The 288,358-nt window shown below is 40.8% G+C and overlaps 2 protein-coding genes and 1 non-coding gene across 6 annotated transcripts; 1 reads left to right on the forward strand and 2 right to left on the reverse strand.

Annotated features, from left to right (window-relative positions):
* Positions 1 to 12,103: 12,103 nt before the first annotated feature.
* On the reverse strand, positions 12,104 to 155,496 carry NCOA7 (nuclear receptor coactivator 7). 3 transcript variants are annotated; one of them, XM_066373303.1, is made up of 18 exons: positions 154,987 to 155,496; positions 132,348 to 132,461; positions 100,771 to 100,979; positions 81,673 to 81,752; positions 77,146 to 77,255; positions 71,529 to 71,580; positions 71,174 to 71,281; positions 66,313 to 66,426; positions 65,607 to 65,732; positions 63,717 to 63,901; positions 58,143 to 59,155; positions 57,305 to 57,473; positions 30,302 to 30,449; positions 21,241 to 21,366; positions 19,492 to 19,644; positions 15,079 to 15,174; positions 14,591 to 14,664; positions 12,104 to 14,200 (listed from the first exon to the last, which is right to left on the reverse strand). In XM_066373303.1, exons 2-18 carry the CDS (start codon positions 132,395 to 132,397, stop codon positions 14,065 to 14,067), a joined length of 2,949 nt encoding a protein of 982 aa, XP_066229400.1. In that variant the 5' UTR covers positions 132,398 to 132,461; positions 154,987 to 155,496; the 3' UTR covers positions 12,104 to 14,064. The 3 variants fall into 3 exon arrangements, with proteins under 3 accessions (XP_066229400.1, XP_066229402.1, XP_066229401.1); XM_066373305.1 differs by lacking the exons at positions 71,529 to 71,580; positions 77,146 to 77,255 and having other exon boundaries at positions 154,987 to 155,494; XM_066373304.1 differs by lacking the exons at positions 71,529 to 71,580; positions 77,146 to 77,255 and having other exon boundaries at positions 58,143 to 59,188; positions 154,987 to 155,494.
* Positions 155,497 to 165,922: 10,426 nt separating this feature from the next.
* On the forward strand, positions 165,923 to 165,994 carry TRNAE-CUC (transfer RNA glutamic acid (anticodon CUC)). The gene has a single exon. It is a non-coding gene; the product is annotated as a tRNA-Glu (tRNA).
* Positions 165,995 to 182,583: 16,589 nt separating this feature from the next.
* HEY2 (hes related family bHLH transcription factor with YRPW motif 2) lies at positions 182,584 to 194,356 on the reverse strand. Of its 2 annotated transcripts, XM_066373307.1 has the most exons (6): positions 194,205 to 194,265; positions 193,714 to 193,806; positions 192,210 to 192,288; positions 192,000 to 192,083; positions 189,678 to 189,759; positions 182,584 to 184,711 (listed from the first exon to the last, which is right to left on the reverse strand). In XM_066373307.1, coding segments are annotated over exons 2-6 (933 nt in total). In that variant the 5' UTR covers positions 193,716 to 193,806; positions 194,205 to 194,265; the 3' UTR covers positions 182,584 to 184,025. The 2 variants fall into 2 exon arrangements, with proteins under 2 accessions (XP_066229404.1, XP_066229403.1); XM_066373306.1 differs by lacking the exon at positions 193,714 to 193,806 and having other exon boundaries at positions 182,585 to 184,711; positions 194,205 to 194,356.
* Between the last annotated feature and the right edge of the window lie 94,002 nt (positions 194,357 to 288,358).

The raw sequence follows: 288,358 nt of genomic DNA on the forward strand, positions 1-288,358 counted from the left end.
AGTTTATAGTCTAGAATAACACGGAAATTCACTGTCAGTGACTCATTATGGGGACCTCGACCACAGCAGTAACCTTCTGACTGGTTTCCCTCCTTGATTCTACTGTCACTCAAGCAAAAACCCTTCAGTAATTATTGCGCCCAAAGGAAGAGTACCAACTTCTTAGCTTGGTATTCAAGGTAGACTCTGATTTGACCTCAACTTTTCATTGCATAACACTTGGCTTTTGCTGAACACCTAAATGTGGCATGTATTTCTCTAATCCTTAAAACAAGCAAAGTTGGTTTTATAATTCACACTACAGAGATGAAGAAACAACCTTAGAAAGACTTGTCCAATACCGAACACAACTAATCATTGATAATGACCAACTTCAGAAAAAGATTTCACCAATTCCAGAACGCACTAGACTTTCTAAACACAGAACTTTATTTTTGACACTGATTTTGTGTGTGTGTGTGTGTGTGTGTGTGTGTGTGTGTGTGTGTGAGTAACAGCGAGTGAGAGACAAATAGAGGGACAGACAGGAGGGAGACAGATGAGAAGCATCAATTCTTCAATGCGGCTCCTTAGTGGCTCATTGATTGCTTTCTCATATGTGCCTTGACCTGGGGGCTACCGCAGAGTGAGTGACCCCTTGCTCAAGCCAATGATCTTGGGCTCAACCAGCGACCTTGGGATTCAAGCCAGTAACCTTTGGGCTCAAGCCAGCGACCTTGGACTTCAAGCCAGTGACCTTTGGGCTCAAGCCAGTGACCATGGGGTCATGTCTATGATCCCATACTCAAGCCAGCAAACCCACACTCAGGCTGGTGAGCCTGCACTCAAGCCAGATGAGCCCACATCCAAGCCGGCACTTAAAAGAGCAGGTTTGGGGTAGGGAAGACAAGGCATTCATTTGTGGTATATTAAACTGAAATGCTATATCAGTCTGTTTAGACTGTCTTTTTCAGTAAACAACTTTAAAAATCTTAATGTCTTAGAAAGGTTTTTATTTCTTGCTCACACTTGTGTCCATATTGGTTCTGGACATGCAAACTTCATCTCATGACCTAGGCTGAAGGAGCAGGGATATTTCTGGTGTTAGAACAGAGGGAAGAGAGAGCACAGTAGAGCTCCATGATGACCCTTAAGGCTTCTTCTCAGAACTGTCAACACGTCACTTCAATTTACATGTCATTGATGAGAGCAAGTCACATGGCCAATCCTGACATCAGCAAAACAGGGTTAAATGTAATCCTAGGGCTGAAAAAGACAATTTTGAACAATGATACAATATACTACACATGTCTATTTGACGTGTAAGTGACAGTGTCAGTAAGTAGTTAGGTATATGAGCCTGAAGTTCAAGAGAGAATCTTTAGCATATAATATTTACATTCATGTAATTAAAAGAGATCATCAATGAGTAGTATAAATGAGTAAGTATAAATAAAAAAGAAAAGTTCCAAGGACTGAGTTTGGGGCACTCAAGAATCTAGAAATTAGAAAAATGAGAAATGGCCAAACAAACTGGTGTGCGGGAGGTACAGCAAAGATGGTTCCAGGTGGGACGGAATGACCAAGTCTGTTAAAGGCTGCCAACAGGATGAGAGAAAGAGAACTGGGACTTGAGTGGAGATCACTGGTAAAGCTGATAGAAGCAGTTTTACTGTTGGCATTGGGGGAAGGGCCTGATTTTAGAGGGTATAAGAGAGAACAGTAGTAAATATATTAAAGGCATCAAGTGTGAACAGATCAAACATTATTCACACGAACAAAGAAGATACACGCACCAAGACTATTAGAGACCATAGCGACACTGACAAAGATCAGGAGAGGCAGAGATGCTGGAGTATCTGCGCACCGGAGCAGAGTGAATGCTGCAAACTCAGAGTGAATACTCATCATTCAAGTTCATCTACTCTGGTGTCTCCGTTCCTTGCAACCTGAGGAAGCTGCACTAACTCCTCATCCTTTCTACACAAATTAACACCACCTTTATTACATTTTAAATCCCCTTTCCCTGTATCTCTTCTCTAAACTCTTTTTTATTTTTTTCCCCCCAAGACAGAGAGAGAGTCAGAGAGAGGAATAGATAGGGACAGACAGACAGGAACGGAGAGAGATGAGAAGCATCAATCATCAGTTTTTCGTTGCGACACCTTAGTTGTTCATTAATTGCTTTCTCATGCCTTGACCGTGGGCCTTCAGACCGAGTAACCCCTTGCTCAAGCCAGTGACCTTGGGTCCAAGCTGGTGAGCTTTTGCTCAAACCAGATGAGCCCGCGCTCAAGCTGGCGACCTCAGGGTCTCGAACCTGGATCCTCCGCATCCTAGTCCGATGGTCTATCTATTGCGCCACCGTCTGGTCAGGCTCTTCTCTAAACTCTTAGTATTAGGATGCCGGGCTTATCCTTGATCTTCTTCTCTGTCTACATTTACTCCCTTGATCTCATCTAGTCTCAAAGCTCTAAATATCTATATGCCCAAGGCTCCCACATTTCTAATGCACGCCTTTCTTCCAATCAAAACCCAGATGCATAATTGATATTTTTACTCAGGTGTCCATGAGTTTGAACTGCTAATCTCCCCACTACAAACCTCTTTTATTTATAGGCTTCTGATCATGGTTGATGGCAACCAAATCCATCCAGGACTAGACCCTGTCTCTTTTCTGCTGAAAACCTTTATTCCCATTGACCGACTGATTATGAAACTTGCCCAATGTCATCCCATTAGTCGTTGACAGAACTGAGACCCAAACCCAAGCATTCTAACGGAACCTGTACTTTTAACTACGGTGGTTGGTACATGCACATGTTCAATAGGTTGCAAGAGGATATGTCTAGAACAATCCAGTTAAATATACCTAAGGATTTGTTAGAAAATGCCTAAAAGATATATATGAAATATATTTGCACTGTGATCTCTGGGTCAATAAATTATGGCTTGATTATTTTCTTGTTTATCTGTATATCATACATCTACAACAATGAAAATATATTACATTTGTCATTAAAGAAACATCCTAACAATTTTTTTTAACTTCAGAATTCCAGCCGGTCTTAATTTCCTTAATTATTCTCTATTTCATAAATAATCTCATTCCATAAATTTTTGAGATACTCAACCCAGATGTCAGAAGTTTACAGGGCATTTTCCAGCAGATTTCTTGGTATTCCTGGAAGAGACAAACTACAGGGATGTTACGACCATATGTCTGACACAGTGTAGTAGTTCCATTTTACAGTGACACTATAGTAAGCATGTTGGTGAGTTTGTCTTAATCTCATAAAGTATCATCTCAACATTGGACACCCCCTTTCCACATGCTAAGTAGAATTTTTTTTCTTCTTCTTCTCCAAATGAGAGGAAGATAGATAGACAGACTCCCTCATGCACCCCGACCGGCATCCACCTGGCAACTCCCATCTGAGGCTGATGATGCTCTGCCCATCTGGGGCCACGCTCTGCAACTGAGCTATTTTTAGTGCCTGAGGCAGAGGCTTCACAGAACCATCCTCAGTGTCCAGAGCCAATGTGCTCAGACCAATTGAACCATGGCTCCAGGAGGATAAGAGAGAGAGAAGGGGAAATGGAGAAGCAGATGGTCACTTCTCCTGTGTGCCCTACCAGGTATCATACCTGGGCCATCCACATGTCAGGCTGACGCTCTACCACTGAGACAACCAGCCAGGGCCCTTAATAGAAATTTTCAGAACATGAATATAAAGACCATCCCTGGCTTATATTTAGTAAATAGAAATAATTTTTTTTTGCCAGTTCACCAGTGTCCCAAGAATGACCACAATTCTTTCTCCTTAAGAAAAACAGCATAAAAGGAAATAGTTAAGGCTAACGTAGCTGTTGCTAACTATTGCATGTATATTGGCATCCACTGTTGGAATGAGTGAACTGTCTAGGCAAAGGAAGGAGAGAAAGGAGTGCTTGTGTGTGGGAAAGGAGAGAAATTTCCAGTTTCTGATTATTAAACTGCCTTACTTAGAGCTCTCTTTGTATAAATACTGGCAGGTGGCCCAGAGTCCCAACTTGTGGCTGTTTGAACTTTGCTAAAGGACTTTAAGGGAAGTCCTGATCTGTTGTTCTTAAATGGAAACTAAATCATTTTGGAAAGAGCAACAAAAGAAAAAATCCTTTTTCCTTATACTGACTTTCTCATTCTTATTTCCATGACAAATTATTTTGTCTACAGAATACAATGGAGACACTTCTGCTTTTTTGCATAAGCCTTTTTTAAAAGCCATGTTTTCAAACAAATCATTGAAAATAATTCCTACTTTTTATTAAGAACAAAGTTACACTTAGACTTTACATTACCAAAAAGAATTCACCAAAACAAAATTTTGGTATGAATAACACCATAATAGTCATAACTTATCTTTGTCTGGCTTTTATAATTTTGAAGGCACTTTCAGTATACATAAACTTTATCCTCATGACATCTCAGATAGTAGATATTATTAATACTGTTCTAGAAATGGAGAAATGGTACCCAGGAAGATGAGTCAGCCTACTCAGGATCACTTAGTTGGTAGATGACTGAGGGGCCATCTCTTGCTCTTTTAGGAGGCATTTCCTGTTTCCCCCAAATCAACAGAAAACAGCTACTGCAAATCAGGACACCTCCATCATCTTGAAATTAATGTCAATTTTCTTGTCTGATTCACACCTGTTTTTATTCATAGTCTCAGGCCAATAAATCACATCTATACCATTTATTGGGCAAAAGAGTTTGCAAAATCTGGTGGTTTTTTTTTTTTTTTTTTTTAGTTTGCTCACTTTTGGTGTTAAAAAATGGTGCTGGGCAGCACCAGGTATATTATCTGTGAAATTGCAAATTACCTTCCTGCTTGGAAAGGGCCATTGCTTGATAATTTTTGCTGGAGGAGAGGTTTTCTCTCCAGAAAGTATAGAAAAAGGAGAGAAGAGGAAGAAGGGAGGAAGCCATGTTTTTGCAGTTTGTGCAGAGAGAAGGGAGAAGGTGGGCAGATGGGGAACCAGAGAAGCTGAGGGGCTTTTGCGAGCTCCTCTGAGACTGGTGGGGCCTTAGATTCTCCTGGTTGTGGAACCAGATAATGTGTCAGGGCTTTGTAAGCTCTGAATGAAGAGGGAAGTGTTTTTGCTGTGTGTTTACTCATCGGCTGGTGCGAGATTTAATAAAGGAATGGTCCACCATTTTTGGCTCCACTGTTTCTTTACTGTTTGTCCAAATCTAATGGGAACCTTCACCTGCAGGGCCATGACAGCCGTGGCTACTGGCCATACAAAATATATTCTGGTTCTTATTAGTTACCCTAAAAGAAAAAAAATTTCTTTATTCATATACAAACTATCTTATGCTACTTTCCTCATAACTTTTTCCCATTACTGACCTCTTTGAAACTTTTTCTGCTGTAAAGGCACATATTTACTGTAAATACTCTATAACCTCAACCTCTTTACCAAACCATAACTTCACCTTCTTTTAACTAAAATCTGGCATTTCTCCAAGGATGTCACTTGCCTTGAGCTTTGACAAACAAAAATGTGTCTTTCTCCCCACTTTCCAACATACTAAGAGAGATTTGGAAGCAGTGTTGGCATTCTCCAAGCTGCTAACTGCCAGTTCCAAGTGATTCCATTTCTACTAGTAGGCAACTCCCCACCCTCTGCCCCCTTTGAGCCTCACACTATGGGAGGAAGCATAATCACCATCATCCCCCACCTTCTAGGTCACTGTTTCTGATTCTCAGAAAGCTTCAGCACCTGACCCTCCAGTGCTGCTGACCTCCAGCTGTGATCACAGACAGCAGCCTCCGCATCCCTCATTCCCAGCTGCTCAAGCACCTGGGAACTGCGCTCTTTGCTTCCAGTTCTTTTTAACACAACTCGCTCCTATGGCAAAATCCTAACTTCATGTTTACCCAGATTCTCTGAAAACCTGAACTTCAGTTTTGCTTTGCACTTCTGCAAACACTCATCCCAATAGCATTCAAACTCTTCTGACTTCACCCTGGTTGGCTAGCTCAGCGGTAGAGCATCGGCCTTGCATGTGGAAATCCTGGGTTCAATTCCCAGTCAGGGCACACAGGAAAAGCGCCCATATGCTTCTCCACTGTTCCCCTTCTACTTTCTCTCTGTCTCTGTCTTCCCCTCCCACAACCAAGGATCCATTGGAGCAAAGTTAGCCTGGGCACTGAGGATGGCTCCATGGCCTTTGCCTCAGGCACTAGAATGGTTCCAGTTGCAACAGAGCAACGCCCCAAATGGGCAGAGCATCGCCCCCTAGTGAGCATACCAGGTGGATCTCAGTTGGGTGCATGTGGGAGTCTGCCTGTTTCCCTGCTTCTCACTTCAGAAAAATACAAAAAAACTACAAACACAAAAAAAAACTCTCCTGACTCCTTAGAACTTTCTGTTCTAGATCTTTCTTTCTTCAGTTGTCATCTTCCCATGACTCCCTCAATCCCATTTCTACCAATTAGTAGTGATTCCACCTGAACAAGTCATTAATTTTTCAGGGCTTCCATTTTCTTGATTGGGAAATAATAATGGTCATTCCTGTCTCATGACAATCACAACTTATTATGAAGCATAATTGAAATAATATGTCAGGTGCTTAATATAGTACCTAGCACGTAAGTGCTCAAAAAATGTTTACCATTATTACAACTGAACTGCTTGATGCTGCTTCTATTAAAAAAATTTACATAACCAAATTAATGAGTGCCAACACATGCCCAAATCTATATAGCAAAATACAAACCAACAAACATCTTCCCTTTTCACTCCTCCCTAGATATTGCCAATTTAAGGAAGACTCTTGAGAAAATACCTTTGTAGGGCCCCAGATCCTTTGATTATGATCATGTTAGCTATTTGTCCTCCGCATCAGAAGTGCATAGGATTAACAAACTCACTAGGGTCTATTACTCTTAAAACAAGAACAGCAAGGATTTCACGTGTCCTTTTCCAGAAGACATACTAGAAGAAGAAACAGGCAGAAGACATGAATAGACATCTCATAAACAAGAAAACATGAATGGCTAAGAAACATTAAAAAATGCTTATCTTCTTTGGTAGTCAGGGAAATGGAAATTAAAACCACAATGAAATAACTGCACATTCTTGAAATTGGTAAAAGTGAAGCCAGATGTTGCACAAGGTGTTCTGATGGGTATGTAAATGATAGAATCACTTTGTAAATCCACTTTTGTGCATTACCTTATAAAGCCAAATATTCATATACCCATGATTCAGTAGTTCTGTCCCTGTGAGATGCTTTCATGTGGGCCTCAGGAGAATGGTCCAAACAAGACAAAGCAAAACGAAAAGCACAAAACTGGAAGCAACCTTATCCACTGACAGGAGAATGGATAAATGGTGGTATAGTGGTATGTTCATACAGTGGAATATTAAACACACTAATAAACTACAGCTGCAATAACAGCATGAAGGATAGAAACAATGTTGAAGGGAATAGAAAAGTGCATGTCTCTAACAAATAAATGTCTATAATATGATGACATATATATAGATGCAGCACATGGCTACTTTTTTGAATATACAAAGAAAGCTTATAAATCAGTAAAATTATTAACTCAGTAGAAAAATGCACAGAGGACTTGGACAGACTATTTAGGAAAAATGATATAAATATAGCCAATACATGTTCAACATTATAATTAGAAAATTAAAATAATATACCACTTTGTTAAAAACTAAAAAGAGAATGATATAACCATTATTGGTGAGGTTGTGAAGTAACTAAATGGCATATTCAGACACAGTTTGTATAAACTAGTATAACTTTTATGGAGAAATAATATCTTTGAAATAAAACGTGCATACAGTCTGACTCACTGCTAAAAGTTATCTCAGTAATAAACAATCATAAAAGATCAAAGTTCTCTATACAAGGGGGTTCACAAGAATTGTTTGTAATAGCCCCCCCAAAAGCCCATCAATAAATATTTCAAAAATGACTCATGTCATGAAGAATGGGGTAAGTCTACATATACTGATGCAAAATGTTGTTCACAGTATATTATTTATTAAAAATGCAAACTGAAGAGCTGTGTGTATAGCATGTGTGTTTATGTGAAGATATAAATAAGTATACACACATAGAAATACTCTAGACGGAAACACAAGAAACTTTTTGTATTGGTTATCTCTGAGAATGTAGGGAGAGTAATATTTGCCTCTCACTGCATTCCCTTCTGTTCTGTTTGAAAACTACCATGAACCTGTATTAGTTCTAAAATTAAAAAAAAAAAAAAACTTCAGCTAAAAATATCTAAAGAGCAAATGGGAGCCATTGCAATATATCTGTTTTTTGTTTTTGTTTTTTTTTCATTTCTGAAGCTGGAAACGGGGAGAGACAGTCAGACAGACTCCCGCATGCGCCCGACCGGGATCCACCCGGCACGCCCACCAGGGGCGATGCTCTGCCCACCAGGGGGCGATGCTCTGCCCATCCTGGGCGTCGCCATATTGCGACCAGAGCCACTCTAGCGCCTGAGGCAGAGGCCAAGGAGCCATCCCCAGCGCCCGGGCCATCTTTGCTCCAATGGAGCCTTGGCTGCGGGAGGGGAAGAGAGAGACAGAGAGGAAAGCGCGGCGGAGGGGTGGAGAAGCAAATGGGCGCTTCTCCCGTGTGCCCTGGCCGGGAATCGAACCCGGGTCCTCCGCACGCTAGGCCGACGCTCTACCGCTGAGCCAACCGGCCAGGGCTGCAATATATCTGAAAAGTTTTTAAAAAGATGTAAGTCGCTGTCTTAGAAGATGACCTTTCCTTTGCAACTTTCATATTGTAAGTTGCTTTCTCCATTTGAAGGAGGAATTCCTCCATTACTCTAATACTTAGTAGTGCTGACTCTATGCCAGGTACTATTTTAAGTGGTTTAATCATCATGCAATCACAGGGTAGTGGTTATTATTTATTATCCCCACATTGTAGATAAGGAAAATGAGGCACATAATTACTTAACCAAGGTCATAGCTACAAAACTCTAGAGCTGAGATTCAAACCCTGGATGTCTGGGTCCAGAGAATTCAAGATTTAACCTCTATACTTTGCTTGTCTTTTGAAGCTTGGAGTTCTAACTAGGTGATCTGATTACACGACCTGCTGAAAGGGACACATGCCATATCCGCTCAATGCTCCCTGGGATACCTCAAACCAGACCAAATCTATCTACTCTTCTGACCCTTTGGAAGATCTAACAGACAAACAAGATACTGCAAGAGAACAAGAGTAGGACTTAATGGATGTGGAGTAATAAGTAGTAGGACCTTTTAACAAACCTTAAATTCAATACAATACCTCAACTCAGCATATCTTTGCAGAAATTCTTATTGTTAATTGGAGTCTTCAAAGATGGAAGGGCTGATTTTAATCAACTATTATATAAAATATGACTGATTCATCAGTCAGTGGAAATTGAAGTTAAGCCAAGGATTGCTGTGGGGATTGAAGGGTGAATTCCAATGTTTTTTGAAGTATGTCAAGGTAAGGATTTTTAGCTGCAGAGACATGAGAAGGCATGCCTTATCATCCAAGTTTATTGAATGTGAATATGTTTCTTGTTTAGCATTTTCCTCAAGGTTATGTTAAGCTAGATCATATCCCTGATCGAGCTTAACATTTTTGTAACTCTAGAAGTATACTGGTTGATGGAACACTTGTTGACAGAACACTTGTTGACAGGTAATAGGACACTAAGATTATCTAATGTTCTCTTATTCCTTTTTTTTAAAACCTCATTTTATTTTTTTAGTGAGAGAGGGAGAGGACCGACAGGTTGAAAGGAAGAGAAATGAGAAGCATCAATTTTTCACTGCTGCATCTTAGTTGTTCATTGATTACTTTCTCTTATGTGCCTTAACTGAGGGGGTTCCAGCAGAGTGAGTGACTCCTTGCTCAACCCAGTGACCTCTGGACTCAAACCAGCAACCATGGGGTCATGTCTGTGATCCTACACTCAAGCCAGTGATCCCGCACTCAAGTTGGTGAGCCTGTGCTCAAGCAGGTGACCTTGGGGTTTTGAACCTGGATCCTCAGCATCCCCAGCCGGCGCTCTATCCACTCTGCCACCAGCTGGTCAAGCTCTTACTCCTTTTAATCACCCTTCATTCTAACAGTTTGCTATTGAAACTTTATCCACATCCAAGCAGGTTCTCTGGGTGTGCATGTAGCTCCCAGCTGGCAAGCTTAGTAAAGACAACTGGTCATTGAACAGAACTGCCTGAGGCAGTCTCAGTGGTTCCATTAGTCCTTTGTGGTTCTGAGGCTGAATTCTATGTAAGGAATAACTTGTTTATCCTTCCTGTGGTCCCTTAGGTATTGTGGATGGGTGGTGCCTGCTGAGCGATATGACACCCTACAGGGCTGCCAGTTTAAGAGCGAAACACTTGCCAAGGGCCAAGGAAGGAAATCTTTGAGGCAAGGCCTGGGCCCTTGGAGAGATTTTCATTACCTTTGGTTAGTGATGAGAATCAGTAATCCTAGAGAGATCCAAGTTTTCAGTTTGGAAAGACTCTCAGGGAACTCAGCCTTCTGGTTGCTTTATTAGCTGAATACCTAAACACACAATTACATTAGGTGGTATGAGGCTGTGTGAAGAACCATAATGGCAGAGAAAAATCAAAGTATTCAGAACAAGAGGTTATTTTTGGTGAGGGAGTAACAGCCTTGAGTTCATTGCTGATGAAATATGATTCGGCTGAGCCATATTTTGTCCCTGATCTAGAGCTGTGCTGTTCAATATGGGAACCACGAACCACATGTGGCTAAATTTAAAGGAATTAAAATGAAAAAAAAAATCAGCTTCAAAATCACCCAGGTCCCATTTCAAGTGTTCAAGACTAGTATGTTGACTGGTCGCTACCATCGAGACAGCGCAGATTCTGGAACATTACCATTATTGTAGAATGTTCTATTAAGCAGCACCCATCTAGAAAACAATAGGTCAACCAAAGATATTCTATCAAGAAACACCATTTTGATGGTTTAACTACACCTGAGAGGCCCCATCCAGTTTTGATTTTCAACCACTAGAGATTTGAAACAGAAAGGAAGACAGGAAGAACTTAGGTTTTGGTATAAATTATAAAGCCTAATTTTTTCATTGAAGACACCTGCTGTCAGAGGATCACTATGGATAATGGTCACAGGCAAGGAGGTGGGAGCAGAGGATGAATGCTCTGAGGTTAAGGCTTCCCCTGAATGAGGAGTGTGTGGCCGGATTAGGCAGAAGGAAGTGGTTAAAGGTACTTCTCATACTTGCATAAAGGGCAAGTATGACTGACTTTGTGTTTCTGGAACTTCCTTTGGCTTTTGACCTCCTTACCTTTCTTTATTGGATGGGTAAAAACGGTTAGGCATCCTAAGAAGAACATGGATCTTACTTTCCCTTTCTGGTTTAAGAGATTCTCAATGCCTTCCTCAAAAGGGAAGTAGTTGTTTTATTAGTCCCATTTCACATGCCTCTGAAACTTTAAAATACATTAAGTCAAGGGAAATCAGATGAAGAGCAATAATACTTCTCACATTAGTTCAGTGTCCCTGGTGGCTTGTAGCATGGGAATGTATCTAAATCATTTCCAACGGAGTCTGGTGAGACATTCGATTGACTCCCCACCCACCCAGACAAGTGCTTTGATGCAGACTCATGAACGGAGGAAATGAAAGCAATGAAAACAGTTCAAGGTATCCACCTTCTGCTCAAGGTCTTCATCTTTAGAGGTAGGGGCCAGGGTGCCAAGAAAAACTGACCAGAGGATAAAGTGTCCACTGAACTGAGAAAGCAGGTCAAAAGGGAAATGTTAAAAGAATGGTTAGAAAGACTGAGAACAGGGGAACTGGTATATTTTGAGCCAAGAGTTGTCCCCAGTAGCTATAACAGAAGCAGTTTTCATGAATTAGTGAGAGAAGGGCAGGGAGGCTACAGGGAATGAAGAAGGCATTTCCGGAGTGGCAATAAAAATAATAAAACAAGTAAAAACATGAGCACTGGAACTTACTGAGTCTTGGATATTTCATCATCCTCTCACACAAGTAAAAACTCTAGCATCCAATAAATACCTGTTGAATGAGTTCTCAGGAGAGAAAATTACACCGAATGCATAAATTCCTTTATTGAAAATATTGGGCTAGCACTGCAATACATATATTCAATATCCATAAGTGAAGGGCCACACATTTTTGACTGGACAATACTGTTTTAAATAGAGAACAGAGCATCTGGATATGCTCTCACAAGTATGTATAACATCATGGTCTAAACTAGGTAAGTGTGATCTATATGCAAAATGACCATTTTGTTTGTTAATAGCATATGTTTGCAATTGGCATAAATGGTAAATGTGATCATCAGGAGATATTCCTGATATCTCACACCAACACATTATTTAATGAGCAGATTAAGGTTAAATTGTCAGTATGCTGTTCATCCAGAATTCTCACTATAAGAACTCAGGGGAGACAAAGCACATCCAGGCTACAGACTTCAAAGTTTACAGCATTCATTTGCACTTGCATGGAATGTAAGTGGAGTTAAAAGACTGTTGATCTGACAAAAGGCCACTTGGCAATTTGTTTGTTCTTTTATAAATAGTCTAAAATAAGAGAAAAATCTACAGGAAATATGCTGCCAGCTTAAGGCTTACATTCTAAGAACTTTTATTTTTCTAAATGCAGTTATATAAATACTACTTTTGTTATTAATTTTTTTTCTTTCTGAGATGACTGGGGATATAATTTATGACAGACCACTTCTCAGCTTTGGCTATTATTTGAAATTTTTTTCCATTAGCAATCTTTGGCTTTCATAAATGTCTGGCAACCAATCATATTTTAAATTTAAATATTGTTAAAAATTTAACAAGGTTTTATTTTTATATTTCATAAAATAGTGTTTTATGATGTTAAAATGGGTTGATGTTAGGAAATAGGCTTTACTTTTTATTCCAATTTTGGCATGAATGCATTTCTTCACATTGTTAGTTCTCAAATAAGAGAGTCTGGAAACCAAGATAATTGGGCTAATTCGATATTTTTCATTTGGTATAAAATATGCAAAAATTAAAACAGTCCCTTTAAAAACAGAGGTCTGTTTGTTAGTGTAAAAACTTGAGGGAAATTATTGCAAAAACACTACGAAAATAAAGTTTTTGTTACTAACACAAATGATTTTATAATATGTAAAACATTTTCTTTTCAAAAGCAGGGTTTGTTCTAGTCTAGGTTCATAAAGGTATCCACTTCTGTAATATCAAGTTAGAATGTGAGAAATGGATTATTCTTCTTGCACAATTATGTTCAACGTAGTAACTAAAAAGGAACCTTCTTAACGACTAGATGGAAAGCTGGCCTGTAATAGTCAAATCAATGAACATTGGTGATGAGTTTTTTAAAATTCACAATTAAGATCTATCACCCTAAATAATCAGGGCAAAAAAAGCTCAATATAAAACTATATAAGTCAAATAGAATTGTTGCCAAAACATAGCACATTGTTTTATTTCAAGATCTGACACATTAAAAAACAAACAAACAAAAAAAAGGGCAACACATTTGAGACAATATACTAGAAATAATAAATAAAAGGTTTTTTAAAAAAAGAAATCATATACACATTCCCTTTCAGTGCTATGCACTTTGTTTTTCTAATGAGACTAAACTTTCCCATGGCAAACAACAGTATGCTGTACATTTTGGTAATGAAAATTATGTCGATAAATACACAAGGCATGTATAGATCTCCACAGTATCTTTTTTTCACAGTTACCAAAAATAAAAATTGCATTCAACTCATACATCTATAAATACTCTGATTCCTCACTGTGTGGACCGGAAGGAAGTGGGAGTACAAAGTCAACAATCTGGACGTGGACTCTCCTCCGCCGGTGTCAGCCATCCAGGGGCTGTGCGGTGTGATCGTGCTCTGAGCTGGCGGCAGGAAGGAAGCAGGATGGTGTGATGAGGAGGTCGAGGCCGGCGCTCCAACTCCCAGCCGGCGCTAGGAGGGCTGATCAAACCCAGTTTTTTTAATGTTGTATTTTAAGGCAGTCCGAATTTCACTCGAATGTCCACACCTCGAGGTCCTGAACTATGAAGTCTTCCTTTTTAGAAAGAATATCATTATTGAAAGTGCTACAGGAATTGCTTCGTCCATGGTATAAATCAGCATCTAGCCATAAACCAAATCGTCCCCTGAAAAAGTTAAAAAACAAAACGTTGAAAAACATTTTAATCTTCTGTGACACACTTTCTGTCCTCCCTTGCCCCATTCTTCTTTCCTTTATGCTATATAGAGGAAAAAAAAACCCTCTAAACTGCAGATAAAAAAAGGGTACATTTCCTTTATTTCATTTAAATGACCTGTCTTTCCTAAAAGACAAGTGGTAGTAATCCCTCATTTAGACACATAAATAAATAATTTCATCTCTGATTCTTAGTGTCATACGTTAGGCCACTGTCCTAATTAATACAGGTACAAAGACTAGCTAAAGTCACCTAACACCACGGTTTTGATTATCTAGGTCAAAACATACCCACTCGGGTCAGATGGTAAATTAACAGCAGCAACAACAAAAACCTTACCCTCCACCACCAAGTTCTAAAGAACTTATGTCTCCATTGATAAAGTATGAGTTTTCTCCACTCCACTTAAAGACCTTAGGGTAGAAGAAACACAAGACAGAGAACAGACATTTTAATTTGGAGAATTAGCAAAAAGGGAACATTAGACTAGTACCCCTTTACCCGTAGCTGAGGAGCGTGTGGCTGCCAGGCCTGACCCACACCAGCATGAGCTCTCCAAAGGGGTCAGAAAGATCTCTTAGGACCAGGTTAACTCTGACTTGCAATCCCTCCCTGGATCCCAGACCACGCAGAAGAGCAGTTCCCAAGACCCCTTGAGGGACCCTAAGCGATTTGTGTACAACAGTCATCAAGTGCTGACTCAGACCTGAGGGAGTCCAGATGAGGTTGCAGGACACCTGCTGCTCCAACAACAGCCGCCTACCTCCAACGCCACCCACGCCCGACACTGTGACACTGAGAAATCAGATATTCCTCCCATCAGGTACCTTGAAATTGGGGCTAAACGTGTAGAGAAAAGTTTCGCCCGTGCCATAGTAATGATCGCTGAACTTGAAAGGATGAGTGGCGTAAGCTCCAAAAACCTGTTAAAAGGAAACGGAAATGTTATCTACTTTCAAACCTAAGCCTCCCAAAGAAGGACTTTCTGAAATATTTCAACACAATCCTGAGATCTCATTATACCTCTCTCTTTCAACAAAGACCTTACTAAATTGGAGCTCTCCAATAAAAAAAGACCACTAACAAAGAGATACAACAAATGTTCCACAACTCTGATTGGAATCCAAAGTGGCTCAGAGAATTTATTTGTCAAAGGCCAACAACTGTTTCAATTTAAAAGACTTCCTCCAAAGTCCACCATGGAAACAAATTTCCTTTAGTGGCTGCAGATCACATATTGGGAACATCACCCAAGAAGCATCTTGAACATGGAAGTCAGTGGTTGAGAACAAAGCCGTGTCTCTTACATGTTTTATAAGTGGAATTGTAAACCAGACATTTCCCTAGAGAAAATAAATTATTCTATTTTGATTTGTAAAAATGAGTTCTCAATAGGCTTACTAAAAATGTATCTTTAATGTGACTGATCCCATATATCTTAGTTCAATTGGCTTTTAAGGAAAAAATTAGTCATTTCATATACTGTGGACTTTAAAGGTGATTTAGATACACCGGAATCAATGATTCTTCTATGTTTCTCATTGGGAGTTAGAAGGAGCAGCATTTTCAGAATACGCATGTCCGCTGCCTCAGCTTCCTCTGCTTCTGCTCAGATCCTGATCAGTCCTTGAGGGGGCGAGGGCTGGCAAGAATGAGCATATACATTTTGAAAATATCCTTAGGTAATTCTGATATACCTTCCATTCCAAAGCCCTATTGGGAAACACTGCTTCAAATGGAGGTTATCGGAAAAAACGTAATTTTTCAAAATTCTTTCAATTGAATTATAATCATTGTGGAATCTCTTCTTTGCCAATCTGACTTAGTTCCTGGGTCCTTGAAATACTCAAAAATTAGGCAGAGTAGAAGTCTAGACACCCTTTCTAACTAATGTTCTTCAGACTTCCTGCTATCAAACCTTTCCATAGAGCTAAGGATAAACAAACCCCAAAAGTGACAAAAACATAAAAAAATCCATTTCCCTTCTTCTGGTGAAGTTCTAGTAAAAAAACTAAAATACAATGGAGATAGGCGTCTATTTTTAAAAGCATGTGCTTAAAATATAAGAAGGGTAATGACCATACATGGAGGAAAGTAGGTCCCCTTCGGATCAGTGAATAGGAAAAGCCCGCCTTGCTCTTACCTTCCACAAGGGTCTGATAATTATATTCTTTCTTTGCTAAAATCTACTTAGCAATCGTGGAAATCTGGCTGAGGACTGGGGATTGGATGGTGCTAAGGAATTACTGTTAATTTTTTTTAAGTATATACATAGGACTGTGGTTATGTAGGAAAATGTCCATTTTATTTTTTTCTATTTACTTTTTAAAAACAATTGTGTAAAATACTATGCATATAATGGTATTACTGGGTCTGTAACATAGAAAAATTTAATATATTTGACAATGACAGAACAAAGGTCTCCATGAAGACAAATGAAGACAAGCAGAAGTAGTCAAAGGAAATTTAATATAACAAGATCTAGAAATATGTGTTTTTTCTTTTTTCCCTCAGCTTCTTTAGTAGATAAAAAATGATATAAAGTAGCAATCATAACAATTTATTGTTGGGTTTGTAACATATATAACACATTACTACAAAAAGTGGAATGATATAATAGAGCACTATAGGATTAACATTTCTCTACCTCAGAGGAATTACGTTAGTATAAATCGGGCTATTAATTACATGATAATTGTGCTGTCATTTTCCACAGCACCCTGTGGTATGAATTACTCCACAGTATGACTGGATGAAATCTGGGCCCCTGTGCCAGGGTGGCTCCGTGGCCAGTGTGTCCCGACTCCGGGAGGGCTCTCCTGCGCTGTCTCCGGCCTTGCTTCTCGGTCTACAGTTTAGTTTGCGGCCTTTATGGAGCTACCAGCCTCCTCATAATTGTTCATCTCCAAAATCTGCACTGATCTGGAGTGCCCTTTGGCTCGAGCTTCCTCACGCTCTTCTACAGGAAGTCAGCTCCTCTGCAGACAGCTTCGGAGCTCTGTACTGTCTGCTGTCTCTCCCCCTGGAGCAGGAGCAGGAGCTGGGGCTGGACAGTGGCCTGCTTCTCTCAAGACCAATCATCTTGTTTTATGAGCAGGCTGCTGGGCAGGGTCGAGGCTGGTCTCGGCTCCCCTCCCCCAGCTGGGAACCTCTGCCCTACAGCCTGCCATGCCGAAGGCAGAGCATCTGCCCCATGTGGAGAGGTGGGGGGAGGAAGAGAGCCCTTTACCTCCGGGCCACACATGCATGGAATTTCGCTTGTGAAAAGTGATATGGGACAGGGCATGAGAAGTGCGGGGAGACCTGTCCCTCGCGAGGGTGTACCATAATCCCTGGTGGGGGCTGGCGGCCAGGGAGCCCCGTCTCGTCCACACACACCCGCACTGAAGCTTCTGTTGGTCTGAACTGGGGGTTCAGTGGAGGGAGCGGGCTGTACCACAGAATCTCACTGTTAGTACCAAGATTTATTATATTTCCTTCAATCAAAGTTTCTCCACTTGTATGTCCCTAGGCAATTTCCAGAGACTTTAAATGACTATTATTTTTATAATTTCCACCTGTAGGTTGTTTCACCAGGAATTGAATCTTCAGAGTTCCTTATCACGGTCATTCTGCACACCTAATATTTTCATACTAAAATTATATATCATTCATTCCCAGATAAATGTCTAAGTGTTCTACCACATTCTCAAACACAGCAAAACCACATTCTTGCCTTGGGGTGGATGGGATGGGTGAGGTAAGAAAGTTATTTTTTAGGTGTCTTCAAACAATGCAGTGACTGACGGGTACCAGGATCAGTGAGACCCACCGATGACAGTGTAACCTTCAGATTTAGGCCTCCTTTATATGTCTGCCAACAGGAAGTGGGTGAGACTGTGCTTCATCAATACCTGCGCTACGCTGTGTGGCCAACAGTCCCCAAGGAGTCTGTGAGGAGTTGTGTATGTGGTCTAAAACCATCCAACCATATCTCATCTAAAACACTGCACTCAACTTCTCCAACATTCCACCAAATCCCTAAGAAATTCTATTTTAAACCTCTGTTATTATTAATTTAATTTATAACTTGGCTCTGCCCACTGTTCAGCTTGGATCGTGATTAAATGTTATCAATCAGGAAATAATAGTAACAATAACAACTGCTAACCTACTCCCTAGGACTCTGAAGCTACAATAAAGTCACAGGAAAGAGCACGGTTGAGAAAAGAGTGTCTCAGTACCCCATTTCCCTAGTAAGTTTTCCCAAGGCAAATTATGATAGCAAATATCTATTTCCTCTGAAATGATCCCGATTATATGGCTTCACACAGCAAGCTTCTCAATGCTTGATAGTGTCCCATATGGAATAGGCACTTATCATACATTTTATGAATGAATGAATGAATGAATGAATGGCTGTTGAGTAAAACCTGCTTCAATACTGAAAAGAGAAAAGTATGGCATCTTCAGCTTAGAAATGTAAAGGAATTTCTTCATGATTCAACACAGACAAAACAGAAATAAAGAAAGAACAGACTTGGAAGATGCCTCCCTTTTGTGACTGGGTAGCTAATAAAAGGATCTGGGGAAGGTTCTACTTGCATGACGCACTGACTGAGGTGAGAAGTACTAGTGTTGGGGAGATGGGCGAAATATCTAGATTTCACTAGTTCCTCTAAGACCAACTGCAACAGAGGTAAACGTGCAATGAGCCATGGTATAACGCATTCTTTCTGCTGTTTCTTAGCAACTGGGCCCTTCTGGTACAATACCCCATGGTCCTGACTGGCTCTCTACCTCAGCAAACCATGCAGGCAAAGTTTGTGGGCACTACTACTGCTCCCTGGAAAGAGTTCTGGCATGGCCCTGGAATGTCATTCAGCAATTACCTCCAAATCCAGGCTTGACTGCCTTCCAGCTTCTCCAGCTCTAGGTTGTAGAATATCGTTTTAGCTTTCTACTATATGGTGAGTATATACAAAGAAAAACTTCTTAAAATGTCAATATATTGGGAGATATGCTCCATGTTCTCTTTTAGAGATGCATTCTGAAGTATGACATAGTAACTAGGATTTACTTCAAAACACTTCAGCAAAGAAAAGACAACAATGGAAAAAGGCAGATGAAGCGTCCGTGGCCAAATCCTGCTAACTCGTGGAATGTGGGTGATGGGAGTTCATTATCCTCATCTCTCTACTGTTGTGTAAGTTTGAAAGTCTTCATTAAGAAAGGTTTTCTAAGAGAGGAGCAAGCCTCACCTGATTATCCATATCTTTGATGACCAGCAGGACAGGACTGTCTAGCGATGCTGATTTGCGATAGAGCGTTTTCAAGCTGGTCCCGTGCTCCAAAGTGCTGTATGCGAGTCTCCATGGATAGCCCTGCACCCTTGCTGGAAGGCGTCGGGCCAGCTGCGAATCCAAACATGGACATGTAAATATACAGTTCACTCACAAATCACTCATGAACTTGTGCCTGTGGATCATACTTAAAATTACACGATTTACACACTGTTTCCCTTTGCTCTGGCAAATATTCGCCACTATAAACCAAGAAAGAAAAGGGAAAATCAGTCCTTGGTGGTGTTTACCTTGGCAGGATGCCTCCCCAAACACGTTTTTACCCTCAGGGGCCTGACTGTGGGGTCACTATGCTGTTATACATCGGGAGACAGAGCACCTAGCCTGATAAAGAGGTATGAATTAGACAATGCTCTCTGCTTTCCACTTCAACCTGGCTTCCACCAAACAGTTCCCGTCTCGCCAGTTGTTCTTTCTAAACCCTCAAAGGCTCGGACCTGCTACTGACATCTGCAGCTTCCCCCAGAAGTGACGACAAGGAAACAGTGTTTTAGGCTGGCAGTCGGACGTGGTCTGCCCACAGTGCCCCTGAATCTTTCACTGCATTCATGTCTAGCTTAAACCTGATGCTGCTCATCAGTACCAATAATGCATATCTCTTCAAAAACACTAACAAAGGAGGGGATGCAACGCTGCAGGCTTCAGAACGCTGAACGTCAGTTCTGGTGTCGGAATAAACCCCATTTCTGCAACTGCGTGGCCACATCTCTTGGCTTTCCTGGGCCCTGGAGACTCATTTGCAAACTGAGGGAGCTGAATGTGATGATTCATTTAGATCTGGAGTTCAGGTCTACGCTGACTGATGGGTCAAACTCAAGCACATTACAGTATCTCATAAAATGGAAGTAGCATATTTTTCAGAAAATATAATAAACTACAGAAAAAGAATAATTCTTCCTACTGGTAGGTAGTTTTCATAAAGTAAATAAAGTATATTTGCTAAATGATTTTTTATTTTTATTTTTTTTACAGAGACAGAGAGAGAGAGTCAGAGAGAGGGATAGACAGGGACAGACAGACAGGAACAGAGAGATGAGAAGCACCAATCCTCAGTTTTTCGGTGCGACACCTTAGCTGTTCATTGATTGCTTTCTCATATGTGCCTTGACCGCGGGCCTTCAGCAGACCAAGTAACCCCTTGCTCGAGCCAGCGACCTTGGGTTCAAGCTGGTGAGCTTTTGCTCAAACCAGATGAGCCCGTGCTCAAGCTGGCGACCTCGGGGTCTCGAACCTGGGTCTTCCGCATCCCAGTCCGACGTTCTATCCACTGCGCTACCACCCGGTCAGGCTGCTAAATGATTTTGATAAAATAAGGCCATTGGAACTCTGTAGTCATCACTAGCATAAATTTGGATCCTTTCTAAGTGTGTTAGGACTATGATAGGATGCTTTACAAATTGTTTTGAAATAAGAAATGGCCCTCCATTCAGGTTTGAGAAGGGGATGCAGTGTCTGGCCAAGTCCTCGCCCTGCCGAGCGGAACCTTTAGGAAGCCGGGAAAGAGATCCTGGTCTCGGTTAGGCGGCTGGCGGTTTTCCTTTAAAACCTGGCTCATCCTTCACCCAGGATGAGATGAGCCGATGTGGTCAGGGTCGGGAATGCTTTTTAAGGCTGGAAGAGCCCGTCCTAAGGCCCCGGGAGGCCCACCTGCTCAATGTGCATGTTCTCCAGGAGCGCGCTGTGGGGCTGCAGAGTCGGCAGGGCCGTCTCATCATCATCTTCATAGTAGCTGCACGTGCTCTTCCTGCGCTTGGCCTCCTCAACAGTGATGATCTAAAATGCGGAAGACAAATAAGCCAAAAAAAAAAAAAAAGAAAAGAATCCCAATGTACTTGCTTCTCCTTCACCTGCTAACACCAACCTCAGGTATATAATACCCTGCAATAGGTGGAATTGTAGCAGCAGGACATACCTTAAACTGGGACTTCGGGAAATGGCTAATTTTTAAATTTCAGAACAAATGCAGAATTTAACACAGTACTGCTGAGGCACTTGACATGGGCGAATTAAAGTTGCAGGTTTTCCCCTTACTACTGCCATCGACTGCTCAGTCTGTGAGCAAGAATTATGTGTAACTCCAAACCAACTTATACCCCTGAAACACCCTCAATTAATTTCCTTAGCTTGCATCTAAATTTGATTTCTTAAGGGACTGATCAGAGATCATTCTATGAGTAAGTATTCTACAAATATGGATATTTGGAAAATAAGATAGTTCTTTTAAAACGAAGACTCCTAATGTTTTCTCATAAGATTGTGCATATATCAACTAATCCAATAGAAATGATGAATGGCAGTAGCGACCAGAGCGACAACACAAAGAAACACCCATTCAATCTAAATTACAATCAGGTTATGATCCTTTATGTCCAGCTCAGAAACTATCCAAGTAGTCTTTCCTTCAAAAATGATAAACATGATGTTGTATACAACATGAATTCTTTCATTGTAACTATGCTTATGAATTACCGTCAATTTTCCCTTAAAACTTTTTTTTTGTCCCTCCTGAAGTCTGGACAAATCACTGAATTTGAAGATATATATAAAGTGACTAATTCACTAAAATTCCTGGGTGCCTGTATTAATGACTTTTGCATCATAGAGAACATTTAAGTTATATCTAGTAAAACTTGTCAGATAATGCACTACTCAATTTTCAAAATGCACGGCCGTAGATATAAAATACCTGCCGTTGCCTGAGCCAGATTTACAGGTAAGGAAGTTAGCTTACTCATTTTACCATCTCTTCTAGGGGAAATTCCTAAAGAAAACACTATCAAAGAATCACAAATCCAGCATTTTCAATGTATTGAGCAAAGCACACATTTTCTGTGAACCCTGTATTTAAAACAAGTTTGAAACACGGCTGTGGAAAGAAAAAAAAAATTAAAGATGGATTTTAGACTTCAAAGAGGGGGCAAAGCACACCATACTCATCTTCAAAATGAATCAAGTTCCTGCTCAGGTTGAAATGCCAGCACAATCCTTTCTAATTAAAAAACCATTTCAAAATTCATTAAATGGCAGATATCTGAGGATTTGCAGGCACCTCATTAGCTGCGAGGGACTCCAACATACCTTCACAAAAGGTTCTTGGTTAGGTCTGGCACAATAGAAAATCTGAATGTCCAAGGGCAATCTTCGGACTCTCATGGTAACCCGGTGAGAAGTGCCTGCCTGCTTTCTAATGAGCAACAGGCTTCCTCTCTATCTGCATCCACGCCACTGGCTTGTAACTACGCTGAGCTACAACAGCTTCTGTGCTATCTAGTTTCCTGAATGATTGAGTTTCTGTTTCCCTTAGGAGAGAGGCTTCCACATTTCTACAGGAACACACCCAAATTAGGATTTAGAGCAAACACACACTTCCTGCCAGGCATAGCTGTGAGGCTGTAAAATGACACTTTCACCTTTGAAACGAAGGTGGTTTCCGAACAGTACAACAAATCCCTTTTTTTTTTTCGTTTTCTTCTTACACTTTTTCCCTTGGCTAAGCTGCCAGCTCTTTAACCCCGCCTGCCCGAGTTTTCTCAGCACCTCTGAAGCTAAACCTCCATTTTAAACTGTACGTAACTTCCCTGACAGCAGTTTGAATCTCATGGGAAGGATAAAAAGGCGCCTCTACCCGAGGTTCATTATACTTAGAACAATGGCATTTTGCTTCACTATCACGTCATGTTTGTTAAGTGTGAGCAACTGAAAAGCAGGGAAAACATCTGGCTTATCAGTTTTTCAGAACAGCTGGCAAAGTAAAAAAGAAAAAGGCAAACCTTTTTACTTTTTACAGTATTAATCTTTTAAAAGTTTTTATTGTTTATTGCAGTGACACTGGTTAATGAAATTATATTGGCTTCAAGTGTACAGTTCGATAATACATCATCTGTTTATTGTTTTTTGTGTTCGCCACCTATTTAGACTATTAATCTGAATGACTTTAAGAAGCATGATGAGTCGTGCTCTACAGCCCGGATCCAATGTCAGGGGGGTGGAAAGAAAGGCAGAACACCAGGGATCAATTTTCAGTGATCTTTCTGCGACTTTTCCAGATCCAAAATGGCTTTTTGGTCCTGCTGAAGGGAGGCGAGTGCTCTTGCACAGCTCACCCTAGAGGTCAGTTCTAATGAGGGCTCTGGCAGGTACCTGTGGTCAGTCCCAGGATAGCCAGAATTTCTTCTCAGTGTGAGAGCCTAGAGATTCTGTGGGGCAGAACCACTAGGACTGCGTGCCAGGCAGATGGCATTCCTTTTTAAGTACCTGGCACTTTGTGACAGCTAATATTTACTGAGTGCTTTCTCCATGATGGCGAGTGCCAGGTGCTTTGCCAGGCACAGGGACACAAAATAGTCCATAGTCTCCAGTGGGTGTGGAGACATACAGAGACATTTATAAATAAATGAATGCCATTTCACGTGATACAAATGCTGATAGCAGCTCATTGGAGGTTGGGGCCACCTAGAGAGTTCTGCTAATGGCTTATTCAGTTTGGGGGTGGGCCAGGTAAGGGCACAGCAGGAACACACAGCTGTGTTCTATGTCCACTGTGGCTTGGGAACAGAGCAAAGGAAGTAGAGAGGAGAGGAGACTGGGAGGGAGCAGAATTGGAAAAAATGAAGAATCTTGACACCATGAAGGAGCTTAGACCTTATAGGACAGTATTTCTAAAACCTGGCTGTTCTTCAGAATCATCTAGGAGCTTTTAAACATTCTTTCCCAAAACCCACTGAATTACTGTCTCTAGTGGTGAGGGACTAGAATTCTTTTTCTTTCTTTTTTCTTTATTCTTTTTCCTTTTCTTTTTCTTTCTTTCTTTTTCTCTTTCTTTTGTCTCTCTTCTCTCTCTCTCTCTCTCTCTCTCTCTCTCTTTTTCTTTTCTAAGTGAAAGGGGGGGAGATAGACAGACTCCTGCATATGCCGTGGCTGGGATCTACTTGGCAACCATGCATGGGGCCATGCATGCAACTGAGCTATTTTTAGCACCTGAAGCAGAGGCTCCGAGGGAGTCATCCCCAGCACCTGGGGTGATGTGCTCAAACCAATTGAGCCATGGCTGCGGGAGAGGGGGGGGTAGAGAAGCAACGATCTGCTTCTCCTGTGTGCCCTGACCAAAAATCAAACCTGTGACACTCACAGAGAGTCTAGAATTCAACTTAAAAAAATTGCCAAGTGGTAGTTCGGATGACTGGTCAGGTGGTGACTACAGCTATAGGCAGTTGAGAACTGTTCAGTGTGTAACCATGGGGGTATAGACCATGCTTGTGATCACTTGCTTGACCACTTATTAAAAAAACAAGTTCAATAGCACAGAACATATATGAGACCTTTAAACATGAAGAAACCATCACAAATCATTAAACAATGCTGAAAAAAAACCCGGATATTTAAAAATATTACATGTCGTATATCAATAAACCAACTGTACAACGAGTTTAAATTGATAATACAGGGCCAACTATATATAAAAGCACTATTTCTAGTTAAAAAAACCATAAAAAACATAAATAAAATTAGAAGACAGAAAACTAGGAAAAAACACCTGTCAAAAATACAGGAGACAAAAATAAATATCTTGAATCATAAGAGCTCAAACAGTGTGATGAAACTATTAAGATTCCTTTAGAAAATGGGCAAAGAAACTGAGTGGGCATCACAACGAATGAAAAAAAGTCAAATATAATATAACCATACAAATATTCATTCTATCCTCAACAGTAATGAAGGAAATAAAAATTAAGCAAAAACATTTAGAAAGGAATCATGGTAATAATATTTTCTGCTGGCAAAAGCACAGTGAGGAGGATTTTCCCACATTGCTGGTAAGTTAAGTTGGCATTATATTAAAAAATCAGTATCCTTATACTAAGTAATTTCACTTCTAAAATACTACAAGTTAAAATCATCTCATCCTTGTGAAAAGCTTGAACCAACACAAAGATTCCTGAAAGTTGGGCACCATTAAATAAATCATAAATGAGATAAAAAGGTATTATGCAACCATTAAAAATGCAGCTTAAAAATCTTTAATATGATAATTATCACAGTATCTCGGGTGAGAAGGGTTAGATACAAAACTATACACAGAGCATGATCCCATTTGCAAAAAAGGAAAAGCAAGACTTAACCTTCAACCTCATCCCATGAAAATACCCTAAAACAGAGCAGAAAAAGTCAAAGGAAATGTACAAAAGTGTACAGTGAGGCATTATTTTTAAATTTTCTGCACTTTTCTGTTTTATAATTTCCTCAAATAAGCAGCTATTACATCTATAAAACTAGAAAAGACAGCCTATTTAAAGAGCTTGCATATGGGAGGATGAGCAGGGGGTGGGCTGGGGCCGGAAGTGCCGGCGGGACTCCGCGTGGAGGGTGCAGACCGGTGGACTGGGGCCGGAAGTGCCCACGGGACTCCACGTGGAGGGTGCAGACTGGTAGGCTGGGGCCGGAAGTGCCCGCGGGACTCCACGTGGAGGGTGCAGACAGGTGGGCTGGGGCCGGAAGTGCCCGCAGGACTCCGAGTGGAGGGTGCAGACCAGTGGGCTGGGGCAGTGCTGCTGGAGGGGAGCTGAGGCCGTGGCACATTTAAGTACAGAATCCATAAGATTCTGCCTAGAGATGAATGACTCAATAAGATGGGGAAGGAGAAGACTCCGGGAAAGTTTCTGGTTTGAGCACCACTAGTTACTGTATTTCCTCATATATAACACACTCCCATGTATAAGATGCTCCTTAATTTTGGGACCCAAAATTTGAAAAGAAAAAAAGAAATTACATAAAGTTATTGAACTCGTTTTATTCACCATAAATTAATACAACTTCCCATCATGCACAAAAAAAATGGGGAATGCAAGTAAAAAAAATCTACAACTACTGTATAAGATACACCCAATTTTTAGACCCCAAATTTTTTGAAAAATGGGGCGTCATCATCATTATACATGGGAAAATATGGCAAGATAGGAATATGTGAGGAGAAGCTCATTTGAGGGAGATGTGGTTTTGAAGATGCTGAGGATCAGACCCCTGCAGCTTTCACGTTCCTCTCCCCCACCCACAGAGGAGAAAAAGGCTGGGACAGCGGCTTGGGTTTAGGGGCATTCCTGCAAGCGGAGCCGGCTTCTGCATGGGAGGGCACCGGCCAACACTGTTCAGACTGCACTTTTGAACTCCTGCCCATGTGGCAGGGAAACAGGGATAAGGTGGCCTGATCCATCCAGTCACTTCTCTCTCTGGTTGTCTCTCCTTTCTACATGTGCCGAGGTTCAGCAAGAGCTCTAGGAGCCTGGAATAGACCAATACTTTTCTTCCTTTTCCACTATAGGCTTACAGGGATTGCCTTCTTTTATTCTGCCCAGTGGCTCAAACCAAGGCGGCCCGGGCAGGCTGCCCAAGCCTACCCTGTTTGGCTCTAGATTTGGAAGCAGACCTGTCTGTCTATAAATACTGGTTTAGCTTCTTTTCCTCTGGTACTGGTGAGTGTGGCCTCTTCTCTCACTGGATTTGGTGAGAGCTGAGATTCAAGGTTGAGATTAGAGGCAAAAGAGGCAGAACAGGCCTTACGAGAAATGCTTTGGTTCAAAATATTCAGGCCTAGTGAGGAAAGGACTAAGTGCTCAGTGCAACCTGGACCTTGCTGGAACTCCGTATCGGGACAAGAGACCACAGCCCTTCCTGACTTGGCTTCCTCCATGCACCCATCTCATGGGGGCCTCTCGGGCGGAGATGAGGAGGTGAGGTCAAGACTTGCTATTCCTCTGGTCAGTGTCACACAATCTCTGCCTCAGGGTGACTCTCAGCAGTGCCTTTGGGGCAACTATGAGCGCTAGAGTAGCAGCTTGGAGAAAGAGGTGTGTGGCAGAGGCAGATGTGGGAGTCTACAGCACAGACCACAAGAGCTTATGAGCTCATCCAAGGAGGAGTAACGGATGAGAAGAGCCAAGGAAAAACTAGGGACAAGTGGAGTGAACTCAGAAAGACTGCGTAAGGCAAGAGGAAAAACAGAAAAGACAGAATTCATATTTAAAGCCAAAAGAGGGAGAGCCTCACAGACAGCTTTAAATGTCTTCAAACAATGGTCTCAAAGAAGGAGAGTATAAACTATAGGGAGAAAAACATGTGGATAAGTACATTGCCGGGCCATCCACTACTGAGTCATGAACAATGGGTTTAGGACAGGAGGAGTAACCATTCCAGAAAGCATCACAGAAGTGGCAAGTGAGCTGGACCTTGAAGGGTGACGGGAGTTTGTCACAGAAAGCTGGCTGGGAGGGGGTGAATGAGAAAGGCAAGAGTGATAGCAAACAAATACATGAAAGGACCTGGCGTTCCAGAAGGGATCGGACCTCAGGGGCCAGCCTCAACACCTTTGGTCATTCCAGTCCTGTCAGGTTCCAGCTTTGGAAGAATCTGACTGCCCACTTGATAATCCCGGAGAACATCACCCTTCCCTGCAGCCTGGTGCCATTATCGTGTACGGTGCAGACCCCAGTGTGGCCTTCATACAGCTCCTTAGCACTTTTCCTAGTCTCCAACGTGGCCACTGCACACCTCCTCCACATTCCTCTAGCTCCTCATTCACTTCTAGGAGATGCCCCCTCCTTCTGCTTCAAAGAAACCATTCCCAACTGACTACCACTCAATCTGTACTTGACTTGCACACACTCTACCCTTTTACTGCCTGACCACCAACCTACGGTCAGTCCTATCCCTGCCCCCACACCCTTTGCAGATACTCAGGGAGCCACTGTCCTGATGTATGTCATGTGATCTCTGCCTCAGGAAGACTTCCAGCAGTGCGGATGGGCAATTAGGAGCTCTAGAGTAGCAGTGTGGGAGAAAGAGGTGTGACAGAGACAGATGTGGGAGTCAGCAGCACCGACCACAAGAGCTGATGAGCTCACCTCTCATTGCCTTACCTTCTACCCGTCATTCCCGCTGACCTCATTCTAAAGCTTCAAGTCTCTCCAACAAAAGCCCTTCCCCAACCTCACCTCCTCTTCCAGCTTCATATTTTACTTCATTTTTATTTTCCAAAACTAAATTGAGCTGTTTGTCCCCTCTACTAGCTCGATCTACTAATCCCCCATCCTCTACTCATTCTTTGAACCACTGGACCTACTACTTGAATGAAACTGCTTTTAACAGTCACCAACTACCCCCTTGGTTTTAAATCCGAAAGATATTACTTAGTTATTTTTCTTTTTGACTCCTCTACAACAGCATTAGTAATTTCTGCCCAATTTTCTGCCTCTTGAAACACTGTCTTCCCTTGGCTTCTAAGACATGACTTTGTTTCCCTGCCCCTTCCTGGATGCTCCTTCTCAGTCACCTCTGTGGGCTCCACTGTCTTTGGCCCATTAATGCTGGTATCCCTCAGGGTTCTGCTCTGAGCCCTGCTCCCCGCCCACAGTCATACTCTTCTGAGATGACCTCATCTACACTCAACTGCAACTCTGTTAATGATTTCCAAAAGCATATCTTTAGATCTTTTTCCTAACTTTTATCCTCTGTTGTTTCTTGGACATTCCATAGGTCCTTCAAATTTAAATTAAAACCAGAACACAGAGCATTTTCTCCTAAATCTAATCCTCTTGCTGTGCTCCTTAACTCAGTGGAGAGCAGGTACTGCTACCCCTTCAGTTCCCACCCTGAAAACCAAGAGATGGATCTGACACTCTCCTTATTTCCATACACAATTCATTACTCACAAGGACCTGTCTATTCCACCTTCTGTCTTTCAAAAGCACTCAATTTCCACTAGCCTTGCTGCTAGTCTTCCAGCAATTGTTCTCTCTCAACCCTGATTACTGCAAGAGCCTCATAAGAGGGCTTCAGGCATCAGGTGTTGCTCATCCCCAGTCTACTGAGCATCTGCCCGCCAGAGAGCCCTCCAAAATGCGTATCTGTGTATGCTTCTCCAGGCTCAAAACAGCTCAGTGCCTTCCCACCACCCTCTGGAAAATCACCAAACTCCTGCACATGGTACCCAGATCATTTGTGATCCACTCTTGCTCACTTCTCCTACCCGCTGTCCCCTCAGCTTCGCACTCCATGCTCCAGCCACTCTGAGTTTTTGTTAGTTCATCAAGTGCCCCGTGCTCCCTGTTTCTCCGCTAGCTCCTTCTTCTGCACAGACTTTTCTCTCTGGCCAGGACATGTTCCATATCCCACTCCCACCACAACGGCCTGTACTCCTGCTTCCGATCTCAGCTCAGATCATTTCTTCTGGGCAGCTTTCCAAGCTTCTCCTGGCTCCTTTCAGATGACTGGCGACAGCCTCCTGAACAGCTTGGTACTTCATCTACAGTGACAGTTATCTCATTATAATGTAATGATTTATCTATACTCCTTAATGCTCATTTCTACTTATCTCATTCACTCTGCCCCTAACATGGGAAGGGTTTGGTAAGTGCTCACAAAAGCTATGACGGACTTTTCAGGTCAAATTAAGGAGCCTGAGTTTCATTCTGGATGTGACAAGGGACACAGAAGCAGTTTTTAAAAGGAAAGGTAGAATGACCTGGTGGTGATGGTGATAACATCCCTAACTAGCTTCAAACAGGAATAAGGTTATATTCTGCCGTTGCTTCAAAGGTGCACAAGGAACCTAACTTCTTTTCAGCCAAGAAACTCTTGGGATCTGGACACGAGAACACGTTGACTGAATACTGCAGTTTAAGGACCACGACAGTCCAACCCCTTCTTGAGTGCTTACCTCCCAGCTCTTGGTGGTCGGCTCACTGAAGAAATTGTCGATCATGTTCAGTTCTTCCTTTTCCACCACCACAAAGCCTTGTTCTTTGGCATCTTTCCCATAGACGTCAGGAGACCACTGGACAAAGAACGTGTACAAGTGATCCACCCTGAAAAACACGTCCATCGGAGGAATTAACACCAAATCCGCTCTGCTGGCAGGCACTCGTAGGGACACAGGCGCACACAACCATCTTTTTCCTGCTGGGCACAGTCCCTTTGCTAACTGGGAGATTTCTCACTGCGAAGATGATCTCCACGAGTACATCTCAAACTTGGAAAATGAGTCATGAAATGAAAGCAGAAGTCCACAGACACTGAGAAACTGTCTTTCGACGTGAGGGAAAGATCACACAGTGGGACATAAAACTGGCAAACACAATAAAATATGCCAATGTGTTCCTCATTGGGTCTTCATTTATTGCATATTTGTATTCACTGGAAAAAATAATCTGAAGCTTAAGGTGGGAACAAAGATAAACAATACTTTTTGTAGATTGAAGCACTATTACAATTTTAATGAAAGACCTTTAGTAACTACAAAGTAATACTAGCTATTGCTTAATATTAGAAACAGAGCTAATTCCATGGACATGGGAATATAGTTTACTTCTAAGTCCTCTGTTCCCTCATACAGATTTACCATCTGAAGGTTCTGAAGCATCTCTCCAGGTTTAATCAATAGAGAACTGGCTAGTTTCCAAGCAGAGAAGGTGGCTCGCAATCCCAGCACCTGTAATATCCCCCCAGGCAAGAGAATCACAGGCTCTCGGACTTGAGATTCCATACCAGCATCATCACAGTGACAAATGAGTCTTAAAGTCTTTTCTAATTATAAAATGACCACTCCAATATAAGCCTACTGTCAATATTGACTCATTGTCAATTTTTTAAAAAGTTATAATTATGTAAACATAACAATATTGCCAAAGCGTAAATGCGTGTCACACCAGATTCATATGTTGAAACTTCATCCCCAATACTTTCAGTATGTGCAAGTAGGACCTTTGGGAGGTGAGTCAGTCATGAGAATGGAGTCCTCATGATTGGGATTTAGTGCCCTGATAAAGGAGCCTCCATGGAGCTAGCTAGCTCCGTCACCCCATGAGAACAGAGTGAAAAGGTTAGGAATCAGGAAGCGGCCCTCACCAGAAAACAAATCTGTCAACGCCTTTATCTTGAGGGTGTCCCAGCCTTTAGACTGTGAGGAATAAACTTCTGTTGTGCATAAGCCCCCCAGTCTATGGGACTCTGTTATAGCAGCACGAATAAACTAAAACAAATAGTAATAAGACTAAAACAAAATAAAAAATGTCACCCACAATTCTGATATTCCAATAGATCAAACTGTTTCTAGGATTCCCTATTCCTAGTTGTTCTTGTCTACACGTAGTTTTCTTTTCATTGTAATCAGGGCCAAGACACAGTTGTTATATGTAACATTAAATAATGCGCATATCCCATCTTGCTAATCTTTGCATTGATTTTTTAATGGCTACATTTCATAAAATAATAACCATAATTAGCCTGTATTCCTGTGCCCTCAGGATATTTAGCTTGTTTCCATTTCTTTGATTGTACAAAGAATGTTACAATAAACATCCTCATGACCTATGCTTTTCACTGACTTGAATTATTTTCTCAGTTATCAGAAAAGGGATTACTGGGTCAAAGGGCAAAGCTTTATAACATGTGATTCATCTTCCCAAACTGCTTTCCAAAGGCTAACAGCAGTGTTGCATTTTGTCTCCAAGTTTCATAAAAACGTTGCTATGCTTTAAAAAGAAAATGAGTTTAATATATTCTTAAATTTTACCTGATTCACTCTGCATTACCTTGAGTGTTAGTGGGTTGAACATTTTTTGAATGTTCTCTTCCTCATCACAGCTCTCCTTTCATGAGCTGGCTCTTTGTAATCATGGAGTCAATGTTTTGCTTTTCAATTTGCGAGAGCCTTCATATAGTGTAAACCCTAACCACTATCAAATGTATTCCTACCTGTTGTTTCCCTTTATCTATTAATCATGTCCTTTATTCCATAATACAAGATTACCAATTTTCGTATATACTTTAAAAGTATATTTCTTTTGAGATTTCTATTCCTTCAAAATCTAAAAAGTTCTCACCCAAAACAAGGTATGTATCAGAGTGTATATGTGACTACTTCTATTTAAAAAAAACAGATAGACACATATGTTATAACTGTACATGGTGGATATGATGGCTAATTTCATATGTCAACTTAGGCCTTGGTCAGTTTTTTATCAAATCCTAGTCTAGATCAGTGGTCCCCAACCTTTTTTGGGCCACAGACCAGTTTAATGTCAGAAAATATTTTCACGGACCGGCCTTTAGGGTGGGATGGATAAATGCACAAAATAAAATTATGCGACCGGCGTAAAAACTGTGGTATTTTTAAATATAATTGTCGAACTTACGAGACAAGCATCAAGAGTGAGTCTTAGACCGGTGTAACAGAGGGAATCTGGTCATTTTTAAAAAATAAAACATCGTTTAGACTTAAATATAAATAAAATGGAAATACTGTAAGTTATTTATTCTTTCTCTGCGGACCGGTACCAAATGGCCCATGAACTGGTACCGGTCCGCGGCCCGGGGGTTGGGGACCACTGCTCTAGATGGTGCAGTGAAGGTAAATTTTGTTTGTTTGTTTGTTTTTTAGATGCAATTGACATTTAAATTAGCAGACTTTCAGTAAAGCAAATTACCCTCATATTGAGGATGGGTTTCACCCAATCAGTTGAAGGACTAAAGAGGAGAACTGAGGTCCCCTGAGCAAGAAGGATTTCTGTCTCTAAGTGGCCTTCACACTTGAGACTACAAAATCAGCTCCCCCCTGGGTATCCAGCCCATCTGGTTACTCTTCAGATTGTGGAACTGCCATGCTCCACACCATGTCAGCCAGTTCCTTAAATCTCTCTCTCCATCTTTCTAAATACATATACATGTATTCACACACGCACACACACACACATATATAAACATACACATATCTTATTGTTTCTATTTCACTGGAGATCACTGACTAATACAGTGAACTACTCTAAAGTCTGTAAGATATTGATCAAAATGGTTACCTCTGGGGAGTAGAATGGAGTGGGAAACAAGAAATACTTTACATATCTTTTTTTTTTTTCCTGTATTTTTCTGAAGCCGGAAACGGGAGAGACGGTCAGACAGACTCCCGCATGCGCCCGACCGGGATCCACCCGGCATGCCCACCAGGGGGCAACGCTCTGCCCACCAGGGGGCGATGCTCTGCCCATCCGGGGCGTCGCTCTGCCGCGACCAGAGCCACTCTAGCGCCTGGGGCAGAGGCCGAGGAGCCATCCCCAGCGCCCGGGCCATCTTTGCTCCAGTGGAGCCTCGGCTGCGGGAGGGGAAGAGAGAGACAGAGAGGAAGGAGAGGGGGAGGGGTGGAGAAGCAGATGGGCGCTTCTCCTGTGTGCCCTAGCCGGGAATCGAACCTGGGACTTCTGCACGCCAGGCCGACGCTCTACCACTGAGCCAACCGGCCAGGGCCAATACCTTACATATCTTTAAGTTATTTTAATTTTTGAAAGAGATAGTTCATTTTTATGATTCAAGCACCAAAGTTATATTTTAAAAGGCAAATAATGAGCAGTTTCCCTCTCCTCACTCGCAACCCTGTCTGCCACATTCTGTGCCCACCCTCTTCCCCTACAGGTGACCACACTTTGAGTTTCTTGTGTTTTTTTCTAGTGTTAGTTATGTAGATATCGATATGAACATATATTCTGTCTCCCATTCCTACAAAAGATAGTATTATTTTCTATCTTGATTTTTTTCACTGAATATATCCTAGGTATCTTTCCATGTCATATCTATAGATGGCTTCCTTATTCTTTTGTTTACAGCTACAGAATCCTTTACTGTGTGGATTTACCACAGTTTATGTAACCATCCCATAGAGCTGTACACTTGGGTTGTTTTTTCTAATATTGTGCCGTTACAAACAACATTATAACGAATAACTTGGTACGTGAGTCATTTCACATGTATAGAGCTAGAGGATATATTCCCAGAAGTGAGACTTCGTCAAAAGAACAAGTCACTTATAAGTTTGATATATAATACCCTATTGCTCTTTTGGGGAATATCACCGTTTGCCCTTCCACCAGCACTATGTATCTTCTTTGGAATCTTTGAACTATGTTTACCACGTTGTATGAAATTTCCTATTAAAAATTAACTAAAAAATGAAATAAATCATGACTCCAGAGAGGTTTGATAAGTTTATAATTTTAACTCTTTCAGCTTTATAACACTCAAAATTCAGTCTATCTTAATCGTATTTTATAACAGAGTTGAGAATCAAATAGGCTTCAGTCAAACTTTTGGAAAAGGAGACATTATTACATGGATATTGATATTGGATAAAACAGCTTCCTAATTATTTGTTGGCCAGCTTACTCATGAGAAAGAGAAAAAGCAGTCCCTAATACCTGGGATATAGCCTGGTCCTATTAGCCAGGTTCCAGTGTTGCTAAGAGCCAGCTAATTATTCACAGCTAGGAGCTAGTCATTTCCTGCTGAATATAAACAATTTAATAAAATATCAACATCAGACAAAGCCTACGACTGTGATGAATCAGGATAAAAAACAAGACCACTCTGAGGTCTCACATCTGAACTCAACAAAAACAGGAACATTGTCCAGCCACAAAAATGACCCAGTATCCCTCTAATCTGGCTAATATGAATGACTGTTCTTTATCAATTACAGCATTAACCTTTCTAGTCTTCCCTCCTATGTAAAATGTAGAAGACACCCAATCATAGAATGGCCTCTGCTTCCTGATAGTATCCAATCTAGAGCAAAGTCCCCCACTTCCTTAAGTCTTCCCCTGAAGCACCCACCACAAATCTAGATCTCATAACATCTTCCTGCGATGGCCCATGGTCCCATGGTGCACGCTCTCCTTCACTACTGCAAGTCAACCCAATTGGCTCAACTTCCGGTATGCTCCCGGTCGTCCCCAGCTGGAGGGCACTGCTACTTTGACTATACTTCTTGTGCATCTACTATATCAGGGGTCCCCAAACTTTTTACACAGGGGGCCAGTTCACTGTCCCTCAGACCATTGGAGGGCTGGACTATAAAAAAAACTATGAACAAATACACACTGCACATATCTTATTTTAAAGTAAAAAAACAAAACGGGAACAAATACAATATTTAAAATAAAGAACAAGTAAATTTAAATCAACAAACTGACCAGTATTTCAATGGGAACTATGCTCCTCTCACTGACCACCAATGAAAGAGGTGCCCCTTCCGAAAGTGCAGCGAGGGCCAGATAAATGGCCTCAGGGGGCCGCATGCAGCCCGTGGGCCGTAGTTTGGGGACCCTTGCACTATATGCCAGTGAATTTGACCTTGTAGAGCTTATCTTCCAGATCATTACAGCTAGCAGGGACCACGGGATATCACTTAATCCAACTAACTCTCCGTAGATACGTATACGGGAACGGGGGCTCGGAAGTGTACCTTCAGCACCGCAGCCAGGATTAGATCTCCTGGGGTGTCAATCACAGTTCTTTCAACCACAGTCCAAGGTCCTCCACTTAACTCCACACTGACTACTGAAGCATTTTCCAAGTAAAGTGGGTTTTTAGACCCACTTTCCATAAATAACTGTTCATTCGTTCTCTAACATTTTATCTTCACTGGGAAAGTTGCTACACAAGCATGCACATTTAAGAAGTATTCCAAGAAATGCTAAAAGCTTGTGGTGACACAGAGCTCTGTGCAGAACTGCAAGGGGTGAGGGATGCGGCTCAGATTTGGATAAGATTTCATTTCTTAGATGTTATAAGAATAAATTGTGAAAACGAAAACTGCAGGTCAATAAAGATTTAAGAGGAGAACTTATCTTAACAATTGCCATTTACTTCCTCTTTTGGTGACAAAGACATTAAGTGCTTGGGCAGACAATTTGAGCAGTCCTTTTTAATTATGAAGATGGAAGGCAAGTAGGACCTATTATTCTGGAGGAGGATATAATTAGACATCCTCTGCTGGATGAGACGACTCATTCCTATAACCCACTGGGAATGATAAGGTCCAAAGGATGTACTGGGAGGGAGGAATCTTGTGCCTAATATCTTCTCTTTTGAAGTTCAAGATTACTAGAGCATCTCTTCTGAATTAAGGTGGTTTCAATATAGGTGAGCCTATAGGAAAAGATAATACCTCTTCCTCTACCTGCTTCTTGGAAAGAAGAGGAACTGGTTTGGTTTAGACTGATGACCTGGGATCCATAGGAATACCATGATTATTTTTGAAACAGGTTAAATGGGCATTGTGTGCTGCTCATGGCAAAACTTGACAAAGCTCCCTGCTACTAGAGGACATACTATGGAAGAAAATGGCTACACATATCATATGTATGTGTGAGTGGGGGGAAGGTCAATTTTAGCATAAAGCATTCTTGTTATCATATGCCATTCTCTACAAAAAATATCTCAACCTGGGGAGGAACCCAGGGTGATCAGGTAAGTGGGCTTCTTCCAAGCCTCTTCACTTGGGACTGCTGGGTTTCCAGTGGTGAACCAAGCCCCTGGGTTTTTTTTTGTTTGTTTTTTTTTGTTTGTTTGTTTTTTTACAGAGACAGAGAGAGAGTCAGAGAGAGGGATAGACAGGGACAGACAGACAGGAACGGAGAGATGAGAAGCATCAATCATTAGTTTTTCATTGTGCATTGCAACACCTTAATTGTTTATTGATTGCTTTCTCATATGTGCCTTGACTGAGGGCCTTCAGCAGACCAAGTAACCCCTTGCTCGAGCTGGTGAGCTTTTGCTCAAACCAGATGAGCCCTCGCTCAAGCTGGCGACCTCGGGGTCTCGAACCTGGGTCTTTCGCATCCTAGTCTGACACTCTATCCACTGCGCCACTGCCCAGTCAGGCCAAGCCCCTGGGTGTGTCACTAGAGCAGCCTCTTCTGCCGCAGTCGGTGGTGAGAGAACAGTAGCCAGGGCCAGCCCTTTAAACTGAGTAAGCACTGGGCTTGTTAGACTTACCACAAAAGGAATTCTCTAGAAATGAGGAAAAGGCATTTTCAAAATATCACAGAAAAGAGGCCCAGAGGCATAAACATTTTAAATTATTAAACACAGAAGCAACCTTACAGTTTTTAGCAATGCTAATGAAATATATCTGCTACCTAAAGAGAAAATATGTGACTCCCTGGCTTAGGGACCTTATATTGCACAATAATACTAAGATGCAAGTGTCACTATACTCAATGTAAAGACAAAAAAAACCTGAAGTTCAGCAGATTGGATAATGTGCCCAAACTACCCATCCCTGGAAATGTTCCAGCCCATCTAAGCTAAGGACCTCTTCTTTTATGAATGCTGAAATCCAAGGGAAAGTACATTTCTCTCCTGTCCATAGTCAGATGTCTCCCAGTATGGGCAGCTATTTCTTTGGCTTTGATTAATGAAGCTTAAGTAAGCTTCATTATGCCTGGGGTGGCCCTTAGGGCAGTTGTCGCCCACTCCCTGTTCCTCCTCCTCCACCTCCATCAAAAGCTCCCAGCACTGCTAGCACCGCACCTGTGCATGGGGAACACCGTGAAAGCTCCCAGCATTGCTAGCACCACACCTGTGCATGGGGAACACCGTGAAAGCTCCCAGCATTGCTAGCACCGCACCTGTGCATGGGGAACACCGTGAAAGCTCCCAGCACTGCTAGCACCGCACCTGTGCATGGGGAACACCGTGAAAGCTCCCAGCACTGCTAGCACCGCACCTGTGCATGGGGAACACCGTGAAAGCTCCCAGCATTGCTAGCACCGCACCTGTGCATGGGGAACACCGTGAAAGCTCCCAGCATTGCTAGCACCGCACCTGTGCATGGGGAACACCGTGAAAGCTCCCAGCACTGCTAGCACCGCACCTGCGCATGGGGAACACCGTGAAAGCTCCCAGCATTGCTAGCACCGCACCTGTGCATGGGGAACACCGTGAAAGCTCCCAGCACTGCTAGCACTGCACCTGCGCATGGGGAACACCGTGGGCAGCCGCCCCCTCAGCCGAGCCGGGGGAACGGTTCTCCACCAGCGGCGGCGGGCGTGGCAGCAGCCCTGAGTGGCCTCCCTCCTCTCTCAGGGGGTGGGTTCTCTGCCTTACAGCCAACAGCTACTCTGGCTTTGGGAGGCCTCAGGGGACGTGATGGGAAACCTTAAAACTATGTTCTGCAATGGGGCACCCCAATGGGAAGTGTTCTTGTCTCTTCTCATTTAGGACACTGTCACACGCTGAGTCCCTCAATAACAGCCTTCCTCATAATACTGCCTCATTCTCTCCTGCCGAGAAGGCCCTCATGCCAGGCTTCTGACGGAGAAGTCGGAGGAATGGAGACTCCGAAAGGCCTGTTTCACAGGGAAAATCTGAGTTCACTTGGAACCAAACTGATGACTTCACTCTCAGGCCCCGAGACGGAATGGAGGGTCAGTGTCCCTCTCCCCAGCTCCGCTTTGCTCCGCTCTCCCTCCTCTGTTTATTTTTACTAATTGAGGAGGAGAGGGGAAGGATATGACTTCATCTTTTTTCTTTCCAGATTAGAGTAAAAGTTTACTGAAGTTTATTTAACCTAATTCTTGGAATGACTTTTTTTAGTCAACTGGGTTTTCCTGATGGTTAGTTCCCAGAACTCAACCCTCCCCTCTGGAAACAGGCCTCAAGTTCTGAAAATCCCTGCCTGGCCCTGTGCCTCCACCTCACCCACTCCCTCCTCAAGACTGTATCGGTTAGACTCTCACCCAGACCCCCACCCTTCCTCTCTCCTCTGCCTCCAGCCCCCTCCTGGGTTCACATATACTTCTAGGCCAATGTTTCCATCTCACCCTCATCAGCGCCCCTAGAGGCCCACCACTTTGAGCCTTCTACACCGCCTGCCCTTTCAAACACCTGCCCACAGAAAAGATCATTGAACTTCTCCCTTGCAATGGTGGATATTGCTGTGTTTGCTTATTCACACTTAAGGAGTCCACTATAAATCAAAGGCAGCTAGCCTGACCAGGAGGTGGTGCAGTAGATAGAGCATCGGACTGGGATGCGGAGGACCCAGGTTTGAGACCCTGAGGTCGCCAGCTTGAGCGCGGGCTTATCTGGTTTGAGCAAAGCTCACTAGCTTGGACTCAAGGTCACTGGCTCAAGCAAGGGGTTACTCGGTCTGCTGAAGGCCCGCGGTCAAGGCACATATGAGAAAGCAATCAATGAACAACTAATGTGTTGCAATGAAAAACTGATGATTGATGCTTCTCATTTCTCTCCGTTCCTGTCTGTCCCTATCTATCCCTCTCTCTGACTCTCTCTCTGTCTCTGTAAAAAAAATAAAAATAAATAAATAAAAATAAAAATTCCATCAAAGGCAGCTAACCTTGGCTAAGAAAATCCCTCCTTCCTGGAGCTCCCTCCTCACCTCCAGCTCTCTTCCTTGACTATTACACACACAGCTGTCCAGATATCTGCTTTCCTGAACTCTCTCAATCTCCTACCTGCCTCCCCTCTGAACAGAGGATTCTCCATCAGTATACCATTCTAAAGATGCTCTCCTCTCCACTATCCCTCTTTGCAATCTTTCGTCTCAAAAAAAAAAAAAAAAAATGCCTGGCCTGACCAGGAGATAGCACAGTGGATAGAGCATCAGACTGGGACATGGAGGATCCAGGTTCTAAACCCTGAGGTCACCAGCTTGAGCACAGGCTCATCTGGCTTGAGTGGAGGCTCACCAGCTTGAGTGTGGGATCACAGACATGACCCCATGGTGGCTGGCTTGAGCCCAAAGGTTGCTGGCTTGAAGCTCAAGGTCTCTGGCTTGAGCCCAAGGTTGCTGGCTTGAGCCAGGGGTCACTTACTCTGCTGTAGCCCCCCCCCCCCCCGTCAAGGCACATACGATAAAGCAATTAATGAACAACTAAAGTGCTGTGACAAAGAAGTGATGCTCCTCATTTTTCTCCGTTCTTGTCTTTCTGTCCCTCTCTCCCTGTCACACCAAAAAAAATAAAAGGAACTCTTCTCCAGTTTTCAGCCTCCCCTCTGTACTTTCAAAAGGCCCATTCCTTGGTGAATTTCCTCCATTAGTTCCTCTCCGTTCCCCTGTCTCCTTCTCCTTCATCTCAATCTCCAAACTTGCTTGCATTTCCCCATCCTTAAAACACAGAAGCCACTAATACCGGCTTTTCCCTAAAGCTCCCTTCCCATATCTCACCTTCCCTGCTGAGGTCACTGTCAGCGTTTGGGTTAGCACACTTTCCAATTTCTTTCCATACCTGAATTCTTCCATTTTAATTTTATCAACCTTTTCGTATATGCCCTTTGGTTTAAACCTGCCTCAGCTACTGTCTAAAAGGAGGTAAACTTTTAAAGTCTTGTTCCCCCTTCACTATCTTAGTGAAGCTCATTTTCTCCAAGTGACCCACTGTCAAATTGTACCTTAGGTATCATTTGCCTCGGCCTCAAAAAGCCTGCTGATGGCCTTTCTGAAGCTCACTTGGGGGACTCACCCTGTGGTCCTGGCGAGTCGTGGAGCATGCCTTAGCCTCAGCTAGCTCAGGGTGCTATCTACAGCCTCCGGCAAAGCTCACACAATTACCAATAACTGCCACTCCACGGGTCATGAAGCCATGGGTGTGGTAACACATGTGAGCAGGAAACCGGTCAAGAACTGGGCCCTGGGCAGCGCTAATGCTTAAGGAGGAAGCAGTAGAAGTGGTCCTGAAAGGAAGCCAAGAGGAAATGGCAGAGAAGTCGAAGTGAGTTTATAAAATGCAAGTCTGCTCTCTTCTACTCAGCTGTATAAAATCCTTCTGAGAACTCCCCACAGGTTTTATGATAAACTCAAACTCCCTGGGGCTGCCAGAGAGCTCTGTTTTGTGCCAATTTCCAAAACGTACTCTTTGTTTCAGCCATATGCTATTACCTCTCAGCTCCAACATCCATTCTGGCCCCTGTGCGCATGCTGCCGCTCTTCTTTAGATTATATTTTTACAGAAGAGTGGTGACAAAGGTAAGTCCAGGGGAGAATCATCTCAGGCTAAGGTCAGGAAGGACTTCCCAGGGGTCCCGGTGAAGTTGGGTGTTGAAGGAGGGGAAGAGTTGGTTACGGGAAGAAGGGGAAATGGCACTGCACCAGAGGGAACATGTGCAGACAGACGTGGCGCTTTAAGAGCGGGGTGTGCTGGAAGGAGGTCAAACTGGGCGCAGCAGAGACAAAGCAGGGCAGCGCAATTGGATCACTGGTGACTCCCGGCAGGGAACTCTGTACTAGGGGCAGGGCGGCAGGGATGCAGGGGACCCAGCCCTGCCCCAGAGTCCTCAGGTTGAGAGAAATAAACAAAACCCCCTCACACCATTCTACCAACAAGCGACAGAAGCCGGTGGGCATCTGAGCTGACTGCACTGAACAGGACTCCTCAGACAGCGGAGGAAGTCCTGACCCAGGGAATGAAAGAGCAAGATTTATTCTTTACTTAATGGGGTGGCAGTGGATAAGAAAGAATAAAAAGCCAGAGGGGCTGGGTCTCTGGGACACAGAAAGTCCTAGGCGCACAGTAAGATGCTTGGACCTTACCCTGAGGCCACCGTTTCCCATAGTGGGGCAGGAGTGGCTCCAGTGACTTCAGAGGATAGACAGAGGGACATACTTTGCTAGGTACATACTTATTTAAAGAGTATCAATAGTAAGTACAACTAGCATACTATACTTCTAATTTCACAAATATCACTGCTCAGGAAAAGGCTAAGAGAAAAAGAATGTTTAAGTCCTTTAAAGACAACTATTGAGTGAACAGTGGTGCAGACAGCATGCAGACGCGGGGACCTCCGGGAAGGGGTGTGGGAAAGCCCGGAGCTGCAGGACTCTGGGGAGGCTGTGGCAGGACGAGGCCTGGCCAGACCTGCCGTTTAGGAAGGCAGCTGTGGAGACAAGCAGGGAAGGAAGGTCAGGCGAAGATAAAACGGGCCAGAAACAAAGGCTTTTTTGAGAAGGTGCAACAGGGATCCAGCCAAGGGGCGATTAAGGCCAGCGCGCAGGGGCGGCAGCGGGGATGGGGAGAGGCTGGCCATAAATACTCCTCCAGGCACGAAACGAGCAGGGACCCATCCAGCAACAGTTCTGACCCAAACCTGGCAATTGGGCTTGGTTTAGATTTCTTCTCAAATTACAAATTTGGGCTTAATCGGATTTCTTCATAAAACTCACAGGTCTTTACCATCAACATAGGCTCTTTTCAGGATCCTCCCCAAAGGAAAGACCTAATTCGAGTTACAAATCTCTGTTTAGCAGATAAAGTTGGCATCTCTGAAAAAGGAACTCAGAGAAGGTTCTCGGAAGACAGCGCCCTTACCTAAGGCAACAGAGCACTGCAGATTGTGGGAGAAGTCACAGCAGCAGCAACCAACTTCCATTTAGTGTGTGGGCAAGCTCTTTTAATATTTCTCAAGTAAGCCCAGGAGGTGGCCGCTATAACTGCTGATCCCATTTAATGGAGGAAGAAACAGATGTTTACACAGATTGACTTGCCCAAGGCCACACAGTGTTAGGGACAAGCCTGGCCTCGACCTCAGGTCAGATTTGGTCTCAACCAATGTGCTTCACCATTCCCTTTACTGTCCTGGCTTTATTATTAAATGAAAGCCTGTCACTGGCAAAACTGTAGGGTTGAGGAATATAAAATCTGGTTTAAGAAATCTGAGTTGATGCTTGAAACAAAATATGAGTCAACTATTCATACTTTAGATGTCTGAGCATTCGGTGTAATTACAATCTATTTTATCAGACAAGACTACTAGTTATGGTAGGATTTAATTTACGGTGGCTTTTTTTTCTTTTTTTCTTTTTATCAGTTTAACGGCAAGAGAAAAAAAAAAGACAAGTGCACATCTCTAAGTTAAAGACCTGAACCTGAACTCCCGTATTGGTTCCACTTGTTGCAGTTGCAGGCTGTGGGAAACCTTTGTCCTGGGCCGCCGTTCCTTCCGCAGGTAATTAACACTGGCTCCCAGCAGCCCTCCCTGCAGTCCTCCGTCTGGCTCCGGCAGGCATTGAGGCTTGCAATAATTAATAATTAACCTCTCTGAGCTTCTAAAATGAAGATAAGAAAACTTACACAGGTGTCTGGAGCATCAAACATAAAGTTCATTCTACTTTCGGACAGATCTCTTACAATGTCCCTTCCGTGTGGTTATCTAAAACTTGCTACCGTACAAACCAACAAATGACCAAAATGACCCAGAAAGCAGTTCCTGTCTCATCAAAAGTCACTTGATTGCTAAGAAAAAATTGGGGCTATAAATACACAGCAAGATTAAACAATTCAACAGCTATTACATTAAAAAACATATTTCAGAATACATTACGGCACAGAGAATGGGAAATAATAAAACAAGAGAGAAAGTATATGACCTAGAGACTACTGAAATATGTATGTATGCAGCCCCGCTATTCACATGTATTACTGATTGTAAAAGATATTCCAGTGCACTCCTGTCCAAAGCCTCCTCTGACTCCATTCTGAATACAGCCACAGAAGCCCGAGAGAGCAAAGCACTTTCACTACAAAGCGTGTTACTAGGAAACTACCACCTCTTCAAACCCACCTCAATGGCCTGACCCAAGGCCCTTATATGAGAAAGATCATTTACCTTGCTTTGTAAAGTCCCTTCCAGTTCAATATTCTGCCACTCCAGATGAAACCAATGGTTAGTGATGCCCAGGCATAATGATCACTCTTAAAGGGGCTTAGTGCGCCTATAAAAATAGAACTTTATTTACAAAGTACTAACTAAATATGCTTCTTCATCTGGTTCACCAAAAATAACAGGAAAGTTCTTTTGAGAATCAGTGATCAAAAACACCAGTTAGAGTTATAAAAAGTATCACTAAAAAATCAGTAAGGCCCTGGTCAGTGGATAGAGTATTGGCCCAGCGTATGGACGTCCCAGGTTCAATTCCCAATCAGGGCACTCAGGAGAAGTGACCATCTGCTTCTCTCCCCCTCCCACAGCCAGGGGCTCAACTGGTTTGAGCGTGGCCCCAGGAGCTGAGGATAGTTCAGTTGATTTGACCATCAGTCCCAGACTGGGGTTGCCTGGTGGATCCGATCGGGGAGCATGAGGGAGTCTGCCTCACTATCTCTCCTCTTCTCAAATAAAAAAAAGAAAAGTAAAAACTAAAAGCTTTTATTAATACCAATGCTGGAGGCCGTAGGCTGGCAGACCATAGCTTGGACTCAGCAATAGATGCATTCTTTTTGGACTGAATATACTTTAAAAAAAATTAAACAGTAGCAACTACTTACAAATCAGGGAGATATGAAACACATAATTAGTACTTCAGCTTCTGTTGAAAATGATGGAACACCTAGCAACACCAGGTTCCCCACTCAGTTGGAGGTAGTCCAGGGCTCTGGGCAGCTGTCACCCAGAGCTGATGCTGGCCTTGAGCTTCCCTCCCTCCACTCCGTGTCTGGCTCCTGCAGACATTCAGGCTTTCAATGATTACAGTGTCTACATACTTACTCCCAAACACTGTGTGCAGCACCCATTGGGAAGGATTAATTATCCTGCAATGGGAAAGGTCGACAAGCTACTCTCCAAAGTGCTGGCGCTCACTCCTCCACCAGAAAACAGAGCCACCACAGCGAAGGGCTCCCTTATAAAGGGGGTGAATTTTTCATGAGCTTATTAGGTCCGGCTGTAGAGTCACTGATTAACTCAAGGCATTTGCCAAAGCTGGTTAGTAAAGTTACTGACAAGTGGCTGCCTAATAAGGTCCTTCTGGAAGGTAGTGATGAATTTCTACCTTTAATTTAAGCTGATGGAAAAGAGGTAGAGCCCTGGCCGGTTGGCTCAGCGGTAGAGCGTCGGCCTAGCGTGCGGAGGACCCGGGTTCAATTCCCGGCCAGGGCACACAGGAGAGGCACCCATTTGCTTCTCCACCCCTCTGCCGCGCTTTCCTCTCTGTCTCTCTCTTCCCCTCCCGCAGCCAAGGCTCCATTAGAGCAAAGATGGCCCGGGAGCTGGGCATGGCTCTGTGGCCTCTGCCTCAGGCGCTAAAGTGGCTCTGGTCGCAATATGGCGACGCCCAGGATAGGCAGAGCATCGCCCCCTGGTGGGCAGAGCGTCGCCCCTGGTGGGCGTGCCGGGTGGATCCCGGTCGGGCGCATGCGGGAGTCTATCTGACTGTCTCTCCCTGTTTCCAGCTTCAGAAAAATGAAAAAAAAAAAAAAAAAAATAGAACCAGGGAAAAAATGAAAGAAAGCAATTTTTAGTATTAAAGTATCTTAATTTTAAATATATTAAGTATATTTAAATAATACACATTTTAAAGTATTAAAAAAAGAAGTGTGAATATTTACATAAGCGACTAATAATAGTATTACTTATATTTGCTCAGTAGTTTTCCAAAATTTTAACTTGTGTTAAATACAAAGAAAGATAATTCCTTTAAGGATTGCTTTGAAGGCCTTCCCCCCCCCCTTATTAGTAACATGCCTTAAAACAAAATTATTAAATTACAGTATGACATAATGGTGTGGGATAGTTAAAAATAGTTTTACAGAATACAATTTGTATTCTGAGGTATACCAGGTTTGATTGGATAGGGCCTAAGATGTTCTAGAAAGTATAAAGACTATCCAACACTATACTGTTCTTAGCAATGACAGTCATTAAAGATTTCAATTTAGCCCTGACCCCATTAAAAGCTAGGTGACTTCTGATCAGAAAATTTAGCATTAACTGTGGTTAAAGATGTCATACTAGTAAACTAGACCAGTATGAAATTCCTTTATCTTTTTTCTCTAAAAATAATGTTCTTCAGAGCATTTTTCTTAGTGTTCATGAAAACTCAGACATCTTCCTATTGTAAAGTGAATTTCATAGGAGAATCAATTTTGCTTTGTAGCCAAGAGGCTACAAAAATAAAAATAAAAGGTAATTAGCTTTGCATAACAAAATTTTGCACTTTTTATTTCCTTTTCACTTTTCTGTATTTTTCTAAATATTATACAAAGTCTATGCATTATTTTAACTATAAAGCTAAGTTATTTAAATATTTTTATCTACTTAGACTAAACTAACTTATTCATGCATCCATCCAATGAACATTTAAGAATATCTTACATAGTAGATCCTATGTTGTTTCTAGTACATAAATGTCCTAAGATTTGGTCCCTGCCTTCAGAAGGTTAAAGTCCAGCAGGAAAAATTCTGAAGAAGTCCACACTTGTAAAAGAATGTAGTAAGAGCTAGGACAGAGGTGGGGGTCCAGTGGAGGGACATCTAACCCACACAGGGAAGTTCCTTAGCAGAGACATTTGAACACATGCTCTTGGCTGAGGTGGGTAAAGGGGGAAGCCAGGCATCCTAAACAACCAGCAAAAAGTCTAAGACACATTTCTCTTTCTCTCTTTTTAGAGAAAGGGACAGACACAGACAGGAAAGGAGAGAGATGAGAACAAGCAACAACTCTAGTTGCAGTACCTTAGTTTTTCACCGATTACTTTTTCATGTGCCTTGATAGGGGGCAGGGGGGCGGTGGCTCCAGCTGAGCCAGTGACCCCTTGCTCAAGGAAGTGACCTTGGGCTCAAGCCAGCAACTTTGGGCTTCAAGGCAATGACTTTTAGGCTCAAACTAGCAACCACGGGGTCATGCCTATGATCCAGTGCTCAAGCCGGCAACCTCAGGGTATCAAACCTGGGTCCTCAGTGTCCCAGGTCAATGCTCTATCCACTGCACCCCTGCCTGATCAGGAAGATTCACATTTCCTAATGTAGACACATAGCTATTTATCCACAGAAGGATCAGAATGGGAGAAAAGATCCTAGAGATGTTAAATGGATAAAGTAAGCTAGATATGGTGACTGACCGATGTGGGGAGATGACTGAGAAGCAAGCTTATGCCTACATTCTGGTTTTGTGGACTGAATGGCAGTGGTAACAGTTACTGTGATGGAGAAAACAGAAGGCAGAAGTCCTGGGGACAGTGGCGGGGACAAAGATGAAAATAAGAAACTCAATTTAGAGCATAATCTGTCTTGTGTTTGTTTGATCCATGGATAATCCAAAAATTGAAGACTACTAGGTAGATATGAGTTTGGAGCACAGTAGAAAGTTCTAAGCTTTCAATTACGGGTATCTAAGAGAGAATTAATTAGGTGCAGGCCATTGTATACATAGTGAGAAAGAGAGGGTCATTTAAAGGGTAGCATTTAATAAAGAAACAAAAGAAAAGACTGAGATGGGATGACAGAGGAAAGAGGGTATCAAATGGGGGATGGTCAATGACATCAAATGCTACAGGGTGTAAAGTAAAATAAGAACAAAATAAAGTACCTTTCTGCATCACCTTACGGGGAGTGACTAAGAGAGTCTAGTGTTCTAACCCAAATCCAAAGCAGCAGGATGCTTAGGGGTGGACCTGAGTATTCTGTATGTTTAAAGGCTTCTATATGACTTTACTACAAAGCCAAGTTTGGCAACCACGGATCTAAGTCGTGAAGTCTTTGTTAGCTCCATACATTTTCCTATTTATGAAACAGAATACATTTCTTCACAGGCTTTGGTCCACAACATTTAAGAATGTAGAAATGGAGACTGACTGCTACTATAACGGGAGAAATGGGCAGACTGATGCCCCCTCCCAATGCCTCTGGGCCTGTGGGTTGTTCACTAGACAAGCATAGGTTGAGAGAGGACTGTTACTGCCAGTCTAGGGAGAGGCCACTGTAGGTTTATTGTTTTGGAAACAAGGATTTACATGTGTAGAGCAGAGAGAACCACTCAAGTTATGAAATTGTATTTAAATATATGCCAAGCTACAAAGGTCCTAGACTTATTGGGTAAAATCTATAAAGTGATCAATCTCAATAAAACTGCAGATTCAAGCAGATCAAGAAAAATCTAGAAAAGTAGGTCAGTGTGCAAAGGGCTTTAAACACAAACAGGGGTTTAAACTTTAGCCCTGAAGGCTGAACATATTTTTTGTGGCAATGTGACAAGATCAAAATACCTTTCTACAAGATTTTTGTGGCCATAAAGTACAAAGCAGATTTTAATGGAGGAACCAGAGAATAGGAAATTGTGGTTTAAGAAAATAACGATGTGTTCATAGTAAGAGTCATATAAAATAAGGCAACTGAATCTTGTGATACTAGCTTCAGAGAACAAAATTTTATGCATTTGTTAGTTTTTGGCCAAGTAACCTCTTTAGTACATAAGGGCTCATTCTAATAATGAGCCAATGCTAGAATCGGGCTGCAACTAAGTTAAAATATCTAATATCAGAAAAGGACATTTTACTCAAGCTTTTTATTTCCATACAATGTTCTTATTAGACCATTCTCCATTCAAGTAATGGGCACCTATAAAGTATCACTCATAAAATGTCAGGCATTTCTTCTGCCCGTAATCGCTGAAACACATCTAGTAAGATGGCAGATACAATACTTCAGAAAAGTCCAAGGAGATGCTGCAAATTTTCATTCTCTCACTAATCAAAAAATGGCTTTAAAAATGAAAAGCTCAATATTCACAACTTCTAGGTTTTACTCTAAATATTCCAAAACTAATAGTGAATACTTTTTAAAGACAAAAGGAAAACAGAGAGTTAAAAGGTAGATCCTGACTGGGATCTGTCTTACTCCTAACAATACAATATAGCTTTGATGTAAAAAACATTATATACGTGGTCTTTGTAGGCATGGCTGCTACTACAAGAAATGTGAAAAGGAGAAATAAGTCACAACGTGTACTTTCTAGGGTAAAGAATTAAAAAATCGCCTGATCAGGTGGTGGCACAGCGGATAGAGCGTCGGACTGGGCTGCGGAGGACCCAGGTTCGAGACCCCGAGGTCGCCAGCTTGAGCACGGGCTCATCTGGCTTGAGCAAAAAGCTCACCAGCTTGGACCCAAGGTCGCTGGCTCGAGCAAGGGGTTACTCGGTCTGCTGAAGGCCCCGGGTCAAGGCACATATGAGAAAGCAATCAATGAACAACTAAGGTGTCGCAATGAGAAACTAATGATTGATGCTTCTCATCTCTCTGTTCCTGTCTGTCTGTCCCTATCTATCCCTCTCTCTGACTCTCTGTCCCTGTAAAAAAAAAAAGAAAAAGAAAAAAAGAATTTAAAAATCAACAGAGATTGGGCTAAAATAGTTTTTAAATAAATACATATATAAAATAATATTTAAAGATTATATATACATATCTACATATATGGGTATCCAAGAAATTTCAAAATTAAAATGTGATTAGAGATAAAATTTTTGAAAAGCAATTATATTTTATTATACTAGTCACAGGAAAAACAGTAAAAAATAGAAAATAAAACCCCTGTAAAAGTCTATTAGGAGAATAGCAACTATGAGCACAAAGCTCTATTCTAGATAGAACTAAAAACTAACTATAAAACATACTTACTATGAACACCTATTATTTATCCGTTGGATGAGGTTTCCATTGAATAGCTTTGGCGGAAATGCTGACCTAAAGAAAAGGCCCTTCCTGAAAACAGGGCCTTGGCCATTTGGTTCTACTCTTTGGGCGAGGCAGCCAGGGAACACTGGCGCGAGAGTGTACACACAGCAGGAGGTACTGCCAATGCTCAAAACCGGATCTGAGAAATACAGCCTCAACCACACAGGCAGCACCTTTCAAAAGGACAGACACTGGTGGGCTCATAAGTACATTACTCATTTTAATTCTCAAAGTTTAAAAACGTCCCAACTATTTTAAAGTACTTGGGAACTTCAGTTATTCTTGACTTGTAAGAAAATACCATGCTTTCTAAGGAAATACGCTTTCTAAAACAAACAAAAAAAAATTAAACATATACAATGAGTGTTCTCTAAATGTGGGCAGGCACAAAACAGAACTATCCTCTATAAATCAAAGGGCCTGCTTATCTTAATTAGAAGCTGCTTAGACAAAAACGGTATTTTAGAATTTTTAAGAATTAAATATGTATTTCTATATCATGATATAAGTAAATTTATTACTAAAGAAATCTTAGAATAAAAATCTTCAGGTCATTATTGACTATGTCAAGCAAATGTTAGAGAAAAAGCTCTCACTCAACTTTAAAATAAAACATTTTTAAAGCTACATTTGCTTCCTTTTTCATCTACCAAATTGATAAAGACAAAGAATTATGTACTTAGATTTCCGAGCATGTGATAAAAAGGGCACTCCTATGTTGGTGGTGTATACATCGTCACATACTTCTATGGGCAACATGTGTAATAACAGCCTTAAAAATGCTCTCTGACTTGGTTAGACCACCTGAAGGATTTTACAAAAGTGTTTAATGTAGCACTACTTATAATGGCAAATTTTTGGAACAATCTAATATCCAAAGCAGGCCTGACCAGGCGGTGGCGCAGTGGATAGAGCATCGGACTGGGATGCGGAAGGACCCACGTTCGAGACCCCGAGGTCACCAGCTTGAGCGCAGACTCATCTGGTTTTTTGTTTTTGTTTTTTTTTTCTTTTCATTTTTCCAAAGCTGGAAATGGGGAGGCAGTCAGACAGACTCCCGCATGCGCCCAACCGGGATCCACCCGGCATGCCCACCAGGGGGCGATACTCTGCCCCTCTGGGGCATCGCTCTGTTGCATCCAGAGCCATTCCAGCGCCTGAGGCAGAGGCCACAGAGCCATCCTCAGCGCCTGGGCCATCTTTGCTCCAATGGAGCCTCGGCTGTGGGAGGGGAAGAGAGAGACAGAGAGGAAGGAGAGGGGGAGGGGTGGAGAAGCAGATGGGCGCTTCTCCTGTGTGCCTTGGCCGAGAATCGAACCCGGGACTCCTGCACGCCAGGCCGACGCTCTACCGCTGAGCAAACCGGCCAGGGCCAGGACTCATCTGGTTTGAGCTAAAGCTCACCAGCTTGGACCCAAGGTTGCTGGCTCGAGCAAGGGGTTACTTGGTCTGCTGAAGGCCCGCGGTCAAGGCACATATGAGAAAGCAATCAATGAACAACTAAGGTGTCACAACGCACAACGAAAAACTAATGATTGATGCTTCTCATCTCTCTGTTCCTGTCTGTCTGTCCCTATCTATCCCTCTCTCTGACTCTCTCTCTGTCTCTATAAAAAAAAAAAAGAAAAAAGTAATATCCAAACAGGAACATGATTAAATCAGTCAGGAATCATAAGGGGGATGCTGTCTTTCTCATACACATACAATAACATAGTATTTAATATGAATAATGTGCGTAATTTATGTGAGGAAAAAAGCATATTGCACAAAAAGCAGATTCTGCCCTCTCCCCCTATTTCTCTGTGTGTCAAATACTGCTAAACTTATCTGACTGTAATTATTTGTTAAAAAAATGTTTTTAAATACCCTCTCCTATTCCCTCTTCCCCCTCTCTTACTAGTTTACTTATTACATAAATCACACTAACCAATTTATTTACTTTGGATTAAATATTTATGCATGACTTGGCAAATTCCACACAATTCCTGCTATTTCATTCCATTTCCATCATATTTATTTAAAGAGCCGAGTAATACAAAATCAATTATTATATAACTTTCCAGAAATTAACAGGTCATAAGTAATTGGGAAAAGAAAAAAATTTTAATTTGAAAAGGAATTATTGGTTCCAAAAAAGGTAATAATCTCTTAATATTAAGAAAGAAAAAAAGGGCAATAATCATTTTTTATATAGAATAGTATCAACATCTTTGGTATATAACTTATATTAAGTTTCTAGAAAGTGCCAGGAACTGTTTTCAACAGTTTTTCATAAGCTCCTCAGGATAGGGTCATAGTCTTATTTTTCTACAAGCCCCGTGCCTGCCAGGACGCATGTGCTCAATAACTGTTCAAATACGATCTAATTACTTAACACTCACCATGACTCATTTTTCAAATCAAGAAATTATAATATGCTTCAAATGCTTAAAGGGCCAACAATTCCTAGGATTCTCATTCACTCCTGCCTGATTCCGGGGCTCACTGTTCACTGGCCAGGGCAGCGCAGCCCACAACTCCGCACCTCCGCCAGGGTGGGGCGGGGCGGGGCGGGGCGTTGTCTCTTCTACTTCCAATAACTTCTAGCACAAGCTTGTGCCAAGTGAAGGTGCAGAAATATATAAATGCTTCAACAACCTAGAAGGTGTAGTACTCTATCACCGTAGGATTACCTTCCAGATAAAATAACTCTTCTAGCAGCAGTAGTGTTGGTTTTATAGACATTAAAGTATAAGTTAATAAGAAAGCTAAAAATGCATTTTAATAAAATGATTTTCAAAACATATTAGGTTTTAGTAAAGGAAATAAAGTATATGCAGGTTGAATAAATACTGTGAAGACAATCCAATACAATAAAGTTTTAAGTAGTCAAATTCCAAAATGATTTGGCTCTTACGGCTCCCAATCACTTTCAGAATGGTTCATAGACCCTGCTCTAGTGGTCCAAGTGTTGCCCAGCGGTTCCCAGTCTGAAGTGTTTTTGTCCCTCAGAGGACATCTGGAAATGTTTGGAGACACTTTTGTTTGTCACAACTAAAGAGGCGGTGCTACTGGCACCGTGGACGCTTTTAAACAACCTACTACTTACAGGACAAAAATAATTAGGCAGCTCATAATGTCAACATTGCCAAGGTTGTGAAATTTTGTCTAGACAAACAAAATAAGGTGGGATTATCTACTGTCCTCATGTGTAAATTAGCATCAAGAGTGAGAGTTGGAAAAACCCGAATGTCCCAGGTTTATGTCAAGTTCTGTATACTTTGCAAATCTCCCAAGCACACCCCTGTCATCTTCAGCTGATTCAAGAGAAGGACCCGATTCGGCAAGTGGCACTGGAGACATGGAGTGTTTGAAGTTGACAGGCACTGAATCTTCAGCGAAAGTGCTCATGTCTCAAGTAGCAGTGTCTGGGTGTGCAGCTTTTTGGTTCCACAGTGGCCTTAGATCTCCTGACAACTTCATCCAAGTTAAATAAAAATGCTACATATTTAGGCAGTTTTTAACTACTTCATATCCTTCATTTCTAATATCTAAAATTTAATAACAATGGTTTCAGGAAAAAAAAATACACTGAAGCAAAGCAGATAGGAGGCTATCTGCACATTTGCATCCTTGCTTCCCCGGCTCCCTCCCCTCCCCACTTTCTTACTTGGCAGACTAATCATTCAATAATGGAGTTAAGGAAGCCATAAAAGCACACTGTAAATGCAGAAAAGGTATTTTGGTAGAATTAATTTTTTAGTAATACAAAAAGGAAAAAAAAAGCATTTTTAAGAAGAATTTTTAAAGGAAGAGTGAAAAAGATTTGTAATATTGTGCCAACATCAAAATATTATTCTCCTGTGACAACGAGCTTTGGTGCATGCGACCTGCTAGTGACAATAAGCTGTCATGTCAAGAAGGTTTAATGAGAGAACACTGGAACATAGAAAGTGAGCCACTGCCAGGATGACTTCTTCACTCGGCTGTGGATTACTCCAATGCACGTAAGCATCCATTATGTAGAAAGGAAAGGAGAAACGCTCAATTTCCTGCAGCAAGAGAATCCAGAACTCATCATCAGAGTAAGAAAACCATCCTGCCACTTCTTGGCTCCTTAAGGACTTTTGTTGGGAATTAAGTCCTAAAGAATTTCATAAATTAAAAATAAACTTTGATCTCTTACTGTGCACACTTGGAGTTCTGGGTGGGAATTAACTGTAGGATTTCCCCATCTTTCCCAATCTGAAATTATAATGTGGCTTCCTTTAGGGTAGGTAGAAAGGGGAATACATAAAGAAGCAATTAAAACAGAAGTTTCTAAACAACCACACAAAGAATGCATAGTTAACACAGTGAGATAAAATACCTCCCAGCCAATCTTTGGTTAATAATAGTTCAAGAAGGAAGATTAAGTATTGCCAGGTTTTTTGCTAGCCAAAGGCAAATAAGTCAAGGACACTATAAAATACAATATAATAGAATTCAACAAGTGACCTACTTTAAAAAGCTCACAAAAAATCCACTTGTATAAAAGGTCAAAGAGAAGTACTACCTCAGCATAACAGACTTCTTCTGGGTTAAAGAATGACAGTTAAATTAAATACAAGTATAGGATTGCTGCAATTATTCTAGAAGAGTCCCCTTCCTTATTATAAGTAATACATTTTCCCAGAGAAAAAGCGATGTATATGATGGGTAGTTTTTCTGATAGATTCCGGAAGTTCACATGGCAGAAGGTTTCAGTGCTTTGTTTTCCTGAACTATAAAATCAGGAACTGGTTTCAATTTCTAAAGTATTATCTAGCTGTGACACTTGATTTTCAAACTCAGATTTTAACAGGGTGTAATGCTGGTGGTTGAGGCCAGGCAGGTTCACACTGGATTCAGGCAGACCACAGAAAAACCACAGAGCTGTAAGGCGTTAGGGCATTCCCCCTTTATTGGATTCTCGCAACACTGGGCAAGTGAACAGGCATGGGAAAACCTCTTCTCACCACGACAGGCGGGCAACAGGAAAACCACCCCTCACGGTGGCGGGCAAGTGATCGCACAGAGCCTTATGTAGGTTATACACACACACGGCTTTCTGACACGGCTCAGGCACTAATCATGACAAGTGCTTGCACCTGGAATACAAGCCAGCAAGCCTTACCACAGCTGTTCTCTCTGCACAGGGCTTCACAAATGTACACTGCTTTTGCAGAAACATTTTAAAAATGATAACAAAGGACACATTTCCTTTTTATCTCTGCAGTATCCCTAAGGCAGGGGTAGTCAACCTTTTTATAACTACCGTCCACTTTTGTATCTCTGTTAGTAGTAAAATTTTCTAACAGCCCACCGGTTCCACAGTAATAGTGATTTATAAAGTAGGGAAGTAACTTTATAAAATTTATAAAGCAGAGTTACAGCAAGTTAAAACATATAATAATAATTACTTACCAAGTACTTTATGTCAAATTTTTGCTAAGTTTGGCAGAATAAATCTTTATAAAACAACTTACTATAGTTAAATCTATCTTTTTATTTATAGATTGGTTGCTCCACTACCGCCCACCACGAAAGCTGGAACACCCACTAGTGGGCGGTAGGGACCAGGTTGACTACCACTGCAAAGTTTCACTGAGCTACTGAGGGGGGTTGCAGGCATGGGTAGAGGAATGTATTACATAAATACAAAACACGTTATTATTATTATTATTTTTTTAATTCAGGGACAGAGATAGAGTCAGAGAGAGGGATAGATAGGGACAGACAGACAGGAACAAAGAGAGATGAGAAGCATCAATCATCAGTTTTTCATTTTGACACCTTAATTGTTCATTGATTGCTTTCTTATATGTGCCTTGACCACGGGCCTTCAGCAGACTGAGTAAACCCTTGCTCAAGCCAGTGACCTTGGGTCCAAGCTGGTGAGCTTTTGCTCAAACCAGATGAGCCCGCGCTCAAGCTAGCGACCTTGCGGTCTCAAACTTGGGTCCTCCGCATCCCAGTCCGATGCTCTATCCACTGTGCCACTGCCTGGTCAGGCCAAAACACATTCTTTTTAATATTCATGTTTACATGGGTTTGTGTCTAAAACGGAAATGACATTAGTGAATTCATTAGTTAAAAGTCTATTTTTTTCCAAAAATTTTAACCCTTTTTATTTTTCAGACTCAACTATAATTTATTAAAATAAGGCAACTCCTGGTGAGAATTCTCATTCTAGGTACTAATCAGCCAGAAAGTGTAACCTTGCTTGAAATTTAATTTTGTTTCATTAATAGTTCATGCTCAAGAAAGCTTGCTGAGTATATTTGTCCTTGGCAGGTATGTACCAAATGTCTGCCCAGGTGATGATGTTTGATGGTTAGGAAAAAGAAACATGGGTTTAACAACTTTGAAAACTTTTCTGAAATTTTGAAAAAAGGCCTTTTTAAAGACATGGTTAAAGAGTAATAATTTTTTTCCAAAAATAATGTTTCCTATTTTCTATTATAAAAATGTCTTTACTGATGCCCTGCTGAAAAATGTCTACACCACTGCCCGCGATCTTGGTGGGATACCGGTGGCCGAGGCCAGGCAGGTCCACACTGGATTCAGGCAGGTGGTAGAGAAACTGCAGAGCCGGAAAGTGTTGAGCCATTTCTTTTAATAAAGTCTCACAATGGCAGAGAAGGCACATAGGCAGGGGAAACTGCCTCTCAGGCAAACAAACAGTATAATGGCCCCTCGCAGGGGCGGGCAGGAAAGCCTCGCACCCACAATCCCCCATTTCTCTCGAGCGCAAGCACCCACAGCCTTGTATAGGTCATACCCACGTGCCTCTGCACGTGCTCATGCACTCATCAGCAACGTGCTGGCAGCCGGTACACCAGTGAGCAAGCCTAACACAGCTGCCCCACACCTGGACTGTCACATCACCAATACGATTTCTTTGGCAATTTAAAACACAAATCTCTCTCGGGAGGTTTATGTTCCCTCAAGCCCATTCACGTGATCTCATGTCACATTTCTCAAGCTGCTGCGTCGCAGATACTCCCTCTGTAAGGCCAAAGCAATCTTTATTTCCCCCGAATAACAGCACTTTAAAAATTACGATCATTCCTCTGTTGCACTTAAGAGGGGTTTGGATCTGCTCCATGGAATTCCTTTCTTCTTGATGGAAGAGCACTTCCAATTACCGACACTTGAGAATATCTAAAATCCTCCTTCATTTAAAATTCAATTGTGTAGAAAATCATGGAAGTGGCTCAGCATGCAGTCCCTGTGAGGACTGCAAATTTGCTACACTGAAACCACCCTTTAGCAGAAAACGCCTCAAAAACCATTCTTCTAGAAATTCTAAAACATACATGAGAAATTTCTCCTGGAAGAATAAAATTCAGTATTTTAAGATTAAGTAAAAATAAAGAAATGAAGATGCAGTTAAATGACTAACAGATTTTCCACGCTGGCCCACACTCACCTCTCCCGAGGAACAGCAAACCAGTACTCTGGCTGTTTTCTTCGCTTGCCGTATTGCTGAACCATGGCTGCAGTGTGAGTGGCAAAAGATTTTCTCATTGGTTTTCCCACTTTAATACACAGAAACATGGGTGGAGTCTTGCTTTTCTCTTCTTTGGAAGGAAGTATATCTGAATCACACATGCAAAGTATCTTCCTCAATACTGACAATATTTGTAACAGTAAAACTTTTCAACTTACAAAGAATAGTGTTATAATCCCCTCTTAGTGATGAGTAATAAAAACTATGGCAGAAACATCAAACATCATCATGACATCAAAACTAATTAAATTTTCAGACCTTCTTAAGCACTAAAGGAGAAAGCTTTGGACGTTTTAGGCTGGTCTACATCACCTGAGATGCTATGAGATGCTATGTCCTGTGAATAAGCATAAAAACTAGCACAATACCAAATGGGAGAATTGTAGACAAGCCACAAGAGTACAAATTAATGAATGACACTGAGGAGCCAATCACACTATCAAGCAACACAGTTTAGAACCAGAAATCTTCAAAAATAATTTAAACTCCTTTGGGTTTAAAAATTCCTTCAAGGTAAAAAAGGAAAGTTACTTGAAAGATTTTTTTAAAAAAGCAAACTACTTTAGAAATAGAAATCTATGTCATATTTAAAGTTCCAAATTATATACTATATATACTGTTATTTTTTCCAATTATTAAAGGTACATTCTATTGAGAAAACATTGTTCTCAAATGATTGTACTACTTGTGCTTACGCACATGTGTGTTTAAGAAAGGCAGCTAATACAACAGATAGACATTAAAAAGAGTGGCTTACCTTCAATGGGTACCTGAATTCTCTTTAACAGCCACAACTGGATTTCAGATTTATTATCCATCTGTGCACCCTGGCAGCTATTGTCCAGAGTAGATTCCAAAGCGTCACCCAGAGACTCTTTATTCACAGCTTCTTCTGCAGAAGAGCCCAGCTGCCGTGGATGGGGCACTCTTTCTTTCGTCCAGTTTTTATCTGGCTCTTTCCTGCCCTCAGTTGGGGACTCACCAGCCGGGGATAGAGAACTACTAAGGGTGATGTCTATTCCCACGGGCTCAATCCTCTTGCTGTCACTTAATTCTGCCTTCTGCAAGTTGTCACATACCGGTGGCGCATCTTTGTTCTTACTAAGGTAGTATTCGATGAGTTTAACTTTATCTAGATCTTCATGTATGTTCAGTGTGTTTTCTCCTTGGCTTTCTGGAGAACCAGACTGCTTGTCCACCTCTGGCATTTTATCTTGCTTCTCACAGGTTTCTAAGTCTAGGGTCCCCTTCAGCTCAGCATCACTCTCCTTTCTTGAAAAGCTCAGGGCTGGCTGCGCTCGCATTTCCGTAGCAGAACTAAGTGTCTGTGACTGAGCCCTTCTTTGCTCCTCTGGGTCAATGGAAAGGCACTCCTTCGAGGTGTCTCTTTTGCCTGATCCACCATCATTTTGAGAAGAAACTTCTTCCAAGTCAACAAAGTCATCTTCTTCCCCAAAAAGGGAATTCTCTTTGGCTATATATCTAAATGCAGGATGAGTGTCAGGAGGTTCCGTGCCGACCGTGGTTACTGTGGTAGAGTCCTTGGTTGCCTCTCCTGAGGTTTCCAGGTTCCTTAACTTTTCTGAAAGAGAGCTGTCTGAGGACTTTGTAAGTGTGTGTTCTGTTGATGTCTCCAAAGGTCTTGTTGATTTGGAATCTGAAGTGATAGTTCTCTCTCCATTTTGTTGCCGTTTTTCCTTGTTCAGAGATTTGAACTTACTAAATGGGTTGATATCCTTTTCTGAAGCCAGGTCCTCCCACTCTCCAGGCCTGTACAGAGGACAAAGATCCTGAGGTAGGTCACTGTTGAGGGAAGAATGGTGGGTGCACATGGAATGTTAAAAACAAAACCAAAAACAAAATGGAGGAAAAGCAAAAACCAAAACAAAACCCAGCCAAAAACCAAAACATAAATATACAACAACTTAAACAAATGTTTACATGATATCAGAGTAAGAAAATGAAATTTAAAAAATTAACTTCAAAATGAAACATAAATCAACTATAAGAAGCGACAAAACAAAGAACCATGAAAATTGCATATCTACTAGAAGACGTGAACGACTTTTGAAATCACTTATGAACACGGAGATGTTGCCCACAAGACTTTTGATGAAATAATGTTTCTGACTTTCATGAAGGGAAGGATAAAGGAGAGGAAATGTTTTAGTACTCTAACTAAAATGCCTTAAGTAGTCAAAGCTTTTCCTTGTTATAAAATAGTACATAAACCAACTACATTAATTCAAAATGGCTCATTGACTGAGGAGCTACACATTTAAAAAGAAATTATTTACTGATTTCAGCGAGAGAGGAAGGGAGAGAAAGAGACACAGTAACATCAGTCTGGTCCTGCACGTGCCCTGACCAAGGATCGAACTGGCCACCTCTGTACTTTGGGATAATACTCTAACCAACCAAGCTATCCAGCCACGGTAAATAGCTACACATTTAACTGTTCTATTAAGTGACTGACCCTGAACCTAGTTTTAGGTTTTATGCTTTAGGATGTCTTCCAATAACAGATGTCCTTCATTCCCAAGGGAGCAAGTGGGTTCTGCTATCATTGTGGATATTGAGCATCTGTTGCATTTTACAACTGAAATTTTTAAAGAAAAGTAAATCAAATAGCTCTTACTTGTAATACTTAAATTTCTTAACTCATTTTATAACAATATTATTTTACTTTATGGCAATGGGCAACTGGTTTATCAGCTGAAACTTACTGTTCTGGGCAGTCAACGATTCTTCCTTACTACCCAGATTTGAGTTATACAAAAATATTGATTAAACATGTTCCCCAAAATTTAAAACAAATGGTCAAAAAACATATATTTTAAGCTATGACTGGAAATATCTTTAATAACCCATGTTTTCACTTACCTTAGCATTTACACCAGGTTAAAACGGATATATAAAAACCCTTTTTAAAAATAACATTTTCAGATTTCAAAAATAATTTATTTTCTCAAAAGTCTAGATTATATTCCCTTTATTATTCTGGCTTTGAAATAATTATGACAATAAAACAACAAAGGACCAGTAAGTATCCCCAGTTATTTTATGAGTCACTTGCATGGAACATCCATGCTTTCTCCAGTAGAAAATCAAAGCCTACATAATTGTTAAACTCTGACAAAGGCTTCAAAAAGCCTCTTTAATTCACAATTCACTTCAATTCAGTAAGTCTTCACCGAGCCCCTAAGCGTCACATGCTAAAAATGACTGTGACAAGGTCTCCGTTCTTCAGGAACCTGTATATGCAGGAATGTGCTGCCCAACACTAGCATTCAGATGGTAAAGACACTTCAATCCTAGAGTCAAATAAATTAGTAATGTAGTATAATTTCCACTTTAGGACCCAAAATTTAATTTGGCACATTAAAAGCTATATGTAGTCCCTGCAACAAAGAAACTCATCTCTTCACATACATGGTTGATAAGCAAAACTGTCTCCCATAAACATCCAAACCTCTTTCTCATTGCTGCCTTATTTACCCAGATTGTCCGGCAAAAAGAAGTCATCTGACTGCATTCTAATCAGCCTCCTGTATTACCTTCTCGTTTACCCCTCCCTTCTTCTAATTCACGCTGAGATTAATTTAGTCATTTGCTTTTTCTGTACTGCAGCTGCCAAGCACTGCTGGGGCAAAGTGCATAATTGTGTTAACTGACTCTGCTGTTTATTAATGTTTTCTAGATGCAGGCCGGCACCTAATGATAGTCAATAATCCTTTTAATTGTTCCTGTCCTATTGTCTGTGCCACCTGGAGTTATAAAAGGTCCTACACAAAAAAATACAAAGCCTGAAGGGGAGTATGGAGAGGCTGTACATACACACACACTTAAAAACTATTTGCACATTGCAGCTAGGTAATTTAAAGTTCTTGTTTTACCAGCCACTTTTTAGTAATGATAAAATTTCAAGCCATTTTAAACTTTTAAACAAGTGATGAAATTCTGAAGTCAATAATACTTATTTCACACTGATCCCACTCATGTAATATAATTTGCTCCCTGGTACATATATTGTTCATTAGACTGTAAAGTCCATATACCTGCATGCAAAGCAGGAATCAGTGCACGGCTCTGAAATAATTTCAACACATCAGCAGCCAATTTTTAACTCTTCTCTCCCTCCCCAGCTATGGCATTAGCCCTGTATCCCAGATCATTAAACACAATCTCACAATGAGAGAAATCTTTCTATAAAGAGGTACCTTCCCTTTTCATTATTAAAAAGGATACTTAACATCCTAAGCTGAAGATGTCCTATAGTATTACTCCATTAGAAGTCATCACTAGTTAAGAAATGTCCTTATTTGCCTGACCATCCATTTCTACCCTCAACCATATGTTTACAGATTCTTATCTTCTTTCCTCTTGTCACAGAGAACACAATATTCATTCCCTCTTTCCAAAATGAATTCCTCCCTGCCTCTTATCTGCCTCCATCTAAGGTTCCAAGGCAGTGGGACACTCCCTCACATGGATCTCATGGGATGCTGTGTGCACCTCTACGTGTACAGTGGCATTGAATGACTACTTCTGTCCATCCGTCTGCTGTACCCTGGAGACTGAAGGTTCCTCAAGGGTGAGGGCCATGAACCATTCATCTTCATATCCTAGACACAGAAGCGGCACGCCCTAAGATGCATTAGAAGCCTCAATTCGCATGGATAACAGGACTCCCATGGCACAATGAACAGAGTTTCAGATACAAATGAAAGGTTCATATAATAATGGCCTATACTTAATAGGCATCAGGCTATTTTCTAAAAGTTTTGGTACATCAATGCACTTTTTTGTGTGTGTGTGACGAAGAGAGACAAAGAGAGGGACAGACAGGAAGGGAGAGAGATGAGAAGCATCAATTCTTTGTTGCGGCATCTTAGTTGTTCATTGATTGCTTTCTCATCTGTAACTTGACCAGGGGGCTATAGCAGACCGAGTGACCCCTTGCTCAAAGCCAGTGACCTTGGGCTCAAGTTGGTGAGCCTTGCTCAAACCAGATGAGCCCACGCTCAAGCTGGAGACCTTGGGGTTTTGAACCTGGGTCTTCCATGTCCTGGTCTGACGTTCTATCCACTGCACCACTGCCTGGTCAGGCTCAATGCACTTAGTTCTTACAACAGCCCCATATAAGCTGAATAACACTATTGATTCCATTTTACAATGAGAACACCGAGGCTTGAGGTTGAGTAACTCATGCCAATCAAGATGCCGGAAGTGGCAGAGCCAGGGAAACCCCGGAAATGTGGCTCTGGGCCTATGCATGAGGCAGGACTGTCTCCCAGACCTCTTATTTGGACACAGGCAGCAGAATTTAGAAACTACCTCCATACCCATGTTTGGTGATAGCTTCAGTGGCTTGGAGTTGGGAAAGGACTGAGTGGATCAGATACTGAGGACTGGAAGAGTCCAGGGGAACCTATTAGCAAAAACCCCTAAGAATTTTGTGTCTGCATTAATACCCTAGTTACCTTCCCTTCTTTCCATAAGTCCCAAGGACCAACTTCCCTTTGCACAGAAAGAACCCACCTCTTTGCCTCCCTACCTTCCTATCACTAAGGATTTCTAAAGATTTTTATTGCTACTATAGATACAGAAACAAACACATTGACAAAATGACAGTAAGAATCAGATTATCCCAAGTGAATTAACCTGAGCTTTCTTAACCCCCTTTCCCTTGCTTCATGGGGAAGCTTCATTCTTTTTTTAAAAACAAGCAAACAAAAAACCCTCCATTTTATAAGGCAAAAATAATCAAGACTAAAATAATATCCGTCGACATTTCAGAGACAAAGCAAACCAGTATTATGCCCTGTTCTCATACCATGTGAGGGAGCCAGTCTGGCTACAGGGGCAGTGCCTGCTGTCCAGCCCTACGCAGGACTGAGGGAGAACACGAGTTGGGAAGACTGCCTGTCCCAGAATCTGAATAAAGAACATAACTCTGCCTGACAATTAAACTGGGAGGAAAACACTACAATTCTTTTAGAGAAACATCATTTCTTTGTTCATAAATTCATTAGGACAATACATTGCTTTTCAGGAAAAGAAGCGAAACAAATACCATTTCTACATACTGGCTTGTGTAATTGTCTTCTTTCATTGCTATACATTCAACTCTTCCCTACCACTGACTTTATCATTTCCATTCCCTCTCCTTTTTCTACTTTCTTAAATTTAGTGTACAAATCTTCCTCCTCCAAATTCACCTCCACACAGTCTCTTGATCCTGCCAATACTCTCACTGTTTAATTGGATTTAATTTTCCTAAGACCCGCCCCCCCCCATTTTTTTCTGATAAACAAGAAATGTCTCTTACGATGGCAAAGCATCTTTGATCTTCATGTGGGAAATGTCGTTGTAAAGGGCAATGGAAACCACCTCTTCCATGGGACAAATGAGGCCATACTCCTCACACCCATTTTCAATGACCACAGGGTCGGACTTGTGAGGGTCAAACATGATGTTGTTAGGAGTGACAATCATGACGCCCCCGACCACACCCTGTAGGAGAAACGGACAGGACAGAATCACTACAGGCAGAAATGCAACCACCACAGGCGCTCTAATGAACTCATGCTGTCCTTCCATTGACCTTGGGAACCACAGTACCTTAAGTGACAATCACATCCCCTTTTCAAGGGCTGCAGAAATGCAGCACTGGGGACTGTGTGGTGAGGCAGAGAAAACAGGCTGGACACGTGGCAATCAAGTGAGCCTGGTTCTGGCACAGCTGCTACAATAACTTAATAGCAGTGGGGACTTGGGTTACACAAACAGGTCTCACATTCCCCAGTTCCCGCCTGTAAAACTAGAGAGGCTGTCCCAGGCACTTTCCGGAATGAGAACGGGAGCTTTGCACTTCATTCAGCACGTACTCGCCATGTGTCCGACAAATGTACGGCACTGAGCTAAGGGGGCAGCTGTCCCGGAGTTGTGGTGCCAAAGAACAGTCCTACTAGTTCCCTCTAAAATGTTTAGAAAGCGTACATCCAGGAAAATATGGCAAAAATAGAAATATAAAATTTTTACAGAACTGAACGTAGCTGAATTCTGGAAATTAAAAGCAAAATCTAGCAGTCTGGTGGGAACTTAAAAATCTAAAGCTCTGTCGGTTTACATTATAGATCTTGATAGCCACAAGGACAGTGTCTGCCAGAGACAGCAGAAGACAGATCGCTCCCTTTATGTAAATACTTTACTTTGTACTCTTAATGGCTTCAGTGATAACCTTTGCAAAATTTTGCACCTCTGGCATTACTTGTCCTTGATCCATAAAAGTGAAATGGTTACCAGCGGGAGGAGGGGAAGGAACTAAAGAGGATCAAATATATGGTGATGGAAAATGATTTAACTTTGGCTGATGGGCACACAACACATTCAACAGTTCAAATGCTATAGAAATATTTACTGGAAACCTATGTACTCTTATTATCAATGTCACCCCATTAAATTTAATTTTATACATACGATTAAAAAAAGAGAAAAGTCATTAAGTCCACACCAATAATGCATTTTCTTATCACTTGGAAGCTGTCTCAAAGTCTCTACTATGAGAACAGGAATTCACTTATATCAACATAACCCCCTCTTCAGAGGTTCAATAAAAGTTGGATTTGTTTTTTGTAAAAAACATCAACAACCAAAAAACTCAACACATCACACTACACATTTTAATACCAGCATCTCCAGTAGCAAAAGGGTTGAGAACTCATCATCTTCCAGGTTAGGTGCTAAGCTCCTTATATGAATTTTGCCTTTTAATTACAATACCCGACTAGTTAAATTTTATTACTGTTCCTATTATATAGATGAGAAAATGGAAGCTTGGGAAAGTTAAATACCTTGCCCATAGTCTCAGAGCTAATGGGTGGCCGAGTTGGAATTTAAATTCAGCAAGTCTGACTCTAGCATTTGCTGTTAAACATATCCTACACTGTCTACCTAACAATTTATAGGCCAAGATCTGAAAGATGAAATGATAAATCCAGGGTCACAAAGAAGCATATTTCCACTCAATGATCTCTTTTCCTTCAATAAGCAAAATGCCAAGCATTCAACTGGGGAAAATTAATGAACACTTGTGAACTCTTATGCTAAACCTTTGGGTATGATAATTTAGTGTCACCTGCCTTCAGTAATTTGACACCTAGTTTCATTTTCCATCGGCTCCAAGAGGAAAATAAAGACAAATTATGCTGCCATTTACCTTTCCATCGGTGAAGTAGCGACAATTCATTTTTAAAAATTTTACCACGCCGGGTTCGTCGTCTTCAGAAGTAGATGACAAGACTCTCTCAATGGGTTTGATAGCCTTTCTTGCTAAGTCAGCATCCTTTAGAAAGCAAAAATTTCCAAAATCAGAAGCAATTTTTCAAAACAGATTATTTACATAAATCAGGCCACAAAAGTTCCTGGTAAATAACCTGTTTACTTAACTTTAACATAAATAAGGCAAATGACTTTCTTCATTCAAAAATATCACATATATAACAATAAGTATCTAAATCAAAATGGAAACATTTAAAAAGTATGAACCCATAAAAATGGCTCATCAAATGTCTTTTGAAAATAACCTAAATGAAAGAATTCAGGGGTGACTCTGGTTCAATTCTTTTAGAAAAAGGAGTAACAGTAGGACAAATAAACAATAGTCTCGGTGAGAGTTAACTTCATATTTTTATGTAAACAAGGCATGTGTTTCTGCCTTTGAGACCTGAAATGTGAACAGGTGTCTTTCGGATAAAATGCATTCTCTCAACCAAGGACAAATTACACTTAACCCTGCTCATCTGGGGAGAAGTTAAGCTTGAAATCTTGTGAAAAAAAAACATGTAGAATTCTATAACAAAATATATTTTATATTTATGAATCCATATATAAATATGACTCCAGGGTATGAATGACATACATACAGGCAGTTTATCATATTCTGCATCTGATGAGGAGGGAGAGACAGTAGCACCGGGGCTGGGTGACGATAACTTTAAGGTACTAGAAGGAAAGTTGGCATCTGGCACAAAGAGAACCTGCGAATGGGAAAGAAAAGCGAGGTGAGGAGCAGGAATCAGGTAAAACCTAGGCAACGTTTGAAGCAGTTACTATCTGCATGGTCTCGTGTTAGGTACATGACTAAAAGGCAGCTCACTTTCACAGAATTCATCAGCAACATGAGGTCTTCTACACTAATCTGTGAAACAATATGCAGCAATATGAACGTGTGCAGTGCAGAGGGTACCGAACATGGCTGGAAACTCCGCAGAAGCTCACAAAAGTGGGGACAAAGTGGGTATTGTACTGGCCATGTGAAGCGGGTGAGCCCAGTGAAACTCTGAGCAGTACAGGACATAGCACTTGGGTAGGGATGAAAGAGCCTTCAGGAAAGGGTACTGATGTTGCCAGGAAATAGAGGAGAGAAAAGCATGCATACTTCTAAACATAATACCCGTGTCAGAAAGAAATGAAACAATACCAGGACTGCTAACTCCAAGCAGGCCCTGAGTGAGAATGTGGTTAGTAAGGTGCTTATACGATAAAAACTACACAATGTAACATTAATAATCTCAATACCTTCTCTTCCATTCCTGTCCAGTTATCTAAAAACAAAAATAAAAATCCCCAAAGGTTGTACAAAATAGTCTCCTTTTGCAAAATATTCTGGTTCCTGGATTCTTATTACAACCCTATCAATTCAACACTCTTAATGAGACAGGCCATCTTTTGGCATATATCAAATACAATCTTAAAATGATGACCTCTGATACTAGAGAACGCAATTCAGAGCTATTAACAGAACCGTTCAATATTGTTATTCATTCTCTCCCACACCTCCAGTCATATCTCCACTTTAACTTCAGTTATTTAAACCTCACTTCAATCCAGAAAAAAAAAAAAAAAAAGGCAACAACCAAAAATACATTGAGATAAAGGTGGGAAAGTCAACATCAGGAGAAATAAGATAAGGACTAATTACCACGGCACACCTGTGCTCCAGAATCACTACACACCCCTGGACAGGTAAGCCATAAAACTGCTGAAGCATCAGGATGTCTAGAGTACAATGTTAGTTCAATAAGCTCTCAGGTAACTTCTTCATAAAATCACCTCTGACACGTGGCCGATCCCCACCCAGCCACACCAGTTCTCTCTCCTACCTCCAGTACTACTCAGTCTGTAGACGGGTGAGCCTCAAATTTTCTGAAACCAGAGTAGCTAAAATCAGTTTTGATTAGGTTAGTCAGATCTATTGAGATGAGACGGTTGCCTACTCCTCCAAACTCCAAGACAGACACTAAAAAAATATTTTCTTTTTTTTTTTTTTTTTTTGGTGACAGAGACAGAGAGAGGGACAGATAGACAGACAGGAAGGGAGAGAGATGAGAAGCATCAATTCTTCATTGCGGCACTTTAGTTGTTCATTGATTGCTTTCTCCTATGTGCCTTGACTGTGGGCCTTCAGCAGACCGAGTAACCCCTTGCTCAAGCCAGTGACCTTGGGTCCAAGCTGGTGAGCTTTGCTCAAACCAGATGAGCCCGCGCTCAAGCTGGTGACCTCGGGGTTTCGAACCTGAGTCCTCCACATCCCAGTCAGATGCTCTATCCACTGTGCAACCGCCTGGTCAGGCTTAAAAATCTTTGAAGGCAAAATATTATGTACAGTTTCTAAAAGCCCTTCAATTAATTTTACTCTTCTCAATTCCTTAACTTTGCTGGCCAAATACTGAGTCCCAGCCAGGTCCTGGGACAACCACCAGCATGGAAGTGTTCTGTTAGATGAGAGCTGGACAGCGCAGCAAAGGATGGAGGACAGCTACGACAGTGCAGCCTGGCCCCTAATCTCAGAGATCAGGAAAGAAAGTCAAGTAGCTATTCCAAGGCTGAAAAAAGAACCTCTGGAGCACCTATTTCTGGTGTTTTTACCATTACAGTAGGCTTTTTTAAACAGCCCCTATGCCTCTTGTTGCCTACTGGACCTTAATCATGTACCAAAAAGCTATTCTGTTTATGGACATAGTAAAAGAATAATGAATCACCCTAAATTTTTTACTACGGTCTAGTGACTACAGTATTCAGCCTTAAACTGGTAAGTGCATGCGCCTGGGGTCTCTGCTATGGGTCAGTTACACAAGAAAAAGGGTTCCTGGACCCAATTACAATGTGGAGGCCAGGGCTCCCTCATGCCAACAATTTTTGGACACCACTAGGGTATCTAAGAATTCAACTCAATCCTGACACTACTCAGAAATAGAATCGGATGCCACAGGCTAAGGATCCAGTCCTACAAGACCGAACCCTCCACATATACACACACTCCAGAGACCAGTTCCAAACCTGTGCTTGTAACCAACCAGCTATGGACTCGAAGTTCCGATAGATGCACCCCTACAACTCAGAATGCCAATTAGAAGTCCAGGTTGTCACCTATACTTCTGAACAGCTAGGTATAAATCAGAGGTTCCCACAACCTCCTCCTTGGGTTTAATTTGCTAGAATGGCTCACAGAACTCAGAGAAACATGTTACTTACTAGGATACAGCTTGGGAACAGCCACATAGAAGAGATGCAGAGTTCTGGAACTCATCTATCGCAGGTTCCAGAACCCCCGTGATAGGCGAAAATCCATGAAGCAGCAACCTTATATTTATTTTATTATTTATATATATTTTAAGGCTTTATAAATCCTCCCCACACGCTTATTAACCTTTCCCACACTTACTTTGCTTATTTTACCACAAAATTAAAATAATATATAAAAGTACCTATATACCTCAAAATCCTGCGATATAGCAAAAATCCGCGATACAGTGAGACTGCAAAAAGTGACCCACGATATGGTGAGGAACGACTACACAGGGAAAGGGAAGAGCCTCCATGCCCACTCCAGGCTCACCATGCTCCCCGAACTTCCACAGGCTCACCAACCTGGAAGCTCTCTCACCCCATTGTCTTGGGTTTTTATTAATGCTTCTTAAATTAGTCATTCATGATTGACTAGGTCACTATGCACTGGTGACTGATTCAATCTCCAGCACTTCTCCGCTCCCTGGAGGTGGGTAATGGGATGGGGAGGAAGTTTCAAACCTCTAATAAATAACATGTTTGTCTCCTAGCAACAAGCTGCCACTCTGGGTGCTTTTTCAAAAGTCATCTTTATCACTCTCAACACTTAGAAAATTCCCAGGGCTCAGTAGCTGTGAGCCAGGAATTGTGAAAGACCAAATACAGGGTTGAACAAAAGGAGGTTAATAATAATAAATAAAATAATAATAAATAAAAATACAAGAATCAACTCTTTGGGTAGCCATAACTGTAAACCTACTTTTCCACACACCTATGTATATGATAAATATAAATATATTTGATCATCCTTCTTTATTTTATTTTTTTTAGCGAAGAGAGAGAGACAGCAACAGACAGACAGGAAGGGAGAGAGATGAGAAGCATCAACTCGTAGTGTTGCGGCTCCTTAGTTGTTTATTGATTGCTTTCTCATATGTGCCTTGACCGGGGACTCCAGGTAAGCCACTGACCCCTTGTTCAAGCCAGTGACCATGGGGTCATGTCTATGATCCCACAGTAAAGCAGGTGGTGAGCCCATGCTTAAAGCCAGATGAACCTGCACTCAAGCCTGCAAACTTGGAGTTTTGAACCTGGGTCTTCAGTGTCCCAGGTTGACGCTCTATCCACTGAGCCACCACCTGGTCAGGCTATTTTGGTCATTCTTATAAATCATAATAATGCACACATTATGCAACAATATCCCATTAACTATCCTAGAGATGAAAATTTATTAACTTGAAAAGTTTTAACGTTTATTTCCCTTCAAGTACCTGGAACTGGCAGTATCCTAATTTTTCCTTTTGACAAAGACATAAATACCAAAAGCACAATGGTACAAATTGGCCAACTATGGTCTGTTGCCTTCCCTTGAAAAAAATACAAAGAACAATATCACTATGGCCTGAATGAAGTTATACTTTAAAGCAGCAGTATCTCTCTTGAAAGAATTAAATGCCATTATAACATAGAGATAGAGGAAGGCAGTCTAGTAACTTCGCAACAAAACTGGAATGTGCTCAAGCAACTGGGCAGCACTATGGATGGGACTGAAAACTCAGCCTCAGCTGGGATCCTCTAATGACTGGGTCATTTATACCAAATGTCTTTTTGTAGTTTTCAAAAAGAAATATGAGAATATCTTATCATTTAGAAAATAGTGTACAGTTTTTCTATTTCATTCAGATTAACAAAGAGAGTACTGCAACCCTGAAAAAAATTTCTGTAGCCTCTTCTTGATGGTCCCGTTGAATGTCTCTGACTTTGGCTGAATTGATGATTTTTGTCAAAATGGTATCCAATCAAAACAAAATGACAAAAAAATATGCCTAATTTAAAATAAAACAATAGCCATAATGTACTCCAGGAGTGGACTAAACTAAAACTTGCAATGCTAAATCAAACATTCTAAGAATAGTTGTGTGATATTGTACCTGGAAAGAAGTTACATTAATTTTACTTTTTTTGGTAACCTAGAAAATATCTACAACATAAATAATAGTTAAATAAACAGTGTTAGTCATTTGCAAAGCATTCACCTCTAAACAGTTCATCAGCACTAGATGCCTCCAGAGTTCTTGGATCTAAAGGAAAGGAAAGACTAAACCAATACACATTATCACTGATGATAATCTGCCACACTAATAGTGATGCAGTAAAAATGGCAATAAAAGATAAAAGTAAAACTTCTAAAGTAATATGCAACAAGAAGAGCATTACCTGGCCTGGAACAATAGTATGTGTGAAAAGTTTATTCAGTTCCACTAACTTATTAGGAGTGATGTTAAACTTCAGTGCTATAGAGTTTAGGGTGTCCTGGCTTCCAGCCTAGAATAATTAAACAAACAAGAGTCAATACATAAAGCAAAACAAGACAAAACAAAAATCCTTTTGATAGAAAATATTAATCTATTTATGATAAAAATGGTTTAAAAAGTAGTACATACATCTGAATGTATTATAAAAAAGAATGAATACATTCTAAATTCTTAAGGAAAAATTTTTTTTAATGTTATTCATTTCTGGGTTTCCTTTATCTTCAATTTCACTGTTCACTAATAGATTCTAAACTTACTTTGGCACAACTTTGGTGTATGGAGCAGAGGTCCATGAGGTATAACACAAAACTGTAAGAAGAAAAGAAATAAAATATACACACAGTATCCCCCACGGGGGAAATGGGACTATTTACTTTCTCTCTTTGCATTTTTCTGTCTACTTGCCTAAGTCTTCACTGGACTATTAGCTACTGGATGGCGGCCTGTTAATAGTCATTTGCCCCTACAGTGCCTGACACACAAAAGGTATTTAAATATTTGCTGAACAAATACAGTCAAAGCTGAAATAAATATAGGTTAGTTACCAATAATTGTTCGTTATCATTAAAAATGACAACTTCCCATGGTTAGCCAAATTAGTGTTATTCTGTAAATCTATAAAATTTGTGATATATGTTGTAGGTATATAGGTTTCTTTTCTAAAAGGGGGAGAACAGAAATAAAGAGGACAGAAAGAAGATGTGAAACTTCACAGTAAAAAAACTCCTCCCCAAAAGAAGTTGCTGCCTCTGGTCAGGTCAATAGCCCAGAACAGACTTCCTGTCCAGGGCCACTTGTTAGTGGGAGTTCATATTAATGAATGTCACCTAGATGTTTCCATCTACAGCCCTAGGTCAAAACTGGTGGCTGTTCTATAAGCAGAATTGTCTCAACCAGATAAACCTTGAATGAGATGGAGATTTGAAATGGATGCAGGAGACTGTGACCTGAGAAAAGAATTAAACACACCACTGCCCTCAGTACAAAAAACCAACCAACTAGATGAACTATCTCAGGATAAACAAGTTCATAGTTACCTTTTACACTAAAATTACTTTAAAGCACTTCTAGCACAAGTTAGAATATAAATACATATCTTTAAAATTACTGAAAACCCCAGCAGAGGGGGTGGTGGGCCTGCAGACAGACCACACCTAGGGAACACAGAGGCCACAACCAGTGGACTCCAGTGGCCAAAACCTTCTTTTACACAGACAAAATGGGAAGGCAGAAAAATGCAACACAAATGAATCAAGAGAAATCCCCAGAAAAGGACCTGAATGAGTCAGATATAATCAAATTACTGGATGCAGAGTTTAAAATAACAATTGTTAGGATGCTCAAAGATCTTAGAACAACAATACATGGTCATTACAAACATCTAAATAAAGATATAGCAAATATAAAAAAGGACATTGAAATAATAAAAAAGAATCAATCAGAAATGACAAATACAATATCAGAAATAAAGAACACAATGGAAGGAATTAAAATCAGGATGGATGAAGCTGAGAATAGAATCAGCGAGTTAGAGGACAATATAAATGAAGGCACAGAAGCAGAGCAGAAAAAAGAAAAGAGACTCAAAAAGTCTGAGGAAACTCTGAGAGTTCTGTGACAACATGAAGAGAAATAACATCTGCATCATAGGGGTTCCTGAAGAAGAAGAGAAAGAACAAGGGATAGAGACTTTGTTCAAACATATCATAGCTGAAAACTTCCCTAAATCAGGGCAGGAAAACGTCTCACAAGTTCAAAAAGCACAGAGAACTCCATTAAAGAGAAACCCAAGGAAATCTATACCAAGACACGTCATAATTAAAATCCCAAAGCTAAGTGATAAAGAGAAAATATTAACAGCTGCTAGAGAAAAAAAGGCTATCACCTACAAAGGAGCCCCCACAAGGATGACTTCCGACTTCTCAACAGAAACATTTGAGGCCAGAAGGGTATGGCAAGAAATATTCAAAGTAATGCAGAACAAGAGCCTACAACCAAGACTACTTTATCCAGCAAGGCTATCATTTAAAATTGAAGGAGAAATAAAAAGCTTTCCAGACAAAAAAAAAAAAAAAAAACCACAAGGAATTCACTACAACCAAACCAATGCTGCAAGAAATGCTAAGGGGCCTGTTGTAAACAGATCGAAGGGGAAAAAGAATATAGCAAAAGAGGAATACAGTTTTAAAGAATAAAATGGCAATAAACAACTACATATCAATAATAACCTTAAATGTAAATGGATTAAATGATCTGATCAAAAGACATAGGGTAGCTGTGTGGATAAGAAAACAGGACCCTTACATATGCTGTCTACAAGAGACACACCTTAAAACAAAAGATGCACACAGACTGAAGATAAAAGGACGGAAAAAATTATTTCACGCAAATGGAAATGAAAAAAAAGCTGGGGTAGCAATACTTATATCAGACAAAATGGACTTTAAAACAAAAGCTATAGTAAAAGATAAAGAAGGTCATTACATAATAATAAAGAGAGCAATCCAACAGGAAGATATAACCGTTATAAATATCTACGAACCTAATATAGGAGCACCTAAATATATAAAACAGACTTTGATAGATTTAAAGGGCGAGATAAACAGCAATACTATAATAGTAGGGGATTTTAATACCCCATTAACATCACTAGATAGGTCCTCAAGAAAGAAAATTAACAAAGAAACAGCAGACTTAAAGGACACACTAGATCAACTCGATTTAATAGGTATCTTCAGAACCTTTCACCCCAAAGCAGCAGCATATACATTCTTTTCAAGTGCTCATGGTACATCCTCTAGGACAGACCACATGTTAGGGCACAAAAGCGGTCTCAACAAATTTAAGAAGACTGAAATTATATAGCACTTTCTCTGGTCACAATGGCATGAAACTAGAAATCAACCACAACAAAAAAACTGAAAAATACTCAAACACTTGGAAACTAAATAGCATGTTATCAAATAATGAATGGGTTAACAATGAGATCAAAGAAGAAATTTAAAAATTCCTAGAAATGAATGATAATGAACATACATCAACTCAAAATTTATGGGACACAGCAAAAGCAGTTCTGAGAGGGAAGTTCATAGCATTACAGGCATTCCTTAAGAAGCTAGAAAAAGCTCAAATAACTTAATCCTGCAACAAAAATAACTAGAAAAAGAACAGCAAGTAAAGCCGAGAGGTAGTAGAAAGAAGGAAATGATAAAGATCAGAGCAGAAATAAATGATATAGAGGCTAAAGAAACAATTCAGAGGATCAATGAAACCAGGAGCTGGTTCTTTGAAAAGGTAAACAAGATCGATGAACCTTTAACCAGACTCACCAAGAAAAAAAGAAAGAGGACTCAAATAAGTAAAATTAGAAATGAGAATGGAGAAATAACAACCGACACAACAGAAATACAAAATATTGTAAGAAAATAATATGAAGAACTGTATGCCAAAAAACTAGACAACCTAGATAAAATGGACAAATTCCTTGAAACATATAATCTTTATTTATTTATTTATTTACTTTTTACAGAGACAGAGAGTGAGTCAGAGAGAGGGATAGACAGGAACAGACAGGAACAGAGAGAGACGAGAAGCATCAATCATTAGTTTTTCGTTGCGCATTACAACACCTTGTTCATTGATTGCTTTCTCATATATGCCTTGACCATGGGCCTTCAGCAGACCGAGTAACCCCTTGCTGGAGCCAGCGACCTTGGGTTCAAGCTGGTGGGCTTTTGCTCAAACCAGATGAACCTGTGCTCAAGCTGGTGACCTGGGGTCTTGAACCTGGGTCCTCTGCATCCCAGTCTGACTCTCTATCCACTGCACCATCACCTGGTCAGGCGAAACATATAATCTTCCAAAAATTAATCTGGAAGAATCAGAAAACCTAAACAGACCAATTACAACAAATGAGATAGAAACAGTTATCAAAAAACTCCCAACAAAGAAAAGTCCTGAGCCTGATGGCTTCACAAGTGAATTCTACCAAATATTCAAAGAAGAACTAACTCCTATCCTTCTCAAGCTATTTCAAAAAATTCAAGAGGAAGGAAGACTTCCAAGCTCCTTTTATAAGGTGAGCATAATTCTGATTCCAAAACCAGGCAAAGACAACACAAAGAAAGAAAATTATAGGCCAATATCCCTGATGAATTTAGATGCTAAAATCCTCAACAAAATATTAGCAAACTGGATCTAGCAATATATGAAAAAAATCATACATCATGAACAAGTGGGATTTATTCTTGGGAGGCAAAGCTGGTACAATATTTGCAAATCAATCAATGTGATTCATCACATAAACAAAAGGAAGGAGAAAAACCACATGATAATTTCAATAGATGCAGAAAAAGCATTTGATAAAATCCAGCACCCATTCATGAAAAAAACTCTCAGCAAAGTGGGAATACAGGGAACACACCTCAACATGATAAAGGCCATCTATGACAAACCCACAGCCAACATCATACTCAATGGGAAAAAATTAATAGCAATCACCTTAAAATCAGGAACTAGGCCCCCTTTCACCACTCTTATTCAACATAGTTCTGGAAGTCCTAGCCACAGCAATCAGACAAGAAAAAGAAATAAAAGGCATCCAAATTGGAAAAGAAGACGTAAAACTATCATTATTTGCAGATGATATGATTTTGTATATAGAAAACCCTAGAGTCTCAGTCAAAAAACTACTAGACTTGATAAATGAATTCAGAAAGGTGGCAGGATATAAAATTAATACGCAGAAATCAGAGGCATTTTTATACACTAACAATGAAGTGTCAGAAAGAGAAATTAAGGAAGCAATCCCCTTCACCACTGCAACCAAGAAAGTAAAGTACCTAGGAATAAATTTAACCAGGGAGTTTAAAGACTTGTACTCGAAAAATTATAAAACATTCATAAAAGAAATCAAGGAAGATACAAATAAGTGGAAGCATATACCGTGCTCATGGTTAGGAAGAATAAACATCATTAAAATGTCTATATTACCCAAAGCAATTTATAAATTCAATGCCATGCCAATTAAAATAGCAACGACATACATCAAAGATATAGAACACATATTCCAAAAATTTATATGGAACCAAAAGAGAACGCGAATAGCCTCAGCAATCTTGTAAAGGAAGAATAAAGTGGGAGGTATCACGCTTCTGGATATCAAGTTATACTATAAGGCCATTGTACTCAAAACAGCCTGGTACTGGCATAAGAACAGGCATATAGATCAATGGAACAGAACAGAGAACCCAGAAATAAACCCACACCTTTATGGACAACTGATATTTGACAAAGGAGGTAAGAGCATACAATGGAGTAAAGACAGCCTCTTCAACAAATAGTGTTGGAAAAATTGGACAGCTACCTGCAAAATAATGAAACTAGACTACCAACTTACACCATTCACAAAAATAAACTCAAAATAAATAAAAGACTTAAATGTAAGCCATAAAACCATAAGCATCTTAGAAGAAAACATAGGCAGTAAACACTCTGACATCTCTCACAGCAATATATTTGCTGATTTATCTCCCCGAGGAAGTGAAATAAAAGACAGGATAAACAAATGGGACTACATCAAACTAAAAAGCTTTTGCGAAGCTAAAGACAATAAGAACAAAATGAAAAGACAAACTACACAATGGGAGAACATATTTGACAATACGTCTGATAAGGGGTTAATAACCAAAATTTATAAAGAACTTGTAAAACAACAGCAGGAAGACAAACAATCCAAACAAAAAATGGGCGAAAGAAATAGACACTTTTCCATAGAGGACATACAGATGGCCAATAGGCATATGAAAAAATGCTCAACATCACTAATCATTAGAGAAATGCAAATTAAAACCACAATGAGATATCACCTCACACCAGTCAGAATGGCGCTCATCATCAAAACAACACAGAATAAGTGCTGGCGAGGATGTGGAGAAAAGGGGACCCTCCTGCACTGCTGATGGGAATGCAGACTGGTGCAGCCACTGTGGAAAACAGTATGGTGATTCCTCAAAGAATTAAAAATCAAACTGCCTTTTGACCCAGCTATCCCACTTTTAGGAATATACCCCAAGAACACCATAGCACTGTTTCAAAAGCAGAAATGCACCCCCATGTTTATGGCAGCATTGTTCACAATAGCAAAGATCTGGAAACAGCCCAAGTGTCCGTCAGTGGATGAGTGGATTAAAAAGCTTTGGTACATGTTACTATGGAATACTACTCAGCGATAAGAAATGATGACATCGGATCATTTACAACAACATGAATGGACCTTGATAACATTATACTGAGTGAAATAAGTAAATCAGAAAAAACTAAGAACTATATGGTTCCATATATAGGTGGGACATAAAAATGAGACTCAGAGACATGGACAAGAGTGTGGTTATGGAGGGGTGGAGAGGGAGGGGGTTGGGGGAGGGGAGGGACACAAAGAAAAACAGTTAGAAGGTGATGGAAGACAATTGCACTTTGGGTGATGGGAATGCAGCATAAGCAAATGGCAAAATAACTTAGAGATGTTTTCTCTGAACATATGTACCCTGATTTATTAAAAGAAAAAAAAAACAAACAAAAAAAGTAAAATAAAATAAAATTATAAATCTTAAAAAAAAGAAAAAAAAAGAAGTAGAGATTTTCACCCTGTGGAGACTATTCTTATAAGTGCAATTGCATCCTGCCTCCCTATCCTGTCACTGATGGGAGCAGGGGTGTTACTGTGTGGGTGACAAAAATGGAGCCTGAGAGATTTGCTAGTGATCTGGCCCAAGCATATTTTAGAGCTAAGGAAAGTGATTTTCAGGAAGTGCCACACTGTGGCCTGCTCTGGGCTGGGCCTCTCCTGATTCACAGCTGTTGTTTGGGGACTGAGAAACTGAAGGTCTTCCCTGCACAAAACCCCCATGCACTGTTTCTCTCTAATGCATGTTACCTTTCTCTAAGAGGCAGTACAGTGGTATTTTTAAGTTTAAGAAAAGTAATTTTTATTAGCTTTATGCTATTAAACTGGAAATTTTGAAATGAAAACATTTTAAGTATTAAAATCACTAAAATATGGCCATTATAAAATTTTCAAAACCTCAACATTATTCATGAAAGTAGCCATAAATGCCAGGGGCCAGATATTGTCAATCTCCATTTATATGAAATGTCCAGAAAAGGTCAATCTTCAGAGACTAAGTACATCAATGATTACCTGGAGCTGTGAGTGGCAATTGGGAGCGACTACAAATGTTCCAAGGGATCTTACTTGGGTGGTGAAGTATTCTAAAACTGGGTTATGGTGATGGTTGAATAGGTTGGTAAATTAACTAAAAATCATTGAATTAGACATATAAATTGGGGAGAATTTTATGGTATGTAAATAAAACTGTAAAAAAACCAAAATACATATATACTAACTATTGCTAAACTAAGTTTCCTATCTCATCTGTTACTTCAATCATGTGTGTATCCTTGGTGTCACATTTTATTGTCTTTAATAGTTACCCTAAGTTTACTGGGTTTCAAGTTCATATGTTGCCTCTGAACTTAGGTTGAAAAGCCAAGACCAGGAGCTGGCAAAAAAAAAAAAAATCACTGAAAACCTAACAAGAGATGTTCCAACCTCTACCCTGAGAAAAATCAACTCTACTAAAAATGAAAATAAAAATATGTTCCAATATATATATTTTTCCAATATTAGATACTTACATAACACAGGGCCGGCAAAAGTAGGTTTGAAGTTGTAAGTACATGAAACAGTTTATTCTTGTATTATTATTAATTATTGCATTGTTTATTTGTATTACAACTGTAAACCTACCTTTGCCCACCCCTGTATATTCAAATCCAGGGATTTTCAGGATTTAGACTCAGTAAAAGACACAAATTGAGAAGACAACAGTCTAGAGCCATACTAGTCTTGGATCATTTGCTTAATCTCTCTGGGTCTCAGTTTCTTTATCGATCAAACAGAGATAATCATAATTTCTGCTTGACAGCACATATTTCACAGGAAGTGATCCATAAATTTCATATTTTTATGAAAAAAAACTTGTAGAAGATACTGTGCATTGGGAGTGAAGGGAAGGAGAAACTTTATCAATCTGGAGTTACGACATAAGGATAAGACATAGAAAACCAATTCACAGACCCTGGGAGGGATTCTGATACCATTAAATGTCTGAAACTTATCAGAATGCTGAAATATCTACAGCTCAGGAGTAATCTAAGCAATCTGGTAAGAGCTAGCATGGTTCTCTAAACACAAAGTTATGAATCACTTATTTTTTTTTCTTGGTGTTACAGGAAGAATTTCTTGGTGTTACAGGAAGAGAGTCAGAGGAAAGCCAAGCTTGAAAACAGATTCAGGGGGTTAGCCAGGAGGAGCTGCCACTGCCCACTGCTCCCCTGGTTGCAAGTCTTGGGGGTTCCCTTAGAGCCGAGGAGAAAGAGAGAGGCAAGGAAAATGCTCCTGGGGGGAAGAAGAGGGGAAGGGGAAGGGGAAGGGGGAAGGGAAAGGTGTGGGCATATTCCAGAAGGAAGTGCATACATGAATCACTTATTTCCAATAAAGTACACAAAATCACTTGCCAAGTAAAACCAATTTCCAGAACATAAATAAAACAGGTAGGCATTTCTGCATTACTAATCTGACCACATGCTGAATTAACCTGGGGGCTCATTTTCACTCTCCCTGCACACTGTTCAGTATATGCCATGGGAAATAGCTCCTGGCAAGCAACACTTCCCATTTCTTTGGAGGGCTTGTGGATGCACAGGTGGCTTTAGACTACTGTACTGACGACAAATACTCCAACACTTCTGGAGTACTTAGTATGAGGGAAGGCCCTGTGCTAGGTGTTAGGGGATCAACAACATATTGTAATAAAAGTGGTGGCCCTGGCCGGTTGGCTCAGTGGTAGAGCGTCGGCCTGGTGTGCGGAAGTCCCAGTTTGATTCCCGGCCAGGGCACACAGGAGAGGCGCTCATCTGCTTCTCCACCCCTCCCCCTCTCCTTACTCTCTGTCTCTCTCTTCCCCTCCCACAGCCGAGGATCCATTCAAGCAAAAGATGGCCCGGGCGCTGGGGATGGCTCCTTGGCCTCTGCCCCAGGTGCTAGAGTGGCTCTGGTCGCGACGCCCCGGATGGGCAGAGCATCATCCCCTGGTGGGCATGCCGGGTGGATCCCGGTCAGGCACATGCGGGAGTCTGTCTGACTGCCTCCCCGTTTCCAGCTTCAGAAAAATACAAAAAAAAAAAATAGTGGTAACGTGACACATATAATCACCCCAAATCCTTTCTGGAAAGGACTAGCCCTGCAAACCACAGAAAGATGTTTACAGAGCACTGAGCAAGAAATGCCTGTGCGAGAGCTCTTCCCTGTGAGTCGGCCGAGGCTGGGAGAAGATTTACCCCTCCAAAAGAACCTCCAGGGAAGGACTGGTCCCTGCTGCTTGCCTTAGAGAGCCTGGGATGTACACAAATGATCAGTGCAAAGCAATACCCATGAGGAAACACAACCAGGCAACGGCAACAGCACTTAACTACTTCTTAGAAAGAACACTCCTCCACAATGCTATTTCAACATGAATTTAAACAGATCCATAACTGAGTGGCCCGTCTTCTAACAGACATAGGATAAACAGACACAGCTTCTGCTTCCAGGAGCTCATGGTACAGTGAGAACAAGGAGCATAATATGCCACATCTTGTGGCGGTGCAGTAACGATCACATACACGCACAGTATCATTCAGCTACCGACCCAACAATACGGAAGGTCTGCATCCTACAAGCACTTTTCTGGTGGCCAAAAAGGGGTCTAGTGTCTATCCATGGATGTATGAATTAAGTAACAAGATAGACATTAAAATAATAATCACTCTACTGAATCAATAATGTTAAACGAAGATAAATTTTTTTATAAAGAAACGCGATTTTATGAGAGAATAAAATAAAGAGAGACCTGGCTTAGACTTGCTGGATGATTATGAAAAGGAGGAAAGAACATGGAGAGTAATGGGAAGACATTGAGAATAAGGTTCTGGCTTGTAGAAAAGTGTAGATGATGGAGCCACTGCTTCTTTAAAAAAAGACCAAGCCTGAAGGTCTAAGTAGATATGCTGAGAAGTCAACTGAATCTACAGTTCTGGAATTCAAAAAGCATTTCTGAGATGGAGACCTAACATTTGTTGTCACTGGTGTATCATAGGTAATTCAAGTCAAAGGTTTATGTGAGTGAGATTGCCCAAGGAGAAAATATGGAGGGAAGAGAAAGACTCACAACAGGTCTTAAGAAGCTCCCCTGTTTACTGGGTGTATAAGAGGAATGCAGCGAAGAGACAGCAGGCATCAACAGAACCATTATATAAACCTAGTAGCAGTAACAAACATTCACACTTCCTGTTTATACTCACAGTGTACTCCACAGTGCCATGGGGCTTCTGAACCACCATCTTCTTCTCCTTTTTATCATGTGTTTTGTTTTGATTGTCATCTGAAGAATAAAATGTATGTAAATGAGTAATTTAAGGAATTGAGGACAGGGTAATCTACAGTATATTAAAACCCACTTTCAAATTTACTATAAAAAAAAGATGAAAATAAAATGAACTAAGGTCACACAAAATACATACTTCTAAAAAAATACTATTCATCAGTGAACACTTGAATAAATTATTATCTATAATAGTACAAATAACAGAGGATGTTTTATAGTTATTAAAGTAATAGTTTAAATGATGTCTAATGAGGAAGTTAGATTAAAAATACAGAGTATAAGTGACATATATGATGTATAATGTAAGTAAATACAGCCCTTTTAGAAAGTGATTTGTCAGGCCTGACCTGTGGTGGCGCAGTGGATAAAGCATTGACCGGGAACGCTGAGTTGCCAGTTGGAAACCCTGGGCTTGCCTGGTCAAGGCACAAATGGGAGTTGATGTTTCCTGCTCCTCCTTTCCTTCTCTCTCTTTCTCCCCCACCCTTATCTAAAATGAATTTTAAAAAATTAAAAAAAAAAAGATTTATCAACATGTGACAATAACCATAAAAATGTCCATTCTTGACATTCCTTCCCTTAGGAATTTATCCTAAGAAAAAATTTGAAAGAAGAAAAATGCTATTTGTCACAGTATATGGCAACTGCTATATTATTTATAATAATGAAACTCTGAAAGACCTATATATACAATAAAAATTAAGATGGATCATAGATTTTATAATTTTTACAGCTCAAAACTGGCCACCCTAATAGTTTGGCAGCTGCATATGATTCAACCTAAATATTATTATTATTATTATTATTATTATATTTTTTTACAGAGACAGAGAGAGTCAGAGAGAGGGATAGATAGAGACAGACAGACAGGAACAGAGAGAGATGAGAAGCATCAATCATCAGTTTTTCCTTGCGACACCTTAGTTCAGGGGTAGTCAACCTTTTTATACCTACTGCCCACTTTTGTATCTCTGTTAGTAGTAAAATTTTCTAACTGCCCACAGGTTCCACAGTAATGGTGATTTATAAAGTAGGGAAGTAACTTTATAAAATTTATAAAGCAGAGTTACAGCAAGTTAAAGCATATAATAATAATTACTTACCAAGTACTTTATGTCGGATTTTCGCTAAGTTTGGCAGAATAAATCTTTATAAAACAACTTACTATAGTTAAATCTATCTTTTTATTTATACTTTGGTTGCTCCGCTACCACCCACCACAAAAGCTGGAATGCCCACTAGTGGGTGGTAAGGACCAAGTTGACTACCACTGCCTTAGTTGTTCATTGATTACTTTCTCATATGTGCCTTGACCGGGGGTCACAGCAGACCGAGAAACCCCTTGCTCCAGCCAGCAACCTTTGGTCCAAGCTAGTGAGCTTTGCTCACACCAGATGAGCCCGCGCTCAAGCTGGCGACCTTGGGGTCTTGAACCTGGGTCCTCCACATCCCAGTCCAACGCTCTATCCACTGCACCACCATCTGGTCAGGCTCAACCTAAATATTATAATTAAATGCATCTTAATATAATCAACCCAGAATCTGAAAACCAGAGAGACATATAGCAATGGATAAAAACTTAAATGAATAAGACATATAAAAAATAATTAATTATAAAAAGATGCTCTAACTTGCATGCGATCAGAAAAATGCAAACCAAGATGAGTTATCATTTTGCACCTATCAGCATGGCAAAAGAGAGGAAGCTGGATAACTCTAGTGTTCCACTTCCTAGGCCCCACACTCCTGTCTTTCTCATTGACCATAAATAGCTGTCACTGTTGGACTTGCTTTCAGAACAGTCTCTTTCTTTATAGCTTTTTGTAGGTGCTTCCTATTTCCAGAGCCTCAGCTTCCTCTGTCCACCTGTGACAGCTTCTCCCCCTCATCTTTTCATAAGCTGTGTGCAATTATATCTGGCCTCACAGGGAGCACTGCTTCAAGCACTGCCTTTGCTCAGCTGCAAAAGAAAAACAGGTGCTAGCCGAACCTTCCAAGATAAACTTAACTATGTACACCTAAATTTAGTACAAAAATTATTTTCCTTTGGTACAGGTGGGTAGGACGGAACAACATCAAATTTGGTAATGCTACTAAAAGAAAAAAATAAAATCCATCCAGAGTCTAAGTTTTAAAATTTATAAGGTAAGGACCTACTTTAACTGTCTGGTGCCTTAACATGATACCCAATATAAATGCCTGAATAAATTTCCCAAGATAAATCAATGAATCTGACAAGTCTGATTGTGAGCAACATTTTTACTGATAGAACATCACACTGGGAATCGAATCCACAAACCAAACTCTATGTTTTATAGCTGATTTAACATAGAATGCAAGGAGTAACTTTCACATTCTAAGGACCAATTGAATTGTCTTCATATCATTATAGCACAGGTAAGGTTTCATATTGCTTCCTAAATATTTTTTGCAGTAAATTTTAAAGGTAGCCAACAATATACCTCAAGAAGTGAAGTCATGTACACCTTCCATATAGCCAGGTTATGCAGTACATAGTCCACAAAGCACTGGAGAGAGCTGGGGAGAGACCTATGAGCTTCAGGAAAGGGCTACTCTGCTGCGCTTCTGGACGGAGGTATTGTATTTGAGAAGAGAACTCATGACCACCCCCAGAATGGAATTAGATGACCCCTGACCACACCCAGGATGGAACTAGAGGACCCATGACCATTCTCCAGAATGGAACTAAAGAACACATGACCATTTCCCAGGATGGAACTAAAGAACACATGACCATTTCCCAGGATGGAACTAGAGAAACTATGACCATTCTCCAGGATGGAACTAGAGAACCCATGACCAATCCCTGGGATGGAACTAGAGTACCCATGACCATTCTCCAAAATGGAACTAGAGAACCCATGACCATTCTCCAGGATGGAACTAGAGAACCCATGACCAATCCCTGGGATGGAACTAGAGTACCCATGACCATTCTCCAAAATGGAACTAGAGAACCCATGACCATTCTCCAGGATGGAACTAGAGAACCCATGACCATTCTCCAGGATGGAATTAGAGAACCATGACAATTCCCTAGGTAGAATTAGAGAACTCATGACCATTCCCGAAAATAGAACTAGGGAACCCATGACCATTCCCCAAAATGGAACTAGAGAACCTAAATAACCCATGACCATGCTCTGGAGTGGAACTAGAAATCCCATGACCATTCTACAGGACGGAACTAGAGAACCCATGACCATTCACCGGGATGGAACCAGAGAACCCATGACCATTGACTGGGATGGAACTAGAGAACCCATGACCATTCACCAGGATGGAACTAGAGGACCCATGACCATTCACCAGGATGGAACCAGAGAACCCATGACCATTGACCGGGATGGAACTAGAGAACCCATGACCATTCACCAGGATGGAACTAGAGAACCCATGACCATTCACCGGGATGGAACCAGAGAACCCATGACCATTCACCAGGATGGAACCAGAGAACCTAGAGAACTCAGGACCATTGACCAGGATGGAACTAGAGAACCCATGACCATTCTCCAGGACGGAACTAGAGAACCCATGACTATTCACCGGGATGGAACCAGAGAACCCATGACCATTCACCAGGATGGAACCAGAGAACCCATGACCATTCTCCAGGATGCAACTACAGGATCCATGACCCCACCTCACAATGAAACTACAGGATCCATGATTCCACCTTACAATGAAACTACAGGATCCATGACTATTCCCCAAGATGGAACCAGAGGACCCATGACCCCTCCAAGGTGGAACAATCTTCCAATGACAATGATATCTTTACTTCAGCTTCAGACCTCCTCAGGCCCTTCATACCTATTCAAATTCTGACCCTCCTCCTGTTTACAGAAACCTGAAGCTAATGTTGTAAAAGTATCTGCTGTCAGAGGGGAAAGTTGGCCAGGTGTTTGTCAGAAGCCACTCACAGCAAAGCCACTGAGCCCTCTACCTGCCCTACCTCTGAGAAGTGTGCAGAGCTAGTTTTTCCCAGTCTAACAAGGAAGTGACTCATAAAATTGATAAATACTCTAGAAGAATGAAACATAGGCCCTTGAGTCTAGTCTGTTTCATTTCTCATAAATTCTGGAGGTGAGGTTAGAAAGCGGGGGAGGGGGCTGTGTTGATATCAGCCTTGGTGGATCTGGTGCCCTGCCCCGTAAGTCCTGCCCCTTCCCTTCCTAGTCCAAAAGAGGGACAAGAATATATGGTTCTTTTTTCCTGCATCTTAGTCCTAGAGACAAGTTTTCTGAAAGACCTCTCCTTCTCTGTGCACTGGAGCTAAAAAAACTTGATGTTCAGGTGTATGTCGGGGGCGTGGAGGGACATAAAGGCAGGATGTGAAGGAATCCTTGGCGGTGGTGATCTGTGAAATCTTGAATGAGGCTGCAACCGCCAAAGAAATAAATGTTAAGAGAAGATCTGAAGTTTGAGAACCAAACCAAAGGAAGGCCTAAATGTGGAAAGTAAAAAGAACTAGGGCTGATGGGGGAGGGGCTCAGTGCAATTGAAACGATAGGAAAACGAGTGTAATGTCACACATAGAGGCCATGGGAAAAAGTTAAAGGAAGGTTGTTTGACATTGTCAAATGCTGCACAGATGAGAGATGGAAAGCCGAAAATGGATAACTGGGAGGTCACAGAGAGTTCCCGAGGTCAAAAGTGTAGGGATCGCAAGACAGGTGCTGTTAACCCCATGGGTAAAGGACGGATATGGTCATTTGCTAAAATGTGACGGGGTGCAGACAGGACTGGGGATGCTTGAAGGGTTGTGTGATTTGGAAGAGACAAGGTTTCAATACTGTGTATATTGAAAGAAGTGATACACAGCCCGGGAGTGGGGTCCCTACACCAGGGTGACAGGCTATGTAAGGAACAGGCGCGTGCCCTGCGGTGATGGCTAACGGTGGGGTCTCTGACAAGCCAGCAGGATGGCGGGAGCTGGAGCAGTGGGGAGAGAGCGGCACCGAGATGCCCGGGTTAGGAGAGCGGCATGATGCATCCGTCTTCCATTGCTAGAGTAACAACTCAGCACAAGCTCAGTGGGCTCGAAATGAAAAAGAAACTCAAATTTACTGTCTTACAGTTCTGACATGGGTCTCACTAGGCTACAATCATGGTGCTGGCAGGCAGTTCATTCTGGCGGCTCTGATGAGAGATCAATTTTCTTTTCCAGCTCCCAGAAATAGGCTGCCTTCTTCAGCTCACTATCCTGTCCTCCGCCCACAAAGCCAGAGCCACCAAGCCACGCCCTCTCCTGCCACCCTCTTCCAGTTTTAGGAACCCTGTGTTTGCACTGAGCACACCGGGAGACTCCATATGCTCTTCTTAAGGCCTTATTTGCAACCTTACTTCCATCCACAACCATTTGCCTTTGCTGTGTAAGAGAACAGGTTTTGGGAATTAGGACATCTTTCTTTCTTTTTTGGAAGGGTGACATTTTGCTTCCTAATGGAGAACAGGTGCCATGGAAGATAAGAAAAAAGGTTCAGATTCAAAGAGGGGATTTTGAGGATTCAAGTCACGATCTTGAATGTATGAGTGACTGAGATGGGGCAGGAGATGTTAAGGAATGCAGCACTGGTGGGGTGTCCTGGTTCTGAGGAAAACGGGCAAGAACGAAACAATACCAGTGTCATTCAAACCCGAGCATCTGGCTCCTGTCACAGACCACCGGGAACTGAGTGAAGTCAGGACAGCGGACATTATTTATTACATACTTGAAAAAAGAAACAAAAGAGACAGTGTGGATTCCCTCCATCTTAATTCTATAACTTTTACATAGATATAGGAAGGACAGAGAAGACGGTGTGTAACCTTTCTTTCTGTTATCAATTACTGAACCCAGCACAAACTGAAAATTATCAGGTTTTCAAGTGATAATCAGGACCAATTCTGCACTGGCCTCACACTTCCTCCGTATGGGTGTGTGTCCCCTTATTGCCTTTCTCCCCTTGAAGAATCAAGTCTCTCCCTTCCCTTCCACCTCTATCACAAGACCACCAGGCTGGAGTACACGAGGCTGACAGCACAAAGCCCTCAACACCTGGTCTAAAGAGAGAGGATGGTTTCCATGGAATCTGAATGACGGACAGTCAGAGAGGCAAAAACTGTCTGTCTTTCTAAGGGGACACCCTGATTTATAAACAGGAGAACCTGCTTCCAACAGGCATATCCCTACACTAGGAACTGATGCATTCGGCTTTGATAGTTTGATGACATTAACCATAAAATCAGGTCATGTGCTATCTCCTTTATATCACCAAATATCATTCTAATTACAATTTGAATTTGAGGTCAAATGAGTTGGGCTCACTTAGCAACCCTGACACATTCTCATAGCTGTGTGATGTTAACAAGTTACTTGACATCTTTGTGCCTCTGTTCCCTTAATTGTGAAATGAAGAACGATCTCATAATGTTCTTCAAAAGATTAAATGCGATGGGCCCTGGCCGGTTGGCTCAGCGGTAGAGCGTCGGCCTGGCATGCGGGGGACCCAGGTTCAATTCCCGGCCAGGGCACATAGGAGAAGCGCCCATTTGCTTCTCCATCCCCCCTCCTTCCTCTCTCTCTCTTCCCCTCCCACAGCCAAGGCTCCATTGGAGCAAAGATGACCCGGGCACTGGGGATGGCTCCTTGGCCTCTGCCCCAGGCGCTAGAGTGGCTCTGGTCACGGCAGAGTGACCCCCCAGGAGGGGCAGAGTGACCCCCCAGGAGGGGCAGAGCATCGCCCCCTGGTGGGCAGAGCGTCGCCCCTGGTGGGCGTGCCGGGTGGATCCCAGTCGGGCGCATGCGGGAGTCTGTCTGACTGTCTCTCCCCGTTTCCAGCTTCAGAAAAATACAAAAAAAAAAAAAAAAAAAAAATTCAATGCGATGAGGGACAGAGTTTATCTCATAGCCTGGCACAGAATAAGTACTTAACAAATGCTATTAATACTACTAATAATGTTGTCAATATAAGTTAACAATTTGAATAGATTAGGGTATTAAAAATATATAAACCATAAAGCAAAAAGGTTTCATTCCAGAAACAGAAGTGATAGAACACTAATATAATACATGACTATAAATTGTTTAAAGGAGAAAAACCGTATCTGATCACTTTGATACAGGCCAAAAAAAGCCTTAGCTGAATTAAACAGCCATTATTATATTTCTAAAGGAATAATAATAAAAAAAACCAATCTGGTTACACATCTAAGAATAGGAACTTCCTTAACACGATGATGAATTTTTAGCTTCTCTTTGATATTCATTGGAAATATGCTTCTGAAAAAGTTATGAAACACTAAGGAGTGTATCAAAAGCAATTTTCCATAAGAATGAAAACTGAATGACTCATGATGTCACTTCCAAGGGCCCACTAGCTCTATAATCACCTAAATGCCATCTGAATTAAGACCCTAGTGAAGCTTCAACCGCTTTAGGGGAGAAAGACTGCAGGGTGCGCAGGGGGAGAGACACCCACAGGCACTGCACGAGCTCCTCCCGGCCCTCCACTCCTTAATTCCCTGGAAGACAGGTGCCTGAGAGCAATTCCAGCAAAGCTCTGAAGGCTTCTGGGCATACCTTCCACTCCACTAAATTACAATAGAGGCTAATCTAGTGTGATGCAAGGCTAAACCACAAGTATGTAGGGCATAAAAATAAACTGTAGTGGAGATGAAAGTGGAAACACGACAAACCCAATGGAGACAGTTTAGAAACACCAAGCATGAAGAGAGAATCCCTGCCATTCACTGGAGGCCACTTTGCACAGCAGGCAGGGCACCACCTGTGCAGAAAGTATTCCAGGTCACCACTTGTTCATCAATGGTCTCTTCAGAAATTAAGTACTATTCTAAACTCTCCTAAAGCACACCTGTGTAAACTGAGATGAGCCCCTTATATCAGAAACCAAAAGCAAGTATTAAAGTAAAACACTAACCAGAAATCCTGCTATCCTGGTTTATACTCCACTTTGTTCTAGACTCTAGTCAAAGCAACAGATAAATACGTTTTTGTTTTTGTATTTTTCCAAAGCTGGAAACGGGGAGGCAGTCAGACAGACTCCCGCATGCGCCCAACCAGGATCCACCCAGCATGCCCACCAGGGGGCGATGCTCTGCCCATCTGGGGCGTCGCTCTGCCGCAATCAGAGCCATTCTAGCACCTGAGGCAGAGGCCACAGAGCCATCCTCAGCGCCCGGGCAAACTTTGCTCCAGTGGAGCCTCGGCTGCGGGAGGGGAAGAGAGAGACAGAGAGGAAGGAGAGGGGGAGGGGTGGAGAAGCAGATGGGTGCTTCTCCTGTGTGCCCTGGCCGGGAATCGAACCCGGGACTCCTGCACGCCAGGCCGATGAGCCAACTGGCCAGGGCCGATAAATATGTTTTAAATACTGAAAAGAAAGGCCCTGGCCGGTTGGCTCAGCAGTAGAGCGCTGGCCCAGTGTGTGGATGTCTGGGGTTCGATTCCCAGTCAGGGTACACAGGAGAAGTGACTATCTGGTTCTCCACTCCTCCCCTTCTCCCTCCTCCCCCTGTCCCCCCCCCAACCACAGCTAGACTGGAGCTCATCTGCCCAGGTGCTGAGGATGGCTCCATAGAGCCTCCACCTCAGGCACTAAAAATAGTTTGGTTGCAAGCATGGCCTGAGATGGGCAGAGCAACGGCCCAAGACAGGGGTTGCAGGGTGGATCCTGGTTGGGGCATATGCTGGAGTCTTTCTCTCTATCTCCCCTCCTCTCATATGGAAAAGAAGAAAAAAAAAACAATAAAAAATACTGAAAAGAAATAACAATGTGATTGTTAGCAGGTGAATTGTCTACCTAAAAGAGCCAACATCATAAAAAAAATCCAGAAATAACCACATTGTTCAACAAGATGGCTAGATTTAGTAATCTTTAACACTTACAGTAGAAATGTATTTGAAAATATCCCAGGCACAGTGTCATCAAACTAGAAAATCTCTATGAATAAATATAGCAAGATAATGGCAAGATATATATAAAGAAAATTTAAAAGGTTTACTGACACATACAGAGTGGGTCAAAAGTAGGTTTACAAATGTAAGTATATGAAATAGTTTATTCTTGTACTATTATTTATTAATTACTATACTATTTTCCATAAAAACCACTGTAAACCTACTTTTACCTCACCCTGTATAAATGGAAGCCTGAATAAAAAATGAGGTACAGCTAATGTTCCAAAATAGGATATCTCATTTTTATCAATATTTCACTTTCTCTTCAAATTAATGTCTAAATTAAATGTAATTCAAATCCAAATTTATAAAAGTCAAAGAAGGAAAATATGCTGAACTGGTAACCAGGTTTCCAACATAAATACATAAAACTATCCAAAAGTATTTTAAAAAGAGAGGGTAGGAACACTGTATTGATGTTAAAACACATGAGAGAGGCAGAGCAATTAAAGCATTGTGCTGCCTGACCTGTGGTGGCGCAGTGGGATAAAGCATCGACTTGGAACACTGAGGTCGCCAGTTCGAAACCCTGGCTTGCCTGGTCAAGGTACATATGGGAGTTGATGCTTCCTGCTCCTTCCCCCTTCTCTCTCTCTCTCCTCTCTAAAAATTGAATAAATAGTCTTTAAAAAAAAATTAAAAAACAAAACTGGAAAAATTCAGTGTAAAATAGAAGTGCCTTTATAAACCAGTAAGAAAAAGCTGGCTCTTCCCATAAATGCCATGTAGCTTTATGTTAGAGGGGAGGCCCTGGCATTAGACAGACTAAATGAGAGTCCTGGTCTGTCCCTGGCTCACTCAGTGACATGGACAAGAAAATTTACTCAAAGACAATTCCCCAGTGCATAAAACGGGGATGCCACTGGCCTCCCACAGAGGTACTGTGAGGATTACATAAAACAAATTGTTTCAGGCAGAGCACACCGCAATGTGAGAATGAGGGCTCAAGAAACCTTAAGGATGATGTTGGGGTAAGTGCTGGTAAGATTTGGAGAAAAATCTAGATCACTCTCAGATCAATGCAGAGAGATTCAAAATTTAATAGTAAAAAATCAAGTCATTAATACCACTGAAGAAAATACTAGATTTGTATTTGCTTAAAGAAATATAATCTTCTTTATTGGTGATGCACGCATCTCAAATCACTGGCCTGACTCTGTGATGCAAATATCCAGTGTTATTATTTAGCACTTTAAGGGTAACTTCTGGAAAACTGGCATCATAAACTGTTACAGGAAAATTTCTTTAGCGTACGTACAGGCACCTACACCTCCTGCATGTGGAGAGGGTGAGGGTATGGAGGAGAATTAACTCTGTACTCAGTGTGAACTCCATGCTTTATCATTTGCTGACACAAAGGGAAACATGCAGTAGACACTATTCTTCCTTCAAGCACGTCACAGGAGATAGGGTCCTTAACTAAAATGAGCCACGCTGAAGAAAAACCCAGAATGTGAGAAGGGCAGGGAGCTGCCATCAGGGATGGCGTTACCTCAGGGCTAGTTCCACCCTCACACCGAGCAGGCCCTCGTGCAGTAGTGAAATAAATGAACACTTCTTATTCCACACCCGAGGAAACATTTTAGCTGCTCTGTAAGCATTTAACTTCTGGTTAGTTATAGGAAAACCAAGGAGAGTTTTAAATGTAACAACATATATGACCAGGTCAAGCAGCTAAGCCTAGAGAGAAATGTCAACTCTCTATCATCATTTAAATTACAGCTCAGGGGAAACGGAACTCCATGTAGGTCATCCTTTTCTCTCTAAGAGACAACAGTGTGTGGGGGCAGTGGATAAGACACTATCACGTTCTTTAACTTCTGCTGGGAAAACAAATGATGTCCGAGGTTTCCCTGGGGCTTGGGGCCTCAGAGCCAGGCTGGAATCCCTGCTTCGCGCTGATGTGTGCCAACACATTCCTGAGTCACTGGGCTTGTAGGCTTCTCTCCTCTGTAAAACAGCTACTACCACCTGCAGTGCGCCCCAGATAATGAAAGACAACCTTTTGCTCACAGGAGACACACACCAGAAACGGGATCCTGCTCTTCCTCCTCAGGCCTGATGCTGATCTCCCCCCTTCCTATTCTCTTTCCCAGCACCGCTCATTCAAAGGGGCTTGCTGCTTCTTATAAACAGATAAAGGACTTAACTGAGTAAATTTAAATATTAGAAGAAAACACAGGAAATACAAAAAACCAATTCTGTATGAATCAAAACAATACGTGGTCATTTAAAAATACAATTGAACAAAAGAAAATATACTGCTCACAAAAATTAGGGGATATTTTGAAACTTCATATCCATTTTACCCAATTACCCCTCTCAGAAAACCAATGTTTGTATTCTGATGAATTTACTTCCAGCAGCAACCCATCCCCCTATTTATATGTATGTAGGTGGGTTATTTTTTCAAATAAAAATGGAATCATATTGCCAACCTGCTTTTCTACTGTAACAATGTCATTATTTTCCTACATCACTTAGAAATAGCACAGAGTATTTCACACTACTTCATTGATTTTTATTTTCCTACTACTTTAAATAATTCGGTGATAGGCACTGTAGTTAATTCTTCTAACATTCTCATCACAATTGCTTTCCTAGGTTGAGTGTCAGCAAACGAACACACTGGAAACCTTAAACTTACCCAATGTTATGTCAATTATATCTTAATAAAGCTGGAAAAAAGATTTATGATGCCTTCTTATATTCATGCTTATAACTGTATGTACAATGGTTCTGTATTTTTAATTTTATCTTACATTAGTTGCATTGCTCACTACCCATTTTTTTTTTCTCTTTTCTCTCTCTCTCATTTTTTTTTTTTTTTTTTTTTGGTATTTTTCTAAAGTGAGAAGCAGGGGAGGCAGAGACAGACTCCCACATGTGCCTGACCGGGATCCACCTGGCATGCCCACTAGGGGGCGATGCTCTGCTCATCTGGGGTGTTGCTCCATTGCAACCAGAGCCATTCTAGCTCCTGAGGCAGAGGCCATGGAGCCATTCTCACGCCTGGGCCAACTTTGCTCCAATGGAGCCTTGGCTGCAGGAGGGGAAGAGAGAGAGAGAGAAAAAGGAGAGGGGGAAGGGTGGAGAAACAGATGGGTGCTTCTCCTGTGTGCCCTGGACGGGAATCGAACCGAGACATCCACATGCCAGGCTGACGCTCTACCACTGAGCCAACCAACCAGGGCAACTACCTATTCTTTTATAAAATGATTTTTCCTGACTTGAAGACTGGATTTTTGATAGATGTCTCAGATAAAAAGAAATCTCTCTCCCTCTCAGTAACTTTTTTTCAGGAAAGGTGTTTCCTGCAACCTTGTGTGTGTGGGAATGTCCTAATGTTTTTGAGCCTGAAAACAATGTTCACCACACATCTCGGAAGTTGTACTCCTCTGGCGCTCACTGCTATGGAGAAGCCTGTGCCAGATTCTCTTCTCTGATCCTTTGTAGGTAAGTTTTCTTTTTTAAAAAAATCCATGACCTGTAAACACTTGCCACAATTTATGTAAGTGCTGAACTTTCCCCTTAATTCAGTCTAAATGTGGTGAGCTCTTGTGATTTTTCAAGTCAGGTACGAGTTTCAGCTCATGAAAACATTCATCTTAGATTATGTTTGATTACTACTTCCAATCCCACTATTCTGATCTGTTTGCCAACAGCACCTATTACTTGCAGAAACTTCATTTAAGCCTTCCATATCTGTTATCTTCCCTCTTACCAATTGCGTTCCTTCTGCAAAATTCCTGCATATTTTGAGCGGGCTCATCAGGTTTCTCCTATTCCCCACCAAGGTTTTCACAGTATGACTCAAACATTACTCGGACTTCCTTGCTGGCCTCAAGAAGCACTAACCTAACTATAGTCATCCTAATAATTTAAACTTATTTTATACCCAAGTCCCTCAAGTCTTTATATTCTATTTGATTTAAAAATATATTAGGTAGATTCTTGATATTCTCTTCCCACATGAGTCCATTTTAATCCTGTATTCTGTGATTCAAGCTCAAATGTACTAGAATGATCATTAAATAGGAGGACAATACTGTTGTATGTCTGTAACTTGACCTACTTATATATTTGGGAATTAATTTATCAAAATAACACAGCTTTGACCTTCTGAACTTGCTCTGTGAAACAAAGAAAATGACAAGAAATTATGACATTGTGATTTGTAATAAATAAATATTTGGTCTTCATCCACAATTTCTGACTCAAAGCTTCTAAAACCCTTGAAATTTCCATAGTGCTGAAAATAAAGCTATCTTTTGTTATGTTAGTGATGTGACCTTTAGAAAGTACCTAGAGATGGCAGCTGGTGGCCAATGGAGCCAACCATGATTAGAGGGTTTGAACTTCCAGTTTCAACTCCCAGCCTCCAGGGAGGGGAAAGGGGTTAGAGGCTGAACCAATCCCCAAAGGCCAATGACTTAATCAGTCGTGACTATGTAATGGAGCCGCCATAAAAGCCAAGAGGCTGGGGTTCAGAGTTTCCGGGTTGGTGAGTGCCTGGAGAAGCAGGAGCAGTGACCTGGAAAGGGCACAGAAGCTCCGCGTACCTTGTCTTATGCATTCTTCCATCTGGCTGTGCCATCACAACAAACCAATGACCTAGTCACATGTTCTCTTATGACCCATTCCAGAAAACTAATCGAACCTCAGGACGGGCTGTGGGGGCTCTGATTTATAGCCAGTCACAATTTTTATAATCAGCACCATTTTGTTAAAATAAAGCAATTCTGTCTGACCAGGCGGTGGTGCAGTGGATAGAGCATCGGACTGGGATGCAGAGGACTCAAGTTCGAGACCCCGAGGTCTCCAGCTTGAGTGCAGGTTCATCTGGTTTGAGCACAGGCTCATATGGTTTGAGCAAAAGCTCACTAGCTTGGACCCAAGGTCGCTGGCTGGAGCAAGGGGTTACTCCGTCTGCTGAAGGCCTGTGGTCAAGGCACATATGAGAAAGCAATCAATGAACAACTAAGGTCTCGCAATGAAAAACTGATGATTGATGCTTCTCATTTCTCTCTGTTCCTGCCTGTATGTCCCTGTCTATCCCTCTCTCTGACTCTCTCTCTGTCCCTGTGTAAAAAAAAAAAAGAAGAAAAAAAAAAAAGCAATTCTAGTGACACCATCTTTACATATCTTTTTTTTTAACTTTTAGTTTTTATTTACTTTTATTTTTGAGGAGAGAGAGAGAGAGAGAGAGAGAGAAGGAGGGAGGAGCAGGAAGCATCAACTCCCCATATGCACTTTGATCAGGCAAGCCCAGGGTTTTGAACCGGTGACCTCAGCATCCCAAGTCCACGCTTTATCCACTGCGTCACCATGGGCCAGGCTCCATAATACCTTGTAACAGTATCTTAACTATTCTATTCTTCAAAGTGTAGGGAAATAGCACTGAATTATTACCCAAGACTTACACAAGGCACAGATAAATCTAATTTAAAAAATAAAAATATTATTTTGCCAAAGTATGCTTCCTTAGATAAGGTAGGTAATGTTATAGATGTGAAAGAAAGCCACAGAAAAGCATTTTCTTTCATATTGATTCTAGAACTTTACATTTGTCTAACATTCTTTTGGAAAAGCCTTTGGGTTTATTCCATTATATTCAGTTCTCTATATTTTTCTGAGTAATATTAAAACTATAAAATGTGTAATGTGCAAAAAAAAAAAATGAAGAAAACCAAATTTCTTGCAACTTCTATACCCAGAGAAAACAGTTATCAAAATATTGTTATAGATCCTACTAGCTTGTTTTTCTATAAACTTATTATCATTTGTTATCCATCAACTTCTTGTTTTGTCTCTGTGTGTTACCTGGATGACTTTTTTTACACTGTTGGATCTACCTCATACCTGTAGGTAGCACTTGTCAGACCTTTCACCTGAAATCTAGGTTCCTCTCGACTAAACCACTTGGCACCTCAAAAACATCTCTTACAAATTCATTATCTTCTTTCCTCCTTCCTGAGTTTGTTAGTTTGACATTTTTTAAATAAATATTTTATTTATTCATTTTAGAGAGAAGTGAGAATGAAAGAGAGAGGGGAGGACAGGAAGCATCAACTCCCATATGTGCCTTGACCAGGCAAGCCCGGGGTATTGAACTGGCAACCCCAGCATTCCAGGTCGATGCTTTATCCACTGCGCCACCGCAGGTCAGGCAGTTTGAAAATGTTTGTTCTTATTCTTCCTCATACTCTATATCAGTCACCAAATATTGCTATTTCTAAGAGCTAAACCTATCTTCAGGTGTGACCTCGTTTCCCACGCCTGGTCAGCTCACTTCCCCCCACTATCCTTAGATTTGTCATCTGAAAACAGAGTTAACGGAGTTCCCCCAAAGGATGGAGTCTAAATTCTTAGTGTGACCGATTCCCATTTTAGTGACTTCTCCGCAGACTAGAGCCATGGGAAGTGGTGACCTGGAACTGGGATTACCCTCCCTGCGGCCTCAGGCTCCACCTAGTGGTATAGAACATCCTGGGGTAGGAATCCAGGGAATGTGCAGGACAGCCCTGCCTGCCCAGGTGGGTTTGTCAGCTGCCTTCAGGTGTGAAAAGGAACAAGGAGCCTTAGAATTCAAAGGCTCACTCAGTGGTTCCGTCTAAGCACTGGATTACCCCCTATGGAAATGCCCCAAGCCTCCAACCATTATCACTGCCACCCTGAGAGCAGACGAAAAGCTATGAAGGCATCACTCCTTACTGCTCCCAAATAAAGATCACAGGATAATTCGCATATATGTATATATATAGATGTGTATGTGTGCATATATACACACACGCACGCACGCGCACACACACCTATCCAGAATTTTCATGAAACTCAAACAAATCAAATAGAATATTCATTCATCTATGGATTAACTCACCCACTCACGCACATTTAAAGAGCACCTATAATGCCAAGCTACTAATACAGTGTCTGAGTCACAACAGCCTATATATAAGGCAGCAAATAAATGAATCCATAAAAGGAAGCCTAACCTGAACAGGGGCAGGAAGGGCTTCCTGGAAGAAACGACGACTGAGCTGGTTTTGCTGAGTTTGTGAAGTCAAGTGAGAGTTACCGTGTTTTCCCGAAAATAAGACTGTGTCTTATACTGATTGTTGTTCCTAAAGACGCGCTAGGTCTTATTTTCAGGGGAGGACTTATATTTCTAAGCTTGAAAAACATTGCACTAGGTCTTATTTTCAGGGGATGTCTTATTTTTCCATGAACAAGAATTCACATTATTGAACCAAAAATCAACATTTATTAATATACTGTAGTCATGTCATCACAAACATCAGCATAACCAGCCAAACTCTGAATTCCATCAAGAATTTCTTGTGACTCTATTTCCACGTATAACAATCTACCCTGTTTCTCCAAAAATAAGACAGTGTCTTATATTAATGTTTGCTCCTAAAGACATGCTAGGTCTTATTCTCAGGGGAGGCCTTATATTTTTAAGCTTGAAAAACACTGCACTAGTTCTTATTTTCAGGGGATGTCTTATTTTTGGGGAAACAGGGTAGGTGAAGAGTAGAGTGAAGGGTGCTGTTTCAGACTCAGAGTGTTTGTTACACGTGAAACAAGGCACATTAAAAAGCATCCACAGGCCTTGGCCGGTTGCTCAGTGGTAGAGCGTCGGCCTGGCATGCAGGGGTCCCGGGTTCGATTCCCGGCCAGGGCACGCAGGAGAAGCGCCCATTTGCTTCTCCACCCCTCCCCCTCTCCTTCCTCTCTGTCTCTCTCTTCCCCTCCCACAGCCAAGGCTCCATTGGAGCAAAGATGGCCCGGGCGCTGCTCCAGGCGCTAGAGTGGCTCTGGTCGCAACAGCGCTACACCCCGGAGGGGCAGAGCATCGCCCCCTGGTGGGCGTGCCGGGTGGATCCCGGTCGGGCACATGCGGGAGTCTGTCTGACTGACTCTCCCCGTTTCCAGCTTCAGAAAAATACAAAAAAAAAAAAAAAAAAAAAAAAGCATCCACAGTTAGTATAGAATCACCACTAAAAGAAACCTCAATGGCTAGGACAATCAGCCTCCTTCAGGGAAACTCAACTGGACTAAATGTTTCCACTTTAAAATACTTCGTAAGCAACAGCATTTAAAATAAGGATGAAAAAAGATCATATGGGGTGGGCAAAAGTAGATTTACAGTTGTGAGTACATGGAACAGTCAACAGAGTTTATTCTTATATTGCTATTTATTATTGTGTTACTTTCCATACAAACAACTGTTAACCTACTTGTGCCCCACCCTGTATTTTAAACTGCACAACTATAAACACCACGCATTTTCAAATGTCCAATTCTACAAAGTACATGGTAAACAAAAATGTAAAATGAAATTTTCCTTAATCCTCTTCCTCCTTTTGGAAATAAGTGATATTATTCAACACTTTAAAATTTAAGAAGGATTTTATTAATCACACAGAAGCGTCTCTCAATATGTTGGCAGTTACAGCTGTTCATAAAATACGGAATGGCCTCAGATGAGAAGCATCCGTTAAGCTGTGTAATACATGATGCAATCACGTTAGCCCACCGGAATGCTAGAAAGCACGCACTTTCTGCTATGGATACGCCCTCTGCCTCTGCTGGAGCAACGGCAGCACAGCCTCACTTACTACTACCCCCATGGTGGCCTCTCTCACCCCTGATGAGCACCATGAGAAAGTTATATTAAACGTGGAGACAAGCTCTATCTCCTGGTAACTGGCATTAACCTTGGCCCAACCTCAGGCCCTCTGGAATAAATCTCAGCTGTGAGACTATGTTTCATGTACCGTATTGCCACAGGTTCTCAGAGAGCCCTCAGTCTTCTTGCTCTTAGTCTAGCAATCTTGAGTATACCGTAACCTGTGTGCCACAACAGGTTTTGATTGACGGTCCCCTCTCTTTGTATTCTCTTTTGAACATGTTCCGGGCCTGCATATGACAGGATCAGCAGGTGTGAGAGGGATGGTCCAAGTAAAAGCAGGAGTGTCGGTTCCATCACGCTAGACATGCCGCTTCTGCTAATGCAGTTGCAGATGCAATAACTAAAAGTCCCAAGTTGTCTTTTTATTTTTTAACTGACAGATGATAGGCCATGTCTCTATCCATTTTTGATTCCCTAGTTGATGCCAAAAGGTGCATGCATTTGTACCAACACATTTATGACTATGTCTATATATATATACACACACACACACACATACACACACACACATACATTAAAAAATTATTTCTGGGACAAATATCTGATGATGGAAAACAAGCTGACTTTGGGTGATGGGTACACAACACAACCAACAGTTCAAATGCTACAGAGATGTTCATCTGAAACTTATGTACTCTTATTGATCAATGTCACCCCAGTAAATTTAATTTCTAAATAAATAAAAATTATTTCTTTTTTTTTTTTTTTTTTTTGTATTTTTCTGAAGTGAGAAGCAGGGAGGCAGAGAGACAGACTCCCGCATGCGTCCAACCAGGATCCACCTGCCATGCCCACCAGGGGGCGATGCTCTGTTGCAACTCGAGCCACTCCAGTGCCTGAGGTGGAGGCCATGGAGCCATCCTCAGTGCCCAGGGCCAACCCTGCTCCAATGGAGCCCTAGCTGCTGGAGGAGAAGAGAGAGACAGAGAGAAAGGAGAGGGGGAAGGAGGGAGAAGCTGATGGGCGCTTCTCCTGTGTGCCCTGGCCGGGAATCGAACCCAGGACTTCCACATGCTGGGCCAAAGCTCTACCACTGAGCTAGCCAGCCAGGACAAAATTATTTCTTATACAGGGAAAGTAATAAATACTTATTAGTGCACACTATCTGCTAGGCACTGTGCTAGATGCTAGGAACAGATAGTTGAATGAGACATGCCAATGATATTTCACTTTTAACCCTTTAAAAAGATTAAGTATAGAAAGCAAGGGCCATTGGCACAGAGTAGCTGCTCAATGAACTGTTATATTATTATGATCAGTTACAAATTATAGTCTTAAAAATTATTACAGATTTTTTAAAATAAAATTTCTGCAATATTGACACCAATACTTACCAATACTATAATATCTCTTTAGCTCTGTACGTCTGATCTCCTTTAACTGGTTATTTTTTCTCTTTTTCTTCTCATCAGTAATATATTCTTCTTCCACAGCAACGTTGCACTTGTCTTTTTCTAAAATAACATCTTCTTTTCCAGTATGAGTCCTTGTAGCTACAGCTGAGGTGGTCTCTGCATTTTGTTTGGCTTTTTTCTTTTTCAATCTAAGAATGAGGGGAAAAAAAGGAAAACCATTGGCGAAATGATTTGCTAGGAAGAGTTATATTAATTTCATGTTGTTGGGCTTTGAGAAACTTACTGATATAGAAAACACTTCCATTATTGTTAATTACATTTTTCTGTTATATTTTCCATTCCTAATCACTTAAAAAAATTCTTATATGGAAATTTGTAGCCTTTCCTCAGTTTTATATACTTAATACAAATACCTCAAAAAATTAATGGGAAATTCTCTAAACCTGAGGAAAAACTAGATTATTCTATAGGCTATTAAATGGTTTTTTTGTGTTTTTTATTTTTCTGAAGTGAGAAGCAGGGAGGCAGAGAGACACACTCCCACATGTGCCCAACCGGGATCCACTTGGCAATCCCAATAGGGGGCAATGCTTTGTCCATCTGGGTCATTGTTCCCTTGTAACCAGAGTCATTGTAGTGCCTGAGGCAGAGGCCATGGAGCCATTTTCAGCGCCCAGGCCAACTTTACTTCAACGGAGCCTTGGCTGCGGGAGGGGAAGAGAGACAGAGAAAAAGGAGATGGGGAAGGGTAGAGAAGCAGATGGGCACTTCTTCTGTGTGCCCTGGCTGGAAATTGAACCCAGGATATCCACACGCCAGGCTGACACTCTACCACTGAGCCAACTGGCCAGGACCATAAATGGTATTTTTGGTCAAGATATACTGTTATCCAAATATATTGCCACATTTGGAGTGCTACATTTTTTTAAGTGTTTCTGGTTTTCAAGGGTACCTTTGGACTGACGGGCAAGCAAATCTGTAAAACTAACCCTTTATCATTGGTTCACATGCTGAGCATAGAGATCTTGCAGGCTGAAAACAGGTTTAGGAAAAGAACTTCTTTTCCTTTATACATATACATAGTACTGAAGAAAGAGCTGCATTTCCTGAGCTAGAAAATGCTTCACTGACAACATATAGTTATCATTATGATTACTAATAGCTGACACATATGTTAGCATATGTGATGTTTTCAATTCTATACTCGAGTCACAGATGTATAAGGGATGAAGTTTTTAATTCACTAAAATTCAAGAATTCAGAATTGTTCTAACTAATGTACCCCTCTAATTAACTGATGTGTCGCTCTGTACTAACCAGTCCTTGAGAATGTGAAGAATACAAGTCTTGCCCTCTGCTATACACAGCAGTCAGCTCAGACGTAAATATTTATTAATTAGGACCCTTCCCCGTCTATCTATCTAGGCACAGTCAGTTTTCTCTTACATGTGCCTGTTTCCTTTGCTCTCTTGAGCATCTATACAATTTGATGTTGGACAAGGATCAGAAAATAGTTTGGGGAGATAATACAGGAACTAAGGTTGGATTTTACACAACTTTTCTCTGTGATGTTTTTCAAATCAATTTAACAGCCTGAAGAGGACCCTCCCTTGACGTGACACAGCTCTCCAACAGGGTCTTTCATGAGGGTCAACGTGCAAGAGCCCCATAATTCAAGAGCTCAACATGACACGTGTCAACATGTAACACAAACAGAAATACTAGTAAAATACCTCCTAATACAATCATATACTAACATGAGAGCTAAGCATGGTAAGGTATATAACAAATTCAGCTTTTGAGATAAAGGTTTTGTATTCTAACAAAATATTTCAACTAAGCTGTTACTCAGTGAACATTGAGCAGCCAAGTTCTTATACTTTTATTGGCTAATAAATGAGATTACAGCCTGAAAAAGGATAGCTAGGGAAAAAATGATAGATGAATATGTTCCCCATCTCTAGCTTATTTATCTTATGTTTGTTAAAAAATCAAAACAAACAAAATCATAATCAAGCAAAACTGGAGATTCATAAAAAGGAATTATATTCAGTAAACACATTTTATTTTCTATCCTCAGATTTTAAACTCATCTTCCCCCTGCCTCCCCTCCACCCCCGGTAAAACGGTAGTTGGCTCTTTGCAAAGTTGAGTCAGATAATGTTCCTAATAAAACAATTTCTCTTCCATCAAGATTTCTATATGAGGCTGAAATTAATACGCACTAACCTAGATATAAAGATGAGAGATCGACTCTTTGCTTAGGAAGGCATACAACACAGAACTGATCTCTGCATACAAAAGGATGTGCTGATCTTGTTCTGATACACCGGCTTAAAAAACAAGCTTGAATAGTCAATAATATTGCAATAACTACGTATGTTGCCAGGTGGGTACTGAAAATATCGGGGGGGGGGGAACACTTTGTAAAGTACATAATTTTTTAACCACTATGCTGTACACCTTAAAGTAATACAAAATAATATTAAATATAAACTGTAATTAAAAAAGAAAACATGCTTGAGATGAACCTTACTGCCCACTTCCAAAAATCATTCCTTCTATAGGAAGAGAAGAAAGAAGCATCAAAAATTAGTTCTGTGCAGCCTGAGATATGTTGCTTTTTAATCTTCTGAAATGTTTCCACTTTGAGTTGATTTAAATGTCCTCCTTTCATTGCCCTCACAATAATTAAACTCACTCAGATCTAGGGCACATATTTTGATGAACACTGTTTGGAGACATCTCATTAGGGACCGGTTTTCACACTTGGAAATAAGAAAATGGGATACATTATTTTATTATATAATTTGCCGCCTTCCCCACAAAGACCACTATTGTCGATGCATGTAGCCAAACATCGTTATTTCAGGGGGAAAAAAAGGTGCTAGAAAATAGCAACACCAAACTTGTTTAAGAAAAACCATATGATTTAATACTTCACTAATTTTACAAATCAGCTACATCTTTTTTGACTCGAGCTCTCATGAGAATTTATTTCTCTGAAGGTTATTAACATGACTGGAACATTCTGAGCCAGTTAAGTGGAAATCAGAAGTGAGTTCTAAAGCTTACTAAAAATCCTTCCTTCAAAGCATGGAGATACACCTTTTCCACCTTTTCTAAGAGGGAGTGACGGCCACTCTGATGAATGTGGTATAGTCAGTGCTCCTCAAACGCTCCACGGTAGGGCTTGTATCTCTTAGGCCTTCTCTATTTTTCTCACGTCAGCATCTACCACAGTAAGCCCTTCTCACAAACGGTTTTGTTATCACAATATTACGGTAAACTGAAAACAAAAGGCTATACAAGAAAATAATCTCCCCTTTTTCCACCTACGCAATTTTAATGACCCCAGACGTCCACATGAATATTGTGGACTAAAAAAATACTTGGAAAGAAGTCATCTTAAACAGATGAGTGATTGAAAATAATGAGACATATTTCACATTTCATTGCTGTGAATATAAGTAAAAAAAACCCCACACACCTTTATTTTGTTATGCTGTATTTATCTTTCTTTATAAGAGACTGAAATTACATAAAACAAATGTCTATTGTTCAATCTCCTCTCATTATTGTACCCAGACCCTGTCAATTCTATTTCCTCAGTCTCTCCCTTTCAAATTCACCTTCTCTCCCTGAGCTCGGCTCCCATCAAATCATTTCTGGCATGGACTATTTTTTACAATACAATTTATTATACTTTGTTTTATTACAAACATAATATATATGCATACTAGAAAAGCTTGAAAATGTAAAGAGCCTGACCTGTGGTGGCACAGTAAATAAAGAATTGACCTGGAACGCTGAGGTCGCCGGTTCGAAACCCTGGGCTTGCCTGGTCAAGGCACATATGGGAGTTGATGCTTCCTGCTCCCCCCCTTCTCTCTCTCTGTCTCTCTCCCCTTTCTAAAATGAAAAAAATCTAAAAAAAGGAAAAAGAAAAAAGAAAATGTAGAAGAGTAAAAAAAAAAAAAAGAATAAAGTAAAGGAAATGCTAAGACTAAGAAGCAATCACTCTTTTAAGATCATGTAAAGGCCAGAAGACAGGGTAATTAAAGCCTTCCTCAAGGGCAGAGAAGAATGGGGCAGCAATGGCTGACCATGATTCTGAGCTTCTTAACTGTCCCTTTCCACCCAGGACTATTACAGGGCTTATTCTGGAATCTCTTGGCTTTTTTGTACTAAAATTGTGTGCGCTTGTGGGATACATGCAGACCTCATTTTTTCGCTACTAGTATCCCAACCCAGAGGCAGCTGACTGAAGAAATAAATAAGATGCCGCTGCTAAAGGAAGCATTTTTCATAGCTGAATGAACATTTTCCTCAGAAGTGTTTTCCTTTACTGAAGGAAGTTAAGTTCAGGGTACCAGCAGCAATCAAAGCCAAGATCTTGGGCCAGTTCCTTTCTTTGTCTCTGCAGAGGTCTCTCCTGTTGCTTACTGACACCCAGTGGAACCCAACACGAAAGGGCACTAAACGATGAGAAGCTTTCATTAGCACTAGAGTGAAAGCTTCAGGAGGGTAGGGATTGGCTAGGTTTTGTTACATGCTGTACTGTCAGGACCTCTGCACGTACACATTGGGCACTCAATAACTATTTCTTGAATATCTGAATGAATGAATAAATGAATGGATAAATAAGGCTATGTTTGATTTTGGCTGAGATCTGCTCTCCTGGCCAGTGCTCTCCTATAGCCATGTCACAGCTTTCTCTGACTAGCAGCCTGTTCTCAAAAATAAACTCCCAACCTCTTATGTATTTATAGGAAAAGAAAATATATTAACCACATGTAATTAAAAACACAGTAAAACAAAGACTTCTTAAATTTATATATATATTAAATTAATGGTCCATATGTCTTCTTAATTCCACAATTTGAGGTTCATGTATTTTCTGTAAAAAGTGCCACAGACATAAATACCTAGCATGGCACTGTCCAATATGGGAGCCACCAGCCAGCCACCTGTGGTTGTTAAATTTAATTAAAATTTAGTAGAAATTTAAAACTCAGTTCCTTCAGTTGCAAGAGCCACAGAATTCAAGAGCTCAAGAGACTTATGTCCTAGTGGGTACCATCCTGGACAACACAGTATAAAGCACTTCTACCATCACAGAAGGGCTGGCCAGCATTGGCACTGAGCTACTGCTTCCACAGTTAGCCCGCCTAGCAAGAGACTGGAGGGAAAGGTGAAGATAGAAGTCATTTAATACTTACTGTGTATATGCATAGAATATGCCTACAAGGTTACACACAAAATACATTGTTTCCAGCAAAAAGAAAGTTAGTAGCTGCGTGGCAGAGAAAGTGAGAAGTATTACTGCCCGTTGCGTTCTCCCTTGTACCTCTTGGATTCTATACCACATATAATAGTCAAAAGAGAAAGAAGAGGGGCAATTTTATTTACATTCACATCATTGGACATGGTAGAATTTTTTTTGTACAGCAAATATATATTACTCTTGCTATCATAACATCAGCACATTTGTTAAAGGTAAATGTCTGCAGCTATGGCAACATTTCTCTAAATCTCCACTGTGTTTATCTTCCCCAAGTCCAGCTCTCACAATGAATTCCTGCACGGCGGCCCCACTCCCTTCCTTATCAGACACAGCTGGTCTGTCACCCGCCGGAGACCTTTTCGAGGTCCTTGCTCTTGGCTGTTCCACTGCAGCCTTGTCAGTGTGCTGTTCTGACCTTCAGAGTCTAGGCTGTTTTTTCCTGGTTGCCTAAAAGTGACTCTTGCCATTTTCACAGCCCGGACAGGAGATGCAGCCACGGCCCTCACTGTTCCTTCTTAGGTATGCACCCTTGGGCAAGTTACTAAATCTGAGCCTCGGGTTCCTTGTCCTTGAAAGGAAAATAATGGCCTCAGATGGGTTTCTGTGACCACTAAACTGAACAGTGCACAGAAAGCTTACTTTTACTGTTAAAAGTCTGTGCCTGGTTCACGTAAAAGCACAACAGAGGTTATTAATATGCTGTGCTGCCGCTGTTCCCATTGAGGATTTCTCAGGATCCAAGTCAGCCAAGTAACATACAAAGCAGCATAAACGCAACAAAGAAGGTGTCTGATAAATTCTAGATGTTGTAAATTATCTGTTCACATTATTTTACTCACTGCATAGAAATAATTTTACCTCAGCTATGAATTTAGTCACCAGTACAAAGCCATGTATTCTTTATGAGAACATCACTTCTAGTACTCTACTTCATTTTGAGATTTTACAAACAGTCAGTTTTCAGTTTCCACTGCAAATTTCCAATTGTGATATATGCCAAATAAAATCAAACTGAAAGCCAGAGGGAGGAAATCTTCAAAACAAATCTCTTGATAAAAATTCTCTCTTGAAAGTACCACCAAATAAAATCAAAATGTTTAGGAGTGATTACTGAGAAAACCTCTCGATGTACCCGATTACCGGGCCACCCTTGGCGGCGTGCCTTCCTTTTTCTCTTGGTCTAATAGTGGTAAGATCCCCTGCTCCAAGAAAATTCATCTGTTAAATCGGAAACATTCTGGTTACAAAGAACCAGTGCAGAGAATAAGAGATAGAATAAGAGATCCTTGGGCTTCAAGTTAGATAACTATTGATATAACCACACAGGTGAACACAGATACACATACTAGAAATTCACCCAATCGCAGGAAGTAACTGCCTTCTAACAAAGACCACGCAATAGAATGCCAGTCAGGGACAAACCACAAAAATTTCCCCTTTTTAAGGACTTGTGCGGCTATTAAAACAGAGACGGGTTCAGCAGATCTCAGGGTACTCTGGTCATCAAAGTGCAGGTTCCAGGAATGGACGCAAACTGCCACCCTTCCGGAGGATCCTGGGGTGGGTTCCTACAGAACATTCAGCACGGAAGGCTCTACATGCTCCCCCAGTACCAGGATGACAACGGCACCATCCCATAGTGTGCCATTGTGTGTAAGAATTATGTGGATGCATAGTGTGTAGAACGTTTACCTTGTGTTTACAAAACAAGACAGGCTGCCTGTGTGGGAGTCTGGTTCCCTGTTGTGAAAGTCACAGCCTGAAAAAACTATAGGGAAATCAATGGCACAGACAGTGGTAATATACTCCTCAGCTACAAACTGAGAAAGGAGAGCAGAAAAGGGAACTTGCTCCTGGCGATAAGAGAACTGTGTTATGCTAACAGGAATCAGCGAAATCCTGTAAATATGGCATTTAACTATTAGGAATTTTATTGTTTATCAATCAAGAACAAGCTAATAAACACAGCAACACAGAACTTTATAAAAAATCTGCAAATAGCCCTGTGCAGTTGGTTCAATAAACAGAGCGTCAGCTCAGCATGTGGACATCCGGGTTCAATCCTTGGTCAGGGCACACATGAGAAGAGACCGTCTGCTTCTCTCCTCCCTCTCCCCCTTCTCTCTCTCTTCCCTTTTCACAGCCAGTGCTCCGTTGGTTTGAGTGTTGGCCCAGGCACTGAGGAAAGCTTGGAGGATTCGAGCATGGGTCACAGATGGGGGCTGCCAGGTGGATCCCAGTAGGGGCGCATGTGGGAGTCTGTCTCACTATCTTCCCTCCTCTCACTTAAAAAAAAATCTGCAAATGGAAATGTTAAGAAGTGATAAAGCATTTGGGAGTTTTAAAATTCCCTTTTGCTTTACAATGTTCTGATATATGTGGTTTATTTAATTTAATATAGTTAAAATAACTGGCTTAAAACAAAACTCATTCTTCTCTTAGTCTAGAGGTCAGAAATCAGTTGGACGTCCACACTACCTGCAGAGGCTCTTTTTTTTGCCTTTTCCAGCTTCTAGAACTGCATTCCTCTATCTTGAAAGCCAGCAGCATAGTACCTGTCTTCCAAGTCACATTGCCTCCTTCCTGTAGTCAGATCTCCCTCTGCCTCCTCATATGGCCCCTGAGGTTGCAATTAGAGAGGCCCACATGGAAAATCCAGGATAATCTCATCTCAAGATCCTTAACTCAAACATATTTTCAAGTTCTCTTCTGCAGTAGGAGGTAACATTTACAGGTCTGGAATTAGGACCTGGATATCTTTGGGGGCCATTATTCAGTCTCCCACACTGAGTAAATTCCCTTTGTGTTTTAAATACTATACTTGTAAGCTGAGTATCATATCACTGTAGGATCTTAGTTTTCCATGTCCAAATCATTACTATGTCTACACAACACATTGTCTATGTTACTTCAAGAAATTCACTGCCGGCAGTGACCGGCAGTAAGCACATATTTCTAAAGAAAAGCAAAAAAAGTTGATTCAGAACTACCCTGAAGTTTCAAGGTACAATGAAAATGTTACATATACTGATCTTTTATTTTCTGTTGGGTGACTCCAAAACAGTCTCTTGGGGGTGCGAATATTGTAAGGAAAATTTTAACAGGATTTCTAAATGGTTAAACCTCATTTTTATATCTGATTACTTTACTCTTCCCTTAAATTCATTATTCACTGTTTATAATCATTTACAAAGCCAAGAAAATCTTCCAAATACTTTTTTCTTTTATTAGAGTTCATTAGTGTGCCCAGAAGTCTTATATTTTTGTCAGTTAATTTTTAAAACAATATTTGTTACTCAAAGTGAATCATATGCTCAGACTCCCCGATGACTTTAGAGAAGACAGCTTTGGGATATATTTCAAAATGACATTAATATCTCAATACGACAGCAATACATTTTAGGGACACAGTTCTTCTGGAGAGACAGAGAGACTGCGATCTCCTAAAGCCATTTCAGCAGACTAAAGCATAACTACCTTGAAAACTTTCAAGCAGAAATACAATGATACCAGTGATTTCGTTCTCATATTTTAACTTAATTCCCTTTAAACTTCATAAACCATAAAAGAATGGAGGAAAATAAAGGCTAAAAATATATAATCCTGAAAAGAACGTTTGTTATATAAATCAATGCTCTGAAAGTCTCATGAAACATAAGAATTATGATCAACATAAGCGACAGGAAATAATTATGAGTGGCATAAAATTATAATATGTTTATAATAACCCAATTTATCTCCCTCCTTCCAACTTTTAAAATATATTCTAATAATTTTTAACGGCTTTTGAACAATTTTAGACATACAGATATTACCCTTTTATGATAATGTTATCTTAATGTCATAAACTAGAAGGGGCCTCAAAACTTATCCTGTCATTATAGGTACTTTCAGAAAGAAAAATCTATCAGGTAAAAAATTATAAAAATTGTTTTGGCAGATGCCCACAATTTAGTTGGTTTACATCCAATATACGCATTCAATTTCTTAGACCTGTTTTTCCAGTTGATATACCCTGGCTATGTCCCTGGGAAGTGGCAGTGCTTAGAAACAGGACTCAGGGGAGGGAGACCAGTAATGACTATGTTGAAATTTTCCCCTTTTACATTAAAGTAGAATTCTGGGGTAATTCACTCATGTGTAACAGTGAACCAAAAATAGATTTTTGAAGGAAAATCCTGGTCTTGCTTTCATATATCAGAGGGCTCAGCTCTAGGGCTACGACCATCCAACCACATGGCAGTCTTGGCCAGGTTCCACAAAGGCTCATCAGTGCTCAGCACTCAAGGACGCTAGGTTGCTCCTCACCACCCAAAAAGAGTACCTGTGATATAATAAATAACACATATTGTTGGAGGAAAGCCAAAACAGAGTGACTTTCTGTCCCCATCCTGAGGAAGTGAAGGCTGAGACCAAGGATACGTGACTGAAAGCAGTCACGTCCAGGGAAGGCCCAAGGACGTGATGCTTGGCCCAACTGGAGCTTTCTGCAGCTCAGGAATCAGGCAGCAGATGGTGTGGGGTTATGTCTCAGAAAGGGCAAGAGACATCGAATCAGTTTTGCAAAACTAAATAATAAAATTGTACACTGTACTCTGCTTGTTAGTTTCTTACGCAAGATGACGTATTTCTGCTTAATAAATTGGGTAGCTTATCTCTCTAAGGCACCTCAATCCTGGAGAGACTGGGGTCCTCCACTTGCAGCACTGTTGTTGCTGCCTCATTCCTGTGCGGCTCCTCTCCATGAAACCCTGAACATTAACAACATACTTTATCTTTGTCCCTCCCTGGCTCCTGGTACAGAGGTCATAGAACACTTGCTATCTCCTAAATGATAAGAATGTCTTTTGTATGCCAATAAGATGACTCCCAGTGTTTGGAGGCAGAGGCAGACAACTTCGGGATAGGGGCTTATCATCAGAAACACCAAGTCTTGATTAGAAATTTGGAACTTTCAGCTACCCCACCACCACCACCATACCGTGAAAGAGGGGTGATGGGCTAGAGATTGAGTTCAGTCACAAATGACCAGTGAGTTAATCATGCTCCACAATTAAAACCTCCATTAAAGCCTGACATGACAAGGTTTGGAGAGCTCCTGGGTTGGTAAACACAGGTATAGAAGGGTGCAGTGCCCGGAGAGGTCATGGAAGCTCTGTAGCCTCTCACCCCCATACTTTGTCCTGTGCATCCCTTGCACTGGGTTGTTCCTAAGTTATAATCTTTATTAAAAAATGGGTATACCTAAGTAAAGTTTTCTTGAGTCCTATGAGTCACTCTAGTGAATATAAACTTGAGGAGGGTATCATGGGAACTTCCAAATTTGTATCCAAATCACACAGAAATTAGGGGTTGACTACAGATCCGGAAATTCCGACTAGTGTCTGAAGTGAGTGCAGTCTTGACGGACGGAGCCCTTAAACTGGGGGGTCTGACGCTAACTAGAAGCAACAATATGTCAGAACTGAACTGAATGGTTGGAGACCCAGTCGGTTTTGGGGAATTAGAAAACACCAGATTCTAGGCTTTGCCAGAAAACCAAGCCTGATTATAGCAAGAAGGCAGAAAAGCAGGCTGACCTTTCCTCTGATCAGAGATGGATGACTAAATGCCTGCTCGTAGCTTCTGATTGGCCCATGGACACTCTTTAAATATCCAAATGACTTAAGGATGAACATTTAAGTGGGGACATTTCACATAAAAATGTGGACTTCAGGCTCACCTTGAAGGGTTAGAAGACAGAACAGCACTGCCCTCAAACTGCCCGCCGCAGGGCAGAGTGGAGTTGACATCCGCAGTGTCCCTGCTCCGGAAGGGCAAGGGCGTGTGCATCCAGTCCCCACAGCCCAACTTAGCAGACACCCTTTACAACACTGCTTCAGCCCCGAAGGTCATTCTTTGCATTTTTTGTTCCAGAAGCATAAAGCTTTATTTGGGGGTCAGTTCAGATCATCAGAAAGCCGCCGTCTAGGACCACACTGTGCTGTCCCGCTCCGGAGTGTCTCTGAGTTACGTACTGGCATCCTGTCCTCCCATGTCACTGCAATAAATTGCTTTTATTGATGTTGCTAAGTTCACTACCACTACATTTTTTAGTGTTCCTTTTACAAAGGACATGAAGTCCTTTGTAAGAGGTAAAGGACAGGCCTGACCTGTGGTGGCGCAGTGGATAAAGTGTTGAACTGGAAATGCTGAGGTCACTGGTTCAAAACCCTGGGCTTGCCTGGTCAAGGCACATATGGGAGTTGATGTTTCCTGCCCCCCCCCTTTTCTCTTTTTCTCTCTAAAATGAATTTAAAATAAAAGGAGTTAAGGGATAGGAAGGGTTTTGTCACCTGGGGAACTGGTCATGAATAGGGAGAACTATGGAAAGGGGACCTCATGATCACTGAGCATGTAGTGGTTCCGAGTCACTTGCGTAACTAACAGCATGCAGTTGGGTGTCCTACTTTTCATTCCAATGTATATGTTCCATGGTCTGAACTTCCGATTTTTCATAAGCATTTTATAATTCCTTATAAGGGCAACAAAGACAGGATATATTATTAACATATGGATAATTGCAGCCTCCTTCCTGTGTGACCTGCTAAGGGGAAACTGGGGGTTTGATTCTCAGCTTTTCTCCCTTTCCCTTCTTCCGGGCTTATTAACACACATGTGGGAAATGAATTAGGAGAAGGGGGAAAGGACATGGAGGGAGAGAGAAAACAGAAGATACCTTAAAAAGTCAGGGGAAAGATGAGGAAAGGGAAGGACTGACTGCATTGGGGGAGAGCTGGTATGTAAGTTTAAAGGAGGAGAGGGAATTGGAGCAAGTAGCTGACGGCCTGTAAACAGTCAGAGAGGTGGGGAAAGAGGATGTTTATCAGTTCTACACGGGGTGGGCAAAAGTAGGTTCACAGTTGTGAGTATGTGAAAGTTTATTCTTGTATTCTCATTTACTCTTGTATTATTTATTTGTTATTATTATTATTATTATTTTCATTTTTCTGAAGCTGGAAACAGGGAGAGACAGACAGACTCCCGCATGCGCCCGACTGGGATCCACCCAGAACGCCCACCATAGGGCGACGCTCTGCCCACCAGGGGGCGATGCTCTGCCCATCCTGGGCGTCGCCATGTTGCGACCAGAGCCACTCTAGCGCCTGAGGCAGAGGCCACAGAGCCATCCCCAGCGCCCGGCCATCTTTGCTCCAATGGAGCCTTGGCTGCAGGAGGGGAAGAGAGAGACAGAGAGGAAAGCGCGGTGGAGGGGTGGAGAAGCAAATGGGCGCTTCTCCTGTGTGCCCTGGCCGGAATCGAACCCGGGTCCTCCGCACGCTAGGCTGACACTCTACCGCTGAGCCAACCGGCCAGGGCTGTATTATTTATTTGTATTATAACTGTAAAATATACTTTTGCTCACCCCTGTATATAACACATTTTCTCCCCTCTTGGCTATTTTCTGAGAGGTGAAGCAAATATTCAAATTACTTTCAATGATTTCTGTCATACTTATTTTTTCATGTGACTGAGTGCTGAGACTGGACCAAAACAAGGCTGGCTACACATGGGTTACATATGTGTAGTTTTTTACATGCCTCTAATGTTATAGGATAAGGTAGGCTGTGAATGAATGCATGAATAAGCATATAAAAAAGAAATAACCAAATTTCAGTCCTGGAATAATAAAGCAGGCTAATTATAAGTTATCTATGTCAAATTTCACAAATTTATAAGACCCTTGAATCTGACCATGCCACAGAGACTAAAAGGGGCTGACATAACAAGTAATGTTGTTCTACATCCTTACAATGACAGAAATCAAACTCCACCCAATACCAATCTACTACTGTAATTATATTAATAATAATATAAGGTGTGTTGATGTTCCTGAGATCTAACAATTCCCCCAGCACTCGAACACTTGCCCATGTCCCCAGAAAAAGAGAACAGAGAACGGGACATTCCTTTCTTTAACTCTTCTTCCTACCTAATACCTCACTTGGCACACTGAGGTGAAACAATGTATATTATATGACCTAAAATGAGTAATTAAACCAATCATCCTTTCCAATAACAGTCTTTATCAAGAAACGTTCACTTGCACTTTAACATACTTTCTTTTTGATGGTTTAATAGTTGTTGATAAAAGGCAAGGTAATTTCTCACAAATATTTGTTTATATAGTTTTAAAAGTCCTGGTCTCAAAAAATCCTTTTAATTTTAATACACATCATGAAACTCTTTTAAACTTTTGCAATATAGGAATAAGTCATCCAAATTTCCCATGGATTTCCATGTCCCCGCGTTAATCCATAGGAAAATTCAGCTGGACTTTATTTTGGCTAAGATTAAAGAAGGCTTCTGAAACAAAACAAGATGTAAAGATAACAATATTTCATAAGATGAAGGAAAATAAGTGTATTTTAACTATTATTGAGACTCTCTGCAGGGAGTATAATAGTGACAGTTCAACTCAAAGTCAAATGAAAAAAAGTTTCATTGCTATGAATATGGATTAGGACGAAGAAACTCCAGTCAATATTTTCTTTTCTTTTTTTTTTTTTTTCTTCTTTTTTCTGAAGCTGGAAACAGGGAGAGACAGTCAGACAGACTCCCGCATGCGCCCGACCGGGATCCACCCGGCACGCCCACCATGGGGCGACGCTCTGCCCACCAGGGGGCGATGCTCTGCCCATCCTGCGCATCGCCATGTTGCGACCAGAGCCACTCTAGCGCCTGGGGCAGAGGCCAAGGAGCCATCCCCAGCGCCTGGGCCATCTTTGCTCCAATGGAGCCTTGGCTGCGGGAGGTGAAGAGAGAGACAGAGAGGAAAGCGTGGCGGAGGGAATCGAACCTGGGTCCTCTGCACGCTAGGCCGATGCTCTACCGCTGAGCCAACCGGCCAGGGCTCCAGTCAATATTTAACCCACGTCTACATTACAATTCTGCATGGGTCACATCTAAAATCCAGCATTTAGCAACTATTGTACCCTTAGTAAGACTACTTACTATACACACACACACACACAAAATAAGGTGCTCTTCAACAACATATTAATTCTTCTATATTCAGATACTGTTTTTAGGGGACTTGTAATATTAAAAGCAAGCACTGAATTGAGTTTTCAGAATTCTACATAAAACTCATGATATCAAAAATTTAAAATAGTAAAATAACAATTTTAAAATAACACAATCTCCTTAGCTAGTAAACAAATTATCTTTTTTGTTTTGTTTTCCAAGAAGCATCAGTCATAAAATCTCAGGTAGGAAAGCTCCATAAAAATTAGGTTAAGAAGGTCATGGAATCATCCAATGATGACATTTAAATATTAGAGTTGCAGATTCTTTCAAAATACCCCAGTGCCTAGAAACTCACTGAGACTCAACACATAACATTCCTCTTCTTAAAATGCTAACTCCAATGCCTCGTTCAATGTCTGACACACTCTGGATAATTCGAATAAGCTTCTGCTGGCCTCCCTACAATCTTTTCCTCTTTTGTTTTGACATCTAGGACAAGTTTTCAATAAAAATACCCTTCCCCAACTTTTAATACCATATCTGGATAGGACTCCACCCCATCCCCAGAGATGAAATACTTGACCCAAGCCTGTCCAATCCAAGCACGAGTCCCTTCTGGACACCTGCCCAGCTGCAGTGAATATGCCAAGAACCTGCACATGTTCTAAGCTGGTCCAATCAGGGGGAATCTTGGGACTCGTATGAACTATTGACTCATGTGAACACACTCGTTTTGCTTGCTGGTGCGCAAGGGAGATCCTGAGTTGGCAGTGTTTATCAAGTAAAATCTGAGAAGGAATACAAAAGAATGAAAGAACTTAGAGACAGAAAAACTGAGTCATGATGACATTATCTGGGCCCAAATCATTCCTCTAGTCCAGGGGTCCCCAAACTACAGCCCGCGGGCCACATGCGGCCCCCTGAGGCCATTTATCCGGCCCCCGCCGCACTTCTGGAAGGGGCACCTCTTTCACTGGTGGTCAGTGAGAGGAGCCTAGTTACCATGGAAATACTGGTCAGTTTGTTGATTTAAATTTACTTGTTCTTTATTTTAAATATTGTATTTGTTCCCGTTTTTTTTACTTTAAAATAAGATATGTGCAGTGTGCATAGGGATTTGTTCATAGTTTTTTTTTTATAGTCCGGCCCTCCAATGGTCTGAGGGACAGTGAACTGGCCCCCTGTGTAAAAAGTTTGGGGACCCCTGCTCTAGTCAAATACAAAATGTGACCCAGGGTTTTAACTTATTGTTCCAGTAGATTCTCTAACTCCTTTTTTCTTTTCTTTAAACGTAAGCTACTTTTGAACTATTTTCTGTTACTTGGTAACCCCCACCCCATGGAGAAAAAAGCCCCGTGGGGTTGGACAGCAGCTGAGAAGTTGGCCATCTTTATCATGTGACAATAAAATGGATGACTACTGTATCTTAAAACAAGATCATGTGCCTATCAACACTATATTATTAGGAAATGTAAGAGAGTTTTTAGAATTCCAGAAATCCTAAAAAAAATTTTGTTGTACCCTTCCGTAAAGTCTTACCAAAAAGACAAGGTCGAGCTGTTATTGATCTGCTGATAAAAGTACAGCCAGACAAAAATACAACTCCGCTAAGAGAAAACCTCTGTGGCTTATTACAGCTGAGAATCTGGTGCCATGAAAGTCATGCAGAGGTGGGGAAGCCCAATGATCTGTCCCAAACTAAAGTTCGGACAGAGCAAGTGTGGAACCTCACTGTACGGAGTTGAGGGTCTGTGAGAGGCTGACCCTCCTCGGTTCCCTCCCGACGCCTCCAGTTACTGCTTCTGCCCGACTCCCCGAATGGTGGCACCACCGCACTGATGACACCATACCATCCTAGACATACCAGGGTGTCTAATAAGCAAATACACAGTGTCATCCAACTCAGCGCACTGGTTTTCACTGCCCTGGAGCAGAAACCCAGGGTGTAGCACTGCTCTGCAGGCCCGGGGGATGGGCCAAGCACCAGTTCACTGCTGAGGGCACAAAATTTCCAAGCCAAAATCTATCTCCATCCAAAGACCGTGACTCAGACAAACCTATGATTCTTGTTATTAGCCCACAGTGTTTGGCCAATAAAAACAAAATGAAAGCCTGCAAAATTTTTAAATGAGATTACTGCCATAGAGCCTTCTAATCTGTCAAACAAGAGATTTTTAATCACACAACTCCAAAAGTAATCTCTAGGTCCCCTAATCTCTGCCATCAGAAAATGGGCTGCTGTGGAAGTCAGCTCCCAAAGGACGGGAGCAGCCACTCTGAGCAGCACTGGTGGCTGCCACAGAGCTGACCAGGGAACTCACTCCATTGCCAGAGCAGGGAAAACCTGCTGGTCCTGTTCAGCGGGACAGGGAGTGCAGCTGACCACTGGCCAGGGCGTGCTTCCCTGAGCTGCTTTCTGAGGCAGAGTTTTCAGGGCAGTCCAATGGGGGCGACTCTGAGTTGGATGGAACGGGCTACCAGTCCCACATTCTTGCTCTTTCCTACCCAGGAAGATATGAGACTGCAGCTTCAGCAATCTTCCTGTCTCCACAAAATGAGAGCCTAGAGCCACCCCAGGAGCTCACTGTGGCGCCTGAGAATGAAGGGGAAACAGAGTGGAGAAATGGAGTTTATATCTGAACCCGGAGTCCACCATTCTTAATGTCATGCTTACTCTTTGAGGTGTTTCCGCTGCGAGACTGCCCCCTCTCCCCACCCGTCCAAAAACACACTTCAGAGGTCAAATGCAAGCCCAGGTTACCTGTGCTGAAGATAGTAAAACTGAAATTTTCTATCATGGAACACATTGATTCTAAGTAATTTTCTATATCTGTTAGCCACAAATAGAAAGAAATCCTGGTGCCATTACTTGTTAGCTTTGTAACTTGAAAAGTAACCAAACCACTCTAATCCTGCTTCCTGTTTGTTAAAATGAGGAAGATACCACCACCTACGTTAGGGGTTGTTCTGAGGAATCACTGAGGTCAAATCTGTCAAGCACCAGGCACAGAGTGAGCAATCATAAAAGGAGAGTGTAGTCCCACCAGTATATACCAGTAACACTTCTGTAGCGTGTTCTAGGCCCTGGTGGGCAAGGGGCAGGCCACCTGGTGGGGCTCAACTCCCGCTTCATCACCTTGCTAATGTCCTCTGGACTTTACATAAGGGTCAGTATTCAAGCTGACCTCTCTGCATCAGCTGACAAACATGCTCTAACACCTCCCCCTTCTCCTTCCTCCTTTAAAACAGCCTTCCTTGACCTCTCCATCTCCTTCCAGCATAGCCCGAAGTTCTGGCTTCCCTCCCCAGCCAAGTTTCTAGAGTTGCCAGGAAGCGCTGTCTCCATTCCTTCACTTCCCATTTACATTAAACTGGATGTTCCCAGCACTGCACTGGGACTTTTCTTCAATTATCAATGATGTCCACCAGCTACACATAATGGAGACTTCGCAGTCCTCTCTTAACTTACCTCTCACTGCTCTGAAAACTGCTGACCCTTCTCTCCTTGAAATGCTCTTCTGTTGGCTGCTGCGATCCCACCTCTCCTGCACTTCATCCTACTTGAGCACTCCACGTCAGCGCTCCCAGCTGCTGCTTCCCCTGCCTTTGCTCTGTTCTCTTCGCAGTTGACAGTCTCCCCCTATCTGATCTCATCCATTCCCATCTGCTGGGTCCAACAACTCTTCCACTTCTGTCTCAGCCCAGACCACCCTGTTTTCACTCCAGACTCACAAACCTCGCTGTGCTGACATCCATGGGAATGCCTCATGCGCATCTCAAACTTAACATATCCCAACTTCAATTCTTGAGATTCCCTCTCAAAATGGTTAATTTCTAGTTTCCCAAATTCCTTTCATGGACCTCCATCCCTCTGGTTGTTTAATCCAGATTCCTAAACATGGTCAGCAAGGCCCTCCACGACGCCCCCCAGCCAAGCTCTCCACCCTACTTGTGCCATCCTCCCTAAACACCTGGGTCAGCCACCCTGGCCTTGCAGAAACCTGCCAAGCTTTTTCCCATCTTCACATTTTTGAGTCTAAGTGTGCGCCCCCACTTAGAACAGCCCCCTCTTTTCTCTTCTCCCAGCCCTTCTCTCAGACACACGGCAGACTTCTGCTCCTATCCAAGATCCGCTTCCATGTCACCTTCCCGAGGCAGATCCTCCTTGAACGTCACTCCTGTCTGACGTGGATACTGCCCTTGCAATTATTTCATGACATCTGTTCTTTTCCCTCATAGAAAACACTGCAATTTCTAATGACATCTGCATTTATGTGTTTATTTCATTAATATCTTTGTGCAAAGTCATCTGCATAAGAACAAGGTTCATATTTAGTGTGTTTACTACTCTACCATCTGGGCTTAACAGGTCCAGGCACATAAAGTCTGTCTGAAATATAAGCAATGGATAAGTTTATCCCCATAAAACAAATTTATATTCAAATCCAAGGATAAACATTATATGACTCTAATAAAGTCCTACACATTTATTTAAGTCAAAGCACTGCAATGTCTTAAGTATTTACTTGCATTAGATAATGTAAAAACCAAAATGGTAATTTATTCAAAATTACAGAAAGGCTTTCCACTGCATTAAAAATAAACAGAAAGAAGGTAAACATTATGTATATTAGGTTCCTAACTCAATTATTTTATAAATTTAGGGTTTCAGTGAGTGGTTAGGAAATTGCACTGAAAGATAAAAGAAATGTATGCTTACAACTAATATTTGTATTCTAAAAACCCACATACTCTTATAAAAACAAAAATTATACTATATATTTGTATATATATGTATAAATGTATCTCATTTTTACATTTAAAATACATCACTTTTATTTTATTTATTTATTTTTTTAATTTTATTTTATTTATTCATTTTAGAGAGGAGAGAGATATGGAGAGAGAGAGAGAGATAGAGAGAGAAGGTGGGGAGGAGCTGGAAGCATCAACTCCCATATGTGCCTTGACCAGGCAAGCCCAGGGTTTCGAACTGGCGACCTCAGCATTTCCAGGTTGATGCTTTATCCACTGCGCCACCACAGGTCAGGCTACATCACTTTTATTTTAAAAGAATCCCCCAAATTCTGATTATATAAGCTCAGATTTTTGGTAAAAAAAATTTAAATTTCTCTCATCTAGTGAAAGCAGTTGATTTAGCCAAGTAAAAGGAAATAATTCCCACTTTTAAAGAAATGATACAGCCATGGAACTGGAGATGGCTCAGTCCCCGATGACCTCACCACCAGCATCTGCTTCAATTACCTTCCGAAAACGAAATAACCAAATTACTCTTCAGCTTTCTGCAGTGCTAACAAAATTAATCTGAAATATCGAATTTCATCTGCTTTAAATTATGTGACTTCTAAAACCAAAAACTCTTCTAACTCTGAAGTGTGAAGAACATCCACCAAGGCTGTCATCCTCCACAATAACATATTCACACATACAGAGGAGAAACCGGGTGATTAATGGCTCAGTTTAAGCCATCCACTCTGGGATCTGATTTAAATCATTCCTCCTGTTCAAAAGTGGGATAAATCAAGTTTGGTTCTACTCCGCTTTGTACAACAGATGTATTATTGAAAATAAATATGCAAGCTGTATTTTAAATGCCATAGAGTGACTTAGAAGTACAATTAGGTTTCATTTTTTTTAATATAGAAAATAATATGGAAAGCATGAATAACTGGCCTCTAATTTAACTGTTTCCTAAATACACTAATAAATGCCATTTAAGATTTTTGATGTAATCCATATTTTTGTTCTCTGGTTTATCTACATTTAAAGTTACTTCATACTCTCCACTCACACCTAAACAATTCTTAGCTCTCGGCATCAAGCCGTACTCTTCCTTTTAGTCCATGATACCCACACCTCACGGTCATCTCACCCACAACCTCAACAGACAGGGGCCCCAGGGGCTCCCCCAAACCACCTTACTCATCTTCCCTCTCTGCCCCTCAGACACTCAGATCTACTGTTGACGGTACTAACACATCAGTCTGCTTTACTCGGTACTGACTCACCTTTGCAAACCACAGACCACCCCAGCGTCTTGCTCAGTCTTCTTACACTTGGCCCGTTATCCTTTCCACTACCATTTTGATTTGTGAGAAGCAGAAAGCTAAACAAACAGGCAAGGCTGCTGAACTTACACTGGTATCGTGTATCACAAAATGAGTACAGAAAATAAATGGGACCGTAACCATTTTGTTTATGCAACCTTGATTTGAAATGACAAATGAAATAAAAGGGGGGGGGATAAAAATGCATAATAAACACATGTCCCTTGGCTCAAGCACCAGGCCATCACCTTTATGACAGAAGTGACAAAGGTAAGTGAATTTCAGTGGTTAAGAGCCTCCAACTCTGAATCTAGGGAAGAATAATCAGGGGAATTCTTGTGACATCCCAAAAATATAGAGAAAGGTCAGGAGATTGATGACATTTTTGTTGGTAAGTAGGGACTTTCAAAGTTTCCTTGAATGAGGCAGCATTTCCCTAGTTTGTTCTCAAGTTCCTAACAATACCTTTGCACCAAAAATCAGGAAGTCTGTTTAGTATTTAAATACATCTAATCATTTAGATTAGGGAATCTCACTTATCCTTGTATGGATAACTGATAAGGTTCTATAAAATTCAACTCAACATTCAGAATAATTAAGAACAAGTGCTGTGAGGTCAGCACTGGGGTTGAGTCCTGCCACCTCACAGATGTGTGACGTTGGGCAAATTACCTATCGTCTGTCATAAGGCTTAGGTCTTTATTTGTAGCTAATATGATAACAGGACCTATCTACTTCATGGGGTAATTATGAGATTACATGAGTAGGTAAATCAGTCTCTGTTACACAGTAAATGTTCAGCAAATGTTAGTTACCACTCATTATAAATGACTGTTAGAGAAAAGGCATTGAAGCTAGACCTTGTGAGGTTGGTACTGGCTATATCTAAAGACAGAATGATTTAAGGGCTCCAAGAGAAAGAAGGCACAAGCAAGCCTAGCAACGCTGTCTGAGCCCAGTGGCAGAAGAGGGCACATCTAGTTGGGGGAGGGAGGGCAGTGAAGGATTAGATTAAATGAAATAGGAAAGGTCTCAAGGAGACAGTGTCACAATTGAAGAAGGGTTTGCCAGCGTGATGGGTTCGACATCACGGTTTATAAAGAAGGAGAACGAAGAAGAGTTCTTTGTGTAACGAAAGCAAAGTTCTAAGGGGGCAAAGTGTAAGGCATTTACAGAAAATCAAAGTAGGAGATAAAGAGAGAAAAGCAGGAATGAACCATATTGTGCAGAACCTTAACTCTGAGAGAAGAATTTGGGAGGCAGAAGTGACATTTGAACTGCGGTCAGGAAGGCTAATCTGGGAAGATGAGTGGGAGGACATGCAATTAGCATCTGATTTATAATCGTAGAGGAGGTGGCGACTGTTGGAATTTCCAGATATGACTTTTTGGGGGTGGGCGGTGAGGGGAAGAAAATCTCTACTAAAATCACCAAGAGCTGGACTACAAGCATGAGCTACAAAGTTTCTAGAGCTGGGAGCACAAAGCAGTTTCTGCTTCGGAACTCAAATTTTCTCTTGCTGAAAAGTCATACCACTAAAGATGAAAAGTTTCAAACGTATGTGACAAAAGCATCTTAGGCTGATAGTGCCAAGTTTAAGCCCAAATTCAGAAGTCAGTTCAGACTGATGTCATCCTCAACTGTCAGCGACATTTTAAGGAACAAGCAGGGCAGCTTAAATCATTTACTTTTAATGTGCTCCAGTCTCTTCTGGGTTTGAAATCGGAATCTCAGGTCCTTCACTGAAGGCTGTGACTAGCGCACATATATGGACATATTTCAAGGGTATATAAACTCCCTGGAAATCTATACAAAGCTTGTGCCTATACATGTGTTATTTTTTTCCTTATTTATTTTTGTGTTCCTCATTTAGGCAGTGTGCTTTTTACATTAAAATTCCTTAGTGCTTATTTTTCATTAGTGCCTATTCTAAAAACTATTTTAATCCAGTCGGTGCTCTCAACAATCTGATAAGGTAGGTAGCAGTATTATTCTCAATTTAGAGAAATGTACACTATAACCAAGGCCCCACGGCTGGGAAGTAGTTCTATAGAGAAGAAACCTGGAAGAGGCCCACAAACAGAAACTGCCCACGCTCCATGACCACACCAGTTCCATCTGGCGCTTTTGTTAGGTTATAGTCTCACTGGGCCTTTCTGCGACAGTCCAAAACAGCCTGGAATTTCAGGTTAAATGAACACAAGCTTATCACTGACCCCTAAAATTAGTTTTATGAGGTCCCATTACACTGCACTGTGGGACAGTACATTTAGATAACAGGTCCTTTATGTATAGCTACCTCTGAACAAATGGTTAATGTGTGTTAGATCAACAATTTTCAAGAACCTCATTCTTCAATGAGGAAAAATAACCTCACTTCCAGGGTACAAACCACCAAAGACTCCTCTAAATCAATGTCACTTTTTATCATATTTAGATATAAGGATTTAAGATAAAAATTTCATGAAATATTTGATTAGATATGACACACTGATATTTTCTAATAAGTGTAACTTAACTTGGTCCAGATATCCTGATCCATTCTATTAAAAAAAAAAATACTGGCTCCTATCCACTAAATTGATTTCATGACGCTCCACTGGGTTTGTAATCTACACATTGAAAAGCGGTATTCTACATGGAATTAAATCAAGCAGCTTTTCCTATTCGTTAAGAATGTAGAAAAAAGTATGAATCTAACTATGACTCTGCAAGTGTTTATAAACCTTTCTTTAACCTGTAGGAAAAAAAGTTAATGATTTCCTTGAAAACATTATCAGATCAAACTTGTCCATGCATATTTTTCCCATAAATGAATGAAAAACTATGTAAACATTCCCTTAAGAGCTGCCTAATCTGAATTCAGCCAAGAAAACAGGAAGCATAAACCTTAACATTACAACACATTCAAAAGGTTAATCAGTGATTACTAATATTTTCAAATAAGGCACAGTTTTTTCATAGGAAATGGTTTTAAAATAGTCTTAATCTTTTTAAAGATGAATAAAATTGATGAATACTGAAAAATTTGAAGTGATAAAAATTAATACTCACAAACCATTTATATTCTACATTAAAGAAGCTGTTTCAGATATTCTCAGTCTGTCAGTCAAAAAATATGTATTTAATACTTACTATATGCCAACCACTATTTAACAAGGTGCAGGAGGGAGTTACCGACCTATTACAGAGCCTTCACGCTCCAGGTGGCCCATCTGCGGGGAGACTGACTATAAACACATAAACAGACAAGAGCTAGGACAGATAGTCACATGCGAAAGTGTTCTTGGGCAGTGCTGTGGGTCACTGTAGGCCCTGTTTCTAACAGCAGCGACTGTCCTCTGGGATGGTTCTTAGAAACTGAAATCAAACTGGCTTCTCGTAATATATACAAAGAACCCTGGCATGGGGCCAGCACATCACTGATCATTTCACCTCGTGGGCTTAAGGTCCAACTGTTAAAGAAAAGGTGACTTAAGAGTTCTGAAAGCCCTTCAGGTTCTGTATTTTGACTTCATGATCCTCAGAACCTAGCCATGCTCAGAACAACACATCTTTGGGAAACTATCCCTCTACTTGGCACTGTTGTAACTGCTCCTGCCTCCAATCTGAACAGGGACAGCTCATGGCATGGGAGTGGAGTATTAAGATGAGGATTCTTTTGAGTGAAGACGAAGGTTGTAGGTGGGCATAGACGCTAAAGTAAGGAATAATTTTTTATTTTATTTTAAAGGAGTGACTATCATCCTGCCAGACACCCTGTATATGTTTTAACTGATTTTAGAGGGGGAGGGGAAGGGGGAGTAAAACATCTATTTGTTGTTCCACTTATGCACTGATCGGTTGATTTTTGTATGTGCCCTGACCAGGGATCAAACCTGTAACCTTGGCCTATGAGAACAACACTCAAACCGAGTGAGTTATCCTGCCAGGGCAGCACTATGCGTACGTTACATCAATCTTCACAGCCATCTTGGTTTGCTTTTGTTTGAACGAGACAGCTACACAGCTTACCATGTAGTATACTTGATAATAATAATTAATAATAGTCCCGTGCTCAGATATCAGTGTCCAGATCCTCCTCCCTGAAGAACAGGTCAAACCCCTATGAGTGTGGACAAGAGAGGGAACTGGTTCAGCTTCGGTCCTCCTTGACAACGTGTCCCATTTGGGCTTCTTCTCCCAGATCGGTTCGCGCTGGGATGCTCCCTTCTTTGAAGTCTTCTTGGTTGGTTATTATTAACAACATTTAACAACTGAAGAAATACAGTGTGAAGGAGTTTAGAAAACTTGGCCAAGATTATACACTGAAGTGATTATCAACACTAGGTGTTCTACTGATGGGTCAGAGGTTCAAGGCTGAAGAATTGCCAGAGCAAAGGCTGGAGACAGACACGGGAGATGTCTGAGGAATGGGGTGGAGCTAAGACAGTGTTCCGCAGTCTTCATCCAGGAGGGCAGGGGTGAGGCAGATAAAAGAGCATCTTCCCCTCCTTGCTGCTCACTGCTGGCTCTGCAGGGAACTGGTGGCAGGGGCAGTTCTGCTTTTCCTGAGAACCATGCAAGAGTGGGAAGGGGGCAGCAAGTGGAGGAGGAACCAAAGTGGACAGCACAGCCTCCTGAGGGGCTCCTATCACTCCGTCTCCATTCACAGGCCCTCTCAGCCCTTTTCAGAGGGGACAACACGACTTTGGGCTAACTAAAATATATATTTTTGCTAGCCTAAATTAACCCTTGATCCTGAAAAATCTCTTAAAGAATTTCAAACACACATACAAAAAACATAAAGGAATCTACAGAAAAATCACTAAATGGGTTCTAAGTTCTACAAAAGCCAATTAATGTCAAAATGAGTGTGGCAGAGAGCCCTGTACAGCACGACAGGAGAAAACGCCTGCCTTTTAACTACAGGGGAGGAAGAGGGCACGGGGCCACAGTGAGTGAGGGGCGCTCAGAGGACAGTCCGGAGAGTACAACCTGCTTTCATAACTCAGCGTTTCACTGGGTTCCAAGACCTGTCAAGTATCAAGAACTGATACACACATATATAACACTGTAATTTTATATAAGCCAATTCTTTGGAAATGCGTGGGGAAATGTCTCATGAATTGTTCAATCTGGAACAAACAACTGGTACAAAACCACACTGAAGATCCTGAAAGTCAGGTGGGCCACGGCCAGGAGAGCCTCAAACTCCTCAGGGCTTATCCCAAATAAATTTATCTGGTAGTGATGCTAATTCAATCTTGCCATTTAGCATTACAAAGGCATATATCAAGATCAATGATAATAAAGAAAGTATTGAGTGATCTTCAAATCGCTAATTGCAATCCAAAATTATTAAAATTGGGTCTTTTAAACTTATCTTTCTGTGATATTAAATTGAGAAGGGGGAAGAAACATCCACAAAGGAGGTAGGTAAGGGATTATTTACCAAACTAGAAAGCCTGGCGGTCATATGAAATGACCGCTGTTCTAGATATTATAAATTGTAATTAAAATGATTTGTGCAAAGGTGTCTGCTAATTCAAACTGAATTACCCAGGGCAGGCGGTGAGGACGCCCCTTTGCTTAGTGCCCCACGGGGTTTCCCCCTTCTACTTGCTTAATTGCTTAGAGTGCAATGAAGGAAACCACTGGCGATACATTTCTTAAGAGCCACCGCTAGCTCAATAAATAAAGGTGATTTAAATAATAAAATGTTAATTCACATGTCAAAGATCTCTTTGTACACAACATTTCTTGTATAGATCTTTCCATCATTTTTAAGCTCGCCTTGCAGAGGACCATCAATTATTTTTAATGGAACTACAATGTTTCCGTACTTGCAACATTGAGAAAATCCTTTCTTGCCATGGTCAAATCGATTAGTTTCTAACTTGAAGTTTAAGGACTGACAGTGTTCACATTTAATATTCATGTCACCAGAGGAATGCTCAAAAGTTAAAGTTTCTCCGTTTGAAACTGTTTTAATCCTTTTTGCGTTTTGGTCAGCATCACTCTGTCGTTTTTTTGCATTTCTCTCCTGCCTTTGTTCAAGGGACTCATTTTGTCAAGACAGGCTTTTTTGTCTTGCATCTGAGGCAAGCCTTGTTTCTCTATGCTCATCAGTCTCATTTTGCCGAGAAAGACGCATTTGCTCTGCGACTGAAGCAAGCCTTGTCTTTCTCTGCTCAGTGGTTTCTTTTTGTCGAGAAAGCCGTTTTTGTGCAGCTTTAGCTCCTTTTCTCTCCTCTTCAGTGCTGTATTTTCTAGGAGGCATTCTTAAAAGAAATTACGTCAAGACGTAGTTTTTATGTAAAACAGATGATTGCCAATGCAAACAAATGTTCACCTTCCCCCTGACACGCTCAATTTGCATTCAGCCTTAAATTGTTTCAAAAGCAGATGATAGCCAATGCAAACAAATGTTCACCTTCCCCCTGACCCGCTCAATTTGTGTTCAGCCGTGGCAACTTCACCCCATTGGCTAGTACAGTTAAGCAAGCAACCAATAAGCTATCGGCGACAAACACTTAAGCAGCATATAATAAAGATACAATGACACAGTGTTTATGAGAACACGTGGTAAAACAGTATACCAAGAAAACAGTCTACTTAACTACTCTTTTTTCTTTTTTTTTTTTTTTGCATTTTTCTGAAGCTGGAAACAGGGAGAGACAGTCAGACAGACTCCCGCATGCGCCTGACCGGGATCCACCCAGCACGCCCACCAGGGGGCGATGCTCTGCCCATCGCACGCTAGGCCGACGCTCTACCGCTGAGCCAACCGGCCAGGGCCTACTTAACTACTCTTAAGGGAAAGAAGATAGGGAGGGGTGAACATTTTAAAGCAAAGTCTAGGCAGTGTGGTAACTGCGGGGGAGGTGCAGGTGGAGGATATGAAGAAGACAGAGATTTGACTTGGGTTGGTGAACACACAATACAGTGTACACAAGATGCGTTGTAGAACTCTGCACCTGAAACCTGCACCATTCTGTTAACATGTGTTGCCCCAATAAATTCAATGTTAAAATTAAATAGATAAAAGCAATTTTTAGGGTTTTAGATACATATTGTGGTAGCAGGCAGAAATCAGGAGAAATCTTCCTTTTGAACTTCTTTGTACATTCCCAGAGATTTGTTGATGGTGTGATTGCAACATTTTGATCTTGCCCTTAGCCTGACTTTACATTCTTCTCTGGAGATCTTGATTTGACTGACTGACCTTATACACACTGCTCCGATAAATCAGCCCTATGCTGTCAGAAACTGGCTATTAAATAGGTTTTTATCAGTAACTGATTTTATGAAATGCCACAGTTTAATCAGAAGGCATTTGAAAAGATTTCTAACTTCTACTGTCTAATTTCTGAATAATGAAGGGTTTTTTTTGTTGTTAGTTGTTTTGCTTTTAATAGGTTGACTATTTTTGGTTATAACTTCATTATAATGGCTAAACTATGGTTTTGTCTGTTTGTCTTTTTCTCTCTCTCTCTCTCTCAATTCCTAGTAAGTAATCATATTGACCTACTGTTCTAATAGCATCACTGACTGTGGCCCTTGTTGTGCTTTACCTATGCTTCTAAGGTCACATTTCAGTTTTTGATATGCTTTTCATTGTTAGAATACTTTTTACAAGAGATCAATGCAAGCATAACAATTAACTTTGGCATTTCTGAGATGAAAAAACTTTGCTGTTTTTTCAGAACAGTTGAATCTTGCATTCTCAGTTTAAGGGACTGCTCTAACTCTACATCCTAGAAAGAAGTGGTTAACTTTGAGCAGGCTGTTCATGACCAGTCACCCTTACTATCGGGATCTATTCGGAGTCAGACTGAGAAGGCACTCTAGCTTCTGAAATCACTGTTTAGGGGTATCCATAGTCCGCCCCCTCCAAATTCCTGACCTAGACTCACACCTTATATAAAAATTAACTTAAGCTGGTTACTGACTTAAATATAAAATAATACTATAAAATTTAAAAAAGAAAAGAAAATCTTCAAGACCTAGGAATAGGCAAAGAGTTGTTAGACTCGACATCAAAAACACAATCCACAAAAGGAAAAACTGATAAACTGAATCACATTGAAATTAAAACCTTTGCTCTGCAAAAGACCCTATTAAAAGGATAAAAAGAAAAACTACAGACTGAGAGAAAATATTTGCAAACCATAAATCAAAGGCCTAGTATCTAGAACACATAAAAACCACTCAAACCTCAATAACAACAAAAAAATCCAATTAGAACACAGACGAAAGACATGAAAAGACAAGACACCGCACTGAAGAAGGTGGATGATGGCTAACAAGGACATGAAAAGATGTTCAACTTCTCCAGTTACTTTTTTAAAAGATTTTATTTATTTATTTTTTGGAGAGGAGAGAGAGAGAAAGAGAGACAAAGGCAAGAGAAGGGGGCAGGAGCAGGAAGCATCAACTCCCATATGTGCCTTGACCGGGCAAGCCCGGGGTTTTGAACCAGCGACCTCAGCGTTCCAGGTCGACGCTTTGTTCACTGCCCCACCACAGGTCCAGGTTTCTTTAGTTGTTAAAGAAACGTTAAATTCAACCATAATGAGATATTGCTGCACACTTATCAGAATGGCTAAAGTAAAAAAGAGTGATAACACCAAATGCTGATGAGGATTCAGAGAAACAGGGTCATTTATACATTGCTGATGAGAAGAATGTAAAATGGTACGGCCACTCTAGAAAAGGTTATGTCAGTTTCTTACACAAGTAAACGTGCACTTACCATTTGACCCAGCAATTTTACTCCTGGTATTCATCTGGTGAAATGAAAACTTTTCAATTCACACAAAAACCTGCACACAAATGACCCTATCAGCTTTGCTATCTCTTTATTAGATAAGTCATGGAAAACAGAAATAACCTAAAGGTTCTTTCCTGCTTCTTTATTTTTGAAAATGTCTTTTAGTATCCCAAATATTGAAAAAAAAATGAGTAAGGCGTCTTCCTTTTTATTGAAGCTGTATCCTTAAAGCAATTCACAAACAACATTATGTTGCTTTAAATAGAACTATGTCCAATAGGACAACTGATACATAATGCTCTCTCAGCATTATTTGTAACAGCCCCAAACTGGAAAGAACCCAAATGTGCTTCAATGGGTGAATGATTAAAAAAATGATGATCCATTCCTATCATGGAATACTACTGAGCAATAAAAAGTAGCAAACTATAAATATATCTTCCTAAATCTCAAATGCTATGGTCTAAATGTATGTGTTCCCCCAAAATCCGTATGTTGAAACTTAATGCCCAATGTGATAGTACTGATAGGTGGGGTCTTTGGGAGGTGATTAGATCATGAGGGTAGACCCCTCATGAATGGGATTAGTACACTTGTTGGGAAAAAAAAAAAAAGACCTGAGAAAGCTCCTTGCCCTTCCAAGGTGTGGTTGTGAACCAAAAAGTTGGGCTCTTACCGGAAAAACAGAACCTGAAGATGCTGGGACCCTGACCTCAGACACATAGCCTCTAGAGTTGTAAGAAATACACTTTTGTTGTTTATAAGCCACTTAGTCTATGATATTTTGTTACAGCAGTCTGAATGAACTGAGACATCAAGAGAATATACTAAGTGGAAAAAAAATCTTATCTCAAAAGATTATATACTATGTGGTTCCACTTACATAATATTTTTGAAATCAGAAATTATAGAGATTGAGAGCAGATCAGTGGTTGTGAGGGGTGGAAGGTAAAGGAAAGGAAGTGAATATGATTATAAAAGGATAGCACAAAGGATCTATAGACAGAATTGTTCTGCAGCTTGATTGTCATGGTAGCCACACAAACCTACAGATGTGATAAAACTACGGAGAACTAAATAAGTGCTTGTGAAACTTGGCAAAATCTAAGTAAGGTCAGTGGATCTTATCTTATCTACGTCAGTATTCTAGTTGTAATATTAGAGGGATGTTATGTAAAGTTTTATCATTATGGGAAATCGAATGAAGGATTTAGGATATCTCTGTATTGTTTCTTACAACTACATGCAAATCTATAATCACCTCAAAATAAAGCATTTTTTAAAAATCACAAAACAGTTCTTATTTAAATGTCCTAATGTTTCACCCATTAGATGCCAGATGTCTTTCTGCCCAAACAATCTTGTTACTCTCTATAGTTCTAACAGTGAAAGACAGTTCACCAAAGACAGTTCACCACAATATTACTATAACTCTTGCTTTCCAAAACTTCTCATTCATGGTTTACTATTACTAATTGGAACATACCCTTTGGAAACAACCTTGTATTTGAATACTGACTCTTATGTTGCATGAAATGGACAACATAGTTACTTCTGAGTCTTAATTACATCATTGGAAAACAGAGAAAACCTATGACCTAGATTTACTGTGAAGATAAATAAAATCAAGTACTTGGCATATAGTAAGTAGTTCCTTAAATACTCATTTCCTTCCTTTTTCCATTAACAATGTAAAATCTAGCTTAATTTCTAAATGAAAAAAATCAACAAAAGACTTTGTCAGTTTCTAAGACTTGTATTTGGAAAACAGGAAATGCATCTTTAACAAGCATAAATTGGAGGCCCTGGATGGGGTAAGCCTGAACTCAGTTCTTAAGAAGTATTTCCGTTTAGGAGGCCATAATGATCATTTTAAACTTACATCCTCACTGAGTTTGAAAACATTTCAATTATCAAAGTGATTTATAAATGGTTTAGCATATCACTCATCTTATTGTGATTAGAAAATGCTGTCATACAGATGTTTAAATCCATAAATAGTAACCAATCAGATGCTAGATGACTTCTACCAGATAGCAACAAATGTATATATGTTGGATGAGGTCAAGATCTAAAAAATGACATGGACACAAATGGTAGAATTTCATCTATTTCAACCTCCTACAAAAACATTTATTTTTTTTTCTGTATGAGTTTTTTTCCTTTGCTTTAATCCCTTCACCTTTTTCCAATCCCCTAACCAAAAACAGTTAAGTAATAGATCCCACAAGGTATAAGGCTTCAAATGTCATAGATTTTTATAGTTATAGCTCAACCAATTAAGCCGTAGAGCAGGAAACAAAGTATATTAAACTTCTACTGGCGACCTGCTCTATTTATGAACAGTCACAAGACATAAAATACCAAGTAAAACAGACAAAGTGCCCTTAAACTTTTTTTGTAAGTACTGATATAATTTTGCAAAGCAAATGCTTACCGAGCAAAATAACTTTGTTTCCGTTCCTTCTTCTCTTCCTTGGTATCCATAATATGCAGTCAAAAGTGCAAAGTATTTGGGAAAGTTCTTCTTTTTAATCAGTAAGTCATAACCCTGTAATAAAAAAAATAACAATGTGACCGCAAATTAAGACACTAACAATGAGGCCCTGGCCGGTTGGCTCAGCGGTAGAGCGTCAGCCTGGCGTGCGGGGGACCCAGGTTCGATTCCCGGCCAGGGCACATAGGAGAAGCGCCTGTTTGCTTCTCCACCCCGCCCCCCCCCCCTCCTTCCTCTCTGTCTCTCTCTTCCCCTCCCACAGCCAAGGCTCCATTGGAGCAAAGATGGCCTGGGCGCTGGGGATGGCTCCTTGGCCTCTGCCCCAGGCGCTAGAGTGGCTCTGGTCACAGCAGAGCGATGCCCCAGAGGGGCAGAGCATCGCCCCCTGGTGGGCAGAGCATCGCCCCTGGTGGGCGTGCTGGGTGGATCCTGGTCGGGCGCATGTGGGAGTCTGTCTGACTGTCTCTCCCCGTTTCCAGCTTCAGAAAAATACAAAAAAAAAAAAAAGACACTAATAATGACCAATATTAAGAATAAGACAGAGTGCAGCTCCGTGGCCCACAACAAATGGAAGATAAGCTTTAACCAGTCAACACAATCACACGAACCATATGAAATACAAACACCCATGGAGGACTAAAACCCTGCAATTAGACTGGAGGTGTCAAACTAAAAAGTACAAGGTGGCTAGAAAAACTGAAGTATTTTCCTCATAATTAACAAAATGTTGTATCTTGTTATATAAAAATATTTCAAAATGTGCTAAAATGAAAACCACTGACTTTGGAAGAGTTCAGGCTAGCTATGCAGAAGCTAATTACTTTTTTAAAAATTTAAACTCATAATCACTCTTTTCAAAAAGTAATAGTGAACATATATATATATATATATTATAAAAAATGGATCAGTTAGGTGTTTTACAAGAATGTTCTTTCTTTAAAAATCATAACATCAGTGCTCTATTTTGTTTTTGGAAGCATGCAAGTGTGGCCGTCCCACTTGCGTAAAAAGGTGAAAGGTCAAAGGACAAAGCCTCTGGAAGCTGTTTCGAATGGCTTCATTGCTGGTCTCTGCCTCTCCTTCTCCCTACCTCGCCACCTTCCCCTCAGTTTTCAGGAGCACTTTAAACCTATAATAAAAGCTGTCTCCAGATCAGTCTGCCTTAAATACCACTTTCATCACCACGCCCTTGCTCAAAAATTTCCGATGGCTACTTACTGCCTGATTCACTCATCTAAATTTTCTGCGGAGCACTAACCTGTTCGAAAATCTGTCTTTAAACCCTAAAGGGGTATCAAGGTAAAAGCAAAGACTGTTCAGCAATCAAATTAATTACTAATTCATTTCAATTCAATAAACAATTCATAATATCTATTACAGGAAAGGTATCGTGATAAGCATCAGAGACCAAAGATAAATAAGACAGGGTATTTGCCCTAGTGGAATTTACTGTCTTGCCAGGGAAACACCTAGGATTTCAGGTGGATGGGCTCCGAACTGCTATGGAGAGCACTAGAACTCAGAGGAAGAACACTCGGCCTTATGCAGGACCACCCACGCAGTCCTCACACATACCAAGAGCTGAAGGATGAGTAGGGGTTGCCTAGTTAAAGGGTACAGGGAAGCAGGCCCAGCTTGAACACAAGCAAGAAGACACAGTGTTGCCCTGCCGTGCCAGAATTAAATGTGAAGTAGGGCAGCAGTGAGAGACGAGGATGACGTGGCCAGGACTAGGGCCACAGAAGACCTTCCATGTCACACTCAACAACTTGAACTTCACCCTAGCTCCGTATTATGTGCTGTCCCCACACCCTTTCACTGCACCTCTGTCAGATATCACCACGCAATCACACTGGACCCAACGGCAGCACTCACAGTAGACATCACCAAACTGGCCAGAGCTGGTTCATGAGATTAAGCATCTCTGTGTACATGAGAGGAAGCCACTACAGAATTTCACATGAGGGAGTGATAGAGACGACTGTAGAAGATGGACCACAGAATACTGAGCACAGAGTGCAGTAGACCTATGTGAAAGAAATTACAGCGAAAATATTTCAGAAAGGAAAGACACACTTAGGTAGCAGTCTTTAACACAAAAACAGGGGGAATCGATTCAAGAAACATTTAGGAAACTGATTAGTCGAGATTTGACGACTTGTTCAATGTAGACAACGTGGAAAAGGAAGAAATGAAGAAGGTCCAGGTTGCTGCTGCGGGGGCCGAGTGGACCGTGAGAGCACAGCTATGTTCCAATCCGCATGAAGGGGTCGGACTGCACGTGACCAAAGGGGCCAGGGGGGCGTGACCAAATACAAGGTCAGTTTGAGACATGTCGTCTTTGAGGTGCCCAGGGGATCGTCTGCTGGAGACATTCACCAGACACGTGAGTACGTCTAGAGAAAAAGACTTAGAAATGATCAGCATATGGTTGTAGTTAGGGGGGGAAAAGAAAACAATGTGATGATGAGAACACCCTGCAACCACGACGACTACGCACCAGGCCCTGTATGGAAACAGAGTCTGGGGACCGAGTGTGAACTCGGACTGCTTTGTCTCCGTGTCCCTGACATGGGCTCCACCCTCAAGCTGACTAATCTGTAGGGAAAATAAGACATGTGCAAATAACTGAAACATAGGGTTGGTTAGTAACTGGAACTGTCCCAAAGACTACTACTAAGAATCCAAAGACACACAGTTCAATTCTGATGGAGGTGGTACAGTAAATCTTTCAGGGCAGAAAGGATTTCAAAAAGGTGAAGAGGAGACACAGAGAGAGCACTCCAGAAAGAGGGAACCCTTGAGCACAGGTACGGATGTGAACAGCACAAGACGCACGCGGGCAAGAAGCACAGAGTGGCTCCCAGGTCGGAAAACCAAACGAATCATGGTGATCCCAGTGCCTGCTACCGTACGTCATTTATTTCAACATATTATCCACGTTAGCTCTTTTAATCCTTACAACCACATGATGAGTTAGGTATCCATAAAAGTTAGGCTGAGAGCTACTCGTTTCCTTAGTTCAACAGCAACAGTTGAGCCAGCACAAATCCAGCCTGGTGTACACTACCATGGCTTTCAATAACTGTGGAGCCAGAAAGCACTTGGAGATGAGCTAGAAAAGAAGTCCAGAATCAACAGCATCCAACGTCTCAGCATAACTTCTGCAGGTTAAGACCACGCAGCTGGCGCTGGGTCACTGAGGCTTCAGACAGGACCACATCAGTGGAGAGGCGGGAGTGGAAGCCATGCCTTAACGAATTACCCCCCTCTCTACCTTCATCTTTTATTCTGTCCCAAACTTGAACTGACTTTGCTACCGTCCACCTTCTGACCAGATCTATGATAGCACAACGCCCACTTCTGCTTTGAAGGCTTCCCTGGCCACTTGCATACCCTTCTCTCTCGTCCTTAGGAGCTTATTTCACATGCCACTTATCACTTATTGGCAGGCATGTAATCATACACTGGGTGACAATGGACAAGGCCACCTCACTTAGCCTCCCCAGCCCCAAACAAATCGAACATTCCCTCACATCAAAAACAACCATGTTTCATGTTTTCCTTATATTTCCCTAAATGCCTAACACAGAACTAAGAAGAAAATCCACATAAAAGCTGAGCAAGAAAATAATCGAGACTTGAGGTAAGATCAATTATATGGCAAACTGATATAAATCCAAGGATTCCTCCTAAATTAAGAATTACTTGGGTACGGAGGACATAGACTCGAGCCAGCCAGCTCCTCAGACTCCAGAGAGGAGAATGCCAGCTCTCCGCCCTGCCGTGGCCCAGGTGGTTTAGTTTAAAGTTCCTCGCCCGCACACCACCATATGCGATGATTTCTCTTTATTAGATTTTCCCCCTCATGAATAAAAATGAAGTCATAACAACCTAATTGGAAAATTTTTTATATTGCAAACTGAGCCAGAAAGTAATATTTAGTTCCAGTGGAAAAATATTGACAAAAATAAGCACCAGAGAAAAGGATTAAATGATCCAAGAGCTGACATCTGGTGCTGCTGTGTCTCTTTCGAAATGGGAAAGCTTTTTTTCTTTTTAAAAATATATTCTATTCTATAAATGAAAAATATACTGATCTTTGGTTTCTTTTAAATTTCTGGGAATTTTCCTATTCCTTATACAAGACAGATGCAGCCCTTGCAGCTGCAGACACACCAGATTAACCAGGAAGGGATCGGCAAACGACGCTATAAAATGTTGTGCGCAAAGCACCGCACGCGGCCTTCATGCTTCAGTGAAGAACCAGAGCTCCTTAAATCAATCTCTAATGTGAACTACATTTTCCATTATAAGTGGTTATAATGGGCTTCTTAAAAGCCCTTCTTCACCTAATGCTGACTTTTCCTCACATCAATAAACTCTAGATTCATCCAAACACACTGAATTACCAGAGTCTCTTGCATTTATGGCATACTACCAACCAAAAAGAATTTTATGAGGGAGCACAAGATGAATCTTCTATCTAAATATTTATCTCTGTGATCTTAAATCAGGACAGTCAATTTAGACCTAAATTCAGTTCATCATTCAAACAAAAACAGTGCATCCACCATCCTTACCTCCTACGAGCTGTGCTGAAGACAACGTACGTTTGGAATGCCAGCAAAGCGTAGCCTGTTTGAGACCACAGCACCACTTAGATTTGAAGCACGGAGCTATTGGAGGCTTCCTAACTATATCCAACCCCTGTGGACCCACACAGTTCAGGGTGGCTTTCGCTTCACACTAATACAGAACAGCTCCTTGAACATTCAGGTATAACCAGTCCAGACTGGAAACAAAACAAAACAAAACAAAAACAGTATACTCATGATGTCCATCAACTGTTTTCCCCAAAACATGTTTTTTATTACACCAATGAAATAATGACAAGAACATGCTTTGAGGCTTGGTCATACTAAGACTGGTCATTTAAGGAACAGACCCAACTGTTTCTTTCCCTGCAGACATTCCCTCCTAAAAAAGGCTTACACTTACAAAGAAACAGAGCCGGTGTACAGTCTTTCTCAAAGCCACACTGTCATCTAAATTAATAAAGGAAGGATATTCAAGGCTCAGTGTTTACCACGCTCAGAAATTTGAAGAGTCCCTTTAACAAGAAACCCAGAAAGACATAGAAACAGATACAAAAGTATGCCACAAACGTGTAAGGAAAGCACCCAGGAGATGATGCCCCAAATAAACAAATATGGTCACAAAAACAAAACAACAGAAGAGAACTTAACAGCAAAGAGGAACCAAAAAGTTTTGCCTGACTCTAAGTGCTTGTCAAGGACAGGTCGGTGGTCTGCGCCTGGGAAAAATGGCAAGAAGCCCATGGGTGGCAAAATAAACAGAGAACTCATCAACTCTTATTCCTGTATTCTTTGCCTAGGGAACTGAAATTTAACCTAAAAAGAATTAAACAAACGTTGAGTTTTAGTGCTTTCTTACCAGGATGAGCTAAGAGGCTTCCCTAAAACTAAATACTCTAGAAAGCCCATCTTTGGGCTAGATAAATCATTTCATAATTTCTCTCAAAGAGAATGTATTAGATAAATGACTGTCTAAAATGTCACTGGCAGGGTCAGGAATTGTTGAAGATGTGGAAAGTGCCAGAAGCCTGACAAAAGGCAAACACATTTTAATCTTCAACAAGAGTTAGGAAAGGGATTATGCAAATTACATACTGAGAACATCACCCAGATTCCCCCGAAGCATTAGCAATGGTCATTAAAACCAGGCTGGCAAGAACTGTGAGCCCTGAGATGTAGTCAACCATCCTGTACTCTGCTGGAGATACAAGGATGAAGACAGCTTTCAGGGGCCAGGAAGCCCAGGTGGGACAAACGACTGAAACCCATCAATGGTACAGACAAGTGGTGAGTGCTCTGACGTGGGCAGAGCACAGAAGGGAAGCAGAGCTACCCCTGCTAGGAAGAGAAGGAGCATCTGGGAAACGGCACAGGTAATACCAGAGCTGGGCTATGGAAGAGCAGAGGTTTCCAGACGATGAATGCTGAAGAAGTTGAGCTCATTAGGCAGCAGGAGGATGTGCAAGCCATTGTGAAGGAATGCGTGGTGCTCAGGGAATCCTGAGTGGTCTGGTTCAGCTGGTATGTAGGGCTGGTGGGGGAGAGGAAGTTCAGTGAATGGTAGCTTTGCCAAATTACACTGACCTCATTTCTCTCTTGGACGCAGATAGCTACTATCCTAGTACATCAAAGAAATGAGGTAAACACAGTGTAATTGTACATAAAAGTCATCTAATGTTTCTCTTGATATGCTTATAAGATGAGATGGAGAAAACTGGACCGGACATGGGTGGATACTTACATGATGAGATGGGTAAAGGAAAACATTGAACCACAGGGCCATAAGAGGTGTATGCTATAAGACCCATGGGCTGCCCTCAACACAGAGCTGGGAGCTGACCTGCACCCTCAATGTCGAGGGAGAATATAAGTAGCTTAATGCAGAGTTCATTCTTAGGCCTTGTCCTCATTAGTAAATTTACCGCTAACTTGAATTAAAATAGGGATCCCCTTCTAAGACTTCTGGAGGGATAATAAATAACACCCTGAATAATGGCATCTGGGTTCAGGCAGACCTCAGCTGTCTGTAGAAAGGTGGACTTTACCCCGCATGAATCTCAAGTTCTACACCCGGGTGAGGGGCTAAGGAACGACAGGCAGAGCTTAGTGTTAGCACAAGTGAAGGTGATCTGCAGTTCTAGGTGACAGTAAGGTCCACACATCTAATGTGTGATTCCACTGCTCCCCCCCACCAAAAAAACCCAGAACAAAACACTAATGCAATCAGCTCAGAATAAGAAAGATGCTGCTGCTCTGTCACATCCTTTTTCAGGATTAGACTATATCAAGGTGACAGCATTTAACTTTGGGTCTCACACTATATAGAAGCAATATAAGGAAACTGGAGTAACCAGAATGGTTAAGTAACATAAAAATAAAATTTGAGAATATTAATCAAAGGTGCTGATCAGGTTTAGCCTGGAAAGAGTTGAGATGAAATGACAGCATTTTCACATATCTCAAGGATCTTACCTGGTAGGTTTTCAACCTGTTACACTTGGGGACTGGTAAAAACAGAATTATTTCGGGGACCGCTAAGGCAAAAATCACCCTGAGCATAAGCGATTTCTATAATCTTCACACAACATTAGGGTGGTTGAGTCTTTCGCCGACCGGCATGAAATTTCTGGCGGACCAGTCCGCAGACCAATGGCTGAAAAACACTGTGGTAGAGAATTTAGGCTTATACCAATAAACCCTCAAGGGGTATACCTAGAACCAGGCATTAGATATGCTGGGAGAGCAGTTGGCTCAAGTAAGGAAGGACTGTTTTATGGACTGACAGAGTGACTTCTGAATCTCCCAAAGTGACTGAACACAAGCAAAACAATCACTTCATGAGATTGCTATAGACCAGCAGTTCTCAACTTTATCAGAATCAACACCCCTCATCTAAATAAATATCTAAGTATCTCCTGATACTCCTTTTATAATATTGAAATGAAGTTCACAGATAACAAAACCTACTTACACACTTAAGTTTATGAACTCAATATAATGCCCAAAGGAAAGTAATTAATAACAGGTATTTCCATAAGTAAACTCTAGGCACAAATTCATTAGAAGACATGTGAAATACTTTGAAGCGTACATCTGCTTACACAGGACAGGGTCAGCTGCAGGAGAAATGAGATCAGGAACTATTTCACTATGTCTGAGAAGTACAGGAAAATGGAACAGCAGAAGAGAGGGGAAGGGAGAGGACAGGTAATGGTGGGGGGGGGCCTGGAACATTAGAATAAAAACTAGAGCGATAAATAATAACCAAAATGATATGTCTATGCACGGCAATTTAGAACTAATCTTTCTTTCCTTTCAAAAGTCCCAATACATATTCACATAATTCCTATAGAAGATAAGAAATTTCCAAGTGTAAGGGACACTTCTTCCTTGTCTAGGACTATCCCAGGCAGTGCAGGGCATCTGGCAGCTCTGCTCCCCCCCCCCCAGTAACCATGACAACCAAACTGCACCTTGGTGTGGGGATATTGCACCACTGAGCACTAACTATTACAGAGGAAAGTTCGGCTCGATGAGTAAATTAATTTTTAATTACTTTTTAATTAAAGCATTTTATTAGAAAAATTCCTTCAAAGCCGATACTTTATAAACTCTTCACACAAGAAGGTCCCTGAGGTAAGAGGTGCGTCACCTGACTAACCCTTGTGACCCGTGTTCCCAAGGCAGCACCGCACCTTGAAAGCAGGACTGGCCTGGCTGGATTTCAGACTAGTATTTCCAAGGTGCATAGCCCTGGGCAAGTTACTCCATCTCTTCAGTCCTGGCTTCCCTTATCTGTAAAAGGACTGCTCTAGAGGTTAAATGTGTCCTCAATCAGTGCTCCACGGAACAAAAAACTCTATCCACTGAGATTTCAATGAAACCAAATGTTCAAGTGCTCATGAAAATAATTCTTACTGTCAATAACACCTGTCCAGTTATATTCAAATGGACCCTAAACAGGAAAATCACACAGTGAACTAACTCAAGCTAGGCAGTCCTAGTGAATATAAATATGACAGCAAGCAGGAACAGCTCAATATTTATTGAACATTAACCATATGCACCAGATCTTTGGTTCAGTGCTGTTACACAAAGAATAATCGTTGTATGAGGGAGAAGGTGCTGATATTCTTAATCCTTTTCAGATAAAAAATCTGAAGTTTAGAAAGGTTAAAGAACTTATTTAAGGTCAAAGAGTCATGTGTTAGAACCAGAATAGTCAGCTTTGCCTGATACCAAAATCAGAACCAATAACAATAAATAGCCTCTAACGCTAGGCTATATTACCATACAGAATTTTCACTTCAACTTCCTGGTTCTTCCTGAACTTAGCCACCTTTAAAAAGAACAAGAGGGTGAACACCAGCTTTCTGGCCAATTTCCCTTTAGTATGTCAATCCCGAACTCAATATTCTCCAAGGCAACTTCAATTATTAGCAGGGAAATTAAAATGTATACATAAATAAAACAATCAGAAAAAAAGGTATAAAAATTAATGCCAAATAAAATGTGTTATGCACAGAGAAGTATAACAGAGAAAAGGGCCAGGTCACGTGGGCCAGTGTTGTTGGGGAAGGTGTGTGAGCTGGGAGGACACTCAAAGCAAACACTCGATACATTTTCATAATGCTACACACAATCAGCAACCAGCTGTACACCAGCAAGTTTTATCCTTAATGCAAATGTTCTCTCTCAGAGCATTCTCAAGAGGACAGCAATTCTATCACGTTCTGCCTCACCTGTCAGAGGTAAAGATGGGGAGAGAGAGAGGCAAGGAGTGCTTTGGTTAGTACAGTCTATAACGTGGTACATACTCAAACGTGGGTCCAGGACAAGGGCATAATGAAAAGTGTCTAAGAGGCAGGAAACCTGCCCAGCATGAAATTAAATCGGGATTGGGAAATACTATGACCTTTTCTGGAAAAACAAAAACGATGGCTATGAGCTTCAACTATATTTTTCTAGTAGACTAGGTTAAGAAATCATGCCTAAAGTTTAAGTACTCTTCTTTTAAAGGTTTATTAAGCTGCTTGATATAAATGTTCTTGTAGAATTCAGAAGAAAAAATGGCCTTTGCTAGAATGGATTGTTCTTCTCAATTACACCTTCCTTCCCAGAAAGAATTATACAATAGCTATACCGCTCTGTGGTGCGTTGTACTAGTATATAGAATCTATATCTCTGCCCATTTAACCCTGTGGCTTGTGAGGATCGACAGTGTACCTACTTTGACTGAGAGGCCTGCCACATTTCTGCAGTCCACCAGAAGCGTGTGTTCCAGGTAGCTGCTTTTCCTTCTTCAGCACGGATTCGAGGACAAAGACATGTGGAACAGACCACAACTCCCACTTCAATTCTGGAGTCCAGCCCAGCCCTGCCCAATCTAGGCAAGAGCAGCCAAACCACAGTCACCCTGCAGATTCATGAATGTGAAATAAACATTTGTGGTTCTAAGCCACTAAAATTCGGAGGCTAGCTTCTGTAACATTATCACAATGAAAAACCCAAATACCCTTAAAAATATCCTGATCCACAAATCACGTTGTGGATTTCTGCCAGGAAGATCAAAGCTGCATAGTACACATTACTTCCTATATAAACAAGTCTATCAAGGCCTAGAACACCAAAGCCCAGAGACAGGAGCAGCCAATTACTACAAATAACCAAGGAGGCTTCCTTTCCTTCCAGTTGTGATTTATCCATAACCAATGTGCATGGATATTAAGTTTAGCCATTAAGAAGGTATCATCTGATACCAAGGTGACTTCTACACATCTTACTATATTTATCAATAGACCTGGATAGTACTTTTTGTTATGACTTGAATTATGTTCATTACCACTCCAAAAAATGTTGAAGTCATATCCACAGTTCCCCAGAATGTGAACTTATTTAGAAAGAAAGTCAATGCAAATATAATGAAGATGGGGTCATACTGGAGAATGGTGGGCCTCTAATCCAGTATGGCTAGTGTCCTTATAAAAAGTTGGCCCTATGAAGATTGAGACACACAGGGAGCACGCTATGTGAAGACAGAGGCAGAGATAGGAGTTATGCAGCTGCAAAGTAAAAAAATGCCCAAATCACCAGAAGCCAGGGGAGACCAGGAATGATTCCTCTACAGGTTTCAGAGATCATGGCTTGGCTCACACACTTCAGACTTCTAGCTTCCAGAATTGAGACAATAAATTTCTGTTGTTTTAAGCTACTCAGAATTTGTGTTACTTTGTCAGAGCAGCTCTAACAACCTAATTCGCTTTTTAAAAATTTTACACACTATCACTCTTCCAAAAGGATACTATAATACATCAAAAACGGTCTCACTTCCCCTTATCTATTCTGCCACTTTCTCCTATGATTTAAAGGAAATACGGGCATGTAAATTGAGAACATTAGTAAACATTACTGTGAATATTAGAGCAGAAAGCTCACAGTTAACATGTATACCCAAGCGGTTAATTCAAACACACTGTAAGTATTTGAGTAGGTAGACTAAGAACTGACTTGATTATGAAGGGAAGATCTCATAAAAGGGTTTTTGAAATATTCAGAGAATGTAGCAACACCATGTATGACGCCACTCTTATCATATACACATTAGTAATTTCAGTCTAACAAACCCATAGCTCTAGGTTTCTTGTACACACTGATGCTGTCTTGTACCATTGTCCAATTAGTTGTTCTTCACACCCCCATTTCTTCCAGACTGTAATCACCCCGAGGAAAGGGAATGTCTTTTATTGGCCATGTATGAGCACACATATGAGTATACACAAACACACACATTACAACTCCCAGTGTAGGCTAGACATAGGATTTCTATTTAAGACGATGATTTTTTTTATTGTTAGGGCTAAATACACAAAAGAAGCTGACTTCTGGTTATGAAACCATAAAGTCTTACCTTTTCTTTATATCAATGATTTCCATTTTTTAAGGTTATATTCCATATAATTAAGGTATCAGTATTTAACACTTATGTATATTTTTACTTATCATACATGTCTTCTGCATTAATATATGCATTGTAAAACACATTAACAAAAATAGAAGTCATCAAAAGATAATAGAGACGTTCAAAATAATTTCTTCCCATACCCTCATGGGGCATGGGGATCTGAGTTAGAAACAGAGTAGGACAGCAGATAGTGAAAACATTTCCTATGATTTCGTTCTTTCCAAGAAATTAAGGTCTATGAGACTCTAACATACTTATAAATTTTAACCCCATTCTCTGCAGATTCATGAAACTGTCTTAAGCAACAACATTTTATTTTATTTATTAATTTTAGAGAGGAGAGAGAGAGAGGAGAGAGAGACAGGGGGGAGGAGCTGGAGGCATCAACTCCCATATGTGCCTTGACCAGGTAAGCCCAGGGTTTTGAACCAGCGACCTCAGCATTTCCAGGTCGACGCTTTATCCTCTGCGCCACCACAGGTCAGGCGAGCAACAACATTTTAGAGTTGATGATAGAATTGTCCTTGCAACTAAGATGAGTTTGTATATTGGTAGAGTCCCACAGTAAATCTTTTGCTAACTGTGGTATTCTCTGCAAATGGAACCCTTTAGCATTTTACTTTCGGAATGAAAAGCCATTATAAGACTGAGAAAATCAAATTATATAACTTCCAAATTATATAAAGGAGAGAAGAGGTTGAACAACGGGGAAGATGGGACAGAAAACTCATAAATCATTTTTTAAGAATGTCTTCTTAATGACAAGGTAACCTAGACATATTTTCTTTGAATATATGTACCCTGATTTATTAATGTCATCCCATTACCATTAATAAAAATTTATTTAAAAAAAAAAAAAAAAAAAAAAAGAATGTCTTCAACATAACATCTAATCTTCCTGTGTTCTGTATGCATATATATGGACAACACTGCTAGAAAACTGAAGAGCGTAGTGTAAAATAAAACCTCATCAGTTTACTGTAAGGACTAAGCCATAAAACAGCCAATACTGAATTTGTGGCACAAGTGTTTAAGTGGCAAAGAACCTGAAATCAGGGGTCCAGGGTGGTCTTGGCATGGAATTAAGTATCTACTTGGTGCAGAAGACTGGCCTTAAAAGAAGAAATGAGCAAGAAAATCTCAGCTAGAGAGGGCAGCCAGAAAGCCAGAAGCAGGAGTTCCCCTCAACACCCCCAGTGAAAGGAGTACTTAGGTCTCTGACCCTACTGCAGTGCTGAGTTCCGGCAGGTCGAGAGTGGGAGACAAGGCCGAGGCCCTGGAAGGTGAAGAGGGCACAGTTCCATTATGACCTAAGCAGCATTTTGTGACTAACCTTCCGAGGGAAAGCCACCACCCATAAAATCTCATGAATCATTTCCCTTGGTCTACTTATTCTGGAAGAATTAGCCTTGGGGCTGATCTATACACAAAGCAAGTGAGCCAAACAGAGGAAAACACCACGCAGATGGCACGTGGGTGAAGATGGTGGGGAAGTGAAATATGAGTTTTGAAAGGAGGAAGAGAAAGTAAAACATGTCAAAATGAATATGCATTTGGTAAAGTACAAAATGTAAGAATGCTATAATTTTAATAGTTTCTAACAAGTATCACTGCAATACATATGGATAACAAAATAAAAATGTGAAATATGAAAATGATTCCGTTTTTATGATCCCATCAATGGGGAGGGAAACCTTAACATTTTGTCACTTTCCTGTCTTTCCTCTATGCAGGTGCATTTTAAAATCAAATCAGGATATATATATATATTTTCTTCTTTCTTTTCTGAAGCTGGAAACGGGGAGAGACAGTCAGACTCCCGCATGCACCAGACCGGGATCCACCCGGCACGCCCACCAGGGGCAACGTTCTGCCCACCAGGGGGCGATGCTCTGCCCCTCCGGGGCATCGCTCTGCCGCGACCAGAACCACTCTAGCGCCTGGGGCAGAGGCCAAGGAGCCATCCCCAGCGCCCAGGCCATCTTTGCTCCAATGGAGTCTTGGCTGCGGGAGGGGAAGAGAGAGACAGAGAGGAAGGAAGGGGTGGGGGTGGAGAAGCAAATGGGTGCTTCTCCTATGTGCCCTGGCCGGAATTGAACCCGGGTCCCCCGCACTCCAGGCCGATGCTCTACCGCTAAGCCAACCGGCCAGGGCCCAAATCAGGATATTTTTAAAGATTGTTTGATATGCTATCATTTAAAAAATAACTATATTGTTGGATCTGTCTCAAATATTCACAATATCACCCTTGAGAATAACTAATACATAAACAGTTGCTCACTCTGTGACAGAGTTCTAAGTTCCTTACAGATATTTACTTAACTAAATCTAAAGTACATTGTGTTAGATAGACACTGTTATCCTCACTTCAAAACTGGGAAAATCAAGATGAAATTAATGTGCCTAAGTTCACATAGCTGGTAAATGGTGGACGGACTCCAGTCAGTCAACTGGCCCATGAGTCCTTGATCTACCGCAGTGGTAGTCAACCTGGTCCCTACCGCCCACTAGAGGGCGTTCCAGCTTTCATGGTGGGCAGTAGCGGAGCAACCAAAGTATAAATAAAAAGATAGATTTAACTACAGTGAGTTGTTTTATAAAAATTTATTCTGCCAAACTTAGCGAAAATCCGACATAAAGTACTTGGTAAGTAATTATTATTATATGTTTTAACTTGCTGTAACTCTGCTTTATAAATTTTATAAAGTAAAGTTACTTCCCTACTTTATAAAATCACCACTACTGTGGAACTGGTAGGCAGTTAGAAAATTTTACTACTAACAAAGATACAAAAGTGGGCAGTAGGTATAAAAAAGTTGACTACCCCGATCTACCGTAATACCTGCTTCCCATAGACAAAGTGCTTGTCACTAAAATTAAGCCTCATCTCTGATTTCCTTAGGATGTACTCTTAGAATAGAATCACCAATGCCAAGGGATTCCATGAGCTAAACTGCTCTCCATCTATATATACCAATATACCGTATTTCCCCATGTATAAGATACCCCCATGTATAAGACGCACTTTAATTTTGGGGGCCCAAAATTGGGGAAAAAAAAGTAATATACAATGTTATTGAACTCAAGTTTTATTTATCATAAAACTCCTCATCACTGTCAAAACTCCCATCCATTAGCTTGTCCTCATCTGTGTCTGATGACAAATCACTGTCTTCAATAATGAATGCAAAAACAAGTGCAAAAAAGCAGGAACTGCAAGTAAAAAAATCTACCACCACTGTATAAGACGCACCCAGGATTTAGACCCCAAATTTTTTGAAAAAGGGAACGTCTTATACATGAGGGAATATGGTACTTTTCACTATCTGTTGAAAAGGAAGGGGACCCAATCTAAATCTTGCCAGCATTGTTATGGACTTTTAAAATCTAATTATAATTTGCATTTCTTTGATACAATAAAACAATATTTTTTTGTACCTTGGCAATTTGTAGTTTCTATTTTGTGAATTTTTCTATTCCCATTATAGATTCATGTATCCACCTCCCACTTATATTTGATACTACCTAATACTTGCCCCTGGCTGGTTGGCTCAGTGGATAGAGCATCAGCCCAGCACGAAGGCGTCCCAGATTCTATCCCCAGGTCAAGACACACATGAGAAACGACCATTTACTTCTCTCTTCCCCTCCCTCTTCCCCTTCTCTCTCTTCTCCTCCCATAGCCAGTGGCTCAATTGGATTGAGCATTGGCCCTGGGTGCTGAGGATAGCTTGGTTGGTCCAAGCATCAGCCCTGGGCATTGAGGATAGCTCAGCTGGTCCAAGTGTCAGCCTCAGGTGCTAAGGATAGATCCATTGGTCAGAGCATCAGCCCCAGATGGGGTTGCCGGATGGATCCTGGTCGGGGCACATGCAGGAGTCTATCGACCCCTTCTCTCATTTAAAAAAAAAAAAAAGGAAAGAAAATCTAATACCCCAGGTGATGCTATTAGGTGGGACTTTGGGAGTTGATTAGGCCATGAGGGCAGTCCTTTCATGAATGGGATTAGGGCTCTCAGAAAAACAGTCCCAAAGAGATCCCTAGCTCCTTCCTCCATGTGAAAACACAAAGTCAGCAGTGAGTAACCCAGAAGGCCTCACCACAGCTCAACCATGACCTTGGACTCCGGCCTCCAGAATTGTCAGCAATAATTTCTGCTGCTTGTAAGCTACTCAGTCTATGGTATTTTGTTATAGCAACCCAAATGGACTAAATTTCTTACTAGAATGCTTTTCAAAGAGTTAAGGCATCTTAAATTGAAACTATTTTGGAAAGTGGTGTGATTCAAGATAATAGAGGGTTTGCGAATGAGCTATTTCAGCAGGACCCTAGTGACAAACACTACCTTAAGGGTAATCACCAGGACCTAGGATTGAGGACTCATCTGTAAGCACCTGGGACCATAAGGACTGAGCAGGCTGTCCCAGCAGACTAACAACCTGACACTGTGCTTTCATTGTACAGAAGGGCTGGACTTACCCAATGGCAAGAATATTGGTAACTGCTACACAGGGCAACCTCAATTCCTTGTACCAATATGTCTGGTTTGCTTAGTGAGGTCAGAATTACAGAAAGAAAATGAAAGACCCTAACATTTCTCATACCTATGGAGTCACCTCACAAATCCTTCCTATTCTACACAACATACCTGGTTAGTGATCAGAGTCACCACCAACCAGCCAGAGGATTCCACATGAACAGTGCTGAACAAACACAATTAAAGTCTTACTCTGTAAATTCTCTCTTAATCAGTCAACAGCAAATTACCTCATGTCAGGCACTTGCCAACAAAAATAAGCACCTTGGACATCATCTGGTTACTTGAGTTGGAATTAAAAATACCTTACTCACATCCTAAGGAGTCATTCCTTAGGAAAGACCACTCTGTCCAGATGGTTCATATTATCTATCAGGGTCAACATGTGATCACTTCTATTTCTTAAATGCCATCCAGTTGAATATTTTTTTCATAGAAGTAACACTGTCTCCTATTAGATCCGTCAGCTTTAGTGGCACCTATGTGGAGGCTTTCACACCCCACCCCCGCTTTGGTGTGTGTGTGTGTGTGTGTGTGTGTGTGTGTGTCTGAAGTGAGAAGCGGGGAGGCAGAGAGATGGGCTTCTGCATGCACCTGACTGGGATCAACCCGGCAAGCCCACCAGGGGGCGATGCTCTGCCCATCTGGGGCATTGCTCCGTTGTAACTGGAGCCGCTCTAGAACCTCAGGCAGAGGCCATGGAGCCATCCTCAATGCCAGGGTCAACTTTGCTCCAAGGTAGCCTTGGCTGTGGGAGGGGAAGAAAGAGATAGAGAGAAAGGAGAGGGGGAAGGATAGAGAAGCAGATGGGCACCTCGCCTATGTGCCCTGGCCAGGAATCGAACCTAGTACTTTCACACACAGGGCCGACGCTCTACCACTGAGCCAGCTGGCCAGGGCCGAGGCTTTCACCCCTTTGTGTTCCAACAACAGCAGCAAACCCAGGAGAGGGGGCAAAAAAGACACTCTCCCAGAAGAAGGCCATAATAAACATGAAGTTATTTTTAATGAGTGTCAGTGCAGTGTATGAGAGAACTAGTACAGTAAGGCAGGGAAGCTAGAGAAAATGACAGACATGTTTTCTACTGAGGGGAGGGGGACAGAAGAGATGTTTACATAAAAGCTTCAATCTTGGGCTTTTTTTTGACCAATCTTAGCATGCTATACAAAATCACAGTTACTTTTTACTAGAAAGGCAATTTTATTCTTTATGAAAAATGCCTGTTCCCAATATGGGAGCCTGCTGGGGACACTAAATTACACGTGGAAGGCTCCGTAAGGTTATGGAGCCTCAACTAAGAACAGCCTCTGCAGATGGCACCAAACTGAGTGTGGCTTGCTAATGAAAACAGGAGGATAGTGTTTCAAGTAGAGGGAATAGCACGGAGAAGAACAATCATATGCTATGCATGTGCAGGAAGTGACAGTCAGTGTTTGCGTTACTAAATATTCTTAACTTGGGGTCCTAAAACAAGAATGTGTAGGGAAAATGGTGTGTGTGCTGTGTAGACCATGAACTTCCAGAGTTTTTTAAAGAGTCCATGAATTGGCAGGTGTAAGGGTGAGTTAATAACTGTAGGCCAAATGCATGGCAGGAAGGGGATGAGGCCAAGAGATGAATTCCTCAGGGCCCAGGAGACTGGGCTAAGATTCACGGTGAACTCCTTCCTGTGTGAGATGGAAGTCCTTTAGAAGGTCTGAAAAGGGAACTTTAGGAGGAGGACTGGCTGAAATGTAGAGAAAAGTAAAATCCAGCAGCAGTCCAAAGCATCTGAAGAGACAAACCACAGCAGCGGAATGGAGACGGGGGAATTTGGACACAAGGGAATCAGGAGACAAGAGAAGCAGGCCAAATGGTCCTATTTGCTTGTATATGCATAAAATGTCACTGGAGGATTCAAATTAGCTGATAAATATCGGTTGCCAGTGGATAGGAAAAGCAGGTAACTAGGTGGAAAAGATGAGGAGTCCTTTCACTGAATACCCATCTGTATTTTTTGAATCACATAAAAGTGTTACCTACAATAAAAGTTATTTTTATAAAGGACATAGAGATTATTGGAATGAAACGCCTCTCTGTAAAAAATGTGCCCCACATCTCTCTCCAAATCCTCTCCACTGTTTCAAGTTGTACTTCTGAATTCAGATTATTTTTACTGGAAAGCCTCTGACCCTTGACAAAAGCCAATTTCTCTGTTGACCTGGGTAATAAACATATCAAACAGAACTTGGTGTCATACAGATGCGAATAACCATTTACCTGTTAAATTCAACCAACCTAACCGGTAGTTGTCAAAACACCAGAATGAAGTCTGGACAATTAACCAAGGAACTTGATCTTTTAAATTTTGTGGTAAATAAAAAAGGCTCAAAGAAGAATCAGTATCTGGTTAAAACAAGGGTGAATCAAATAAATTACTGATGTGAAAGAGGTCAGATGTGAGGTCCAGCCGTGAGTGTTAAGCTAGTTTCCGGCTAGCCTTTTGGCTAAAAATTATTTCTTTAATTATATGGACAGAACCTTCTGTTCAGCCTAATATAAGGTAGGTACTAAGGATATAATTGACTTAAACTGAATGGTTTCACCAATTTTAAATTAGTGATGAGTGGACATAAATTTATAGTTAAAAATTAAATGCAATTTAGTTTTTAAAACAATGTCACATTGTTTTCCATTTGGCTATAGCTACTTGAATATACTAAACTTGCAATACTTATTGAAAACATTTAATGAAACTGGTAATACTTGTTCAAAGCATATTTAATGGAACTGATTAATCTTGTTAAACAAAAATATACTGTGTCCAGAGACAATTTTACAAGTATTTTCATTTATTTGGTTTTATGTTTCCTATTTTGCCCTGTTCCACAAAGGATATGAGTCAGCTTAAAATAATAAATTCAATAAAATGGTAAAATATAATTAGATAAGAACAAGAATCAACAAAAACAAGGTAGAAGAGAAGCTTAACACCAAAGAGAAGGTAATACCATCAATATTAATGTCACAGGTTGGTACAGGTTTATTAAAATTGAGTTGCAAATTTGACTGTGTTTCCTCATTGCCAAATCAGAAAGGGAAATATAATCAATTATCTGATTCTGGTTTTACATGCTGAAAAATAAACAATAATTTTCCAAGAGAAGTAAAGCTTTTCTTTGGCATTTAGAACTGAATGGAATTTCTCACATTGGCCTTCAAACAGGAGCTATAGAAGGGACCAAGACTTGATTTTAATAACCACATCTCGTAAGTAACATAACAGTAGGTTTCTTGTTACTGTCTTTATTAATAGAATCCCTCAGTGTGAGCACAAGGGAGTGGTTGGGGGGGCTGTAAAGGATGCAAAACAAGGTAATCAAAGAATATAGTTTCTGAAGGTTCTAGCTAGACTCCTGGTCTAATATCTAGAATCGCAGAAGAGGGTGGATGTCATGGCCTTTGTTCAGCTAAGCTTCTATAAACATTATTTCTCCCAATTAAACTTTTGATCAATTTATAAGCAGGTAACTCATATTCTCTGATAAGTGCAGAAACATAAGCTTTCTATACCTCTGTTGAGGGGAGATTAGCACACAACTATTACTCTTTACTACTTCTCCACATTTGAAACTAAAGGGTATAAAATTTTCCTTTTCTATACTTCTCTGCAATCATAAAAATTTTGGTGCCAACACATAAGAATTGAGTGAATCCTGTTAGATGTAAACAATATTAAATATATGGGCTGAAGTTAAAAGGGACTGGGATAAAATTATGCCACGATAAAAAAAAAGTACAGTAAAGCACATGTAGCAAGGAAGGGATAGAGGTTTCTGCAATAAAAACTTAGGCAAGATACAGAAAAATAAGATAAAGTAAATTCAGGTCTTAGAAAGCCCTGACCATGTAGCTCAATCGGTTAGAGCATTGACCTAATATGCGAAGGTTGTGGGTTGGATCTGTGGTCAGGGCACATACAAGAAATAACAAATAAATGCATAAATAAGTGGAACAACAAATCAATGTTTCTCTCTCTCCTTACCACTCCCTTTATAATACATTTTTTAAAAAATTCAGATCTTAATGCAGGATACACACAGAAAAAGGTCTCCTCCATCTTGAGATCAGGAACCAGCAATTCAAGGCCAAATGTACTAGCACAGTTTAAATGCTCAACTTCGATTTGCCAAATGAACAAATGTTTATAATCTACAACAAAGTAAAAAGAGTTTACTGAAACCAGATGGGAGGTCTCTTTTGAGAAGTTTAAAGCGAGCAAGCAAGCCTGATGTGTGTGACAGTGGATAAAGCGTCCACCTGGAATGCTGAAGTCGCCAGTTTGAAACCCCTGGCTTGCCCCATCAAGGCACATATGAGAAGCAACTACTATGAGCTAATGCTTCCCGCTCCTCCCCAACCTTCTCTCTCTTTCTCTCTCCTGTATCTAAAATCAATAATACAAAATCTTAAAAGTAAATATTTAAAAATAAAAATAATAAAGTGAGCAAGCAAGAGCAAAGTAAATGAACTGCTCAAGGTCCTTCATTACAAACTTAAGATGTGTAAAATGTCATTTTTTGTGTTTCTTGAGGGAATTTTTGCTTTCTTGCAAGGAATCATAACATTTTTCATAAGTGCCCTCCCAATCTTACCAGCTTTTGCTTAAAAGAGTGATTTCATCCACATCCAGGAAGAACCCAAATAGGCTGAGAAGCAGTAAGAATAAACTACAGCTTACCACAGTTTTGTGAACCTAAGTCTTTGGGGTAATATGTAGTGAGGACGGTGAAGAGATACTAAAATGACAAAAAAGGAAAGAAAGAAGCAAGCAATAACTGAACCACACCCAGATAATGTTGTTAAAGTGATTGCAAAAAGGTTAATACTGACTCATGAAACAGAAAAAAAACACAAAATAAAAAACAGGAAACAGTGTAAAAAAAACCTGTAAATGTAATGCAGTTACCCTTGATTTTTTTTTTTTCAAGAAAACATTAAACTTAAAAACAGAAAGGCACTGAATCCGATTTCACAACCACCCTGGATGACAAATTTGAAAACTGATATCTTTCTATACTACCAAAAACCCATATAGTTAAAAGTGTGTATCTATAACAGATATCTTGAACAATTTAGAAATCACAAACACTTCTATATGCTTTATTTTCACCTTGTAATAAAAAACATTATAATTAGATCAACCACAACAACTCAACTTTAAAGCAAGTTAATATATCACCTATTAACCAAATCACTCTTACCTCTGGAGTAACTTAAGAGATTCCTGTTAAACATAAATTGCACTTTTTAAAAAAATTGCGTTTGAGAGTTTAACTGAAACAAGTCTGAATACTAGTAAGACTGGAAAACTTGCAAGCCTGGACATTAAGTGAACTTATATTAGCGCTTGGAGAGAGTTACCTCATTAGAGGATACATTATGGCCCCAAAAATATCAAAATTCAAACTTAGATGTTAACCGAATTTGACTATTTATACAAAGAAGCAACCCAGTTAAACTTCATAGGCCACAGGGCAAATCATTTTAATACTAAGTTGTCTTCAGATGAAGCTTGAAACCGTTCATTCAACAAATAACGAATAAGCACCTAATAAGCATCAGACGCAGGTTCTGTCCTCCTGGAATTTACAATGGTTCATTTTCCAAGCTCTAAACCTTAGTACGTTAATATAAAATTAGACCTAACAATGATTCACCTTCGAAAACTCTAAACCATTAAAAAACTGTTGGAATTCATAACCAATTTCTCAGAAATGCAAACCGTAACACCTAGTTGGAAGCTAGGCTGTGCCCAAGGGTGCCTCTGCTGGCCGACTGGGTGCCTGCGTCCAGCAGCTTCTCAACTCCGACACCTGTAACAAACTTACCACTCTTAACCACATCCCTTCACGTAAGCAAGAGGCTTCCAAGTAGGCAGCACGGGAAGACCCCAAGCCCGAGTATCTCCGGCATCAGCTGACTTCTGGAAGGACCTTCTCTAACTAGCCCTAAAATGTTGGCTGTCAGGGTTTGAGCCACCTATTTTATACCAGCCAGCCAGCTCTTAAATACAAATCCACAGCGACTTCCATATGCCGCTAAGATAACGCTTTCCATGTTTACACGTTTAGCTACAACAAAAACTGCATCTGCTCACGCAGCTGAAAAACACGGTGACATACTTCTACCCGAGCTGCTGAAAATCCAACCAGCCGCCACACACCAAACTGTCCTCCCCACCCCCGCCCGCAGAGCGCGGGGGCACCGGGGTGGGCGGTGAAGGGTCAAGCTTCCCTCAGCCACCGCTCGGCCACCAGGGCCCAGGAAGCCACTGTCAGGTTAACCAGGGGCTGCGCCCAGGGCCACTGGCACACCTCGGAGCGCCGCACTGACCCAGGCGGGAGGCAAGTTTGGCGGGTCTCGGCCCCTGCCCGCGCCTCTCCCCGGCAGCAGCAGCAGCTGCGGGAGGCGGCGGGGCTGTCCCCGCCTCAGCCACCTACCTACAGGGTGGGGGCGCCGGCTCTGCGGGTCGGGGAGATGGGGATCGGGCGCACGCATTTCTGGGAGCGGTGGCCTCGGCGGCTCGGCGCGGGGGAGCGCATCCTCCGGGGTGGGTGGGAGGAGGGGTCGGGGAACGTGCGCCGAGGAGGCGACGGGCCAGCAGGGAGGGGCGCCGAGGCGCCCGACCCCGGCCCCGCGTCTGGAGCTGGCGGCCGCGGCCGCCCGCACTCCTCAGGGCACTCCCCTCGAGCGGCGGCGCCCGGCCAGCCCGGCAGCCGCGCCTGCAGTCTGGGCATCCGCCGCCACGGGCTCGCGGGCCCGGCCGGGGGCGGAGAGCCGCGGGTGGCGCGACGCGGTCTCGCGCCCGCCTCTAGCTCCGCCCGGCCCGCGGCACGCTCTGCGCCGCTCCGCAGCGGCGGGGGCCGGGGCCGGGGCGCGCGGAGGTCGGGCTCGGCGGCCCGGGCTGCCGCTGCGGCATCCTCCGCCCTCCCGCCACCTCCGAGCTGGGAGCCTGGACACCCCCGCCGCCCCAGCTGCTGCAGCCTCCGCTGCCCCCGCCGAGCTGCAGCCCTGGCCGGCGGCTCCGCCCCGCAGCCTGCGCGCGCGGCCTCGGCAGGCCCTGGCAGCGAGCTCGTGGCTGGCCCGACGAGCGGCGGCAGAGCCTGGCAGGAGGTGCCTACCTCGCTCCGGGCTGCACCCGTTGCAGCTCGGCTGCCGTGGCCAACACTCTTCGTGGGAAGTAAGGCTTTGAGAGCAGAGCAGGAGTTAGAGCGTCTCCACAAGCTTTAAAGCCTCGCGTTTCCTTCCAGCTTGGGAAGCAGTATATTCAGCCTTCTGTCCTTTCCGGCCCTGCGTTTCGCCAAGGGGCCCACCATCTCCTTCCACTCCTGCTCCCGTCCCCGGTACAGCATCCCAGATGCTGCCAAATTGCAATCGTTTCGGCAGTAGGGACGTAGCAGTTGTGCCCTCCAGGCAGACTCTTGGCAGAGACCCGAGAGAGCCTGGCCTGGGAAGATTTGCATCAGCAGCTGGGCAGTGCCTGTGAGCTTCCCATCCCCACTTGGGTTCTGTTGCCTCTGTGGTCCCATGACCACAAGATGACTAGAAAGATCTGGCCGCAAGGTTTACCCTTGTAGAAAAAACAGTCAAAGCAGAGCCTGCAGCTGCTCTGATAAGGCTGGTGTGTGTCAGAGGCCACCCTCAGGCACACGAAATAGTGGCCTCCTTTGGGTTACTGACGCTGCTTATGCTGTAACAACCTCTCTTGGAAGTCGGAACAAAGCAATTAACAATGGTGGCTTTGGGATTTCAGTTGCAGATGGTCATGTTACACTCTTTTGCAAAACAAGGAAAATTGCTCAATTCTGCACTCATGTATAAAGTTGGACCTCAGGTTTACATCTTCATGGTTTTAAGGTGAAAAATTAGATGTTTTTATCTTTTTTTTTTTTTTTTTTTGCTTTACATATCGTGTTATTTGCAAATTATTTTCAAGGGCAAATCAAGCTCCTATAACATAGAGCTGATTTTATTGAATCAAAAGAACATGGTTTTGAGATGTCCAGAGAAACTGACTGGCTCTCAGAGTTCTTTGATGAGTGTTTTTATGATTTCAAAATCTAAAATCTTGCAGGGTTAGTCGTGGGACCAGAGAGGGAACAAGTGGGGATGGGAAGCTCACAGGCACTGCCCAGCTGCTGATGTAGATCTTCCCAGCTCAGGATCTCTGGGGTCTCTGCCAAGAGCTGGCCTGAAGGGCCCAATTGCTATGTCCCTATTGCCGTAATGATTGCTATCTGGCAGCAGTCCAGGATGTGTGACGGAAGCGGAAGTGGAGTAGCAGGGGGAAGAGATGGTGGGCCCCTTTGAGAAACGCAACACCAGAAAGGACAGTGGCTGAATTTACTTGGCCATTGTTTTTTTTTTCCTTGGGTTTTTTTTAAAGGCAAAAGAAAAGACATGTTCCATAGCAGTACAAATTGTGATAAAGTCACTAACTTGAGACCAGTTTCTTTAAGCAAAGTGGCGGTCCAGTGCTGAGCAGGGAGGAACCTCACTGCTCTGGGGTCAGGAAACATGAGTGGCATGACTTGCCCACTTCCAGGGACTCCCAACTGATCTAGAGCCCCAGTGTATTTTCAAAAGCTACCTATTATTATTTATGATATTTTGTCCTCAAATCAGAATAACTCATGTATAGGAGTATGTGTGTATATATGTGCAGTATATGATGTATGAGTGACAGGATGAAGTCCATGAGAATCTGGATGAGTGACAGGATGAAGTCACTTAATGAGAATTTGGCAGTTGCTTAATAAAAGTTATAGAGGTCTGCCCTAGAATGTCGTTTCAGAAGGAAATGTTCATTGAGTTGCTGTTATAGACTGGGTCCATCCTTTCCCCCACCAAAAGTCCGCTTTTGTTTTCCCCCCTATGGGCCTGATGTTTTTTCAAGAAACAAGTAGTGATATTTTTGATTAGACAAAGACAACTGACTGTGTACAGGGATTGGCAAACGTAAGTTTACAGTTGTTTGTGTGAAAAAGATGTGCAGGTTATGATTATTACAATACCTCCATTAAAAGAATGTCACAACTGTAAACCTACTTTTGCCCACCCTGTATTTAAAGAACAGTAATCATCAATTATAAAAAGTTTGTCAGCCGCCCTGGCCGGTTGGCTCAGCGGTAGAGCGTCGGCCTAGCGTAAGGAGGACCCGGGTTCGATTCCCGGCCAGGGCACACAGGAGAAGCGCCCATTTGCTTCTCCACCCCTCCGCCGCGCTTTCCTCTCTGTCTCTCTCTTCCCCTCCCGCAGCCAAGGCTCCATTGGAGCAAAGATGGCCCGGGCGCTGGGGATGGCTCTGTGGCCTCTGCCTCAGGCGCTAGAGTGGCTCTGGTCGCAACATGGCGACGCCCAGGATGGGCAGAGCATCGCCCCCTGGTGGGCAGAGCTTCGCCCCTGGTGGGAGTGCCGGGTGGATCCCGGTCGGGCGCATGCGGGAGTCTGTCTGACTGTCTCTCCCTGTTTCCAGCTTCAGAAAAAAAAAAAGAAAAAAAAAAAAAGTAAAAAGTTTGTCAGCCTTTTCAAAACATTTTATGTAAGATAAAGATCCCCTTTACTATCTTCATGAACTCCTCTAGGACTGCATGCTGTATCATATGTTTATTATAACATTTTATTACAGTGCAAGTCCCAGTAAAATAAGGATTTTTGCTCCCTAGCTTAGAGAGTGGGAGAAATTTTCCCCTTATAGTGTCTTCACTCATTTCATTAACTCAACACTTAACTGATTTTCCTAAGTCTTGTCTTTATACAGAAATTAGAAAAAATAAAACCATTTCCTTTTCTTCTAGATCTGTGCTGTCCAATATGGTACCTACTAATCACATGTGGCCGTTTAAATTTAAATTAAGTTAAATTAAAAAGGTTTCTTTACTCCAGTAGCCACATTTCAAGTGCTAAAGAACCACACATGGCTAGTGCCTATTCTTTTGGACAGAACATTTTCATTACTGCAGAAAATTCTTCAATAGAAAGTGAAATCTTAATTGGGAGAGAGAATATAATACATAAAATAACTTGGGAAATCTTAGTGCACTACAGATCAAACCTCATTAGAATGTGTTCTATTTAAGAACATGGTAATCTCTAAGAATTTGGGCTTTGACTTCACACTGCAGCTTCACCACAGGCTGCTCTTGGGTATTTAACCCCTGTTGCTTTAAAGGGGAATCATATTAGTATCAGCTTTACAGAGTGGACATAAGGATTAAATGAGATAATCCATGAATGATACTTAGACTAAAGTCTAGAATGTGACCTTCAAGAAAAGTTAGCTATTACTTTAACAATACATATAATTATAATAAAGATTTTCCTTTTTAAAATGTTATCCCTAGTCCCCCTTACTGTACATGTCTAGTAGAAGATGCTTGGTAAATGCTGTGTTAAAGAAAAATTAAAATGCTACACTGGTTTTATGGATATGAGGGCCTCTGTTAAATATGAAAATTGATCTATCTCTGTTCAAGAGTAGAAGCCATTGTAAAGCAATTTAGGTAGGACTGTCATCTCATTTTTTCCTGGATAAATAACCCTGTATGGAATACATGTAGAGAAGCAGAGATTCCTTCAGCTCTTAAAGAAAGAAAAGAGGGGTCACTTCACTTGCCCTCCTCCCTTTGTTGCTCCACATAGTAGGAACCGGACCAGTGAGAGACAAGTGGACCTCTGTGTTCAGGTACCAGGTGTTTTCCCAAGTGACTTCTGATAGGGTTGGGGTAGGAATTCCATAGCTTCAGGAGACATCACCAAGCAATAGCAACTGTTATTGCAAATGGGTTCAGTACTTTTCTTAGAGCTCTATCTAAAAATAAGAAGCATGGTTGTACGGCTTTGTAAAGACACAACATTGGTGACCTTACATTGAAATGGAATTCCAGGAACATTGGCAAATGCTGCTCTAACCCTTGACCAAAATGAAAGGCTTCCTGGATATGTAATGAGATCCCAACCACTGAAGATAATTGACATTTCTTTGGAGGTTTTTTTTCTGTAAAAGTGCTGGAGAAGACATTTATGCTTTGGGTGATGAGTTTAGTCTACTAGCACCAAGAAGTTCACTCCTTGGAGATTAAACATCGCTTCCTCTTTCTTGCACAGAGAGAATCACCTTTCACACATGGGACTTGGGCTGATTGAGATGCAGGAGTTCCACAGGAGGTAAATATTGATGGACATCTATGGAGGTCTGTAGGTAGCCATCCTGCACCTACAGAGGCAGAACTGACTTCGTTCACTATTTAATAGTGTTGAAGGCAGTGGCTCATTTTCACAACTGGCCTCATTAATCCAGCACATCATAGTTTTGAGTAGATTATAAATACATCCTTTGGTGGATGGGCCTGGGTTTGGTGCTTCTCTTGGCTTGTTATAAAGTCTAAAAATGAGGTAGAAATCTCTTTTTCACTTGAAAGGAGGGGCCTATCAGAGTGTATTGAGAAGGAAATACTGACATATATAGAAATGGATTGCTGTCTCAGTGCCTGTCAGCACACAGGATTTATGGCAGATTATTTAGATTAAGCCCAATAAATCTGCCCTTTATTTATTCACAATAAATTTAAAAATATCTTCCTAGCAGTTTCTGCTGTCTTATATCTGCTCAAATTAGTCTGTCCAATAGCTTGAGAATTCATTAGATTTTTTTTTACATTTTCTGTAAAATGTATTCAAATAAGTTGGTGCTAAGATATAATTTAAATTTTTGAAATGAATCCCTCAAAGTGACATTAAGTGCAATAAGCTGAAAAGAGAATTTTTCAGAGAAAATAATTATAGATTCACAAAAAGTTGCAAAATATGTTCTGGGAAGTCTTGGGTTTCTCTTCATCCCCTCTGCCCTAGTTTCCTGCAATGGTAACTTGCATCACTACAATGCAATATCAAAACCAGAAAATTGACACTGCTACAATCTTCAGAGCTTATTCAGATTTCATCAGTTTTACATATACTCTGTGTGTGTTTTCTATGCAATTTTTATCGTCTGTATAGACTATTCCACCGCCACCACAATAAGATAACATACTGTTCTGTCACTGCAAAGCTTGCACCACCTACCACTTTAGAATCACATCCTTCCTCCACCCAGAACATCTCATTTTTATCAGTTGCTTATCTGTTCCCATCTCCAGAATTTCAAAAATGCTATATAAATGGAATCACGTAGTATGTAACCTTTTAGATTGCCCCCCCACACTCAGCATAATTCCCTTGGAATTCATCAAGGTGTTATGCATATCAATGATTTGTTCCTTTTTTTGGATAAATATTCCATGGTATGGATGTACCACAGTTACTCATTGAAAGTCATTTTGATTGTTTCCAGTTGGGGGTATTATGAATAAAGCTGCTATAAACATTCATGTGCAGATTTTGTGTGAACATAAGTTTTTATTTTTCTGGAGAAATGCCCAAGAATGTGATTGCTGGATCATATGGTCCCATCATGTTTGGTTTTATAAGGAACTGCCAAACTATTTTTCCAGAGTGGCTGTACCATTTTACATTCCCATCAGCAAAGTATGCATGATGAGTGACGATTTTTTTTTTAAGTGAGAGGAAGGGAAATAGAGAGACTTTTGCATGTGCCCTGACTGGATCCAGCCAGCAACCCCATCTGGGGCTGATGCTCAAATCAATCAAGCTATCCTTAGTGCTCAGGGCTGACGTTTAAACCACTCAAGCCACTGGCTGTGAGAGGGGAAGAGAGATAGGAGGGGGAGAGGGAGGAGAAGAGAAGCAGATGGTCACTTCTCATGAGTGCCCTGACTAGGATCAAACCTGGGACATCTATATGCCGGACCAATGCTCCATCCACTGAGACAACAGGCCAGAGCTAGTGATGATTTTATTTAGCCTAGTAAATGAGCTTATTAAAGTATAGCCACACATTTCTTTTACTATCCAGTACTCTACTGTAATTGCTTCTTTACTTGAACCTTGCCAGACTAAACTTCAAGGTCAGGGATCCAGCTTTGTTCATCTTGATGTTTTTGGTGCCTAACATACTGCCTGACATATATTAGTCAAGAAATATTTGTTCAGTGAATGAACAAATTAATGAACCTTAAGAATAGATGAGTGACCTGACCAGGCGGTGGCGCAGTGGATAGAGCGTTGGACTGGGATGCGGAAGACCCAGGTTCGAGACCCCGAGGTCACCAGCTTGAACCCAAGGTCGCTGGCTCCAGCAAGGGGTTACTCGGTCTGCTGAAGGCCCGCAGTCAAGGCACATATGAGAAAGCAATCAATGAACAACTAAGGTGTTGCAACGTGCAATGTGAAAAACTAATGATTGATGCTTCTCATCTCTCTCCGTTCCTGTCTGTCTGTCCCTGTCTATCCCTCTCTCTGACTCACTCTCTGTCTCTGTAAAAAATAAATAAATAAATAAAAAATTTATAGAATAGATGAGTGAGGTTGAAATCATGTTGAAAGATAAAATTGTCAATAAATTTTAACTATAATTGAATTTGAATTGGATACTATGATTTTTCTTTCAAAAGACTATATGACATTTTCAAATCAGATATTGACATTCTATAAGGTGAGTCACTTGCGGGCAAATAACTAATTGCTAAATTATGTCAGGTCAAGGTTATTCCTTGTACTTCTTCAGTAACAGCAGAAGATTGGAAATAATCTAACTGACCTATGATAATAAACTGCTTTAATAAAATATCTATACAATGGAATACCATCAGTTATCAAAAATAATAAGAAAACTGTTTTCTGTAAAGAATGGACATCCTTCAAATGATAGTAATAAAAAAGGTTACAAAAGAGTAGAATATATCATTCTTTGTGTGAAAGTGAAATTGAGAAATAAAAGATATGTACAAAGATTTTAATTCTTCATAAGTCAATTTATAAAGTTCAGGGTATGCCTGGACAATCTTGTGCCAGAAATTGAAGAAGTGCTTAGAACTTACAGGGACATGTAAAAAAAAATACAGGAACCAATAATAAATAAATAAAAGGAAAATTTAAGTATTAGGAATAATGATAATAAATTATAACACATTGAATTTAAAAAACCCGCAAAAACAGGAAAAGAATGTGAGTCCAAAATGATATTTTAAAATTAAATAGAGAATAAAAGAGGAAGGAGAGAAAGTTCTTTGCATGAGAATGATAAAATTAAAATATCACCATTTAGTAATCACCATAGTAGTAATTGATTCAGGCAAGAATTAGTGCATGTGAAAACCATTGGGTAAAAGTTTGCTGAGAAATAGAAAACATTTATACATTCTCAAAAGTATTACTTCCATGGGTGATATTTGCTTTTGAAAATATTTATCACAGGTGTAAATGGTAACTTTGCAATGAAGAACTATGTCAGACACCTTAACCAAACGATCAAATTTCCTATATTAGTTTTCTATCACTGTTGTGAAAAATTCCCATAAACTTAGAAACTTAAAAAAACATAAATTCATTAGCTTACAGTTCTGTAGTCCAGAAATCTGACACACCCGGTTAAAATCTAGGCATTGGCAGAGCTGGTTTCTTTCCGTAGCCTTGAATTTTTTAGCTTCTACTGCCTACAGTCCTTGGTTCATGGTCCCCTTCCTCCATCCTCAAGGATGGCAAAGGTGGGCTGAGTCTTCCTCAGATCACATCACTGGGACTCTGACTCCTCTGCTTCCCTCCTTCACTTAAAAGGCCCCATGTGATGATGTTGGGCCCACCCAGATAAAGCAGGATAATCTCTGTCTCAAAATCCTTAATTTAGTCGCATCTGTGAAGTGTCTACTGCCATGTGAATTAACATTTTCGCGTTCTGGAAATTAGGACAGGGACATCCCCATAGGCACCATTATTCTGCGGACCACATTTAATTTACAGATAATGCCATACATCAGCATTATGTGCATTCTGATGTAATGCACTAAAAAGAACACACCACTTAAGGTAGTTTCCTGCCAAAAGAAACGTTTAACTAAATTGAGGGCCTTTCTGAAACAACTGTCCTTCAATATTCAACAAGATCAATGTTGTGTTTTTTTTTTTTTAAAAAAAGGAAGACTGGGGAATTATTCAATTTTGAAAGAAGGAGACTACAGAAACATGACAACTAAATGCAATATATTTATATAATCCTTACCAGGATCCCAAAGAAAAAGTATAAGAAGTGTTATTAGAAGAGGAACATTGATTAACTGTATAATAAATAATATTGTATCAAGTTTAAATTTTCTAAGTATCATAAATGTATTGCTTACTTTTAGGAACTGTATTTAGAAGTAAAGTATGATGTCTGCAACTAACCTCAAATGTTTCAGGAAAAAAAGATCAAGAGAAAACATACGGCAAAATAGTAACAATTGGTGAATCTAGCTAAGTACTGTAAAATAGAAATATAATGCAAGCCACATATATAATTTCAAATACTGTATTCTAGTAGCTACATTTTAAAAAGTAAAAAGAAATGAAATTAATTTTAATAATATTTTAACTCAATATATTTCATTCTCATTTAAAAATGTAATCAGTGTAAAAAATATTGAGAGATTTTACCTTCCTTTTTTAAAAAAATGAGGCCAGTATGCATTCAACACCTACAGAACATGTAAATTTGTATTAGCAACATTTCAATGCACAATAACCACATGTTTCTGGTGCTACTAAGTTGGATAGCTGAGGTCTAGAAGAAGGATTTATGTGTGTTCACTGTCCTATATTTGTAATTTGCTATAGGTTTGAAATGTTTCCAGATAGAAAGGGGAAAGAAGAAATATGGTAGGTATTGTATACGCACAAACTATGTCTAGGAGGATACAGAAGAAACTATTAACACCGGTTACTTCTGGGAAGAAAAAATGAAATGATAAGGGGATAAAAGAGGGATGGTGGTTTTCACCTGTTGTACCTTTTGCACAATATTGTGACAAAACCTAATAAATCTTAAAATGATTCTAAAAGTAATATTTCCTTTATCTTTTTATTTAAAATCAGATATGCTATAGTGTATATAGATACCAAATTATAATGTATACCTGAAACTTATGTAATGTTATAAACAAATGCTACATCTATTAAAAAACGAAACAGAACAAAAGCAAAAAAAACCAACAACCAGATACTCAAATGTTAAACTCTGGTATACTCCAAATGAGAGGTAAGAGCTCCATCTACCGAACTAGATTTCCTAAAATTCCCTAGATACAGGATAGAGGTGTGTGTCTAATCTAAAATACAATAATGTTTAGAAATTTCTCCTGATTTTCCCATCTTTACTTATTAGTCTTAGTAAGTCCTAACTTCCTGTTTACACGTTACTAAATAATTTTAGATAAAATTTTATCAATCTAAACTCCGTATCTGAGTGACTGAAAACAAGAAACCATATGCAAGCCCAGGCTCACCTAAATTCTGTGGTGAAGGAGGACGGCTATAATTTACAGTGGCGCCGGATGTTGTGAACAAGCTCATTACAAATTTATATCTGTTTTACTCAGGCCTCCTCGCATCTTGCAGAGAAGCAGGGTCTCTTGGGTTACGTTTGTTCGACCGACCGTAACTGTTGGCACTTTCAAAGCTGTTACATCCCATTGCCTTCGGCTCGTATTTCATAAGCGTTTCTGAATTGAGGCTGGCTGAAAGGTTTCCTGACTCGGTAATTGCATCATTTCCTGGCCCTGTCTCTTACAGAATGAGGAGAGGTGAAGCAATGGCCCAGATAATGACACTGAAAAATATGAAGATAATGGAAACAGTGGGATTGAAGGGTTTATTTGGATCCGATTGCAGATGCCCTGGTTCTTCACCAGGCACCTCACACAGCTCTCTTGGCTTCTTTAGCCTGACTCCCAAATAACGAATCATCACAAGATTATATATAATAGAATATATAACAAGGCCACGTGGCCCTTCATCGCCCACTTTCATAAAGCATATGCTTTGTGCCAATGACGTGTTCGGTGTCGCACTCAGCTCTAAAAAGTGAAATTCCGTCCGCCGGTGGCAATCTATCCCAGATTTTGTAAAATGTTTAGTGGGGTGTAACAACGGGCTTTAGAAAGAAAGACCGACAGAGCGGTTATAATTAGAAACAACAGCGAGATGATTAAGAAAAGAAGGTTCTGGGCAGTACTTTAACACTTATCTAGGTATAGATATTTACATGTTACGTTATTAGAATAAAACTTCAGCATGTCTTTTCCAGCATCGAAAGGTACTTGTAGTTGAAGGGTCCAGCTTTCCCTTAGAAGAGGCGGTAGAACTCGGCTAGAGGGCGTGGAGAATTTGCTCACGAAAGAAATGGGGTGGAGTTTGAGGACAGCAATCTTATTTTCTATTGGTCAAATTTTCGTCGGACTTTACTTTAACGTATCAAATACAATTCAGGAGAGCTAATCATCAAGTTCCCTGGTGGTCTAGTGGTTAGGATTCGGCGCTCTCACCGCCGCGGCCCGGGTTCGATTCCCGGTCAGGGAAGACTTGTTTTGCTTTTACAACCTAAAATATATTTAGGTGTTTAATCTGCTTTAATTTTCATGGTTGTTGCTATTTTTATTAATCATAAAAATTCAACTCATATTTAAGTTTATTTGATTTAAGATTTAAAATATGCCATACCTATTTACATGTACTATTTACAGAACAAACTCCACAGAGATCACTAATTCTAAAGTACTCTAAATATGTTCAGCCACTTCTAAAACGGCATTTTCCAGCTTTTGAGGACAATCTTGATATGTATACTCTAGCCCAGAGGTCCCCAAACTTTTTACACAGGGGGCCAGTTCACTGTCCCTCAGACCGTTGGAGGGCTGGACTATAAAAAAAACTATGAACAAATCCCTATGCACACTGCACAAATCTTATTTTAAAGTAAAAAAAAAAAAACAAAAAAACAGGAACAAATACAATATTTAAAATAAAGAACAAGTATATTTAAATCAACAAACTGACCAGTATTTCAATGGGAACTATGCTCCTCTCACTGACCACCAATGAAAGAGGTGCCCCTTCCGGAAGTGCGGTGGGGCCGGATAAATGGCCTCAGGGGGCCACTTGTGGCCCGCGGGCCGTAGTTTGGGGACCCCTGCTCTAGCCATTCTTAGCAATAAGACTGTCGACATTCCAGAAAAATGTTGATATTGTCCCAAAAAGATGCAGTTATTGTGAAGGGCCTCAGAGACTCCCTGCAGAGACACTTCAGTCACATGGAGGTAGAACATTACTTTTTAAAAAGTCTTTGTTTAATCTTGAGCTTTGACTAATAGAGGAGAATTATTTTAGGAGAAATGATACCTGTTTTATTTACTTAGAGTCAAGATCTATATATTCAGATTACATGTTGTGTAGATTATTTGTGTATATTGGAGCTGTTCTTATGTTGTTTTCATTAATGAATCTAAGATTTTTAGTGATATATTGTTGGTTAATAACCAACTAGTTAGTTTATTATGTTTTCTCTTAGTAAATAACTCATTTTAGTTATTTTATTTATGTTTTAAATTGTCTGTAATAGATTAACACAAAAATAGTAATTTTTTTGCATCCAGCATGTTAATTCACAGTAGGTAAACCATACAGGCCTCTCAAAAAATGAAGTTAGCTATTATTTAGAGTTCTCAAATTCAAGACCCAGTAAGTCGGACTCTGTAAGTTATCCATCCCCTCCCAAAACATGATAATGTTAAAGTCAAAGATAAGATATATGATGCTATACAGACGTCAAATATTTTCCCCCAAAATCAATACACGACTTTTACTGCATTTTTAATACATCACAAATAAATCTGGGGAATCATCCAGCATCTTGCTGTTGCTGTAGCTGGACATCTTATTCATCGACCTGTTAAACTGTTCCTTTTTCAGAAACATAGATACTACCTCAAATTTTTCTGATATCCATGTTTATTAACTGTTGTGCTTGCTGAATCAAAGCAGCTAAATTTCATACAAGTTCAAAGCTGTTTCTTTCAAGAATTAACTCATCTTTCTGGGCATGTTAAACTGAAAAAGCAACATCTGAGCTCATTTAAACCTTCCAAGGTATTTTTTGCCCAAGAAATTTCTGATTTGCCCGACCAGGTAGCGGTGCAGAGTGTCAACCTGGGACATTAAGGACCCAGATTCAAAACCTCAAGTGCAAGCTCGTTCCGCTTGAGTGCGGGCTCACCAACTTGAGCACACTCGGGTCAGGGTTGTTGGTTTGAGCGTGAGATCATAGACATGACCCAAAGGTCGCTGGCTTAAGCAAGGGGTGACTGGCTCGGCTTGAGTGTCAACACGCCTTCCCTGTTAAGGCACATAAGAGAAGCAATCAATGAACAATTCAAAGTGCTGCAACTAGGAGTTGATGCTTGTCATTTCTCTCCCATTTTGTCTGTCTGTCTGTCTCTCCCTCCCTCTCAAAAAAAAAAAAAAAGAAATTTCTGATTTCCTAAGAGAACCATTCTTCTGAATAAGCATGTTAATAGAAAAGTGAACCTACATAGACCTCATCTTGTAACGGAAGCTCAGTGTAACACCCTTGATCATGCTCTGTACATGACTAGCCAGTTGTTTCTGCTTCCAACCATTTGTCAGCCTGGAGCCTCTTCTTTTTCTTCTCACGGAGACTGAGTTCTACCTCCATCTGACTGAAGTCTCTCTGCAGGTGCCTCTGAGGCCCTTCCCAATAACTGCATCTTTTCAGGACAATATCAACATTTTCCCGGAATGTCCACAGTCTTATTGCTAAGAATGGTCTTCATCCTCACAGTAGATGCTGCAGAGCCAGATATTTTTTTAATCCTGAAATTTCAAAAACATTCTATCCTTTGTCACTTTTTGAGCTGTTAAGTTTTTTTTTTTTTTTTTTTTTGACATTTCATTTTAAAATCTAAAATTTCACAAAATCATACAATGGACTAAAAGCTTGATTAAAATTTTTTTTTAATTTATTTATTTATTTATTCATTTTTAGAGAGGAGAGAGAGAGAGAGAGACAGAGAGGGAGAGAGAGGCGAGAGAGAGAAGGGGGGAGGAGCTGGAAGCATCAACTCCCATACGTGCCTTGACCAGGCAAGCCCAGGGTTTCAAACCAGCAACCTCAGCATTTCCAGGTCAATGCTTTATCCACTGCGCCACCACAGGTCAGTTGATTAAAATTAAAATAGCTTTGGGTTTCTTTTTAGCTGTGATGAGACTGGTATGGAAAAGGAAAATGATGAATATTTATTAATGGTCCAGGGGGTTGAGAAAAAAAGATGTGACCCAGTGTTTAAGGAACCTCACATTGAGGGAGACAGAAATATATTTGTTATTCTTATTGTCATTAACAAAAATAACAGGCACCATTTACTAATAATCTGCTATGTAGTAGGCACTTCCAATAATCACAATATGTGAGGAAGGAAGAAGATAGTAGGTACAAGGATAGAAATTGAACTTGAAAACTGATTCTAAAGTGAACCTAAAAGTCAGTAGGATCTGGAAAGTGTGAAAAGAGGGGACTGGACATTTCATCTAAGGGGAACCAGGATGACCAAAGCCTAGCACTCGTACCAACATGGTATCAAACATTCAAAGAGGAACTAATACCCATCCTTCTCAAACTATTCCAAACAAATTCAAGAGGAAGGAAGAGTCCCAAGCTCATTTTATGAATCCAGCATTCTCCTAATTCAAAAACCAGACGAAGATACTAATCAGGAAGAAAAGTATAGGCCAATATCCCTGATGAACGTAGATACAAAAGTCTTCAACAAAATATTAGCAAACTAAATTCAACAATACCTTAAAAAGATCATATACCACGATCAAGTGGGATTTTTGGATGCAAGGTTGGTACAATATCTGCAAATCAATTAATGTGATACACCATATAAAATGAAGGATAAAAATCATATGATCATATCAACAGATGCAGAAAAAGCATCTGACAATAGCCAGTACCTATTTAAGATGAAAATATTAGCAAAATGGGAATAGAAGGATAATACTTCAACATAATAAAGACCATATATGACAAACCCACAGCTAACTTGGGGAAAAACTGAAAGCATTTCCTTTAAGATAAGGAAAAAAAAAAGAAATGCTCACTTTCACCACTCTTATTTAACATGGCACTAGAAGACCTTGCCACAACAATCAACAAGAAAAAGAATAAAAGCCATCCAATTTGGAAAGAAAGAAATAAAACTGTCATTATTTGCAGATAATATGATACTGTATATAGAGAACCCTAAAGATTCTACTAAAAACTACTGAAACTGATAAATGAATTCAGTAAAGTAGAATACAAGATAAATACTCAGAAATTGGTTGTATTTTTGAACACCAATAATTACCAGGAAGGAAAACAAAGAAAACAATCCTATTTACATGCATTAAAAAAACACCTAGAGCCTGGCCTGACTATGCAGTGGCACCGTGGAGTAGAGCATCAAACTGAGCTAAGATCTCAGGTTCAAAACCCCTAGGTCGCCGGCTTGAGCACAGGCTCATCTAGCTTGAGCGTGGGGTTGCCAGCTTGAGTGTAGAATCATAGACATGACCCCATGGTCACTGGCTTGAGCCCAAAGATCACTGGCTTGAAGCTCAAGGTCACTGGCTTGAGCCCAAGGTCGCTGGTTTGAGCAAGAGGTCACTCTATCTGCTGTAGCCCTTCACCCTACTCCCTCGTCAAGACACATATGAGAAAGCAATCAATGAACAACTAAAGTGCCGCACCAAAGAATTAATGCTTCTCATCTCTCTTCTTTCCTGTCTATCTGTCCCTATCTGTCCCTCTGTCTCTGTCACAATACATACATACATACTTACATACAGTAAAAAATACCTAACCTGACCAGGTGGTGGCGCAGTGGATGGAGCGTCGGACTGGGATGCGGAGGACCCAGGTTCGAGACCCTAAGGTCGCCGGCTTGAGTGCGGGCTCATCTGGTATGAGCAAAAAGCTCACCAGCGTGGGCCCAAGGTTGCTGGCTTGAGTGAGGGGTTACTTGGTCTGCTGAAGGCCCACGGTCAAGGCACATATGAGAAGGCAATCAATGAAAAACTAAGGTGTCACCATGAACAACTAAGGTGTCGCAACGAAAAACTAATGATTGATGCTTCTCATCTCTCTCCCTTCCTGTCTGTCTGTCCCTATCTATCCCTCTCTCTGACTCTTTCTCTGTCTCTGTAAAAAAACAAAACAAAAACCTAGAAATAAATTTAACCAAGAGAGTAAAAGACCTGTACTCAGAAAATTATAAGAAATTGAAGAAGATACTAATAAATGGAGTCATATACTGTGCTCATGGATAGCAATAATTAACAATTGAACAAACAAAATAGTAACAGACTCACATATACAGAGAACAGACTGATGGTTGCCAGAGACAAGGGGGCTTAGGGGGCTGGGTGAGGAAGGCAAAGGGATTAAGAACTACAAATTGGCCGATACAAAATAGTCACAGGATGTAAAGCACGGCATAGGGAATATAGTCAATAATATTGTAATCACTACATATGGTGCTAGGTAGGTATTTGAAATATCAGGGGGAGCAGCATTTTATAAAGTATATGATTATCTAACCACTATACTGTAACCTGAACTGAATACAAAATAATATTGAATGTAAACTGTAATGACAAAATTAAAAAAAAGAAAATTGAGTAGAAAAAGAAAACATTTAAAAAATGTTGACATGGATTTTGAATTAGATACCTTTTAGAAACCTTTCATAGATACAGATAAAGAATAGAAGTACATTTTATTTGTGTATTTTCTGTATGCTGCTTTAGAAATAACTCAGTGTAGAGGTTAAGACATTTGTTCCCTCACATTTATCAATTTTTTTATTTGGGCATTTATCTTAGATTTTAGAATTCAACCTATTGATTAAAGCTATGCATTTCAATAAATTTAGAAATCTAAAAAAAGAAAAAAAAAAGAGCAGAGCAGCTAAATACATTGCGGTATAGTCATACAATGAAATACTGCAGAGTAGTGTCAGCGAATAACCCGTTCACCAACACGATGGATCCCAGAAAAACAATATGTAATTTAAAAAGCAAGTCAAATACAGAATAATCCCATTTTATATGAAGTTTTAAAATGCTAAATTAAAAATTGTGTTTATTGACATACACATAGATGTTAAACTATAAATGAAAGCAAGATAGTGATTATTCCTGGTTAATGGAGAACATGCAGAAAAGATGTGCAAGAAGCATGAAGGTGTCTTTTAAAGTACTGGTAGTGCTAAATTGGGTGTTGGGTACACAGATATTAATTCTCATTTGACACACATTTTTTTTTTTCTGAAGCTGTGGAAACACACACATTTTTTTTTTCTCTGAAGCTGGAAACGGGGAGAGACAGTCAGACAGACTCCCGCATGCGCCCGACTGGGATCCACCCGGCACGCCCACCAGGGGGCGACGCTCTGCCCCTCCAGGGCATCGCTCTGTTGTGACCAGAGCCACTCCAGCGCCTGGGGCAGAGGCCAAGGAGCCATCCTCAGAGCCCGGGCCATCCTTGCTCCAATGGAGCCTCGCTGCGGGAGGGGAAGAGAGAGACAGAGAGGAAGGAGAGGGGTGGAGAAGCAGATGGGCGCTTCTCCTGTGTGCCCTGGCCGGGAACCGAACTTGGGACTTCCGCACGCCAGGCCAACGCTCTACCACTGAGCCAACAGGCCAGGGCCTAATTCTCATTTGATTATAACAATCATATATTATACCATTTTCTCTACCAAATCAATACTTAATTAAAACAAAAACAAAAGAAATGGATAATAATATTTGAATAAACTCTTGGGGATAATGGCACATAAGCCATATTTAGTTGAACAAAATTCCACCCTCCTCTGTTGCATAGTTCATAATGGTGCTTTTAAAAATTGAAAAGTTCTTGGCTGGTTAAAAACGATAAATGTGAAAATAAACCACAAGGTGGCATCCTAGTCTCATGTGTCTCATCCAAACACATGTAATGCAAGTAACCCATACTTTGGAAATCTTAGGTATAGTTAAAGTCTAGTTTACCGTCATCATAGGAGGCAGCAGCAGATTTTTTTTTCTCTTAGCCTCTTTTTTCTTACTTCATCAATTATGCTTGATTTGACTTGCATATATATTGTGCTTTCAGATTAAAGTTTGGGGGAAAAAATTCAAATAAATTCAATGCAACTAGTATTCAGGTGCAGCATATGACATTTATTCATTCATTCCCCAGTCAGTCAGTCATGCATTCACGTATTCACTCATTTAACCAATAGCCACAAATATTAGTTGAGCTCCCGTTCTCCACCAGACAGAGGCAAAGAAGCTCTGGAGAATTAATGGTAAGCGAAACCTAGTCTTTATTATTTGCTTTCAGTGTAGTGACTGAGACATCAGACAGTAATCATAAAATAACAAATTTAAATTGCTACTGAAAAATTAATCTGTGAAGGAGATGTATATGGTTCAACCAGTTCACCTGGTCAGACCTGTTGAGATCTGAAAAATGAAGATACATTACCTAGGTAAAAAGGAAAGAAAAGACCATTCTAAGAAGAAACATGTGCAACACTTTGCAGCAGGAGACAGTAAGGAGAGTCCCAGGGGCTGAAAGAAAACCGGGATGATGGATGGCAAGTCAGAGATAGCAGAGAAAGGTGAAGAGAGGCCTAAGAAGTGGTCCAGGGACTGATCTTATATGGCCGTGTGCCTGCGGTGAAGGATTTTGTCTTCAGATAAAGAGCATGGGGGAGCCACAGAAGGGTCAGTGGGTACAGCAGCAGCTCAAGCCCATGGCCTGTCACTGGGAAGTCAGTAGCTTCATCAGTATACATGAAGGATTCTGTCCTAAGTGCTAGGTAGTGGCACAACTCTGTTCACCTATGTGTCGTTAGTTTTTTGATAATGAAGGACATCATTTAAAAATAGTAATATACTCTCAATCTCACCCATATTCATTAGATTTATGATTTTTTAAAAAGAAATATGACTCCACTGTGTGTGTGTGTGTGTGTGTGTGTGCATATGTGTCTGTATTTTTAGTGAGAGAGACAGACAGCAAGGAGAGTGATGAGAAGCATCAATTCTTTGTTGTGGCACCTTAGTTGTTCATTGATTGCTTTCTTGTATGTACCATGACTGAGGGGCTACAGCTGAGCCAATGACCCACTGCTTAAGCCAGTGATCTTGGGCTTCAGCCAGAGACCTTTGGGCTCAAGCTAGCGACCATGGAGTCATGTTATGATCCCATGCTTAAGCCAGCAACCCTGCACTTAAGCCAGATGAGCCTGTGCTCAAGCCGGAGACCTCAGGGTTTGAAACCTGGGTCCTCTGAGTCCCAGTCCAACACTCTATCCACTGTGCCACTGCTTGGTCAGGCTCCATTGTGTGTGTGTGTGTGTGTGTGTGTGTGTGTGTGTGTGTGTATTTTTTTTTTGAATCAGACTAAAAACCATTGCTTTTGAAGACAAAAAAAATAAAGCATGGCATCTTTAAAAGAAAGAGAGAGAAAAAGGGGAGAACAAGAGAGAGAGAGAGAGGGAGAAAGAGACATCTGTTTAGTTCATCTACAATAACATAAAAGCTTTTGGCACCTAAAATATAAAAAGTATAAAAAATGTTTACTTTATGGTCATGTCACAGAAAGAACCACGTGTTGGAAAGCTGGAGACCTGGGTGATGTGATTGTGGGAAAGACTGTCTAACTCGGCTGGGCCTCAGTTTTTTTTTTCCTCTCCAAAATGAAGTATTGATCTAAGTTTTGTTCTTCTAACTTTGGAATTCTGTGAATCTGTAAACATTCATGAAAAGTAGTATATTGTGCGACTAATGTAAAGAGAACGGGTGTTGGGGTACTACCTTGGTGTGTACTTGAACAAAGGTGAGTAAAACCATATGAGACTTATTTTAGATCTTAGGTCATTTTTAAAAACTAAATTTGAATAAGCAACACTATCATTTACTGATAATATGTGCCAGATCATATGAACATTATCTAATTTAATCCTCAGAAAATGAACCTGATATCAGTTATTTTTTGAATCCTATTTTCCAAATTGGAAAAACAAAGCTTATAGACATTCAGTAATTTTTCCAAAGTTACACAGTTAATAAATATCTAGATCTGTCTGATTTCAGAACGTGTCCTTTCAGTTATTATGAAGAGCTGAGATTTTTAAAACATGACTTGTAAATAGTGAATAAAGATAAATTCACTAGGATTATAAACATGGATTTCAAGTTATTTCTCAGTGGTCTGTTGAATAAGTACCAAGAATTTTAATAAGCTCCTACATTTTAGACAAAACTGCTTAACAGACTTAACAAATTACATATGCATTACCCTGGATATGGCCGTGAAGTTGTACCAGCAGTAAGTAAACCATCTTATTCATCTGTCTTTACTGTATCAGCAGAGGATACTGTGGAGGCTAAACTAGATACTCTTCTTCCCACCTTTCAATTCTTCTTGCTGGGCTAACAATCAAATTAAAAATTAATGGAGACATGGCCCTGGCTGGTTGGCTCAGTGGTAGAGTGTTTGCCCTGCGTGTGGAAGTTCCGGGTTTGATTCCTGGCCAGGGCACACAGGAGAAGCGCCCATCTGCTTCTCCACCCTTCCCCCTCTCCTTCCTCTCTATCTCTCTCTTCCTCTCCAGCAGCCAGGCTCCATTGGAGCAAAGCTGGACCCGGGCGCTGAGGACAGTTTCATGGCCTCCGCCTCAGGCCCTAGAATGGCTCAGGCCACGATAGAGCCAGGCCCCAGAGGGGCAGAGCATTGCCCCCTGGTGGGCATGTCAGGTGGATCTTTGTTGGGCACATGTGGGAGTCTGTCTGACTGCCTCCCCGCTTCTTACTTTGGAAAAATACAAAAAAAACCCACAAACAAACAACAACTAATGGAGACAAGTTAACAGGAAAAAACGTACAAAGTTTATTTTTAAATTTTTTTTAAATTTATTCATTTCAAAGAAGAGAGAGAGATAGAGGGAGGGGGAGCAGGAAGCATCAACTCCCATATGTACCATGACCGGGCAAGTCCTGGGTTTGAACCGGTGACCTCGGTATTCCAGGTCGATGCTTCACTGCACCACCACAGGTCAGGATGTACCAAGTTTATTATGGATGTATGTACTGGGGGTGTTGCGGGGAAACACATTGGGCAGTTGCAGTTTATATGTCATTATGGACAAAGGAGAAAGGGGTTAGGGGCCTGAGAGTTTAAAGGAACTAGGGGATATACAGGTAGCTGAGGAAGAGTGGAACACAAGTGGCAGACAAATTGCTGTTAGGTAACTCAGAAGCAGTGGGGAGGGGCATCTAACTCACAGGCCCCTGTTTGGAACCCTCCTCTCTAACGCTGAGGAGAACATGCTAAGATTTCCTTCTGGGAGCAAGCCTTTCCATCCGAATCAGTTAGGCAGGAAAAAGGCGGGGGGTCAAAGGTTCTTTCTGAGTTCTTTGTTTCTTAATGATCAGCTTAAAATCAATATCCCAAATGTCACAGTTTTGGGGTGGCAAAAACTTGGTCCCCTTCAATACATGTACACAATTTTCACTCCGAAGCTAATACATTTAAAAGAACAATTCGACAAATGACTTTCACTACCTCTCCATGTCATATCCCGAAGACAAACAACAGTGAACTTTGGTTCTCCTTTTGTCTCAAGCTCCTGATAACCCAGGCAAAGAAGCTGCCTGCCGGACCTTGGTATTTGGAGAAATGGCTAAATGTATTTATATTGAATTTCTGCTCCTGGGTTGTTTTGTCTGTGGCTCTTATGCTTGGGGTTTGCCAGTTACATCAAAAGAGTCACTCTGTTGTAAGAACTGGTCAGAGTGGGTCAGATAAATCGTGGGCTTATTACTGAGACCCATTCCCATGATAGTTATGGTCAGGAAGCCCTTGGTGTTTATGTCTGTTCTCTTCATGCAATAAATATGCCGTAAGCCTGTTAATGATTCAGCTGTGGAGGATTCATGAATATCTTTTTTGAGGGGGCTGGCTCACTGGACCTTAAAAGGGGGCATGATGGCTGTATGGCCAGTAGCCACGGCCACCATCACAGCCGCCTGGCCCATGCAGGTTCACATTTGATTTGGACAGATGGTAATGAAACAACAGAGCCAAGAACTGGTGGGCTATTAACTTTAATCCTAGCTTGCACCCGACGGGCAAGAAATACACACAGTGGGAAAACACTTCCCTTTCCATTCAGGGCTCCCAAAGTCACTGACTTATCCGAGTTTCCTAGAATTAAAGGTTTGTACCTCACCAGCCTTATTCACCTCTGTTCATCTCCTTCTCTCTGCACAAACTGGCTTCTCCTTCAGCACTCTGCCATCTTGGCTGGTTCTCCTCTCCTCCACGTGGCCTTTCTCTGCTCTCCTCCAGCATGGGCTCCTCTGCCCCATTTTATAGTACAGAAATCAAAACCAATATACAAATAAGGAAGTCTCTGATACAAAGTCACTTATCTGAGGCACAATGGGATTCCTCATGAGAGTGCACCACCCCACATCATGCAACAGTCAAGGGTGTGGGGAAAAGCTTAGTGTTGAAAAGATCTTAGTATTAAAAGGGTGGGAAAGGCTTAGTCTTAAAACTAAGCCTTAGGCTATAACTACCCTGCCTGCTTACAGCCTGTCCCCCACACTTAATGCAAACTATAAGCAAGCAAACATATATATCATATTTACAAACTTATTTGACTAACAATGGCCTAACAAGTCTCCTTTACTTAAGCAGTAAAGGATGTTTGTTACCAAAGGCAACAATTGCCCACTGAGCTCAGCAGTGCCCTCATCTGATGGTTGCCAGGCTGTATATAGGTTTTAATGAGGATACTCCCGATCATTTGGAATATTCCATGCATATACTTCTTCTCTTAGAAACACTTCAAAATAATAAAATAAATCTAAGTGGCTGCTAGTGAGACAAAAAATGTAACTGGTTTAATTCCTGTTTAGGAGGCAGCTTATGATTGTGACAGATATGACGACAGTGAAATACGGTCTGTGTGCCACTGTGTTTTGCTCTCCTGACTGTAAACACATCTCCATCATCTTGCCAGACCTCCAGGGAAGCCTCTTTAGAGCAGCTGGGTGGGACGGACTGGCTAGGACAGGGAAGAGGCCACCTGTTGCTGGCCCAGCGGAGAGACTGCCCAAACTGAGCTACATAAAGCTGCAGTTGTTTTGTTTTTGTAAAAAAAAAAAAAAATCTTTAGGTTCTCTGATGAAAGATCTAGAAAGCAGTTTTTTTATACTATGGTAAGTAATCTTCAGTGTAATAGTTTATAATCAGGAAAGGAGGGGTTAACTCAATTACTCAGTTGACTTAGGAGTTTATGAGCAATTTTAAATTTATTACCCTACTTGTACCAGTGGAACATGATGAAATACACATTATTTGCAAAATACTTTTTCTTTCACATGAGAAAATGCGACTTTATTTCTGCTGCAGTGAAAACTTAAAACTATTACAATATAAACTTAATGCAAGAAACTTTAGGTTAACTTGCCAAAGATATTCAACTTCTTTCTATTTCTTGAAACAAGCTTATAAGGCATTCTGTTACATGCATATACCATTTCATATGCACGAGTCTCTCCTTTCCCACAGACTAATAGAACGACAACAGAGGTTAAGGAAACAGAAAATTCAGTTCTCAGAAGACTAAGAATTTAGAGGTATATAAAAATGTCTCTGGTTATAAGATTTTTGAAAAATTATACACATATAAACTGTTAGCTGCTATAGAAAGCACGCTCACCTATAGGCTGGAGTTTACATCAGTTGTAAAGCCCTTCCTGATAATGAGAATTATTAAAGTGAATGGGTTACTGGGAAGAATGTTATTTTAGGACATGATTGACTTGGAATGTATAAACATTGAGTATAATCCAGCATTCTCCTCTTAAATCTCTTATCTTTTACATCCAATGAAATGATATTTTTTTGAAACTGAATTTACTCAGGTATCTAGTCTTAACTCTTGACCATTTTGCCTCACTTTCACAGTAAGTATATAAATTAAGGCAGGTGTGACTGCTTTGAAAGGTAAAATGAGGAAACTGACAAAATAATTTTATGTTATATGATAGAATAAAGTGGAATCATTTTTTTCTCATCCTTTCATATTTTCAAAGGGTGATATTGTGGAGGTTTTATGCTAATACTATAGACAGATTTACTCTTGTCACTAGTTCAAAGTGATCCCGGGCAGGCTGAAATATTTTTGGTTAGTCTGAATGCATCTGAATCCAAAAAAGCACTGTCTAAAGGTCAAAGGTAAGGGCTTAAGAATCAGACAGGTCTAGGTTGGGTCATCACTCAAACTGTAAGGTATAATCTTGGACGGTTAACCTCTTATTCTCCAATTCCTAATAATGTAAAGATAATAATACTATCCACTCTAAAGGACAGTTATGAGTCTTTTTTTTTATTATTTTTTATTTTTTATTTTTCTGAAGCTGGAACCAGGGAGAGACAGTCAGACAGACTCCCGCATGCGCCCGACCGGGATCCACCTGGCACGCCCACCAGGGGGCGATGCTCTGCCCATCTGGGGCGTCGCTCTGTCGTGACCAGAACCACTCTAGCGCCTGGGGCAGAGGCCAAGGAGCCATCCCCAGCGCCCGGGCCATCTTTGCTCCAATGGAGCCTTGGCTGCGGGAGGGGAAGAGAGAGACAGAGAGGAAGGAGGCGGGGGGGGGGGGGGGGTGGAGAACCAAATGGGTGCTTCTCCTATGTGCCCTGGCTGGGAATCGAACCCGGGTCCCCCACACGCCAGGCTGACGCTCTACCGCTGAGCCAACCGGCCAGGGCGACAGTTATGAGTCTTAAATAACAGATGTCAAACATTTAGCATGGAGTTTAGCTCAGAGAAAAACCAAACATTATTAACAGTCAGTATTACATTTTATTTTCTTTTTTTGGATCTGTGACTTAGAGTGGATTCCATCAGTTATAGCAGAGGACCCAATTCTCTGACCAAACCCATTTCTGTCGGTTCCTTTGAAGTTAGCCGTGAAAGAGAAGGTGCCACCTGGTACCTTGGGCACCATCTCTCATAGGACTCTGACCCCTCATACAAGAGTGTCTATTGAAAGCTAAGGGTCTTTTTCTCTTTCTTTCCCTTTCCCTTTCTTTCCTTTTTTCTTTTTTCTTTCTTTCTTTCTTTCTTTCTTTTCTTTCTTTCTTTCTTTTTCTTTCTATTTCTCTCTTTCTTATCTCCTATTGAGTTCAAAGACTTATCCTTCCAAAGAATATGAGCTATAGTTACTGTTTATGATGTCATATTTGCTGTAATGCTTTGTTGTAGTTGCTGAAATATTCACAACCTCAGTTATTGTTAGATCTTAAAAGAATTACAAGGGAAGTAAAATTCCATACTTCAGTAAAATGCAGAACTAGGATTAGTCCCACTGGGCAATAAAAACATGAAAAGTTTAAAAATACATCTATCTTTGGATCATTATGCTTACAAAGTCAATTCTTTGATTTGATATTTTTAAAGTAAGCTAAATCAGCAACATTTTAATCTATGTGTATGTCTAGCAATGAATTTTTAAAATTGCATTCAAGTACACTTATGTAATAGTATTGCCTCAAATCCAAAATGCAATTTTTCATTTCTCCACTCTGGAAATTGTAGTAACTTCTGATCAATACGTAAAGTTAGGTTATGGTGGTTCTTTTCTATAAAAACTGACCTTAAGCCCTGGCCGGTTGGCTCAGTGGTAGAGCGTTGGCCTGGCGTGCAGGAGTCCGGGGTTCGATTCCTGGCCAGGGCACACAGGAGAAGCGCCCATCTGCTTCTCCACCCCTCCCCCTCTCCTTCCTCTCTGTCTCTCTCTTCCCCTCCTGCAGCCAAGGCTCCATTGAAGCAAAGTTGGCCCGGGCGCTGAGGATAGCTCCATGGCCTCTGCCTCAGGCGCTAGAATGGCTCTGGTTGCAACAAAGCAGCACCCCAAATAGGCAGAGCATCGCCCCCTGGTGGACATGCCGGGTGGATCCTGGTCAGGCGCATGCGGGAGTCTGTCTGACTGCCTCCCTGTTTCCAACTTCAGAAAAATACAAAACAAAACAAAAAAACCCAAAAACTGACCTTAAGCCAATAGTGTATTTTATAAGTGATGAAATCTTAGACTTAGGAAAGTATGAAATTCTAAAATCATCTTGCTTTGTGTCAATGTTACCTAAGGTGATTCCTCTTACTTTGTGTTGATATAATTAGTGGTAAAATGAAACAGGTTTAATATATTAGGAAGATAATCCAAAAGGCTTCATTAAGATTTTTGATCCATATGTACATGTGAGTCAAACAGCCATCACTCTAGTTAATAGCTGTACATTTTAATGTCTCAACATTAAAAGTACTGCAAATTTCTTCAAATATGATCGGAAATATGTATATTTGTAATAGCAAGATTCCAAGGAGAGACAGAGCCTCCCTGACCAGTTTCCAGAAACCCCTTTCCGCACTCTCAGAACACCTCCTTATTTTGAGGGTCCCTGTGAAAGCTAGAGTGACAGCTATACCTGTCACTATCATGTGCTACTACTATATACCATTCAAAAACTGACACACAGACAGCACAGTGCTGGGTACAGAGAAGATAGCCAATAAACCTCTCCTGGCTCACTGATGTGAAACACAGAACTATTCTAATTAGGCATATATATAGCTTTTAACACTGGGGAAAACCAAATTTCTAAAAAATGTTCTCATTTTCCTTTCCCCCTTTTCCTACCAAAAACCCTATAAGTTAATTTTGGGCCTAACTTCTACACAAATAAAAGCCACCAATAAATTAAATCCTAAACATTCTTTTTCCTTTGAACTATAAAAATAATTTTTTCTCTCATTTTTGTAGAAAACATGAAAATCACTACACTTAAAGGTTAAACATCACTTTACAAAAACATTAGATCAGAAATAGAAAAGTTAATGAATGGGAAAGTTAATAGAATGTGTGAAATATGATGTTAAAAGCTGATGAGCTGAAACACTGACCAAGAACCAATTAATAAATGACTTAAATTATTGACAATGACTTTCTTTAGGAACATTGACAACCCTTAACAACTAGGTAGCAAATTGGTTTGCAAATATTTCAATCAATTAAATGGAAAAATAATAGCCCATATGCAACTGGGAAAAAAAAATGTAAGAAACAAAGAGAAAGAGAAAGAGAAAGGAAAGTAGGAGGAAGGAGATTTACCTTAAGATATTAAATTCAAATTAAAAATAAAAACCTGATCTCTAAAACAAGTTTATATTCCAAAATACAAAAAGAATTCTTTAAATGCTCACATTATAATAGGCACAGATCAACTATTAGATCCTAAATAAAAACTATTTCTATGCCAATTGTCCACAAATCATGATTAAAATGCAAACTTCAAATACTATTAAATCCACTCTATTCTTTGCTACCTAATTCCATCGGAGCTAACAGAAAATTTAATAACCACAGAGCTTATAGACAGGAAGAACCCATTTCTAGAGAGAAGATATTAGACAAACTATATGCTTAATTTTTTAAATACTAAAATAATGTAAGAAGCCTCCCACTCTGACCTTTAGCTTTGATCATAAGTGAAATGCATAATAAAACAATCTATTTTTTCATATGTTTGGTCCAATAGCTTTGGAAACTCTGAAATAGCTTCTTCCAGGCTTCACTGAAGGAGGGAGAACTGCATAATTTCCCCAGCATCCGAAGAAATTTTCCTTGAAGTTGACAGAGGATTCATCCTCAGGAGGTATATATATTTACATATGCCTATCATGTATGCATGTGATTTTAAAAAACCTCTACAAATGTTTTTGAGTTATAAAATATATGAGTCTATTTTATTATCCTATGTTTGGCATACTATTGTTGAGAGTTCTTGTATTTTTCCAAGAACCACAATTAAGAATAAAAGGCAGAGGAAGCTGATCATTTCCTGCCTCCAAATAATGTCATATCCACCTATGCTTAATTGATTTACAAGCACAGATAAATGCTGTTTTCAAGCAAGCTGTGGATTATATAGAATGACTTTGAAAGAAGAGCTTCGTTTATTCATGAAGAAAGGCCTTGCTTGAAATTCTTATCAATTTTCCAATCTGCAAAGCAACTCATCCACATAAAAAGAGTCAAAAAGGACTTCATTTAATTAGTGATATGTAGACTTTTGCATAGAAAAAGGTTACAAAGTAATGCAAAACAGACTAGGTACAGTAATTTTAAAACAAATATTTAAAAGTATAATTTTGCATAATGTTTAACATTCTTTTTTATTGCTTTCTCCACACAGCAGAGAAATGAAGTGCATAGTAATACATGCTGTGTCTGTATCTTTCACACATAAAAACTCACGTGCTCAATTTCAACGTATTAAGAGATTATTTTGTCATTAAACAAAATAACAACAACAACAAAAAACCAAAACACCATTACGTAGCACTAGTCTAGGCATGGACAAAACTAATTTATGTACATTTCGTTGCATACATTCATCTTGATTTGGGATCAAACACAATCTCAAGCTTGACAAGGAGCATTTAAAAATTGTGGCTTTTCTCTTTCCATTGCTATCTACCTCCCTGTCTCATCACCTCCAGAAATTCAACTTCTCCCTAAAGAATGACAAGAATAGATAGTACACATGATCACGACAAAATGAAGAGAAAAGGTAAAAATAGTCCTAATAAAACTGAATAAATTAATCTAAGCTTTTACAAACTGGAGTTTTCAAGTTGGCATGAATGAAAAAGCCTCTGGCAGGCACACAGTAGGCAGGTGCTTGTAGGTGCACTCTGTAAATGTATGGTTTACATAAAGAAGCACCATATTTTGAGCCATGAAAGAAAAAGGTGCCTGGGAGTTTGCAGGCTGGGCAGAATGCTTGTTAATCTGAGCACTGACGGAATAATTGCTTGTACTTATAGCGCATCACTGAATGACACCACCCGGCAAGTCTGTACAAAGAAAGCCAACAGATAAAACCAGGTCTTTTAACTTGAAAATTCTTTTCAGCAATCTTTTTGGCTAATAAAAACCTGTTGGTTTCAACAAGACTTCTGTCCCCTTCCTTTCTTAACCTATCTTCCGTGCTCTTTACTGTGTAATGTTATACGTTCAGGAAAAAACTTCACTAGCTCAGGCACTTATGAAACATGAGTATTTTTTTTCCATCTAGTTTCAAGAGAATTCAGTCAGGGCATTTTTCTTCTCCAATTTAGATATACCGACACACTGCTGGATGGTACAGTCTGTATACTTTCCAGGAAAATTCTAAATGGAAGCAAGTGGGAAGTTTTCAAAAGTTGCTGATGTCAGTTACCAAGCTGCCTTAAAAAAAAAAAAATAAGAAAAAAATAAGATAATACCACATTTCCACTTGTGAGGTTTGTGTCTCAAATAGCTTTACTGTTCCTTTGTGGATCTGTAGACATCTGTATGGCTACCTTCAGGGTGCAGAGGTTTTAAGCTGAGTCTGAAATGAAGGACATTCAGTAACTATTGCAAGAAGTTCAGCGAAAACTTAAAAAGCGCCCACTTCTGTCCCCCAGGGTCGGTAAGGTTTACTGTTTGTTCCGTTGCTTGTCTGCTGAGGGCTGGAAGTGGCTGACACGGACAAGGGCGGGCTGATGGCTGTGGCGGCGGCCACAGCGGCAGCCGCGTTCGGGGGGAGCATGGGGAAGGCCCCCGCGAAGGACAGAGGGAAGCTGTGCGCCGCCGCCGTGGCTGCTGCAGCGGCCGCGTGGACAGTGGCTGAGAGGGACAAGAGAGAAGTGGAGAGGGGCGGCACGCAGGGGGCCACACTGCCTGTCGATGGCATCCGAAGGGCGGAATCTGCGTGGGCAAACGTGGCCGTGAGGAGGGCGGAGCCGTGGGCAGGAGGCACTTCTGCAGTCGAGGAGAGGCGACAAGGCGTTGACTCCGAGGTGTGGAGTCCGTTGGGTTGGAGCAGGGCCGTGGGGAGATGGTGGAAGGCTGCCGCCCAGTGGTGCGGATGGAGGGGGTGGTGGTGGTGGGCCAGGGAAGACGTCATGGCCGCCGCCTCCCGCTGCGAGGCGCACGTGCTGAGATGAGAGACCAGGCGCACCCGCAGGGGATCCGAGGAGTCCAGGCCTTCCACGGAGCTCAGGTACCTCGCCACCTCGGTTAGGCACTCCCGGAAGCCAATGCTCATGAAGTCCATGGCGAGAGCATGTGCATCAAAGTAGCCTAAAAGGAGGTTTCAGTCAAGTGGCCAGGAGAGAGAGAGGAGAAAAGGATCCCGTTACTCAAGGGTTCCACCAACTATGTTCCACTCTGTCTTTCAGAAAAATTAAGCAGAATAACGATCCTTTCTGAAAAAATGGTGCCAGTTACTGATGGCTGTAATTTTGCAGAAGGGAAAGTGTACTCTGAGTCTGACTGGAGGTTGTGCAGTGGATAGAACATCGAGTTGGGTGGGACACTGAGGTCCCAGGTTCTAAAAGCCGTGGTAGGGGGCCTGAGCAGGGGCTCACCAGCTTGAGCACAGTCCGGTTTTAGCATGGGATCATCAACATGATCCATGATCGCTGGCTTGTGCCCAAAGGTCACTGGCTTGAAGCCCAAGGATGCTGGCTTGAGCAAGGGGTCAATGGCCCTTTTTGTCTCTCTCTCCCTCTCTCGCTAAAAATATAAGAAAAGAAAGAAAGAAAGAAAGAAAGAAAGAAAGAAAGAAAGAAAGAAAGAAAGAAAGAAAGAAAGAAAGAGAGGGAGGGAGGAAGGAGAGGAGGAGAAGGGAGGGGAGGGGAGGGGAGGGGAGGGGAGGGGAGGGGAGGGGAGGGGAGAAGAGAGGGAAGGAAGGAAGGAAGGAAGGAAGGAAGGAAGGAAGGAAGGAAGGAAGGAGGGAGGGAGGGAGGGAGGGAGGGAGGGAGGGAGGGAGGGAGGAAGGAAGGAAGGAAGGGAAAGAAAGAACTTTGTAATTCAGATGTGTGATGACTCTGACAATGCTTGCAACCATATATCACAGTGGCTAAAAAATTAAGAACATCCATGTTTCAAATACTTCTAGAAAATAAGTGGTGTCTCTCCTTTTGTACTGTGGCCTAGTGAAATTCCCCAGTCAGTTTTTCATGGGACTACAGGGTTCCAGTCTGTCTCTGTTATACGGGTTGGGGATTAAAGGGCTTTTCTGAGACATCCTCACTCGCTTGGCATTTAAAACAGAGATGTAAAATGCAGCTTAGCAGTTTGAGAACTTCCTAATAAAGGACTTTCCTTGCATCATCACTTACTATATCTTAAATTCAATAATGCTTCTTGACTCACTGTGGCTTCTGTTAAATCAACAAAGTAAAAACATCTTGTCATTAGTTTGTAGGAAAGAATTCAATAAAAGCATAATGATTTAAAAAAAAGTTTGGTTACTAATTTGAAGTTCTTATTTTTCTATCAGGCAATATAAGACTGTTTTACTGATAGGAAATTACTATAACTCCTACTTTTCCTGAAGTTCAAGTACATATTCCCTTCACTGGTTAGCTTACTTTTTCCTGGCATCCACCCAAGAAAAAGCTGTGTTAACTGTGTCAGTGTATACACATTTACCCTCACGCTAAGGTTACCATAAAAATGGCTAGGGCTGGGTCACATTTATGAGAATCCCTTCTTATGCAAAGATAATACATTATAATAGAAAACAGTAATGTCTCATCATTATCAGTGCCACTTTAGGGTACAGTAATAATCAGACTATGAAGAAATGTCATCACTTTGAATGAGCGACCTCTAATATGTACAAACATATTCTTTACAGATTCTTTCTCCTTTTAACTTTTTTAAAAAGCAATATTCGGGCCCTGGCCGGTTGGCTCAGCGGTAGAGCGTCGGCCTAGCGTGCGGAGGACCCGGGTTCGATTCCCGGCCAGGGCACACAGGAGAAGCGCCCATTTGCTTCTCCACCCCTCCGCCGCGCTTTCCTCTCTGTCTCTCTCTTCCCCTCCCGCAGCCAAGGCTCCATTGGAGCAAAAGATGGCCCGGGCGCTGGGGATGGCTCTGTGGCCTCTGCCCCAGGCGCTAGAGTGGCTCTGGTCACAACATGGCGACGCCCAGGATGGGCAGAGTAACGCCCCCTGGTGGGCAGAGCGTCGCCCCCTGGTGGGCGTGCCGGGTGGATCCCAGTCGGGCGCATGCGGGAGTCTGTCTGACTGTCTCTCCCTGTTTCCAGCTTCAGAAAAACGAAAAAAAAAAAAAAAAAAAAAAAGCAATATTCAAGTTAAAAGTTTAGTTTACTCACTTTGGGGATGTATGCATATATCAATAAAAAATGTCATATTCAAACAAGGTCATTTTCATAAGGCATTTACTACATTATCTTTTCTGTGTTTTTGCAGATCGAAGTATTACCTGTTTGATTTACCACCTATTAATAATTAGACTACCCTATTCTGTAACCAAAGCACTTCGGAAAATAGAAGTCACTCTATTCTAGTGTTCTAAAGCTAGAATTCCAATAGAGCTTTCAAGCTCCAAAAAGACATCTGGAGCAAAATTATACACTATTAAAACAGTAACAACAGCACAAAGCTGATAGAAATGTGGAAGATTAGGACTTCCGCATAGTTAGCAACAAAGCCTCTGGAATTAGAAGGAAATCTCTTCCTAAAGTAGCCACATCCACAGAAAGATTTCACATGCGTGTCCTTGGGGTTCTCTGTGGGGCTTTGTGACTTCAATGGGAAAAGAATAGGGAGGTGACCATCAGTGTAGACGGAGCTCAGAAATCCAGAGGGATTTAGAAATTCAGATTACCAAATCCTCTCCAGAAATTATTGCAACACTAAGGTAGACTGTAAAGTTTCAACCAACAGAATTGGAATCCTAGCAGCTTCCAAGAATTTTCATGAACAGGCATGAAATAATTAAAATCTGTGGTCTGTCAGCTGTATGTCATTGTATGTCACTGAATTCTCTGTTGCACCTTAAGGAATATAACTATGCAATTCTTACCCCACTGGTGAGTAGGAGGGCTGTACTCAGGTCTATACCACTTCTGTGTCTGGGCCACCACTGCTCAATGGCTTTAAGTGAATAAACTCCAACCATCTTGTGAGGTGGACACTAGCATTGTTCTCACTTCACGGATAAGGAAATTGGAGCTCCGAGAGGGTTAGAACTTTATCCAGGATCACAGAGCAAATACATAGCAGTGCCAGGGTTTGAAACTGGCACCCCGAGTGTAGAGCCCAGGCTCCTCACTAGCATGCTATGAGGCCCGTAAAGCAGTTGTGAGTCTTGGACGATGTGAAACCCCACTGCCCGCCCCTCCTCTTCAAGGCCCACACATTCTCCTGCCTGATGATCTGTTTAATGACCTGGCAGTCAGGCCCCTTATATGTGCTTACTTGGAAATGTGTGTTCATAAACTATTCTGGGATGAATTTTAGGACTCTTCAGGTAGCCAAGAACAGCAAACAAGATCGATCTTAGTTTTTATAAGACCTAAGAACAATATTACTCTATAGAAGTATAGCTCGTGCCAAATATTTGAAACCCTGATAAGAATTCTTAGTCTTGTGGTTAATAATGCCAAAGGAGGGAGAGCAATCAAACAACTTTTCTTGTACCATCACTAACTCAATCAGTCTAATATCCCAAGGCAGTAGGGGCAGAGATGAAATCACGGGGCTGGAGGGGCCTTAGAGCTCAGAGAACTAGTGTAGGCCTCACGTGCAGCAGTGCACTTCTGCCTCTGGTCACAGGCAAGGCAGTCACTTGGCTTTTAAGAATTCACTCACTTCTCTTCACCATTATGTAAGAATGTTTGCACTCTACACTTAGGGTTACATTATAATGAGTAGAAATCCAAAATCCACGCCCATTCATTCAGAATGGTTCCTTGAGCAGGTGTAACCAGGGGTAAGTCCCATCTGTGGGCTTCCCTGTGCAATGATCAGTCCCACCTGACACATAAATATTCAGACATAAACAGGTTAGAAGCACTCCTTTGCTCTTTTTCTTCTCTTCTATCTCCAAACCCCCTTAAATCAGAGGTAAGGCTCAGTATAATGCAGCTATTCCAAAGGAGGTGGCTCTAGAATGACTTTCATTGTTGTTTTCAGATGTTGGCTGGTCTTGGATTTAGAGGGGATGGTCAGGGCTGTGTTCCACAAATCCTCAGCAGCTCAACCTCAGTGGAGTTAAACACTGAACTACTTCCATACCAACTGGTGAACAGCTACTTGCCTCCAATGCTGTTTCTGCCCTGATCTAGGGCAGACTATGACACTGTGTACTAAAAGGCTGAGAGAGAAGCCTCCAGAGTGTAGGTGCAGCAGCACTCGGCCTCTTGCCTACTGTGACCTTACCCAGTTGCCAAATATATTAAATAACACCCTTGGCTAAGATGAATGGCAAACATTTGTTTGAAGGGTGAAAAAGATACACAGGGATGAAATCCAGTATAAGTGAAATCTGGAATAATAAAATCTTAATGAATATTACAATTCTGCAACCTGAAGTCTATTTTTAGCTTGAGATGAGGGTCCCTCCCTGACCCCTTGGATTATGCTTCCCAAAATCACTACAGAATACAGAGGACATCTCTCCAGGACACTGGCTTCTGTTTGCTCTCGCCAGGAATGACTGCTCCATTAACGGTTTCCAGTAGAAATTCACTACCTGCACTTCAAATGCTCTGTCAGGTCTGAATCCAAGACCAACTAAAATCTGAAAACAACGATGAAAATCATTCTAGAGTCATCTCCTTCAGAATAGCTGCACTATCCCGAGTTCTAGCTCTGATTTAACGTGGCATTTGAGGGAAAGGAAAGAAGAAAAAGAGAAAAAGATCATCTCTAACCTCCTGTTTATGTTTGGATGTTTGTGTGTTTGTTTTGTCTAACTGTACAGATTCCAGCATGCACTTCTGAAGTCCCAAACAAATCTCTGACCAGGCTGCTGTGAATGAAGCTTTACTCCCACAGTATTATGAAAGCAAACACAAGCCCAGGGTCAAGTGCTTCTTTTGTTCCAGAAGTTCTTTCCCACGCGTTCAATCCTGCCATTAGCATTGATTTCCACGGGTTTAATCTGGGACCTCCTATCTCAGCTTGTTAAAGAACTGTTCAACTATGACTTCCTTACAATCTTAGGGGGTAAAAATGAAAAGAAAAATAAAAAGGTGGAAAGGGGCAGGGAAATGAAGTTCCCCACTTACCTTTACCCCCAGTGGCCTGAAGCATCTTTAAATGATCCACTGTCATTTGTAATATTTCAGCTTTTTCTAATTTTGCAGATCCCTGCATAAACAAATAATAAAGTCTTATAAGTCCTATGGAAACTAATTTGAATCATTTTACACTGGACTTTCAATTTTTCCTCTCACTAGAAAATTCTAAGTGTAATTTTTTCACAGAAAAATCTGAACTCTTTCCCAACTTTAAATGACAGCTATGTGCCATTTCAACTTTTAAAGACTAACAGGCATAATAAATATTTTTATAAGAATAATGATACTTCCCATATCACTCCACCAGAATTATTACAATTGTAAAAACCTCAAACTTTGCATCTAATTAGTACCTTGATTAACAGTATACTTAATTTTATCATCCAATTATTATATAGACCACCCACTAGTTCTATATAATGCTGACGTTAGCTCAGTCAAACACAACTCTGGAGGATAAAGAAGACAGGATCTTAAATTATGGTTGAAAGTAGATTATTTAAAAATAAAAAAATTCTACCAAGTCTTTAAGGTAATTCATCCTAGACCACAGGTAAGAAGAAACAAAAATAAAATAGGGAAGATTTTAAATATTTTTTTCCCAATAATTACCAGCAGGTGTCACTATGAATTCCAAGATCATAAATAAAAGAGCACAATTGACTACTTATCTAGCAAGCATCAGCAATGTGCCAGGCAATTTAAGCCTTTTAAAGTAGTTCTTAATAAAATTGTCTTGAAAATGTAATTTTCTGTTACCCCTTTTTAAAAGAAGGCGTCTGGAAACCCAGTGAAAACTGTGCCGCCTCAAGCTGAGGGCTGTGGGTGGCTCCTCATTTCCTAGAAGAGCTAAATAATTAAATCAGTACGGTTTTCTGAAAAGGAAAAACTGAAGTTTATTTCAGGTTCCTATGCTTTACTTGTTTTGTGAAAATTATCCGCACACTGCCAACTATTGAAACTGCTTGACAGAACATCGTTCTCATCATACTGTGACAGGGCCAGCTCACGAAGGGTTAGCAGCCAAGCTCTGCAAGTGGGAAAGTCTGTGTTTATGGTAACTAACTTGCCAAGCAACTGAGATTTGCTTTTAAGATTTGTCTTAAGTTGACATTTAAGAGAAAAAAAAAAAATCTAACATACCCCCTAAATCATCAAACTGATGGTTCCTTATAATTGCAGACATTTAAAAATCATTGAATACTGATATTTTCCTTTTCAGCCTACTGTCATTAAAAGTGCTACAAATCAAAACTACAATTTCCACATTATATCTACCTACTTAAAGACAGTTTCAGCATACAGAATGAATAACCATGTTTCTCTTAAAAATGTATGCTCACTAGCATATTACATCTTGTACTTCAATCAGTGTTCAATTTTTCCATGAAGATGTACAGTAGTTTCAGAGAAAGTGACTAATAACAAAATTACAGTTCTGAATAATTTTTGAGGGCTTTGTAATATTTGTGGTTCATGAAATAAACAACAAAAATGAAGTAAAGAAACAACTGCTATCTTATATTCTATTTGAATTAAACTGAAAGTATTTTCAACAAGGGTTTGACACCACATTCTCTGAAAGATACTCTTAGAAATCTGTGCATTAGCCATGATGGCAGGAGGAGAAACATATTTACAGGAGAAACATATTACAGAAAGATTTACATATTTGGCTTTCTACTTTTACAGGTGTGCAAAATCTTTTTCTTTTTCTTTTGGAAAGGAATACTTGAATTCTGAAAAGGGTATATGGCTAGTTTGATTTTTACCAAACTTTCAAAAAGAAGCTCCAAATCAAATATCATTCTGCTAACTCAGGGATTAAAAATGAAAGCATGTAGGTTGGTAAATAAACTGTATAAGTATTATTTAGGAAATAGAGCTAGAGATGCTACTTTCTGGGCTTTGGTAATTTTGAAAATGAAAAGCTTACCTCTTTTTTTTAAACTGAGACAAAATAAAATTTCACATATATCTTTTTTTTTTTTAGAGACTACATACATCTTGGTTTTAAACAAAACCACGACTGGTCTTCATAGAAAAAAAAACAACAGAGAAAGTACGAACACTGTTACCCTTACGGGGAAAATAAGCTCAAGAATGGGAATGTTTTTCAACTTCACGATGGATTATGTTTTTAATAGTTTTGCTACAACAAAGCATTTTATTGAAATCACTGCTCTGTGCCAGATCGGGGCACATATACCATAATTTTAATGAGCTTTAACAGGAACCCACAATCCCAGATGAAAGAATCGGATTTTTTGAGCTTTTTGGTTGGGGTGGTCAGGGGTGAGGGTAGCTTACTTGTTTTTCAAATGCAGTTGGCACCAATCGCCTCAGCTCAGATAAACTGTTATTTATCCGATCTCGACGCCTTTTCTCTATTATCTATCCCAAAGAAAGCAAAATAAGAGTTTATAAATACACAAATGATAAACTTACTCAAATGGAAAAATACAACTGTTACACATTAGGCTGGATTACACGAAATAAAAAGAAAAAAAAATCACATACCCCTCTCCTTTTCTTTCTTGCCATAATTTGAGATGTTGTTGTTGGAGAATTTGATCTAATCACAGAGCTAGAACTTTGCCTGTGAAATAGGAAGAGTATGTCAGGTGCTGCATTAAGATAACAACTGTTTCTTCTGAGTACTTGATGCCACCCATTAAATATTGAGAATGATTGCACAGTTCAGGTCTGTGCTATTTTATTTTTAAAACTTGCTTTTACTCTTAACATACTTTGCTTTTGGCTTATCTGTTTCTTTTTAGGTAGTAATCATACTTTTTTTTAGATTTTAATAAGTGATCTAGATACCAAATTCATTTGGCAAAAAAATCCCTAAACTTTTAAGTCTCCTAGTGAAATAATTATGGGCAGTCAGGGTGAGAAATTAGATATCAGCACTTCCTACTTTCACTCATAAATGTTTCTTAAAAGTCAACTAATCTCTAATAGCATCCTCCTCCTCTTTCCAGTCAGACACACTTAACAAAGCAAAGCTATTTCAAAATAAAGCCTGTGTGTAGCACCACTATCAAACAGATATAAAGTCACATGTCAAACTATTGTTTCTAGATGCAATCTTTAAAATAAACAGGTTATTTTACTATTTCAGTTAGTCATCTCACAACAGAAAATGACAGATTTAATGTTTTGTATATTAATCTTCCAAAAGAATACCCCAAATTACATATGCTACTGATAGGAAAATTGAAATCAGATCAGCTACTAGGTAAATGATTTAGTTTGAAAATGAAATATGTATGTAAGTATCTTTGTGCCTTCAATCTAAGCTTAAACCTTTAGGTGCTGCAAATCATCTTGAGTTTCCTAATGAAAAGACATTTTATATTGAAAGTTCAATCAAGTTGTCATTCTGTCACTTAGAATTTTTGCCATCCTTTCTAGTTTGTATCTGCTACTCTTAAAAATTCATGGAGTCTAAACTTCATGTTCTCAGATTCTCCAGGTTCCTGTTATTTGTTCTCTTTCATTTTAGAAATGCTGCACACACCAGGTTCTTATTACCTCATCTTCTCACTTCTGGATCTTATTTCTGAATTAACTGTCTTCCTTATTCCCACCCCTTCTCAACGGGTTTCTCTTTTCACATGACATCGTCTGTTTTTCTGATCTTATTAAGATGACACAATACTTTAATAATTAGATGATACTTTGCAGACAACGTTGCATGTAAGTCTGTTTGCCCTTTCGGGCTTTGGTTTGTATGTATTAGAATAACAGCATTAAAAGAAAAAAAACCGTATTAAAATTTTTCCGAAGGTAGAAAGAAATTTCCCTCTTTGAGTGACAGCTGCAGATAAATAATTAAGGTGCTTCTGGGGATGCCAATTAGAACCAATTATCATTTGACCCGCCTTGGCATTAAAATGCCTTGGTAATCTCCCTCTGTCACTGGAAAGTAGAGGTCTGGCTTCTGTGATCACGACCCCGATCTTTTCCTGACTTATGAAGAAGTAGCCAAAAAGATGATGCCCGAAAGGATCCTTACATCTGTCAGTCACTCTCCTGTCAGCCGAGTCACACACGATCAACCCGGAAAGCTCAACCTACTCAGCCGTGACATCGCAAACTGCTTTAATCTCTCCAAAAAGCAGATTTTAAAAAATTAATGTGTTTTCCTTTTCGCTTGGCCCATTTCCAAAGTGCCCCCAATCCAGATTCAGTGGCGGGGGCGTCTCCCGTGGCCGGGACGTGCTCGTCCGCGGGCTCCACGCTGACAGCCGGGCGCCCTCCCTCGCCAGCTCCTGCACTCAGTCGCGGCCCCGGCCCTCTGCGCCCCTCCCCTAGAGCGCAACCCGACAGCCCTCGCCCCACCCCACGCGCGCTCCTGGGCGCCCACCACTCCATTCCTCGGGCAGAACTTTCCCGGCCGCGTTGGAACGCCGCGGTGAGGAGCCTCGGGGTTTCCTAGGAGCCGCTCCTGCACAAAGCTCCCCGACGCCGCGAGCTCCGGGCAGCTCCCGCCGAGCCCGCGCTCACCCTGAGTAATTGTTCTCGCTCCCCACGTCGATAGTCTCGTCCATGTCGCTCTCGGAGGTTGTCTCCTCGCAAGGGCGCTTCATCACGGCGAAGACGGCGCGGGGCGCAGCCCGGCCGGAGACGCGGACTCCGAGCGCGGCGCAGCGACCTCCCTGCCGGCCTCCTCCCTCCCGCCCTCCCTCCCGCCTTGGGCCCGGGCAGGCGCGGATCCCGCGGCAGCGCGGTCGGCTCCTGGCGGCTCTTTCCCACGCCGCAGCCGAGCTCTGCTGCAAGAACCGGCGCCGACCACGCCCCCCCCGGCGGGCGGGGCCACCTCCCGCGCCTCCCTCGTGCAGGCCCGCGCCGCCACGGCGGGCACCGCCTCCTCGGGGTCGGCCTGGCCCGCGATTGGCTGGGGCTCAGAGGCGGGGCCGCGCCCGTCCTAGGCGGCCTCAAGGCTCCGGGTGAAGCGTGGGAACGCCGCTTCACACCTGGGGCCCTGGAGCAGCGCTCGGGAAGGGAGAGGTCGCTGCGAGCGTGAGCGCCAGGCTGCTGTCTTTAGCTAGGGAAAGGCGCAGACGTGGGCGCGGGCGCCGGGAGGGCGGGCCGGCGCGGGGTGGGCCCTTGGACCTCGGGGTTTGGCCCTGCTCCTCACCCCTCCGTTTGCCGGTAAAGTTTCAGTCCTGGGTTTAAAGCATAACCCCAAGCGCGTGGCTGAGTGTGAGCGAGCGTGTGTGACGTCGGGAGGCGCCGTGGCTTAACCGAGCCGCCCCACTCGGCTTTCCCATGTCTGGACCAAAACTGCTGAGTGGCTGACCCCTGCGGTCACATTTGCCCTCTGGGGTTTTTGAAAACCTTAAATCAAAATTACTTTTCTCGCTGGCAACTCCCGAGGCTACTTCCGCGGCCTCTGGGCTGTGAACAGATAAGGACGTGTTTCCCCGACCAGGTACATAATCGGTGGCGGTCGGAGGGTCTGAGGTTGTCCCCTACACCATTTTCTATTTGCTCTAAATCAATTATTTTCATTTGTCCACCGACGCTGTGGACAGTTGATCCCGCTGATGAGACCGTGCCTGGAGTTGTGTCTGCTCGGGTGGCAGGAAGGGCTAGAGCAATAATGCGGGTATTTCAGGACACAATTTTAGTAGGTTTTCAAGTTCGAGCTTTTCGGGCTTGCATTGTCCAGATAATTGCAATTCTCCACTCTCACTAGTTTGTGCAGTCGCGGCGGTAGATTTAAGTAGACTCCCGGACGTGAAAAATCGCTCTGGAAATTGAATTTGTTTTCTAAAGTTTGAATTCGTGTCCAGTTTTTAATGCATGGGACACTGAGGATTGTAAAAACTCTAGATATGCTTTCAAAACATGTTTTCAAGCTTCTCTTTCCGTGCTTTGCGGTATTTTTAAACCGGCTGCGCCGCTGTGCCTCTGCGACGGCAGCTTGGGTCGGTTTGCCCACCCGGGCGCCGCGGTACCGGGAGGCGGGCGGCGGGTTGGTCCGAGTCCAACTGGAGACTCTACTCGTTGCGCTGGGACAACTCCGAGCTTGGTGGAGAAAATCCCCTAAGAAAGGGGCATCTTTTAGTCACCACTACCCTTCGCCACAGACCGATTCCTACTTTTCTGGGTATCTGCTCAAGGCGTTCGTTTGATACTCTATTCCCTCCCCACACAAGATCGTCGCGAGGCGAGGAGAAGAGGAAAGGTTGCCACGTGAAAGCCTGGTCCGCGGGGGCTGGGCTGGGAGAGAGCGGGAAGGACTTGCCGGCAGCGTGTTAAGCCCTCATTAAAACACAAAAACCCTTCCCCACACGCCCTCTTCTTTTTTGTACGGTCCCCACCGCGGTGCCTGCAATAACCGTGTGAACAGAAACCCGAAACGTTCCATCCCGACTTCTGAAACTTAACCCCGGGCAAAACACACAGTCGGCGGGGGCCGGGCGACGGCTGGCGGGGCTGGACCGGGTCAGATCAGGACTGTGCGGCCGCCGGGGGCGGTGACGCCCCCAGCTCGGCTGTCTGCCGCAGGGCGGGCCCCGGCCCGCGCAGGTCTCCGGGCCTCTGCTCCAATGCGGCGCAAACGTCCTGAGCGCGCTGAGCGTGGCTGAGCCGACCCGCTTCTCACCCTCGCCGACCTCCCACGACGCCACCTGGTTCCCAGGCCCCGCAGCCCAGCGACTGAAGAGCTGGGCGCTCGCGGGTCGGCTGCCCCATCTTGCCGGAGGGTTCGCTAACTCGACTTTAGGTCGGCCACAGGGGAACACGCCACAACCGGCCTGGCGCGAACTTGTCCTTCACAACTTTCAGCGGGGACTGGACGTTTTTCTGAAAGCGAACGACTACAGGTGCAATTAACGTTTTCCACGAGAGTAAATTAACGGGCGCTTCCAAACGCCGGAGTCAAAACCTGAGATCGTCGTTGAAACAATATTAGTTCTTTTTCACCATAATGGTGTATTTGATTGCAATAGTAATTGCAGATAGGGAAGAGGTTTGCTTGCAATGAAGTAGCAACTCGATGTAGTTTTCCCATATTTTTCTTTGAAATCTTAACCGCTGTATCGTGTTAAAAGGAAAATATAGCAGGGACGTTCAAAAAGCACACGTGGATTTAATGTCGTTTAAAATACTTTATAAGCAAAGAGGATCATGTTCTACAAGCTTTTATAACAGTGCCTGGTACATGGCAAGCGGTATGTAAGTCTGTTAAATAAACGAATTCATAGGGCAAAAGACATCGGCATTTTGAACACCATTAAAAGATTAATATGCTCACTTATCTGCAAAATACTTAATCATGATTAAGCAGCACGAGATTTATCAGTTAGGTCTTTTATTCCCCTCAAGTATTCCATTTGCCTATCCCCTGGTTAGGCTCCTTGTCTGATCCGTCTTTCTCTGAAAGGGTCTCTCGGTCAGAGGGAGAAACAGAAAGAGGAAACTCTTTAAAACGTCCCAGCATAGTTAAAAACGGTCGAGGATTGTCGGGGGCCGAGGAAGGGAGGTGTAGGGGTGGTTTATGGAAAGAAAGAATAGAGAAGATGAGAGGACCAAGAGATTTCAAGCCTCATCGCCCTTCAGAGACATCCTTTTCAGCGAAAGTTGCTCGCAGGCTTCCTAAGAGCCCGGGCAGAAGAAAAGATGTCTGCGCGCAGAGTAAACTCAGTTCTCTCCTTTTCAAAGATTTGTACAATGAGATAATTAGACCGAAAGATAGGAGCGACTTTCCTAGGAACGAAATGCCATTTGGAAAGAAAGTCCTGGATTACGGATCTAAAGGGAATGGAGGAGGGGAGAATCAGCAGCCTTCCCGAAACTGGTCATGCCACTTTATGTGTGTGTGTGTGTGTGTGTGTGTGTGTGTGTGCGCGCGCGCGCCTATGTGATTTAACTCCAAGACACGAGATTGAGATATTGAATGCCAAGATCTGGAAACATCTGATTCTCAATGGCCCTGATCCTCCTCTACAACTCTTCCCTCACCTGTTTAATACTATAAAGTTACTACTGTTGCACCTATATTTATGTCTGGCAATCTTGATCTAGGCTTATCTTGTCCCACAAATTTGAGTTCTGTTGCACAAATTAAAGATGTAATTCCCCTTTGCAGCGTTTTGGGGGAAAACGTGCAATCTTTTTTTTTTTTTTTTTAATTCTTCTTGATCTGCCTTTTTCTTTGTTAGAGCACTCGGATTTTTCAAGATCAATCAATGGTCACATTTCATTTGTGCTTCTCTGAACCCTTCGAGGTGCTGCCTGCAATTACTTGAAAAGTTTCTGGTCACTTCAGTGTTTCAGTTCTCTTAGGGCATGACACCATTTAAGAAAGTGTCTTAATTTAGTTTCGCAGTGAAATACAGGCAGCTCTGTTATTTTATGAACTTTGTTAATGTGAAAAGCCTAAGTGCAGGTCCTTCAAATTAAGTCCAATATTTTGCCCTATCTTAAATATAGTTTTTACATGGCTTTCTTGCAAAGGGAAGACAAGATGTTTGCCCTGAGATTGTTCTGGTCTATTTTCAATTGCTGGGCAGGTGACACACACCATGCATCTGTCGGCAGCCTTTTGGGCTGCCTTCCTTAACTATCAGGCTGTTGTGAGCTGGCAACGCCTTCAAGTGTGTATGAGACTACTGCACCCTGAGAGCGGAGGCCAGGGGCACAGTTCTTGTAAATTTCAATACCTTTCTCAGCATCAGTCTGGCATCAGGCAGGCCAACCTAGAGTCCTTGTGTGACACATTTTCAAGCCAGTCAAGTGAAACAAAGCTGAAAGGAAGGGTGAATTTAGGCCCACCAACCTTGAAGTCATCAACCTGGTCAGCCACACAAAGTGAATCCTATTTCTTGGCTTGCTCCAATAGGTGCTGCTTATTTGTTATGTCAGAAACTTCAAGATAGGAAATCTAAGACCCAAAGCCCCCTTTCTTGGAAGTTAGAATGTTTAAATTGATCTCTGTTATTAAGGGGCAATTTATTTAAAAGCTTTTATTTCATTAGTGATGTTATTAGTGCTTAGCACATGCCCAAGGATGAAGGCTGGTTTTATTGCAGGAACTTGAGAAGAAGATTGTATAATTAAGTAACCAGTTTTCCTATAAGCAACAGTCAAAACACTATCTTAACTTCTCTTTTGTGAGGGTTAAACTGATGATGGCAAGCTTTTCTTTTAAGGACATTAAAATTTTTTTTTTCATTTTTGTTAAAGTTGGTTTGATTGACAACCCTCCCCCCTTTTAAGGGTACAATTAAATACATTCACTTCTCTATTAAAATCATCTTTTAAAATTAACTACATCCTTATCTTCTAGAATGAGATGACATATAGTGGACGCACAATAAATGGTTTGCAATGAATTTCTTCTTAAAATTAATGAACTCACTGTCTCTATATATATGAAATTTAGATAAAATAGAATAATAAAACTGAAATATCTATGAACTAAAAACCATGTAAAAATGAAAAGAATATGCTTAAATTTGAATAGGAAAGCATTTATTATGAAGGAACCTTTAGTTCAACCCTGAGCTTCCTGGCAGCCAAGTGAGAAAGAGAAACACCATTAGTGCGTTTTCTAATTCTTATAATCAGAAAAGATGAAACACATTGCTTTTCAAAAAAAAAACAACAACCAAACAAACTTGATTCAGTTGCTGAATTCTAAAAGAACTACTGCCTTGTTCATAGACATTAAATTTTTTATTTTACTTAAAACAGTTATTTTCTTTGTTTAAAAGATTTCCCCAGTATGTATATTAACTATAACATAAATAATGACATTCATTCACTGGTGGGATTCAGCCTGTTGGCACTGGTTTGGCAGAACTGATACCTAATTTTTTGTTAACTTTGGCAAACAAGTTTTTATTTTTATTTTTTGGCAAATAGGTTTTTAAAATGGCACTTGTAACCAGGGTTCTTTCTAAGTTGGGTGCCTGGGCAGCGCCCAATGTGAAAATCACAAATTTATATTCCTTAGTCTTTTTTAACATTTATCTTCACAACAGTATATTCTAAATACCTGTAGTACTCTTCATTTCATCCATAGGTGGAAAAAATTGCAAATGATGCCAATCAAGAAGCAATATGGAAATATTGTAAATAACAGTTTTATTGTTTTTTATCAGGTATTATTTAATATTTTTTCATTAATATTTTAAAACTCTTCCTTATAACATAATTTAGTTTTGTGTACCTCTTCTATTGTTCTTATTTAAGTATTAAAAGCATGAAATAAACTACCTTTCGGTATATTGATTTTTTTACACTTAAAATGGTCATTAGGCCAGAGAACCAGTTGTTAAGTTATTTGAATCTCACCGCTGTTCTTATTATACAGAAATGGAGACAATAGTTTATCTCTTGACAGCTGAATAAGCCACTAAACTCTCAAGATTAATTAATTGACATTAATAGGATAGTGTCTCAAAGAGCTACAAAAATGTGGATTCTTTATAAAGAGTTTTTGCTTTCAGTTTCAGGAAGAAAAAGTTAAATCAATGATTCCTGGATCTGGTTTGTTGGCATACTTGATGAAAGTGAAAGAGAGAGGCACTATACAGGTTTCTGCAATACCAACTGCTATGGAAGATTTTAAGACTAAAAGTATTTCCCACTAGAATGAAAATGAAATCTCTATTAACACTTTTATTACAACTTTCTATTAGCTGTGCGCACATTTATGCCCTTATCTGCTTAGTTTTAAAGTGATAGAGGACTTTCTAAAGACCCCTCACAGATTGGAAAAAAGAAGTTGCCTAGTTTAGGTTTTCTTTGGAAAAAATACAGGCTATTATTAGACCTTCATGCTTTGCAAGCCCATTGAAATACGTACTTTACAAGAAACAGAAAAATAGCGAGTTTCTTTTTCCTGGACAGGACTGTTTTGTTTCTAGCAGATAAGAGTTTAACATTCTTGGTATTTATTGGTTGAAAGGCACAGCATTTTTTTTCTGGTTTTAATCTTTACAATAATTTAATAATATAATGTATTGGGACTATTGGGCTAAATTTTTTTTAGAGATAAATTAGGTATTAAGTAATAGTTCTTTCCATTTCTGGGAAATTAATACTTTAAAGAAAATGATTATTCTTGAGGACTTATAATATTCATCAGGGCAATACAATCTCTGCAAACAAAATGTCGTGGTGCTTAGCAAAGGGTAATCAAGCTCAGCCGTGCCTGGAGCAAAGCTGTGCACTGTGCCTTAAATATGTAAGGAAGGTGCGCTGTATGATTCTCTAGCACTTTCAATTTGAGCATCCTAGGGCATGAGAGAATCATGAATACAAACTGACAGCAAATAGAAAATAAAAAACATATAAATGATGTATATGGGTATATATATGTATACCTATCTATCTACAAATAGAAGTATCCAAATATGGACAGTTATAAAAACCCAAAATAAAGAAAGGTTTTTTTAAAAATAGACATGACTTGATTGTTAGTATATAAAAGTCTATGGTAATATCTGGTCCAGGCCAGTAGCTCCAGTTAGAGTAGAATATGCTGCATTTTGCAATTAAGCCACCATTTGTAATATATTATATCAATATATAGTATATAAAATTTAAATTTTTGTGTATATTTTCTCTACTTTCTGAAAATTGGAGTCAGTTTATTTTATTTTAGATACTAAAACATCTTCTCTTTTGTCTATTAAATATCTACACTTTAAATCAGTTTTTTAACGCAAGTTTTAAAGTGTTGCCCCTTAGAAAAGCTGACTTTAGTATCTTGAACTTCTTGGTGCAATGGGAATAAGATTATGTCAAAAGGTTGGAAGAGTGATTCTCTCTGGAACATCTGCAAAATCGTGTTCTCTTTCCATGAACCCGTAAAATATTGATAAGTGAACTAACTGAACTGTGCATAAATTCTAATTGAGATAAAAATTTGAGCAAAATTTAAAACTGAAAAATTCTACTCATAATTATGTTTTGAGTGTGAATTGGGAGAAGAATGGCTGTACTTTAATTTTAACAATGAAACACTTTGTTCTCATTAAAAAAATGTAGTTTGAGAACTAGTATGTTAGGAATATCACAATGAGAACTAAATAAACAGAACCCTCGGGGAACATGATCCAAAAATGAAACCAAGGAGATTATAGATAGAGATCACTGACAGAATAGTTAGTGTGTGCACTTGAGAGTAGTCATGGCCTGGTCTATTTCTGCAGACTGTGCCTTTCTTCATTTGTCCGCTCTCATTTCCAGGCCACCAAAGTATTGAACACCTATTTTGAGTAATGCTCCATGTTAAGCAGTGTGGGTAATACCTGGTAAACACACCTCAATTCCTGCTCCCAGGAAATATAGGAGTCTAAAACATTAAACAACTGTTAAACAGCTGTTTTCAAGGCCAAAAGAAAAAAAGGAAATCTGCTTGCTATGGGCACAGAGAGAAAATACATTAATTTTAATACGGGGATCACAGCCCTGGCTGGGCGCTCAGCTGATTAGAGTGTCCTCCCCTTACACCAAGGTTGCAGATTTGATCCCCAGCCAGTGAATATACAAGATTGAACTTGGTGTTTCTCCCTTGCTTTCTCTCTTCTTCCTCTCTCTCTAAAATAAATAAATTACAAAAAAAATCTCATCAGTGGCAACTCTAAAACTTTTGCATAGGATTAGAGGCAGCAATCCAGTTGGAAGGTTGAGGATGGGCCAATAATTTTTCTTTTCTATTTCCATTTATGTGACAAGCACACCGTTTTAATTTAGATGTTATATTTATTGCAATGTCTTTTTATTGCTGATAAACATTATGAGAAGGGGAGGTGTCTAAACTCTTTGATGAAATCACAGTATTAAGGCGAAAAGTGATATCTGAGCAAAGCCATGAGCAATTTCTAGAGTGGTTACAATCTTAAAAATGCTCTCTTGGACAGGGATCAGCATTTGTAAGGACACCCAGCAGCTAAAGAGTGCAGGTGATTCTTAGGGAAAGATGGGTGATCCTTAGCTGGAGTGTAGGCAGTGGTGGGATTCAGCCAGTTGACACTGGTTTGGCAAAACCAATACCTAATTTTTAGTTGAGTTCAGCAAACCGGTTGTTTAAATGGCACATGTCATCAGGGTTCTCTCTAAGGAGTGCCTTGGACAGCTGCCCAATGTGGAAATCACAAATTTATATTCCTTACTCTTCTTTAAAGTTCATCTGTGCAACAGTGTATTCTAAGCACCCATAGTAATGTTCATTTCGTCCATAGGTGAAAAGAATTTGATGGAACTGTGCCTGTAATATTTACTTATTCATTTCATAAAACTCACCATGCCTTTGATGAAATACATTTTAATTCCCTCACATTTGCTACTTCAGTAAACAAACATATAATGTAAAGAGAAAAAGTGCCAAACAACTAGGGGGTGATAAGCTGTCATTGGAAATATCTTCAATAACAGTTTTATTGTTTTATAACATAATCTAATTTTGTGTACCTTTTTTATTGTTCTTATTTAAGTATTAAATGCATGAAATAATAAACTACCTTTTGGTATATTTTTATTTATTTATTTATTTATTTATTTATTTATTTATTTATTTATTTATTTTTTACAGAGACAGAGAGAGAGTCAGAGGGATAGACAGGGACAGACAGACAGGAATGGAGACAGATGAGAAGCATCAATCATTAGTTTTTCATTGCGCGTTGTGACTTCTTAGTTGTTCATTGATTGCTTTCTCATATGTGCCTTGACTGCGGGCCTTCAGCAAACCGAGTAACCCCTTGCTGGAGCCAGCGACCCTGGGTCCAAGCTGGTGAGTTTTTGCTCAAGCCAGATGAGCCCATGCTCAAGCTGGCGACCTCAGGGTCTCGAACCTGGGTCCTTCAACATCCCAGTCCAATGCTCTATCCACTGTGCCACCGCCTGGTCAGGCTGGTATATTTTTTTTATAATTAAAATGGTCATTTGGACAGAGAACCAGTTGTTAAATTATTTGAATCCCACCACTGAGTATAGGATATGGAGGAAAGAGGGGTTGGTGGAAGGGAGAGAGTTGTCTTGGGAAAATGTATTAGGTTGTAGCCAAATCATGGTAGAACTTGTGTGCTAAGTTGAGTGTCTTCTTGAAGTCATTTGAGAGTCACTGAATGTTTTTAAGAGAAGTGACATGTTCAGAGCTGTAATTCATTAGATCTATCCAGTCAAGTTTCTTCCTTGTTTTAGTTGTCATCACTAATTTGATTTGAAAATATTAAGGTAGAAGAAAAATTCCAGGACAATTTTTAAAAATGAATCCAATATTTGATATTCTTTGTTTCTCAAAGCAAGTCATTTACCTATCAGAAGAGCACTGTCAGGTAAGACCATGGACTCAGCCCTTGGGAAACTCATAGCTTTTAATTGGGTTCCTTGGGTTTATTTAGTGTAACCTGATTTAGACAAAAGTACATGTTCATGCCTGTTTTGTAGTGTATTCACAGAATTATGCCAGGACTTGCACATCAATATTTATAGATTTGTTTCAAAATCTGCCATGTCATAATTAAAATCACACTGTTATACTCTCAGGGATTAAAAGAATTTTCTAATGTGAGATTTTCTACTTCATTGACTTCAAAGTAGCATATAGTACATGAACACTGCTAGCTATCTCACATTTATCCAGAGCAAATACTTTCGGTGAAAGATTGAACCATAATTCTTTCCTGCTACTTTTCTTGCTAAAAGAGAGAAGTAGGATATGTCTAATTTTCTACAGGGTGCCATGAATAAAGATTCGAGGATGTTTCAACTCAGGTGTTATTTAACTATTTTTAGACTGGTAAAGTTGCATGCTTCCCTGAAAGGTCTTGTTGAAATGAAAGTAATTTGCATTTAAGTATTGAATATGAACTCAGTAAAGAACAGTAATGACTAATAAAGAAATGCAACACAGCCTTAAAATAGGGATTTTCTTTTAGGCACTGCATGACCTGTAAGAATAAAACAAGGTTCCGATTAGTGAGCAAAGGTTAACAAGGTTAGGGCTCTTATGAAATCAGAGAGGAAAACATGCAGTGCTGAGACTTCCTATCAGATATTACTTTACATCCAGCTTCAGTTATTGATCCATCGTCAAGTGAGCTCTTTAGGGAATTCAAAAGCTATGTAACATGTGACTTTTGCCCTTGGGAAATGTACTGTCCAGAAAATACTTTAATGATTGGAATACTTTAATAATTTATCAAGTGCTTGCTATGTGTCAGAAACTTAGCTAACAAAAAGACTATGTGGATTAGTTTATTTGTTCCTCACTGGAACTTCTTGAGGTAGGACAAATCTTTTTTTCTTTTTGCAATTTTATCATATTTTATTTTTCAATTACAGTTGATAGTAAATGTTATATTAGTTTCAGGTGTATGAACCAGTGATCAGACATCATATAACTTACTAAGTGATCATCCTGACAAATCTCATACCCATCTGACACGATGCATAGTTATAGTTATTAGAATATTATTATTTTCCCTGTGCTGTACTTTACATCCTCATGACTACTCTGTAACAACCAATTTATACTCAATCCCTTCACCCTTTTTTTTTAATATTTAGTTTTGTTTTTTTTTAATTTTTTATTTATTCATTTTAGAGAGGAGAGGGAGAGACAGAGAGAGGAGAGACAGAGAGAGAGAAGGGAGTAGGAGCTGGAAGCATCAACTCCCATATGTGCCTTGAGCAGGCAAGCCCAGGGTTTCGAACCAGCGACCTCAGCATTTCCAGGTCGACGCTTTATCCACTGCGCCACCACAGGTCAGGCCCTTCACCCTTTTTACTAATCACCCCAACACCACTCCCAACTGGCAACCATCAAAATGTTTCCTGTATTTATGTTTCTGTTCTGCTTTGTTTATTTTGTTTTTAAGATTCAATTGATGATAGATACGTGTTTATTACCATTTTATTGTTCATAATTTTTTATCTGTATTTTTTCTTCTTAAAGAAGACCCATTGGCATTTCATATGATACTAGTTTGGTGGTGATGAACTCCTTTAGCATTTTCTTATCTGGGAAGATCTTTATTTGTCCTTTGCTTCTAAATGATAGATTTGCTAGGTAGAGTAATCTTGGTAGTATGTTCTTGCTTTTCATCAATTTAGATATTCCTTGCCCCTCCCTTCTGGCCTGCAAAGTTTCTGTTGAGAAATCAGCAGACAGTCTTTTATGAGCTTCCTTGTACCTCATACTTTTTCTTGTTACTTTTAAGATTCTCTCTTTGTATTTAACCTTTTGCATTTTAATTATGTGTCTTGGTGTGGGCCCCTTTGGGTTCATCTTATTTGGAACTCTCTGTGCTTCCTGGACTTGTATATCTATTTCCTACACTAGGTTAGGGAAGTTTTCTGTCATTATTTTTAAAATAGGTTTTCAATTTCTTGCTCTCTTTCTTCTTCTACCACTCCCTATGATGTGAATGTTAGTATGCCTGAAGTTGTTCTAGAGGCTCCTTACACTATCTTATTTTAAAATTATTTTTCCTTTTTGCAGTTCTGATTGGGTGTTTTGGTTTCTTTTGCTTCCTTATATTCCAAACTGCTGATTTGATTCTTTTTTATTTTTTATTTTTTAATTTTTATTTATTTTTATTTATTCATTTTAGAAAGGAGAGAGAGAGGGGGAGAGAGAGAAGGGGAGGAGGAGCAGGAAGCATCAACTCCCATATGTGCCTTGACCAGGCAAGCCCAGGGTTTAGAACCAGCGACCTCAGCATTTCTAGGTCGATGCTTTATCCACTGCGCCACCACATGTCAGGCCTGATTTGATTCTTGACTTGATTTATTCTACTGTTGATTCCCTGTAAATTATTCCTCATTTCAGTTAGTGTAGCCTTCATTTCTGACTGTTTTTTTTTAAATGAGTTATGTGTCCTTTTTTTAAATGCCTATTATTTCTTTTTCTCAGTCCTATAATCAGTGTTTTGAACTTTGTATCTGATAGATTGCTTGCCTCCATTTTCTTTAGTTCTTTTTCTGGAGATTTCTCCTGTTCTCTCATTTGGGACATGTTTCTTTTCTGCTTCCCTGTCTTTGTTTCTATGTGTTAGGTAGAGCTGCTACATCTCCCAGACTTGGTTGCATGACCTTATATAGTAGGTATCCTATAGGGTCCAGTGGCACAGACTCCCCAATCACCCAAGCTGGGTGCTCCAGGTGCACCCCTTTGTGGGTTGTGTGCACTGTCCTGTTGTAGTTGAGTTTGATTACTGTTGGCATCACTGGGAGGGATTGACTAGCAGGCTGGTCAGCTTTGAGGACTGGCTGCGATTATAAGGGAGGAGCTGCTGTGCAGAAGTTGACACTATGGAGTAGTAGGACTTGCTTCACTGGGGCTTTGATACTCACCAAGTCTTCCCCTTTAGTGTATCACTTGTGGAGGCAGTAGACTTGTAGTCTAGTGTGGTGTAAAGTTGTCCACTGGGGCCTGGGACCTCCTGAGAGGTGTTAGGTCAGCCATTGCCTGTGCCTTGCCTGCAGTCACCCAGCATGAGCTACAGAGCACTGTCCAGATGGATGCTACTTTTACAGGGCTTGGAAGTGCCCAGGAGAGGCCAGGCTATGAACCCAGGCTGGCTGTTGCTACTGCCAGGCCTGGGGCCACTTAGCAAGAGGTATAGGGTACACAGAGGCCAGATGTTGCTTGTTTGAGAAACTTTAGGAGAGTCCAAAGCATAAGTCAAGACAGGCTGTTTATATGGAAAAGTCACCCAAAACTGCTAGCATAGGACTGCAAGTTGGGTGGAGTAGGGATCTCAGGAGTCACCTGGTTGGGCAAACAGTGTGAGCCACTTTGATGGAAACTCAGATACGGTACTCGCCTGCAGGCATGGGGTGGTCTCAGAAAAGGAATACTAGCCTCTGCCAGCACTATGGTCTGGCAAAAAGCTGCTCCCCGCCCCCAGCTCTTGCCCTGCTGCCTGACGATCTATTTCATCTCTGTATGTCCCTGGTTCCTTCCAAGTTGTTGCTCCAGCGCTGGAGCACTGAGGGAGGGAATCTGAGTAAGTCCGTGCTTGGGCCCTTTAAGAGGAGCCACCTGGGACTCCGGCAGCTGTCCATTTCACTCAGCCACAATCCCTGCTGGTTTTTACAGCCAGAAGTTATGTGGACTTTTCTTTCTGGCTCTGGAACCCTGGGCTGGGAGGCCTGGTCTGGGGTTGGGGCCCCTTGCTCCTTAGGGGGAATCTCTGAAGCTGAGGTATCCCTCCCGATTTTAAACTGCCACACGTGGTTGTGGGACCAGCCTGTTCCATGTCTCCATCCCTCCTACCAGTCTCAGTGTGGCTTTTTAAAATCCCTAGTTGTAGAATTTCTATTTCAGCTAGATTTGAGGTGGTTTTGAATGATGGTTGTTCTGTAGTTTAGTTGTAATTTTGATGTGGTTGAGGGAGGATTCATGTACCATGTTTACCTACACCACCATCTTAAACAGAAGTAGAGGTAGGACAAATATTTATTTTACTGGTGAGGAGTCAGACCCAGTGAAGTTAAATCACTGCCCAATGTTTTGTGGATTTTAAGGAGTAATCAGGTTTGATCCAGGAAATTTAATTATGGCGTATTACTAGATATTGCCTTCAAGAAGGATGCATGGTCTGACCTGTGGTGGCGCCGTGGATAAAGCATCAGCCTGGAATGCTGAGGTTGCCGGTTCAAAACCCTGGGCTTGCCTGGTCAAGGCGCATATGGGAGTTGATGCTTCCTGCTCCTACCCCCTTTCTCTCTCTCTCTCTCTCTCTCTCTCTCTCTCTCTCCTCTAAAATGAATAAATAAATAAAAATTAAAATTAAAAAAAAAAAAAAGGAAAAGAAGGATGCATGTGACACCGACAGTGTAAACAGGTAGAAGCAATGTATGATCTGTCAACTGATGGTTATTGGCACCAAGTCAATGCCAATAAGAACCCCCAATTTTGGGTGTGGTGAAGAAGGAAACGTTACTCATGGCAAAACAGCTCATTTGTGATATACCGTGGCTGTGAAAACAGCAGGGCTGTGGAGAAGCTCAGTTGTGACCCAGCATGGCTGAGAGGCAGCCCTGGGGCCAGGCCCCTTAGGTTCTGTTTCTCACTGGTCTGCTCTGCTCTGCTTTCTGGTCTGCTCCCTTCTGGGCCACTCTGCTCTGGCCTGTGCTGGTCTGCTTCACTCTAATCCCACAAGACATCTTTGGAGTTTTAGCTCAGCCAGGGAAATAGTCTTCAGTCTTTGATAGAAAGGGAAAGTGTACTATCTGAGCCACAAAAGTCCCCACCCCTAGTCCCTGATTGGTCTGTCCTCATGCATATGAGGACTCCAAATCCTTACAGTTTGATTGGTCCAAAAAACAATTTCTGATTAGTCAGAATGGAGCTGGTTGGTGAAGATGTTGATGAGGCTATACCTGTGCAGCTCTGATTGGATGGGGAAAGCCTCAGGCCTATTGGTTGAAAAAGGATTCCAGGATCACCTTTATAAAAAGTTGGCTCAGTTGGCAGAAACACAGTACAGGCAGGTAGTTCAGTGTAGTCTTCTCCATGAAGTGCAATTTGTGTAAGAGGCCCCTGTGTAGAAATGGTTGCTAGGCTCTGTTCTTTAAAGTTGGATCCCTGTTAGCCACCAGGAGTCCTTCTTACTAGGTATCTTCTTTCTCAGGGTCCACAAATTTAAGAAAATTTTTTTTACTCTAAGACCATTTGTAAGTGTGTTGCTAAAACAGTATTGTCAAAACTATGTCATAGGCCCTGCCCAGTTGGCTCAGCAGTAGAGCATCGGCCTGGCGTGCGGGGGACCCGGGTTTGATTCCCGGCCAGGGCACATAGGAGAAGCGCCCATTTGCTTCTCCACCCCCCCCCTTCCTCTCTGTCTCTCTCTTCCCCTCCCACAGCCAAGGCTCCATTGGAACAAAGATGGCCCGGGCGCTGGGGATGGCTCCTTGGCCTCTGCCCCAGGCGCTAGAGTGGCTCTGGTCGCAGCAGAGCGACGCCCCAGAGGGGCAGAGCATCGCCCCCTGGTGGGCAGAGCGTCGCCCCTGGTGGGCGTGCCGGGTGGATCCCGGTCGGGCGCATGCGGGAGTCTGTCTCTCCCCGTTTCCAGCTTCAGAAAAAAAAAAAAAAATAATAATGAAAAACAAACAAACAAAAAAAAACTATGTCATATGTGGTGGTTAGTTTTTGGGTTTACTCACAAAAGGCCTAATTACTCCATAAGAGGTCCCCCCAAAATTTATGGTAAAGAACATAAATTTTGGCATTAGACTCTGGGGTTGGGGTCGGTGGGTGGGGGTAGCGATCTCAGCTTTCTCTTGGTACATGGACTTGAGCACACTCCTTTTTCTGAACCCAGGGCTTCATGCATGTGGTTAATGATACCTAATAAAAGGGTAAGGATCAAATAGAATAGTAGTGTTAAGTGCTTAGTAACATTCTTGATGCATGGAAAGAGGAAGATATTATAGCTGATTAATTGTAGGTTCTGAGAACAGGGGACAAACTTTCCTGTTCCTTTTTTGTTTCTTAAAATTAAAAAAAAAATTGTTTATTAAAATTAAAACTGTCTTTTATTGCTTTTATTTTCTAGTAGCAATATATGTTCATAGCAGAAAAATTAGTAAAAAAATTTACATAACTATTTCTTTCTTTGAGTATCTAAATCTTCACAATTTTTTCTATTATGAGCCGTGTTGAAATAAACAAGCTTGTGGGTAAAAAAAATGTGTGCGTGTTTTTAAAATTATTTTTAGTCTAAATTACTAGACACTGAATCAGGGGACCAACTGGTATTTACATAACAAATACTTTTTGATGTCTCCTGCCAATTACCTTTTATAGCAGTTGGACCAATTTATATCTATGCCAGCAATATGTAAGAATACTCATTTCCCTGAAGAATCAACAATACTAAATAGATTGACAGTTGCCCTCCTGATAGGTGCAGTAATATCTATGATTTTAATTTTTTGATTTTTAATAATGTTAGAATTATTTTCATAGACTTATTGGCTATTTGTAACTTTTTGTGACTGTTGATATAGTTTTCTTTTCTCTTGAGGTATTGTCTTTTTATTGAATTTAAAAAGTGCTAATTATTAATCAAGGCTCTTAATGTTTGTCTCATGTATTACAAATATATATATATATTTATTTCAATTTGTCATTTTCTTTTAAATCTTATTTATGCACCTGTTGGTGTGTGTGTATAGAAGTTTTTACTTTTTCAAGTTTATCAGTATTTAATGCTTTTTCCCATGTTAAAGTAGTTTTTCTTTTTCTTTTTTTTTTTAAGAATTTTTTTTTTTTGTATTTTTCTGAAGCTGGAAATGGGGAGAGACAGTCAGACAGACTCCTGCATGCGCCCGACCGGGATCCACCCGGCAGGCCCACCAGGGGCGACGCTCTGCCCACCAGGGGGCGATGCTCTGCTCCTCCGGGGCGTCGCTCTGCCGCGACCAGAGCCACTCTAGCACCTGGGGCAGAGGCCAAGGAGCCATCCCCAGCGCCCGGGCCATCTTTGCTCCAATGGAGCCTTGGCTGCAGGAGGGGAAGAGAGAGACAGAGAGGAAGGGGGGGGGGGTGAAGCAAATGGGCGCTTCTCCTATGTGCCCTGGCTGGGAATTGAACCTGGGTCCCCCGCATGCCAGGCCGACGCTCTACCGCTGAGCCAACCGGCCAAGGCTAAAGTAGTTTTTCAATCTAAAATTTATTTTGGTATATAGGAATTAATTATAGTTCATTAAACAAACACTAAGTGCACGCCTTCAATGTCCCAGATATTAATTACACTTTCTGCTTGGGGAGTAATGGTGCACAATGTAGGCAGAATCCCTGCCCCCAGGAGGCAGCTTCTCCTTCAAATGGCTCGTTAGTCATCTCAGAATCAATTGGTAGTGCGCATACATTACTTTGTCACTGACTTAAATTCCTCCTTTATTACATGCAAAACCATGTGTACAATGAGGTCTACTTATAGATTTTACATTTGATATCACATATTTGTGGGGGGGGTTTTGTACCAATATCTCACTGTTGTAAATAATATAATTTTAAAATAATGCATTTCAATAAATAGCAAAGGCTAATTTTATTTCTCTTACTTTTTTTCTTTAATTTTTTTCAACTTGTCCCTTTTATTTATTTTTGCTAGCTTTTTATTGTGATATAATATGTGTAACATAAAATAAAATTTGCCATTCTAATCATTTTTAATTTTACAATTCAGTGGCATTAATTATATTTATGATATTGTGCAACCGTTGTCACTATTTCTTTAAAAAATTTATCATCACCTCAAGTAGAAACTCTGTACCCACTAAACAATAACTTTTCATGACCCCCTCCCTCCAGCCCCTGATAACCTCTAGTCTACTTTTTCTTTCAATAATTTTGCCTATTTTAGATATTTCATATAAGTGGAATTCTACACTTGTCTTTTTATATCTAGCTTATTTCACTTAGCACAATGTTTTTAAGGTTCATCCATGTTGTAACATGTATCAGAGCTTCATCCCTTTTTAAGGCTCAAAATATTCCATTGTATGTAATACCACATTTAATGTGACCATTTATCTGTTGGTGGTGTCCCTTGTATTTATACTTCAGGAAGAACTTCAGAGTCATTTTGTCAAGTACCTCTCCCAAGACCTCTAATGTTTTCTTAACATCCTCTCAGCATTGTACCCTGATCCTTGAACCTTTCCTTCCTTCAAGCTGCCCCAAGCTTCAAAATTAGCTACTTCTATCTTCATTCTCCTAATACAAATGGAGATCTTTAGTGTAATTAATCTTATAGAAGTATTAGATAAACAATCATTTTTTTTATTTATTTAATTTTTTTTACAGAGACACAGAGAGAGAGAGTCAGAGAGAGGGATAGATAGGGACAGACAGACAGGAACAGAGAGAGATGAGAAGCATCAATCATTAGTTTTTCGTTGTGCATTGTGACACCTTAGTTGTTCATTGATTGTTTTCTCATATGTGCCTTGACTATGGGCCTTAAGCAGATCGAGTAACCCCTTGCTTGAGCCAGAGACCTTGGGCTCAAGCTGGTGAGGCTTGCTCAAGCCAGATGAGACTGCGCTCAAGCTGGTGACCTCGGGGTCTCGAACCTGGGTCCTTCCACATCCTAGTCCAACGCTCTATCCACTGCGCCATCACCTGGTCAGTCTAGATAAACAATCTTGAGTTGTATCTAAGTTGTAAATGTTAGATGCTTCTTAGCCCTAACTATTTAATAAAATGTGTATTTTAGGAAATGAATGTTCACAAACTTAAATGATTTGCTATATTTTTTCAAATTTCAATAGTGTAACACAGTATCTTTAAAAATTTTAGTTTATAGCAGTGATAAATTTTTTTTTTTTTAATTTTTTTTTTCTTTCATTTTTCTGAAGCTAGAAACAGGGAGAGACAGTCAGACAGACTCCCGCATGTGCCCGACCGGGATCCACCCGGCACGCCCACCAGGGGCGACGCTCTGCCCACCAGGGGGCGATGCTCTGCCCATCCTGGGTGTCGCCATGTTGCGACCAGAGCCACTCTAGCGCCTGAGGCAGAGGCCACAGAGCCATCCCCAGCGCCCGGGCCATCTTTGCTCCAATGGAGCCTTGGCTGCGGAAGGGGAAGAGAGAGACAGAGAGGAAAGCGCGGCGGAGGGGTGGAGAAGCAAATGGGCGCTTCTCCTATGTGCCCTGGCCGGGAATCGAACCCGGGTCCTCTGCACGCTAGGCCGACGCTCTACCGCTGAGCCAACCGGCCAGGGCAGCAGTGATAAATTTAATCTTTTCATCTTATAGCACACGTAAATTAATTGCTAAAATTCTGTGGCACACCAAAAAAATATATTTTTGCTGATCCGACAAACAAAATGGGTGTAATTTTGATTCATTCACAGCAGATGGCTGTTGGGTTGACTGTTGTCATTTTTTTTTTTATAATATTTGACAATCTAAGGGAAAAGAGGTAGTGCCCCTGAGTAAATAATCAGGTATTGCATATTTTAAAATGTTTTGTGGCACACCAGTGTGCATGGCACCCCAGTTGGAAATTGCTGGTCTATAGGATGGTAGTGTATTATTTTTAAAAGATTTTATTTATTTATTTTACAGAGAGAGGAGAGGGAGTGGGATAGTGAGAAGTATGACTCATAGTTGCTTCACTTCAGGTGTCTATTGGTTGCCTGTCGTATGTGCCTTGACTACAGTTTTGAACCGACAACTTCAGCATTCCAGTTCTACGCTTTGTCCACTGTGCCACCACAGGCCAAGCTGGTAGTGTATTTCTGAGGTGAGGGCCAGCTTCTTGAGTCTGCCTGTCCATACAAGCTATCTTAAGGTGTTTCTGTTTTGTCAGATATTTTCTCTGATGAACCCATTAATTTTTTTTCCTTTTGGAATTCCTACCATGGTAATGATATGGTAAAAATGTTGGAGATGGTTTGTGTGTCTCATTTACAGTGGATAGTTGTAAATCAGGTACTATTTTAAATGTTTATTTATTTGAGAGAAAGAGGAAGGAAGAGAGAGAGAGAGAGAGAGAGAGAGAGAGAGAAGAGAAGAGAGACGGAAACATCAATCTGCTCCTATAAGTGCCCTAACCAGGGATTGAACTCACAACCTCTGTGCTTCAGGATGATGCTCAAACCAACTGAGCTATCCAGCCTGGACTTAAATCAGGTACTACTTTAAAACAGAGAATTCCTGAAAGTAATCAAATGCTAACCTATGTATTCTCATTTACAGCTTAGGGATGGAAAGGAGAAATCAGGGTTGGCATGGTATAAAACGGCTTCATGGGTATTCCAAGAATAATTTTTTGAAAAAGTTATGTTTCTTCTGTTCTTTGAAAAGGTAAGGACAAGCTCCCAGAAGAAAGAAGCTATGAGATTGGTGGTGTTTGTTCTTCTACTGTTACATGTCTAGTGGAAAGTGCAATGATTTTGCAATCATGCACACCTGGCTTAAGTTTCTGGTTCAGTCACTTAATAGCCTATGTTCTCTCAGCCATATTAATTGTTCCTCTAAGCCTTAGTTTTATCAACTGTAAAATATACCTCACTGAGTTATTTTAAAGATTAAATAAGATAAATAATATGAAACTTCCTAGTGATATATAGTCCATAGTATATACTCAGTGAAGCTCAATTTCTTTTTCATTCCTTTCCTAAATAACAACAAAAGTAGTCTGTGTGGAGGAAGACATTTTTAACACTGAATTTCAGATCTTCTTGTCTAATGGCTGAATAAAGATAATGTCTTAATTTTTTTGAATGCCTCAATTTTTCTATATGTAGCTTTCATTTCCAGCTTTGCTAAATTATGGTTCTTGCAAAGTGCCTTGAACTTTTTCAGTACAAAGCACAGTGTAAGCAGGATGGAATTAACATTATCCTTGGTCTATAAAGTATTGTACCTGCATTCTTGGTGATTGACAGGATACATGTTTATACAGTTGATGTCACCAGGGACATATTCTTGCCTGAGTCCTACAGCACTGTTTTGCCACCTGTAACTGTATTGAATAAAAGTGGTCCCATCTATCATTTCTGTAGCTTTTCCTCATAGAAGCAGTCTTGATAAGTTTAAGAAATCCAGGACATGATAGTATCAACAATTCTTTCCTCTTCAAAAGACATCTTTCAAACAGGCTCTAATGGTCCCTTACAAACATTAATTATATAAATCTTACACACTATTGCTTTGTGGGAGGTGAAGTGTTTAGTAGAAATAAAAATCTAAACAGAGGATGGCTGTGTGGGGGCAGGCTGGAAATATGAAAAGTGGGTGCTTAGCCTGCATTCATTGCTGATACGAAGTCAGCTGTGTGCTTGGCTGGGCCTGTGTGCAATTCTGCTAGGTTTTTGACTAATGTATAAAATACAGGCTATTCTTTGTTAGGGAGAAATTTGTGTGTGGTATAAGCTATTTGAATCCAGAAGATATTAATTCTTAAGGTTAATTCTGCAACTGCTTACCCAGTGGTACCCTGAGGCTTGGGGTTTAGTTGCTCAGTGTCATATGATGTAGAAACAGCCCCCAGGCTGAGTTTAGATCAAGTTGAGTGGCTCAATCTGACACCTCCTGTAGGAAATTATATGGTAAATAAGACATTTGCGAGCCCCTCATCAGAGTATATCTTTTTTTTTTTTTTTTCAGGGACCAAGAGAGAGTCAGAGAAAGGGATAGACAGGGACAGACAGACAGGAACGGAGAGAGATGAGAAGCATCAATTATCAGTTTTTCATTGTGACACCTTAGTTGTTCATTGATTGCTTTCTCATATGTGCCTTGACTGTGGGCCTTCAGCAGACTGAGTAACCCCTTGCTCGAGCCAGCGACCTTGGGTCCAAGCTGGTGAGCTTTTGCTCAAACCAGATGAGCCCGCGCTCAAGCTGGTGAACTCGGGGTCTTGAACCTGGGTCCTCTGCATCCCAGTCCGATGCTCTATTCACTGTGCCACCACCTGGTCAGTCCAGAGTATATCTTATTGCCAGAGAATAATTTAGTGGAGAATTGAACTTTAAAGTTAATAGCAATAGTGGATATGATTTATATATATGTATATATTTAGTGTTGACATTTTTTTGGTCATTGTTCCTAATCTGGGGTCCTTGTATCACTAATGATTCACAACATTTTGAGAAGAAAAAGTCATGATTTATAAAATCCTAAAAGAAATCACACACATATTATTTATTTAAATCTTTAGTAATGCTTTTTAGGCTATCAGAAATAATATATCTATTCATTTACAGCACAATGATATGGATAGATTAATAAAAATGTCAACTGTCTTCAAAGTTTTGCACTGGTCATTTTTTACCATTACAATTTCTTATAATTAATGTGTCTTTTGTTACTCTTTAACCTGGGAAAACAAGTGAATATTTCTGTAATTTATTTGATACATAATATTTTGCAATGTATAAATAATGTAGAAAATAATAAGGATCCTCAGTATCCAGATCTAGCACAGTCCCTGGTACATGTAAGTCCCTCATGTTTGCTGAGTAAATCAAAACCACTGCCGTTAACCACTTCCCTTGATTGAAATCCCTGCTACTCTGATTCTTTGATTTGTTTCTGATAAACCCATTGATTACTTCTGCATTTAAAAAACATGATTTGAATGGGGAAAAAAAATTTTTTTTTCAAAAATCTTAGAGTTACACACAGTTGCTGGAAAAACATAAGAGCTGCTGCAGCAGTTAATAAGAATGACCTGTTAGTGAACCTGATTTTCCCCGTACCCATTACCCCTTTTTTCTTCTTCCTTATAGTACTCAGATTTTCCTTTGAGAGCTACCCCTCCTCATTGTAGAGTAACCATTAGTTGGAGTGGGATTAAACTGACTACAGTTGAAGGGTGGATCCTGAATTTGTATAAACCAACAATGATATTCCTCTTCTGCTTGCAATGGATGCATGTATGGATGTACGGCAGTCCCAAGACACTGGGATTGGTGTAGCAGAAGTTTAATCAGTGAGTGGATTGGGAGATGTGAGTGAGAACACAGGAAACCCATTTTCCCCAAAATCTTGTTTTGGAATCATGAACAAAGCTTGAAGATGATATTATGAAGAAGGGTAAAACCAAGAAAACTGGAGAAAAACATAGCCAGGTCCCTGACTAGGCTACATCTGAAGCCAGTCCCAACTCTGAACTGCACTGTTATGAGCCATTAGGTCTCTTCTGTTTTCAAAATGAGTTTGTTTGTCTCTTCTTTAAATTGAAAAAACAAACAAACAAAAAAAAACCTAAGCTGGTATTTAGCCTTATTCTAATCGTATTATTATTTTATATGTAAAAGATAAAAAATGCTAGCTTTTCTACAAAGTATTTCATTTTTGCTTTTAGAGAGAGGCATAACTAATTCCAAAAGCACAAAACTTTTCCTCTGACTAGAAGATGAAGGTACATTTATGTATTTTAGATAACAAAGCCAGTAGAAAAACAGAAGTTTATAAAAAACTCATAAATGTCCCCCCTTTTAAGAAATTTTCATGAGCATCCAAAAGAAGATGAATTTTGCACGGCACAATCAGTTCATCCATCCTGACACATACTTTTAGGCATTGTTCATTAGGAAATGCCCTATTACAAAGGAAGTTACAAAAAATAGTCATATCAACAAAAAGTCCCATTTAGGTTGCCTTTGTAGACTTGGTGTTTTTTCATGCCAACAGTGTTGTGCTTTATATTCTGCCTTAGTTTCCCTCATTGTTCACTTCAAAATCTTCCTAAGTCAGAATTTTCCTGCGGAGTCATCTAAAACTGAGAAAATATATTTGGAATTCTGCTTCTCATGACCTAGCTGTATCACAAGAGGGATCAAAGAGGTTTTGTTCTCTTTCTATAATCAGCTATTTCTTTCAGAGGGCAGATTCATAAGAGTTTGAATTATGCTTGGAAATGCATATAAGGCAAGCAGCTACATGGCATTTTAATTACCTCCCTCCACTCCAATGAAAAACAATACCAGGCACAAACAGATGTTTAAGGTTATAGTCAGTCTGATTCTCTTAACATAGCAAATAATTGGACTGTTGTTTCCTTTCTTCCTAGGCCTTTTCTTTTCTTTTCTCCTATTGTTAGTTTGTTTGCTACCCTAAGCATTCACCTTTTGCTAATGTTAAGAAAATTTCTACTTGACTAATTGTTCTCCTTGCTAAACCCTACATGGCATAACACTAATACCCACAAAGGGAACAGATGGCTGCCTTAGAATCACCAATTACAGTAGTACCTTGCTTAATCTGAATCGACTAATTAAAATTCTCAATTAACTGAGATTGGTAATTCGACATATATGACTGCTATGGTAACCTCATGATACAGTGAGTTTTCAAATGAGTATTCAGAATTCTTTTCCTGCTCTCTGTTGTGAGGAGACAAAAACAAAAGGTGAGGAAACACTCTTATCTAAGGGATTAATTAAGACTCTGAAAAATCCATGGTTTGCTATCAGTATGCATCTAAATTCCCATATTTCCAGCATATACATCTGCAATATAGTTCTTTTCAATCATTATTGAAGTTTAGATTAATTATTAGTACCTTGAGATTTTTCCATTCAAACCTTTCAAAATATTCAATATGCTGTCAAAAAATATTTTACAGTTACTAATGCAGTCTAAGAAATCATTTCAAAACTAATGGCTTAAATTTACAGCAGTCTTTTTAAAAACATTTTTATTGATTTGAGAGAGAGAGAGGGAGAAACAGCAATTTTTTGTTCCACTTATTCATGCATTCATGGTTGATTTTTTTTTTCCTGTGAGATAGATAGATATATATAGAGAAAGAGGGACAGACAGAGACAGGCAGATAGGAAGGGAGAGAGATGAGAAGCATCAACTCATAGTTGTGAAACTTGTTCATTGATTGCTTTCTCATATGTGCCTTGATGGGGCAAGGGGGACTACATCTGAGCCAGTGTCCCCTTCCTCAAGCCAGCGACTTTGGGCTTCAAGCCAGCGATCTTTGGGTTCAAGCCAGCGACCATGGGGTCATGTCTATGATTCCATGCTCAAGTCGGGATTATTGTGCTCAAGTCGGATGAGCCTGTGCTCAAGCCTGACACCTCAGGATTTTGAACCTGGGGCCTCAGCATCCCAGGCTGACACTCTAGCCTCTGTGCCACTGCCTGGTCAGGCTCATTGGTTGATTCTTATATGTGCCCAGATTGGGGATTGAACTCACAATCTTGGTGTGTTGAGACAGTGCTGTAACCAACTAAGCTATCTACCAGGGCAAAAAAAGTCATTTTATTATGATCACAGGTTCTGTGAACAGGAATTCAGGAAGGGCTCACATTGGTGGCCATGGCATTGAGTGTCCCATATGGTTGCACTCAGATAGTGGTTGGGGCTCGGAGAGCAAGGAGCTAAAGACTCTATTATCTTTCAAGTATCATCAGGGCCTATCCATGTGATTGCTTAGGTAAGCTGGTTTGAGCTTCCTCATACAGGGTGTCCTCAGGTTATAATAGTCTCGACATACAATGTTCCAAGTTTATGATGCTCACTCCCATAAAAACTTTAAATAATTGAGACATGAGTGTTTCGGCTTATGCTGCTAGCGTTGTACTTACAGACCATGTGGGTGAACTAGTTTCGTTACGTATGGCGAAAGAACAGGCAGTAACACAGTGTACGAGGGAGGGAGTTGGCATCCCCGAGTACACTTACCTATGCCATTTTAGGCTTAGTTGTGTTTTTATGTTCTATGGATAGATTATGATTTTACAACTATGTTAGGATGGGTAAGGGACTTAAGCTAGGGTGTGTTTCACCAAAATCTGGGTTACGCCAGTGTCATAGGAACCGAACTATGTCGTAACCCGAGGACCCCCTGTAGCATGGCAGCCTCAGGGCAGTTGGACTTCCTGTGTGGAAGCTCAGAGCAAGTTCTCCAGCTAACAGGGTGGAAGCTATAGCATCTTTTATGACCTAGCCTGGGGAGCCAAGCAGGGTTACTGCTGCTGCGTTCTATTGATTACAAGCGAGTCACCAGTCCCTCCAAATTCACGGGGAGGGGAATTAGATTTCATGTCTCATTGAGGGAGTGGTAAGTTTTAAGAAAAGCATGTGGGACTGCAAATATGATTTGCCATGGTCTTTTCCAAAGAGGCTCATAATCTGGTGGATAAAACCAGGTCCCTGTGGCAAATTCATAGGGTAGGTACAGGATATTTTTTATTTTTGAGAAAAACAATGTGATATATATCACACACCATGTGAATTACTACTATTAAGTTGTTTGGACCTAATTATGGAATAAATGAAACTGTTAGGCATTTCTTTTGGCCTAGCTATAGCATACAAAAAATTACAGGGAGAGAAAATTTGGGAAATGTCAGGGATAAAAACGAGATGCAGACATCCAGCTAGAGGTTTAGCAGGCCCATAGCTGACATTTTAAAGTCCAGGACCTGAATATAAATGGACCTATTGGCCTGCTCCTTTCTTTTTGTATTCGAGCTCCTCCCTTTGTGGTGTCACATGCATGTATGTAGACACTCCAGCTTTATATCTAAGCACTGTACCCTCTCTCTCTCACTGCAGTAACAGCTTCTGCTTGGCCCTAGGAAGGAGGCAAATCAGCCCTCTAGAGGAAAAACCAGGGGAAGAAGCCCACAGAGAAGTAGACTCAGTATGGATTTAAGCAAGGGATATGGAACCTTATTAAGGGAAGAAGACCAGGGTTCTGGATAAGCCCCTCACCCCCCCCCCCCAGCCTCAAAGTCCTTCAGCCCATTTGGAGGAACATGGCTGGAGGGCCTTCTGAAATACAGGGATCTGGGCATCCTACTGAGCTCAGTTCCATGGGGCAAGGCAGCACAGCTCAGAGCTAGGACCATTGGCCTGACTTCTCGAGCTCCGTTAGGTCTCTGACGGTACAGCTCGCCCCCTTCCCATGGCCCACTGGTGCGATCCCCCCACAGAAAGCTCCCTTCATCTGTTTGCCCAAACCCTTCTGAGCTTGCTGCTGCAGTGGGGACAGCTGGCTGCACCCACCCGAACCTGTGCTGTGCTCCTCCTGGCAGAGCTAGAGTTGGAACCTCTAGGAGAGACTAAGGAGTGTTGTTCTGGAGAAGGGGCCACGTGTCCCCCTTTGCCTGGCCACACTGCCTCCAAGCAGGGAACCCACTAGCTGCTGACGTGGCTGCCCTACCCTACCGACCTTGAGCTGTGTGGAAGGGTCAGTGCATTGCGGCGGCCAGAGCTAGGGCCCACTCTATAGCCTCTCTTTTTAAGACTCTGGAGAGAGTCTGAGGCAACTTTGGAGGGTGGGGGACAAAGTAACTGACAGGTGGATGCTGACCTCAAGGAGCCTTGGATTATTTTGATCTGTCCCCAGCTTAGAGCTTTAGGAAGTTGATGCTGATACACAGCCGGGCCCCTCCCTCACACACCCAGGCCCAGTAGACACAGTCACAGACAGTGCATAGCATAGAAGATTTGAATGGGTAACCGAAGGCCAGTTACACACAACATCTGACATCAACCAGAACCAAAACTTCAGCCAAGTGGACCCAGAACCAACACAAACAGTGGTAGACGTCAAACCATGCCAGAGTTCAACCCAAATAACCACACATATGCCACAGCCAAAGGCAGAATCCAGCAGACACCAGACACTGCCAGGAAAACTTCAACTTGGGGAGCAGCCCCTGAACAGCAACTCATACATGATGAATGAGGTCTATCCTTATAGTCAGCCAGCTTGAGGGTTAACTCTCCCCACGAATAGGCAAACAGCACTCAAGACTCAGCCACAACAGGAGAGGGTACAAACCCCCCACCAGAATCATTTCTGGAGCGTCTAGTTCAGGTGATGTAGAAGATTATGTCACTGAGACCCACAAGGCACCTACATCAGAAAGCCCTCATAACAAGCTTGGGAGTCATAGCAGATTTACCTAGTACTGTGGTACCTTGAGATACAAACAGACCAACATATGAATTTTTTAAGATACGAGCTGTGACTTGGTCCGTATTTTTGTTCGAGATCCGAGTGAAATTCCGAGATACAAGTCGTGATTCCGGAAGCTGCTGCTAGTTGGCATGTTGGTGCGTGGGTCCAATATTGGCAGTTTGATATATGAGTTGACTGACTTATGAGCTCGGTTACAGAATGAATTAAATTCGTATCTCAAGGTACCACTGTACACAGAGACAAACACAAGAAGACAGACAAAATGGGGAGGCAAAGGAATATGCCCCAAATGAAAGAACAAGAGAAATGAAAAGAAAAAGAAATAAATGAAATGGAAGCAACCAAGATGCCCATCAGTAGATGGAGTGGATAAAAAAAAGCGGTGGCTCTGACTGGGTGGTTCAATACAACATTGTCCCAGTGCGATTCCCGGTCTGGTAAAGAAAAATATAATATTTTCTCACTTATATGGGAAATCTAATCAATGAAATAATTTAACAAACAAAATAGAAACAGAAGCATGGATACGCTGAACAGACTGACATGTCAGAGGGCGGAGGGTTGGGAGGGTGGGTGAAAATGGTGAGGAGATTAAGCAAAATATGTACATATATGTGACATGTAGACACAGACAACAGTATGGTGACAGCCAGAGGAAAGGGGGGGTGTGGTGGGGCAGCAGTGGGCAAAGTGGGGATGAATGGGGACGGGGGAGACTTGACCTTGGGTGGAGAGCAATGATGCAGTGTGCCGGTGTTTCATTGAGTAGTACACTTGAAACCTGTATGATTTTATTAATCAGTGTCACCCCGACCAATTCAATGAACTAAAAACTTTCTCATTCTTTAGAAAAGGTGAATGCTAAAATTAAATAAAATACAAGGACATAGGCCCTGGCCAGTTGGCTCAGCGGTAGAGCGTCGGCCTGGTGTGCAGGGGACCCCGGTTCGATTCCTGGCCAGGGCACATAGGAGAAGCGCCCATTTGCTTCTTCACCCTCCCCCCCTCCTTCCTCTCTGTCTCTCTCTTCCCCTTCCGCAGCCAAGGCTCCATTGGAGCAAAGATGGCGCGGGCGCTGGGGATGGCTCCTTGGCCTCTGCCCCAGGCGCTAGAGTGGCTCTGGTTGCGGCAGAGCGATGCCCAGGAGGGGCAGAGCATCGCCCCCTGGTGGGCAGAGCGTCGCCCCTGGTGGGCATGCCGGGTGGATCCCGGTTGGGCGCATGCGGGAGTCTGTCTAACTGTCCTCCCTGTTTCCAGCTTCAGAAAAAGTACAAAAAACAAAACAAAACAAAACAAAAAAACAAGGACATAGGCATGTTTCGGTCTAAGTGGGGTACTGCACAGACCCCAGCATATAACTAGTCCTCAGTACATACTTGATGAAGAGATTAATCCAGAGCAAACTCTGATATACTGAAGTATGCTAACTGAGGCAAAGTGTGGTGACTATAGAAATTGGAAAAAAAGAATCATTAGTTATGACTAGGTTTTTGGGGAAGGTTTCTGTGTACGTTACCTTCAAGGATAAAGTTGCAAAGAAGTAGGGGGATGTGGGATGGGAACTGGGTAAAACTCAGGGATTTACGAAGCTGCTAGAGACAAGCATCAAAAGAAAATCTAAAGCTACATTCATTGTCTGGGGCGAATCTGGGTTTAATGGCTTCCCGAAGCTTAAGTGATTTGAGGGGCCTTCTTTCAGAAGGAGAATACACAGTAGGGTACAAAAAGATCACACAAAGTACACATTTATGAAAGCTTACAAAGCCACAAATACCAAAAAGATCTAGAAATAGTAATTTTTAAATTAATTATTTGCCTTGCCTGCCACGTCTTTATAATACTTTAAAGAAAATACTGTTTTGGCTGGATACCCTTTGATTGCTTCTTTCCTAGAAGTAAATTTTATGTTCTGTAGAGAGAATAAAAGGTAATTACTTTAGTGTTGATTGAATAATTAAAAAATATATTGATTATAAAAGTTTAGCACCATCATTATTAGTAACATCATGTAAATTTTTACAGTTGTTGTCAAATTGGAAAACCTCTTACCGACTAATACAGACCTGCTCTCTCTAATAGTCATGGGTTTGTTCCCGTCAAACCCAACACTGCTGATAAATTCTGTTTCACGCAATTACCATAAACTGTGAAAAATAAGGAGTTTTTATAACTGTATATAGTACTGTATTCTCTCATATATTCCTGACAGGAGAAAACATCTGTTTTGATTAGATCTTGATGAGAACCAAATCCTCTGTTAAAATTTTATGCACTTGATGATTGAAAGAATTTTCTACAGATTAGCTTCTGGCCCCATACATTTCAGTCTCTTTTCTGCACCCCAATGTGCTGTCAAAGCTGAGCAACAGAGGGGCCCTTTTGTGAAGACCAAGGGGGTTGACACAGTAGGTGGTAAGGGGATTTTTGGAACCTATTCCTACCCTGAGGTAGCAGCAATATTTGTCACAGAAGTAACTGTGAACCATGAAAGACAGCAGTCCTCCTTACTCGCAGTTTCGCTTTTCATGGCTTCAGCTACCTGAGGTCAGTTGCGGTCTGAAAATATTAAAAGGAAATTTTCAAAAATAACCATCCCTCAGTTATAAACTGTGCATCATTATCAATAGTGTGATGAAATCTCCCTATGAAATTGCACAACATATGCTCTGATTCACCTGGGACTTGAGTCATCCTTTGTTTGGTGTCTCTCGGGCTGTATATGTGTTCCTGCCCATTGGTAACATTGTAGCCATCTTGATTATCCAGATTGACTTCCCTGGCATCCCAGTGCTTGTGTTCAAATAGATCTTATTTCACTTAATAATAACCCCAAAGCACAAGAGTAGTGATAATGGCAATTCAGATATGCCAAAGAGAAGCTGTCAAGTTATTCCTTTAAGTGAAAAGGTGAAAGTTCTCTATTGTAGAATGCCTTTTATCACCTCATATCATCACAGAAGGTGGGTAAGTACTATACGAGATATTTTGAGAGACCACATTTACAAAACTTTTACTACAGTATATTGTTGTAATTGTTCTATTTTATTATTAGTCATGGTTGTTCATCTTACTGTGCATAATTAGTAAATTAAACTTTCTCATAAGGATGTACGTACAGGAAAAAACATTGTTCAATAGGGTTTGGCACTATCTTCAGTTTTAGGTACCCACTGGCGGTCTTGGAACATATGTCCTGTGGATAAGGAGAAACTACTGTATATGAGAAGGTACCGAAACTATATGTATTCTCAACTTAATCAACCACTCCTCAATCATATCCTCAGAAGGCACATGGCCACCCAATGCTACCTAGTATGAAGGGTAGCTGGAGTGGAAAGGGACAGTGCCTTAACCAATTACTGTTAAAAAAAATTACATTGCACATTTTATAAACTCATGTGCCCCTGTGAACCCAATGCTGCACCCTTGGAGAAGACCCATGCAAAGGAGACCCTTGAAGCTGAAGTTCATTCACTTAAATCCACCGGTGCTCACCGTTCTGTCTCTATTCACTAAGGCAGACGAGTAAACCAAACTGAGACAGTGTGTTCTGTAACAGAAAGAACACTGGGCTGGATCTAGGGACCTGGAGCTTTCGGCCCGGCTCTCCCAGGCTCTCTGTTCCTTAGGGCTGACCCCTGGGATTTACTGTTATTATCTGTTAAATGTTGGCCCTTCTGTATCTGCAAAAGGAGGTGAAAAATCAGGGCGTTCCAGTTAGGGGACCTTCTGTGGCCCCACCTCGGAGGGAAATCACATTATATTATGTAAACTGTGTACATTTAAGTCCATATTATTTCCTCTAGTTAATGCTGTCATTTCCATGGCTTACACTAATGTCACCATTTAAACAATGAGCCAGAACTTAAAAATAGCTAAATTCTACCAGAGGAAGGTTTTCCCCAAAACAAGAGAAGGGAGAACAAACAAGTTATCATTCTGAATATCACTACTGAAACTATACCAGAGCAATTTCTTCCAGGTTTGTTTTTTTTAAATTAGTCTTTTAAAAAATTTGCAAAAGTCATATAAGCTCTTTGTGAAAACAATTCAAATGCATAAATTTATATAGCAAAAAATAGAAGTCTCATCTCCAAATTTTATTTCTCAGAGGAATTGCTGCTAAGAGTTCGTTCAGATGAGTGTGTAGCCTTCCAGAGCTCTTCTATGCACACACAATGTCAGGATGACATTTTGAAATATTAGCTGAGTTCTCATCCCCCCACTGTATTTCCTGGTGGTCCTGGCCTTTCACCCATTCCATCAGCTAGCACATTCTGCATTCATTGCCTTAGGGAAAAGATGACCCAACTGAATGCATTAAAAAAAAAGGAAGTCTACATCTTCTGAGTGTCAAATTTTAGAGTTTCTAGCACTTGTGGGAATAAAAAGAGATTTAGAAGAATGTATGATACGTCAAAAGATGACTTAGAGCTTGTAGAACTAGAAAAAAAAAGTTTTCAGTTCTTGGGAGAAGAGAGAGAGATTCAAAGAGGAAATAAAGACCTTTGACAGTTTATGCTGCTTCTCTCTGAAAATTAGAAAAAGGCCACATTTTGGTGAGTGAATGACAATAAGGTGCCTTACTGATTGGATCTTTCCCAGGACTGTGGCTTAGAGAGCTGACAACACCTTTACACATAGACAAAGGCCCCACGTTTCCCCAGCACTTTTGACCCATGCCAAGGGTCTCAACATTTTATATTTCTGCCCTTCTCATGCCCCAGCAATTATCTTTGGGCAGTATTCAAAGCACACAACTGTATGAGGCATCTTTCATTGGGGTTCCTGAAAAAGAAGGTCTTCTGTCCTCTCTCCTCAGCTCAGGTGAACCTGGCAGTGGAGAGCTAGGACTCAAGAAAGGTGTAGGGAACTTGAAGGTAAAGGAGTTGTGCCTGTTTTCCTGGTAGATCATCGGACAGGGTGGCCAGGCTCCAGAATCACAAAGAATGCCATCGGGGTGTGTCTAGACCAATTAGATGTTAGACAGTCTCTCAGAATTTCCTATAGCCTAGCATGAATGGAATTCCTCTTGGAAAGGGCATGGAAGTAGTTGGGAGAGCCAGACTCAGGAAGGGTAGGACACAGAAATGACTTGCCTGATCCTAAGTTGGGTGACCCGACTGGGTGAGAAGGATCCCAGGGCGCCGGCACTGATAGAGGATAAAACCAAGGATGAGATGACTCTTCACCCACTTCTTGGCCCCAGACAGGCCTTCCTGGAACTCAAACCCAACATCAGGAATTAATTTTCTATTGCCACATAAAAATAAGCTTATAACAGAAAATAAATTTATTGTTTTTAAAAAGTTACATTTCTTGTATATCTGAGTCTATAAATCAGGATTCATACTTCATTAGCATTGTAATGCTAATAAAATCGTGTGTCTACTTGGCAATATATCTGGAACAATCTTCTACATGAACACATATAAATCTATCTCCTTTAAAAAATCCCTTTATAATATTGCTGGCTCAGTGTAGCACTTATCTAACCATTCCCTGGATGTTGAAGTTGTATCACAGTTTTACTCTTATGAATACTGCAGGAATAATGATCCTTTTACCTTAGCACAGCATCTTCGAAAAATCTTTTTGTGGGTCTAGATGCCAGGGATTGAGAGAATTGCATTCTCTCTGAAAATTAGAAAAAGTTGGAACCTACCTGCCCCAACCCCCCTCACATCAATATGAGGAATTATGTGCTAAAATGCATGCTCAGTTCAATTTTTTTATTATTATTTAGCACTAATATCTTTTCATCAAATAAAATATTTTTATGTAGCTAGTCTGTATTATACTCTTTTTAAATATTTTTCTGAAGTGAGAAGTGGGGAGGCAGAGAGACAGACTCCCACATGTGCCCGACCGGATGGGTGGGGAAGCAGATGGGCGCTTCTGCTGTGTGCCTGGCCGGAAGTCGAACCCGGGACTTCCAGACGCCGGGCGGACGCTCTAGCACTGAGCCAACTGGCCAGGGCCTAGTCTGTATTTTAAAAAAATAAAGTGAAAGCACTCTGAGTGGCTGGAGGTAAAAGATTAGGAGAGCTGCTACTCTGGTCCACTTACTCCTGGCCTCAGGGCCCCGCCTTTCCCCCCACACACCTCTGTATCAGCCCCAAGGTAAAGGGCTGACTTTCCATCCCGCCTCCTACTCACTGGTCAGGAATACCACAGGCAAGATTTAGGATGTCAGCCCGGCCTTTAAGGTAGTTAGTGTAGATGTCTTTTATGGCTTCCTGACTCTTGCTTCTGTGATTTAACATGAACCGATGTGAGGTTAGGCCTCTCCTTTGTGTTTCCATAATATTTAGACTATAATTCGATTGCAGCACTTACCACATTGTTCTTTCTTAGAAATACTATTCCAGAAGAGAAACATTTCTTTTAGCTTTGAAATCTGCAGAGCTTACCCATAAAACTTGGCAAGTACTACTATATACAGGAGTTTTTCCATAAAGGCCTTCTGTATGGATGAATGGGTGAATGAATGAATGAGTCACACACATTTGAACAACTTCTTAAATATAGTGCACACAAGCTCATCTTCAAGTATATAGATACTTTAAAAAGTACAAATGCACCTATTGTAGTGTTCCCTAGTCTTCTTTGGACCAATTATATAAGTGCCTAAATGTTTCTGCTTTAGAATAGATTTATAGAAAAAGGTTGGAATTGGCCCAAATGTCCCACATCATATTCTTACAGCCACCTTTGGTAGATGACATAATGAGAGCAGCATATGTAACTATAATGACTGCTATTGTGTGTGAAGGATAGATTTGGTAAATGTAAAACAAAAATGGAAATATTGTCTGCTTTTTACATCTGAGAGCTAGAAGAATCAAAAGGCTGCCTGCTCCACCCAAACGCTCCACTTTTTATAACCAGGATGAGTGTGGAAGGCTCCATAGAATAGAGTAGAGAGCACGTGATTACATGTCCAGTAAGTAGTGGAGGGATCAATTGCATGAAGAGAATAGTTTTTTTTAATGTGTTTTTATTTTGCCATAATTTTAGACTTATAGAAGAGTTTCAGAATTTCAAGGGATTCTCATATACCCTTCACTTAGATACTTAAAAAAGATAAAATTATAAGTTGCAGATGTGATGCCACTTACTCCTCAATATATCACGGGTATATACTAAAATCAAGGACATTCTTTTATGTAATCAAGTATAATCATTAAAATCAGAAAATTAACATTGACACATAACTCTTTTCTAATATACAGATAGATTTTTTTCACATTGTACTGATAATTCTCTATATGGAAAACAAACAAAAACAACAAAAAAAGTTCCGCCAGGCCTGACCTGTGGTGGCGCAGTGGATAAAGCGTTGACCTGGAAATGCTGAGGTCGCCGGTTCAAAACCCTGGGCTTGCCTGGTCAAGGCACATATGGGAGTTGATGCTTCCTGCTCCTCCCCCCTTCTTTCTCTCTCTCTCCTCTCTTTCTCTCCTTTCTAAAATGAATAATAAAAAAAAAAAGTTCCACCAGTCTCACAGTACTTTCAGTTTAGTCTCCTTTAACCTGAAACATTCTTCAATCTTGCTTCGTATTTACTGACACTGGCGTTTTTGAAGTGTATTGCTAGTTATATTACACAATGTTTTTCAATTTGAATTTGTCTGATATTTTCTTATAGTTAGATTCAGGTTACACATTTTAGTCAGAGATTCCACAGGAGCAATGCTATGTCCTTCTAAGTACATCAAACTAGGAGGTATATATGTGAATTGCATATGCACCAGTACTGATGATATTTGATCATTTGGTTAAGATGGTGTCTGCCAGACTTCTCCACCAAAATGTTACTATTTTTTTTTCATTGTAACTAATATATTATGGGAGAAACTTTGAGACTGTGTAGAAACCCTGTTATTCATTAAGTTCATACATACTAGTTTAGCATTCCTTAATGATTCTTGCCTGAATTAATTGTTTCAATGGTGGTTGCTAAATGGTTACTTTATAAATCCATCATGTCTTTTATATTTATTAGTTGACTTTATAGCAGGGGTCCCCAAACTACGGCCCGCGGGCCACATGTGGCCCCCTGAGGCCATTTATCTGGCCCCCGCCACACTTCTGGAAGGGGCACTTCTTTCATTGGTGGTCAGTGAGAGGAGCATAGTTCCCATTGAAATACTGGTCAGTTTGTTGATTTAAATTTACTTGTTCTTTATTTTAAATATTGTATTTGTTCCTGTTTTGTTTTTTTACTTTAAAATAAGATATGTGCAGTGTGCATAGGAATTTGTTCATAGTTTTTTTTATAGTCCGGCCCTCCAACGGTCTGAGGGACAGTGAACTGGCCCCCTGTGTAAAAAGTTTGGGGACCCCTGCTTTATAGTGTAAGGAAGAGCTTTTTCTTCATATGCATGTATGTATATATGTATATTACTATGGACTCATAAATTTTTATTTTTTTAAAGGGTTATTAAAAGTTACTGTCATATTATTTTGACGCTCAAATTTCCAATATTTGACTAGTGAGAAGCCCTTCAAGCTGGTTTCTTTGTCATTTTGACATATTCCCTGTATTCTTTGAGAATTTCCTTATTTTCTGCCACAAAGATATTTCAGATTCAAGTTGCACTTTCTGTATCCCACACTTGTTTTGTTCTGTAAGTGGAGAATGGGTGTCATTGCTTCTATGCCTTTTCAGCAGACAGTGCTGGAATCATTCAGACCTTCCTCCCTTTCACAGTTGTAGCTCTTCTCTGTCATTGAGTTATCTGGCTCTCAATAACCACAGTGCATTTACTTATTTGCTTAATCCTAGAATATACGGAGTCTCAAATCTCTACGTCGGTGAGAAAAAGCCCTACTCAGTGGATTTCAATAATTGCTAACACCTCTATTTCTCTTTAGCCTGAAGGTATATAGTCCACTTAAGAGATATATAAGTCACTTAAAAGTTACTTGAGTTAGTTCTCCCTTCTGTCCCCCAATTTGGTTCATTTGTTTGTTTCTATTTGTGTTCCATTTTCTGCCTTCCACAACTGCCCTTCTTTTCTTGAGTATGTGAAGAATTCACCTAGTTCCGCAAGTCAGGATTATGTAAAAAGTGGTGTAATTTCCCACAATTCCTTTTATTCTCTTCATCTTCTCTTCATCAATCTCATTAGTTTCTGTTTTATCCTGCCTGCCTTTCTTGATGCACAAATGAGTAGATACATGTATACTTTCTAAAGTTCTCTTCTTTCTTACACAAAAATAACTTGACTATAGATTTGCTTTTCTTTTTTAATTTAGCAATGTATTATGGAGAGCACCTATTGGCTCATTATTTTACTCATTCTCTCTTACAGTTGCATGGTACTCCATTGTGTGGATGCATCACAGTTTGTTCAACTGTTCTCCTATAAATGGACATTGGGTTGTTCATATTATTTAAAAATTATAAACAAAACTGCAATAAATAACTGAATAATATTGTACAGATATATTTTTGGAAATATATTTTTAGGGTAAATTCCTAGAAGTGGAATTGATGAGTCAAAAGGTGTACACACACACACACACACACACACACACACACACATATATGGTATTGTTAGCTATTGCAAATGTCTATTCATAGAGGTTTTATACACACCAGTAGTTGATGAGAGAGCCTGTTTTAAATTTTTTTCCATGTGATAGATGAGAAATATTATCTTATTTTAATTATAATTGACATTCATTACCTTATAAATGAGGTTGGTAATATTTTACTCTGTTTATGGGCCATTTTAATGGTTTTAACTTTCTTTTTGGAAACAATATTTAGCTGTTCCATGAAATAAATGGAGTAAAATAAATATGCTCACCTTTGAACACTTTCTGAAAGTGTGACCAACTCTATATTCAGAGGATTATAGGTTTTTTCATCTGCTATCCATTGTCTACAGTTGACAGAACTCTACATACCTAAGCTATCTCAGAAAGAGGAGAGTCAACCTTGGTTAAAAAGGTATTCAAAACAAGAAGTTCCATAACAACTAAAGACACCGTTCTCATGTTTGCAATCAAGTTTGGGAAGTCAGGAAAGAAAGAATAAAAATAAGAGCTGGATTTTCCACTTATTTGGGTGGTTGAATTAGCTGACCTTTAAGGTCTCTTCCACCCTGGGTTTTATGACTCCATGAATCACTCCTCTGAGTCAGGCCAACTTAATGATGAAATGACTGGGGAGGTGTGGGGGTCAGAGGTGAGCTGGAGATGTGGTAAGTGGATGAGAACTTGGGGGAATGGGGAGAAATTTTAAATAAGAGTACAGTTAGAAAATAAATAATTTTTCTGTTTTTTTTCAAAACTTGATATCAGAAGGGGAACCAAAAATGTATATTGGTGGAAAGAAATATTGGTTGGATAGGAAATGGCAGGGCTGTTGGTAGCATGGTCATGGTAGAGGATAAATTCAGGGAGTTGGGCAGGAGTTTAAAGATGAATAAGATGCCAGAAAATATCATCAGCCAATGTTCCAAAAGGGAGAACAAAGCAGTTATAGGGGTGCACAAAATCCTTAGAGTGATTTTTTTCTCTTCCAATTTGTATATAGATATATAAAAAACATTTTAGATAAGACAATCTAATGTAAAACCTGTAAAATTTTCTGAGTAGAAACAAATGCACTGGATTTTGAAAAACTATCTTTGGAGCATAAGGCCATACTTAGAAGAGTGACATTAAGAGAGAGGTGAGAAGCTTCTATAGATCAAGGTATTTATAAAAAGAGACTGAATGGGTCTTGAAGCAACTAAATTTTACTTAGCTATTCAGTTATAGAAGATATTTTCTTTCAGTTGACCAAGGAGATGTTGAGTTTGTGAATCATTATATATGAAAGTAGGTGTACCATTTTCATTTCATTTTAAAGACATATTCAGAACAGTAATGTGCAAGGGGGAAGTAAGCCTGGAGAATGACAATGGTAACTCTGACTTATAATGAATGTATAATGTGCCTATGATATCAATGATGATGATGATGATAAGTAGACTCACTGGAAAGCTTGAGTTTTTTTTTTTGCTGGTATGATAGAATCTCTCTATCACCACAGGGGTGAAAATATCTGAGGGTGAAAACCCATGTGTAAGCAACACCAGCAGAGCATGAATAAGGAAATCATATTTTCTTTTAAATGACCTCCATGGTTCCTTGCACTTCTGTGTTAGCTTCCCTTTGCTCAACATCTGAATGGCTAAGTGGTAGGAAATAAATGAAGTATCCCCTGTTCCATCCATTCGTGTCCTACATAGCTTTTCCATTCTGAATTGAATAGAAAGAACAACAAAAATGTCTTTCACTCATATTTTGGCTCTTATTTCTTTTATATAAGTGTATTAAGTCAACAAACATTTATTAAAATCTACTCTGAGCTCAGCACTAATTCTTTCTATCCTTTCATTGAACAATATATTGAATATTTGTTTATTTTATTATTGCCCTTGTAAATCACCAGTATGTAACCTCCAAGAAAGTAGAAACTTTGTTTACTGTTTTACTGCCCAAAACCACTGTCTGATGCATGATATGCACTTAATATTTGCTCAATGGATGGATGAAAAGGAGATACAAGGATGAATAAGATGAAATATCTTACTATTGAGGATCTCACAATGGTGGGGTGGGTTTAGTAATACATACTAAAACAGGTAGTTTTAAAGCAATGTGCTAATTGAAATGATGGAAATACATCCAAAAGATAATAGAAACACATTTTCTGGGCTGGATTGAAGGTGAATGTGATGGAAAAATATTACATTATATAAATCTGACTGTATTATTAATAATACTTGTATAATCCTATTTTGTTCACTTTTTCTTGTCTTCTCCCATCTTCTTCTACTTAAATATTAATGTTTAGACTTGGCTTGACCTGCCCAATAGCTAAAGTATGAACTTAGTAATAGAAATAGTTAACTGTTATTGAGTGATTCACTGCATGCCAGTCACTAGTCAAAAACATTTTCATGAATTAACTCATTTAATTCTCACAACAACCCGCTAAGGGAATTAAGAATTATTGTACCCATTTTACAAGAAACCAAGGCACAGAAAGGTTAAGTGATTTGTCCAAAGACACACAGTTGGCAAGTGGTGGAATGAAGACTGAATCCAGGCAGTTCTTGATGCTCTTTGATCAGTACTCTCATATTTTTTCTCTCTGTCTTATCAGAATGGGGCTTTCAGACCTTTTTTCACACTAGGGTATAAGTGTCTAATAAGTTTAACATGCTATTTACCTCATGTGTATTTACAAGAGCAGGTGCTAAGACAAGGAATAAATCTCTAATTGTGAAACTTTAGTTCCATTAGCTAATGGAAACATTTTTTTGGGGGAAAGGAATCTTTAAAAATGCTCCTTAACTCATAGCACTTTACCCATTTACTCAGTTATCAAATATTCGTTGAGTATGTAATAGGTATGTTGCAGGTTGTATTCTTTGGAAGTAGCTGCTGAGATGGAATTTGGAGTCCAAGTTGTTCATAAGAGACCAATACCTGTGAAAAGAAGGGGATGGAAGCAGAACTGAGCCAAGGGAGAAGTCAGCCTGCAGAGAGCCCGAACAGCCCATTAGAGTTGTTGGGAATCAGTTTTGGGCTTTTATCTTGCAACACCACTCTCCTCTCCTTGCTTGGTTACTGGATGCAGGCTTCTGGCAAAGGGTGTGAATTGCTCACGTGAAGCAATTCTCCATCGATAGCTGAGGCTGACCACTTCCAGCTGCAGACCAGCAAGTCTTTCTCTGAAGGGGCATCTGGGTGGCGCAACTCTGTCTCAGCTACAGGGTGCCCTGGGCTACCTGCAGGGAACAAGTAGATAAATAAGACACAGCCCCTTTGCTCAAGGAGAAATGGTTCCATTTGATCTATCAATGATTACCTCTGATTACTTTTCTTAATAATTTTGATTGCCGAAATTCCTAGATTAGGAGCTTTCCTGTTCATGGACAAACAGTAATGGTGTATTGAAAATAGTAATGATACATAGACCTGGGCGTGCCCTTGGGAAGTCACTTTGGCTGAGCCTTTGTTTACTTATCTATATGATGGATATTGCAAATATCCTTGGAGAGGGTGCTAGAAATTAGCCAGGTACTTATAATTTCCTCACAAAGAGTTCTAATCCTTTGTAAGTGTTCAATAAATGGCAGCTATTATTACTACCCTCCTTATCCTAATGGATTCCTGGCTACCACCATTGGCCACCATTGTATGCCCATCATGGTGGGCTCGAGTCATCTTTTCTGTTCTTTGTTTTAGCTAAGATTTATCTCTTGAAACATGTCTGGATAGTCACATTCAAAGTTCTTTAGCTCTCTGTTTCATATGAGTTTACTTCTGTCTGTTTTCTCCATTCCTACTGCCTATATTTGTTTATTTCTAGGAAAAAAATTTCTTAATGCTTAAATTGTATTTCCTTGGCTATAATGCATGTCTAGGAACCTGTACCCTTTAACCCAGCAGACATTCTTACACATTAGAACATCACATTCTTTCATAAATTCCTCCAGGATGACTGGAAAAGAGCAGCAAACTCTTGCTGACTCATGTCCCTCATTATTTTCTTTTTATTATTATTGAATATCCTACAGCATATGTTTTCTATTTGGCTTACATATAACATTTTTAGAAATTCATTATGAGGGACAGATAGCCATATAATTATAAAGCCAGAAGTAATCTTAAATTTTGGCCTCATCTACCTCATTTAGAATATGGAGAAATTGAAATTGCTGTGGTTGTTTTTTTTTTCTTTTCTTTTTTTTTTTTTTTACAGAGACAGAGAGAGTCAGAGATAGAGAGAGAGATAAGGACAGACTAAAGACAGACAGACAGGAATGGAGAGAGGTGAGAAACATCAATCATCAGTTTTTCGTTGTGACACCTTAGTTGTTCATTGATTGCTTTCTCATATGTGCCCTGACCACAGGCCTTCAGCAGACCGAGTAACTCCTTGCTCTAGCCAGTGACCTTGAATCAAAGCTGGTGAGTTTCGTTCAAACCAGATGAGCCTGCGCTCAAGCTGGCGACCTCAGGGTCTCGAACCTGGGTCCTCCGCATCCCAGTCCGACACTCTATCCACTGCACCACCGCCTTGTCAGGCGGAGAAATTGTTCTTACATAAGTTAACTAAATTGCTCAGATTCACACAGCTAGTTTAGCAGACACTAGAATCCTGGTGACTAAAGTTAACTCTGTGATCTGTCTATTCTTTACTCTCTGTGTCAATAATACCATTTTAACTATTATGTTTCTAGATTATAAATAAATGAATCAATATAGTCACCAGGGAATTATTCTTTAAGAGCTTAATAAACATGTGAGGGTAGACGGTCCTCAGCTACCTTCTGTTGTTTCCATTAGTCACCAGAATTTGGGGAGATGGGAGTCTTCAGCATGAAGCTGGTTTTGTTTTCATCTTCATGCTTCTGCCAGGGATCCCACTCCACTGCCTGGTTGTATTTGTAATATGATGCTTCAGGAAGAATTGGGGCCACTTCTTACCTTTGATTGCTTACCTTCAGGTTCCATCCATCTTGCAATCCCAGATCTTAGATGTTAGTTTCCTGGGACCTTCCTTCAGGATGCGGCAGGACCTTATTTTACAAGTCTTAGAGGACATGTGGGGATTTACAGGTTCAGCAAGTGTTCTCAAAGCTGAACTGCTCAGGGTAATGTACGCTTAATCTGGGACGGAGAAGGGGAAATAATTCCAGTTGTCTGCTCGTGAGGCAGTTCTATCAGGGCTTGGATGGACACATTTTAATCATGTGTATAATCCTTGGTTGTCTGCCCTCTGCCTAAAACAACTCACAGAGCTAGTGACTTCAGAGGGCTATGGGATTTTCCCTTTGTTCAAACTCTGGGTCATGGTGCTCTTTGCTGACAGTTTAATGTATATTCAGAAAAATTTGGTTGTCTTGGGCCATTTCCAAACCACAGACGGCCTTTGCATTCTTGCCCTCTCTACTGTGTCCTCTGTGGGATTTGTGGATGAGGATGAGACAGTGTGAAGCCAGTATCCATGGCCACGATCACAGTAGCCTGGCCCATGCAGGTTCACTTTTGATTCGGACAGTTAGTAATGAAACAACGGAGCCAAGAACTGGTGGACCATCACCTTTAATCCTAGCTTGCACCCGGCGGGCAAGTAAAAACGCACAGTGGGCTCCAAAACCCAGTCCTTCAGTGCTCACAAAGCTACTGACTTATCCGAGTTTCCTAGAATCAAAAGTTTCTACCTCACCAGCCTTATTCACCTCTATTCCCCATCTCCTTCCCTCTGCACAAACTCTGCACAAACTGGCTTCTCCTTTAGCATTCTGCCATCTTGGCTGCTTCTCCTCTCCTCCACATGGCTTTTATCTGCTCTCCTCTCTGCTCTCTCCTCTAATGCTAATCTCAGGAACTAAGAGAGAGCAAGCTCCTGGTCTGTGCCATTTTATAATGTAGAAACCAAAACCTTTAATCCAATATACAAACAAGGAAGTCTCTAATACAAAGTCACTTATCTGAGGCATAATGGGATTCCTCATGAGAGTGCACCACTGCCTAACCAGGTGGTGGCGGAGTGGATGGAGCATTGAACTGGGATGCAAAGGACCCTGAGGTTGCCAGCTTGAGCACCGGCTCATCTGGTTTGAAAAAAAGCTCACCAGCTTGGACCAGAGGTTGCTGACTCGAGCAGGGGGTTGCTCGGTCTGCTGAAGGCCCGCAGTCAGGGCACATGTGGGAGAGCAATCAATGAACAGCTAAGAAGTCGCAAGGAAAAACTGATGATTGGTGTTTCTCATCTCTCTCCGTTCCTGTCTGTCTGTCCCTGTCTATCCCGCTCTCTGATTCTCTCTCTGTCTCTGTAATAAATAAATAAATAAACATCTTAAAAACAAACAAACCTTTAAAAAGGGTGGGAAAGGCTTAGTCTTAAAACTAAATCTTAGGCTATAATGATTCTGCCTGCTTACAGCCTGTCCCCAACACACATTAATATAATCATGCCTATCCCAAGCAAAAAGGGCAACCAATATCATCACCTGAGCAACAGGCCTCCACGTTGGCAGCGCCATCTTTAACAAAGTGAGCATAATATATTTTATCTGCCCAACAGACAGCCTGGAAAAAAATTAATTATAATGATAAATTTGTCAAGTTGGGGAGGTTATCTTTAAGTCACAAGCTATATTCCCAAGACTATATAAGTGAGAAATTGCAAATTATCTCAGGTGTTTCTGAACAATGAATTTAAGGCTTACACAACTTCCTTCGAATAACTCAACAAGTTTCAAATTGGGTATGCTTTCAATGTAATAGTTATTTGGGAAATTTTTATTTTCTTTAATTTTTAGAGTCACAGGTTCAGCAAACATATCTTTTTCTTTTTTTTTTTTTTAAAGCCCAAACACAGTTTTCACTTGTTAATTGATGATAATATGGTTTATATTATTAAGAGATTACTGGGAATATAAATGCTACTTTGTAAGTCTTTAAAGCCATAGGATTTTAACTTACTCTTCTTCATGCTTCCTAAACAGCAAAGAGGTCATCGCATACTTTCTCTTTGTTATAAACATCCATTCTCAGGAATGGAGTGGTGATTAAGAAATGAATGGTTCCTGCTTTCATAGAATTTAAAGTCTGGAGAGATATCAGGCATTGAACAGGCAGTAACGTACCAGGAAGACATCACCTCCTTAGGTATTTAACACTGTTTAAAAGATCACAATTGAACACCAGGTTAGGATTGTTAGCAATGGCCAAAGAGATAAATACACAAGGAATATTTCAATCTGTGTTGAATCTACAGTGGTGATTGGTTGGCAACTTTTACCTGAGAGGGTTAGAGACAAAAAGTGGACAGTTTAACAAAGGTAGCTTTTATTTGTGAGTTTGTAGTTTTTCGTTTCTTAAAGGAAACCTAAAAAGTGGCCTTTCAGCTTTAGTTGAGATTAAACAACTATTTAATCTGGTTGTTCCCAGAATGGCTTGTGGAGTCTAGTGGGCAGGGAGAGAATATCAGCCCTGCTTCATTTCTGCTTGCACATATTCAAAACACTGACTTCCTTCTAGAAACCCTGCATATATTTTATTAAAAATATAAGTTAATAAATAGAAACAATGGCAACTTCAAGAAAAGGGACTATACCTGAATATCAAGAAGCCCGTATCAGGCAGCTCCGCTAGCCTCTGAAATAGCATGTCTAAGAAAGTATGAGAAACTCCTGCATGATGTTTCAAACTGGAGTGACTAATTTGACAAACAAGAGAAATCACAAAAGAACAGATGAAAAGACTTAGGCAAGATTTTCTACCTCTATCTGACCTGGGGGTGGTGTAGTGGATAGAATGTCTGTCTGGGATGTTGAGGACACAGGTTTGAAACTCTGAGGTCACCAGCTTGGGTGTGAGCTCACCAGCTTTAGCGTGGGGTTTCCGGCTTGAGCGTGGAATCATAGACATGACCCCATGGTCGCTGGCTTGAAACCCAAGGTCACTGGCTTGAGCCCAAGGTCGTTGACTTGAACAAGGGGGTCACTGGCTTGGCTGGAGCTCCCTGGTCAAGGCACATATGAGAAAGCACTTAATGAACAACCAAAGTGCCACAACTATGAGTTGATGCTTCTCATCTCTCTCCCTTCTTGTGTATCTGTCCCTCTCTTTCCTTCTAAAAAAAACCCCCAAAACAAAAAAAGTCTTCTAAATTTTTTAATGCGTTTTTCATTCTTGCCCATTTTCAGCATAGTAAGGTTAGGCATTGCCTCATGTAACAGGTTTTTATTGGATATATAGACTCATAAATACATAGTACAATAATAAAAATAGTTAAAAATCATTGCATAACACTAAAATTACTGTGAGACATGTACTTGCCCTGCACACCTGAAAAAATTATTTCACAGAATGAATGGATGAGTTTTCAGTCTGTTTTAATTCCAGAAGCTCTTGGTAGATATACTGCATTCAAGTCCTCTTTGGCTTTCATAATAGATAGAAAACTTGAAAGTGGCACCACTGAATCAACTGTATAATTATATCTGGAATCCTCTGCCACCCACCTGTCCCCATCCATACCCAGCACTTGATCTCATTTCTGAAATTCAGCCTAGGATGCAAAAGGCAGATTCACCACATTGTATACCTTCAGAATGCATTGGTTTCAACTTTTGAAAGGCTTAGATTCATCATTATCTGTAAAATAAATGTAGGAAGATATTTGCCTATGTACAGTGACTGTTAAATAAAAATAATTTTGTTTTTTGTTCTTAGAATTACTTATTGAAAGAACAAGAGGTGACTCTGACAAACATTTGGATATTAGGTGTCTGAAATATGTATCAGCATGGGAAAATGTATTAGCATTTAAATAAGTTAGAAAGGATCCGGTCTTTCAAATGAATCAAGAGATAGTTTTGAAGTATTCAGACCAGGGGTATAGCAGTCCAGGCCAGTGATCAAGTTTTAGAGATAAAGACAGGGCTGGATGATTCAGGTAGGAAGTTCTGAGGCAGGAAACAGCTGGGCACCTGAGCAGGAATGGTCAAGCAAGTTCTGTAGGCAGAGGTCAGCAGGCCCAGCTTCTGGGAGGCCAGTGGATATGGAGACACTCAAGGTGAGCCATGAAAAGAAGACAGAAGTGATTTGTTCTCAGCCTCCTTTTGAACTCCTGCTCTGTGGGTGGGCCAGGGCTTGCAGGTGTCTGTAGTCAGCAGAGAGGGGCCTTTCTAAGATCAGCTTTCAGTTTTCTGTTATCCTCACCCCTTGTCTCAAGCTATTCAGCAATATTGCATCTTTAATGGTTAAGCTCTGGGGCAGGTGGCTATTTGTAAGGCTACTAATTAGATAAAGGGACTGATTTGCACCAGGATGCAGATAATGCATGGAATTGTGCCAAGACCCACAGCTCAGGAGTTTATGACCCTCAGCTGCCATGACGACCATGCCTATTCAGTCGGAACAGTCTTTTTGTTGTGGGATAGCAGGCAGCCCACATGGCAGAGCATCCGCTTCTGTGGAGTCTGAAACTGAAAGTGGAAGAGAAGAGACCAGTAGGCAAGAGAGCATTAGATTTTTCATTTATACCCAAAGGGGTAGATTACTCTGTGGGTTCGGTTCTTCATGCTTGTTAGAAAAAGCAGGGCCTTTCCCTGAGGGCAACTGTCTGATGAACCTGAGATTTGGAAGGAAATATTTCCCAGTGTATCTTTTCTTCTTATGTTGTCTTCACACTTCACAGCCCTCACCTCTAAGCCTTTGATAGCTTATCTTTATTTCTTTCAAATGCTTTGTTGTGTTCACTAAACAGGTCATAATGTAAACTGTAAGCTCATGACTAGAACAAAACCGAGATTCATTTTGTGGTATTAATGTGTGTAATATAATCACTATATTTCAGAGCTGGGAGAAGCTATAGAAGTAGATGATCACACACTCAATTTTGTTGGGACCGTTCTGTTGTCTTTATGTAATAATTAATAACTCTTCCCTTTTACCCTCCAAAGCAACATGACTGGGCAATGATGATCCTACTTAGATTATATTATCCAATTCTTCATTTTATAGATAAAGAAAGATCCTGAGTACAACATGTTCTTGAATAACATTGTTTTATTATAATGTTGATAAGATGCTGTAGGAACCTAATTCTTGTTTATGTCAATTAGCCTATGATAAAATTGGTGTTGTTCTACGCTATGTTGTTTTGCTGAAAGTTGCAAAATCTATTGGTGACATTAAATGAAGGTTCACTGTATTTTAGATATTTGACTTCCAAGCTGAGGAATCAGCTCTCTTGGAAATGGAAAGAATCATTAAAAAGAGGGATAATTAGAGTGGAAGACATGGAGGATTATTGAATCTCTGCTGGATTGGGAAGAAAGTAAAGCCAGAAAGAGACTGGCAGATTGAGAGGAGCAGGGGAGGGATGGATCAGGCACAAGACTGGAGGAAGAAGAGACAGATTGAGAGTCATGAAAACAGAGCACTGCAAGGATAGGAAATTGTGGTCAGAGACTGGGAGGTTGAGTTTGTGATTTCAGAGGTGTAGCATTAATAGGGTGGCTGACGTTACAGAGGCCACAGCAGGAAACAAATGACTCACTAAGGGATTAACTGGAAAACGTCAGATAGAGAGACTGTTTACACAGGTATGAACAGGTAAAACAAAAACAAGGGACCGCAATGCATTTACAAACTAGCAGTGACAGAAAGACAAGCCATTTCCACCCCTAGGCCTGAAGATCAAGAAGAGGGGGTTGTATTATTCGGAACCTGGCTGGTGTTGTAGCCATGGGAAAGGTGCTGCTCCTAGGGGCTCCGGCCATACTAGAGGAATGCAGCCATTGCCAAAACTGTGGCTGGAAAAGGATGTGAAGAGGGATCACCATTTCCTCCCATCCTTGGCTCTCCAGCGAGAGTAGAAAAAACTCTTAATACACGGGATGTTAGGGAGGATCTTGAGAAAGGACCAAAGAAGCTGTAGATTTAAGGCTGCTCTGGACTTACACACATTTTAAAGCCAACATGAATAGAATCGAACTGATTACCAGCAACTAAATCATGTCCCAGAAAAAAAAAGCTTCACAATATTAAAAAAAATACAATAAAATCCAGCAGCCAAAAGCATATTATTTGCTAGGTCTGACATACAAATAGTAAGATTACCAGAGATTTAAAGAAACAGGAAAATATGACCTACCATGAGCAGAAAATTCAATCACTAAAAACAAACTCAGAAATGACCCAGAAGTTAGACTTAACAGATAAAGATAGTAAAACAGCAATTACATATAATTACATAATTACATATAAATATACTCTTATATGTTTAAAAAATATGAACACAATAAAGAGAGGAAATGGAAGATATAAAAAACAGACAAAAGTGGATTTTCTAGAGTTAAAAAATACAAAATTTGAAATACAACCTCAAATACAGAGGAACAACAAATCAGGTTGACGGCTGATTTGTTATTGGAAACCGTGACAATGCAGCAACACCTTCAACTTCTTTGAAAGTGGAAAACTGTGAACTTATAACTCTTTGTCCACTGAAAAGTTCATTAGAAAGCAAAAGTGAAATAAAACATATTTCAGACAGACAAAACTTGCAAGAATTCATTAGCAGCAGATCTACTCTACATGAAATGGCAAAGGAAGTTCTTCAAACAGAAGGAGAATGATACCATATAGGAATCTGGATCTACCCAAAGAATAAAGAGCTGTGGAAATAGTCATTATATGGGTAAATAAATGCTGTTTTAAATTTTACTTAAGTCTCTCTAATAGATAATGGACTCTTATAATTAGAAAGATAGATATGCAAATATCTACCTCAGAACTGGTAAGAATTGAGAAAACTAAACACAATAGAGAAAGCAAACTTTGCAGAGATAAAAACCAAAAATAGAATTAAACTTTAGTAGTGATTTTAGAGATTATAAAATATACATCCTCAATAAAAATATTTTCTTAATTTAATAGTAAATATAAAATTAGGAAATTTTGTAAAACAAATGGATCAACAAAAGTCAAAAATTAAAAATTACCTAACTTCTAAATTCTTGTACACATAAGCATTTTGTGGTAGCTTTGGATCATATTCTTTCTCTCTCTTTATTTCTCTCTCTCCCTCTCAAGTATAAGCAGTTACAATGATACTGTAGAGAAAATTCATGTTTTTGTTTTATTTTCACTTAACATTAGATCATAAAAATTTTTGTTTCTTAATACTTTAAAAATATTCTTGAACATAAACTTTAAGAGCGGCCTAATATTCTATTGCATACAATAAATTTAACAGTTCCCTTACTATGGGTCACTTAGATTGGTGCCATATTTCTACTTGAATATGTAATAATACTATGATAATAATACTTTTTCATTGAATATTTGAATAAATACTTAATTAAATCTTTATGATAGCTATCTAGAAATAGAATTATACTGAAATAAGATATAAATATTAAAAAAGATAATAAACTGTTCAAAACAAAAATAATTAACAATGTATTGTGGGATTTATAACACAGAAGTAAAGAGAATAAAATAGTACAGTGGTCAAGAGGGCATAAATAGAGGAGAGACAAGATGGCGCTGGAGTAGGCGGATGTACCAACATATACCTCCCAGAACCAAAGTGGAATACAAACTAATTTTTGGAACTATCATCTGGAAAAATCAACATTGAACTAAACTAAGAGGACTCTTCAACCAAGGAACACTGAAGAAGCCACACCGAGACTGCTTAGTGTATCCCAAGGTTCTCTTTACCATGCCACAGTCACAGAGCTCCAGGGAAAAGCTACCTGGTCTCATCTCTCCAGGCAGAGGAGAACAGAAGCTCCATATCCACGCATGCTGCAAATGGCTTCTCCAGTCTACCTGAATCATTACCAGCTAGAAGCAGCGGTCACTGGGACTTGGACATGAGCTGCAAAGTATAGAATGGTGACAACAATTCCAGTGCCATGCGGACTTTTCCTGGATGTGGACTTTTCCTGGACTCCTGCTCCCTGTGACAGATCCTACAGACTGAACTGTGGTTGGGTTGCATTTTTCAGGGATTTGACATGGTGATGGGGCCAACTTGGACTTGGTGAACATGTTAAGGACACTACTCTTTTATGGATTCTTGCTGTATTGGCCAAGAGTTTGCTTAAAGGCTTTTAATCACTGTAAAAAAAAAATAGAAGGCTGGATAAAGAAGATGGGGCACATATACACCATGGTATACTAGTCAGCTAAAAGAAATGATGACATCGGATCACTTACAGCAGATTAGTGGAATCTTGATAACATTATGCGGAGTGAAATAAGCGAATCAGAAAAAAACAAGAACTGCAAGATTCCATACATTGGTGGGACATAAAAGTGAGACTAAGAGACATGGACAGGAGTGTGGTGGTTATGGGGGGTGGGGGGAGGGAAGGAGGGAGGGGGGAGAAGGAGGGGTACAAAGAAAACTGGATAGAGGGTGACGGAGAACGATCTCTCTTTGGGTGATGGGTATGCAACAGAACTAAATAACAAAATAACCTGGAAATGTTTTCTTTGAATATATGTACCCTGATTTATTGATGTCACCCCATTTAAATAAAAATTTATTTATAAAAAAAAAAAAGAGGGCATAAATAGAAGTATACTATCATTAGGTTCTTACAGTATTCATGAAGTGATTAATATTATTTGAAGGTAGATTGTGGTAAATTGAAGTTGTATATTGCAAACTTCAGAGGTGTAACTAAAAAGTAAATAAAAAGGGCCCTGGCCAATTGGCTCAGCGGTAGAGCGTCGGCCTGGCGTGCGGGGGACCCGGGTTAGATTCCTGGCCAGGGCACATAGGAGAAGCGCCCATTTGCTTCTCCACCCCCCCCCCCCTTCCTCTCTGTCTCTCTCTTCCCCTCCCGCAGCCAAGGCTCCATTGGAGCAAAGATAGCCCGGGCGCTGGGGATGGCTCCTTGGCCTCTGCCCCAGGCGCTAGAGTGGCTCTGGTCGCGGCAGAGCAACGCCCCAGAGAGGGGCAGAGCATCGCCCCCTGGTGGGCAGAGCGTTGCCCCTGGTGGGCGTGCCGGGTGGATCCCGGTCGGGCGCATGCGGGAATCTGTCTGACTGTCTCTCCCCGTTTCTAGCTTCAGAAAAAAATACAAAAAAAAAAAAAAGAGTAAATAAAAAATTATAATTAATAACCAATAGCAGTGGTGAGGGTGTGGAGAAAAGGGAACCCTTCTGCACTGCTGGTGGAAATGCAGACTTGTGCAGCCACTGTGGAGAACTTTATGGGGTTTCCTCAAAAAATTAAAAATGGAACTGCCTTTTGACCCAGCTATCCCACTTTTAGGAATATATCTTAAGAGTATCAAAGCACTGATTCAAAAGAAGATATTGTTGGGCAGATAAAATGTATTATGCTCACTTTGTTAAAGTGGCGCTGCCCACGTGGAGGCCATTGCCCAGGTGATATTAATGTGTGTCTCTGTGGGCAGCCAGAATCCTTGTAGCCTGGGGCTTGGTTTTGGGATTAAACCTTTCCCACCCTTTTTGATGTGGGGCTGTACAATCCAATCATGCCTCAGAGAAGTGACTTTGTATTAGAGACTTCCCTATTTTGTATATTGGATTAAAGGTTTTGAATCTACACTATAAAATGGGGGCAGAACGGGAGCTTGCTCTCTTGGTTCCTGAGATTATCATTAGAGGAGAGAGCAGAGCAGAGAGCAGAAGGAGGCCATGTGGAGGAGGCCAGGAGAAGTAGCCAAGATGGCGGAGTGTTGAGTGAGAAGCCAGTTAGTGCAGTTTGTGCAGGGAGGAGGAAGGAGGTGGGGAACAGAGGTGAATAAGTCTAGTGAGCTAGAAACCTTTGATTCTAGGAAACTCGGATAAGTCAGTAGCTTTGTGAGCACTGAATGTGAGTGGGTTTTGGAGCCCAGTGTGTGTTTTTACTTGCCCGCCGGGTGCAAGCTAGAATTAAAGATGACAGCCCATCAGTTTTTGGCTCCGTTGTTTCTTTACCGACTGTCCGAATCCAATGTGAACTTGCATGAGCCAGGCTGCTGTAGTAGTGGCCCTGGCCTTAGATACTGGCTTTACAGATATGAACCCCCATGTTTATTGCAACATTGTTTACAATAGCCAAGATCTGGAAACAGCCCAAGTGTCCATCAGTGGACAAGTGAATTAAAAAGCTGTGGTACATATACACTATGGAATACTATGTGACTGTGAAAAAGAAGGAAATCTTACCTTTTGTGACAGCATGGATGGACCTGGAGATTATTATGCTAAGTGAAATAAGCAAGGCAGAGAAAGAAAATATCATGTAATCTCACATATATGTGGAATCTAATGAACGAAGTGAACTGAGGAATGGAAAAGAGGCAGAGGTGGGGTCACAGGGAGCAGAGGGACAGCAGTCAGAGGGAAGGGGGGTTAGGGGATGGGATCAGAGAAGGTAAAGGGATTAGTGAAACTATATATACATAACAGAGAGATATAGATAACAGGACACCAAATCCTAGAGGGAAGGGGGAAGGGAGCTAGGGGGAGGTATGAAAAGGGGATATAAAAAAGGATACAGGGGTGGGGGGTGAGGGAGTTATATTCAGTGGGACATTTGAATACATGTAAACACAATAAATTAAAAATTAATAAAAATTAAAAAAATAACCAATAGCAGAGATAAAATGAAATAAAATTATCTTCAGTGACTTCAAAGGAAGGCAGTAAAAGATAAAGAAAATAAAAAAATTAAAAATAGGACAAAAATAAAATAAATATTAATGTAGAAACCCATTTGTGATAAAGGCTGTCAGCAAACTAGAAATAGAGGAAATTTTTCTAAACATGATAAAGAAGATCTACAAAATCCCTATAGCTAATATAATATTTATTAGGAAGAAATTAGAAACTTTTCACTAAGATTAAATACAAGGTCAGGATGTTTTCTCTCATACTTTTTTCACATTGTACTGAAAATTCTCACTAATGTAACAAGGCAAGAAAGGGAAATAAAAGTTATACAGAGTGGAAGGAAGAAATGAAGCTCTGTCACAGATGACATGTCATCAATGGAAAATCCAAAAGGACAAAAAAAAAAGTCTCTTGGAACTAGTAAGTAATTATAGCAAGGCTGCAAGACGTAAGGTTAATATTCATAGTCAGCCTGACCAGGTGATGGCACAGTGGATAGAGCATTGGATTGGGATGTGGAGGACCCAGGTTCGAGACCCCGAAGTCGCCAGCTTGAGCGTGGGCTCATCTGGTTTGAGTAAGGCTCACCAGCTTGAGCCCAAGGTTGCTGGCTTGAGCAAGGGGTCAATCGGTCTACTGTAGTCCCCAGTCAAGGCACATATGAGAAATCAATCAATGAACAACTAAGGAACCACAACAAAGAACTGATGTTTCTCATCTCTCTCCCTTCCTGTCTGTCTGTCCCTATCTGTTCCTCTCTCTGACTCTGCCACCAAAATATATATATATATATTCAAAGTCAATCACTTTCCTATGTACCAGTAATGAACAAGTAAAATTTGAAATTAAAAATAATGCCAGTTACATTAGCTACCCCTAAAATGAAATAAACATATATACAACAAAGTATGTACAAGATTTATATAAGGAAAATTGCAAAACTCTGATGAACAGAATAAAAAAAGAACTAAATAAATAGAGAGCTATTTTATTTTTATAAATAGGAAGACATTGTCAAGATGTCAGTTCTTCCCAAATTCATCTTTAAATTCAATGCAATCCCAATTAAAATTTCAGAAAATTATTTTGTAGATATTGAAAACTTGATTCTAAGTTTTATATGAAGAGGCAAAGTACCCAAAAGAGTCAACACAATACAGAAAAAAAAAAAAAAAGCAAAGTTGGAAAACTGACACTACCTGACTTTAAGACTTACTATAAAGTTACAATAATGAAGACAGTGAGTACCTGGTGAAGAGTGACAAATAGGTCAGTGGGGTAGAATATAGAGCCCAGAAACAGACCCACATAAATATAGTCAACTGACCTTTGACAAAGGAGCAAAGGCAATACAATGAAGAAAAGATACTCTTCTCGCCTGACCTGTGGTGGCGCAGTGGATAATGCGTCGACCTGGAAATGCTGAGGTTGCCAGTTCGAAACCCTGGGCTTGCCTGGTCAAGGCACATATGGGAGTTGATGCTTCCAGCTCCTCCCCACCTTCTCTCTCTGTCTCTCTCTCCTCTCTCTGTCTATCTCTCTCTCCCTTTCTCTCTCCTCTCTAAAATGAATAAATAAAATTTTAGAAAAAAAAAAAAAAAAAGCCTGACCTGTGGTGGCACAGTGGATAAAGCGTCGACCTGGAAATGCTGAGGTCGCCGGTTCAAAACCCTGGGCTTGCCTGGTCAAGGCACATATGGAGTTGATGCTTCCAGCTCCTCCCCCCCTTCTCTCTCTCTCTCTCTCTCTCTCTCTCTGTCTCTCCCTCTCCTCTCTAAAATGAATAAAAAAAAAATAACAATTAAAAAAAAGATACTCTTCTCAACAAATAGTCTGGAACAATTAGACTTGTCATGAAAAGATATCTAGACACATATCTTATATCCTCCACAAAAATTAAATCAAAGTGCATCATAGATCTAAGTGTAAAACACAACTATCTTAGAAGATAACAGTAGAAAACCTATGTAACCTTGGGTATTGTGATAACATTTAAGGTACAACACCAATGGAATGACCCATGAAAGAAATAATTGATGAACTGGACTTCAATACAATTAGATAGTTCTGCTCTGTGAAAGACAATGTCAAGAAAATAAGAAAATAAGCCACAGACTTGGAGAAAATATTTGCAAAAGAAACATCTGAGAAAGGACTGTTATCTGAAATATACAGAGACCTCTTAAAACTCAACAATAAGGATATGAACAACCAGATTAAAAAAAGGCCCAAAGACCCTAACAGACATCTCACTGCAGAAGCCTGTATGTGGCTATACAGAAAGCAAATATGCATATGGAAAAATGCTCCACATTTATGTCATTAGAGAAATGCAAATTAAAACAATAAGATACCACTATACACCTATTAGAATAACCATTTTCTAGAACAATGACAACACTGAATGCTGGCAAGTATGTGGAACAATAAGAACTCCATTAATTGCTGATGGGAATGTAAAATGGAATAGACATTATGGAAGTAAATTTCATGATTTCTTACAAAACTAAACACAGTTACCATATGACCCAGCCATCACACTCTTGGTATTTGTTTGAAAGAGTTGAAAACATGTTGAAAATCAGCTCACAATGTTTATAGCAACTTCATTTATAATTAATTGTCCAATGTTGGAAGCAACCAAGATGTCCTTCAGTAGATGAGTGGATCAATAAACTGTTGTACAACCAGACAACTGAATATGATTCAGCACTAAAAAGAAATGAGATATCAAGCCATGAAAAGACATGGAAGAAACCTCAATGCATATTACTAAATGAAAGAAGGCAATCTGAAAATGCTGCATACAGTGTGATTCCAACTCTAGGAGATTCTGGAAAAGGTAAAACTATGGAGACATATAATGCTCATTAGTTGCCAGGGGTGGGGGTAAGGAAGGATAAATACGCAGAGCACAGAGGATTTTTAGGACAGTGAAAATGCTCTGTGTTTTTCAACCACTGGTCTGTGGACCAGATTGCTAGAAATTTTCTGCCAATCCTCAAAAGAGTTGACCACCCTACTGTTGTGAAGATCCAAGTCAAATTCGCTTATACTCAGGGTGATTTCTGTTTTAGCAATCCCTGAAATAATTCATTTTAACCAGTCCCCATCTATAAAAATGTTGAAAACCACTGCTTTATATGATACCATATTGATTGATATATGTCCTTATATTTTTGCTCAAACCCATAGAATGTACAAAGCCATGCATGAACTAAAGGTTTTGATTGATTTTGATGTGTCAATGTAGGTTTATCAATTGTGACAAATGTACTACTAGGATAATTGATAGGGATAATGGACGAGGCTATACATACATGTAGGAGGACAGAGGGTGTATGAAAAATAATTTTTAATTTCCCCCCAATTTTGCTATAGACATAAAACTGCACTAAAAATATAGTCTTTAAAAAATAGTACAGTGGTACCTTGAGATACGAATTTAATTCGTTCTGTTACTGAGCTCGTAAGTCAGTCAACTTGTATATCAAACTGCTGATACTGGACCCATGTGCCAACATGCCAACTAGTGGCAGCTTCCCAAATTACGACTTGTATCTCGGAATTTCTCTCAGATCTTGAACAAAAATACGGACCAAATTGCGGCTCATATCTTAAAAAATTTGTATGTTGGTCTGTTCGTATCTCAAGGTACCACTGTATATTTAAACTCATCCACATTGACAATGATGTTCAATTGTAAAAATTAGCTTTTTAAAATAGAAATATAATACAAGCTACATTTCTATTTTAAAATTTTCTCATAGTCACATGAAGAATAAAGTGCTGGGGTTTGCCACGGAAGGCTGAAGGTGCCCAGGGCCGTCGGCCCCATCTACGACACTGTGGATGAGCCTAGGGTATTTCTTCCAAGAAGCAGATAAACTGATCTCATTTGCACAAGGGCCACTTAACTATGTCTTGCCTGAATAGTCAGGTTTTTTATTCTTCCCTCAAAGATCTCTGTTGTGGGTGTTGATAGTCCTATTTTCTGCTTCTTTGTTTAATATATAGTGTTTCCTTTATTCCTCCTACCTCAATGCCCCACTCATATTTCAGGCTGGGACCTACTCCTAATTTAGAACTCTCTTTCCCCCTTTTGCCAACTTCTATTATGAATCTACCTTTGCCACCCAGATTAGTGTATCCCAAGGTTCTCTTTACCAAGCCACAGTCGCAGAGCTCCAGGGAAAAGCAACCTGGTCCCATCTCTCCAGGCAGAGAAGAACAGAAGCTCCATCTCCACACATGCTGCAGATGGCTTTTCCAGTCTACCTGAATCATTACCAGCTAGAAGCAGCTGTCATTGGGACTTGGACATGAGCTGCAAAGTATAGAATTGTGACAACAATTCCAGTGCCATGCGGACTTTTCCTGGATCTGGACTTTTCCTGGACTCCTGCTCTTTGGGATAGTTCCTAACAGACTGAACTATGGTTGGGTTGCATTTTTCAGGGATTTGGCATGGTGTTGGGGCCAACTTTGACTTGGTGAACATGTTAAGGACACTACTCTTTTATGGATTCTTGCTGTATTGGCCAAGAGTTTGCTTAAAGGCTTTAATCACTGTAAAAAAGAAAGGAGAGGGCACACACACAAAAAAACCAGATAGAAGGTGACAGAAGACAATTTGACTTTGGGTGAGGAGTATACAGCATAATCAAATGTCAAAATAATCTGGAGATGTTTTCTCTCAACATATGTACCCTGATTTATCAATGTCACTGCATTAAATTTAATAAAAAAAATGGAAAAAAAATAGAAGACTGGGTAAAGAAGATGTGGCACATATACACCATGGTATACTATTCAGCCATAAGAAAGGATGACATCGGATCATTTACAACAAAATGGTGGGATCTTGATAACATTATATGGAGTGAAATAAATAAATCAGAAAAAAACAAGAACTGCAGGATTCCACACATTGGTGGGACATAAAAACGAGACTAAGAGACATGGACAAGAGTGTGGTGGTTACAGGGGGCAGGGGGAGGGAAGGAGGGAGAGGGGGAGGGGCACAAAGAAAACTAGATATAAGGTGACAGAAGACAATCTGACTTTGGGTGATGGGTATGCAACATAATTGAATGACAAGATAACCTGGACATGTTTTCTTTGAATATATGTACCCTGATTTATTGATGTCACCCCATTAAAATGAATAAAAATTTATTTATAAAAAAAAGAATAAAATGAGTAAAAATAATTTAAATAATTTTATTTAACCCAAAATATCTAAAATAATATTACTGTAATATGTAATCAGATATTGTTGATATATTTTCTATTTTGTTTTTATATAAAAAAACTAAGTTTTCAGAATATTGTAGTATTTTACACTTAAAGCAGTAAGTGTAAATTTAATTTTACTTAAGCATATAAATTTCCATTTATAGTAGCTCTATTTTTTTTATTTTTTTAACAAGAACACATACCCATTTTTTTAAACTTGTATTTTAATCTTTTTTTTCTTTTATTAATTTTTTAGAGAGGAGAGAGAGAGAGAAGGGGGAGGGAGGAGCAAGAAGCATCAACTCCCATATGTGCCTTGACCAGGCAAGCCCAGGGTTTTGAACTGGCAACCTCAGTGTTCCAGGTCAACGTTTTATCCACTGCGCCACCACAGGTCAGGCTATAGTAGCTGTATTTCAAGTGCCCAATAGCCAGATGTGGCTAGTGGCTACTATATTACATAATGTAGGTGTAAATATTTCAATTAAAAGTAAAAGATTATTAAATTAGATAAAAAAGTCAGACAATTTATATGTCATCTATAAGAAACTCACTTTAAACATAAAGACAAAGATATTCTATGCAAAGACTTATCAAAGGAAAGTTGGAATTGCTATGTTATGTAATATCAAAGTAAATTTCAGAATAAGGAAAAGACCAGGGATAGACAGGAATATTTTATTTTATTTTTTATTTATTTATTTATTTATTTTTAGTGAGGGAGATAAAGAGAGAGACAGAGAGGGACAGTAGGGACAGGCAGGCAGGAAGGGAGAGAGATGAGAAGCATCAATTCTTTTTTTTTTTTTTTTTTTTTACAGAGACAGAGAGTCAGAGAGAGGGATAGATAGGAACAGACAGACAGGAATGGAAGAGATGAGAAGCATCAATCATCAGTTATTCATTTTGACACCTTAGTTGTTTATTGATTGCTTTCTCATATGTGCCTTGACCGTGGGCCTTTAGCAGACGGAGTAACCCCTTGCTCAAGCCAGCAACCTTGGGTCCAAACTGGTGAGCTTTTTTTTTTTTGCTTAAGCCAGATGAGCTTGTGCTCAAGCTGGTGAGCTCGGGGTCTCGAACCTGGGTCTTTCACATCCCAGTCCGATGCTCTATCCACTGCACCACTGCCTGGTCAGGCGAGAAGCATCAATTCTTTGTTGCAGCACCTTAGTCGTTCATTGATTGCTTACTCATATGTGCCATGACCGAAGAAACTATAGCAGAGCCAGTGACCCCTTGCACAAGCCAATGACCATGGGGTCATATCTATGATTCCACACTCAAGCCAGTGACTCTGTGCTCAAGCTGGTGAGCCCACACTCAAGCCAGATGAGCCCGCACTCAAGTTGAGGACCTCGGGGTTTCCAACCTGGGTCCTCTGTGTCCCAGGACAACACTATCTGCTGCGCCACTGCCTGGTCAGGATAGGCAGGGATATTTTTTAATGATGAATTGTAAAGTTCCTTAAGAGGACTTCAGCAAGCCTAAATGTTAAGTCCATGTAATAAACGAACTTCAAAATATATATAAAATCAATCTGATAGAAATGAGAGAATTAGACAAACCATATTTTAGTCCTCTTTGTTGATGGAATCAGTAGACAGAAAAATCAGTGAGAAAAAGAAGACTAAACAACTCAACAAGAATAAATATTCCTTTTGAGTGCACATGGGATATTCACCATGGTAGACCATCTTCTGGGTTATAAATCAAATCTCAATAAAACAAAAACATTTGAAATTTTACACAGTATATTATTCTCTAATCACAATGATTTTAAATGAGAAACCAATGAAGAGATATCTGAGAAATCACAAATATTTGGAAACTAAATAACAACAACAACAAAAATAGGCCAAAGAAAATTAGAAATTATTTTTAATTGAATAAAAATGAAAACAGCACATCAAAATATTGGGATGCAGTGAAAGCAGTGCTTAGATGGAACTTTAAAGCACTAATTTCAACTAGAGACACAGTAAGGTCTCAAATCTATGATTTAACCTTCCTCTTTAAAAAACTAGAAAGAGAGCCTGACCAGAAGGTGGCGCAGTGGATAGAGCGTCGGACTGGGATGCGGAAGGACCCAGGTTCGAGACCCCGAGGTCGCCAGCTTGAGTGCAGACTCATCCGGTTTGAGCAAAGCTCACCAGCTTGGACCCAAGGTCGCTGGCTCAAGCAAGGGGTTACTCAGTCTGCTGAAGGCCCGCGGTCAAGGCACATATGAGAAAGCAATCAATGAACAACTAAGGTGTTGCAAAGCGCAATGAAAAGCTAAATGATTGATGCTGCTCATCTCTCTCCATTCCTGTCTGTCTGTCCCTGTCTATCCCTCTCTCTGACTCACTCACTGTCTCTGTAAAAAATAAATAAATTAAAAAAAAAAAAAAAACTAGAAAGAGAAAATTAAACACAAAGGAAACAGAGGAAAAAAATACAGTTTAGAGCAGAAATCAATGAAAGAGAAAAGAGAAAAATAAATAGAAAAAACCAATGAAAATTATTACATTTCACAGTAATTCCTTTCTTAGGTACATATTAAAAAAAAGTGAAAACATGCCCACAGAAAGACTTCTACTTGAATACTCAGAGTAACTTTATTTATAATAGTCAACAACTGGAATGAACCCAGATGTCTGTCAGTTGGTGAATGGATTGACAAATAGTGGTATATCCTCACAATGGAATATTACTCAGCATTGAAAAGGAACAAACTACTGATACATACAACAACATAGATGAATCTTAAAAAGTATTATGCCAAATGAAAAAAGCCAGATGCAGAATTTTACTTTATATGATTATATTGTATGGCATTCTAGAAAAAGCAAATTAGTAACACAAAGAAGATCTGTGGTTTCTAGGATCCAGGGATAGGGTTACAGGATAGAGGTAAGAACAAATTTTAAAGGTGATGGAAGTAGTCTATATCATAATTATGATAGTGGTTACACGACTATATACAATGTTATAACTCAGTGAATTTTATTTATTTAGAAGTTGAGAAGAAAGAGACAACTTTGAGTTGTACATAATGTTTTATAGTTAGGTTTTAAAAATATATCTTACATGCTTATTTAAAAGGACTAAATCAATCAGAACAAAAGAGTACAAAATGAAAAGTAAAAGTCCTTTCTTCAAATTCCCACTTCTTGGGGCATATTACTAAGAACAGTTTATTATGTACATTTCCAGAAATTTTCTATATTATCTCTATTATTAGCACCACACTTTAACTGAGCTAACCAGCCAACTCTTAAGTTATTTCTATTGTTTGTTATAAATAACCATTCATCAATTATGCCTATACATGTACATTAAAGTTTTTCTTTTTCTTTTCTTTTCCCTCTGTCCCTTCCTTCTATGCAAGGGGATTCATATTTTATTATTAAAAAAACTTTCTTAGTCACTAAAGTAGGTAGTTTTACCTTATTGTTTTTTCTTACTGGATGCATATTCTTCCATTGAATGATTTATTTTAATCCATTTATCTGTTTTCCTACTACTAGATATTCCGATTTTCCCCGTGTTTTACTAGAATAAGAAATGCTATAATAGATACTCAGGGGCATATGCTTTTGTATCTTGTGCCCTGTTCTTTAAGATAAATTCCTAGCTATGCAATTGTGAGGTCATTGTTAATACAAATTAAAAACTTGGAAGAATAGAATCAAATAGCATTTCCAATATCTCACTCTCACAATATCTATTTCTTTGTCTCTACATTAATTCTGGGAATTATCAAACTTTCTAATCTTCACTAATTTGAAAAGGAAGTAAAGGCTACTTCCTTGCTTTTTACTAAATGGTAACATTTTCCTTCCACCAAACAGAGCACTGAATAAAAGCACTATCTGATAATCAGTAGACTTCAGAATGGACATATCGGCCTCCTATCTTCTGATGAAGACCTAGCTGGTTCTATGTGCACAGATGCTGAATGAAATCACCTCTTGTTTTTCAGAATCAGTTCTCTTTTTCTTACTGGATATTATCGCAGTATGTTTTCCATATAGACCTACCACTTCAGATCTTACAGAAGTAGAATATATATCCACGTGTCTCTTGAAGTTTATGCTTTTAGTTTTCTTTTAAATGCTTTTGCTCTCTCCAGTGTTCCTTTCCCCCATGGGTATTTAATCATGTATACAACAAGCCAGCCTTACATGTGACTCTCCTAGTAATGCCATATGGTTTCCCTGAATGGGGATAGATGGAGGAATTTATTGACTTTGATCATTGCACTATAACAAATACAATTATGGCATGGGAAATTTTCTACTAGAGTTCAAGAGAAAATGGGGTAACCTCCTCCTTTGGATGATTTGTGTGTCCGAATAAATCAGGAGGTTTTCCCTGGATCCCATCCTTTTTCATATGTAATCATGGAGATGATGTGCCCATGTGCATTACTGGTGAAGGACTTCTCTCCACCCCCGTTGCCAGTCAAGTAATCACTCCTTTAAAACAGAGGGAATCATTTAGCAGTTGAAGTGTTGGCTTTGAAACATTTAGACTTGGTGGCATCTTTCAAAGTTTCATCAGGATTGATTTAGTCTTTCATTCTGGAAATATCACAACCACATGGAATCCTAAGCCATTACAGAAGAGCTGTCTAGAAGAAACCTCAAATTTGGGGGCCCCGTTTTCTCTGAGATTGTTGAACACCCAAAGCAGCATTTTCTGAAATGTGGCCTTACTGTACAAACTAAAACCCTGAAATTTTGACCTGAGTTATCCCTGGTAGGTTTCAGAATTTTAAATAGAGAATGTAAACTAAATATTTAGTTTAATTTTTTACTTAAAATGGAATATGCATTTCCAGGTAACATGCTTTTACGCTTTTTATCATTCCATACTTGTCCTTATGAATAAATAACTCACTTTGTTTAGATAATTTACTGTTTGAGTTACTGTCTGAAGCTCTAGTAAAATTAGAATTCTGTTTAATTTGCGTTCATAAAGCTGGGAAAAGAGTGGAGCTAAGTAAGCTTCCAAGCCAGGACACCCAGTTCGAATTCCTGCTTTACGCATGAAATTGTCAGGGAGCTGGATGGCCCCTCAGCAGTGGTCTGGTCTCTTAAGGACTGTCACTGTTATTATTGTGACCCGTAGCCTTGGTCAAATAATAAAGAACGGAATAAGTCTCATGGGCCCATGAAGCAATGTCTTGTGTAACACAGTGTCTGAGGAAGGCAAGCAGAGGTGGAAACACGGGGTCACAGCAACGGTCACTGAAATACAAGGAAACACTTTATGAGGGAGGCACAGTCTGCTGTGTGATTGCCAAGATCTCTCTGGAGAAGAACCAACCAAATTTGTTCTCACACTTAATGGGATGGGAAGGTCCCCAAGGGTGTGCTGCCCAACAGGTGGCTGGGCCACTGGGAAACACAAGAGCCCACCTAGCTCAGACCTGAGCTAAGATCCATGGACACATTAAGAATATAGCCGTGCGACCCATTTTTTCGGGCTTCAACTGCATGGCAACAGTTCTGTGTCTCTTGGCAGACTTGAAGCTTAAGTCTCTCTTGTCCTAGGACTCTGGCACCACACGATGTTGGAGAGCCCATGGGACAGCCAGCCATCCTCTGCTCTATCTCCCAGGCCTCCGAGACTCCTGGACTCCTGGGCACTTTCTGGGGTGTTTGTTGTCTGTCTGTGCAAAGCTGCTTGCGTTCTTGTTTGGTGGTTCTGTGGCAAATCCTCCAGCATGGGGAACAAAGGCATTCTGATAAGTGTCTCTTCAACAGCTGATCTCTATTAAATAATACGTGCCTTTCTTTTTTTCTTTTTCCCAACACCCTGCTGATTGCCAACAGCACTGTATTCCCCTCTTTCAAACACCACTAAGAAATTAAAGACTGTGAATTTTCTTTATAAAACAGCCAGTAGGTCTCAATAAGGGCTCTTGCTTGGCACTAGTCACCATCCTGTTGAAAGTCCTGGGCAGACCATCTTCACTGACCAGAACCAAATCCAGTTGTTCGATCATGGAAGAAGGGTACTGTTAGATTGGTTTCCCTTGGCAGAGTAAAGGATTAAGCATACAAGCATTCTGTTATTAAGATATAATAAGCCAAATAATTTCAAGGGCTTTTTTATCTTAAAAATTGGATGGAATTTCAAACATCATGATAGAAATATTCTCTATGCTAATGGAGGTCCTATGGATCTCTTATTTTTTCCCTTATAAAACTGACATTTCTATAGCATGAACAGATGGTGAAGGGCTTGTTTAAATGAAGTTGTAAGCTTGGACAAAATTTTCTAGTTACTCTATAGCTCAGTCTTCTCTTCTATAAAATGAGGATAATAACAGCATCTATCTACCAGAAATATTATGAAGATTTAATTAAATAATCCATGCTCAATGACTCCCATGTAGTAAACAATAAATGCTAGTTATAAAAGTTTCCCTTGGCCCTGGCCGGTTGGCTCAGCGGTAGAGCGTCGGCCTGGCGTGCGGGGGACCCGGGTTCGATTCCTGGCCAGGGCACATAGGAGAGGCACCCATTTGCTTCTCCACCCCCACCCCTCCTTCCTCTCTGTCTCTCTCTTCCCCTCCTGCAGCCAAGGCTCCATTGGAGCATAGATGGCCCGGGTGCTGGGGATGGCTCCTTGGCCTCTGCCCCAGGCGCTAGAGTGGCTCTGGTTGCGGCAGAGCGACGCCCCAGAGGGGCAGAGCATTGCCCCCTGGTGGGCAGAGCTTCGCCCCTGATGGGCGTGCTGGGTAGATCCCAGTGGGGTGCATGCGGGAAAAAGTTTCCCTAGTACAACTATGCAGAAAATACATAGTTGGTTAAATGAATTTGATTAAAATAACTGTATGAAATTAAAGCTTTAAAAATTACAGCAGGGTCCCTGGTTGGATGGCTCAGTAAACAGAACGTTGTCCAGCACACCGAGGTTGCAGATTGATCCCTGGTTGGGGCACATACGAAAAGCAACCAATGAATGCACAACTAAATGGAACAACTAAGTGGAACAACAAATTGATGCATCTCTCTCTCTTTCTCTCTCCCTCCCTGCCCCCTTTTTTTTTTCTCTCTCTCTTAAATTGGAAAAATTAAAAAACAAAACAAAAACTACAGAGCTAAAAATTATAGTTTTGGACCTATATGTGATGGTGTCACTATGCTAGCTAAAATACGCACTCTTTTGTTTTTTCCTTCCCTTCATGCCAGGGTTAATGTGTCCAGTATCTGTTAACTTCTCAGAGTGAACTAGGGCGTACAGGTGACTGAATTGTTTTCGTTCCCTTTTCTGAGTCCATGTCTCTTGTATATATCTCTCAGAGCACTTACTAAACTGTAATGAGATAATCCATTAAATGATCTGAATTATCTACTAGGATAGGGCTTTTTTTTTTCTTTGAGGGAGAGAGAGAGAGAGAGAAACAGGAAGGAAGGGAGATGAGAAGAATCAACTCATAGCTGCAACACTTTTAGTTGTTCATTGATTGTTTTTCATACGTGCCTTGACCAGAGGGCTCTAGCTGAGCAAGTGACCCCTTGCCCAAGCCAACGACCTTGAGCTGAAGCCAGTGACATTTGGGCTCAAGCCAGCGGCCATAGGATCATGCGTATGATCCCACACTCAAGCTGGATGAGCCCGCGCTCAAGCCAGCGACCTTGGGGTTTTGAACCTGGGACCTCAGCACCCCAGGTCAATGCTCTATCCACTGCACCACCACTGGTCAGGTAGGATAGGGCTTTTTGAGGACAGACTGTCTTATTTAACTTTGTCTCATAAGCATCTTTTATAGTACTTGGCACATGGTGCCATGGTAGGTCCTGAATAAATGTTTCAAGACCTATCAAATGTATTTTTAAGGACTTTCTGCAAGCTGATAGCAGTGCATATTAACCACAACCAGAACATTAAAAAAAATAAAGTATAAAATGTATTTATATTGAGAAATATTGTTACAGTGACAAATATAATTTAAATTATCAAGTAATTCAACAATAGTTTTGAAATTTTGAAATATTTCCAATATACTAAATAGTTCGGAAATGAAAATAACATGCTAGCCTGAACAGGTGGTGGCACATTGGACTGGGACATGGAGGACCCAGGTTTGAAGCCCCGAGGTCACCAACTTGAGCGCAGGCTCATCTGGCTTGAGTGTGGCGTTGCTGACTTGAGCCTAAAGGTTGCTGACTTGAAGCCCAAAGTTGCTGGCTTGAGCAAGGGGTCCCTCTCTTTGCTGTTGCCCACAGTCAAGGCACATGTGAAAAAACAATCAACGAACAACTAAGATGCTACAATGAAGAATTGGTGTTTCTCATCTCTCTCCCTTCCTGTCTGTCTGTCCCTCTCTGCCCCTCTCTCTGTCTCTGTAAAAAAACTAGGCAAAACAAAAACATGCTATAGCTATCACTAAAATTAAAAAAAAGTAAATACTTTGCTTTAGCTCTTTAGCTCTTCATCTTTTTAAAACGATACATAATGTTAAAGTTAGAGCCCCCCCCCCCCATATTCTCCCCTCCTCCCATTGTTTCTCCCTCCCTTCCTCTCTGGAGATAACTACTATTCTGAAATGTGTCTGTATTTTCTCTATTGTGAAAGTATAAAACTATTGGAGGTTTTTATTTTTTTTTAAACCCAAGTAAAGATTTTTTTTCCAGATATTTATATAAAGTCATTTTTCACTTGTTCTTTTTCTGATAGTGTGCTTTTTATCTATCAGCCTAAAAGACCATGCTGACTGGAACAGGGGAAATTGTCATACGACGTCTTTGGCTAGAGGGCCTGATTACAGAGGTGTATAGATTTTATACTAAATATGACTATCCCACGATCCTTGTTTGCTTAATAAAGAAGTGTGATCTAGGAATCAAAACATCTTGCATTATTTCTTGGTCTTAAAACCACAAGTGATATACTGTATCTAAGCGCTAGGCTCTTCATTTTTTACAGTCTGCATCAGTTCTGGAAAAAGTCACATCCTCCTTCTCACAGGTACATGAGAGTATGCCTCCCTCCCCAAAAATGTTGATTTCTGTTTACTGTTCTAGTAGTATACTTCCACCTGTCCTCTTTCAGTTTCCCAATATGGCTGTGAATCCTTTTCTTAATATTCATTTTATTGGTTTTCAATAGTCCATGATCTCATTTAAAAGTTGTAGCAATTTAGCCCTCAAATACCTTTTCCTATCCTTTCCTCTGTTTATTTTTGTAGTCACTTAAATGTAGTTATTGGCCTGGGATACCTGACCATATTCTCTTTCTATTTTATAAGCTAAATGGCCTCTTTCTCAAGAGATGTAGATTTAAACTAAAGTCAGTCACAGTTTTTATTCATAGCCCATAATTGTATTTATTTTCTCCGATTATATTCTTTATACTCTGCTTATTTTTATTCTTAAGCACAAAATCCAGATTTGGGTTTTTCAAAGTTCGCCAATATCTCTATATTCCCTTGCTTTTATGAACTCATATTTTTTCCCCAATGATTTATTTGACATGCCATCGTCTACCTCCAGGGATCATTTATAAGAATCTGAGTGGACAACAAGAAAGCCCAGTAAATTTAGGACTTGTTGGAGAATTTGGCTGAGATTAAAGTTGGATAAATAAGGGATTACCCTTCATTTGTTCAACAAATATTAAAAGGATTCCTGCTATGTTGCTAGGGACCATTCAACAATGAACAAAACTGATACAGTTTCTGGTGTGCAAAGCTTATGGTCTAGTTAAGGGGGAAAGATAAAAAAGTAAGCAAATAAATATGTGTGTCTTTTGAAAAATAAAGCAGGTAAATGGAAGAATATTTAAACAGAATGTGTGATTAGGGAAGGCTTTTCTGATAAAAAGTCATGATCTGAAATCTGAGTAAAGTGAAAAGCGAGCTCTATGGATATCTTGAGTTGAAAAAGCAAACCTTTGAGGTAGGAGTGTACCGGGTAGGTTCAAGGAGCAACAGGGAGGCTAGTACGGCTGAAGAGGCAAGGGGCGAACCAGCAGGTGAAAGCAGAGAGGTAAGAGGGCCAGGTTACTAAGGGCCTTGCAGCTCATGGTAAGAACTTGCAGTTCTCTTTGAGTTTGGTGGGAGCCTTGGAGGTTTTGAGCAGAGCAGTGACGAGATCCAACTTAGGCTTTAAAGGATCATCCTGGCTTTTGCGTGGAAAACACAATGTAGGAAGACAGGGGTATAAGCAGACAGACAAATCAGGCAACTATTTAATATTCCAGGCAAGAGATGGTGCAGTTCTGGACAATGGTGTTAACAGGGTTCTAAAGAAGGGCGGGGAATTACTAAGTATTGTTAGTTTGGGTTGATGAGAAAGAGATGAAGGTAATTAGTCAAATAAGTTTGTAAATATGATATGTATGTTTGCTCGCTTATAGTTTGCATTGGGTGTGGGGGACAGGCTATAAGCTGGCAAGGTCCTTAAAAGGCAAGTTTTAAGACTAAGCCTGTCCCACCCTTTTAATACTAAGATCTTTTCAACATCCTTCTAATACTAAGATCTCAAAACTAAGCTTTTACCCACACCCTTAACTGTTGCATGATGTGGGGTGGTGCACTCTTATGAGGAATCCCATTTATGCCTCAGATAAGTGGCTTTGTATCAGAGACTTCTTTATTTGTATATTGGCTTAAAAGCTTTAATTTCTATACTATAAAATAAGGGAGATGGGGGCTCTCTTGCTCAGATCCTGCCATTAGCACTGCAGAGGAGAGGCAGCCACGGTAGCAGAGTGCTGAAGGAGAAGCCAGTTTGCGCAGAGTTTGTGCAGAGAGAAGGAGATGGGGAACAGAGGTGAATAAGGCTGGTGAGGTAGAAACCTTTGATTCTAGGAATACTTGGATGAGTCAGTGGCTTTGGGAGCCCTGAATGGAAAGGGAAGCATTTTTCCACTGTGTGTATTTTCTCGGCCGCCAGGTGCAAGCTAGGATTAAAGGTAATGGCCCACCAGTTCTTGGCTCCATTGTTTCATTACCGTCTGTCCGAATCAAATGCGAACCTGCATGGGCCAGGTGGCTGTGATGGTGGCCGTGGCTACTGACTTTACAGAGGTGTACAACAACTAAGTTACTTTCCTTCTTTTATTTTTGATTGTGTATAGAATTTATAGGAACAATATAAAGATTTGTATTAAGATGAATCCTTGACTATCACCCAGATTAAGACATAAAAATATTGCCTGTACCTTAAAAGGCTTTGTGATTCTTGCACCAATACATATTATTTTTCTGCCTCCCAAAGATAACCATTAATCCTGCATAGTTTTAAACATGCTCTTATTTTTCATTGTATATATGCCAGCGATATATGTGTCCTGATCCTATTGCTTAGTTTTGGAAAACTCTGTGGCAAGCACAAATCTAGCTAGAGATAGGATAATACTACCAGTAGGTGATAGAGGTTTCTAGATGATGAGTATGGTCACAATTCAGCTTCAGCTTCCCTAAAAGTTTACAAGATTCATCACTTGGAGAAGTCTTTGGGAAAGATGTTGAATGAATCTTGAGGAACACTGGGCTGGCACTAGAATTGGGCCAGCAATCAAGACTGTGGTTGTGGACTAGGGTCTAGATGTCTAGTGGAAAAAATGGTAGGGAAATGAGTTGTTCTTTATTTTTTGCTTTTAAGTTAAGTGCTGCTATAAGCTTCTAAACTTACCTCCAGCTCTCAGGAGTAGGTCAAAATTGAACACTTGGATGGAGTAAAGTGAGTGTTCTCAGCTGATCTAGACTGCAGGGCATGGGGACAAGAGCAGAAATTTACTTAGCAGGTAGTCAAGACAAGCCAAGAACAGAGAACAGTCTGACTGGCTCACTCAGTCATTCTTAACTCATGATGAAAAGAGGTATGATTATAAAGTCCTCAACATGGGCTTGTATCTTGAGTTACGTTGTTCTTATCTAAATGCTTTCTCTTTCCAGCATAGCTATTATATGGTGATCGCTCTTTACCATCCTTCTTGAGAGTACCAGTTTTTTCTTGTTCCCTCCTTCCTTTTTTTTCATTTTGAGCTTAATCATTGTCATTATTTTTTTATACAGTCAATAATCACTTAGGTTAATCAACATATACTTTTTTTGACGCTCTTTATTCCTTCCTGTATCTTCATCTTTCCATCTGGAACCATTGTCTTTTGCCTGATTCCTTTAAAGAATGTCTGTGAGTGGCGAACTCTTTTGGTTTTCTTCTTATTATTTTAAAAATGTTTTTATTTTACCTCTAGTCTGCATTGAGAATCAGCAGCAATATTTTGTTTCTGAAGTTTCACGTGAACATTTATTAACCTCCACCTGACTTTCTTTTCTTCAGTGGTATTTGTTTGGACCTATTTGGCTCCACATGACTGATTCTTTTGTGCCACTCTCAGTCCTCTGGCTCCCTGAAATGGGAACTTCAGCATCTTTTCATCATTCCCACCCTCGTTCTCCCTTCTTCACTGGCTTGCCCTATTCCATATGGACGGCTTACCTTCTGATCATCTAGATTTTCTCGTCCTTCTCTTCCTCTTGCCTTTGACCTCATTTCACATTTTCCTTTTTAGTAGTCTTCCTTTGCCTCTTTCAGCCAGTCTGGGCAGTTTCTTGGCTTGGCTCTTGACTCCCTCCTTAATTATTACCCAAGTTCTCGTCTAGCTGTGCTGCATCTAGCCACTCTGGGTAAAGCTCTCCAAGTTAGACTTGGATCCTGCAAGCTCTGACTTCAGCGGAATTTTTATGGATATAACTGTGATGGGTTGATTCAGAAAATTTAGATTCTGGTGATGACACATTTGATAGCAAAAGGGACAGAAAGGATCCCAGGATGGATGGGAGAAATTCTCTCACAATCTATCAAGGTAGAAATTTAAACCAAGATAGAAATTAAAATCAAGGTAGACTTAAAGGTAGGAACTACTTAGAACAAACCAAATGAAACTTCCAATAACTTGTTTAAATAGATATAAATTTTGTCTGAAATGTTTAAGCTATTTTTCTGTAGTAGGGGTTCAGGGCAATATTTTATGATTTTTGTCTCACTAAAAAGAGGTAAAAAATTATTCTCAGAATAATTAGATATAATTATGCCTTGATAATTTATTGAAACATTGGAGCTAGAAGGTAACTTGGTAAAGGGAAAGAAGTGTCATCAAGTTATTTTCAAGTTATTACAAATGAAATAACATTTACTTTAAAACATATTGCTCAGGGTACTATACAGTAATCTATCTTATGCTAGATTTATTTGACTGATTAAATGCTTTTTAATGAAAGTCCCTTTTTTTTCTGACAAAAGCATGCTATCAAGAAAGTGACTTTTATAGCAGGTTGTAAAAAAAAATTTGCAACTCAATTTGTGGCGGCTCTGATTTCTGTGTATTTGAAGTAATTGCTTTATTGGCCTGGATCTCATTTTCCCTAGCTATCAAATGGGGAGATTAATTGTTGCAAAGTTTTATGAGAACATTAAGTGAAATATAACTATTGAAGTACAAAAGAATAATCAGAAATTTTACTACATTTGTGTTCATCTGCTTTTGAAATTTTTGTTCTTTATCTAGCCTCATAGAAGAAATACCATCTACATATTTCATACTGTTGTGAAGAATTATACGAAGGGATGTGGAAGTAAGCTCTAAATTTCCTTTTTTAAAAAATTTTTCTGAAGTGAGAAGTGAGGAGGGGGGCAGACAGACTGAATCCTGCCTGGTACATCATCACTATCAGGACCTTGACAGAGAAATCAGGCAACTATTGTAAAGCAGTAATGAGTATGAAGAAAAAATTGTGATATAGGGAGAGAGATGGGAGAGTACTGAAGGGAAGTTCTTTTTATGAATATTAAAGAGAAAGCCTTTTTATCCAAGAGTCTGGTTCAATAGGAAAATGGTGTTGGTGGTAGTAAGACAGAGATGCGAAAGCTAGGCACACTGAGAACAGTGGGCATGCGCGGGGTATTCCTCTGGAAAAGAAAGCTGCTCTACTTCTGGAAGCGGGAGACGGTCTGTGAATTTGTGAGGTTAGTACTGCAGCTGGGAGGCTAAGTCTGTGGGCTCAGTGGTATGTGCAGAATGTGTTTGATCAGTTTCCCCACTTGGGGTTGAAGAAGGAGACATAAAAAGAATATCAAAATAGGCTGAAAGTATGAATTGAGTTCTGGTTAATAAATCTTAGCTTGAGTTTAAATTCTAGAGAATTTCTTTGTTGAAATGCTTGGCTATAGAAAAAGTTTGATTTAAAAAAATTTTTTTTAATATATGAAAAGCACACAGAATATTTTAGTGCCTCTGTAAGCATTTGCAAGTCTCCTATTATTCTCCTCCCCACAACATCTCCAGGAATCTGACAACAGCTCTGCCATTTGGGGAATATAATATGGAAATAAGCATGATGACGGTCTTAATGACCTTATTGTATCCTTGACAACCAAGAGATGTTAGTCAAAAATGGCTTTGAGAAAGCAGGGATTGGAAACCTCACTTTTTCTTTTGAAAAAACTTTGGTAAGAGCCTATTTATAAAGTTTATTGCTTTTATTCCCCTTCCTTCATGAGTTCAAGGACTTCATAGACATTTCCCCTCACACATACCCATGCAGTAACACAACCCAATGCTGGAAGCCCTCACAGGGGTGTAGATCTTTATTCCATGGTTGATCAATAGCCCAAGGTCACCTGGGATGTTGGAGGGGGAACGAACTAAGCCATAGTCCTGATCTCAAGTCCTGTGAAAATAGCTATAGCAGCTCTCCTACAACTTGTGGACAACTGATACAAGATATTCTTATTGGTAAGTTTAAAGCCAGCATCCACAGCCACCATCACAGCAGCCTGGTGCTGGTTCACATTGGATTCGGACAGTTGGTAAAGAAACAATGGAGCCCAAAACTGGTGGGCCATCATCTTTAATCCTCACTTGCACCCGGCGGGCAAGTCAAACACACACTGGGCTCCAAAACTCACTCATTCAGTGCTCACAAAGCTACTGACTTATCCGAGTTTCCTAGAATCAAAGGTTTCTAGCTCACCAGACTTATCTTATTCACCTCTGTTCCCCATCTCCTTCTCTCTACACAAACTCTGCACAAACTGGCTTCTCACTCAGCCCTCCACCATCTTGGGTGGTTCTCCTGGCCTCCTCCACATGGCCTTCTCTGCTCTCCTCTCTAATGCTAACCTCAGGAACCAAGAGAGCAAGCTCCTGGTATGCCCCCATTTTATAGTGTAGAAATCAAAACCTTTAATCCAATATATACCTAAGGAAGTCTCTGATACAAAGTCACTTATTTGAGGCATAATGGGATTCCTCATAAGAGTGCACCACCCTACATCAAAAAGGGTGGGAAAAGCTTAGTCTTAAAATTAAGCCTTAGGCTATAAGGATCCTGCCTGCTTAGAGCCTGTCCCTCCACATCCAATGCAAACTATAAGCGAGCAAACATGTATATCATAGTTACAAAAAACCATTGACCATCTCATTAGCCAAAAGCAGGCCCATCGTTCCCATTGAAATACTGGTCAGTTTGTTGATTTAAATTTACTTGTTCTTTATTTTAAATATTGTATTTCTTCCCGTTTTGTTTTTTTACTTTAAAAAAGATATATGCAGTGTGCATAGGGATTTGTTCATAGTTTTTTTATAGTCTGGCCATCCAACGGTCTGAGGGACAGTGAACTGGCCCCCTGTGTAAAATGTTTGGGGACCCCTGCCATTATGCCTCATAAAAGTGACTTTGTATCAGAGACTTCCTTGTTTGTATATTGAATTAAAGGTTTTGATTTCTGCATTATAAAGTGGGGCAGACCAGGAGCTTGCTCTTGGTTCCTGAGCTTAGCATCAGAGAGAAGAGCAGAGAAAGGCCACGTGGAGGAGGCCAAGAGAAGCAGCCAAGATGGTGGAGTGCTGAGTGAGAAGCCAGTTTGTGCAGAGTTTGTGCAGAGAGAAGGATGGAGATGGGGAACAGAGGTGAATAAGTCTGGTGAGCTAGAAACCTTTGATTCTAGGAAACTTGGATAAGTCAGTAGCTTTGTGAGTACTGAATAAGTGGGTTTTGGAGCCCAGTGTGTGTTTTTACTTGCCCTCTGGGTGCAAGCTAGGATTAAAGATGATGGCCCACCAATTCTTGGCTCCATTGTTTCATTACCAGCTGTCTGAATCCAATGCGAACCTGCATGGGCCAGGCTGCTGTGATGGTAGCCCTGGCTACTGGCCTTAGATTTACAAACTTATTTGACCAACAGTAAGAAACAAGAGGACAGTAATATGACCAGGTTCCTTTCTTTGTACTAAGAGTACTCAAGTAGAGGGGTCATTCTGTTGTGTTCCAGAGACCAGAGTTCTTGAATTAATTCTGTGACTGGTGCTGGATGAATCACTTACTTGTTCTGTGGCTCAGTTTACTCATTCAAAAATGAGCTTGGTGATTCTTGACAGAGCTATATATATTAAAGGAGGCGACATAAAAAATGAAGTGTTACATAAGCATGTACTATTTGACATTGGCACCTGTAAAGCCAGTGGCCAGGGCCAGGGCTACTATCACAGCAGCCAGGCCCATGCAGGTTCGCATTGGATTCGGACAGTCGGTAAAGAAACAATGGAGCCACAAACTGGTGGGCCATAGTCTTTAATTTCCAGCTTGCACCCGGCGGGCAAGTAAAAACACACACTGGGCTCCAAAACCCACTCACATTCAGTGCTCACAAAGCCACTGACTTATCCGAGTTTCCTAGAATCAAAGGTTTCTAGCTCACCAGACTTTATTCACCTCTGTTCCCCATCTCCTTCCTTATCCCAGATACAAACTCTGCACAAACTGGCTTCTCACTCAGCACTCCGCCATCTTGGCTGCTTCTCCTGGCCACATGGCCTCTTTCTGCTCTCTGCTCTGCTCTCTCCTCTAATCATCCCAGGAACCAAGAGAGCAAGCTCTCCTTCTGCTCCCATTTTATAGTGTAGAAATCCAAACCTTTAATCCAATATACAAAATAGGGTAAGTCTCTAATACAATGTCACTTCTCTGAGGCATGATTGGATTGTACCACCCCACATCAAAACGGGTGGGAAAGGCTTAATCCCAAAACCAAGCCCCAGGCTACAAGGATTCTACCTGCCCACAGAGACACACATTAATATCACCTGGGCAACGGCTTCCTCATGGGCAGCGCTGTCTTTAACAAAGTGAGCATAATATATTTTATCTGTCCAACAGCACCATATTAAATGAGGGCAATGTAATAAATTATCTTTACAAAGCAAATTCCATTCAATAAACTCTCAGATTTGTCAAATGTATAGGTGTTGGGCAGATAAAATGTATTATGCTCACTTTGTTAAAGAGGCCATCGCCCAGGTGATATTAATGTGTGTTGGAGATCGTTGTAACCTGGGGCTTGGTTTTGGGATTAAGCCTTTCCCACCCTTTTTGCTGTAGGGCGGTACAATCCAATCATGCCTCAGAGAAGTGACTTTGTATTAGAGACTACCCTGTTTTGTATATTGGATTAAAGGTTGTGAAGCTACACTATAAAATGGGGACGGAACGAGAGTTTGGGCTCTTGGTTCCTGAGGTTAGCATGAGAGAGCAGAGAAAGTAGAGCCAGCAGCGGAAGGAGGCCACGTGGAGTAGGCCAGGAGAAGCAGCCAAGATGGCGAAGTACTGAGTGAGATGCCAGTCTGTGGAGAGTTTGTATCTGGGATAAGGAAGGAAATGGAGAACTGAGGAGAATAAGGTTGGTGAGCTAGAAACCTTTGATTCTAGGAAACTCGGATAAGTCAGTGGCTTTGTGAGCACTGAGTGTGACTGGGTTTTGGAGCCCAGTGTGTATTTTTACTTGCCCGCCGGGTGCAAGGTAGGATTAAAGGTTATGGCCCACCAGTTTTTGGCTCCATGGTTTCTTTACCGACTGTCCGAATCCAATGCGAACCTGCATGGGCCGGGCGGCTGTGATAGTGGCCCTGGCCACGGCTGCTGGCTTTACAATAGGGAATTGCAGAATGTTGGAGCAGGAGGCGACTTTGGTCATCATGAGAAAATAAGGCCCAGAGTAGTTAAGTAACTTAACCAACTTTCATAACTGAAAGGCAGAAACCAAGAAAACGAGGCTACTGTGTTCCAAAAGGAAAATTTATTTTAAAAGCACCTGGGTGCAGGCAGGCTGAGAATAGCAAAGGGTGTCAGCCCCAAGGGAGGGATGGGGCAGGGGTTATACGGATTCGTCAACAAGCCTTGGGCAAAGGTGGCTGCAAGATAGCTTCTTCAATCTGTGGTTGGGTGTGGCACCACAGTTCCTCAAAGTAGTTTGCACCTTGATTCAATTGTCCCTTATCAGCATCCAGCTGCAAGGGAAGTCCCAGCTGAATTATGGAGTAAGCAAGTCTTCCTCCTTCAGGCCTGCATAGATCTTAAGAAAGGTGATGACTAAGTAGCCATTTTATCTATCAGTAACTTGTTCATGGCAGAATCCCTTGTCATGTTTCCAGGCTCCTGCCTCCTGTTTTGTTGCTCTTTCTGATGTACCACATTGCCTCACTTAGACACCACGGTGGTAGCTTATATCCTAGATGCAAAATTAGCAATGCTAAAGTTTAGCTACAGATAATATTTAAAAAAGGTTTACAATTTCCTCCATGATCTATTTTAAATTTTCCAAACCTGTTTTTTCCTATAGGTCTGTCCTCAGAGAAATACTTTAAACACAGATGAGGAAACAAAAATTTACTGTAAATTAATTATTATTTCCATTTTTAAAAGTTGTGAAATGTTGTTAGAACTCCCCAAATTTACCCATGTTGGTTTCTAAGAATATTTTCCTTCTCATCTCTCTCCCTTCTTGTCTGTGTGTCCCTATCTTTCCCTCTCTCTGATTCTCTGTATCTGCCAAGGAAAAAAAAAAAAAAAAAAAAGAACTAGGCGTGTAATCCATGCTTCCGGTTGATCCAAGATCTCATCACATGCATGGTTTGCATATTTGGAAGATAAAGCAGGAAACAGTGATATTGGAAAGGGATGCAAATCCAGAGCAAAGAGTAATCACTGAAATTGCTTCTGGGAGTGAGGAGCAACAATTGATAGCAGAAGTTGTCATATCTTCTTAAGTTGTTTTAGTTAAGAGTCCATAAGAAGGTGCAGAGGAGCTAGAAACCGGATCACCAAGGTTTTCTTGTTGTGTACCTTGGTTTTGATGACCTCTGGAAGGTGTATAATTAGCATTACAAGCCTCTGTGACTCAGAATATTCCCTTTCCTCCGTGTGTATGGAAGAGGTGTGCCCTACTTGACGTTCCTCAGCACAGACTCTGAAACTTTGAGATTTGTGTATAGCAGGTGTGTCGGGAAGCGCTCTTTTTTTTTTTTTTTTTTTTGGTATTTTTCTGAAGCTGGAAACGGGGAGAGACAGTCAGACAGACTCCCGCATGCGCCTGACCGGGATCCACCCAGCACGCCCACCAGGGGCGACGCTCTGCCCACCAGGGGGCGATGCTCTGCCCCTCCGGGGGGTCGCTCTGCCGTGACCAGAGCCACTCTAGCACCTGGGGCAGAGGCCAAGGAGCCATCCCCAGCGCCCGGGCCATCTTTGCTCCAATGGAGGGGAAGAGAGAGACAGAGAGGAAGGAGGGGGGTGTGGGGGGTGGAGAAGCAAATGGGCGCTTCTCCTATGTGCCCTGGCCGGGAATCGAACCCGGGTCCCCAGCGCACCAGGCCGACGCTCTACCGCTGAGCCAACCGGCCAGGGCGGGAAGCGCTCTTGACAACATCTTTGAGTGGTAAGGAAAGCAGGATTTGGAGAGAGAAGACCCTGAATTATGATGCCTTTTCAATAAAAGCTTGGCTACTACTACTGAGAGTTCTGGCGCTGGAGTCGTCTTTTGAGAATTATCCAAAATTGGGGTGAAAATGTCAATTCTTAATAAAAATCAGTCACAAGATGTGCAAAGAAAAGACTCTTATCTCATTGTGCAGATAAAGAAATAGGCTCAGAGAGGTAAAGCAAGTGCCCAAAGTCACATGGCTGTTAAGTGGTATAGTTGGGGACTGTTAGTGCTATGGCCTGGCTCCAGACCCATGGTCACAGCCAGATAATACATCACCCCTGGCAGAAGGGTACAGAATGTGTGTGTACTTCCACTGAACAATGACCTAATAAGTAAAATAAATGTCCCTCTGAGGTCCTTTAAAATGACCTGATGTGCATATCATTTGGTTTTGTACGTACATATAATAGCACATACTTTACTAAAACTTATTTTTATTGATAAAATTTTCCATTTTCTTTGGCATTAAAATTTTCTTTTTAAAAAACTTATAACTTAATGGTAACCTCAAGTATGCCTCTTTTTGGGTTTCATTTTAGTTGACCTTTTCTTAAAAACTGTCCAGGAAACCATTTCAATGTAGCAAAATATTCTCCCTTGAATTAATATGCATCAAAATAATAAATATAGAACTTCTGTAGTTTAAAGTTTTCCACCTACTCTACCTAGGAGCTTTGTGAGTTTGAATTACATTGGGGAACAAAATTTTTGTTGCATCTACAAAAACATTTGTTCTTACCCAACTCCAGTGTGCTGATCTCAAATCTGACATTAGTTTTTCTCTCTAAGCTATAGGTTTTTTGCAATTCAAAATTTTAGGTTTTCATCTGTAAAGCCAGGATACAAGGCCACCATCAGAGCAGCCCGGCCCATGCAGGTTTGCATTGGATTTGGACAGTCGGTAAAGAAACAACAGAGCCTGTTGGGCAAATAAAATATATTATGCTCACTTTGTTAAAGATGGCGCTGCCCACGAGGAGGCTGTCGCCCAGGTGATATTAATGTGTGTCTCTGTGGGCAGGTAGAATTCTTGTAGCCTGGTGCTTGGTTTTGGGATTAAGCCTTTCCCACCTGTTTTGATGTGGGGTGGTACAATCCAATCATGCCTCAGAGAAGTGTCTTTGTATTAGAGACTTCCCTATTTTGTATATTGGATTAAAGGTTTGGGATCTACACTATAAAATGGGGGCAGAATGAGAGCTTGCTCTCTTGGTTCCTGAGATTATCATTAGAGGAGAGAGCAGAGCAGAGAGCAGAAAGAGGCCATGTGGCCAGGAAAAGCAGCCAAGATGGCAGAGTGCTGAGTGAGAAGAGAGTTGGTGCAGAGTTTGTATCTGGGATAAGGAAGGAAATGAGGAACTGAGGAGAATAAGGCTGATGAGCTAGAAACCTTTGATTCTAGGAAACTCAGACAAGTCAGTAGCTTTGTGAGCACTGAATGTGAGTGGGTTTTGGAGCCCAGTGTGTATTTTTACTTGCCCGCCGGGTGCAAGCTAGAATTAAAGACTATGGCCCACCAGTTTGTGGCTCCGTTGTTTCTTTACCAACTGTCCGAATCCAATGCGAACCTTTAAGGGCTGGGCTGCTCTGATGGTGGCCCTGGCCTTGCCTGCTGGCTTTACATTTGGCGTAGTCTGTGGCAGGATTCGATACAGATCGGCAAGGAGCCTTTGAGTGGTGGAGTAGAGGACTGGCTAGTGTTAGGGTTCCCATGGCTGTCCTTTTGGGGATTGTAGGCTGGCTGAATTTTACAGCCATGCGTGAGGAAACTGAGAGCTCTGTGGAAGAGGCTGCCCGGGACCTGCCAATCGAGCAGTGGAAGGAGCTGGAGCAAATGCAGGGAAAACCGATGCTGACCCTGGAGCTGGAGGAGGAGGCCGACCAGGTTTGCGAGATTCGCCTGGAAATGGAGCAGCTACTGGAGGAGGATTCACAGGTTCGTGAGTTGCAGATTGCCCTGGACGTTGTGGAGAGCCAGCAGTGGCAGGAGGCCAGGACTGAGGCTGAGGCTGAAGCTGAGGCTGGGTCCGGAGCTGCAAGGTCTGTGGAGCAGAAGGCTGAGGTAGCCTGGGGCTCGAGACCAGCAACGGGAGCTGGTGTTTTCAGTTCCTTTTTGGAAGATGAGGAGAATTGGGCTGGAATTGCAATCCACAGTCTCCAGAAGGTGAAAGCGCAGCTGGAAGGAGCACCTACTATGGCCCTGGTAGGTCTGCGATTTTGGGAAATAGGGCTGGACATGCTCGCTGGAGCAGAGATGGAAATGCTAACTGCCATTGTCACATGCCCCTCTTTGGGACAGTGTAAGACCTGCCAGGATGGCAGGAATGAGGGGGGTGGCTGACGCCCCATGTGCGTGGACTGATTTCCTGGACTACGACTGGAGTGGGCATTGGCTCCTTTGTTGGATGGATTTATGGATTATGGATTTTGGACAATGTGAAATACCCTGATGGGGGTGGGGGGTGGCTTTGCTGGAAGCACTCCCCTACCCCGGGAAGCTTTTCCCATGGCTAGGAAGAAGGCCGAGGACATTTTGCGCTTTGGGCAAAGTGCTCAGAGACTGGTGAAGTGTACCTTTGTGATTGTTGAAACTGTATGATTTGTCATGTTGTAATTTGTGTAATGTGCCTAATTTCCTTGCACGGGGATGCTGGTGATGTAAATTGGTGGGTAGTAAAGTGAGCATAGGGGTGCATTGTTGGGCAGATAAAATATATTATGCTCACTTTGTTAAAGACGGCGCTGCCCACGAGGAGGCCGTCGCCCAGGTGATATTAATGTGTGTCTCTGTGGGCAGGTAGAATCCTTGTAGCCTGGTGCTTGGTTTTGGGATTAAGCCTTTCCCACCTGTTTTGATGTGGGGCGGTACAATCCAATCATGCCTCAGAGAAGTGTCTTTGTATTAGAGACTTCCCTATTTTGTATATTGGATTAAAGGTATGGAATCTACACTATAAAATGGGGGCAGAATGAGAGCTTGCTCTCTTGGTTCCTGAGATTATCATTAGAGGAGAGAGCAGAGCAGAGAGCAGAAAGAGGCCATGTGGCCAGGAGAAGCAGCCAAGATGGCAGAGTGCTGAGTGAGAAGCCAGTTTGTGCAGAGTTTGTATCTGGGATAAGGAAGGAGATGGGGAACTGAGGAGAATAAGGCTGGTGAGCTAGAAACCTTTGATTCTAGGAAACTCGGATAAGTCAGTAGCTTTGTGAGCACTGAATGTGAGTGGGTTTTGGAGCCCAGTGTGTATTTTTACTTGCCCGCCGGGTGCAAGCTAGAATTAAAGACTATGGCCCACCAGTTTGTGGCTCCGTTGTTTCTTTACCGACTGTCCGAATCCAGTGCGAACCTGCAAGGGCCGGGCTGCTCTGATGGTGGCCCTGGCCTTGCCTGCTGGCTTTACAGAGCCAAAAACTGATGGGCCATCATCTTTAATCCTAGCTTGCACCTGGCGGGCAAGTAAAAACACACACAGGGCTCAAAAAACCCACTCACATTCAGTGATCACAAAGTTACTGACTTATCTGAGTTTCCTAGAATCAAAGGTTTCTAGCTCACCAGACTTATTCACCTCTGTTCCTCATCTCCTTCCTTCTCCCTGCACAAACGCTTCACAAACTGGCTTCTCACTCAACGTTCCGCCATCTTGGCTTCTTCTGGCCTCCTCCATGTGGCCTTTCTCTGCTCTCCTCTCTGCTCTCTCCTCTAAGGTTAATCTCAGGAACCAAGAGAGCAAGCTCCCGTTCTGCCCCCATTTTATAGTGTAGAAATCAAAACCTTTAATCCAATATACAAAATAGAGAAGTCTCTAATACAAAGTCACTTATCAGAGACATGATGGGATTGTACTACCCCACATTAAAAAGGGTGGGAAAGGCTTAATCCCAAAGCCAAGCCCCAGGCTACAAGGATCCTGCCTGCCCACAGCCCACCCTCAACACACATTAATATCACCTGGGTGACGGCCTCCACGTGGGTAGCGCCATCTTTAACAAAGTGAGTGTTGGGCAGATAAAATGTATTATGCTCACTTTGTTAAAGATGACACGAGAAGGCCGTCGCCCAGGTGATATTAATGTATATTGGGGGTGGGCAGAATCCTTGTAGCCTGGGGCTTGGTTTTGGGATTAAGCCTTTCCCACCCTTTTTGATGTGGGGCGGTACAATCCAATCATGCCTCAGAAAGTGACTTTGTATTAGAGACTTCCCTATTTTGTATATTGGATTAGAGGTTGTGAAGCTACAATATAAAATGGGGGCGGAACGAGAGTTTGCACTCTTGGTTCCTGAGATTATCAGCAGAGGAGAGAGCAGAGAGGCGAGCAGAGAAAGGCCACGTGGAGGAGGCCAGGAGAAGCAGCCAAGATGGTGGAGTGCTGAGTGAGATGCCAGTTTGTGTAGAGTTTGTATCTGGGATAAGGAAGGAGATGAGGAACAGAGGTGAATAAGTCTGGTGAGCTAGAAACCTTTGATTCTAGGAAACTCGGATAAGTCAGTAGCTTTGTGAGCACTGAATGTGACTGGGTTTTGGAGCCCAGTGTGTATTTTTTACTTGCCCGCCGGGTGCAAGCTAGAATTAAAGACTATGGCCCATCAGTTTTTGGCTCCGCTGTTTCTTTACCGACTGTCCGAATCCAATGTGAACCTGCATAGGCCTGAAGGCTGCTGTGATAGTGGCCCTGGCCTTAGATACTGGCTTTACAGTGAGCATAATATATTTTATCTGCCCAACATGGGTAATGCGTAATGTACACGGGTCCTTGTATGGCTCTCATGGAATTACATTTTAAAATATGGGGTTGTTGGGCAGATAAAATATATTATGCTCACTTTGTTAAAGATGGTGCTGCCCACATGGAAGCTGTCGCCCAGGTGATATTAATGTGTGTTGGGGGCGGGCTGTGGGCAGGCAGGATCCTTGTAGCCTGGGGCTTGGTTTTGGGATTAAGCCTTTCCCACCCTTTTTGCTGTGGAGTGGTACAATCCAATTATGCCTCAGATAAGTGACTTTGTATTAGAGACTTCCCCTATTTTGTATATTGGATTAAAAGTCTTGATTTCTACACTATAAAATGGGGGCAGAACAGGAGCTTGCTCTCTTGGTTCCTGAGATTAACATTAGAGGAGAGAGCAGAGAGGAGAGCAGAGAAAGGCCATGTGGAGGAGGCCAGAAGAAGCAGCCAAGATGGCGGAGTGCTGAGTGAGAAGCCAGTTTGTGCAGAGTTTGTGCAGAGTGAAGGAAGGAGATGAGGAACAGAGGCGAATAAGTCTGATGAGCTAGAAACCTTTGATTCTAGGAAACTCGGATAAGTCAGTAACTTTGTGATCACTGAATGTGAGTGGGTTTTGGAGCCCAGTGTGTATTTTTACTTGCCCGCCGGGTGTAAGCTAGGATTAAAGATGATGGCCCACCAATTTTTGGCTCCGTTGTTTCTTTACTGACTGTCCGAATCCAATGCAAACCTGCATGGGCTGGGCTGCTATGATAGTGGCCGTGGCTACTGGCTTTACAACCCAATAAAAATTTGATGTTGTCTCGGAGGATAGCTGTGATTGGCTCTAGCCACCCACAACCATGAACATCAGCAGTAGGAAATGAATGGATTGTAATACATGAGAATGTTTTATATTTTTAACATTATTTTTTTTTATTAAAGATTTGTCTGCAAGCCAGATGCAGCCATCAAAAGAGCCACATCTGGCTTGTGAGCCATAGGTTCCCGACCCCTGGCCTAGGGCTTAGTTTTTTGTTTTTGTTTTTTTTAAATTTTTATTTATTTATTTTTTACAGAGACAGAGAATGAGTCAGAGAGAGGGATAGACAGGGACAGACAGACAGGAACGGAGAGAGATGAGAAGCATCAATCATTAGTTTTCGTTGCAACACCTTAGTTGTTCATTGATTGCTTTCTCATATGTGCCTTGACCGTGGGCCTTCAGCAGACTGAGTAACCCCTTGCTAGAGCCAGTGACCTTGGGTTCAAGCTGGTGGGCTCTTGCTCAAACCAGATGAGCCCACGCTCAAGCTGGCGACCTCAGGGTCTCGAACCTGGGTCCTCTGCATCCCAGTCCGACGCTCTATCCACTGCGCCACCATGTGGTCAGGCCCTAGGGCTTAGTTTTAAGACTAAGCTTTTCCCCACACCCTTGACTGATTGAATTATGTGGGGTGGTGCACTCTCATGAGGAATCCAATTATGCCTCAGATAAGTGACTTTGTATCAGAGACTTCCTTATTTGTATATTGCAAGGGTCAGAAACCTTTTTGGCTGAAAGAGCCATGAACGCCACATATTTAAAAATGTAATTTTTTGAGAGCCATACAATATGTTTAACACTAAATACAAGTAAATGTGTGCATTTTATGTAAGACCAACACTTTTAAAGTACAATAAATCTCTGAATTCTTTTTAGTAACATTGTTATGCTGTTGCTAACCAATGATGAATAAAGTACTTCTTACCATTAACGCAACTTCTGGTGCTGCATGGTTTTGCTGATGGCTTTGTAGTCTGGTTGATACATGGTGAGGTTAAACTTCAAGCTGGCGTTGAGACTTCCATCTGTTAAATGTGATCGTAGGTTGGTCTTAACATTCTTTAGATGTGAGAAAGACTGCTCACATCCATATGTAGAGCCAAACATCATCAGTACAGCAATACTCACACGCTGCAGTGTGTGGTATATGACGAGAAGCGCGTTCCAAGTTTTGACAATCATGGGTTGAAGTTTTTTCATTTCTCCCCACTTGTGTTTACCCGCCAACTCTGCTTGCTGTCATGCAAGTCTTTCCAAATCTTCATTCAGTGACTTGAACTTATTCACCCACATGTCTGAGGCCTTCAGGTCAGCAGCTTGTAGCTCAAAATCTCTGACGGAGACACCGGGGATGTAACTCAGGTCGCCGCTGTCCACTGCACACTCATGTGGATGAGTGATGAACTTAAAAAGACAAGTGTGCTCATGAAATTCTCCAAAGCACACTTTGAATGACTTCAGGAGATTAGATGTGAAGCCTGCTAGCTGGTGAAGATCAAGATGTTGAGCAGGGTCACTTGCTCTGCATACATCTTTAAATTCTCCCAGTTTTTCAAAGTGTAGTAAACGACCTGTTTTAATGACGGCGATGAAGAGTTCCAGCTTGTTTTCAAATGCAAACACTGCTTGTTGAAGGGATAAGACTGTATTTCCAATGCCTTGCATTTTCACATTGAGCTGGTTCAGATGTTTAGTCATGTCCACGAGGTAGCAGAACTTCAGGAGCCACTCAGTGTTAGCTAACTCAGGATGCTTGACGTTTTTCGTTTCAAGAAAAGTTCAGGCCCTGGCCGGTTGGCTCAGTGGTAGAGTGTTGGCCTGGTGTGCAGCAATCCCAGGTTCTATTCCCGAACAGGGCACACAGGAGAAGCGCCCATCTGCTTCTCCACCCCTCCCCCTCTCCTTCCTCTCTGTCTCTCTCTTCCCCTCTCTCAGCCAAGGCTCCATTGGAGCAAAGTTGGCCCGGGTGCTGAGGATGGCCCCATGGCCTCTGCCTCAGGCTCTAGAATGGCTCTTCTTGCAACAGAGCAATGCCCCAGATGGGCAGAGCATCGCCTCCTGGTGGGCATGCCTGGTGGATCCTGGGTGGGTGCATGCGGGAGTCTGTCTGACTGCCTCCCTGTTTCCAACTTCAGAAAAATACAAAAAAGAAGAAAAAAAAAGAAAAAAAAAAAGAAAAGTCCGGATTTCACTCAAACAGGCCACAAAATGGTTGAGCACCTTCCCTCTTGACAACCAACACATATTGCTGTGCAGAAGCAGACCAGAATAATTATTCCCAACTTCATCCAGCAGTGTTTTAAACTGGCGATCATTTAAAGCTTGGGCAACAATAAAGTTGACCACCCAAATGACCAGTGATATCACCTCACCAAGCTGCTTGCCACACATCTGAGCACAAAGTGCCTCCTGATGTAGGATGCAGTGAAAACTTAGGATGGGTCTCTTTTCATGTTCACAAAGAAGTGCTACAAATCCTCTCTTTTTCCCCACCATGTATGGAGCACCATTAGTACACACTGAAATAAGTTTACCCATTGGTAGAGTTTTTTCTTCAGCAAACTCAGTGAAAGACTTGAATAAATCCTCCCCTCTTGTTATCTCTTTCATAGGCAAAACAGCAAGACTTTCCTCACGTAGTGTGTCACTGACAGCATACCTTACAATCACGCTGAACTGGGATAAATGGCTTACGTCTGTTGACTCTTAAAGTGAGAGAAAAGAATGTTGCTGCATTTATCTCCTTCACTTGTGTTCCCTCAGTTTGGTTTGCCATCATGATAGTATGACCGTGAACAGTTTTTGCCAACAGAGGCATGTCTTTTATTCATTTGATTATCTTGTCTTTATCTGAAAAGTCGTCATAAAGTTCACTGGCAACATCAAGCATGAATGTTTTGGCATACTCCCCATCTGTAAATGGCTTTCTGTTTCTTACAATTGCTAAAGCACCAGCAAAGCTAGCCGAATTCCAGTCACCTTGTTGGGTCCAAACATGGAGTTGCTGCTGACTAGCTTGCACTCTGCACAGTAGCTCATGACATGCTTTCTTCCTGCTGTCCCCCGCTGGATATTTTGATGCAAATGTAGTATGGCGTGTGTCGAAGTGCCGCTTTATATTTGACCGTTTCATCGATGCAATTTTATCATTGCATATCAGACACACTGCAGAACCTGCTCTCTCCACAAAGGTGAATTCCTCTGTCCATTCCTGCTGAAAAGTACAATACTCCTCATCTTTTTTTCTTTTAGCCATCTTCTTCGTCAAAAGGATTTCTGCAATTAGCTAGCTGACTACTTGATTAAAAGGAGGGAAGTTTACTTCCTGACTTCACAATGACCCATGTACATTATGCATTATCCAATAAAAATTTGGTGTTATCCCAGAGAACAGCTGTGATTGGCTCCAGCCACCTGCAACCATGAACATGAGTGGTAGGAAATAAATGGATTTTAATACATGAGAATGTTTTATATTTTTAACGTTATTATTATTTTTATTAAAGATTTATCTGTGAGCCAGAGGCAGCCATCAAAAGAGCCATATCTGGCTCACGAGCCATAGGTTTCCAACCCCTGGTATATTGAATTAAAGGTTTTTGGTTTCTACACTATAAAGTGGGGCAGACCGGGAGCTTGCTCTCTCTCGGTTCCTGAGATTAGCACTAGAGGAGAGAGAGCAGAGAAAGGCCACGTGGAGGAGAGGAGAAGCAGCCAAGATTGCAGAATGCTAAAGGAGAAGCCAATTTGTGCAGAGTTTGTGCGGAGGAAAGGAGATGGGGAACAGAGGTGAATGAGACTGGTGAGGTTAGAAACCTTTGATTCTAGGAAACTCGGATAAGTCAGTGGCTTTGGGAGCCCTGAATAGAAAGAGAAGTGTTTTCCCACTGTGTGTACTTCTTGCCTGCCGGGTGCAAACTAGGATTAAAGCTAATGGTACACCAGTTCTTGGCTCCATTGTTTCATTACTGTCTGTCTGAATCTAATGTGAACCTGCATGAGCCAGGCGGCAGTGATGGTGGCGGCGGCCTCTGGTTTTACAGTAGCTCTTGTGTTTGTGTACTTGTTGAGGACAATCTCGTTTGATGCTCTAGCAGTAGTCTGCTCATCACTATCAGCTCCAAGATTTTCAGGAAACTTATCAAGGTGACTGTTCAGGAAGTGAATCTTAACACTCATGTTACATCCAATGTCACGGAAAGCCAACAGCATCCTTTGAACCAGAAGTTTATAGTTTTCTGCTTTTTAATTGCCAAGGAAGTTTTTGTAACTGCCACAAAAGACTGCCATGCTGCTTTCTCCTCCTTATTCATCTTCCTGGCAAATTTTTTGTCACATATGAAGATTCAAGTTTGAGATCCATCGAATACACCTGCTTTTATCTTCTCAAAAGACAAGGCAGGGAAAGCAAAAATAATATGTTGAAAGCATTCACTTTCTTTATTCAAAGCCTGAACAAACTGCTTCATTAAGTCAAGTTTGATGTGAAGTGGGGGAAAAATGATCCTGTCTCGATTAACTACAGGTTCATTCACAATATTTTGCATCCCTACTTCCAGAGCTTCACGTTTCAGCCACTCCTTCTGTGTCCAGTGTTTCTCCCGAGCTTGGCTGTCCCACAAACACAGAAAGCAAGGATACTTCGTGAAACCTCTCTGTTGTCCTAGCAGAAAATTTACCATTTTAAGATCTACACAAATGATCTAGTTATGCTCCTCATACTTCAGAAAGTCGAGGACAACTTTTATGTCATTATAATCTTCTTGCAGATGAGTTGAATAACCAATTGGAACTGCTGCATAAATATTACTGTTGTGTAGGAGAACACATTTCAGACTCTGTTTAGAGCTGTCAAGAAATAGCCACCATTCTGTTGAACTGTAAGTGGTAACACCTAGCTGGCTGAGAAGACTACTGATATCATGACAGTAAACAAAGTGTTTGTTTTTGGAAAGAAAGTCCACAAAAATTTGTTCATGCTTCCTGAAATGAGATACTTTAGCTGACCAGTGAAGTACATTCTTTTCTTGAAGCCTGGAGGCTAATAATTCAGCTGATTCCTTTGATAGACCCAAATCCCTTACTAAGTCATTCAATTTGAATTGGCTAAACTCCTGAGGGGTTAATAATGACTGCTTGGCATCAGAAGACCCTTCAGATTCTACAACCATTTCCTCATGCATCTTATCAATATACACTTGATCACCATGTTCACTTTCTTCGTCCTTAGAAGAAATAAAACCATTGAAAACTGGAACCAGGAGTGTCTCAGAGTGTGGGATAGGTTGTACTGAAGGAATATTAGGATATGCGATCAAATGCTGTTTTTTCTTGCCCATGCCCTTTGTATGGGTCAGACAGAAATAACAGTCACTGCTGTGGTCCTTAGGTTCACGCCAAACCACGGGAATACCAAAAGGCATTCCTTTGCATTTTCCTTTTGTCCAGTCACGAAGCATTTCCTCACAATTATGACACACAATATGAGGAGCCCAATTCTTGTCTTGATCGCCAAGGGGAACTTGAAAATAGGCAATATATGTCACAAATGATGAAATATTGCACCTTTGACGTTGATGTGTGTAACAGCCAGATATATAACAGAAGGTGTCAGGACTATTCTTACATTTACACCTACTTGAAGAAGCCATGATTCAATCTTAAAACAAAATAAGAAGATGTTTTGATCAGATAATAATTTTTTGTATTTAAAAATAACTGCAATTATGTAAAAGTGATGTTTGTAAAACATTAATTGCCTTGTGGTTATGTTCAATCCAATTGTCGTTGCCCTCTAACTCCAATTTAAAAACCAATGCATGCCATGAACTGTAACAAAAAGAAATTAAAATTGCATAAAAAGTAGATCATTCACCAAACAATAAACTTCAGATTTGGAATCAGCGATGCTGAAACATATAGAAAAAGTTCTAAAACCTCATGCAACAGGAAGTGAAAAAAAAAAATTGTTCCCCAGTGTTATTGTAGCCAGAGTATAAATGTAGAATCCATGGTTTTGAGAGGGTAGGAATTTTCCCAAAGGTCACAGAATTCTGCAGGTGATCCAGGCCTCCCGCATACCTTTCTGGGATCCCCAACTCGAGTGTGCTCCTTGTATGTGGCTTTACCCTAAGGAAAATTCCACTGTGGCTCTGTATCTAGGAAGTAGTGTGTTGTCCCATATGAGTCAATGGAGGAAGCTGGGCCAGTGTGTTTTCAGTGTGAGAGGAGCAGCCAAAACCACCGCAAAGAGGGCCTGGAACTCTGATCTCCCATGAGCTCCTAAGAAAAATAATTGCTCTGGAAAGGGATTAAGAGTTTCAATAGAACTCATTATCTGTTTTCTTTGGATGAACTCTGTTATTAGTCAACCTGATCGGGGCTGAGTATCATATTAGAACCAGTAACTGAAAAATATTGATCCCGCAACTGGTAAGAAGTTGAAGCAGGAATGAGTTATCTCAACACTTCCATAAATGGTAACTTTATTCTAGTTATTTGAAGCTTTCTTGATTATTATTATTTGAAAGAAATCCAGCTAAAACAGTATTTGTTTGGATTCTTGGGCAGAACCCTTTCACTTCCAGTGGTGCAAAATATACTACATAAAAGGATTATGTCTATTTTTCTTAACTTTCCTTTCCTTTTTGGTCACTAAGCCAAAGTGAGGTCCTGGAAAATATTCTCCACATGCTCAAGTGTGGAGAAAGTGTGTGTGTGTATGTGTGACAGAAAAAGAGAGAGGGAGAGAGAGAAAGAAACAAGTGAATTAATTAGCTGCATTTGAATGTATTATAACAGTAAGCATGGCTTTTTCAATGGACTAAGCCTGTTTGGAACAGCTCTGAGACTGGCTAAGGTTTGGTTTGGGCTGCTTAGTAAGTGTTATTTTAGCGATATGTTTAGTATGTCACATAGTGAGTGTTAGAAGATGAATTTTTGGAGACAGTGGTCAAGACTGTGATGTCTCTATGGAGAAGTCAGGCTCCATCTCCTCCGGAGAGGTTGTCTCACACAGTGCCCACACCTAAGCACACTGAGCAGTCTAGCCTTTGATTGGGCTAGGGTAGTGCCACATTTTGGGGGATAATGACTAAACATGTATTGCTGTCAAAAATTAAGATAGACATTATTAGGACAGATGGACAGCATAAGCAAAGTAATTGGCAATTTCTACGTTCTATGGGTTGACCTGAGGTTACAACTAAGACAGTTTTTGGTTGAAATTGAAATGTCCACAATTATGCACAGAAAAAATTACTGAGTGTTGTCAAGAACTAAGAACACTGATTTTACGAAATAACTCAGGACAGAGAATACCAATATTAGAAATATTATCATTTGATAAATTTAAGCATTGTAAATAGAATTATTAGATCCTGTGTTTTGGGGGCATGAAAAAATTTCAGGGCTCAATCAGATAATTGTGTTTTAGGTAGTAGTACCAAAAACTTAAAAAATGTCCATAAACTTAATTGAGCACTTGCTGTTAGGATAAAATTATTTATCCTAAGTAAATAATTTCAAGTATGTGCAAACAACTACAAGAATTGTCTTTAAAACTTTCTCATATTAGTTAAAAGTTAGAATAAGTGAAATGTTGAAATTCAGGAATTTGTTAAATAGATTATTGTAAATCCATATAATAGAATCACATTTAGTCATTAGACCTGATGCAATGGAAATGTGTGTATAAGTAATTATTATATGTAAATATATTTATATATATAAATGTAAATATATATATTACTTTGAAATATTTCAAACCCACAGAGAATGTGAATGATGTGATGAACATACGCTAACATCTTGTCATAGCCTCTTTCTCTTTCTCTCCCTCTCTCTATATGAACACGCACAGTCCTCCCATTTGCTAACCCTTCTGAAAGTAAGCTACCAATATTGTGACATTTCACCTCTTACTACTTCCTTCAGCATGCCTCTCCCAAGAGTAAGAGTATTCCTTTTCACCACACCATTACCACACTTAAGAAAATTGTCATTAGTTCAGTAACATCATTCATTAAAATACTTAAATTGTCCTAAAATGTTATCATCCTTTTATTTTTTGATCCACGTTTCAATGAAGTTTCATTCATGGCATTGGCTACTATAAATTTTTAGTTCCCCTTAATCTAGAACACCATTTCCTGTCCTTCCATGAAAATAAAATCCTTTAAAAAGTCCAGACTAGCCTTCTTACAGAATGCCCTACATTATGGATATATATGTTTCTTTATAATTAGATTCATATTAAACACTGCGGGCAAGAATACTTTATAGGTGATGTGTGTACCTCCAACTACATTGTATTAGAGGCCCATAATATCAGGCCATCGTATTAGGAGGCCCATAATATCAGCAAAGCCAAACTTCACTGGTAAGTGCTTTTATTTGAAAGTCTCATTTCCCCTTTTGAAATTAAAGCGGGCTGATATTTTGAACTGTAGACATATATTTATCAATATAGAAAGATGTTCATGCTCTAGTAGCTATAGGTAAAAAATTATAAACTGTAAGAATCTCAATTTTGTGGGAAGGTTACATATGCACAAAGACACATACACACAGCAAGGTCTAGAATAGTGGTAGTCAACCTGGTCCCTACCACCCACTAGTGGGCGTTTCAGCTTTCATGGTGCACAGTAGTGGAGCAACCAAAGTATAAATAAAAAGATAGATTTAACTATACTAAGTTGTTTTATAAAGATTTATTCTGCCAAACTTAGCAAAAATCTGACATAAAGTACTTGGTAAGTAATTATTATTATATGCTTTAACTTGCTGTAACTCTGCTTTCTAAATTTTATAAGGTAAAGTTACTTCCCTACTTTTATAAATCACCATTACTGTGGAACCAGTGGGCGGTTAAAAAATTTTACTACTAACAGAGATACAAAAGTGGGCAGTAGGTATAAAAAGGTTGACTATCCCTGGTCCAGAAGGTTACATATCCCAAGGCATTTACCGTGGTCATGTCAAGGTTGTATGACTATAGATAATTTTTATTTGGTTATTTTTCTTAATTTAAAAAAAAAATATTTTATTTATTCATTTTTAGAGAAGAGAGAGAGAGGGAGAGAGAGAGAGACAGAGAGAGAGAAGGGGGAGGAGCTGGAAGCATCAACTCCCATATGTGCCTTGACCAGACAAGCCCAGGGTTTCGAACTGGCGACCTCAGCATTTCCAGGTCGATGCTTTATCCACCGCGCTACCACAGGTCAGGCTTCTTAATTTTTAAAGTTAATAAAATGGATTAAATGCAGCTAGTGTTGTACAGTCTACTATTAATGGTGGAACATAGTATGTTTTTTCTCCTTTTGCCCTTCCCTGCTTTGGTGACAGTAATTTAAATCTGTTGTCTGCACAGTTGGAGCTAGTTTTATTATACCAGATCCTAGTAGGCATGTTTTCCTAGGAAAGAGTAAATTAATTCAAAGACAGGTTCTCACATTTCTCTCCAGAATTTTAACATGTATATTTTTAATGAGTAGAGTGTGCTTTAATGAGTACAGTATACTTTATAATGCAAAATAAAGTCACCACAGAATTTAAAGCACTTGCTCATTTCTATTTTCAGGATAGTGTAATAAAAGTCATGATTCTGGTATTTATATTTTTTGCCCCCCAAGGGTATATATACTGTTGTGGCCTAAGGTCACCTGCCAGGTTGGCTGAGGTCCTTTGGCTATTTCAGTAAAGGAAGTCACTTTATTTAGCATAGTCATAAGGCTATGGTGAGTCAAGGAGAGGAGAACCTAGGCTCATTTGTCTGCTGACCCACAAGTGTACGCCAGGTGGTAGGTCCACTGAAGACCAGAGGCTTAAGGCTCTGGGGCAAGGCTCTGGAAACTGTCTTGGCTAAATGACAGGGTTGAAGACGGCCAGATCACAGCCTCCTGCTGCCTTTGTTATGGATACGCAGCCTGTTGTTGGTGGAAGCAAAGGCTGCCACTGGCGTTCCATGGAAGCTGACCAGGCAAGAGGCAATGATGTTGGGTTCTCTCCTTGGGGAAATCTTCATTTCATCCCTGGGAAGGCAGACAAGCTGGTGCAAAAGGAAACCCACACCTAGTAACTGATACACAGCAATGACGTCTTGCTGGGAGATCTGCAGAGCAGGGCTAAATGGAATTCTGCATTCCATTAACTGCAAGCAGGATGTGAGGGATTAAAGGGGGGTGGAGTGGGCAGCACAAGGCTAAAAATTATCTACTAGAGTCACTGATATTTTCCCTTGAAAACAAGATGTGCACCCTTTGTATATATTTGCAAAAGTAAATCTTCTAGAATAATTTTTCTGGAAAATATATGGAGTTTGGCTCTTGGTAATACTAGTGACTGGGTGGTGATTTTATAGGACATTACCTTTTATTGACCATCTCCAGCAACCCTGGAAAACTATTTCTCTTCCTGATATATTCCTTTCCATTGAAAGAAGCCATTGAAGAATCTGTTCTCTTTCTTATATCTTTAAATTCAAGGCATAAACATACTCTGACGAACTACAGTAGAGCTAAAAGAATTCTAGACTAAGTGTACCAAGGCC

Source organism: Saccopteryx leptura, chromosome 3 (assembly GCF_036850995.1).
Source record: "Saccopteryx leptura isolate mSacLep1 chromosome 3, mSacLep1_pri_phased_curated, whole genome shotgun sequence".
Classification (NCBI taxonomy): domain Eukaryota; kingdom Metazoa; phylum Chordata; class Mammalia; order Chiroptera; family Emballonuridae; genus Saccopteryx; species Saccopteryx leptura.

Bases quoted from the DNA above. Each gene is read 5' to 3' on its own strand.
- HEY2 (XM_066373306.1), bottom strand. From the start codon at position 194,287: ATGAAGCGCCCTTGCGAGGAGACAACCTCCGAGAGCGACATGGACGAG. The intron at 192,289-194,204 runs GTGAGCGCGGGC...CCTATTTCACAG, and splicing joins AGCGAGAACAATTACTCAGG to GCAAAGTTCTAGCTCTGTGA. The intron at 184,712-189,677 runs GTAAGTGGGGAA...ACCTCCTTTTAG, and splicing joins TCAGGCCACTGGGGGTAAAG to GCTACTTTGATGCACATGCT.
- NCOA7 (XM_066373303.1), bottom strand. From the start codon at position 132,397: ATGGATACCAAGGAAGAGAAGAAGGAACGGAAACAAAGTTATTTTGCT. The intron at 81,753-100,770 runs GTAAGTATTGGT...TTTATTCTTCAG, and splicing joins AAAGAGATATTATAGTATTG to ATGACAATCAAAACAAAACA. The intron at 59,156-63,716 runs GTAAGAGACATT...TCCTCTGTACAG, and splicing joins ATCAAAGATGCTTTGCCATC to GCCTGGAGAGTGGGAGGACC.